The sequence below is a fragment of the Ruditapes philippinarum genome, unplaced genomic scaffold (genome assembly GCF_026571515.1).
Source record: "Ruditapes philippinarum isolate M1 unplaced genomic scaffold, ASM2657151v2 ctg1356_1_1_1_1, whole genome shotgun sequence".
Taxonomy (NCBI): Eukaryota; Metazoa; Mollusca; class Bivalvia; order Venerida; family Veneridae; genus Ruditapes; species Ruditapes philippinarum.
Genome location: NW_026851848.1, coordinates 1 through 228,934, shown reverse-complemented (window position 1 = coordinate 228,934; position 228,934 = coordinate 1). Strand labels below are relative to the sequence as shown.

Sequence of the window (228,934 nt, the reverse complement as noted above, 5' to 3'; positions counted from 1 at the left end):
TTTGTATTTTATTTCTCTTGGATATGTCTCATTAAAAAAAAATTGGTTAAAATCATCAGCAATAATAGTGTATTTTTTAGATTTTTTTATTTACAAGGTAAAGATGTAGAGGCCAGAGCACATCGTTTTTATTTTAATTTAAATGTCACTTAAGCACTACAGTGTTTAGTTGTCCTTTTCAACTTCACACTAAATTCCATTTTCAACTTGTTTGCTTCTTACAATTGTATAGCATTTCTAAAAGTATTGCATTACAATCCGCTGGTTTATTAATTACATGTTTAATGTGTACTTCCTAATCGCCTGTCCAAAAATCAGAACAGGTAAAGCAGAATCTATTTTTAGAATATCGAAGGTTAACTCATATCATGACCTAGTAAAAATATGTAAACAAACCACAAGAATCGGAAGTAGAACTGATATTATAACTTCCTTACCATGATTTCAAGACTACATGGCGGTAAAGTGTCTTACATGCATTTTCAAAAAATAGATATTTATACTAGCCATTGAACTGTATCTAATATATTAATAACTGCTGAATATTCAGCTAAACCCGCGGTATGAGTCACGAAAATAGTTCTTCTTTTATTAATGCGCGAGTTATCCTAGAGTCACGAAAAACTTTTGATTTGTTAATAATAATGTTTTGTATAATGTAGAAATATTTATTTCCTACTAATAATGTCTTGGAACTCAGAGGTTACACCTTTATTGTAGTATAATTTGCTGTCCTACTTTTTCGACAGCGGTAAATCGTTTCAGCAGTAATTTGCATATTGCGCAATAATACTACGGGACTACAACGTTTTTTATCAATAATATACGTTCATATTTTAACTTGGATAACTTAATTTGAAATTGAAAAGGCTAAATATGGAAGACATTAAGATATCCAGACAAAGTATGGGAGTTTTGAAGGATCAAATTCATGTACTATTTCTTGGGCTGTTAATTGGTTTAGGACACATTGCGCGAGTGTAGCCAACGAAATCCCATGTGTAGATGACTTAGCTCTGAACGCGCCTGAGGGCGCGTCCGTCGCAAAAACATAAAAGTCGATTTCAGCAAAAATGGCAGTTATAACCTTTTACCCTTGAACCCTCGATATTGGTATTAATGATACTATACTACATGTAAAGAAATGTCAATTGCATTACTGTATAGAAAGCAATTTAACAATCCCGTAGTTTAGTAATGTTCTTTTCAAGCCTAAAATTTAGAGAACTACATGTTTCATTACTAAATTTATGGATGTTATGTGTTATTTAAAGCAATCACAAATTATTGTTTGCAAGGAATCTATACCATTTAACTTCATATTGAAGCAGGTGTGTAATCAAACCTTTAAGGTAATTATGCCTTAACTCACATGTTGTTGAACAATTGCATTTATCATAATTTACATGCAGTTATTGACTGTTCTATACACTGTCATTCAAGTAAAATATTTCGAGTCATACATGGTTACTATCAAAAATGATTCAAACATATCCTATTTTCATTATCGCATTCAAATTATACAGATATGTTTGCGAAGATTTCTTTTAACAAACCTTCAAGCCATTAACATTACAAAATCAGTAACTCTTTTTATTGATGTGATTCAAAATTGTACGGTAATGAAAATATATTTTCAGACAAGAATGATATTTTGAGGCTCTAGAGAAATTATTTGATAATTTTTGTGTTTTATCTACGTAACTTATTATTTCCCCTGGTCGAAGTTTTGTGTTATATCTACGTTACTTATCCATCCCCCTGGCCGTTGTTGTTGACTATTATTTAGGTAGTATCTATTATCAAAATGACGATGGTCAAGATTGTCTAATGTTAGAAAAAAAGAATAACGATTTGGTGTGTTATTCATCTCGACTAATGTAATATGATTTGTTTCCCAAAAGACCCTTCAGAGGGTCAACTGTCTGCTTTCGATAAATTAACCCTTTTATATAACAGATGAAAAAATATTCTTGAAATCTTAGTTTAAATCTTGATAATTGAACTAAAATCAGAGACGTTTAAGAGAATTTAAAAACTTTTGGGCACATCTCAGCGGTCGGTCAATCTAACCTGCTTTCCTGGAGTACTAAGTGAGTCAGCGGCGAGACGCAAATGACCTTTAGACTCTGGGATCAGTTCCGCGGAAAAAGTCACCTTGCTCGATGAAAGAATCAGAGGACCCTGAATTACAAACCTTGTGCTCTACATAATGAGCTAAGCTAACAAATAAACGTATACAGCTTACAAAATTTCTTATTCTCTGAATGTCCATTTCAATAGTATGCCAATTTGCTACTGTGCTTAGTGATTATGTTTTCTGTTATATAGAAAATAAAACAAATACAAAGCTGTTCAGTAAAAAAGTTCATTTTGGGTCTTTGAGTACATATTGTAGATCGTGAAGCTTGAACCAGATTATATGCTAGCTTAGAGTGAAAATTAAAATGGACTTCAACATCAAATAATAACATTCATGTATAGATGTACAGAAATATAGAACATTTTAGAAAAAGCTGGCACAGTTTGTTAAAATCATCTCTATTTGCTTGCTAGACCCTTAGAAACATCAATTTATACATAAATAAACTAAATTAAGAAGTACAATTTTAGTTCTTGGCAAATGATTTCCTACTTTAAATCCATCAGTAACAAATATTGACAACTGTAACAAAGTTAGTAGATTTGTAGAATGTTCTTTAAGGTGCATTGGAGAATCCATCAATCCAATTAGTAGAGAAGTATAGCATTAGTTAAGGATATTGAACGACCGTTTAATTTCATTTCAGCGGTCTACATCGTCACGTAGTCACATTCTATAAATGTTCATTACCCTCAAAACCTCTTTTCTTTTGAATTGCGGAAGAAAATAAGAACAGTTTTCAGAAGTTGAAAACAAAACAGGCATAACATTTTCAATGTATAATATGATAAACTAGCTTTATACTCATTGGTTGATGTTACCATTTCAATCATGAAAAGACAGAATATTATGATTTCTATAAGTATGACAAACATATATCAATTTGTTCAAAAGTTTACCCATAAACATGTTGGCAGACATTGTTACATCAGCCTGAAAGGCAACAGCCATCGTACTCTCTTTGATTCGATCCTTTCTGGAATGTTTGAATTCTGAATGATGGTATACTCTTACCATAAATGAATAAAGATTTGAACAGTAATTAGAGTATCTGTACAAAATAATAAGTATGGCATAGCATATCAGCCTGCTTCATGTCACGTGATATCAAACCACGCAAAGCCACATCAATTCACTGTGGATATGCCGTTAAAGGCCCATTAAGCCAAAATATGTTGAAAATTTCTATAATTCAAATTTCAAAGCTTTATATTTTCGATGCTTAATATTTTACAGTTTAATAAGCAATACTTTTTTGCCGTAAAATAGAGAAAAAAACAGATGTGTTCATACGGCGGTTATCATGAAACCTTCAATGTGACACGTTAGTGCCATTCCATGAAAAGCAGCGTAGGGTCATAGAAAGCGTGTGCCCTAAACGAGTAAATAATGCTCAGAACTAAATTAAATGGAATTTTGAAAGGGGTTCAAAGGTTATGACTTATAGTGTTATAGTGATTTAATATTCTGTATGGTCAAACATCACTTTTGCTACCTTTATTACAAAATATTTAAAATGCAACGTTATTCTATTTCTTATCTGGAATAACAAAACTAAAAAACACATGTTTGCTTTCACTACAGGAAAAAAAGAATTTATCCATTTCTAAGACTTAATATGCCTTAAAGACATAACATACTTTTAATACTGACTAAATCTTAACATTTAATGGAAAATCTGCCTAATAAGATTGTATGTGCAACGACTATATAAGAATGATTAAATCACTTAGTTACAAGTGACATTCAAAACTGAAGCCGAAGAATATGAACATAATAATTCATGTTTCAAAACATTTTAATATGATTTGTCTATTGTCTCTGTCAATTCATTCTCAAAGAAAAATACATCATATCAATTGTATGTTATCTTAAATTGAAGATTGTCTTTCAACACACAGTATATTTAATTAGCAGAAAACCAGATGCCATTACTGGTTATATTCAGAGTACCAGAAATGGATAAAACGTTTATCAATGTTGTCTGTTTTAGATTACTCTGCAATATCGTTCAAGCAATGTTACTTTATGAGTTTTTCTGCTAACATATCAGTAGTAAGTATAACATTTTTATGAACTTATTTGTATATTTTATTGTATCTTAAATACTAATCAGCATGTCAATTCCGACTGCATATCATATACTCTTAAAACAATATATCTACGCTAAAGTGATAAGCCTTTGACACCAGTATTCTGACAGGCCTGTCTGTACATCCGGGCAATAAGCCTGAACATCCGGGCAATCAGCCAAGTCCCCACACTGTCAGCTGACAAACATCAAATTTATTTAAACCAATGTATATGGAGATGAATATCCGTCAAATGTATTGATTATTGATGACATGTTTATATCTGAATACTTTTTCATACATACTGGATTTGTACTTCTTTTATGTAAATGGATTTACATAAAAGAAAGAAAAATTAAAAATATATGTATGATAATGTAAGGTATTGTGATGAAGATTGCTCGAAAATTACATGTTTTACATGTATTTTACTTTCATTATAATTTGCTATAAGTATGTAATTACTAATAAACGTTTGAATTGAATTGATTAATGCAGAAATTGTATTATTGCTTTTGGTGATAAACTATTGTGTAGACTGTTGATAAACTATTGTGTAGACGTTTTTATTTTATGCTTTTCAGTGGATTACTGATTTATCCGTGAAAATTATATTTGATAATTTCACAGTGAAAATTATCAAAATATAATTTCACACTTTTCAATGCCGAAACTACTTTTTTAAGATTTTTCCCATGGGGTACCTCAATTTTATTTTTGCTAACAATTCTGACAATGTCAGGCTGTTTAAAGAAAACGCAAAGCTGAAATTGATAAATAACTTAAATGTCAAAAGTAATAAAAAGAAGAAAACTTACTTCTATTCATTCAAATTCCAATCACCAAATTTCATCTCTAAATTGTTTGTTTCATTTTTATAGTCTGAAAAATACATTCCTTCCACATGCTGCTCTTGATGACATTTGGGCATATTAAAGTATCCTACAAGCAATAACTGCCGTATGCTTTATGAAAAATTGAAAAGCAATGACAGCTATCAGCTCGTAGAACAAGTTAAATACCCAGCGTTCCGAGCAAGTTCCAAGTTTTCCAATTTAATAGCTGCCTTTTTCTTGTTTTCACATATGTCAACACTTATTTTTTGTCTGTTTCAATCCTCAAATATGTTTTCTTTCTTTTAAAAAGGTGAATGACTAACAAATCCAAATGATATCCCTCTGAATCAAACACAATTATTTTCCTCCCGTGAAATACACAACTTTAAAAAATGGCTGCCGCTTACATTTAACAAAGCCAGGTCTAATATAAATTCGCAGTAAGTAACAGAAATATGGATGGATGGTTGGAATTTTTCTCCTACAAGAATTGTTTGTTTTTATTATTAAACAAACGATCATTCATATTTTTTTAACAAAATAAATAATATCACTGCCATTTAACGTTGATTGTCGGACTTATTTTTCAGCTCAAGACTTCTTGTTTTTAATGAGAAATTCCGACAAAATGGGGCTCTCAATGGGGAAAACAGATTTTAATATTTACGTTAATATTATGGAAATTTCGTTTTAACTTGTTTTTTTACGCCACTCGTGAGAATACTGTTTTTAAAGCCCACTCGATGAAATAAAATTTCATCTTACACACAAACAAACAAATATCCTCTATATATTCAATAAATGCTTTATCACATCGTACAATGAAATGGGTAGACAACATTTAAACGCGTGGACATCTGTACTAGTATATATATATGTTGGTATTAAAACATAATTGACCAACGGTAAGTATTTATCTATATTTAATATAGTTATGGATGCAAAGTCAACATCTAAAGGAACCTGCTATCAAATTTTTGGTCCTATACAAGCTATACTTTACGTGAATTTTGATTGAAAATGATGAGATGCAGCATTTTTCTTTAAAAAAATCACTAAGATAACGTTTTCTCAGGAAAATAAATTATTTTAAGATAAGATTCGCAAATGACAACGTTTTATCATAAATTATTCCAAAACATACTTTCAAAAATGCTTTTCTTTTTAAGATATAGGGTATTTATCTATTTAATGATGATATCGACATCCACTCATCAGCAGTTAATGTTAATGAATAACGCTGAAAAACCGTTGGACCTCATCCTTATAAATTCCATCTACACTTCAATAACTTTTAAATTGTCCGCCATTTAAAAATTGATTATTTTACAGCATGTCAATAAATTTAAAGTTAATGTGTTAAAGTTAGTGTGTGTGCGTATGTGTGGGGGTTAAAACGTGTGCACCTTTCTTTGAGTACTCCTGGGGTGGGGGCTATTATTTGTTTTATATCGGTTCTAGGCGCATTTCTCTGATGACAGATCGTTTGTTATTGGTCGTGACATTTGTTCTTCTTTCATCTGTTCTCGTCTCTGTTCTCCTCCGTTCTTCTGTCATCGTCTGTATTCTTCTGTAATACCTGGCCTCCGTTTTCTTGTTGTCAGTTCTTCTGTCATCGGTCACCGTCTCTGTTATCGATCCTTGTCTCCAATCTTCTATCATCAGTCCTCGTCTATGTTTTTCTGTTATCAATCCTTGTCTCTTTTGTCTTGTTGCCAATTCTTCTGTTATCGGGCCCTGTCTCTGTACTTCTGTCATCAGTCTTCGTCTCCGTTTTCCTGTTATCGGTACCTGTCACTGTTCTTTTGTTATCGGTTCCTGTCTCTGTTCTTCTGGTATCGGCCCTCGTCTCCGTTTTCTTGTTGTCATTTCTTCTGTCTCTGTCCTACTGTTAGCGGTCCCTGTTCCTGTCTCTGTTCTCCTGTCAATCAGTTCGCGTGTTCGTTTCCTTGTTGTCAATTCTTCTATTATCGGTCCCTGTCTCTGTTCTTCTGTTATCGGTCCATGTCTCTGTTCTTCTGGTATCGATCCTCGTCTCCGTTCGCTTGTTGTCAATTGTTCTGTTATCAATCCATGTCTCCGTTCTTCTGTTATCGGTCCTCGTCTTCGGTCTTATTCTTTCGGTACTTGTTTCCTGTTCCGTTAAGGTCTTCTCTTGTATCTATCGTTGCTGTCATTCTGTGTCCATGTCCTGGTTTTGTCAGTCTTATAGTCATTTTATTCGTTCAGTGGAGTAGCGGGGGATCGAACTCACGACCCCTTGATTTGTAGGCAGACAGTGTTACCACTGCACCATAGCGCCCGCTCTGAATAATCAAAGCACAGAAGGCGCTGAATTTGTTTGGGTCTCAGAATGTAAGAAAGGTGCAGGTTGTGAGATTATATGTATAGTGCCACCAATGCTTTCCAGCGTTTTAATTGTAGTAAATTGGCTATAAGACTAATTGCAACACTGATATTCAATCCAATGTTTATTTGACTTTAACAATTTGAAAAAAAATGAGTTACCTTTACTGGGATTAGAACTCCAGACCTCTCGCTTCCTAAGCGAGCCCGAAAACCCTTCAGCCACGGTGAATTTATATGTGAACGGGCTGAAGAAAACCATATTATTCTAAATTAGGGCTTGTAACGACTTTAACTGTTGTTTAACACAGATGTAAATAATCCTGGAGCTTACTATAAGCATTAATATTTATAAAGAATCAAAGGGCTGCAAGTTCTGTGGTATTTTCTGATCTTTGCAATCTAAATCGTACTGTATATCTGTATGCATTTTCCTGTATAGGTTTATTTTTATGTATTTTAATTCATTTTGCAAGGCACCAGAGATTGATACATACGGAATTCTGCATAACTAGAGTTGCATCAAAAAATCATTTATGTTCATTTTTTACGACAGCCACACTTTATCCTTGCATATCATGGCTACTTCCTTAACAAAAACACTTAAAAAAGAATTTAACAAAAAAAAAAGTTTCCTCGACTGGGATTCGAACTCAAGACCTCTCACTCACTAGGCGAGCGCGTTACCACTGTACCACGGAGAAGTTATACACAGAAAGTCTGAATAATATCAAGTCATTCTAAATTTAGAACTTCCATTGCATTTCGGGTTTGTAATCCTTATTAATTTCGAGGTATTTTGTTCAGGGTAAACCTGTTGTTTAAAATTGAAGTAAATATTTTAGCGAAAATCCTCTCGCCCAAACAGTCCGACATGTAGAATCTATATATTCCACTACTCGGTTTGTGTAGTATTCGGTAATAAATAGTATTTTCATTGATAAAATCATATTCATCCGCGTAATTTGTGATTGTGCATTTATTGACAATTCTATAAGCCAACGCTGTTGTTTAACTTTAAATGCGTTGTAATTTGTTGGATACTTGTAACAAAATAAAATATTTCTTTCTTTTAAATCGCTAGTTTTAAGCTGTTTTGGGAACTACTTGTTGTTAGGTTTGTCGTAAACTTCTGTGTCAGAGATTGAATGTCCGCTTTGTATTTAGTTATTTTCGATCAGAAAATACAATAAAACAATATTAGAAATCTTCGACCATTCGGGAATTACTTTGCTTGAAAATTGATGCGCCTGTCTTTGACCATCTTTACGCAGTGATCTCCCCTGAATTTTTCGGCTTTAGTGTACATACAAAAGGGAAGTAACCGCTTCAAAAAAGTGGACTACTTTCGGCATTTGCAATTAACAACATTAGACTCTGAAATTTCGCTACCATTATTTGTTTGGTCTGACGACCCAAACAAATAAAAACCATTTTTGAAAGTCCTTTATACATTAAATACTATTTCAATGGCTAACAAAGGGTGTATAACAATTATATTTTAACACCTCTACTATGTAGCCAACCCACGTGACATTTTATATATCTACAAAGAGAATATTACTCGATTAAAGTAAATATTTTTATAGATAACTTTGCGGTTACATTAAGATATCCTGGAAATTTATTGGAGGGTATCCGTAATTCTAATGAATATCAAATGATGTGATAATCTTCTTGTAGAATTTTCTCAAAACCGAGACTGAATTCCAAAATTTTCGAGAGCTGCCATGGTATAGCAAGCACACGTAGCAATCTCCCGGTTTCAGACAGTTTATGACTCGATGAAAATATGGTGTTGTTGTTCTTTTTAACTTTTACAAAATTTCAAATTAAATCATCACTTATTTTTAAACAAGATGGTAAACATTTGTGGTTTTCTGTATTTTTGTTAAGAATGTGATAAAGTTTACACTTATAATTTTAAGATGACTTTTTAATATTATCCATTATACATCGTATACCTTAATGCAGTTATAATTGAATCTAAAAAAATGAATTATGCGACAGAAAACAACAAATACAAACAAAACAACACACAAAAAACTTACATGCAGCATACATGTGTAATGTTCACAATGTTTTGAAAACGGCTAGGCTATTTATTGATTTTCATTATTTCAGCAAGTGACACGTTTTACAGAAATGTTGTTGTAACCATTTTAAAAGTAGATTTGTAAAGTAAGTTGGATATATATTTTTACCTAGTTTGCTCAACATTAAATTAACACATTTTTATATATAAACCTGAGGTACAGAATATAGACAGAAAACAACTGTCATAGATTGAGATAGAGCCATTATGCCGTAGATATTTGGGTTACAAAAGGAGGTTTTGATCCTGATAATGTTTTAAGTAGGATAAACTTATTACAAGGTTATATTCTTAAAATTTTGTACTGCCTTAATTCACATTTTTTGAATACGTGCAATTATGTAATTATTATGTCTTTAGTTAGTTTCTGGACAAAAGGTTTAACAAAGGTGGTAGCTTTTATTTTATAGATAAATTTTATAATCACATGTCGTTTTTAAAAAAATTAGGTGATGATTTATCGCATTCTCAATCCCGCTTTTGCATGTTGGAACAACAATATTTTATTTGTTTGTATACATAGCCTAATTGCTTATTTTGTATAGTCTTATTTTATTGACCCGTCAATTATGGATATTGTACAACAACATTGACCTGGCATTCTTGCATTTGACCCTGTAGTCGGTATATTCCGTAAACGTTACGATCTACCTGTAAATCAATATAAATATCGAATTGATAAAATTGTGTAAATTAAAAATCCATCTTAGCGCAGTTGGAAAAGGGGTTTCACTTCACTTGAAGAATGTAGACGAATTCTGGTAGGTTCGAATCCTATTACAGCACCTTAATTTTTATATTTAAAAATTAAAATTGCCATTCTCTCAAAACTATTGCAAATCTTTTATTTGTGGTGTACCAACAGTGTAGTATTTATAATAATTGCCTTTATAACGCGTATGCGCTAACGCATAAACGATTTCATAATGTCACAAAAAGAACCGTTGAAAGATACTGTTATAAAAAATATTATACTGTTATAAAATAAAAAAATATATATAATTGTGTATAAAAACACCACTTAAAAGGGATTCTAACACTAGGTGTAGTAAAACTATTTCAAATAAATTCTTGCGAGTAAATTTAAAAAAAAACATAACGGGGGACCGAACCATAGACCTTCAGATCGGTAGTCCGACATCTATACCAATACACCACACTAACTGACGAGTGAAGTTAGCAAATATATAGATATATTTGATAGATACTGGTCAGTGTTTATTCAAATGACCTTTACGAAAGTTAATGAAGTGCCAGGTCAATATTGTTGGACAATACATTACAACACTCATTAAAATATTAGATTCCACTTCGATTTCGTTAGTAAAGTTTACGATAATTAATATGGAGTATATAACTATAAAACTAATGTTAGTGAAAGTCACATCTGCTAAAAACGTAAACGTTGTCGTTACTTCTGCAATAGCACAGCCGGTTATGTAATTGGCTGATATGTGAGAGGTCTATGGTTCGAGTCCTACTGTTGCCATTGTTTTTTGCGGTTTTTTTTTTTTTTTTTTGGTGGGGGGGGGGGTATTTTAGCAGTATATATTTTAAACCTCTTTTTCGTCTCGGTTTGTATGTTGTATTGTGTTTATGGCATTGAAATGACAATTTTTGACATCTTTTTATTTCAATCAAAATAATTTTTAATTATTAACTTTAAACCATCAATACCATAATAAGTGGAAAATATATAAAAACAAAAAGAACAACTTAAAAAATCATAGCTACTAATAATGCTGAAAATTACGGAGCACCTTAAGTGACATTTTCGGAATTGAATTCGTTTTTACGAGATAATAATTCGTTTTAACGAATCAATATTTCGTAATTACGAAATAATATTTCGTTATAATGAATTGATCTTTCGCAATTAAGATTTTTTATTTCGTTATTACGAAATATTTTTTCGTAATTACGAAATATTAATTTGTTATTACGAAATATTATTTTTTGTAAGGATTTGATTTAATGTTAAATATAAGTGAAGGAAACAAAACATAAAATGTGATTTTTTCTATCTAAGTCTTAAACCTTAATGCGCTAGTAAAACAGTACTGTTTAAAACTGTTAATTGAGCCATTAGGCTTATAAAAGTTATATTTGGTGTCAAGGTTGATCCAGGCATGAAGATGACCTCCTTTGATGGTGAGATTAGTTAGTTCTATGGCAAGCTCACAATGACCTTCAATTCAAACTCTGCCAGGCCAAATTACTTAAGTATAAGATTTTGCTTGTTTTCCTCATTACTGCATGTAAGTATCGTGATTGTTCATTGTTCAGTAGGTTGAAGGTCAAGGTCACAATGTACACACAACAATGTTAGCACGCAGTCTTATCATATTGTAAAAATGTTGTCTATGGCTAACCCATATTATGCCCCATCAAAAGGCGGGAATGATATGGTTTTAGTCTCTGCCCGTCAATCCCTCTGTCCGTCCGTCTGTCCTTCCGTCCCAATTTTTTTTCTTTCGGGGTCCATTGTTATTCGTTAATAAGGCTAGAGTTATAGTTCTTTAATAAAACAAATAGACAACGAATAGCAAGCAAACCCAAATATTTAATTTGATTTAACATAGAATTCAATAATGAATTACAATTAATAGACAAAAATACCATTTTCCAAGATATGCTTATAATGTATTTATCTGTCTCTATTGTCTGAAAAGAACAGGGAACATTTCCTCAATTTAAGTCAATAATATTCGTAAGCATTTGATTTCAATCATCACACAGAACATATCATATTAATAAAATATCCAAAGATTTTTCACTTTGTATATGTCATAAAAACATTAACATCTAATAATTTGACACTAGTATAAAGCACGTATTGAATATTAACTTCTACACAATAGTTTGTCATTTTCAAAAGTAAAGTTTTAAACTTTTTGCATTAAAAATCGAAATTTTATAATTTTATATTGGGGAATACTTTAAAATTTCATCATGTATGTTAATAAATAATATAATAGAAGACAACTTAAGTTATGAATTTAAAAACCACTCAAACATTTAAAATAATAACATTCAGATAAAACATGTTATCAAGATCATTATTTTGGAGGGATTTTATCTGCTTTTTATTTTAAAAATTGGGGTGATTTTTTAAAATATAAAATGAAATAATAATTAAGAAAAAAAAAACTTTATAAGTTTGGGAAAAAGGCTTTTTTTGGGTAGAGGTATTTATTAAAAAAAAGGTTTTTTTGATACTGTAATGTTTTTAAGCAAAATTACATAAAACCCAAATGTTACCCCACCCCAATTTTTCTAATTAAAAATTATAATATTTTTTAAGTATCAAAAATACCTTTTGTTCCCAATGTTTTTACAAAATTTAGCTCTATTTAAATTTAAAAGTTTTTTTTCTGCTTAAATACAAATATAAAAAAAACGAATACGAATAACTTTTAAAAATGTTCCTATTTAGGGGAAAATATGCACCTGACCGGGCGTATTTATGCATTTGATAAAAATCTATGGTTTAGCTAAAAAAAAAAAGGCCCCAAAGTTATAGGATAGAAAAAAATGCCCCCCTGAGGAAACCGAAGGGGAATAGTCCCACGCCGGGATGGTCCCCACCTTTTAACCGTAATTTTCCCCTAATGTAAAACATCTGAACCATAACATAATTTGGGAAAACAGTTTAAAATACAATTTTTCTGAAAATAAGTTTATTCCTTTTTTTTAAAGGGCACAATTACTTTTCGCCCTATTTTTTTATTAAAGTGTCTTTTTTCATTTAAGAGGGGGAAAAATCCCAAGAATGTTTAACTGTTTTTTGGGTTTTCGGTTTTACGAATTAATAAATAATTATCCCTAAAAACTTTTCATAAATGAATAAATGAAAAATTTTTTTCCCCTTTTTATTATACATTAAGAGGGTGATCATTTCGTTAACAAAACTCCAAAAATTCTGTTTAGCAAAAATTATTCCCAAGGAACATTTCAAAAAACGAGTAGGGAAAACGGAAAAACGATATTTCAAATAAATTAAACGACGTTTGAAAATCGTTAACACTGTTTTATTCAACTCTAATTTGGATTGATAAATCCTGACTATTTAAACATTTTTTGATTAGAGTGTCTTTAAATTTTGTCAGTAGTTGCTTTTGATATTCTTATTTCCCTTTTTTTGATTATATTTTAAAAACGTTTTTCCCTTTTCAAATAAAATTCTTTTTTTCCAGATTAATTCTAGTGAGTACATTATAATTGCTAAAATGTTTGTGCATAAATTTTACAGCATATTGTAAACTATATATGCTGCGTGTGCGTGTGTCTGTGTGTGTTTTCCGAAAATGACATCTGCAAAATTCCAAATTTTAAAATTCGATGATAATGAGTAATCAAAAAAAATAGGCAAAACATCATCCTAAACTTAGAAGTGTTAAACGTTGTCATATTCTTAACAAAAATACATAAAACAACAAAATATTACCATTTTGTTAAAAAAAAATGAGTGACGATTTAAGTGAAAATTTAAGTGAAAATTTTGTATCAGTTTTAAACAACAACAATAACAACAACATGTTTTCATCGACCCATAAAAATGTCTGAATTCGGGACATTGGAACGTGTGCTTTCTATACCATAGCAGCTCTAGTTCAGTCTCGGTTTTGAGAAAATTCTACAAGAAGATTATCACATCATTTGATATACATTAGATATACATTAGAATTCCGGGTACACTCCAATAAATTTCCAGGATATCTTAATGTAACAGCATAGTTATCTATAAAAATATTTCTTAAATCGAGTAATAATTTCTTTGACCATATACAAAAGTCACGTGGGTTGGCTACATAGAAGAGGTGTTAAAATATAATTGTAATACACCCTTTGTTAGCCATTGAAATAGTGTTTAATGTATAAAGGACTTTCAAAAATGGTTATTATTCAGAGCGGGCGCTATGGTGCAGTGGTAACACTGTCTGCCTACAAATTAAGGGGTCGTGAGTTCGATCCCCCGCTACTCCAATGAACGAATAAAATTACTAAAAGGCGAGTTATTGACGAGGACTGATAACAGGAGTAAGGAGACGAGGACTAATAACAGAAAAACAGTGACGATGACTGCTAACATAAGAACGGAGACGAGAACTGATAAAAGACCTACGGAGATGAGGACAGATAACAGATGGACGGACACGTGGACAGATAACAGATGGACGAAGACATGGACAAATAACAGATGGACGGACAAGTGGACAGATAACAGATGGACGAAGACATGGACAGCGAACAAATGGATGGACATGTGGACAGATAACAGATGGACGAAGATATGGACAGATAACAGGTGGACGGACACGTAGACAAATAACAGATGGACGGACACCTGAACTGATAACAGATGCATGGACACGTGGACTGATAACACAGATGGACGAACCCCTGGACTGATAACAGATGCATGAACACTTGGACTGATAACAGATGGACGGACACCTGGACAGATAACAGATGGACGGACACGTGGACTGATAACAGATGCATGGACACGTGGACAGATAACAGATGGACGAAAACGTGGACTGATAACAGATGGACGAAAACGTGGACTGATGACATATAGACGAAAACGTGGACAGATAACAGATGGACGAAGACGTGGATTGTAAAATATGAAGAAACTAAATACAAACGGGACAGTAACAGATGGAGAAAGAAAAATTGAAGATAAAAATGGACGGACACCCGATGATCAGATGAAACCGTGGCTATTAAAAGATGGGCCCCTGGACTGATATGGGAAAGTGGGCTTAAAAAGGACGAACATTGACTGATAAAATGGAGAAGCTGAAAATGACAATAGACAACGTAGACGAGGCTGATAAAGGAAAAAATGGGAAAGATGATAAAAGGAGGGGAAAGGAAAAAAATGGGCGAGTCGAGGACTCAAAGGAAAACGGAGACAAAACCGGGGGCAGGGGCATAACACGAAACAGAAACAATGTGTCTAACAAAAAAAAGGTCGGGAAAAGATAACAAAAAACAAAAAACAGACAACGGAGCGAGGATGATAGCAAAAAGGCGGGGGACGAGGCCCTAACATATTAACAAAGACGAAAACTGAGGAACTTAAAATGAAACTAATTCAAATAAAAACTCAAATAATCAATAAAAACGGATATTTGCAAAGACTAAATAGTATTTTTGGAAACTGTATCCCAGCAGCTTTAGCACATTTGTGTGCGTTTTCCGATTCTGTAATTGTGATCGCAAATTTGGGGCGGGAGTCAAAGTATGTGGTTTTGTTTTGTTTCAGTAAATCAAATATTTTTTTTTCAACTTTTTTTTTATTTTGTGTGTTATTTTGTCAGTTCAATAGAATGCATTTCGAGATAGTTAAGTGCACAACTACAATTTTATACAACAAAATATTTTATTTTACATATAAAAACCATTTTACCTATCGAATTTGATAATTATATTCGGGTATAGTATCTGTGGAATACAGTTAATATCCATTTTATTTGTCTGGTGCTGGCAAGTGTGGGCCCTGGTGCTTTAGGGTGCAAAATTTAATAAGGTTTAAAGTGGTTTTTAAAAGCATTAAAAAAATAATAATTATATAATTTAAAGTATAAATAAACCCTTTTTCTCCCATGAAAACCTAATAGTGGGGTGTTACGCAAAAATTTTTAAATCACTTGTTAAAAGGAACTCCCTGAGGTCCAAAGGCCTTTAAAAAAATTTAAATTTTGAAAAATATTAAAATTTTCAAGTGGAACACTTAAAAATGGTTTTAAATCTGAGGATCAATTTTAACAAAAAATATTTTTAAGAATTGAAAATTTAATCATTTTCTTTCTATTGTGCAAATTCCCCTTTAATAAAAAACATATGAATTGGTTTTAAAAGTGAAAAAAAATAAGCAATCAAATTTAATTTGCCCCAAAATTTTTCTTCCAATCATTTGACAATAGCATGTAATGGATGAGAAGGCATACATTCCATTAAAATAGTTTGCACAATTAATTAATTAATTAAATGTTAAGCCTATTTTTTACAAAAATGATAAATAAATATAAACTTCTTAAAGAATTGCAGAGGAATCAATCAAGTAAGCTGGTTTCTTTATATAATAAATTTTATAAGTGTATGGGATAAATTATTAGCTAATATTACAGTCTATGGTAATTTATTATTTTCATATAAACTTATCATTTAACTCGATATTTGTCTCATTGCAAGTACCATCGTAAGTATTGAAACAATGTTAGCTTTTAAAAAAGCTAGTAGCGACTCGCTTGGTAATTTTTTTCAAGGGGTGTGTTTAAATGTAAAAATGACAGTTCTGTTAGCTGAAGAGACTTCAGCGAACATCAAAATAAAAGTGAAGTCAACACTGGCCCGGTGCCCGATGGCCAGTGTATATAAGTTCAGGCCAGTGTAAATTTAAGAAAATTTTGTTAATTATTTAGTAGAATAAATTCAAAACTGGAATTCGGGCCAGTAAATTCAAAATTTTAAACTCATTGACTGAAAGTGACATATAAAGTTCTCTCAGTTTAACCAAGATGAGTATGAGTATATATGAAGGTGCATGTAAACAGATAGAATGAAGAACCTATGTCTATGCACATTTACTATATAGCCTGTTGACCTTGACCACAAAATGTTAGATAGGTAGATTTCATAAAGATGTCTCTTTATACAAAATTAAGTTGTAATACATGTATGTTAATATTTAGTATTGGAATGAGAGGCACAAGTCCTAAAGTAAACACAAGTTGTCAATCAATTCAGCCAGAAAAGCCGGGGTCCTATTAAAAAATATAGGGATCCCGGAAATTGACCAGTCTAAGAAGATGTTTTTCAGATAAGCCGGGATCCTATTAAAACATATAGGGATCCCGGGAATTGACCAGTTCAAGAATATAGTTTTCAGAAAAGCCGGGATCGTATTAAAATGTAAATAGATCTCACGGATTGGCCAGTTCAAGTATATAGTTTTCAGAAAAGCTGGGATCGTTTTAAAACATATAGGGATCCCGGGATTTGACCAATTCAAGAAAATAGTCTTTGATTTTTCCAATTAATTAGGCATATAATTATAAGTATTGTGATTTCCGCATTTTAAGTTTGTTAATAAATAGCTCTAAATATATCTATATTCTAAGTTAAATTAATTTAACGTTCATTATATACAATAAAAAAATTAACGTTTAATGGCCTTTCATTACGACAACAATCAACACAAATATAGTTCATTAGGTTTTTCCTCCATATCTTATACGATCCCGGATCCCGGCCAGTAAATACATACACTAAATACCGGAAAGGATAAAATGACCGGAAAAAAGGAAAAATAAAAAATGCACAGAACCAGATGTACACTTATGTTAATTAACCAAACAAAAACTTACTACAGAGAAAACAGGTGAAATCGCTAAATCAGAAGTCAGTATAAATATGAATTATTGAAAAGAATTCATAAAGACAAACATTTTAATCATCATTATATCTTTGCGCTCAAAACAATACTTGCTGATTTTTAAAAATGGCGTGAAAATTGAAGTTTTTTTGACGCTATGTAAGATTAAATTTGATTGGCTAAATAATTTTGGATCCTAGCCCTGATAGATAAATTTTGTAGAAAGCTGGAAGCCAAGCTTCGATTAAATTTTTGGATAGCTTCGGAGTTCTAGGTTGTTTCTCAGTAAAATCCTACCGTAATACCGGCTCGCCGTGGCGAGCCGGCATAAAATGCTTACACGGTAGACAGAATGTGTAGTAATCTTTCATACAAAATTTCATCATTTTTTCTTTAGTTTTCTTGTAGCTAGTTTAATTCATACAATATCTACCCCCTCTCCAATTAATTTTGACGCATATTTTAACTGCCAGTTTGATCTGATGCAGTATTGTCCAGATATGAATGGTTTTCATTAAATGTCTGGAAAAAAGAACTGGCATTGCAAAGAATGAACAGTTGGTGTTTAATGGAAATTCTAGTTTGGGCATTCTTGTAAAACAAACGTACATGTATTCCTTATATGCATACTCTTTAATGTGCTTTCAAATGATTTTTTCCTAAAAATTTCGCATTCACATCTAGAAAATATTAACTCTTCTATCATTTAACAATTTATTGTGTCCTGTGATATGCAAAATATTAATTTCCAATGGCTTAACACCACAGAAAACCAACATTTTTCTTTTAAAAAAAGCTGTCCATAGAAATGGTGACTTTATTTCTTGAATCATTTGTTTTTCATATTAAAGTTAATGTTTAAGTTGATGATATAAACAAATATACAATAACACTTAATCACACAGTCATCCTTTAGATGTTATTCGTTGTTTGTTTCATCCGATTTAAGACGCGGTTAAGATTTTAAGGAATCTGTCCGTCTGAAATCATACTGGCATCATTCGTTGCTTAACATGTCACAACTTTTACTTGTACAAGCTTTCTTGATTGGTTTATCTTCCTTCAATGAAGACAATTGAGCCGCGCCATGACAAAACCAACATAGTGCGTTTGCGACCAGCATGGATCCAGACCAGCCTGCGCATCCACACAGTCTGATCAGGATCAAATCTATAACAAGTAGAGAAACTGATAGCAAACATAATGGATCCTGATCAGACTGCGCGGATGCGCAGGCTGGTCTGGATCCATGCTGGTCGCAAACCCACTATGTTGGTTTTGTCGTGTCGCGGCTCAATTTGAGTTGGCGCGGCGTAGTTCTTAATTGAAAAAGGACTTAACATAAAAAAAATATCTGCCTCAGAAGCATTGAAAACGCATGAAAATTGCAGACTCGGTTTGATTGAGTCTGTATATGAGGGATAATGAAAAAGTGCAACATTCCTCACGCCCCCTAGCACCTAAACTTGCTACGAAGTGTTCAATCATGGCGTGTGTACATGCATAGTATTATACTTAAGATTAAAGATTTGTACTTTTAGTAAAGTGATACTTTTGAATGCACGTAAACCACCTAAGTATATATATTCACACGTTAGTATATTAAGACTTTCACTGAGTAATAATTATTCGATTTATAGTAATATAGTTTTTGATAACTTGAGGGATAATTACATTGACAAATGTATTGTTCTTTTTTTTCAAAGCACGAATATTTATTTGTCATTTTAAGACTGTAACGTTAAGATTGTTTATATTGTTGCCAAGGTAACTAAGTGGTCAAGACAAAATGTAGATTTTATTTGTTGTCTCATGCAAACTTGTGATACAATTAATGTCTGATAATGACATCTTGAATGGAATTACTTCCGGCGGCAAAAAGCATGCATGAAGTGTTTGAGTTAGTAATAAAATAATTACTTTATTATTTTGAAGTAGAAGAACAATCCATTTTCTATCATTCTTAATTGTGCACAATAACTTAAAAATATCAACATTTTGCTTTATTTCAACGGGGGATATAAATTCAACGAATTTGCTTGTTAAATATCCATTTAGTTTTAAAATTAAAATGTACAAGAGAGAGATCAAAGTGAAGTATCCAATTAAGATAGATGTTAATAATACTCATCTGTTAAGTACATTGCTTCCCGTCCTGAGGCAAGGTTGTCCATCAACTTGCTCCTCACTTCTGTGGGTTCGAAACCCGCCAGAGACTTAGTATTATTTCATATGAGGAAGATACTCCAGCTAGTTTACGAAACGCCGCTAGTTCTTTTCAGACTCCCGTTCGTGTCTGAATAATTATACATGGAGGTGCACCTGATGTCATCCTTCACCAGTAAAGCTGAAAAGTCACGATATGACCTTATTGTAGTGGTACGACGTTAAATCCAACAAAAATATATATTTGTACAGATTGCTTATTGTGTGTAGTGCTGCATGTACTAGCGTTCTACAATCTGAATATCAACTTGATAATTAGTTATCAAGCACATCCAATGTGTTAGATGAGTTCAAACGCAATAAAAACAATTAATGATTATAAATCGGTCAATCTGCGTACAAGTACTTTTTACGTACGTGAGAGGACGCGTGTGTATATGTGTGTGTTTGGTTTAATTGCTATATTGTCACCAGCAAAAAAAAAAGTGAGATTACTTCCATTAGGGTCTTTCATATATAATAATGTTGTTTTGAACATCAAATAAACACGTTTTTCAGATGTCAAAGGTAGAAAAAGGTTGTACTCAAATTGAAAAGTGCTTTATGTCAAGTTAAACCCTCAAAATATACATAAATGGTATGTCGAATCCACCGACATCTACGTTGAAAACATTTTTTGTCATTTAATATTTTATAAACAGGCAATAATAATTTCCCAAATTTCCAAAATATGGTTATTTTGTGAAAGAATAATTCATACGATGTGATGCCGTTGTATTATGGGGTCGTTTTGCACACATTTGTACGTGTTTTAACCAAAATTAGGCAAAAGTGGCATCCCCTCGTCAAACTGTACAAAAGTGTTTGCATAAACGGCAATGAATTGCACCGTGTGCGTGTTACAAGTTGAAAAAGTACATGTGTTGGCTCCAGTCTCACTAAGTGTTTCCAGTAAAACATTAAAACAGAAAACAAAATTCAGTCATATACTTTTCGGCAACAGCAAACGGCCATATTTTATCCACAGCTTCTGCGACAAATACTCCAACGCCGCTGCGATGGACCCACCGCTTCTGCGAAAGCTATGACCAGTGTGGAAATTGCCAGTTTGAAAACATGTCATTTACTAACAGGCTGCATTAAACGAAAGCATTTTACTTTTTTTTATTAATCATTATCATAGAAAATAATTTTATATTAAAATCAAAAACGAAAGTTTTACAATTCGAGGAAAAGTCACAAAAATAGGAAAATCAAACTTGTACCATGTGATTGGGTCCTTATAAACATTAATTTACAAATATAAGTAAATCTAGTTATTATAACAATTTCTTATGTCTCAGACGTGGTCAGTCATGAACAAAAGAGGAATGATAATAACCACGTGGTCACGGCGGTCCCTGAAATCATTTGAGAAAATCAAAAGCTAAAATATATGACATACATAATGAATTCAAACACACATCTTCTCCCCGCTCGATTCCTACATTGTGCCAATGACAATTATCAAAGCCATTGATAGTGATTGCAATATAAATTCGGAGGCAATTTTAAAACGAGGCAGTTTCATAATCCTACTAGCATGAACATGTTTATTGAAAAATCTATCAAATATATATAACTAATGGAAGCAGAATATGTTGCAATAAGATTATATAAAATATTTATTTTTACTATAAAAGGAAACATTTTATATTTCCAGCGAAGATTTCAAGGATTGTTCATTAAATTGAACTGCTATGATCACTTACATAGCGTTAATTTTGACATAATACCAATTTTTTGTACATGAATTTAGATAGGAAATATTTTCGAAATTTGCTAGTAGTGTCAGGTAGTTGTAGAAGCCTGATGAAAGTCTCCTCTCATGATACCTTAAACATAGGACTTTTGTTTGCGCCTTTTGCATAATTATTGAACTATAAGCCCCGCATATGTACATTTCTTTTCGAAAATCTGACAAAAATATCAATTAATTTACGTTTTAAGTCCTTACACCCCTTTAAGTCCCAAAATTACTGTTTTCTGGGTGACAAAACTTAAAATTACGCCTAGTTAAGGCGTTAAGTATGATAAACTGTAATCTTTCGTCATTGGTTTTTGCCCTACGCAGAATGCGCATGCGCGAAATGCAACATACGTTACTATGGAAAAATCGTATCGTAAAAAGGTCTTTAACTATCTTACACAGGTATATAAGAATGAGACATAAAGAAAGCAATAAATCGACTTGTTTTTTCACAACCTACGCATATTCTCTTTAACAACGCATATCCCCTATCCATGAATCATTTATCTTTAATCACTAGAATAAGTATATAAAGGTTGGAGCATTGTTATCTTGGATCTAGTGTAATAAAAAAACATATTTGGCCTTGAAACAATTGTTTATAAATTGCATTCAGTGTTGTTTTTTATAAATCATATAAGAAATTTGAAAAAAAAACATGTTTTCTAATATATCTTTTGTATCCAATCATGTCCTGTTTACGGTTAAATATAAAGTGTTTTAATATCACACAGATACCATTGTAACCATTTAACTGTAGAAAAGTATTACGTAATGCAGAGGTTTTAATGAAACTGCTTAAATGTGAATATCAGCTCTTAACGTAGCGAACGATCACAATAAAATCTTTACTTTAATTAATTAGTGTTATTTCAGATCTTTTAGCAAAAAATCCATCCGACTTTTAAAACGCTATAAAAAAGCAAAGCATGCATTTTGTAACTGCTACGCCAGATTGTGTCTGCTTTCTTTCAAACTTTCAACCTTCATCTTTTGGAATAAATTGTTGTTAAAACATACAAATTGAGTACCAGCCAAACATCAAACATAATAAAACTGGTAATAAGAATTCTATTGGGACATTTGTTCTTGATATTTGACTTCGCGGTCAATCAAGGCGGAATATTGTTCCATAGAATATTTAAATTAATCAATTGATTCAATTTTATTTCATTTCATAGAACAGTCATTAATTGCCAAACACTTTCTGAAAGAGCTAATTTGTGTCAGGAAGACCCGGTTTGTTTTAAGCAGTTTATGGGTCAATTATTCCAGACGAATCTAATTTAAGATGCTTTGCAAGTAAAATACATTTTTTGAAAAAAAACTATATAATTTTTGTAAAAAAAAAACTTTATTTTTGCTTTTGAAAATATAAAGGTTTTTAACTTTTTGCCCCCTGGTTTCAATGCAAATGGATAAAGTAAATGGTTGACCTAAAGCTTCCCCACGAAAAAATCCGAAATGTTAAAAATTTAATGTAATTTTCATATATTATTTTAATTTTCATGTTTTTTGTAATGTCATAATTTCAGGGCATAAAAATACTGTTTTTTTATTTTTTTTTTTCATCTTATAACAGTATTTAAGAATAATGTCATGCGTCTATGTAAAACGCAATAAATATTTTTCTAAAATCTTTTTTTTGGAGGGGAAAATGGGTGGATTCTAAAAACCCAGGCGGTTTTTTGGCTAGGCAATACCGGTATATGTCCGCACGTGTGCTTTCATGTGAAAGCTACTATTCACAGTTCATGATGAAATTTCCTCGGGAAACTTAAATTTAAGTATGTACGCAGGCTGCAAGAAAAAAAAAATATTTGAATCCCTTAATAAAAAATTTTATAGCTCTTTAGACTTATTCAAATATTGAATACATAGCATTACACATCAGACATGACCTTCAACAAACCAAAGGATGTCAAAAGAAGTTATCCTCACAATAGTTATTTCCCTCAATATTTCATAAATCATTTCATTTTCTATGTGAATATTAAACGAAAAAGGGCAAGGATCTTGGGGTTATCAAACATATATCCTAGCTTCTTTATTGCATGGTTGTGTTTTGATGCTTTTAAAAAAAATGTTGGTAATTAAAACACGTCGAACCTATTGCCATCTCCATCGTGTTTATAAATAAATATTTCACAACGTAAAGAATTTTATAAAGGTCCAAAATTTGATATACCCCCATAATACAACACATCACGCATTTATCTATTATTATTACAGTCTAAGGGAGACAACAAATTTGCTTTACTATCTCGGTCTTATACTAATGATTATCCCCCATGAGTATTGTATTAATAAAAAGTTTATACACTGTACATTATCAACAGAAATAACATCATGTACAAATAAGAAACGGATACATTATTCTAGGAGTTTTATGTGTAAGTATTTCTGTATACAACTGTATGTTTATTTGCCATGTTTGGGTTTTCAACACAATAAAGGTATGGTGCGGATACAGGGAAGATGATTTTGGCTAATCTCTGGTGGGTGTCACAAACTTTGCAACACCAGGAGTCAAAACCACCTCAGCTGCTAGAGCTAAGAGATGCATAGACTCCAACTCATTTAGTCGCAAGTCTTATGATCATGCAGGGATAAACAGTGGCTACTACATATACTGCCTCGACCCTAAAAAGTAACCCCTAAGCAACAAGGGGATGTGAGAGGAAGTAGACCCCTAACTTTATTGTCATTTTATTTAATGTGTGGATAAGAAAATCAGTAAAATTTCAACAGAATTTTATCCAAATTTTAAAAGGCAAATACAAGAAATGTCTTATTACTGTTTATCTGCATTGAATTTTGTTTTTTATCAGTCAATTTTCATTGGTCAATTATTTAAATTAAAGAAATACATAAACATGTATGTTATACATGGCTGTTTCACGTGTACAAATTAACTAACTTTTTATTTTGTTAAATTTTGAAAAAGACCATTTCTTCAGTATTTACCATATGAAGAAAGACATAGGACAGATTATTACAATAGACTAACAGAGGAATAAGAAATATTTTGGGATGTTCCGGGATTTAATCCTCCTGAGGGGGGGGGGTAACTTTTGCAGTTACAACTTCAATACCAAGGGCAACAGGTTGACTCATGATTATTATTATGAAAAGTGACGTAACAAACTTGCAGTATTATAAATGTTTTTATATCAAATATGACAATCCTAATATGTATAAATCACAAATTCATATATTTCATACTTTAATTATATAAAATTAGCATTTCAATACCTTACAAAATAAAACAAAAAATGTATACTATATGTATACTAAAATTGATCTGATCAGTAATAAAAAATAATGTATACATAAAATAAAATAACAACCAAAAACCAAATCATATAATGATAATAATCACAAAATGGAATGTACTAAAACAATAGTAAAGAACACAGTCATAGTATATACCAAAATAGCCACATTGCTCAGCAATTTTTAGGTTCAAGTAGTTTAGGTAAAACAAGAGGCATGCAGGAAGTTCCTTAGTTCACAAAAATAAAATTCCATGCTTGAGTTATGGGTCTTGTGGATGACCTTATGGGTCTTGGTCAGTGACCTACAATAACAACCTCAAAAAGGTGTGTGTAATTTCTGTGGAGATAAAATTCATGTCATGCAAGAGTTGTGGAACTTGATCTGTAACCAATAGTTATGACCTTGAACTTAGCGTGAAATTTCTGTATCTCAGATTTATGGGCTGTAGTTATGCAGTGACCTTTAAAGCAGCACGCCTCCAAAATTATGCTAATTTTCATGAAAATTTTGAAAACGTATTTAAATGTGTAATATTGTGAAGTAACCAAAAGGAAGCGATTTACACATTATTAATGACACTTACAAACCGAGTAAATTACCAAAAAGTGGTCAAAATATGCATAAATAGCCTTTACTGCGTTAAGTAACGCAGTAGAAATATAGTTGTAAATATTGAAAAATCAGTCATTAATCGCACATTATATGTAAACTATACTTGAATCTTGAAACTGTTTACTTTTCCTAACACCTTAGTACATTTTTCTCAAGTTTGATTTTATTGAGATATTTTGACTCATCTGGAGGACTGTAGATTTAACTTTGACCCTGTAGTGTAGACGATATGTAAAGCTTTAAATTAATACCATCATATATTGTGAAGGCAGAGATAATATAATGTACTTGAAAATGAAAATTTCTGATATTATAAATCAAAAGTATTTGAGACTGTTTAAAGTAAATTTATAATAAAGTCAAGATGAAAATCATATTTATGATCAGACGATAACATCAAGACTTAAATGCAAAAATAATGAAATAATGCTAAAATAATCAACTATACTGGTACATGAATTCTTTTTAATTTTGATTTACTGGCAGGAATTATTTGGCATACACTTAGCATTATAATATATAAACCCTTATCATGCTAAATATCTTAAAATGGACTTGTCCATCTTTCAATACGGAATAAACAAATCATCATTTTTAGGGAAATTTTCAAAATATGAACCGGTTGAATAGCCAAAAGTACAGACCATGATAAGATCATAAGAAACATTTGCGAGTAGCATGCTTAGGGTAAAATCTGAAAACTGTAAAGCCTCTGCCGCCAGTTTGGAGCCTAGCCAGTATGCATGTCTTAATAAATTCTGACCAGATTCTGAACTTCTATATTTTCATCCATATCCCTGGACCATCTGAAAAAAAAAGTTGGACAAGTCCATTCTGAAGAGTCATGCAGAAGGGATAATTTGGCAATAATTTATTCTAAATATTCTATAGTAATGGCATAAATAATATCAAGCTCCCTCATTTTTGTTTCATTTTCTAACATTTCATTTTACAGTTTTGTGACAACTTATGATATAAGATGTTTAACTTCAATTATATAAATTAAATCATATTGCAGTTGCTTTGGGTGAAAATTTATTGCAGAAACAATGAACATCTGGGCAAAATTTGTTGCAGAAAAATTGCACATCTTCCATGACAAAACTGAATTATAGAAATTCCTTGTTTAAAGTGGATTGGTCTATGATAGGAACAGTTTCCATAGGATTGATAAATATTGATAAAAACAATAGAAATGTATCGTTTGGATGTTCTGAAGTAATATTGCTTGAAAAAAAATGTTGATAAAGTTCTAAGTGATTTAGTATTTAGCATTTATATAATGGCTAATAATATTTTGTTTTAGAACAATTTATTATCAGCTATATAATTATGTAATATTGGAACATGTATCTCATACTTTCAAGCAACATCCATATATAACTTTTTCATGTTTGTAATTGTTATCTCTGATACTAAATACATTGTACCATACGTTATTACAGTATTTATTGTACAGCAGACTTTTCATAACAGACCAATTCACTTTAATATATATTGTATGTATATTTAGAACTATGAAGTAGATCAGAACTAATTCAAATAAAAAGAATCTTATAACATTTCATGAACAAATTAAGTTAACAATATGATATGTTATACTGTACTCAATAATTATGTAGAAATTTCCATAATTTTAAATAGTTTTATTTTAAACAGTTCTTTTTGCAAAGAGGTAAAACCCTGTTAAATGTAGATCTTTGAGACCTTTTACAGCTTAGTTGCTCATAATATGCCCTGAATTTTATTTTGTAAAAATAAATTTCCTTGAAATGTTTAAACTAGCACTATCTGTTCCTCCTTCCGGTACTACTTGTCCTTGACCTTTGTGTACCAGTTCTATGACTTGAACTATCCCGTCTGCTGCGATATTCATCTTCACTATATCTCTCCCGACTGTCATGGCCATGCCTTCTTCGTCTATCATCATTATCACTATAATCGTCACTGTCTTTATAGTAATCTCGTTTTCTCCGGGAATGTGTCCCCGTTGACGATGACCTCTGAGACGGTCGTGAACCTACACTTCGAGATCTATTTCTTCCTCTTTCTCTATGGTGATCACTATTATAATCAGAATAGTTATAGTCAGAATCGGCACGATTATATCTATAGTTTTCTACACTTCTTGACGGGGATTTATTTCTTGTTTTAGAGCTCCTTGTAGAGCCCTTGTGTGAACCCCTATCATCAAACGATCTGCCTTTATCTCTAGCTTGCCTTAGAGATTGTTTGATATTTTCATCAGTCAATAACATATCTGATTTGCGAGCCCTATTAGATCTACCCAGCCCTCTGTTAGTCTCAGCTCTTCCTTGCCTATCTGCTCTTTGATGTTCTTGCCGACGAGCCTCCTCATACCGATACTCTTCCTCTTCCCTAGCCTTACGGACATTGTCCCTATGCAACCCTCTTCTCATCGAGTCAAACTCATGCGATACATTTTTTATAGCAGATTTCAATTTTGGTTCGCTGGTTTTTACTTGATCGACTTGATCACTGTCATAACTCCGTGTATCTATAGAGTTGCACTTTCCATTCTTCTCGGAGATTGTTGTTCTGAAGGCAGGGTACATGCTGTGTTTACTACTATGTACACTACTATGTACACTGCTGTGTACACTTCCGTGGACACTACTGTGAGCCGAACTGCCTCCATGTACAGCACCAGAAGCTGAAATGTGAAAAACTCAATGTATGATCTGAATAGATGTATAATCATTCTGTTGTTGATCATGGACTAATAAGTTTTAACAGATATATTCATGCTTTACAGTATGTAATATAAATTCATTCACTCTGCCCTCATTACCATTTCTTTTATTTTTGAAAATTTCAAAATCAGGGTATAACAGTATTAGGTTAATCATGGGTTAATGTCAAGCATGAATAAAAAAATCTTATAACTTAAAAAGCCCTGGTTTTAAGCTTTGCATTTCACATTTCTGCCTGACGGAATAACTATTTTTACATGATAAAGTTCTAGATCTGAATCTATTATTTATGTCCTAAAATCTGAAGCACAAAGGTTACAAATGTTATAAATAATGCTGTATTTGTGACAAGTAACGGCAGCATTTCCTTTTAATGCATGCCTATTTTCAGATTCAACCCTCTCAATAGGTTTTACAATATTGACAGGTTTATGCCACCAATAACGTTTGTTTGTAACAATGGATTTAAGTCATATATATCTTCACAGTTCAAGTTATATGATGACTTCCCAGTTTTACTTAAGTGAGGGACCTTTTGCCCGCAAGACCTAAGGTGACCCTTGATGCATTTTCGGCAAATCCAAGTACAACAGGTACCTGAGTAGAACTATCAACCATTTGTAAGCTAGCTAGATATAAGCTTCCTCATATGAAAATTTTCAAAGTCTCTGATGGGATTCGAAACCCACCTTGGCAAAGGGCAAGTGATCTGAAGATAGCAAATTTATACATTTAGCCACAGAGCCATTGGCGCAGCCAGTCATGCCAAGTCAGCTTGCATGAATGTCTTTCAAAGCAACTGTTAAGATAATATGGTTCAGGGGTCTCTCTTCATGCATTATTCGTTAGGAATGAGAAGGCAACCGAGTAGAACCTGACCAAACTTCCATAAGCTAGCTGGATAGCTTCCTCACATGGAAGTATCCAAAGTCCCAAATGTGGTTTTAATCTGCACCTGAGTGAATTGAAGTAGACAATCTTAACCTCTCAGCCACAGATTAAAGTGACATTATGCCCATCCAAGAATATATAGTGAGTAAACAGGTGAAAGTCAAAATAAGTATATTTTGCCATTATAGTTCTTTCCAATTTTATAATTTTTTTGGCATGACCGATAAATAACTCAAGTGGCTCAAGTAAATTTCTGTAAATATTCATTGGAATTTACTTGCAAGGTTAAATTTATAAAAAAGAGTCTTTCTATATTTTAGGCAAATTAATGTTTTATCCTAAACATTTTCCAATATAAACTGTTAGTCAATCACTGTTTTAACCCTCAATCTTTTGAAATACAGTTGATTCTCGGTAACTCTAATTTCAAGGAACTGGACATTTTACTTCGAGAGAAACAGAATTCGAGTCACATGGATCTGCTGCCATTATGTTTACATTCATACATGATTACACATCCAAAGAAGTAGGTTTGTTTTTGTTGATAACGGCAATGCTGCAATATTTAACCGTTGAAATGACGATTTATCACTTAAAACCACAAATTTTAAATGAACATAAATATATTATTCAAAATTTAATACATGTATATTAATAGTGAAATATAAACACAAACATTAGTAGCAATGACATAAATTCAAGTTTGTCAGAATTTATCAGTAAAGCCTATGTTATTTATAACCACTCATGACAATTCATTACAATGAAGCACAATAACATATTTATTTCAACAATAATTTATCTAATATTAAACCTAGTTATTTGACTAACACCTGTCAGACTGGCAAGAGTCAACTTTCTCAAAGAAATGTAATTAAATTCTAATTTAGTTATCTAACTGTTAAAACAAATTAAGTCCTGAAACAGATTAAAGATACTTTTACGACTAAATATAATAATACATGATGACCAGCAATTAAAATTACCATGAAACGTGTGAATCACGAGTGACAACATCTCACATTAATGTCGCCGACCTTTGATCAGTCGGCTGTATTCACACTTCGACTAATTTAGATGCAAAAATGTTGGACTTTAATTGACGGGACCAAATTTTCTTTTCGACTAAACAGGAGTCTCGGTAAGTCAAATTTTGACATAAGCGGAGTTAAAGTACAAAGATTAAGAAGGAAATTTCACGGGACTATAGAAATTCTTCGACTAACGCGGAATTTTGAGTAAAGCGATTTTGACTTATTGAGAGTCAACTGTATATAGTCAATTCAGCTCAAATTGACAATGAAAATCGGAGCACAATGTCACTTTAAGCAGCATTAATTATACGACATAGAACATACTGTACTTACAATGAAGAAGCGTGGAATGTGCGAGGGATTCTTTCTCCTCCTGTCTCCTTCTGTAGGCAAAAATCAAGTACACAACAACCGCTATGATGACTACAATTACTAGAACAATGGCCACAACAATGCCTGCAATTACGCCTACACTCATCGATTCTGTTTCCTCCTGTGGCACGTAATCCCCGCAAACATTTGGTCCTTTACAGAACGAAGATATATTTGTATATCACATTACATTATAGTAAAATATAATATTGTATAAATTATAAAGCAATGACTGTTAAATTTAACTTGATTATTTTTTCTAACTAACTCATATGACTGTGAATTGAAAACAATGAGTAAAAATTTTGATTTTAATTAGAAGCAAATCAAGACACATGTGAAAACAATAAAGCACAGCTTAATGAGTGTCTAAACATCTAAGTACAGATAAATTAGTGTGAAAGCAATAAATTATAATGGATAAATTAATGTGAAAACTGGTGCCTTACCATCTTCTGTTACCAGTCGAAGATAAAACTTATACCCTGTGCTGCCAGAGTCGGGTTTTTCAAGACTTATAGCTATATCCCCTGTGTATGAGTTGTAGGTATTTCCAGTTCCAGAGTTACAGCCAAAACTATACTGAAATTACAGAACATTTATTTCAATAAGGTGTCTTTTTTTCACATAAAGTCAAACTGGATTTTTTTTTTTTGTTATTTGTGTACCATTTGATTTCACTCATTTCGTTTTTCCTGAGTGAGAAAAACCCTTTTGATTGTGCAAAACGACCCAATGAAAAGCATTAAAACACTTTTAACTTGAATCAGGCTAAAAATTGCACAATTTATTTCATTTTAGTTCTTATTATATTTTCTTGTTATTTTTTACATGTTCGCTTGTTTAAAGTGCACCAGTTAAACTATAAAGGGTTTAAAATTTAACACTTTTGGACTTTTTGACCTCAATAATGTTTCTTTAAATTAAAAAAATAAATCTCTGCATGATTTGTATGCAATTGCAGTCAAAAATGTTAATGAAAACAAATATTTTCAAAGTTAACTCTTATTGTTTGTTTGTTTGATTGGGTTTTACGTCACACTGACACAGTATAGGTCATTTTGGCGATGTTCCAGCTTTACTGGTGTAGGAAGACCTCAGGTGCCCTTCCGTGTTTATTTCAGGCATGAACGGGCACCTGAATAGAACCACCGATGTTCCGTAAGCTAGCTGGAAAGCTTCCTCACATGAAAAACCCAAAGTCCCTGTCGGAATTCGAACTCACAGCGGTGAGGGGCAAGTTAACTCTTAAATATCTTTATATATATGCATAATGTATAAGCTCTTGATGCACTTACAGAATGTTTCAGTTACTACTATTTAAACCTAACTATTCAAACCAAGCGTGTTGATTGATCACTATGCCAAAAATAGAGACCAATCAACGTGCTGAACACCAAATTAATTTACCGGTACATTCAATGGAAATTGAGTTTAATATAATGTAGATCTATAATATTAGTAAGTCAGCTGATTTCTTTCTTTTATCATTATACAAGCACAATCATACCCTTGCAGTGTTAAGCACATCCGCTTCTGGGAGCCCGTCATACATCTTAATATAAACTTGGCATTCTCGGAACTTAAGATCTCTTATGCACAACTTGAACCTCTGTCCTTGCTCACTTTTGAACCGCACTGTACACCTATCTCTTGTACCTGTATAATATTCAATCAATAATTCAATATTGAAACTTAAACTTTACAGACAAGCTTATAAAGGGTAATGAAATAAATTCTCTTTGTAAATTAATACAACTTTACTTAAATCTGAGGTCATGTTGCTAAATGATCAATAATAAATTAATAAATAGATGTACCAGAATTATTAGAATTTATTATGCGTTTATCGTACACTATTGAGTACAATATTGAATTCTATAGCACAAATACACATGCAGCTGTCATTTGTCTTTTTTTAGTAACAGTGACTTTGACCTTAAACCTGGGGGTTCCTAAAACAATCAAATTACCTTGGTCTCTCCATAAGCTTGTTAAATGCCAAGATTGATGGCAATATCTCATTCCTAAATCTAGATATCATCCGGAAACCATTTTTCTATTTTTGGTAACAGTGTCATTGACCTTGACCCAAGGGGGTCTCATATATATCATTCCTTAGAGCGCGTTCTCCTCATAAGTTGCTACAATTACTAAGTTTGATTGCAATAACTCATTCCAAACTCCAGTTATATCCTCTGGAAACCATGAAGTGGACTGACAGACCCAACAAGCTTTGCTTGTGGGGGTATTGAATTAATATGGACTTTTTGTACTCTAAAAATGGCTACTAGACGGTGAACAATATGCATTTGATAGTAGATATTTTGGACTCTGAAACTGGAAACAAGGCTAGAGGAAGTTTAAATATACATGTAAATGTATAAAAAATATTTTACTTTGAAAATGAAAATGATGCTAATTAGAAAAGTATGATCCAATAATGATTTTTATTGGAACATCACATATGTAGTACACGGTGACAGCTAGTTCATTGGTTATATTTTATAACAAGTGACATAAAATGTTATATGTCACTTGCACACTCAGAACTTGATCATTTGATACGCAAGCGGTATCATAGGTTTATTGCATAGTTAATGCTTGACAAAACAAATATACAATAGTCAAATGAACAACTTTTATCAGAATTTAGATAATGCTTGACAAAACAAATATATACAATAATCCATTATGTACAACTTTTACCAGAATTTTAGTAACAATTAAATGTTTATTTATTGACAAATCATATCATAAAAGAACAGATGTTTCACACCTGGGATATCCTGACGAGGTTCGGCATAGATGTTGTATACATCCTGTTTTCTTACAACCACTGGTGTGCCTCGTGTACACACCCCTGTATTCTCCATATCCGCTGAAATAAGAGTATATAAATATGTGACAGTTAGTCAAAGGATTTCTAATATTCTAGAAGCCCCTAAATTTTGCGAAAGCAGCAAGAAATAAAACAAATGAATTTTAACTTAAATAAGTAAGAAAAAAAATAATTTAAATAAACTTACATGAATTTTCAATAGTTATTGACAATTATTAATTATAATTATACAATTATTATATTAGTGTAAATAAAACCTCAATACAATTTTAAATTTGTAAAAATCCATTATTTAAACTTAAAGGACTATCCTAACAGGATATACCAATATAACTAATATAATTATTTATTAGCAACTATTATAGCTAGACCATTTAGAAGTTTGTATGTATATACTGATGGCCTTAATATTTTGGTTGCTTAAAGATCCTGTATGTTGTAATTAAGGTTGTAACCACACTTAAGTGAAATTTTATGTATGTATATTATGAATTATGCTTCTAAAATAATTGTTATATTATATGATTTTGCAATAATCAGTTGAAAATCAGTATGAATTTTAATAATAACCAATTTGTCTTCTATTTCACTCAAAATTTCCTCAACAGGTTAGTAACATGACTGTTACTTAAATTATTAAAATTTCAATAAATCTGTTCATGGTGATATTATTAATTTACTTCTATTGAATAACTTAGAATGATGTTGTTAACCAATAAGAAATTGGTGTTTTTTGTGGGTTTTTTTTTTTTGTCAAATAGACAGCATTCAGTACTGTGGTTTTATTATTTTTACTCCTTTCAGTGAAAACTTAAACAATTAGTTCTTATAAAACATATGATTTTGATTGATGTCTGGATTTTTTCTCCAAAACTATGCAGTCAAACAGTCGTTTCTATTAATACTGTACATGTAATTCAATAGAAGGCAGGCATACAAATCTGCTGTAATTACTAACAACACTTTATTATTATAAGAATAATCAGAGTATTAATTTGACTATAAATACCTTGTTCTATTTCTATATTCAATTAATATACATCTAGGACAATTGATCTGAAAATTAGAATGTATCACTATTAAAAATACTAGTAAATAGCTTACCATTGAACTCATCAGCTGTGACTGTGCTGATGAACCACATGACAATGAGAATTACAGACCACATAGTATTGGTTTTGAAAACTTCACATTTCAACCTGAAATTATACAGAAATTTATATCTAAATGCTAATTTGAAAAGATTCTTTGAAGCTTCCTGACAATTATCTCAGTCTTACAGTATCAATGCTTAATGTCACTTTCTCACAATATCAATTATGTATATAATACTTCACTTATGAATTGATGGGTATATTTACTTATATCATATAATTTTATTGTATGTCCTAGCTAATATATCAAATAGTACTTAAGTTTGTAAAAAAATATTTCTACCAAGGCTTTGACAACAATAAACTTGGATTTATTAGAATCAAGAAATAAATATCCCAAACAGTGATTCTATCGCTATGTAGCAGGAATGCCTATCATTACATTTTACTGATAGAATCTCATTAATAGAATAATACATAAACAATGAATATTTTTCCTTAGCCTTATTTATTGATTGTCAATACAAAATCATTCAGCCAGCACTATTTTTTCTATCTATAGTAACAGTTAGCATAATTTAATGCATTATTTCATGATATTCATGCTAGTCATATCTTTTGTAAGGTTTTTATCTAATAGAGGGTTGTTCACTAAATTTAACTTAATACACTTTGACAATATATTTGTACAGCAAATTATTGATTCTTGATATTGTTTATTCAATATTTCGTAACATTCCTCTTTTTGTTATTAATTTTCAAGTCATTCAGTTTTATGAATTGTGTGATTGCAGAGAGAAGTGGCTTATAAGCCAGTTACATTTTCAGTGATTTTATTGCCTTGTCTACAGATACCAAAGGAAGAGTAATACCTATTATCACCTGACTTGGTCATTTCTCTCTATTTTCCCTATGATATTTTATTGTAACTTATATTTTCATTTCTTGGTACTTAAATTATATTAGAAATCAATTTAATATTTTGGCATTTTAACAACTTATCTAAAATCTGATTTACAATAAAACTGTTGAAATCTGAAATGCCTATCATTTCTTCTTATTTGAATTTTTTATTTAATCCTAAATATCAACCTGGGTAAATATCTAGGACGTTTATAAATCACTGTGTGTCCGTAAATTGTCAGTCAGCTACAATATAAATAAAATCACTGTATCACAAGTCTGGCACAGCCGTGTGATATAATGATGCAATATAATGATCCAAATGTTATCATTTTTTACAGACCTTGAAAATTAAATCTAGTGTTCAAACTAAGAAAAAAAGAGAGATATTAAAGTGTCGAGTTTTTCCCTTTAAACAAAGTAACTTACGTAGAGTGATGATTTCGCAAGACATGAAGATTAATGGGTTTTTAAAAGTTAAATTGTATTGATATTCTAAATTGTGAATAATGATAACTAATGTATCAATTGTCAAATACCATTGATATAAAATGTATATCAAGATTTTCAATGACAGCCCAACCATCCACCAAATATTCATACAGATAGTTCGATTTTGTAAATTATTTAAAAAAAGAACATTCATGTCATAGATTGAATTAATCTACCTTATGAGGAATACTGCAATGGTTGAACTCAAATTACTGTACAGTTTAAGTTAAATGTTTAAAATCTAGAGAATATTAATGTGTCATAACTTCATCATGAAAATATGAGGCATGTTTTGCTGTTACAGGTAGAAATATGTTTTTTGCGATTAATTATTGGTTTTCGAAAATGGTGTTTGTTATACTATAAAGGCTTGAAGTCGGTTAAAATGTGCTCAATAATTGATCCACACCTCAAGTGTCTGTGTAACAAACTTGTAAATATCTCACCTTTAATCAAATTTACCTGTATAGTCCACTTCCGTAAACAGAAGACGCCATCTATTATTGGAACGAATTCTCTCCCTTACTCATTACTTTGTTACCCGGCTTTGAATACGCTGATGGAATCAAGCCTGGATCAAGTAGCTACACTTCATTGGTCCTTTCAATACACACCTTTTAGTGTATTTTTGTTGTGTCAAGGTCGTGAATAAAAATGGCGACGATAGCGTACAATAGTGTACGAATATCACGGACATTCTCTAGTCGTGTAGGAACTATTTTAAATAATCGGAATGGCAGACTTATGCAATATACAAGACGCTACCTGAAAACCCAGGTAAATTTTCTTCTTTAACTAAAGATTGTCTAAAATTATGCGTTAAAATTGAACTAAACGACAATGTCATAATTTATTTTCAGTTTGACAATCAGCTGTGCGACATAGTGACACAGTTATCTAAAGGTTATAAACAAGAGATTGTTAAGAAGAATTGGGATTGATAATGAACTTCAAAATATGGACTATTCGTTACTGAATTAGAAAAAAATTGTGAAGACAAAATTTAATACAACTGTTTTTATTCTTGATTATTTTTTTTCTTCAGTTAGATCTATTATGATTATTATCAATTATTATCATTTTTCTTTCAATTTTGATCAACTATTTAAATGTTAAACATTAGAATTTAATTAGATAAATACCTAATCCTACAGATGAGGTTGCTTTGTGATAATCTTACTTACCGAAACGAGATCAGCTTCGCCTTCAAAACTAACTTGGCATCAGAGTTATCTTGGTCCTACTGTACTGTATAAGTGTATACTGGTTTGAGACCTGTCACCAAAACCGAACAACCACCAAACCCGGACGGCCCCGAAAAAGGCCTGATTTAGTTTTTTTTATTTATTAGGTGGTTGCTGATCTATCAGTTGCTTTTATATCAACAATAACTGCATGTTATATGATGTTTGTTCTATAATTAAGTAATTAAATTTATTCTATAATTAAGTAATTAAATTTATTTCAATTTTCGTAAACGGTACTGGTCAGGGACCACCAACCGGATAGTTCTTGAACATTTTTCCATACAAATTTTATAATTTTAAAGCTAGAGATCTGAAAATTTTACACAGTACAGCTAGGTTCTTCTCCGAACTAACCGACTAGTTTGTTTATTTCTGACTGTGTTGGTGGTCTCCAACCAGTAATATTTTAATGTCTTTTTCAAAAATGTTGACATTGAAAATTTGGACCTCAAGAGTGCAATACGTGACCTCCTATACTAGCTATAATCATTTGCAGAGTGAATAATAGAATATCCAAAACTTCATTATTTGCAGCTGAAAATATTTTAAATCATGTTAAAAACACCAAAGCTTTTATTGAACTAAATCAGCATCATGAACATATGTGTCCAGGCACATGGTACTGTAGTGTGGACAATTTAGGTAATTTTGATACCCTCCTTCACAGGCCTCAGATATAATAAGAGTCAACATAATCAGAAATAAACAAACTAGTCTGTTAATAAGGAGAAGAACCTAGCTGTACTGTATCAAATTTTCAGATCTCTAGCTTTAAACTGTTAAAATTATGAAATCTGTATGGAAAAATGTTCAAAAAGTGTCCGGTTGGTGGTCCCCGAGCGTGACCAGTATACAGGTGAAAGTGGTTTCGTCAAACTACCTGTTTAGAAAAAATTAAAACTCAGAAATTATGCAGGCAGACTGTCTCAGATTTTTCCACGACAAGTAAAAATCTGAGCCAGTGGAAAAAAAACAAAATACTGTCTTTTTACCACTTATCAATCAAGAAACATTTATTCTAGTAAGTTAAGTTATGAAATCTTAGTTTACTATATTAAGTACATGTATATACATTTTTTTTGTATCGATCAACAGTTTCACCCTTTAGGAGAACTCTTTTAGAAAAGCAATAGAATAGCAAAATCCCTAATATCTGTAGGCTTTATCTTTATGGAGGAAAAAACTTGTTTCAATGTAAATTTTAACATGCACATTTAGTTACAATTGTAAAGTTGTTTAAGTTCAAATTTTTACAATTGTACACAAGTCATTGACTTTGTTTTTAAATCTGATGAATCATTAAGTGTCCCATCAGAAAATATTCATCTGAATCATAGAGAAGCAAAAAAGAATGATCATTATAAAGGTCAAACCTTATATGAGCCGTGTCATGACAAAACCAACATAATGGGTTTGCGACCAGCATGGATCCAGACCAGCCTGCGCATCTGCGCAGTCTGATCAGGATCCATGCTGTTCGCTTATCGCTTATACCAACCCTATTACAAGTAGAGAAACTGATAGCGAACAGCATGAATCCTGATCAGACTGCGCGGATGCTCAGGCTGGTCTGGATCCATGCTGGTCGCAAACGCACTATGTTGGTTTTGTCATGACACGTCTCATATAATATAATGTTCAGATTTAATAAGCACCAAAATGATGATGTATTATAATGGTCCACTTCCATTGTCAGACATTTTGCAGTTTTTTGACTTTCAAATTTTGGAACTGAATGAAAGCCCTAGCTATTAAAGAAATTTGTAGAACGTTTCCTTAAACTACAGAAATTAAATCTGATCTTTACTTTTAGAAATTTGTTCACACCTTACTTTATGAAAAGACACTATTTCCACCTCAAACTTTCGTTAAAATATGGGTAAGTAAAGTTAAGCTGTGGACAACAGAAAGTGTCTGCCCAACTTCTCCGTGGGCAAGTCGCAAAAATTCATATTTCCACACTCCTCCCTGCTTAATGCATGAGTAAGTATTAATTCAAGCGCACTAATGGTAAGTGATTAAATGGCACCACATGTATGAATTGTTGTAACTTTGCCGCTTAGGTGACTGTCAGCTAATTTTGCCACATAATGTTTCATGTTATCAAAAAATGTTGTCTGTTATTTGAATCAAAATTTTTTTTAAGCATTTTCAATTTGCTTTAATCTGAAAGATTTTTAATTTCAATTTCATTTAATTTTCATGTAGATCATTTAAACACCTGTTGAAATGCAATGAAAAAATGTTTAATTTATCAGTGTATTATTCTTTTCTTGTTTAAGGTACTTTACTTACTTATATTAATAACAATTTTATGAAAAAGAAAATTGAATCGAATAAACAAAAATAACTTGCACAAAATAACTTGCACTTCTTTGAAAACATAATTTTTTAAATTTTTGTTCTTATTTAATTGAACAGACTTTTACCCATAATGCCATGTCAGCACCAGGTCCTGCTGTCTACTAATGGTGATTATTTTTTCATTAAATTTTGACACTGCCAACTTGTGACTATTATATATATACTTTCAGGATGGAAAGAAAGTTGATTTTGGATTCTTGTTCGATATAGACGGGGTAATTGTCAGGGGGAAGAAACTCTTGCCGTCTGCCAAAGATGCATTTCGCATGTTAATTGACGACCATGGCAAATTTAAAGTTCCTGTACTATTCGTTACAAATGCTGGCAACACTTTACGACAGAAAAAGGCTAAAGCATTGTCCGATTGGTTGGATATAGAGGTATGTATACTTTTGACTTTATTTCTAGGCCAGAAGGTATATTGAGTCAATTGACCTTTGTTGTTTGCATTCAGTTTGCAGTCTTGTTATTTGTTTTTCTCCTTCTCATTTATCACTTCACATTTGTAAGTAATATTCATCAGTGTGTATTCATCATAAACAGTATAGTTAGTAATCTTTATCTAGAGTATTCATAAACCTTGCAGTTAGTATTTGCCATTATAAACATTATTGTTAGTATTCATCAGAAGCATCATAATGTTAGTATTCAGTATTTGTTAGAAACAATTTACAGTAGAAAATCATCATTGTACACTTACTGTTTGTATTCATGATAAAATAATGACATCAGTAATGTTACCTTTTTTTGTTTATTAAAATCATTACTATTACTAAGGTATAATATCAGAAACATCACAGTCAGTGTTCATGATATATATTAACAAGTTTATGCTAGTTTTCATTGTTAAAGCTGCATGCCTCCAGATGAGTCAAAATATTTCAGTAAAATCAAACTTGAGAAAAATTTACTTAGATGTAAGGAAAAGTAAAAAATTTAAAGATTCATGTAATACTTTACAATGTACATATTGTGTGCGATTAATGACAGTGATTTTTCAGCATTTGCAACTACATTTCTACTGTGTTACTAATGCAGTAAAAATTTTTGCATATTTTTACCACTTTTTGGTAACTTACGTGGTTTGCCATTGATAAAAATTTGTAAAGTGCTTCCTTATGGTAAATATTACTTACACATTACTCAATATTACTCATTCAAATTCATTTTCAATATTTTCACGAAAATTAGCATGAATCTGGAGGCATGCTGCTGTAAACAGTAAATGTTAATATTCATAGGAAACTTTTTTGTTAGTACATGTTTTCATCAAAAACATTTAGTAAATATTCATAATTAAACAGTTAATTAATTAATTGGATCATTGGAAGGATATTTCACAAGTTATCTTACATACACTAAGTAAGGTAGTTTGTGTTCAGCAGTTAAACTAATTTAATATTATTAATTTTTGGTTCGTTATGACCAGTTTGTGTCAGTGTTTGCCATTTAACTCAAACAAACAAACAAGTTTTTCAGAACAGTTAAATTATGCACCCAGCAAGTTGCAACATATACATGTCTGTAGCATCAGAATACATGTATATTACAGAACATGCTGGTTGACCTAGCAATCAGAGTGTAACATACAAGTTACAATAGCTAAGATTTTCTACAACAGGTTAAGTGTCACTAGTGAACCAGTACAAACAAACTAGGACACTTAAAAACTTGATCACCTGCCGGAACAATAGGAAAAAAAATATGTATGTTAAAAAAATAGGCCATGCATAGAACATAAAAATAGATATATTTGTTTCCTAATATTATGCATATAGGTTAAGGCTGAAGATTTTGTTTTATAAGTTTAATTATGAATTTAAAAGTCAATAATTAGGTATTTTTGTGCAAAAAATAACAGTATTAGTACTAGTGCAGAGCAGATACTGATTAGAAATTTAATGTCCAATACTGGTAGAAAGAATAAAATGTTTATAGTACTGATAGTGAGAATAAAATGCCCAGCACTGATAGTGAGAATAAAATGCCCAGAATTGATAGTGAGAATAGAAGGCCCAGTACTGATAGTGAGAATAAAATGCCCAGTAATGATAGTGAGAAAAGAATGCCCAGCACTGATAGTGAGACTAGAATGCCCAGTAATGAAAGTGAGAAAAGAAGGCCCAGAACTGATTGTGAGACTAGAATGCCCAGCACTGATAATTAGAATAGAATGCCCAGAAATGATAGTGAGAATAGAATGCCTAGTACTGACAGTGAGAATAGAAGGTCCAGTACTGATAGTGAGAATAGAAGGCCCAGTACTGAAAGTGAGAAAAGAAGGCCCAGAACTGATTGTGGGACTAGAATGCCCAGCACTGATAATTAGAATAGAACGCCCAGAAATGATAGTGAGAATAGAATGCCTAGTACTGACAGTGACAATAGAAGACCCAGTACTGATAGTGAGAATAGAAGGCCCAGTACTGAAAGTGAGAAAAGAAGGCCCAGAACTGATTGTGAGACTAGAATGCCCAGTACTGATAATTAGAATAGAATGCCCAGAAATGATAGTGAGAATAGAATGCATAGTACTGACAGTGAGAATAGAATGCCCAGTACTGATTGTGAGAATAGAATGCCCATTAGAGATAGTAAGAATAGAATTTCCAGTACTAATAGTGAGAATACAATGCCCAGTACTGATAGTGAGAATAGAATGCCCAGTACTGATACTGAGAATAGAATGCCCAGTACTGATACTGAGAATGGAATGCCCAGTACTGATAGTGAGAATTAAATGCACAGTACTGATATTGAGAATAAAATGCCCAGTACTGATAGTGACAATAGAATGCCCAGTACTGATACTGAGAATAGTATGCCCAGTACTGATTGTGAGAATAGAATGCACATTAGTTGTAGTGAGAATAGAATGTCCAGTACTGATAGTGAGAATGGAATGCCAAGTACTGATATTGAGAATGGAATGCCCTGTACTGATACTGAGAAAAGAATGCCCAGTACTGATACTGAGAATAGTATGCCCAGTACTGATAGTGAGAAAAGAATGCCCAGTACTGATACTGAGAATGGAATGTCCAGTACTGATAGTGAGAATAGAATGCCGAGTAATGATAGTGAGAATGGAATGCCCTGTACTGATACTGAGAAAAGAATGCCCAGTACTGATAGTGAGAAAAGAATGCCCAGTACTGATACTGAGAATGGAATGTCCAGTACTGATAGTGAGAATAGAATGCCCAGTACTTATAGTGAGAATGGAATGTCAAGTACTTATAGTGAGAATAGAATGCCAAGTACTGATACTGAGAATGGAATGTCCAGTACTGATGGTGAGAATACTATGCCCAGTACTGATACTGAGAATGGAATGTCCAGTACTGATAGTGAGAATACAATGCCCAGTACTTAAAGTGAGAATAGAATGTCCAATACTGATAATGAGAATAGAATGCCCAGTACTGATACTGAGAATGGAATGTCCAGTACTGATAGTGAGAATAGAATGCCCAGTACTGATAGTGAGAATAGAATGCCCAGTACTGATAGTGAGAATGGAATGTCCAGTACTGATAGTGAGAATATAAGGCCCAGTACTGATACTGAGAATAGAATGCCCAGTACTGATTGTGAGAATAGAATGTCCAGTACTGATAGTGAGATTAGAATGCCCAGTACTGATAGTGAGAATGGAATGTCCAGTACTGATACTGAGAATTGAATGCCCAGTACTGATATTGAGAATGGAATACCCAGTACTGATATTGAGAATTGAATGCCCTGTACTGATATTGAGAATAGAATCTCCAGTACTGATACTGAGAATAGAATGCCCAATACTGATATTGAGAATTGAATGCCCAGTACTGATATTGAGAATAGAATGGCCAGTACTGATATTGAGAATAAAATGTCCAGTACTGATACTGAGAATGGAATGCCCAGTACTGATATTGAGAATTAAATGCCCAGTACTGATATTGAGAATGGATTGCCCAGTACTGATATTGAGAATAGAATGCCCAGTACTGATACTGAGAATAGAAGGTTCAGTATTGATAATTAAAGTGCATGTAAGAATTAAAGGTTCAGTACTTTATAGTATAATAGAAAGTATAAAAGGTTCATTTATCAAGAATTCTTTTCTATTTAAATAGTAATGTGATACAGATTAGTTTAAATCATGTGTAATTACACAATTCTTGCTTATAATAGCATTACAAATTTTATGTCTTTTCTTAGAGGTATTTTGGGACCAAATTTTGCAGTATTTTTTGTCAGTTGTAGTCAGTTAAAAGGTAAATAACCTCCAAGTATGTCAGATGTTATCTAATTATGACTTAAAGCATTATAATTTGTGACTTTTGTTGTAACTAAATTAGCCTTGTCATAGAGTGAGAACAGTGACATTTCTGTTACAAATTGGTTTCACTTTGATAAACTTCAGGTTTAAGTTCAAAGGGTAAAATGTGATGTGAAAAGAAAGAATCATAATTATCCAACTTTCAGATGGTTGGTTTTAAGTGAAAAGGTCTAAAATGGGCACAATATCCATAAGTATTTCAAATATTGAAGAAATAACAATAGTTAAATGTATCATTTGTATATTCTTATGAAATGTTGCTTTAAAAAAAAAAAGGTCCAAAAAGTTGTACTTGAGTAATGTAGAATGAACATGTATATGATGAATAATAATATTTTGTATTAGAACTTTTTAATTATTATCCGCTATATACATGTAAATATATGAAATATCACATCGTGTACTAGTATCTCACATATTTTGTCAACAATTTCAATGTATAGTTGTTTCGCGACTTGAATTTTACTGTTTAATGTCTAATACTTAAAACACTATCAAAGTAAATTATTCATTGTATTACAGACCTTTCATTATAGACCAATTCTAAATCAAATAGATATGTTTTGGTACCGGATTTGTTTATTATAATTTATGTTTGTAACAGCAATATCCTGATTAATACAATGTACATGTAGTTATAACCCCTGGTCTGTGGGGTCACAAAAAGACAGTAATTAAAACCTCAGTTTTGTTTTTGCTCTGATTTTAGAATATTTTTGGGGGCATCCATGGCCAAGTCAGGTTTTAGATCATTGACTCCTGATCACTTGCCCTTAGAGCTATAGAATTGAGCCGCAGGTTTATCATAATTAAATGTATTCAATTCTAGTAAATGCTGAAATAAAGCGTGAAAATGTTTTCTTCCGTAAATTTTTTGCTTTTCTAAACGGCCTCTAAGTTAAAATATATACAGTAGTTGGCACATGATACTGAAAAAAAAGAGTTTTTTTTTCCATTATTCCAAACTGGATTTCATGCTAATTATTTGAATTTGACTGAATAATATTTACATGCAAAACAATTAGACACTCCTGACACACATCAAACAACAATGTGTTTTAAATCTTTGAAATCTATTTTCAAGTCAAAGCATGTTCTAATTCTGTACATAATTCTTATATATATATCAAATATCATGGTGATGGTTACTAGGGGTCTAAAGTAAAAGGATCTCTTATTTTTAACAAAAAATAACAAATGATGATTTCCTACAACAACAACAACAACAACAACAAACAGCAATATAAAACCTTTCTTGTTTATATTCTACTAATTGTTCAAACATAAAAAGTTTAATTGCACTTTCCACACTGAGCATTCAAAGTTAAAGGAACTTTACTTATCATGTATTTATAACATTACATTATGTACATGATTGTGTATTAGATCAATATGTACATATTTGTCCATAATCTAGGCTAATGTATCAAGGTCATTTATATTTTTGACTGTTTTTATCAACAAACAGTATAAAAATGTCCAGTTTAAGTTCAATGCAAAGTTCAACATTTTGTTTTTCTCCATTTCAAATCTTAAGTCCGAGTCCTGGCAAATATACAGGGATTTATTTTTACTTACCTGGTCAGGGGTGCATGCAGCTTAATTAGTGTTGAGTTTCCTAAAATATAAAAATATAAGCACAATATGAGCATAAACCTCTTCAAATAATTAATGGTACATGTTTATATATCTTGGGGTGCAGAACGGGGGGGGGGGGTACATTAATTAACTAGGGAAGGTATAGCACCAACAGCACAATTTTTAGTCTGTCATGTTAATTTTTGAAGGCTTTTTCCTTGCAAAAACTTGATACAAAATGTATACTTAAACTTACAATTTAAGGCTGAGACCTTTGGGAGATAGGGTGAGAGGAATACATATATGTATGGTATTTTTAAAACAATGCAGCCTACTCAACTAGGAAGAGTGGTATAAAATATGATATTTTATTAACACAATTCAGCCTCTAGTGGGATAGTGGTAGAATATATGATATTTGAATAACAATTCAGCCTCAGTGATTCTGCTTCTCATACACAGTGTAAAATGAATTCCAAAACCAAAGAATGCTAAAGTATGAAATTTTATTACAGATTGTTGCAGACCAAGTGGTTATGTCTCACAGTCCGTTGAAGATGTTTAAACAATTTCATGACAAACATATACTCGTGTCCGGGCAAGGCCCGGTTGTAGAAATAGCGGAGGGTTTAGGCTTCACTCATATAACCACAATGGATACCCTCCGACAGTGCTTCCCACATCTAGATATGGTCGACCATAACAGAAGAAAACCTGCGGTAAGTTAGGTTTTCTTTCTTTTTTTCTTTTCAACATATGATGAAACAATTACTAAAGTGGTGATCTAATAGCATTTATTTTAAGAGTATTAAACTTGATACGGAAGTTGTGAGTGGATTTTGTCATAACGGCTTAGATCTTAAAACGTGCAAAGCACCTTGTATGTTCATGTGTAGTTTAAAATCCATGAGAGCAAGCCTAATACAAGTTACAGATAGAAAAATTCTTGGATGAATGATGATCTTTAAATTACATACATACCTTCAAGTATTTTAATATTATATTCAAGTGTAATATAAGGTATTTAAGTCAAGGTCATTCTGAATCACACTCATTTACAATTTAGGATTTTCTTTCTGTTGGACGGACAGTCACGATAGACAGTGGTGTTTGAACAATTGTGATACATGCAGTATTATATACATGTATAATAGCAAAGTATGCACACTAATTGTAGTAGATCATTGGCTGTGTTTATTCTAAAAGCCATAATTAAAATCTATTCAGGTCATATCAGTGACCTTTAGAAAATTAAGTACCTATAAACTAGCAATATTTTTTGTTTGTTTCGTACTCCCCATATTATGGACATACTTTGAAAAATAGTCTTGGGGTATCATGTTATTTTATTAAATTTAGCCTGAAATTGCCTGAAATGAGCCTTTGCATCATCATGAAGGCAAATATTTACCTCCCTTTTTGCTTCATAAATGGACATAAATTATAAGGACCGTCAAGAATTTTTACATGCCCATATAGATTCTAGTTTGAAAAAGAATTTTGAGGTACTTATAAATGGTAAAACTGCTAGTCAGATTTCCTTGTAACACGCAGGAAAAAAAAAAAAACGACAAATTTTCAAATCTTGAACAACTTTGAATATTCAAGCAAAATCAGCAGCTATAATCCTATTGCTTTAGAAGATAATAAAATTTTATTCTGACTTGATACAATGGTTTGAATCTCAAGCTACGTGTGATGCTGCCAAAATACCAATGGCTTCAAATGTTTAGTAGAAGTGCCTGATTTTCCACTGCACATGATTGTTTTATATGACGTAAAATATCTTACGGCAGTAAACAGTTGCAGATTCTGTAGGCACTTGTTACATAAAATAAATAAGTTATGTATCTGATTTGGCAAGACTGGCAGGAGCTGTAAAGTGATGGAAATATGTCCAATTTATATGTGCAGCATATTTATGCATAATAAATGCAAGACTCTCAGTTGGGGGTTGGGAAGAAAATAATCAAAGAATTCTTCAGGTATTTCTATCCAGAGTTTGAATATATCGAAGATGACAATGACTTATATAATAATATATTCTTGATTTTTTCTTCAGTACCCTAACCACACTAAATATCTTAAATGGATTCTTCCATCTGTAGATCCGGATGAAACCATTCATCTTTTTTAGGGAAAATGTCAAAATATTAGTTCTGACTGAATCTGACTGAATAGGGAATAGTGACAGGCAACATATGTGTGCTAGCTCAGACTTTGGTTTGTACTGGTCACATTTGTAGTTTAATTTGCCACCAGCAGGTTAAATTATTTTTTTTTCTCGGACATAATTATGTCCTGCTTTGAAATTGTGATTACACATTAACAGTTCATTTCAACAATGCCCTATAAGAAATACAAACACAATGCTAGAATTATAAGCAACCAAGGCAGCATAAAATCATGCTAGGCTGCATGGATGTGCCATCCATCTACGCTTCTTGTTACTTAAGCGTTCTAATATTATAGGAGTTTCTTTTATATATAAACAGAAATCTCAAAGATATTTAAGCAAATCTATGAAACAGCCATATTGCTTTATTGATTTAATTAAGATATTTTTTAAGTACATGAATAAGTAACCTTAAGCAAAATTCTTTAAATTCACATTTATTTTCAGTAATGTTACCTTGACCTAGTTTTCAATGAACTTTAACCTAATTCAATCTGCAATATACAAGCAGATGTTATTTATACCTATTATTATTTATAGTAAGTTTGTCTGTAATCCGGGACAATTTTACAATCATTGTATGCTACTGTTGTTGTTTACATAACCATTGATCACAAATCATAAACATAAAAACATAAACAACTGTTTTACTGGTAGGAATGATATCTTAAAATAAATGGCCCTGGAATTTAACCATTTGTCTGCTTGGGGCAACATATTCTACTCATACAACCAGTGCTGACCAAGATCAGTCTGTTTTTCCATGTATTCTGATCATTGTCTGCAGTCAGTACTTGGAAATTTTCCCTAAAAATGACGAATGTTTTTTTTTTGTCCCAACTGAATGATGGACGAGGCCATTTAAGATATCTAGCGTGGGAAGGGTTGAACAAGGAAACCCTATGTAGTTTTTAAACATGCAGTGGTCAAACATTTAATATTGAATAGGCCAGTTTAGAGTGTCATTTTCTATTAACAGATTTGTGTCAGTCTTTATCGTACAGTTATCAATACTTTCTGATAGACTAAGTTGGAAACTGACTTAAATAACTGCTAATTTGGAAATAAACATTTAAATTTAAAAGGCTATTATATCTTTTTAAATAAAAGTGTTCACCAATTAAATAAAAAACAACATTTTGGGAAATATTACTTTTTTGTTTGTTCAAAAAGGTTTGCACATTCTTCTATTAAATCACTACAATTTGTTAATTTATTTGTTCACTGCTGCTTTTCTTCCCTTAATTTTTGCATGGTTAAAATTTGGCGGGATTCCAAAATTGGAGGGGTTAAGTAAACTTTCGGGTTTTGCCCCTTTAAATTTTTATAAAATAATAAATACTTTGGCCCCAACCTAATACAATTGTAATTCTGAAAACCTTTCCCGAATTTTCAAAATGAATTGTTTTTTCTTTTTGGGAAAAAACAAACCCGTATTGGGGATTTTAAGAATTAATTTTAATTAAATTTTAAATTGGCCTTTTTGTTAACTTTTTATTGTTGTGTTCATTTTTTTAAGGAAAGTTTATTTATTCTTCTTTCCATAGATGTATTTGCATACAAATAGATTAACTTTATTTTATTTAGGAATAATAACCCCGGAAAAAACTTGTATGTTAAAATAAATGTTAACAATCGTTCAAATATATAAGTTTTAAAAGGATACTCCACATTATATGTTACCAAATCAGCATCAAGATTCTATTTCATTGTTTTAAGTTATCAAGAAAATTTAAGTTTTTTTTTCATTTGGTTTATTTCTTTCACAACAAAAGACAAACTGCATGGTATCTTGGACCAAGGGAAGATTTTCCCCATTTTCATTTAAATTCTATATTTACCAAACACATAAAAAAAAGTTGACCCTTTGAGGTAAAATGTAACACACCCTTGAGGAAAACAATTGTTTCCCTTAATATGAAAAAAAAATCCCATACACGCTAATTCCAAACCCTAACCTTGTCCTCTTTTAGGAAATTTACAACATTAACTAATTTTTCACTAATGTCCTAAAAAATTTTTGGGGGAAATTTACCCAACATAACTAAAGGGCTCTTTTTGTCCATTAACTTGAGGAAGCAAAAAAACCTAAATAAAAAAGGCCACTGTATTTTCAAAATTTTGGGGGAAATCAAATAAAATTTAAAAATTTTGTCAGCCAACAGTACAAAGTTGTTCTGAGGTTGGCCTGGTTCTTTATACTGGTTGCAAAAGCTAATCATTTTTGGTTCCAGATGGGGAAGGGTTAAACACTGGAATTACATAGGCCTCTTCCAAAAGTGAAAAAGTTTTACTGTTTTTTTTTCCAGCTGTGATATTGTTTGGTGAGCCAGTGAGATGGGAGACTAACTTACAGCTTGTTATAGACACGTTATTATCCAATGGCAAGCCTTGTACGGCTCCTAAAGAAATCCCTTACCCACATATGCCAGTTTTAGCCTGCAATATGGATCTGTTATGGATGGCCGAGGCCTGTATGCCAAGGTAAGTTCTAGTGACAATCTTAACTTGTATCAATTCGCTCTAGAGAGCAAAGTAGGAAATTTATTACCAAAATTGATCTACTTTGGCTGGTAATATTGACCTACTTTGGATCACAAAAGCGTCTATACCAAGGTAAATTTTTACCTTGATTATTGGAAGAATATGGAGAGCAAATGTACTCACCCAGGCGTTGTTGTTACACATTGGTTTAGTTTAGGACTGGTGTGCAAGTGAGCATCTTCAAACCTACTGAAGGGAATGGGTTGAAAGTTTACACACTTATTTTAGAGCATAACAGGAGGCCCAATATTCTTAACTCTTACATGTAATTGTGACAGAATTATGGCCCTTAACATTAGAACTTAGAAAATTTCTATATTATCCAGACCCTTTTGTTTTACTATCAAGCACAGAGAATATAGTCAAGCACACTGTGCTTGTTTATGCAAAGTGACAGTCTATTGTTTTGTTTATGTTCAATAGAACAATAATAATATGATATAGATCCTTTTACAATGTCACACACATGCCTGTTTTGACTGGTCAATATTGACCTTCTATGCAGGCAGAGGTAAGAAAGGCACAAAATGACAGTCTTTACTTTCAACGTTTAATTCAACAACTAAGATACCATATAGGATAGTAAGATTATAAACATGACAAACTTAGCAAATTTAGGTCAGAAAATATGAATTGAATATATATTGTAAAAAAAAGTTTAAAGGAGAATAAAAAGTCTACATACATGGATATATTTGGCTTTTTGACAAGAGGGTAAGGTATGAGATATTGTGCTATTTTGTGTATGGGCAATATAGCGACATTCTGACCCAGAACAAAAATATCTCAGAATCTAGCTAAATTGGCACGCGAAGATATTTTGACTAGTACCTGTCTTGAGTACAAACAGTTTTTAGCTCGACTTTTCTATGAAAAGGGGAGCTATCCTACTCGCCCCGGCGTCGGCGTCGGCGTTGGCGTCACACCTTGGTTAAGTTTTTCGTACCACCCCACTTAATTTCAGAAGTATTACAAGTATGGCTTTGAAACTTACCATACTTGTTCACCATCATAACCTCCATCTACAGACAAGAGTACATAACTCTGTCAAGGTTTTTGACAGAATTATGGCCCTTTTTTGACTTAGAAAGTGTATTGAGATTGGTTAAGTTTTTTGTACCACCTCACTTTATTTCAAAACCATTGGAGGTATTGCTTTGAAACTGACCATACTTGTTTACCATCACGACCTTCATCAACAGACAAGAGGACATAACTCTGTCAAGGTTTTTGACAGAATTATGCCCCTTTTTGACTTAGAAAATACATTGAATATGGGTAAAATCCACTTATTGCCTTAACCCTTTGAGATATTGCTTTGAAACTTTTAATGCTATTTCACATCATTACCCCCATCTGTACGCAAGAGAAGGTAACTCTGTCAAGGATTTGTTTTAAAAATTAAGGCCTTTTATCGACTTAGAATCTTGGTTAAGTTTTTAGTACCAGTCCACTTTTTGACTGAACTGTTTGAGATATTAATTTGAAAGTTGGAATACTTGTTTACAATCATGATTCCCAAACATGTCCAGGAGAAGGTAATTCTGTCAAAGATTTTATTTGAATTATGGCCCTTAACTGGCAATGTTTTGTATTATAGGCAAGCACTAAAAAACTTAAAAAATCTAAAAAAATTCATTCCTATCCACTGAACCTGCAGTGTTCAAGGGTATCACACAATTCAGTAAAATAATTCTTCACTAAATATCTTAATGCTCATGGCCATTGTTCACTTTAAAAATACAGAGATTCTTGTATTGCCTTTTACTGCAAAAACTTTTTTTATTGGCAAGCAATAAAAAAGTCGAGCGCGCTGTCTACGGACAGCTCTTGTTTGTGTTGTGTTAGGCCATAGAAACCAATGTCAAATGACAGGTTTCAATGATCTATTGACAGATCCAAAAATGATAGTAATATTGGCTTGTTGCTATGTCAATCCTTTTATTAATGGTTTCTAATTTGTTGAGTTGAATTTTTTTCTCCACAATTGCTTTTAACTTGTGTTTCAGGTTTGGCCATGGCTGCTTCTTGACAAGTTTAGAGAGTTTATATCAGGTATTTATTATTTAAGTTTGATATAAGAAATTACCTTTACAGATTTGAACATAAATCTTGTAAATATTTCTGTCGTTATTTTGATAATACATGTATCAGATTTTGAATATTTTTCCGTTTGTTTTTTTTTATTGTTTTTTTGCTGCACTGACACAGCAGAGATCATATGGTGACGTTCCAGCTTTACAGGTGGAGGGTGACCTCAGGTGCCCTTCTGTGCATTATTTCAGACATAAACAGGCGCCTGAGTAGAAGCACTGACTTCGGTAATTTTGAAATTTAAATAATTCTTTTATCTAGGTAATATTTTGGTTTATCTGTGCAGTTTATCTGACATGAAAAATGTTGGTATCCACTTGCTTAGCTAATTAGGGAGAGCATTGGATTTGTAATATAGGGGTTACAGGTTTGATCCTTTGCAGAGGCAGGAATTTTTCCGTGATATGATTGATCTCATATATTGAGTCTGATGGTTATTTGTCCGTCACCGCTGACTAGAATATTTGTTTCCCTTTTTCATAAATGTTGATTAAGAAATCATGTGGGGTACGCAGTGTGTAAATTGGTAATTAATTTTTACTTGGTTAGTTATCCAGGAAAGCCAGTTAAGTTGGACTGACCATGATGATATGACCAGAAATGTGTGAAAATCAGGGTAAAAACAGACACAAAATAAATTTAAAATTGGAAAGTAAATGTCCTTGATTTTAAATGTTTTACATCAACAGACATGTCTTAATTTATATAGTCCATGACAAAGTATACATGTATTATAAGTTTTATATGACTGATCCATCACAAGAAGCAAATAAGCAGAAAAGGGCTTTCTGGGTATGATAGGATAACTGAAATGTCATGTGTCATTTTTCCTCAGAAAATCTCTGGCAGAGAGTTGAAATACACGGCATTGGTCGGCAAGCCAAGTGAACTGACATACCGTCATGCCGATTTTCTTCTGTATGAACAAGCAAGGGACATGGGAATGAATGGGATCAATACAATCTATTGTATAGGGTAAAAATATTTCTTTATTATACCCCCGCACAACAAAGTTGTAAGGGGGGTATACTGGAATCAGCTTGTCCGTCCGTCCGGCCGTCGGTTTTTTCTTGTCCGCCCAATAACTTAAGATTCCTTTGACCCTTAGTCTTCATATTTGGCATGGAGGTTAGTCATGATTAGTAGATGACCCCTATTGATTTTGAGGTCACTAGGTCAAAGGTCAAGGTCACAGGGGCCTTGACTTCAAAAAGCTTGTCCGCCCAATAACTTAAGATTCCTTTGACCTACAGTCGTCATATTTGGCATGGAGGTTAGTCATGATTAGTAGATGACCCCTATTGATTTTGAGGTCACCAGGTCAAAGGTCAAGGTCACAGGGGCCTTGACTTCAAAAAAAGCTTGTCCACCCAATAACTTAAGATTCCTTTGACCCACAGTCTTCATATTTGGCATGGAGGAAAGTCGTGATTAGTAGATGACCCCTATTGATTTTGAGGTCACCAGGTCAAAGGTCAAGGTCACAGGGGCCTTGACTTCTAAAAGCTTGTCGGCCCAATAACTTGATTCCTTTGACCCATAGTCTTCATATTTGGCATTGAGGTTAGTCATGATTAGTAGATGACCCCTATTGACTTTGAGGTCACCAGGTCAAAGGTCAAGGTCACAGGGGCCTTGACTTCAAAAAGCTTGTCTGCCCAATAACTTAAGATTCCTATGACCCACAGTCTTCATATTTGGAATGGAGGTTAGTCATGATTAGTAGATGACCCCTTTTGATTTTGAGGTCACTGGATCAAAGGTCAAGGTCATAGGGACTTTGACTTCAAAAAGTTTGTCCACCCATTAACTTAAGATTCCTTTAACCCACAGTCTTCATATTTGGCATGGATGTTGATCATGACTATAAGGTGACCCCTATTGATTTTGAGGTCACTGGGTCAAAGGTCAAGGTCACAGGGACCTTGACAAAAAAAAGCTTTTCTTCTCAATTGCTAAAGAATGTCCTGTCCGCAATGTATTGATTTTGACATTTTCACATTTGAAGCATGTAGAATACATAACTTAGCAATGCACTGGCTTAGTAACCTCAGATTTGGCAGGGAGGTTGTCCTTGAGCTCTAAATGGCCACTGTTGATTCTGACAAAGTGGTATGCGGGGGTATTCACGCCATCATAGTGGCAGTTCTAGTTTTTTACTAACATTTTAAAGCAGCATGCCTCCACATTCACGCTAATTTTAATGAAAATTTTAAAAAAGTATAAAAAGAGTCAAATATTGTCAAGTGAACAAAGAAAGTAATTTATGCAGTGTAAGTAGCACTTACAATCCATGTAAGTAACCAAACAAAGGAAAAATAGCCCTTACATTCACACAGTAGAATTATTGTGATAAATACTGCCAGATGACATGTAAATTATTACTTTTTTCAAAATTTTACTACATTTTACACAAGTTTAGTTTTCCTGAAATATTTTGACTCATGAATCTGGAGGCATGCAGCTTTAAGTTTTTATGAGGAAAAAGCAAATCATCAGAAAAGATCCTTCAGTGGCTGGTATTCGAACTTTTGACCACCTGCTTTTAAGCAAAAGTAACAACCACTGAGCCAAAGATTGGGTTCAAGGACACAGGCATCAGTGGTTGTACTTATAGGTATGAAATTAGGGGTGTGTACTTGACTGCAACAACTTTTGTGTTACTCTTTTAGTCTTCTGAGAATAATAGTTTCTATGCCAATAGATGCAGTTAAGAATGGGGTAGGTGAATGGGGCAAAAATATATATTTTGTTATCTTGTGCTGATAAAATATGTGTTTCTGAGTTATTGCACATTATGAATTGAATTTAAAATTGCCATTTTTTTCTCCAGTAAAATTTCTATACGAGTAGAAATTTAAACTGCTTTGTTAAAATTTAATGAAAATTAGCATGATGTATATACTAAATACATGGCGAATCTTAAATGCTGTCATAATCCACCAATAATTATGTTTATCAGGTATTTCTATCCATAGCCATATCTTAGTTCAGAAGAATACATCAAAGTTACCTCCTTTTGATAAAATCCACCATTGTATTACAAAATTAAAACTACAAATGTATTAAATGGTAATGACTGTGTTAGGCTTTATTATCTTGCTTAGGTGGTTTAGATTTGTGCAATAATTCATGCCATCTGATCATGGTCTGCACTGTTTGTTATTCAGTTTGTACATATTCTGAAATTACCCAAATATATGGTGGCTGATTTTGTACATTTTGTGCGTCTAGTTGGCGCTAGCGACAATACGCTAAACGGCGCTTTGTCAGACTTTCGTCTTATCGTCCTGTTGCTAGCTACAACACACCAAAGCGCCAAACGGTGCGTTTTAGCGCTGTCATCCTGTCTCTAGCGTGGCACACCAAACAACGCATTTTCGTGTGGCGCGATATAGCCCTGTCGCTTGACTTATAAGCCAATCCTTAATTTGAACCGAGTGATAATGCGACATCACAACAACATGCTGCACTGGAGACAGGGCGACAAGACGACAGTGTGACAACAAGCCGTTTGGCACTTTGTCCTGTTGTCGCTTACGCCAACACGACGCCCAAAAGTGTACAAAATCAGCCAACATACAAATATGATAATTGGTCTTGTCTAGTTTGAAAAATGGACAAGTTCATTTCCGATATTTAGCATCATAATGATTACAGCTTTATAATATTCCATTTATATTTTTTCAGTGACAATCCAGAATCGGACATATATGGAGCAAATTTGTATGACAAATATCTTCAGAAGCGTGTTATGAATACTAATGTCAATTTACTGAAGCGTACACAGCAGCAGACGGCCGGATCTCAAATGATCGATATGGACGAAACAGATGGCGAATCTGATTTAGACTCGGAACGTTTATCTGCTTTCAAGGAGGATTTACATGAAGTGTACGCTAAAAGTTGTCAGTCGATTCTAGTATGCACCGGTGTGTATTGTTCGTCAAGAGACTATGTAACATACGGGCGAGCTAGGTCATCCAATCATAATCACCGAGACTTTGTTCTAGATCCGGTTCTTACTCAACCGAAGTTTGTGACTCAAAATGTACACGAGGCTGTGAAGCTCGTTTTTCAGAAAGAGAAGGTTGTGTCCCCATTTATAAGTTGATGAAGGCTTTGTGATTAGAGAGACTGGTTTGCAGATATAGTATCTCAATAACTTTTAGAATCTGATTTTTTGTTTCATTGTTTTAGGTTTTTTACATGGCAGTTTTCTTTAATTATAGAGAAAACGTTTTCACTGTTTGCTTTTTACTTTTTTTTTCATCTTTTCTTTTTATTAAATATCTTTGTTTTTTCTTTAAACAAAACCAGAATGAATGTACTTGTTGTCAGAATACATGCATTTAATGAGTAACTAGTTGGAGAATGTTATAGATTACATTATGTATTGTTTTCACTGCTTGAATATTACGCTGAATATGGTTGTAGTATTTCAGATTAGTTTCGAAACATTTAAAAAAAAGCGGTTGCAACCTGGCATGTAATTTCTTAATTTATTTTTAAGTCATGCACTCATAGAATTTTAGAAAATGTGAAGGACCTCATCACAAACACTGGATGACTTTGGTAAATTGGCTGTGTTTATATGATTACACTATGAGACTCACCTGAAAACGCTGGTTATATTATTAGTTATAAAGATTTTTGACAGGATATATGGCCCTATATAAACGGTTGTTTGTGAATATAACCCAAGCCGCTAGGCGAGGGTAATATTGCAAACAACTGTTTATATACGGCCATATAACCTTTCAGAAATCTTTATAACAATTTAATGATACACCAAGCATCATTTTTAGAGGAATAAAGCGAGAGTTCTTTATAAATCGACAGCAGCCATGTATATAAAACTATATAAATGTCACAAGTATCCAATGAAAAGCGACGTTACAAACGTGCAGTATTATAAAAGTTTATATCTATAGATACATAACCGGTCTTTATAACAAATGAGTTGGTACATGTTTCAAATTTATTGAACTTTAGGTCGGATATTATGTTTTTAGGGTGGGAGTAAAAAGTTTTCGTGATATTATCTCTACTGTATAGGATATATATGTCACTTATGTGAAAAAAAGCACAAAAAAAAAGAAACTTCCTTCGTATTTTTTTCATGCTTGACATTTTTGTACCTGTATGTTTTTATGAATGGTAGTTATTTATAAAATCTTTACCTCGGTCCATATTCATAAGTGCTATTTTTTTTTTTAAATCATGATAGGTTTTGATAGCATTAAGTGTCATACATTTCATCATCATTCAACATTCAAATAATGTTAGAGAATCCATGATTTCAATCATTTTTCTGCCCAACACACACCCACTACTGGGTAACACATTTCTAAGATTGGTATAAACTGATTTCTATATTGCAGTTCAGTATTAAGAGTAAGTGCTTAAATTGTTTTATTGCAGGTTTTTTGTTTTATTTTTTTACCTATGCTGATATTAAAAGAAGATCTGCTTTTAATTTCAGCACAAATCCTACTGTATTTTGCTGAACTGAACTATTTTTAATTTGATTTTATCAGAATACGTGTACTTACTTATATGTTAATACGACTGTCTCCTGCGAAGTGCATTGTTGAGTCATTGTTTAGTATTAGACAGGGCATTATGCACACGTTCACTTGCTGTTTGCATTTGTTATTGTTTTGCACTAAGATTTATTCACATTTTCGAAATTATTCTTATATATCTAACCACGTAACACTGTGGCGTAAAGTAGAAAGACCAGAATCACACGTGTAAAGCCAGTGTTGAACCCGTGTAGAACCAGCTTGTATGCTTTTATTCGCAATATTTTACAAGGCTTTACTACTGTTTGCTGCTCAAATTTTGTATTCTGTTGTTGAAATCCCTTACTCTGACAATAGACTGTTCCAAACTCAAAGCAGGGAAAGTCCATTACATAAATTTAGGTGTGAAAAAAAAAAGTTTCTTGCTTTGTTCTTGTGTTTATGTAATCATTTGATGAAAACAAGATATCTTCAAATGAAGAAAACTCTGTCAGGAAGAATATAAGCTCCTCACAACTGATATTATTGAGGTTTAATCCATGATATTACTTTTCTTGGTCGAAATGAATGTTGTTTTTTTATAACTGTTTTCTTAATCATTTCATCCTTTTTGGATGAGAAGAAGTTGATTCTTACTTGTGGAGAAAAAGTATGCTACATAGGAAGCAACTTAGCCTGCTGGTTTATGGTCGTTTATGCTGGTAGAGAGCTACTATTTCCAAACTTAATTTTAAGTTGAATACTTAATGCATATCTTGATCCTTTGACAAAAGAGGCAGCTAAGTTTTTGGGGCTTAATATTTGATAAAATGAGTAAAGGAATAGATGATTTAGGAAAATTGTCAATTTTTTTTTTACATATGTGTTTTGTAAGAGATTTTTATTTTTGGTCTTTAGCATATACATTGTATATGGTGTATAAGGAATGACCTTCAAGTCAAATGGCAACCAAGGGAGATTATGCATGTTCTGTGAAAAGTATAAACATGTGACTAATATTCACAAAAATATGCTTGATAACGAAGGGGTGACAATCTGTTCCAAGTAAATTCTTTTACACATTTGTTTCCCAGAACTTGCCATAAAAATCTGTTTATAACATGACAATGTGTATGTTATATATATGAAAATTGAAGTTTTGTTTCACCAGGGACATATAATATTCCTGGTTTTCACCTTGTTACTGTAGCATTGTCCTTATTTACCTCTCTGGCGTGGGTTCGATCCCCGGGAGATGCTTTAGTAGTTTAGCGCGGAGGAAGGTAGTTTTGTACTGGTGTAACTCTCCAGGAACGATGGTTAGGAAACTACCCGCCTATATGTAATACTATAATAATAATACCATTCCGCCTATATGAAATACTGTTGGAAAAAGGCGTAAAATGAAACAAACAAACAAAAAAATTGATATTATTTTGTTAGCAGTTTGAATTGATGTATTTTACAAAGAACCCTTAGACATGTATTTCAAACGATTAGGAGAAATATGAAGGTGGCATTAAATTTACCCTAACCCTACCTTGAACAAAAGTGGTTGACCTTTGCCAACAGTAGAATGCCTTGCCAACCTGCACTTGTTCGCAGACTGACCAGGCTCTATACTGTTTATAGATCAATTTTTAAATTTTGAAGTTGAAACCCCTTAAGCATTGAATGGACTGGTCCAAATTCAAAGCCAGGCAAATTTGTTGCATAAATTCAAGAGGTCAAAGGTTACTATTTATGTCTATTGATTATTTGTGTGGTTAATTGCAATTTTGTTGTCATGAAAATTGAGCACTATTTCTTTTATTATTGTTTTTATTATTTTGAAATAATTATTTTAACTTTCATTGTTATAGTGTTGTAAATTTTGTTGTTATTATTATTATTATAAATAATGATTTTGGTCACATTAGTGTACTTGAGTTTTATTATTTATTTTCACGTGTTAAGTTTTACCTTCAGAAGATTTGGGGGAAATTGAGTGGAGAGGGAGATAATTATGTGTTTCCTCTTTTTTTTCCTGTTTTCTATTTGGGGAATAGTCAGGAATTTAAGTTACAGATTGTCACCTGCAAGGTGAAGATTTCACTAGCACTGTGCTGGTCTGAAAGTCAAAGTAAGGGCTGTTTCTCCGAAAATATTTGGGAGGGGTACTGGAGTTAAAAATGACTGGTGTATGGTAGAAACATATTCATGTATAAATATATCCTGTCTTCAAATGGCTTAAATAGTTTACATGAATATTTATTTATAGCTGAGTGATATGGACATAATTAGATAGCTACATATGTATTAAGTATTTTCATGTATTTTATAACTATATTATTATACCCCCGCACAACAAAGTTGTAAGGGGGGTATACTGGAATCAGGTTGTCCGTCCGGCTGTCCAGCCATCAGGCTGTCCGTCGTTTTTTTCTTGTCCGCCCAATAACTTAAGATTCCTTTGACCTACAGTCTTCATATTTGGCATGGAGGTTAGTCATGATTAGTAGATGACCCCTATTGATTTTGAGGTCACCAGGTCAAAGGTCAAGGTCACAGGGGCCTTGACCCGTCCAATAACTTAAGATTCCTTTGACCTACAGTCTTCATATTTGGCATGGAGGTTATTCATGATTAGTAGATGACCCCTATTGATTTTGAGGTCACCAGGTCAAAGGTCAAGGTCACAGGGGCCTTGACTTCAAAAAGCTTGTCCGCCCAATAACTTAAGATTCCTTTGACCCACAGTCTTCATATTTGGCATGGAGGTTAGTCATGATTAGTAGATGATCTCTATTGATTTTGAGGTCACCAGGTCAAAGGTCAAGGTCACAGGGGCCTTGACTTCAAAAAGCTTGTCCGTCAAATAACTTAATATTCTTTTGACCCACAGTCTTCATATTTGGCATGGAGGTTAGTCATGATTAGTAGATTACCCCTATTGACTTTGAGGTCACCAAGTCAAAGGTCAGGGTCACAGGGGCCTTGACTTCAAAAAGCTTGTCCGCCCAATAACTTAAGATTCTTTTGACCCACAGTCTTCATATTTGGCATGGAGGTTAGTCATGATAAGTAGATGACCCCTATTGATTTTGAGGTCTCCAGGTCAAAGGTCAAGGTCACAGGGGCCTTGACTTCAAAAAAATGGTCCTCCCAATACATTTAGATTCCTTTGACCCACAGTCTTCATATTTGGCATAGAGATTAGTCATGATTAGTAGATGACCTCTATTGACTTTGAGGTCACCAGGTCAAAGGTCAAGGTCACAGGGGCCTTGACTATAAAAAGCTTGTCCGCCCAATAACTTTAGATTCCTTTGACCCACAGTCTTCATATTTGGAATGGATGTTAGTCATGATTAGAAGATGACCCCTTTTGATTTTAAGGTCACTGGATTAAAGGTCAAGGTCACAGGGACTTTGACTTCAAAAAGTTTGTCCACCCATTAACTTAAGATTCCTTTGACCCACAGTCTTCATATTTGGCATGGATGTTGATCATGACCATAAGGTGACCCCTATTGATTTTGAAGCACTGGGTCAAAGGTTAAGGTCACAGGGACCTTGACAAAAAAAAGCTTTTCTTCTCAATTGCTAAAGAGTGCCTGTCAGCAGTGTATTGATTTTGACATTTTCACATTTGAAACATGTAGAATACATAACTAAGCATTGCACTGGCGTAGTAACCTCAGATTTGGCAGGAAGGTTGTCCTTGAGCTGTAAATGGCCACTGTTGATTCTGACAAAGTGGTATGCGGGGGTATTCACGCCATGATAGTGGCAGTTCTAGTTTGAGGTTGTTTTTATTATGTTTGAAACATTGAAAAGGCTAAAGATCTATTCTAAAGGTCAAAGGTCAAATAATAAAGTAATACAATGTAAAAAAATTGTTAATTCTTGTGATCTATGAACATGCATTCTCTTAGTTTATTATACTCATAACACCCTTATAGGTACCTTATTAACATAATACATTGTATGACCTTTGTTTTCAAGGTCACATTGTTTGACTCTTGTCTTTAATTTGTGGTCATGTGACCTTTGGCGCAATGGTATGATTCTTTTACTTTTTTTAGTGTTATATGTGAGGTTTGACTTGAAGATAATATTGTTTGACCTTTGTTTTTTTTTTTTAATTTTGTATATGACCTTTATATTGAAGGTCATATTGTTTGACTTTTGTCTTCAAGGTCATATGTGACCTTTCTGAAGATCATATTTTTTACCTATGTCTTTGATATCATATGTGACCTGTGTTTGGAGGTCATATTTCTTAGGTTTGTATTGATAGTGATATTCAAAACTGACTAAATACAGTTGAAATGATATTACATTGTATTTGTCAGTAATGTGTTTGAGCATTTCACTGTATATGCCTTGTATGGACAATTATATATCATATGTACTGATTACGATTGTATTTTTCATACATTACTTCCATGTATTATTGAATGTTTACTTGGTACATGTGAAGAAAAAATATATTTGAAGTTTAAAATACATACAACTGTAATTAATTGGGAGATTATTTTGAAGTTTCAAATAAGGACATAAATATTCTGATGAAATTATGATATACTTAATACTGAACCTGCAGCAATTGTGTAATGGACTTGCCCTGTTTTTTGAAATTTGGAACAGCTCAGTCAAAGTTTAAGGGATCTCATTGACAAAATACAACAATTTAGCTGTCAACAGTATAGAGCCTGGTCAGATTGTATAGAGCAGGCTGGCCTGGCTGTACACAATTTTGTGCCAAATGCTGATTACTGTAGGGTCCATCATGGTATTGGTAAACCCATTCCCTTATACAGAAATATTAATTTTGTGCAATGGAAACTAGATATGAAGTGTTTTTCCTTTCTAATTAGTCGGACAATAAAGGTCATGTAATAATAACATGTGTATTATTTCTCAGACTGTTTGGATCATTGGTCATTTATGTAAAAGATCAAACATGCATTTATAAAGCAGCGAATTTCCTTTATGGAAAATAACTTGACTGCTTATAAAGTCTGGCTATGATAATATTTACCGCTTCTAAGTCTTTATAGAAGGGAGTCATTGTTTGACAGGTTACTAATTAAACAATCGGGCATCACATGCTTTTCCCCCAATCTTCATATTAATTATTTGCATTAAATGGTGATGCATTTACTTTCAGTGTCCAAACTTTGGAAATGTCTAAATATTTGACAATTTGGTGGTGTCAAGAAGCATTTCCATGTGGTATAAAGGTAAATTGTCAACCGGTACTTCCACATGGTAATAAATAAGGCATCCAGAGTAGCTTCCATCTTAAACTAAACTAAGGTGTCCAGAGGCACTTCCGTGTTGTGTCTAAAGGCACTTCCATGTTGTGTCTAGAGGCACTTACATGTTGTAATAGATTAAGATGCCCAGAGGCACTTCCATGTTGGTTCCAGAGGCGCTTCCATGTTGTAATAGATAAGGATGCCCAGAGGCGCTTCCATGTCATGTCTATAGGCACTTCCATGTGGTGTCTAGAGACGCCTCCATATTGTAATAGATAAAGATCCCCAGAGGTGCCTCTATGTAGGGAAAGGTTTTAAACCACTACATCATAATTAGGCACATCTTTAAAGCTTCACACCTCCGTAAAAGCAAAACTTTTCTTCTTTGTAAAAATCAAACCTCCAAAAAAAATTATTCATAATTAAAAAAATGTATAATTGTTGTAAGTTTAATTAAAGCTTTTACATTTTATTTATATTTACCTTTATGAATTTGACAGAATTAGTAAATTGTGTTGCCATACAAAAAATTATTATTTTTTACCAGTTTATAATGCGGTAGAGCTTTTTTTTTTAATATTCTGACATATGAAATTTATGTGGTTTTGTAAGTGTCAATGGATACTTTTAATTATCTTATATGTAAACTTGACAATGGGATGATGTTAGAAAGATTTTTCTTTAAAAACTTTCAAGAAGCTGAAGGTGTCCTGCTTTAATCTTTTGTTAACTTTTATTTTTGCGTCAAGTAAACATCAAGTATTAGAAATAATGGTAGAATGTGGCGGCATGGCCGAGTGGTTAACACTTTGGACCAGTTATCTTAAGGATTGCTGTCCACGTAGGTTCAAACCCAGTCAGGGGCAAGGTGTTGCTTCCTTGAGCAAGAAACTTTACTCTCATTGTTCAGTACTGGTTGGTTCTAGGACCGTATTCGAAAATGTGTCTATAAGATTCAAGTTTCCTGCCAAGTCGAATTATAAATAAATTCTGAATAACGCAAGTATTACGAGTTGAAGATTGCGTTATATAACATTTCAATAGATGTTAAAACTTTAGAAGTTTTCTCACTGTTTGGAAATGCCAGGCATCAATTGAGTCTAAACTTGTATAATTTATGTTTCCAGGAATTGTTTTAAATATTATTAAATATGTGTCCTGACATTTTCATAAAATGCCAATGAATTCTGTGTCAAAGCATTATAAAACTATATTGTGATAAAGAGAATATCTTCAAATCAAAGCTTTATTTTTAGGGTGTTTAGAAACTGGACTAAATACATTATGAAGATACATAAACTTGTGTTGTTGTTGAAATTATTATTATATCTTTGTTGTTGTTGTTGTTGTTGTTTGTATTTGAATGATAGGCCCTTAACCCACTGGAACTGAAGTTAGCTTTTTGCCTCCATTGTAGAGCCAAGCTAGCCTGCACTTCTGTGGCTGATTGACTTCAAATTGTCATCTTGATTTACCCAAAATTGATCATGAACTGTTCCAGAATTTGTAGCTGGACATTGCCATTTTAGAAATTCAGCAGGTTAAGGTTTGAGTATGGAATGAAATTTATTATATTCGTCACTATCAGTATCGGTTACATTTTCTTCATTCTTGATCATTAGAAGATTTTAAAAGTCTGTACTTCGCAAGGGAGCGGGCGGGTCTTCTGTAGCCAGATACTGCAAAATCATAATCATTCGTAGGGAACTAATATTCGGGGTTTTCGTATATTGGTCAATCCACGAATTTAAGATCCAAGAAAATTTCATTGCGTCTGCTGTGAGGTTATTTTGTATTACATTATTTATACATTTTATGTTTTTAGGGAAAACAAATAGTCCAAAAATTTAAGAACCCATGAAAATGTTCTTTCTGACATTTCATGCCCAGATAATTAAGTGAATTCACAGTGGTCGATGAAATTAACGTCCACAGCAGATTGTTAAAATGTTTTGTATCTTAACATATCTGTTACTGAATCGGAAATGCTGGTTAATTAAAACAAACCAAGATAATCGTGAAGCTAGAACTAGAAACTAAAAAGTTTTCACTTCAGTAATTACATTTTTTTCCATATTTATAAGAGAGACATAACACAATTAAATTTTGTTCCAGGTGAGACAGGGAGACAATGGGCCTCTTGTTTATGAAATTATCTAGCAAACTGGTATGGCTGTTTTTTTGGTCACGATAATATTCAATATGACAAAGCTATGCATTTGAATGTGAAGGAGTCACTTATCTCCCTTACAGCATAAACAATTATCTCCCTTGTGATATTACCGTGGGTGAAAAATTGTGGGTTCTTTTTATTGAAAGGTAATTATATTTCTGAACAAGTTTGCGGACGGGAACGGCAACGGCAACGCTGCCGCGACTATAGCAACGCTGCCGCGACTATAGCAATATCTCTACTTTTTTTTCAAAAAAAAATAAAGTCGAGCTAAAAACGGATGATCATCTTGGGAACAAAAAAAGGAGTTGCGACAGTCCCAGTCACTCAGGATTATCGCCCTTGCATCATAAAGTGGATTATCTCCCTTGCGACAGGATCAGCGTAAAGGTGGATTTTACATGCATCACTCTTATGAATGAGTGATGAGTTGAAGTTACTTTATACGAGGAAACTTTTCAGCAGAAACTGGGAGGATTGATTTAGTCTAGAATTGATCTCGAGTAAAGCTGAAGATTTTCTGTCAATATTGAAGCTAACTATAACAACTTAACACAAAAAAGAGAGGGAAAAAAGTGGTTGCTATTACATGATACTATTTTATGGTCATTGAATAAAACAAATAATAAAAATTGTAAATACATTTATTATGCTATCATATAATTATTACACCCATATAAACATAACCACATGCATGCATACATTTGTCTTGCAATACATTTATAGGACATTTTCAGATTTTCCTTAAAAAATGAATAAAATTCTTGACAAACTAATTACTGTTAATAAGACATATTATAGTCAGTCAAACTTATGTTTTAAACCTGTTCGAACAAGAGGGAATGAGAGGCCTTGATCGATCGCTCAAATGAAAACTTGCTAGACAAGGGGCCACAAGATCATTTTCAAGGTCAAAGTTCAATACCACATAAACAGAACTATACTGAAGGTCAAAAGAGTTTTATTTTGCTACATGTGGAATATTTCAAATTTCGCCTTTGCACTTTCGGAGAAGAAAATTTATCACAAGTGCGCCTATTTTGGCATCTATTTCTGTATTTATAGGGGCCATAACTCGGTAATGCTTGACAGAATCATCATTTTTAAAGAAAGAAACTAAGACCTACTAGTTCTCTGCAAATTAAGTCAAAATCAATTAAGCAGGCGATATGCCTATCTTGGCTGTTTAAGGGGCTACAACTATGTAATGCTTTATGTGCCAAACCACTCCGGATAGGAAGCCAGATCTACTGGAAAATCAGTTTCTCTGCAAGGCTGATTTAAATTCAAATTAAAAATGGGTCAAAGATAGAAAAGTTCGGGTTGCATTTGTATACCAAATATCATGAGGCTGTGATGTTACTATAAAGTCGATAAACAAGAAGTGGATGAATGACAGATCTGAAACCGAATCCCACGCCATGGGACGTCTTTATGCTGTATACCAAATATCAAAAGGCTGTGATAAGTAGTTGCTGAGAAAACTGTTAAGAAAGTTTCTTACCATTGACCATTAAAGTCGAAAATTTAAGTCAGTAAACACGGAGTGGAGGAGTGACATACCTGAAATCGAAACCCACGGTATGGGACCATGTATTAATGCTGTATACCAAATATCAAGAGGCTGTGAAAGTAGTTGCTGAGAAAACTGTTCCAAAATCTTTTCCACCCGCCAGACGCCCGCATTCATCATACTATAACCCTTGCACCTGTGCAACCCGACCAAAAAGGAAAATGCTTTTTGACCGACCAATTAAACGTCGGCTTCAGACAAACGCATGACGGACTGATGGCAATCTTAAAAGTTTTTTTGCTTAAGTGAGCAAACAATTCAAACTGCTGTATCCTTAATGTGTACAAAAAGATGTGGCTTTATGGATAAAGTACACATTGACAACCTTAAATTTCTTTATAACTTGATGTGAACTTGGGGGCGAATAATGTAATGAAGATAATTCTAAATTCTACATATTATGTGTGATATGTACATATTATATAAATATATGAAATTAACACTGTGGTACACTATAAAACAGTTTTTAAAAACAAAAAAGAGGGCTACATTGACCCTAAATCGCTCAACTGGGTCCATTGTTTAATCATTTCGTGTATGCTAGGCAAGTTATACCTTCCTGATATCCAAAAGGACCATAACTCAGGAACTCACGATTACGAGTATATCAGGTTTTTAGAAAAGGCAAGGGCTCTATAAATCCTACAGGCCGACGTCCAGGACAACTCAATACTGACAATAAGCCAGACAAGTCAAATTTTGACAAATGCTTATCTTGGACAACTCTTTACTAATACGATCCTACACAGCACGGTGCGTCAGTAATCTAAGAACGATGCAATTAATTTCAGCAATCGCTAAACAGATTAATTTCACATTGACACAGCCTGTTTAATTTGTGGACGGTACTAGAAAACGCAAGCTACAGTCCACACCCCATAGCACTGGCTTAAAGCAAGCAGAATTCAACAATTAAGCATGACAATGGTGAAATTTAGAAACAGGCGTTTATCATGGAACATTCAATGTGACACGTAAGTGCCAGTCCTTGAAAAAGAGGTGTATGGTTCCAAAATAAAAGAATAAGGAAACAATGGGCGGAACTAAATAAATGGAAGTTTAAAAGTAGATCAGAAGCTATAAAACTAACATCACATAAACCTGACAAACATGTTTGTTTGGGTTATTTTAAGGACCGTCATAACTCTGTAAATCATGACTTAATTAGGACGATTCAAGGAAGAAATTAATGTCTTTTGGTGTTGTAAATTCTGTACTATTGTGTTCAGTACTGCAATATGTAAAAAACACTATCATATGGACAATAGACTCTCACAAATACTCACCATGACCTCTTTGTGGTCAGGTTAGCTAAATACATGTATATATATGGCAAACATTCCATTATGTTAACCCATTTTGAATCTATTTATAAAACATATAAGTTTTATACTTTTCCATGAATTACATTCATTTTAATAATTTAATAATGTTGATATTTTTTAAAACATATCATTTTCACTGGTAAAATGTTTCAAAATTAAAAGTAATATCTAAATTTTATAAAACGCAAAGAACGGAAAGCACAATTAAAAATGTATGCTTAATTATGTTTATGTTTGTTTATCTCATTTTTTCCTCAAACCAGATGTTCTGTATTGATAAATAGATATACATGTACTTAAGTGTCTCTAAATTATCTATATAAGTTTTAATCCACAATAATAACATGTTTTTGTTGTTTTAAATGTTATTTCGGTCAGCCTTTTTCTTCAAATTTAACCTGGAACCAAAAAATATTTACTTTATTTTTTGTCCCAGATTTAACCGACAATCATCCGTACATCCATATTTCAGACAGACACACGTTCTTGACGTATATTTCTTTGCTTGGTACAAACAGTGTGTCCACTAGCCATGTCCAACCCATTCTAATCAATTATACACCTAAATCTATTATGCTTCATATAAATATTCTAAACTACGAAAAGTTTATAAAGATTGTACAAGCTCGCCTATATCAATTATATTTTCCATTTATCACTCTATATTTAAAGAAGTTTTATTTTAATTCCCGAAAATATTGAACATCGCTTCCCATTGTATAAAAACCAGCATCTAACAATCATATGCAAATCCATGTTTAGATCCTTTTTACAATTTGGTATCTGCTGCATTTTCAATCCATGGAAACAGTGTTCTAGGAGAGGAATTATCTATCTCATCAACAGGCACTACACCATCACCATTTTCGTATGCAGGAAAACTGTCGGTAGTTTGGCCGTCAGTTATATAGGATACTTCAGGTTCATGTTGACACGCTCCGCCATTGGGTTTACCATTGGTCATACCATCGGGCTGAATCTCGTCGTAACTGTCATCAAATGGAGGTCCTGCTGATCTCCCAGGTGTTGGTCCGACTGCCAAAGTGCTTGCTTGCGATAATGATGTTTCTTCAAATTTCTGAAGTTTTAGCAATTAGGAGATGTATGTAACTTCTTTTAAACATGCCATCAGAAACCATCTATTTTCAGAATTCTTGATTAATATAGAATATTTATCGAGTGTTACTTAATTGATTCATTTTAATTATAACATTTGATCAAACCGACCACCTTAATATTTAAGCGATATTATTTTATTAAATATACATATACGTATGTTCAATAAAGCTTGTGCCGTGCTGCATTAACCAGCATAGTAAATCTAGCATATTTAACTTTCTTTATTTTATATTTTTTTGCATAAAAAAACTCATTACTTCAGAATTAAAAACAATACCAAAAACAAACCTTTTCATCGCGTAAAATATCAAAGTCAGGGATTGGACTTTCCACGCCAAATTTCTCCCGCCCAAATGGAAGTGGTTTCTTTTCCTGAAATAAATATTCTTCATGATTAAAATCAAAAGTTTATTTGCAAAATCCGTTTAAAGAACACAACGCGCTCAACTCTTTTGATATTGATTTGCAACGAGATGCATACATGACGTTATTGCTGACAAAGCATAACTGTTTTAAGTTTTTTTATTAAAATACCCTGTGTATTAGAGAAGACGCGGAGGCGTAAGTCTGTAGGACAACTTTCCACAATCTTCCCATAAAAAAGCAACTCTTATCATCTTCATTCATTATTCTTTACTTACAAAATCACCATAAGCATCTTGGTATGCCATCGACGGGTTCCATGTCCGAAATCGCCGCTGATACATATAGCCAATAATACCAAACATACAAGTTCCAGCAATGACAACCCCAGCAACGATAAGGAAAACGAACAAGCCAAAGTTCTCATAGTATAAACCTGTCTTTTCATCCTGCACATGTGTAGTTTGATCCATCGCCTTGTTGCCTCCTGCAGACGTAGACCCAGATCCTGTCACTACTGAGATTTTCGGGGACATACTTGTAATGCCTGAAAGTGTTGATTCAACTGTTGCAGATGTACCTGTTTTTACATTGGCTGAGGAGGTGGTATGGAAACTTGACGAACTTTGCTGACCATCTAGAAATTAATATTTTTCAACAATTATAAGATGATGATATTTGTAGTTTAAAAATAAAAATTAGAAATGAAGACATCTGGTGAGCGAATATAACAAAAAGTTATGTAAATAAAATGTATTAAAATAGCAATCGACCGATTAGGAGGCAAGTGTTTGTTACAATTATGAAACGGTATTTTTTAAAAGTGTGCAAAATCTATCTACTAAATCTACTTTTAAAATGCCGCTAATGAAAGACGTCGTCGTTTGTGTCCTAATTCAACGTACCTGAACGTTGGTAAGTTAAGGTTGTTTGTTCTGGGGTTGTTACTTCAACGTCACCGCTTGATGAAACTGGAGCTGAATCAGTGATCCCAGAAGGACTCTGGACTGGTTCTTGGATTGTAGTACCATTCGAAACACCAGGACCAGAAGACATAATTGTGACCGATGAACTGACAGTGGTTACAACAGTGTTAATATCTGTGGATGTATGTCTTTCCGTTTGTGAGGAGGACTGCATGCTTGTATTTGGAGAAAGGCCTGTTGTTGATTCTATGGTCGACTCTACTGAACTACTGCTACTGCCCTGTGATGATGGTTCATGTTCTTTCTCTGATGTAGTTAAACTTTCAGATGTTACAGAAGTTTGTGTCGAGGTCACTGTTTGATTTAAAGTTGGAGATACTGTTCTCACAGATCCGTCCGTTGACAGTTCATCCTGTGATGTGTGGTTCTGTACAGATGATACTGTTGTCACAAGATTAGATTCTGTTACTTCTTGATCGGTTGGTGCTTCTGTGGTACTTTGGTTATTTGTTATTGCCGAATCTGTAACAGATGGCTCTGGTACAATTCTAGTTTGATTTACGGACTCACTTGAATTTATCATTCCAGATGTAGTGTTAGACCTGGCTGTAATACTTTCTGTTGTATCTGAAATATTGTTACTGGCACTGACAGTACTTAGGTCTTGTGAAGTATCAGCAGTTGACAAAAATGAAGTTTCTGTAGTTGTTGGATCACTATTTGTTGTTGGATCACTATAAGCTGTTACGTTATCCATTCGATGACTCCCATTTTCAGTTGTGACAGTAACATGACGGGTTGATTGTGCAAATGTTTGAGACGTACTGTTTTCAATTTCTTCTGTAACATTCTGAGAGTTGTCCGTAGAGGAAAATGTTGCGTTAGTGATAGAGGTTGTTGTAGTCGTTGCTGAAATATAAAGAAATGGATCGTTTCGAGAAATATTTTTAGTAAGAGCAATCCCGTTGAGTTATATGCAAAGCATCCTTTGAAAAAAACATTGAGATAAGATATTTTTTAATTTTTGATTATCTAATTATGTTAGCGCGTGTTGTATATTTTTAATATATTTCGGAAATGATTTTACGATTATGTCCCGATAACTTCTCTCTTCTTTTTCTGAAAACTTGTACAGTGAACCTTAAAAATGGAATATAACATCAGAATTAGTCACGAAAAGTTACTAACAAAGACACCCTTCTTCGTCTTCACCAGATACATGGCTAGAACAAGTCACAGCGCCATCACATCGTGTAAAACAGTGTATACCATCAGAGCATAGTCGCTGACTTTCGGCGCACGAAGCTGATTCTGTTCAGGTAAAAACTTTATAAATGTTCATAAGAGACTTTAGTGAACATTTGATGACATCAACGTGATATGTTTTATAATAACTTATATTATGATGCAATTGAAATTTAATCTTTCTTTTCAAAGCAACTGCATCCAGTTTTTTTTTCCAAATGCTCGCCTGTTCATATTCAAATGCACGTCTATGTAATTAATATAAAACTGAAAATTAATATGCCTGTAAGCATTAATATGCTTTTTTCAGAATAGTGGCCAAAACTTAATTCATATGCATCACTTTATCCCTTGCCATTATGATGCAATATTGAAATTTAATCTTTCTTTTTAAGGCAACTGCACCCAGTTCTTTTCCAAATGCTCGCCTGTTCTTATTCAAATGCACGTCTATGTAATTAATATAAAACTGAAAATTAATATGCCTGTAAGCATTAATATGCTTTTTTCAGAATAGTGGCCAAAACTTAATTCATATGCATCACTTTATCCCTCGCCATTATAGATATTCCAATTTAGAATGGACTTGTCCATCTTTCAATCTTGCCAAAATCATTCATTAATTTTACGAAAAGTTTAAAATATGTACCGACTGAAAAGCAAACAGTGCACACCCGGAACAAACATGCTCGAATGTGTCGACTGATCTTGGTCTGCGCATCTGGTATAAGTTTTGTTTCCAGATGAAACTATTTGGCTAAAAGATAGTGACACTTAACTGACACTTACGACATAGGTGTTGACTTTCATCAGATCCGTCATTACAATCTGGAACATTATCACAGATGACACCACACCCACTACGGTCTGCACAGACTCTGTAAGACGTGTTGTCAGTCGGCGATAGGTAGCATGTCGTGTTCCCGTCCTTACACAGTGTTTTAGTCCAGTTTTCACACGGTAAACCTGGGACTGAAAGTTAGAAAAATAAGCAGTAAAATGAACAGTGACAAACTTGAATGTATGGCATGTTTGTAATTATTTCTTCAAATAATTTAAAAAAAAAGAAAACTTGTAAAATAAAGATCTTTTTGGAGTAAAGGACACATAAACTTTGAAAAGAGGAATATTTATCAGATTTCTAATTCAGGTTTAATATTAATTTGAATAGTTAATGGATGTAAAAAGGACTAAAATTAGAGACTTCATTATACTTTGCCAAACTTATTACCCAATACTAACAACCATTAACTAAATATTACTTTAATTAATACACTCAACACAGTTTCTTATTGCCCACTTTATACAGTTCTTCTAAAAGAAAACTAGGTAATAACACGATTTCAATTCGAAACCTCAGTGTAATAAAGAGTACTCGCTTACAAAGTAAAAACTTTTTCATCGTCACGGCTGGGCTCTATTTTACGATTTGCAAAACTTGGCACCATAATCGCATGTGATCTAAATTTCACTTCAAATGCAATACAAAATGAGCGTGTTGAACCCGGAAAAAAAGATGGGTACACAAAGAAAAATGTGGAGATTGACCAATGAATAAAAGTTCAGATTCATCGACATGATTTGTTCTTGTAGGCTAATATAATGGTTTTGATTTTGTTCATTTATTTATCCGTAAACAGATAAAGTGGGAAACATAATTATATTATTCAAATAAGACGCAAGATGCTAAGCTTGTTTGAAATATTTCAAAATGACTACATAAAGTGTGATTAAAACAGTTGTTTGAGCGCCGGAATGTGTGTCAGAAACAAAGTGGGCGTTCAGAAATGAGCCGCGTCATGACAAAACCAACATAATGGGTTTGCGACCAGCATGGATCCAGACCAGCCTGCGCATCCGCGCAGTCTGATCAGGATCCATGCTGTTCGCTATCAGTTTCTCTACTTGTTATAGGGTTTGTCAGCGAACAGCATGGATCCTGATCAGACTGCGCGGATGTGCAGGCTGGTCTGGATCCATATGCTGGTCGCAAACGCACTATGTTGGTTTTGTCGTGACGCGGCTCAAAAGTGTTGAGTGTACGTGATACTTCTATTGCATTGACGTCACCTGCTGTAGATGTTCCGATGTTACTTGTCGTCTGGTTGGTGGGTGTGTCATTTGTACTTGTGTTCTCTATTGTTGAAGAAGATGTTGTCATGGAAACAGAATTATTGGGAACGTTTTCAGTAGTGGTAACACCGACATCAGAGACGCTGCTTTCAGTTGATGTGTTAAGTCGTCTGCTGGCATTTGTTAAAGGTGGTGGTAAGTCTGTGGTGGTAACATTCATGTTAACAGCTGTGGTATCATTCATGTTAACAGCTTTATCTGTGTTACCAGGCGAAAGACCTGCAAGTGTTGTGGAAGAACCGTCGTCAATGGTACCATTTTCTGTTACACTAACATTTACAGGCGCAGTAACTGTGGTAACAGATATATTTTCGTCATTTGCCGTGGTAATTCCTGCAATCGTTACCGTTAATCTTGTAGTATCATTTTCGGGAATGTTCGTAACAGATTCGCTTGTAACTTCTGATGTGTTAGTGCTAGTGGCGGAAATGGGTACTTCAGTTGTTGAAGAGTTCCTATCATTTTGGGATGCGGTTGTTGTGTATGTGATGGGTATAGATGTTGAACTGCCACGGAACCTGCTGTCATCACCTCGTTTTATCGTCAAGTTTTGGGAAGGGCTGTCATTTACCTCTGAAAATTCATAATTTTTTTATGTAAAAGTCATATCTAGCAAATACAAGGATTGTTTTGGTCGGGTTTTACGTTGCACCAACTCTGTTAAGCACAAATTGTGACTTTCCAGTTTAACTGCCAGGTGGCCTTCCGTGTATTATTTCAGACACGAACGGGCACCTGGATAGCTCAACTGACGTTCCATAAGCTAAATGGATAGCTTTCTAAAATGAAAGAATCCAATGGCCCTGGAAGAATTCGGTGAGGGGAAAGCAGTTTGAAACCACTCGGCCACGGACACACACAAAAAAAACCTTCACTAGAATTATTATTTGGCATTAGTTTCTAAACTCGATTAATATTGACCATGGATAATTTTAAAAGCCGAGCATTCGACCAAAAGTGTAGTTATAGAGGATATTGAACAAAAGTGAAGTTTCGATGACAGAGTTGAGTAAATGTATAGAGCTCGCACGCTTATCACTGATAGCGTGTGTGATATAGACATAGCTTTGTATAACTTTTTGCTGGCGTAGATCTATGTATCAATTTTTATGATTTTGTGAAAATGAAAATTTTCTTAAATATTAAGTGTTGCGTTTTGTACACTATTGCATATTATTTTTCGCGATTCAAATATCATAATTCATTAAAATAGTTAAAAGTTACTATGATAATCAAGTAGATTAAACTCAAATTTCTTAGAAAATTCTTGAGGGTGAAAAAATAGAAATGGAAATACATGTATTGAAAGGTGCCTCTATAACTTTGGCAATTCTTTTGGGCAAGTATATTTTCAAAGGGTCATACCTTGGACACAATACGCGACATTACATCTATCAGTAGGTTTCAAATAGTACACGTAAATATCAGCAGCACATGTCTTTATTTTGATTGGTTGACGCAGTACGCAACAGTCCCATTTTCCCAGGACGTCATAAGAAGTACACACGTGCGCGTCTACCGTTTCGTTGACGCCAGGCATCGCTTTTCCCGCTAAATCAATTCTCATAGGAAGCTGGGTGCCACAAACATTGTTCTGGAATAGAAGAATGGTATCGATTTAATTTTATTTCATTGACTATTTTGTTAGTGATAAAAAAGAGTGTTGGAGCACCGGACAAGATGCTTGACTGATTAAATCACAGGTGCTAGTGGCATTGATTTGACCTAAAATGTGTTTGACCTTGTTATTTATACAATAAAATATCAATAAATTAAAAAAAAAAAAAATCACTGTCTATAATAATATAACAGTGAATTTTTTTTTTTTTTTTTTTTAATAACAAGGTCAAACACATTTTAGGTCAAATCAATGCCACTAGCACCTGTGGATTAAATGCGAAAATCTCGCCTTTTCGCCCGCTGAAATGACCGCCAAACGTGCATTCATTCTGATGACATGTATATATCTGAATGTTATTTATCAATGTATGTATGTTGATTGCATTCTTAAACATACAGATTAGAATTGCCCTTTATTCTTATACATATGTATACAAGAATGCAAAATTTCAAATGTATGTATGCATGCCAATGTAAGGAAAAGTAATGAAGATTATTGTATCATTGGTTTTTATTTAAATCTTGTGCAAAATGACAAACTTTGTAGTGTAGAAGTAAATATTCAATACATTCTTTATAATAGTGTCAAATTATAAGTCGTTTATGTTTTTACGACATATGCAAAGTGAAAATTGATTATTAAAATCGTTTTTTTGCAATATTTTTGAAGTGCTTTAGGTTGTAACATTCATATGACATAATCTAATAGTAACAGGTTTCATTTCTTTTATAAACATCGCTGAATTATCACACTGCTTACCAAATTTTTTTTTAATATCCTAACATCAAATACTGATGAAGAAAACATAGAAATCAACATGAAAAAAAGTTAAATTGATAATTTCAAAACATTAGACAAACACTAAACAATATCTACAGATAAGGTCATTTGAAAATATCAAAGCCTTCATTTACTAAACAACTTGTAATTCAAGTAGTTCTGGACCACTCAAAACATACATTTCCCTACACACAGGTGCTGATTTTTTAAAACCTATATCAACTGATTCTTATGCCAGTGAAAATATTAGGAATGTATTTATTTGTTTTTATTGATGAATGACGAATGCCCCCGAAAAGGTTTCTTAAGCATGCAGGTATCAAAAGAAAAGAGAATGAAAGTAACTAATTGCTTAATATTGTTCTTGTGAAATGAAGTGCTATTTATGGCAAACTTAACACATTGGGTCTTGGATGCGACACATCATCTTGATGTGGTAGACATTCATGCCATGTTAGGTAGACATTTATGCAATGTTATTATAAAATCCTTCAATGCATGGCAATGTTACAGTTTGGAACTAATGTGTACCTTCATACACTTTTTATGAGCATAAGTACCTTCAAACCATAAGAGTGACCCTGACCCATAGGTCTTACACACAACACGTTATCTTGATGTGGTAGAAATTTGTGCAAATATATTTTAAAACTCTTCAATGCATGACGAAGTTATAGTCCGGACACGAATGTGAAAACCTATAATCTTTAACTGTGATAGCGTGAAGCTTCAAAATATAAGTGAGACTTTGACCTTTGAAGAAGGAACGTGTTTCTTTGACGCGACAGAATGTTGTCATGAGATAGAAATTTATTTCAAAATCCCTCAATGCATGACAAAGTTACAGCCTGAACATGATTGTTGTGTTAGTGGGGACACACGGACGGACAGACGAACATAAGCCACGACACATCGTCTTGATGTGGTAGGTATTTGTGCCAAGTTATTTTAAAATCCTTCCATGCATGATAAAGTTACAATCCGGACATGAATGTGTATCTTCAGACTCTTCTAGAAAGATTGAGTACTTTCAATCTAATTAAAGTGTGACCTTGACCTTGAAGGTAGGGACATGGGTCTAGGACCGAAATGTCGTCTTGATGTGGTAGACATTTATGCCTAGTTATTTTAAAATCCTTTGATGCATGACAAAGTTACAGTCCGGTCATGAATGTGTGCACCTATAAACTCTAATTGTGATAAAGTGAAATTCGAAATGGTAGTGTGACCTTGACCTTTGAGGTAGATACGTGATTATTAAACAACACGCATAGTCTTGGTTTGGTAGACATTTATGCCAAAGTATTCTAAAATCCTTTGATGCATGACAAAGTTACACCCAGGACACGATTGGGTGTACCTATTAATTCTAAATGTGATAATGTGAAACTTCAAAATGTTAGTGTGACCTTGACCTTTGACATAGTGACCTGGTTTATATGACAGAGCTTCTGATAGTGGTGAACATTTCTATGAAGTTTCATTCAAATTCCTCCGTGCATGTAGGAGATATGCTCCGGACAAAACTGAACGCCGCCCACCAGACCGCCCGTATGTAATGACCGGTATATTTATTTAAGACTGAAATATATTTTGAGCTTAATATTATGCAGGTTAACAGAAAATGCGGAAATCACAATACCTATCAAGGCTTTATGCCTAAACGGAAAAAATCAAAGGTTTTGATAGGCACAATTTAGCTTAAAGTTAATGTATTATTATTTTAAGAAAATAAAAATACCTTTCAATACGATCACGGCTTATTATATTTTTACTCAGGCATATCGGTAAAATTTATCGTGTTAAATTAATTCATCAGAAAGTCTATAAGATACACTTTTGTAAGTAATTTTCAGTTTAAAGCTATTTGAATAATATGTCCCGTTTAGTCTTGAATTTTATACTGAGTCCGTTCTCATGATTTTCTTTTGTATGTGGTTTTTCGTTTACAAGTATTGTTGTGTGTTTTCCGTTTGTTTTTCTGTTATCGGTACTCGTTTTCTTTTCTATTTCTGAATTTATGTGCCTTGTTGCCCTAAGTTCTTTATTGTCTGTTAAGTTTTCTCTTATTTGTATCGTTAATGTTCTTGTGTGGTTTTCTGTCTGCCCCGTTTCGTGTCTTGTCCCCTGTTCCAGTGTTCGTTTATTGTCTGTTCTGTTTTGTTCCTTGTTCCCTTGTATTTTCTTGTTTGTAATTGTTCCGGAGTCTGTCGTCTGTGTTGTTGTATTTGTTAATTCGTTATTTGTTATATTCGTTAGTTCCTATTTTATCAGTCCTCGTTTCCAGTTTAGTTTAAGTTTTCTCTTGTCTGTATCGTTGTCTATTGTTCCATCAAGTGTTTTGGTCCTCATTTCCTGTTCCTTTTATATGTATCGTTGTTATCCCTGTCTGTTGTCCCATCAAGTGTTTTGGTATGTTCTGTTGTGTCCTACTCAGTCCTTCTGTTATCGATTCACATGTCCTGTTCCTTTTATATGTAACTATGTTGACCCAGTTTCATGCTTTGTGTGTTCCGTTGTCCACTGTTCCACTCAGTGCGTCTGTTGTCGCTCCTCAATTTCCCGTTCCAGTCTTCTCTTGTAAGCATTGTTGTTCCCTGTGTCTTGTTCCAGTAAGTCTCTTTTATCTGTTCCGTTGTCGTCTGTTCCTCTCAGTGTGTCTTGTAGAATGCTCCATTCCGTCTTTGTAGTTATCTCCCGGGTGACGTCCGTTTTGCTGTCTGTTCCTTTATGTCCTCTGTTCCTCTCTCCGTTTAGTTCTGTGGAGTAGCGGGGGATCGAACTCACGACCCCTTGATTGGTAGGCAGACAGTGTTACCACTGCACCATAGCGCCCGCTCTGAATAATAGCTGTTTTTGAAATTCCTATATACATTATATTACTTTAATCGCTAACATAAAAGGTATTGCAATTAAATTTTAACACCTCAACTTTTGTAGCCAACCCACGTGACATTTCATATATCGTCAAAGAGAATATTACTCCGTTTAATATTGTATCAATAACTTTGCTGTTGCCTTTAGATACCCTAGAAATTAAGTGAAGGAATTCTTAGGTATATTAGATGGTGTGATAATCTTCTTGTAGAATTTTTCTTAAACCGAGATTGAATTCCGATAAGCATTTTGGTAGCTTTGTGTGTATAAGTGACTCTCCGAATGGAGGTAAAAAAGATAAAAAAAATCAAGCTTTGACAGTTAGCGCCAAACAAGTAAGAAATTTCCGATAAATTTTGTGAAAAATCTAAACGTATGACAGACACTTTATTGGTCTTTTTTGAAAATGCCATTGATTGCACTGTGTGTTAGTGATATTTTTAATGGAATCGGATTCAGGAGCATGCTGTACCTTCATGAAGATTGTCCATATTGGTATATTTAATGTGTTTTTTTACTGGGTGGGGGTAAACATAAATTGCTGTCAGTCATTATTTTAAGGAGCAATGCATGGAAACTATTTTTTTTTTTCAATGTTTGTCATATATCCTTGAATAATGCTGTGCAACTTGGTGTCTGCCTGTGAAACAGATTATGAAATATTTGGAACTGTGTTTCCACTCTGAAATACAAAATTGTTCATTTTTAGGTCCCCTGCCCCCTTAACTTTCAATTCCGAACTAAGTACTGTCACGCATGCGCACACGTATTATAGGCTTTCGTTGCGCGAGCCAGACTTCATTCTTTGATAATAAATATTTTCTGAGAGCGCGTCTCTGTATTTTTGCAGCCACCCTAAAGCCCAGAACCTATGAGCAGCACTTTTCATTTATAGATAAAGTAGACTTCGACATAAATTTCAACAAATCTAGGATAATTTAAAGAGAAATGGCCTACAATGGAAGGTATGTAAAGCAATAAATATTTATGTTGATTGTTCAGTATCAGTCATAAAATCAAACCACGAAACAATAATATATGTATGCTATTACCAAATGTGAGATACATGATCAAACATTACATATATCTATATAAAGCAGATAATAAAATGTTCTAGAACAAAATATTTTTATTCATCATATCAATGTTCATCCTGAAACACTTTATCATCATTTTTTTATTTCAAGAATTTTTTTTATAAGAATATCGTAATGATACATTTTTATTGTTTTTATCAATATTTGAAATATTTATTGAAAATGTACCCATTGTAGACCAATCCACTTTAAGACCTGTTTTTATGAGCGGTATGATTGGTTGAAATTTGAATTGAGTGGTAGGTATACCTTTAAGCACAAGTGCGGGATCTCAGCGGGTCTGCCGTTAACCTCGAATTTGTACCAGCCTTCGATTAAGTTATCGTCACACACATGGTTATTCTGGTGTATCGAATGAAGCCTGTCACTTGACTCTAACGCTGTGTGATTACCTGCACCACATGGATCTGGAAAGACATACATACGAAAAATATAACTCTCATTACAAACTTATATTTAATACTTCATTATTGCGGGATTATTATTATTATTATTATTATTATTATTATTATTATTATATTATATCATTAAGAAACTTAATTGTTTGCAGCATTTTTGCAACCAGTCAGACAGATAAAGATATTTAAAATCCACGTGGACCAATGATTGGTGCCGAATACAAAATTACTAAGTTTTATGCTTTTTATTATTCATCAAAAGGAAAAGTAAGATAATATCAAATAATAGGCTTACCTACTCCGTTATTGCTTCCATTGCATTCAACATCACCAAAGAGAATCGAACATGCGACTGAAAAATAAACATAACATATTTACACTTATTAATTAAGCATAATAGAGCTTGTTAAACATTTTAAGACAAATGAATTGTTCAAAGGACCTCAACCGATGTCCAAAGGTCAAAAACATAAGATTTTAATTTCTTCTATAGATCATTTGGGATACTTTTAACAGAAAGATTTAAAAGATACTAGTAATGATAAAATGGACTCGCATTTTTGTGCCATTACTAGCCCGATTTGAGCTAAATTTGTTGAGACGCCTGAACATTTTTGATATTGCTAAGATTTAAAAATGTGACTATCAGGGTATTTAGCTATAATGAGCTTCTGTTAAGTTATGAAATTAAATGAATATCACAAAAACAAAACAAAAAACCCCCACATAGGATATGGTAGAAAATTATCGGTAATAGCTTTAATTTACTGGTATCTTATTAAGAGACATTTTTATCTGGTTTATTGATGGACTATTATAGGATAGAGACAAGTTAACATAAGATATGGCTATGAAAAATATAGAAAGAATAACAACATTATACCCTTTAAAATCTTACGACAACAATTCTTTTGCAAATAGATTTAAAAAAAAAACAAAAACAAAAAAACACACACAAACAATTGATTATCTTATTCACGATCCGAAGCTATTGTTTTGGGAGTTGTTTAATGAGTCACTCAAGAAATTGAATGAACTGTTTCTGACATGATTACATAATATTATACAGAACTCCTCCACAAATAAGTCAATGTTGATTCATCAACAATGGATATTTCAGGCTGTACTTCCCTATTTGTTCTCGATTTAATCACTTATGAAACAAGAACATTTTAAGTCGTTAAAAGTTTATATCATTTTATAAAACAATATTTGAAATGAGCACTATAAGACCCTGCAAAATAACATGGTTACTTTGTAAAGTGTTTTAATTGGGTTTAAAATGCAAATTCTGTGGAGTTTCCTCCCGGGCCCCTGAATAGGGCTTTGCCCTGGACACATTGAGACCCTTACGGTCCCATACCCACTTCTGCATAAATAACTATTTACTCATTTTTGCCCATCCCGAAATCACTTAGTGCATCCCGAAATCACATTCACAACATATAATTTTAGTAAATTTAAGATAATGTGGCTGTCTTTGATGGAGACCTACAAACTACTTCAGAGTACATGCTCTTGTGTGAAAGAATTAAAAGACAGTCCTATAGTAAAATCACTGAAAAGTAACGCCAAGGCACACTTAACAACAGCCTATATCACTATGATCAAATATTTGCAGTATAATAAGGACTAATTTAAATCTTTTTGGTTAGAAAATATCCTTTCTCTCCCTACTTTTTTAAGCTACAAATCACTACTTTTCCCTTCTTTTTATCGATTGGTGGTAAAAATATCACCAGCATATTTCACGTATTGTATATTATAATTTACATTGACGGCCCTAAATGTTTCGTTCAATCCATTTTATCATCTCCAGTACAATATTATGAGGTTATTATACATTGTTGAGTACAATACTGAATTTCATTGGACGTGTACACAAATAGCCGAGGCTGTGTACGAGTCCAATAAAATTAATATTATTCTCAACAATTGATAATGCCATCTTTATTTCACACCAACAATTTGTAGAGCAAAATCAGCAGTGTGTGTTTTGTACCACATGAAAAGTAAAGAAACTTAGAGTACAATATGGAGATGACATGGATTATTTTTATTCTGGAAATGAAAACGAGGCTAGATGAAATACAATATGAATTTGATATGAACTTGTTGGTCTCCGAAATGGAACAGGCTAGATAAAGTTAATACAGATTTTATATGGATTTTAGAACTCTGAAAATGAAAACGAGGCTAAAGTGATAAGATTGGGTCCAATAGTGATTTATTTATATTTTGTGATCATTGGTTACATTTTATGAACTGCGAAATATAATAAAGTACCAAAAAACAATACACACAATTTGATATTACAGTATTTTCAAACTTGTCAAATAAAAGCCAAAAATATGAATATTAAACAAAACTATAAAAAAAAGAATAATTAATTATAAACATAACTTTAATAATCGTCATGTCCGGTAGGTGTAGACAAATCTATTGTATAATTTTTACTACAATAAATACATGACAAATTATTATTTAGATTAATGTTTAAGCAGTGACCTTGTCAACATATCTAAAGCATTTCGTTTATTTCTATTTGGCTACAAGTTAGAGGTATTTTATACAAACAAACAGTTTTGACATTTCATATGTATATTTTGCTAGATCTGTGTGTAAAACAAAAGATCCGTATTTAAAAAAATACAAATAGCGACCCCGAAATATTTTTTGTTTGAGTCACTTAGAGTTTCACTTCATTTCACAACAAAGAGTTTGTGATTATAAATCACCTTTACATTATTAAACATTATAAGTCCATGCCTGTTGAGTTCCGAGATCACTCAATGATCACCAGAAAAATCGGAGAATGCCAGGCCGACTTTCGGGCATTTTTTTTTTTCGGAAAGTGGAACAAAAAAGTGGAATCGCTTTTATTTTCGCTTGATCTCTATTGAGGCCTAGTTATAGTTACATCATGATCCAAAGACATAGGTCACTATGTATGGAGAATACTTTCATAAAAAAAAAATGACGCTGATCTTTGCATTTATTTTGCGACGTCATGAACGTCATTTATTGTATTGTTTACGTGCGCCAGGTCGGGACCCTTTGTCATCTTTGAAATATTCACAGAATTGTTATTTGTAAACATATTGTGTTGATTTTTTGACTGTATATAGAAAAAAAATGTGAAGAGAATAGGCTCGCAGTCCTATAACTTTCTGAACAACCCTCGTGTGTGCAGTTATCCGTGCTTAGGTTTCCCCCCAAAAAGCCCTCTAAAAATTGAAAAAAGGCCTGGGGGTTTTAAAGTAAGCCACCCAAACATCAACCCCTATCGCGAGGCATTTTTCCGAAAAATCCACAGTATCAAAAAGACGTCTAAAATATCAAACGTTACGGTCTTGTTCTAGTTTATGTCGGTCAAGCCCTTTGCGCACAAGCAAAACTATCTCAAAGCGACGTCATATTTATAGGACTAAAATACCATATCAAAATCACCCCAAACATTTTTTCCTTGGCCTAAGTGACTTGATACGGATTGTTTGATAAATTTGTGGAAAACTAGAGTCACTATCAGTGCTGTTTAATGTCTCTAGATAACCCTATTGTCGTTTATGTCTAAACAATTATTTCTATGATATTTATGCTCCACTTTGTACTACACACAACGAGCGACGACGGAACACCTAGCCGATTATCCTTAATCCGAAGTTTGACGGAAAGGACCGAGAAGTTGCGATTGCCTAACGCCAATATTCACGATAACACTCGGATATTGTTCACTTCTAATTAATAAGGCTTTGATAAGCATATACGGATAACATTTGTTAATCATAAAACGTACACACAACAAAATTATGTTAAAGCCATACCGCCATTTTGATACATTCATGTACATAAATTTATGTTGCGAGGAGAGACATTTTCATGAATTAGGAAAAAACAGAAAATTATTTTTAAAAATTAGAAATAAAAACATTACAAAGAAAACGAGTGAAACAAAACACTAAAAACATAATGTTAAGCACTAAAATATCATAAATTAGAAATAAAAATCTTCTTGGCCATCCCAAATAAATTCACATTTACTGTAAAAATTAACTGTCAGGCTGTTGCAGCAGCCATTTTGATTGAGATCGGATAAACCAGTAGGTGACGGTGATAAGTTTATAAGGCAGGTTTCTGTTTATTGATGTCAATATAAGCGGAATATCTGTCACATTGTATCATAGTTTGGAGACCTTTCTGTTGAAAATATGTAAGGGTTAAATCGTATACATATACATGCACCGTGCGTTAACTGGAGTGCGGGTATTAGTTACCCGCACTCCAGAGCATGCCCATTGATTGGCTCATTTTTGCTGGGGTTTACATATTGTGACGGCAGTGAAAGTGAAATCGACAGAAATGTCATATTTAGATGCTCGTTCATTGGTTCATTTTTGCCGGGGTCTAATATTGTAACAACAGGGAACGTGTTTTTATGTTTGACTATGATACAAAAGAGAAAGAACACCAAAACACTCGGTAATCTGATTAATACTCGGGGGGCTACGCCCCCTCGTACAAATCAGATAACCTCGTGTTTCGGTGCTCTTTCTATTACTTGTTTTATTGTTGTCAATATTAGAGAAATATGTCTTTTTATGCAAGTTTTCCTAATGTCGTCAATATAAGAGGACTATCTGTCACATTATGCAGGTTTTTTCTTATGTCTTTGTCAATATAAGTGGACCAGCTATCTGTCACATTATGCAGGATTTTGTTATGTCTTTGTCAATTTAAGAGGACTATCTGTCACATTATGCAGGTTTTTTCTTATGTCTTTATCAATATAAGTGGACCAGCTATCTGTCACATTAGGCAGGTTTTTTTAAGTCGTTGTCAATATTAGTGAAATATCTGTCACATTAGGCAGGGTTTTCTTATGTCGTTGTCAATATTAGAGAAATATCTGTCACATTAGGCAGGGTTTTCTTATGACGTTGTCAATATTAGAGAAATATCTGCCTCATAAGGCAGGGTTTTCTTATGTCGTTGCCAATATTAGAGAAATATCTGCCACATTAGGCAGGGTTTCTTATGTCGTTGCAAATATTAGAGAAATATCTGTCACAGTATGCAGATTTTTCTTACGTAGTTGTCAGTATTAGAGAAATATCTGTCACAGTATGTAGTTTTTATGTCGTTGTCAATATAACCGAAATATCTGTCACATTATGTAGGTTTTGATGTCAGAAAAATGTGGTTTTATGTCGATGTCAATATTAGACGAAAAATGCCGTTTTCAATACTTGACGAAATATGTTTAATAAGCTTAGTTTATGTTGTTGAAAATAGTTTGGCAAAGACTTTTCAAATTTGGTGCTAAACTATTTATCTATTGTCAACATTTATTGGGGAAATATGTTAAATCAGATTAATTTCTCGAATGGTAGAACATAATAGAGGACAAGAATTATTTCGGTAAGTTTCAAAGTCAAAGTTTCCCATTTATCGTTTTCAAACGTACAAAGATACATTGATTGCGCTATTTCCTTTCTCCAAACAAATATTTTGGAAAGGAAGTTGCAAGTGTACAAGAATTTGTATTTCAGCCTTATTGAATCTAATTGCAGTTAAATAAATGCTTTAATAGTTTTAATGTATGGGTCATGTAAGCCGTTGGTGTTTTATTTCTCGTAGTATTTGCAGCTAAGTCGGCCTCAACTTTATTATATCAAAGAAAAATAACGAAATGTTTGTTGTCGCCATTATTATAACACATGCTTATTAAGACCTCTGTGAAATATAATAGTACGGCTCCTCACCCCACCCACACAACGTCTCTAAAGTAATTATCATGTTATAGGAACTATTATTTCCTTCCATCAAAGGGAACCTATTATGTACATACAAGTTTAAAAATCGTAAACAAAAATGCCATGGCAAGTAATATGCATGTATGTATAGCTTATGTGATTTATTAAAAGCAAGTTTTGGGGTATTCTTGTATATATGTAAACGTTTTTCACACAGTTATTCATTTATTTTGTTTCTATATTTATCTGTTTTTACATCATCATCATCATCATTTTGCATCATCATCATCATTTTGCATCATCACCATCATCATCATTTTTCATCATCATCATCATCATTTTGTATCATCATCGCCTAATCAAATTATAACAACTCATAAGACAACTTGATTCCTACTAGAAATTGATACATTTTTCCTTTTTCAATGCATAAGGAACAAATTTAAATTTTGCACTTAAAGAATATAAATATTTACAGTATATGTATACAAAGTCCTATTCCTTATGTTTAAAGGCACATTATGCCTCAGGAATGATTTTTTCCTTCTGTAAAAAGGACAAACTAAAGTACAAATGTATGTTATCACCTGAGAAAAATAACGTTGAATGTGAGATAATTTGTGATAAAGGTTTCAAAATATAAACAAAGAAGTATTTTGACTTTCATACAAACTAAATCAATATATTAGCTAATAAATGGCAAAATATGCTTGGATATATGACCAACGAGTAAGTTTTTGGAAATCACTCAGAAAATGCTTTTGGAAAATAAAAATAATCGCAAACTAAATCAATATATTAGCTAATAAATGGCAAAATATGCTTGGATATATGGCCAACGAGTTTCAGGCTTTATGGACTTTTAATTTATATTTACGTACCCCCCCCCCCCCCCCATATTTATACCCCCCCCCCCCTTACTATACCACACCACCTCCTTAAACTATGGATATAAAGTTCTTGCTTAAAATTTTTAAAAAATGACTTGAAAAATTGGTTATTAAATGTTAGGCTGTGCAATTAATTTCAACCGAGTAATAGGTTAACATATTAGAGAGAATTATTTATGAATTATAATACCGTGTTCCCAGGCATGTTTGCCAAAATTGGGGAACTTTTAAAATAAACAGTTAGAGAGAAAAACGTTCAGAAAATTAAATGATTATTTAACAAAATTAAAATATTTAAACCCAAAGAAACCAAATGAAATTTATAAATTCACAAAAAAAAAGAATAAAAAAAACACGACTAAATAATAAAACAAGTAAAAAAAGTCAATCCTATACATGTAAAAGAGGTTCTCAAAGAAGCATTCTTATATCGAAAACTGTTGGACAATTTAAGTGTAAATGATTAAAATATCGCCATTAAAATAAATTATCAAACTTTACCTGAAACGACAACAATTAGAAATTCCGACTTCATTTTCATAGACACTTTCAAAACAAATTCCTTTCTTTACATATATAAAAATGTCAACGGATATTGAGTCAAAATATAAAACAAACCAGGGTATAGAGTACCACAGTGTAATAAAGGTAATATTTGGAAACAATTAATCATCACAAATTTTAATTGCTGGAATAACGCGCAGTTCAAAAGGTCTTATTCATATGACAGGAGGAAAAACAACAACAATGCTACGTGAACAAACTGAGTTCTCCTTTTCCAATCGCAACTTTTCGGCCCTTTTCGTCATTCTTCGGATAGATAATAGCCGAACATGTTCTGATTCCACAGGTTTTTAAGAAATGAACTTGTCATGCTTTAGATTTTGAAATGCAAATCGTTGGTTATTTAAGTCTAATCCTCAATTTTTCAATAATTTCTATATTGCTGATAGCTGATATGTGTTCGGCGCGTTGATTGGTCACTGCCCCCCCCCCTCATCCACTTTTCAACCCTCCTACCTCTCAAAATCATGGAAACTGCAGTATTTTTCATTTGAAACATGTTTTAATATTTGGTATATGATTTTAATTCAATTTCAGTCATTTCCCACAAAAAAAGTAAAAAAAATGATACATATATATATTTAGTAATATCAATAGTAACAGTATATTTTTTTTAAATTTAATCTAGCTTAAGACAAAAGATGAAAGTAATAAAATTTGGACCTTTGACATTTGCACGTCCAGCCTGTAGCAAGACATCGCTTATGTTGTATTACTATTATAGGTTTTTTTTTTAATTCATTAAGATAGTACTGGATTTTAAATCTACAGAAAATAAAGTTATGAGCAAGAATGGAATTGGATATTCATAAGTTTCGACTGATGTGAAAAATATAGGGCAAAAATGGAATGAATCCAAATTCAAGTATATCTATTACGAAGTTATTTCAAACGCTAGTACGCTCACTTGAACAATACTGTAGTGAAACATTCGACCGATGCGCAGGAGAGTTTGTACATGCGCTGAAAAAAGTCATAGTTAAATCTCGCTCTGTTTGGAGTATAGTTGATGAAACTGACTGTAATTGTGATGTGTTTATGACGCTGGACGACCCTACTTGACCCTAGATCAGGCACACCTCGCCTAGCATCACATTTCACGCGCTCGCGCATAAATGGCCGTGTAATACGAATGATTATAGTCGCAAAGATTATCTCACGTGACCTTACTAGTCAAATTAAGAAGGATTAATGAAAGAAAAATTCAAGCGATTTCTATTTTCATTTTAATGCTTCTATTAATTATAATCAAATTATGATATGAAACAAAAAACAAGAAATAGGAATACACATTGCGTAGACAAACTGTTTTAAACCGATAATGTACTGCACAATTACAGTACGTCCGCCCTCAACATGCTTTTGATAAATCTTACGTTTCATTTCACCAGCAGCAGCAGAAGCAGCAGCAGAATCTTCATTCTATCATCATCATCATCATCATCCCATTATATCATCATCTTCATCTCATCATCATCGGTCCCATTATATGATTATCTTCATCTCATCATCATCATCTTCGTCATCATCGGTCCCATATTATATCATCATCTCCATCTCATCATCATCATCATCATCGGTCCCATTATATCATCATCTTCATCTCATCATCGACTTTATCATCATTACCCTCATCATCACCGATCCTATCATACATCATCTTCACCTCACCATCATCATCATCATCATCATCATGAATTATACAAATAGAATATCAAGTCTTCATGTAATTTTTTGATGATATTTTATTCATCGGTAACAAATGAATGATTGTGAACGAAGTTTCATGTAAACGTTTTTCTTAACTATTTAAAATATTGATAAAAACAATAGAAATCTATCATTTTGGATATATTATTATAGACTATTTCTTGAAGAAAAAAGTAGATAAAGTAAAGTGATTTAGTTTGAACATGTATATGATGAAAATAATAGTTCCTTACATGGCACGTATGATACTTAATACTATCAACATAATTATAAATCGTATATCGCACGTTCTCGGCCCTTTCCGTGAAACTTCGGATAAGTTATTATAAGTAATAGCCGAGATGTTCCAATTGATGATTAGACTAATTTACTATAACTGCAAATCGGCTCTTACTCGGCAGTAATTAGTGTAGCCGCTTTTTCATGAAGAAACCAGTGCTGATAGTGAAAATTGTGATTGGCATATTTTAATTAGCCAGGTCAGGTGTTTCTAAAAGGGCTAATAACACTGTAGCAATGTGAGGATACATTCAAATTTATTACATAGATAATGCACGTGGTGCTCAGCTCGCAGAGACAAATGAGAACACAGTAACTTTTCGATATCCTTTTAACTCTAAGAAAAATGTCAATTATTAATTGCTGACTGTTTATATTTTCTAGAAAAAGTAAGCAAAACATTATTTTGTTTCATATGACAGGAATGAATTGCATTAACCATCCTAGGTATTGTTGAAAACTCATTGTTTTACATGCCTTGTTTGTACGTGACTGCTGGGGAAAATAATGTTATGCTTAATTAAAGAGGTGACACTTTCTATATTTTTATCTGATATCGAGTTGTAAGAGCCGATTTGCAGTTATATGGGTAAGAGTCCGATAAGACTCCCTACGGTCGTCTTAATACGAACTCTTACCCATACATAAAGTTACCAGATAGGCTGGTTACCACACTTCGCCAGGGCTTTTCTACTATGTTCCAAACTTATGAAAATTAACAAATCCAACCTTACAATGAAAGTTTACTAGACGATAATTTACAATTTAATAACAAGAATTCATTATATATAGTGTTTGCAATTAATTAAAGGAGCTCCACTGAGGTCTAAACGTGTAAAACATATTACATAGATCAACCGGGCACTTAAAACAGAAATATATGCAAAAGAACATTAAGAAATATACTAGGAAGTTAATTGAAAATCCTAAATATGTTGCAACGCTTTTCCATTGTGGGTCATTTTTACAATCAGAAGAATTATTCTGGAAAAAGGGGTGAGCATTTTACACACAAATGTTTGGTCAATCCCTATTTCAAATTAAGCATTAATCTGGAAAATATTTTGCCAGTCACGTCATGTTTAAAAAAACCTCAGTGGAGTGCCTTTAATGCTACTTCTCGTCCGCAAACAACGCACTAAAATGAATAACGTTTTTCCCTGACAGTTGTTTTTGATATTCAATTTCGTCCTCACTAAAATGTGTAATGTAATGGTAAAACTTTAACAACATGACAAAAATAATACCAGTTCAGTCGGTTTGAAGAACTAAGTATTTCTAAATGACGCCAGTTCAAACAGTATAAAGAACTAAGTATTTCTAAATAATACCAGCAGTTCGGTCTGTATGAAGAACTAAGTATTTTTAAATAATGCCAGTTCGGTCAGTATGATGAACTTAATATCTTTTGAAATAATGCCAGTACAGTCAGTTGAAAAAACTTAGTATTTCTAAATAATACCAGTTCAATCAGCCTAAAGGTTTTAATTTGAATGAAAATGTTTTTTGTAGCATTAATGCCAGTCCGGTCAGTGTGAGAATCTTATTTTTAATTGCATATATTGATAAATTTTAAGCTTTTGAAAATTTTAGTTTGTCTTTACTTTAAAGTGTTTTGCACATTGATTAATCAACATACATGTATACTAGTGTTTATTTCCTGTACATTGTTGTTATCACGAGAACAGCTTTACTTAAACAACCGCTTTTCCTAGAAGTACTTAGTAAATCACTTAAACCGTATAAAATGCGGAAATTATATACAAACACGAAAGTATGTTACAAAACTAACCCTTACATTTTTAGAAACGTATTTAAACTTTATTCCTAGTGACTAGTTTTGATTTAACATGGCGGAAAGTTGTGATATAAATGCGGGAAGTGATGAGGTCCCAGAACGAGTGGAACATGATAAGGTCCCAGAACGAGTGGAACATGTTGAGGTACCAGGAAGAGTGGAAAAAATTTTGTGCAAACCATGTTTAAATGACAAAAAACGAACGATAGCAGAAAAGTTTTGTTCGGCTTGTGATGAATTTCAGTGTTTGGATTGTTCTAACGTTCATTACACACACAATTTCTTTAAAAATCACAAGTTAGTGAACGCGAACGAGGCGAAAATAAAACAAAGCTCGTTTGATATGAAAGGGTTAGACCAATGTGATCAACATCAGGAAGTTCTAAAATTCTTCTGCGAAGATGACAATCAGCTCTGCTGCAGCACCTGTGCTATTCTTTACCATCGCAAATGCCAGAGCATTTTGGAAATTCAAAAGGTCGCTAAAAGAGTATTCTTGAAATCCTCACAGTTAAAGAATAAATTTGAGAACGTGAGACAGAAAACTGAAATAATAGGAAACATAATTGACTCCTCAAAAGAGAAACTAGGCAAAGATGTAAAACAAATACCAGACAAAATCAGGCAAATGCGGGATAAAGAGATGAAAATGTTTGACGAGCTGAAGATTTCCGTTGTTAAAGACGTTGAATCGTTTAAGAAAGAGACATTAGAAAATCTGACAATAAAGCAGTCACGGACTGAGAAATATCTAGCTGATATAAGGACGTGTCTGGAGACGATTGACAACGTGTATCAAAATGGAACTGTGGTACAACGATTCATAGCTGAGCAGAAGATGAAGAATGACGTCAATGTTCTTCACAAAAAATGTCAATGTAGAATGTCAAGTTTAGAAACCGTGACTGCTACCTTTTGATTTGATGAAACTTTAAAACTTCTCCCTCCCAATCACTTTTATTCCGGGAAAGCTTACCTTACGTCCTGTGTATCAAAGCACTGATACAAAAATTGGTCAGCCGTTTAAAAAGGGGAAAAAGGTAAAGACTGACAACAGATTTCTAAAAAAATGGTTCCAGAATGTCAAGGTTTAAGACAGGGGCTGCTCCTTTAAATTTTGAGAAAAATTAAAATTTTCCCCTCGACCATCCCTGTTTCTCCAGGAAATTTCTCTTCCCCGGTTCCCAAAGGGCAGTAAAAAGCTAAAAATCCTTTTTAGTAAGGGAATTAAACAAAAACCCAAATTCCATTGATTGAGGCAAAAAGGGGTGAAGAAAACCATTTTATTCCCGGAAATTTATCATTACCTGAGGGAAAATGTTGTGTATTATTTTAAAAAGTTCCTTTATCAAAGAAAACGAAAAAAAGTAGGTCATAAAGTATTTAGTCTAACCACGATCTTTGTTGCTGTCTTGATGAGGAATTGCAATTACAAGTGGTTCTGCATTTAAGTAAATTCTAACGGTGTTAACAAATCTTAATGCATAATTTAATATGAACAACAATTAAAAAAAAGGGGGGAAATGGGGCCCGATTAAAAGCCTTCAAAATTTATGAACATTTGTCTCGGACAATTGGATCATTAAAAAAAGTTCGTATTGTATCATTTTAACGGAAAAGAAAGATTTCAATCAGCATTCCCGAAAAAAAATATCCAATAAGTGGGATGCTTGTACTTACATAAGAGCCCAGTGATAAATGGTGCAACAACTGTTCGACGAGTTCAGTCTAAATTATGAACGCTCAAACAACACAAGAGTCGTGGTGAACGATGATCAGATAAAGGAACCACGTGGGTAGGCATTGGTCCCTATGATACTATCCTTGTTTGTGTAGAGGAACACACGCCGTTGTTCAGATATCACAAACTGGTCAGATCTTATCATCATACAAGCCAGATATGAATATCCAACAAGAGTGTGCGTATCACGTGATAAATCATTTCTTATCATAACAAACGCAAAGACTGACAAGAGAAAACTACTTAAATTGAAAATATCATATTGATGAAATAATCAAACATTTACTGCTTTAAGATGCTCGTCTCACGGTTTCTGCAGTTCTTAATATCATATTACCGGTGGTTACAAAAGTAAAATAGTTTCCCGCTTAGCTCAATAGGGAGACCATTAGATAATAATAGTAATATAGGGGTTTCAGATCTCGTCATTAAATGTGTCTCTCACGCTGGTTCAGATATCAAAAGGGATTTTTTGTTGGTTACTTTCGGATAATCGATACGTAACTTTTAGTTATCCAGGAAAGCCAGTTTACCGCATAGCTATGACCAAAAACATGTGTTTAAATAGGCAGGACAAAGATACAACAGTAAATAGCAATTTACGTTCAATTCAAATTTAAGTATAATAACTGTGAAGAACAAAAGTTCAACATAAACATATATCCACTGTTCGCTTTACTGGCAACAAGACATTTTTTTAGATTAAAAATTGTTAGGAAAAAAAAGAAATTAAGCAGTTAAGTTGTTGTGGGAAAACTTGTCTTTTTATGAATTTAGAAACATATAAAAATAAAGGTTCCATTTGTAAATAGATGTAAATATCATAATGTTTGAGACTGTTGCATCTTTAAAGCTACATGCCTTCAGATAAGTCAAAATATTTCAATATAATCAAACTTGAAAAAAATTGACTTAGATGTAAGGAAAAGTAAAATGTTTCAAGATTCAAGTAATATTTTACATATAATGTGCGATTAATTATTGATTTTTTCAGTATTAACAACTATATTTCTACTGCGTTACTAACGCAGTAAATGCTATTTATACAAACTTTGACCACTTTTTGGTAATTTATGTGGTTTGTAAGTGTCATTGAGAATGTGTAAATTGCTTCCTTTTGGTTATTTCACAATATTACACATTCAAATTAATTTTCAAAATTTTCATGAAAATTAGAATGAATCTGGAGGCGTGCTGCTTTAAAAAAAAAGATGATATTATAAGCATATATAAGCATATTCCATCAATTACATGTAAATTAGAAGATATATCTGCAAGTTTGTGATTGTATCTCCACATTAAATGTTATAAACACTTTTCATGTTACCACAATAGCTATATTGTACTATGGAATAGTATACATAATATATACTACTTGATTTTTTGTACAATCTTAATTAGTTTGCTTTAACAACACAGGCGCAAATCCAAGACTTTTTTACCAAAGGAGGTGACAAATTTTCGACGAGATGCATTTTGCAGGGTGTGTATATCATTCTACTAGTAATTCGAGGGTCGTTAGTCATATTGTTGTGTGCGTATTTTATAAATAAAAAATACCTTGATGTTATATAATATTTTATGTATATTCTGATACACATAAGACAAATCCAAGGCGCATGGGGGGGGGGGGGTCTCGCTCCAAACATGCTTTCAAATGAATATTTTCTATTATGTCCCAATATGTCTTTTAATAATTTTAAAATGTTGAAACAATGGGTTTTAAGAGCATATAAGATGCTTGTTTCCTGGAGAAAGTACTGCTTAATGTAAAATTGTTTGTTATAAAAGAAGCAAAATGCAAAGTAGTATTTTAACTTCCATACTAAATACTGAATCACTATAACTATACTAACTAAGAAAATATGGTTTAGATAATTGGCCAATGAGTATTTTTTGATGACTTAAAAATTAGACCAAAATAAAAAAAGCTTTGAAAAATTAAATTAAAAGTTTTTGGGGCTTAGAATGATAACTTAATAATATGAAAGAAACGCATACAGACACGATATATCATTGACAAATGATTTAGAATATTATTTTCAAAGTAACGTTCATCGAAAATGAACATGACATTCATTCAATTTGGTGAAATAGAAGAGAGGTATTTATCATTCTTTTTCAAAACTCATTTGTTTCACATTTATATATCAATGTAGAAGACTAATCATTACATCTGTTTTACAAATCTTGGTCATTTAAGTTGGAAAAATAGTTCATGAGCTGGTGTAAATTATTTCTAATAGAATGATTCATTGTACGAAAAATCTAGTAAGCATTGCAAGAATCTTACACAGGATACCTGTAGGACACTTTTGCTTATTGTGCAGCTATTACCCTCATTTTGTACAATTGATTATGTTAATGTAACAAAAGATGTCATGCATTGTGTACAATTGTCTTTGTTAAGGTACAAAATATGCCGTACATTTTGTACAATTGATTATGTTAATGTAACAAAAGATGCCATGCATTGTGTACAATTGACTTTGTTAAGGTACAAAAGATGCCGTACAATTGATTATGTTAATGTAACAAAAGATGCCATGCATTGTGTACAATTGACTTTGTTAAGGTACAAAAGATGCCGTACATTTTGTACAATTGATTATGTTAATGTATCAAAAGATGTCATGCATTGTGTACAATTGACTTTGTTAAGGTACAGAAGATGCCATACATGTTGTACAATTGATTATTTTAATGTAACAAAAGATGCCTTACATAATATACAATTTAATGTTGATGTAAAAAGCAATGCTATACATTTTGTATGATTGATTATGTTAATGTTACAAAATATGCCATACATTTTATGGCTGATTATTTTAATGTAACAAAAGATGCCATACATTTTGTACGATTGATTATTTTACTGTAACAAAACATGCCATACATTTTGTTTGATTGATTATTTTAATGTTACTAAAGATGCCATTATATTTTGTACTTTGACTATATATATGTAACAAAAAAATGCCATACATTTTGCACAATTGATTATGTTAATGTAACAAAAGATGCCGTACAATTTATACTATTGTTTATGTCAATGTAACAAAAGATGTAATAAATTTTGTACATTTGCCATAGATTTTATACATTTGAGTATGTTCATGGAACAAAAGATAACATACATTTAGTGGAACTTAATATTTTTGCATGTAACAAATGATGACGTAACTTTTTTGTAACTTTGGTTATCTTATGTTTTATCTTTGAGTTAAAAGAATACACATAACGATTAAAATGTATTTTCAATTCTAGTGTAACGATATGGCTTGAATGTTTCGGGCTCTTTACTTGTTTTATCTTTTCATGAAATGAACATTGTACATAGAATAAAAGCTTCATGAAAAAAATCTTGTGTCGTACGTAACCTTGTTTTGTCCTGTTATGAAATTAAAATACTGAAAGTACAAATGTACTAGAAACCAACGAAGCATTAGGAACTGTTTGTATGTATATACATCCCTGAAGACGTCCGCCTCACGATAGCATTCGCAACATTTCAATAGCATTTGAATAGTTATTGTCAACTGTATGAAACCGAGGAGTTCTGCGAGAAGCAAAAGTGAAAATATCTAAAAATGTTTTACGTACCATGTCAAAAAAATAACAACAAAAACACTTAATTCAATAAAGAATAATTGTTTATGTGAATTGGTTCAAGTAACTATATTCAGTAGTTGTTTTTATTGTATTATAACATGTTTATAATCTAGGTGGATTTTATTTATCTAATAAGGGAGGGGGGAATTGTAATAGGCGGTCATAGAGACGTAGATATAGGGTGAAAACTCTCACATATCGAGCATTAAACCACTTCCGATGATGACTATAGACGTTTTTTCTTTAGCTTAAACCCGGAAATGATTTCAATCCTCGACAATTTAACCTTAATATGAAACTAATTATTGATTATCAAATCACCGGAGTCATTAATTAAGGTAAATATTTTACATGTAGCAAAATATGAGCCGTGTCACAACAAAACCAACATAATGGGTTTGCGACCAGCATGGATCCAGACCAGCCTGCGCATCCGCACAGTCTGATCAGGATCCATGCTGTTCGCTTACAAACTCTAAAACAAGTAGAGAAACCGATAGCGAACGGCATGGATCCTGATCAGACTGCGCGGACGTGCAGGCTGGTCTGGATCCATGCTGGTCGCAAATGCATTATGTTGGTTTTGTCGTGACGCGGCTCAATTATCTACATCTGTCCGGATGTCGTCATGACATCTAATTGCAGGCCTATATATAACAACTTCATAAATTTTCGAGCAAAGCAAACTATTTTCCTGCGATATGCACCAGAGCGGCTATAGCATGACAGGTACAATCAGGGAAAAGGGGAGGTAACATAACACTTATTCATCATTGCTTAGGGATCCTCACCAAGTTGCCGTTGAAATATGTTTTTCAATCACCGACATGTTTGTTTACTTTCTTTTGAGTGCAACAGAATATTTCCCGACGTGCTTTGGCTACGATGCTCTTGTAAGGGTTTATTCGACTGGCCATTTTAACAGCCGAAGCTCTTTTCATTGGTTGTGGATAAACATCTGGGAAATCAACTAGATAATGACGTACATCTCCCGCGGAAATGCTTTATCTGTAATCGTATTGGGTGGACTTCACGCGATACCCAATGCGTGAAAAGAATAACAAAATACATGAACTAACATGTGAATATAAAAATAAAAAGACGATGGAGAATATCACGGAATTGTAATTATATAATTTCTATAGACCTTTTTACAATACGATTTTCCATAGCAACGTATGTTGCATTTCGCGCACGTGCATTATGCGTAGGGCAAAAGCGCAATAACGATAGCATACATTTAGCGCACTTAAAGTCTTTATCATAAGTTCTGAAGACATATAAACATTAAAGAAATCAACAAATTTTAACTTTTATTAACTTCATGAATACATGTACCAGTATGTAAATGTTTTTATTCTGTAATAATTGCGGTGCATATTTATTAATATATTTTAACACATTTCAAATTAGGTTAAAACGGAAGTTCAGTTTTCTGTCTTAGCCACCACAGGGTTTGAGTTCGAGTCTTACACGGGTCAAACAAACAACAGTTTATTTGTCTGACATATCATCTTATTTCATGGGTAAAATCAAATAAAGTCAATATTTTAAACACTGTTTATTTAAAAGTCTAGCTAGCTAGCAAATTCATTTGGAGGATTTTCGCGCGCAAGGAGGAATTTATTATCTTGCCAGGTAACACTGTACTTTTATTTTGTGTTGAAGCTGATATTCGGTTTATTTTGAAGAGGTCATTTCGATTTTGTATGCAGAAGCCAGAGGTGTACGGTGTACAGAGGTATTAGTTGTTTATACAGGAATTTGCATATTATATTTGTGTTGTAAGGAAGTACATCAGATTTCAATAAAGCTGAATTACACATTGCCTTAATAACATCTGATAATAAAACAGTTTCCTTTGCAGGATTTCTAGGTCGTCTGCTTAAGCCATCAGCATCAGCATTTGATTTTCCACACCTGTAAACAATTTTAAAATCATAGTTACTTAAAGCTGCTAACCAGCGATGACCTGCAGCATCCAGCTTGGCCGAGGTGGTTACATATGTCAAGGGGTTATTGTCTGTCCTGACTAAAAAAGAATTTCCATACAAATAATCATGGAATTTGTCAGTTATGGCCCACTTAAGACATAAAAACTTTAACTTATGTGCCGGATAATTCCTTTCGCTAGCACGTAAACCTCTGCTAAATGATGTACATTGTCGATCTCACCCGTGCAATATCGTGAACACTGGTCACTCTTTCTTTCTGGTAACTTATCCAATGGTTGTGTTTGTTATGTATGATTCTATGTGAGAGAGATATCCATTGGTTCTTTTAAATAGTTTTTACTTCTGCGCACTGTTTGCTTTTCCTGTCCCGCTCACTCTTTACAGTCATCTCTTACGAGTCAGACATAGTAAAAACTTAACATTTATATAGATCTACATTTACTTTACCTTTTTCAATTTATATTGAAATAGTTTAATTACAGACGCTGTGGTAAGAATAGTATTAATATTAGAATATTAATTGTATTTCTTATGTATTTTCTTATTCCGCGTCGATTGTGTATATATTGTTATTTCATTGTATTTTGTTTTTCTATGTATTGTATTTGTAAGATGTATAATTATTTTATTATATTTTTAGACCATTTTTATTTGGAGTCATTAAAAACATCGAACCTACGCCCAGAGTTTGTTTCTTTCTACAAGAAATATTTGACCCTGTGACAATATTAAGACAAGCACAGGAACCATACTGAAGGATGATAAAATACAGGGACCACATGTCACAGCAGTCGGTTCGCCGAAAACTATACTAGTTTACATTCATAACGCAAACTCCATTACACACTTACACGACATAGTATCTCGTGTACACGACTTAGTTACTCGTGTCTAAAGGACTGACGATAATATATTTTCTTGTTATCCCCCGCCGATGGAATCGGGAGGGGGATGTAGTTTTGGCGTTGTCTGTCCGTCCGTCCTTCCTTCCGCACTCTCAGGAGAGTAATTATGTGGCTAGAGGGACAATAGGTAACTGTTCTTTCTCTTTGATGTCATTCATTCCGTAATGCTTTTATGTGGCTATTTTCTTTTGTGTGGCTAAAAAGAACAATAGAGAGAACAATAGAGTAGCCACATAATTACTCTCCTGTTAGAACGTCCGTCCATCCGTCCGTCCGAATTTCGTTTCCGGAGTAGTTCTCTGCAACTACTGGCTGGAATTCAACGAAACTTTATGGGAATCATCAATATCAAGAGGAGATGCGCATATCGTCGGCTTGTTCCGGTCAGACCCTTTAACTCAGAGTTATGGCCCTTGATTAGTTATGTAGTATGCATATAGAGTAAAAATCGTTTCCGGAGTAGTTCTCTGCAACTACTGGCTGGAATTCAACGAAACTTTATGGGAATCATCAATATCAAGAGGAGATGCGCATATCGTCGGCTTGTTCCGGTCAGACACTTTAACTCAGAGTTATGGCCCTTGATTAGTTATGTAGTATGCATATAGAGTAAAAATCGTTTCCGCACTACTTCTCTGCAACTACTGGCTGGAATTCAACGAAACTTTATGGGAATCATCAATACCAAGAGGAGATGCGCATATCGTCGGCTTGTTCCGGTCCGACCCTTTAACTCAGAGTTATGGCCCTTGATTAGTTATGTAGTATGCATATAGAGTAAAAATCGTTTCCGGAGTAGTTCTCTGCAACTACTGGCTGGAATTCAACGAAACTTTATGGGAATCATCAATATCAAGAGGAGATGCGCATATCGTCGGCTTGTTCCGGTCAGACACTTTAACTCAGAGTTATGGCCCTTGATTAGTTATGTAGTATGCATATAGAGTAAAAATCGTTTCCGCACTACTTCTCTGCAACTACTGGCTGGAATTCAACGAAACTTTATGGGAATCATCAATACTAAGAGGAGATGCGCATATCGTCGGCTTGTTCGGGTCAGACACTTTAACTCAGAGTTATGGCCCTTGATTAGTTATGCAGTATGCATATGGAGTAAAAATCATTTCCGCGCTACTTCTCTGCAACTACTGGCTGGAATTCAACGAAACTTTATGGGAACCTTCAATACCAAGAGGAGATGCGCATATCGTCTGCTTGTTCGGGTCAGACACTTTAACTCTTGATTAGTTATGCAATACGCATATGGAGTAAAAATCGTTTCCGGAGTAGTTCTCTGCAACTACTGGCTGTAATTCAACGAAACTTTATGGGAATCATCAATATCAAGAGGAGATGCGCATATCGTCGGCTTGTTCCGGTCAGACCCTTTAACTCAGAGTTATGGCCCTTGATTAGTTATGTAGTATGCATATAGAGTAAAAATCGTTTCCGCACTACTTCTCTGCAACTACTGGCTGGAATTCAACGAAACTTTATGGGAACCTTCAATACCAAGAGGAGATGCGCATATCGTCGGCTTGTTCCGGTCAGACACTTTAACTCAGAGTTATGGTCCTTGATTAGTTATGCAGTATCCATATAAAAAAATATTTGTTTCCTCGCTACTTCTCTGCTACTACTGGCTGGAATTCAATGAAACTTTATGGGATACTAAGAGGAGATATGCATATAGTCGCCTTGTTCCAGTCAGATACTTATAACTCAGATTTATGGCCCTTGATTAGTTATGTAGTATGCATACATCTCATTGGCATTTCCAGATTTTACTATTTAACACAAAGTTATGGCTCTGTTATTGCCCTGAATATTTATCAAGTTCAAAGAATATTACTGTTTATGCCATGATTAATATATAAATAAAGCATTATATCTTCAGTTGTTGTGTTAATAATAACCAGTACTCGGCGGGGGATATAAATTCAACGAATTTGCTTGTTTAATTTTTAAACAACCTGAAACATACTTTGTCTCAGAATCAACTGAACTATAGGCTAAAGATTTTCAAGATAGTTGTGTTTGGATTCAAAATGACAGACCCATTTTGATATATAAATCACTAATAATTATGCAGAATTCAAGAATTATACATGTATACATTACACATTATACATTACATTATACATGATTATTTGTATAATTAATTATTTTAAGTAACATCCGCACTTGAGTTAAATAATAAAGAACATTTTAAGGAAACTTGTCCGCTGACGATTATGAAAAATTGACAAGATGGGTCAGGTATACACCTTAAAGGACACATGTATGAAAAAATTAAACTAACTTTACCCTACCGAAATCGCGTAAAGGCCACGTACTGTTCTGGACTTAAGCTTTGAGTTAAAAAGTGCCCCTTTTCAGAAATAAGGAACCTTCAAATTATCTACACAGTACAATAACCATCCTTACGAAAATGTTTTCCAATTAATTTTTGGTAAGAAACAAAACATGCATGCAGCTAACAATCCACATAAGCAACATGATTTTTATGGTCAAAATATATGAAATATGTATGAAAAATGTTACCCTAACCCACCCATAACACGCGTTTGTCATTTTCTTGCTTAGAGAGCCCAATAAAAAAAAATGTTATAATTTATCAAAATGAGTGCCTGTTTTCAAAGTTTCCTTATTTTTTTCGCAAAAGGATATTGGTTGGTCTTTTAAAACACTAAATACTTTTACTGGGTTGTTTTGATTATATTACACTTTGAAAATATCAGGTACTATATTTGTTTTTAAATTAGGATTAACCTATATTGATTAAATAATTATAATTTAACACTATTTTCTTCCCAAAAAGGATATGAGAGATACATAAATAATGTTAAAAGAAGAAGGAAAAAAAAGCAAAAAGTTGACCCTTCTTGGTCCTAAGTCTCAATGTAGTTAACAGAAGCTCTAGCCTATTTAACGGAGGTATTGCTTTAGGATGGTCATATTTTAAATGAATAATTTTGATAAGGAAAAGTCATTTGTCGATATATCAAATAGCCGTGACTTGACAGTTCCAACATAACGGTCAATTTTGACATTTAACCCTTTTCAATATTCTCAAAATGTAATCATTTCTGAATTATTCAAGACAAATTTTATTATTTTTGGAAACTTAATTTATAACGCTTTTGAACATTATTGGTGACGCCAGTTTATTTGACGATCGTTACGACTTCATTTAAAAATGCTGCATCACATTGATAAAACTGAATCACCATTTTGCTTGAAATATACCCCAATACATGTAAGTTAGTACGTAAAACGCATTCAAAATATATAATATTGAAATTGTTCACATCGTAGCTAACATTTTGATTATCAGTTTAAAGTTTACCCTCATATCGTATACATGTACACTCATTATCAAAGTAGAACACTAATATTTTATCCATTTGAACAAGTCACTCTATAAGTTTACTCTATTTTCAAAATGGCGGAGAAGGGGTGTATCTATAAAGAAAAATATGAAGTTCCCGGGAAGGGAAAACAAATAATTTGTCAACCATGTTTAAGTAAGGATAAACAAACGATAGCGGAAAAGTTTTGTTCGACGTGTGATGAATTTCAGTGCTTGGAATGTTCCAACGTTCACAACACACACGCATTTTTAAGAAGTCACGTGTTAGTGAACGCGAATGAGGCGAAAACAAAACAAAGCTCGTTTGACATGAAAGGATTAGATCAATGTTATCAACATCAGGAAGTTCTAAAATTCTTCTGCGAGGATGAGAATCTGCTCTGCTGCAGTACCTGTGCTATTGTTGATCATCGTAAATGTCAGAGCGTTGTGGAAATTCAGAAGGTCGTTGAAAGGAAAACCTACAGAGGTTCAACTTTAAAGAATAAATTGCAGGAAATGAGACAGAAGGCTAACATAATCGTAGACAGCATTGTCTCATCAAAAGCGAAACTTGATGAGGATATTACAGAAATGCCAATTAAAATCAAGCGAATGCGGGATGAAGTAATCAAAATGTTTGACGAGTTGGAAATTTCCGTTGTTAAACACGTTGAAATGTTTCAAAATGAGACATTAAAAAAGCTGACAATGAAGCAGTCACAGACCAAGAAATATCTAGCTGATATAGCAACGTGTCTTGAAACGATTGACAACGTGTATCAGAACGGATCCCTGGTACAACAGTTTATAGTAGAGCAGAAGATGAAGAATGACGTCAATGTTCTTCACACAAACGTCGGTGCAGAATGTCATGATTTAGAGACCGTGACTGTAACCTTTGATTTTGATGAAACATTAAAACTTCCCCCTCTACCAATCACTGATTATGTTCCAGGACAATTGTCTGTAAAGTTTTGTCTATCAGAAACAGCAAAAGTTATTGCTCCTGTTAACAAGGCAATGAGAACCACACTAGTAAATTCAATTGATTTAAAGCAGAAAAGAAGTAAAGAAAAAGAGCCATTGTATGCAGGGATTGATTTCTTACCTGATGGTAGACTTGTTGCTGTGGATAATAAAAACGAGAAATGTTTAGTTTACAATGAGAGGCTTAAGAAAGTAGGATCATATCAGTTATCTTACCCGCCACAATCTGTAGTTGCTGTATCTGAGGATGAAGTAGCGATAACAAGTGGTGGTGCATTAAAGTTAGACATTCTACGTGTTAACAAATCTAATGATATAACTTTAGATAGAACAATCAAAGTGACAACAAAATATTACTCGATATGTCATAAAGATGATAAATATTTCGTCGGCGAGACAAATAATCATTCATCACCTGTACGTATAATATCATCTACAGGAAAAGAGAAAGATTTCAATATCAACTTTCCGAGTAAGTCATATTCTGTGACGACAAATGCTTATACTTACATAAGGAACAGTGACAAAGTGGTGCTTACAGATAGATCCGAGCATACTGTCTGTATATATGACGTCAAGACAAACACGAGAGTCGTGGTGAAGGATGATCAGATAAAGGATCCGTGTGGTGTAGCAGTTGGTCCCTATGATACTATCCTAGTTTGTAGTAATGAAACAGACTGCATTGTACAGATATCACAAACTGGTCAGATCTTGTCATCGTACAAGATAGATATGATATTTCCAAAAAAAATTTGTGTCTCACGTGATAGATCATTTCTTGCAATAACAAACGCTGGTGAAGGTGAGATGAAACTACAAAAGTTTAAGATATCACATTGAAGACATGCATTTTGACATTATCATCTTTAACAATAAATAAATCACGATAAGTCATCAGTGTAAATAACAATATCAAAAGTTGAGCATTCTTTTTTTAATTCATGCAACTTTATAAATACTACAAATAAAATGTATGTCTTTCAAAGTTTGTAAAAAGCGTTAAAAAATCAACGTGTTGTTCATTACTAAAATATGTGCATGTATGTCGCGGAGCTATTTGTGCTTACTACCTTTTGGTCCATGGACCCGATTTTTATCAATTGATCCCTTCGATTTACAGCTAAAAATAAATTCGGAATCAAGAATTCCTTCCGATTTCTATTATGTTAAGTCATATATTGGTTTCCCATTCGGTGATTTGCAGCATGTCGTATTAATGAAAGAGAACGGGGAAGGCAGTATAAGAGACGAAACAAAAAATACTCTTAAAAATTCGGTAATTTATTTCTTACATTTGTATCTTCTACAGGAAATTACTTATTATTTTGTAGTACACAGTGTGTAATGTATATATTTTATTGCAGTACATGAATTCGAAATCTAACATTGAGAAAGTCTGAAAATCTATTTAGAGAAGTTGTTTAGTCTAAACGAAACGGTCATTCGTATCGCGATATTGTAATAAATAACGAAATGGAGAATTTTGAATGAAATGAAATGCAAACATATTCAACTATAAATTGCACTCTTTATTAATTTATAGAAAAAAATTAAGTAGACAATTTTTACGAATTATGCCATAGTATTGTTATTTTATAATTGTCTTTTCCGTAGGTTCTTTCCGGTAAATAAATAGCTCCTTGACATTTTTAAAGTAATATTTAAATCGACCCTGATTTCCCGAATTTTTGCTGTAAGAAGTTGATTCTATATTGTTTGAAGGCAATCGATTATATGGTGGTTTGAGTAGAATATTGAAATGCCGAATACTGTGACATTTTAACAACAGAAACTTTCGTCTGCAATTTGAACATGAGGTGTTATGGGTTTATTGATAGGAATGTAAACACACTGATGTGCTAGACGAGGATTTTGAAACAATTCAACAAAATTATCTCCCAATAAATCAATTAACAATAACTCTTTATTTATCACCAATGTCAAGTAGCTTTTATATCTTTGACTCGCACGAACATAATGTTAGTGAATTTCCTCATACTATTGATCAAATTGATAAATAATGTTTCATCATATAACGTGTATAACAAACAAAAATTCATTTGGTCTTTTTGAAATTCATCCCAAATTTTTCATTCCAGTGTGTGCTTTACTTTCAGTATTTATCTGGGACTTGAAATATAACTACTGTATCTTAAATCCCAGAAATAAATAGAAATTGTTGTTTTAATTTGACATGAAAAATGCATGTAATATAACTATATTAGTCCCTTTTGTTGCTACATGTATTTGTATATTTGTTACAATTATAATAATAATAAAACAGATTTTCCAAAGAAAATGCATTTAATATTCTTATCTCTTGCAAGCCCACCAAAGTTCATGATGAACAATGTCTTTTGTCCTCCATTTATCTATGATATACAATGCTGGTAAAATTTATTAACCATTTTAAATTTTCTAAGAATATCTGGTCATCACGTGACTACTAGTTCATCGTCATTTGCTGCATTGCTTGCTTGGACGCCCTTTGGTGCTTTGCATCAATGCTTTACTTGTTATATCATGCTATACCATTTGCCGCGAAACATGCTAAGGACATTTTGAAAATTTAAGTCGATGAAAGTCTTTGTTTTTTGCTTATTGACATATGAATTTTTAAATTTGTAGAAAATTAGTATATTATAGGTGAAAAAGAAAATGTACATGCTCTGATATTTTTATCATCTAATATAACTTACTACAGTAGCGACACAAACAGAACACTGTTGCATTACTGTCATGTCATATTACATTTACAAGTCTTGTAAGTCTTGGAATTACTTTCCTTACCAGGTAGGCATCAGTGAAAGCATTTTTTTTTTACTTTTTTATCTGGCCCCTCTGCGCCCTTTCTTGTCTACATAGTAGACTAAGGTAGACTAAGCCATATAAAGATATACCTACTTTAGGTAGCCAATGGCGGACATTTTATGGGTTCTCGTGGGTTTGAAATGGCCGCAACCGGCCATCACATATTTTAGTAAGTTAACTATATTATGGTCAGTTTTTTAAAAAGTTCAAGTGAAACAATTGACTTCACCTCAAATATGTTCATGTCGCAACTTGAAGATGAGTCAGTACTCGGTATATAAGCAGAACTCAGTTCACACCTTCGGAACAGCCAGCCCGCATAGCTCAATCGGTTAGAGCGCGAGACTTGTAATCTCGACATTGTGGGTTCGATTCCCGGGCTGGCCAACTAAAATTACTAATCAGTCTTTCGGATGAGACTTTAAATCGAGGTCCCGTGTATGGGTGCTTAAACACTTGGCACGCTAAAGAACCAGGAGAAGCTTCTGGAATTGGGGCATCTTTCTGTATCTGTAATTGCACTATCCTCCAAAAATCTAAAATGACTAATACTCTTCTGGAGGACTCGCCCATATGGGCAACCGGTGGCGAGTATAAATAAACGCAAATACACACACACACACACCTTCGGAACGCTGGAACCCTAAGTGCGTTAATATGTAGCATATTAACTGCTTTGGGGTCAATTTTCTCGATTTTGACCCTAAAGTGCGTTTGACCCCAATTGCGCTGTGAAATTTACCTCACTTATGGGTCGGATATACCTGATGTGTACCCCTTTACGCATAGTAAGGCAGCACACCACACTAAATGAAGCCACAGCTTCGAATGGCCAGGGGAGGATTTCATGGATATAGTGACTATTGTGGATTTAAATGACTGGTTGTCTTTAAAATGCATTTTCAGCATGAAATTTGTTTTTGTAACATGTAATATGATCATTGGCAAATTCGAAAACATGTTTAGAAATAACATGCTGTTTATTATAGATGTCAAGGCCGCCATTGTTTGTAAACATTGCTTTTAAACAGCATGCCCGGTGAAAACAAGTAATTTTACAGGGGGGTACAAACTTTCAGCAATAGCAAAAAATCTACAAGGCCAAGCACCTATTTCTTTGTGATAGTTTGCATGCATAGGGAGTTGCTAAAGCAACTAGTGACAGAGTTTCTGTAGTCCGTATATTTGCAGGTATTTTTTACCGGAGGGACGAAAAATGTTGTTTCGGGTCTCGGATCACTATAGATTTTTGGCTTTTACGGAATGAATTGGAATTTTTTTAACTGCCTGACTGTTGCACATGGGATGATTTCATTACAGATTTGCAATATTATGACATATATGTTCTTAACAAAATGTGTTTTCTTTTTCCAGGTTGTGTAGTTTGGGATCAGATTTATCAGACATATTGCTTGTAGGACATTGACGGCAGAAACTTGAAATTTAGTGTGGAGTGCTACCTTAAAGATTGAGCGAAGCTTGGTAACAGCGGGAAACCGGGCATGCGTACTTTGAATATCCGGATCAGGATCAGGATTTGTATACATGCAATGTCGGGAAATTTAAGAAGTTAGTGATGGTGCCTTCCTATTTGGTGAAAATTGGTTGACAATTAACAAAGATCTGAGAGGTAAAATAAGGCCTGGTGGTAGGTCCGCTGGCGAACCTTTCTACCTTTACTATATTTATAGTATATATATATGGATGAAATTTTTAAAAACAACTTTCCTTTGTTGTTTTATTGAAAAAAATGATTTAAAAACATTTTGAGAGTAAAAAAAAATTTATTAGTGAAAAAAAATATTTTATTTATAAAATTAAGTGGGTGTGGTCATGTACATGTGCACTATCCAAGTCAAGCACCGACTGCCTGTGCTTTCTCTGTTTAAAATACTATAGTGACGTATAGTCTATAGTAGCCGAAACTCCTTGAAAGGGACACTGAGGTTTGACATGACGGGAATGGACAAGTTTTTGAGATTAATGTTCCATTTGCTGTAGGTCTGCTGTACACCAATAAGTTGTGAGCATAATTTCAGATCATTCGCACACCCCCTTTTTCTAGTGATACTCATTCTAATTGTGAAAAAATGACCTAAATTTGAAAAGCGTTTCAACGCTTTTCATTCAAATTGGCGAAGAAAAACACAAAAATACGAGTAACAATTCATTTCTTTGTATATTTTATGATTTATAGTACGAAGGCCTTCATAAGACTTAGTTGTTTTTCTAATACAATTTGCATGTGTTGTTGGTGTAGCAAACCAAATTGTTCGTCATACGTCTACAATAAAACGGCACATGTTCAAATGTCAAATGTCATATAAAAATCCATTCATGAAAGATAAAAGTTCCTCTTCCAAACCAGAACAAAATTCTTTAAAATATTGTCCATTATTCACCACGTGCATGATTTCTTAGAGATATACATACCAAAATATGCCAATATGTAAAAAAAAAGGAATCTAACACAGGATACCAGTACAGAAAGAAACAGAGGACGCTTTTGCTGATTGTGTAGCAATTACTCAATTTGAACGTTTGATTATGTTAAAGTATCAAAAGATGCCATACATTGTGTACTTTTACTATGCTAAAGTTAGAAAAGATGCCAAACATAAAGTTTCAATAATCAATGACTTCGGCTATATTGATTCAAGGAACTTTTATCTGTTTTTTAAGTCACCACTGAGGAGAAAATATATGATTGCCGAATAATTTTTCTACTCGATTTATGAACAAAAACATGTGCAGGTTGCATCATTGACTTACGTGTCCCAGTTCGTTACTTCAAGTAAATGCAAATACAGATAATTATAATATGATTTAAAGAGATGGAAAGATATTATTTCATGAGTAAAATTAAAACACTCATTTTATACATAATCTATTAATAAAGAACGTTATGGTTAGTACGGCTGAGTATCGGAGCTTCCAGAATAAGGTTGGTCGTCTGAATATGGCTCGATGTCCGGATCGTACGGCGATAGATCGTCGTCAACCATACCTGCAGGGTTAGGATCTGGGTATGGCTGAACGTCAGGATAGTACGGTTGAATATCCGGTCGATACGGCTCATTGTCCGGGATATAAGGTTGATTATCTGGTCGATACGGTTGATCATCCGGAATGTACGGAGTGTCTGGGTTGTATGGCTGAATATCCGGATTATACGGTTGATTATCTGGATTATACGGTCCCACGTTTGGATCGAATGGCTTCAAATCTGGATCAAATGGTCGATTATCAGGATACGGTTGGTTGTCAGGATAATACGGTTGGTTGTCAGGATAATACGGTTGGTTGTCAGGACGAATGTCCGGGTCATAAGGCGTTACTCGACCGGCAGGATAGTCTGGTTGATAAGGTTGAACATCGTCGTAAATGCGACCTGCTGGCTTGTTCTCGTTCCCCATCTGTTTTATAAAATAAAATTGTTTTTTTTTATATTATCCAACTTCATATGCATGTATTAAAAAACTGAATTTATGATAATTTTGATAAAATTATTTGATTTTTTTCCGAATTTAGATAAAAATATCTATGGTGGTAAATCATTTTTGACATTTCCCTTCCATTTATTTTATCGTTGAAAAAAAAACAACAACAACATGCTTTTAATGATAAAATTTTGACCTTTTCATATAAAACCTCTTCGATGTTTTTCTCTTTAGATGATAGTTAAGAGGTTTAGCCAGTAAAAGTTTGCACGCCCTTTTGTGGTGATGCCGGTGTCACAGTAATTTCTACCTCAGGTACCACGTCCTTATTGTCTGGTAAATGAACTTCAGCGGTGTCTATAGTATTATTGTCACCTTCTACGTTTTCTGTTGTAACGTTTATAGTTCCATAGTTTCTTGTTGCTGCAACGACGTAATGATTAAATTCACTATGGCAAATGTACGTACTATACTATAATTATATTTATCACACACCCGTGACGATTTTGCGACTCCGTAAATATGGTATTGCACGGCCGTGCATATATTTTGTCGTGACGTCATTTGCCTAATACAAATATAGCGTAACGACGCGCTAAATGTCAGCGTTATACTATAGGCGCGTCAATGAAAAATGACGCTTTTTTCACTTTAAACGGTCTGTAGTTATGGTTTGTGATAAATAGAATATTAAATTCGTGTAAGTTCATTACTGAATTTATTAAACTCGTTGAATAAAATAATAGCATGCTCACCAGAGGCTCACATAATATAAATTTATTCAACTCGTTCAATGAATACAGTATTGAACTAACACTCATTCAATATCCTCTTTATGGAAAGCTTACAGATATAAGTAAAGTAAAGTAAAGAAAAGTAAACAACCTGAAACCCAATTTAGTTCTACGTGTTGAATTGACTTACATGAATAAACAAAACAAATGAATAATTCAAATTTAAATAGCAAAATTAAGATTAGAGCAAAAATTTCAAATATGGATCCTTCTCCGAAGCGTAAATTTTTACATTGATATCTGCGGTATAAAATAGATTTGGAGGTGAGTGACATCGGTTGTTTAGTTTTACAGATGCAATGGCTTTTTACGCACCTACGAGTATGGCTCCTTTATGTCTCCTTTTAGCAATTCAGTTGTAGACATATCAATGTTTACGTGAATAAAATATAGTGTCAATTTTCAAGTTACCGGCTTTTTTTGTTGTTCGTATAAAACAAATTATCGAACACTGCTTAATATGGAAGATTTCATTGCATACATATATCTATATACTGCATTGATCGAGACTATATATATAAGATTTTAGAAATATATAAAGAGTTGGCTAAGTTATGACATTAAATATAAACTTGGGTAGAATCAAAGCACTGAAAGGACGTAGAAGACCCTACCCTTGTATAACTAATAATATTGAGATATTAAGAAAATTGCCTGATTTAGTTAGTGTCATATTTATTGGTGTTTTATGCTTCTGTGGAGTTCCTTTAATAGCAAGTCAATGGAATGCGTCGTCGCTTATCTCCCCTTTAAATTCTAAAGACTCCATTTTGAAGATATGATAAATTGTTTAACATTTCTGATTTAGAAATGAAAATTATATCCGGATTATAAATACAGATAATACGTACCACGGAGGAATTCTGTTTTATGTAAATATTTTCTTCTATAACAGCAGTGTATAATGACAACAACAACCACAACGAGGAGCAAAAAACCGACAATACTCCCAAATATAATCTCAGCAAGATATCTGAAATAAAATCTTTAGTTAGATAATATATAGTATAATGAGTTAGATATAAATAATATTTCTGAAAGCCAAAAGAAAAAGTTTGATTTAAATCCAGTAAAAAATCATTGCTAATTGCTAATATGCTACAGACGCAAAAGATTGTGCAGTTTTATGGCAGACCATGAACTTTTTTGAAACAATAATAATTAATAGCATCTTAGGCTTAAAACTTTAATATCTATACATTTGTTTGATATTTTTAAATTAAAGGAGAAACAAATCAGACCTTGAAAATATCAACACTGATTGTGTTTTATCTAAAAGACTAAGTATGTATATTTTAAAAGAAGTAAGATTGAAAACAATCATACTTATTGTGACAGCAGAAAGTATTGTGAATTGTCCCACAGCATCCGGTGTCACAAAGCCGAGTTTTTAGTTTTCCAAATTTGTCTCGGTACGGACAACTGTATTCTCCTTTTATGTAACCTGTGGTAAGATAACATATCCTTTTATATAACCGTGTGGTAAGATAACATATCCTTGTTTATAACCCTGTGGTAATATAACATATCCTTTTATATAACCGTGTGGTAAGATAACATAATCTTTAATACAACCTGTGGTAAGACAACCCTATATTTTATATAATCCTGTGGTAAGAAAACATATCCTTTTATAAGCTGTGGTAAGAAAACCCTATATTTTTATATAACCATGTGGTAAGATAACATAATATTTATATAAGGTTATTTTTTTGCCTTGATCTTGAAATAAAGAAATAACACACAAAACCCTTACCAAATTGTACAAGAAATAGAATAACACTAAAAACTAACATCCCACCAAAGCTCGTGAATTAAAATAGCAACAGTTAATTTTGTAAATTTTATGCTAGATAATAAATGAATTTGCGTATAATCAATTATTTGTTTATCTTCATTCTAATTTGTATTTTCCGTTTAGATTTCCGCTTAAATATCCAACTTCCTCTTATACTTCATGACTTACAACTTACAATCAAGTTTTTAAAAAACCTTCAAACCGTTGAGTATCAAAATTGCAGCTTCAGTCAGTATATTTTACATTTTCCTGGAGTGTTTATGTGTTTATTTTCTATGAACAACAATAAACAAAATTTTGACTGGTCTTGTGACGCGTTAACTGATTTCACGTGAAAATTGCTCATTTCCGGTTCTCGTTATATTTTGATATCCTGTTGACTTGGATAAACAGATAAATTTGTATTGTGTTTTACATGTATACATTATTTGAAAACTAATAATTACAAAATGTCTATTTCGTTATGGTGGATTTTGATCTTTTATACTTTGGGTAAACGATTTATAATGTTCTATATGTTGTTCTTTACATTATTCCTTAAAGCAGCACGCCTCCAGATTTATACTAATTTTCATGCAAACTTTGAAAATGTATTTAAAAGTAGAATATTGTGAAGTGAATATTCTTAAGTCACGCATTAGAAATGCATGAATGTTGCAGAATCAGTCATATATCGCACATAAAATGTAAATTATTTCTTGAATATTTTTATTTTTCTTAAAATCATTGAATATTTAAGTTCTCAAGTTTGATTTTCTGAAAATAGTTTTGGCTCATCTGGTCGCACCCAGCTGTAAATAGATTTATGAAGTTTCTTGATATTTATGTATACATGTAATTTGTATAAAATACTAGTATCCTACTTCATGTGTGGATCAAAACAAACAATATGCTTACTTTTTTGTGGTTATCTAGTTTTAAAAGAGTAAACCACATACCTTTATAAAAGGAAAATTCGGAAATAGGAGACTTTCGAAAAATAAAAAGCAAGGTAACCAACAAAACTGACCTGCATGATTGTAAACATGAATTCTTTCTATGAAAAATGAACCAGTTAAAGTGTGATTATAACAACACTTCTAACACTATCGGAAATTTTCCTATATAGACAAAGAAGGCCGGGAGCGTGCATTATTCTACAACAATGCACTCGCCGTTTATACTTTTTCTTGACGTGTTAGAATGGAAATAGATATTAATTCTTCGTGCATTATTGTATAATAATGCACGTTTTTCGTTCAAATGCGTTCTACAACAATACACCCAGAATTGATATCTATTTCCTAAATATAACCGGAATCTACCTAATTGCCTAATTATGCAATAGATAGAAGCTAGTGAGGACAATAATTAGATAGAAATTGGTCAAAATCCATTCTCTGGTTTAGTAGAAAATATACCTTACGATGGTTGACATACAGCAGAAAAAGCTGACACAAATATGCTTTAAAAGTTCCGTTAATCTGAACTACACTGTACTTGTGCAGCATTCAGATTTGTCTATTATGGTAAATGAGTTTCTTTATTTTTCAGCTTGTTTGGTAGCACTGACAGAATGCAGCATGTGTCACAGGAATGACTATGATGGAATACATTACTTCTACTGTCAAAACAGTGCCTGCTGTGGTTCTTATAATAACCAATATTGCTGCACGTAAGGGCATTTTCAGTATCAGTTATTACAACTTCTTTATTAAAGATATTTACTTAGCGAAACGATTTCTTACAACTTATATTAATCACTTATACGAATCCGCTTCCAGGAATCAACCAGTAGTGGTGACAAGTGAGGTGAGGAAACGTGATCGTTACAACGAGTAAGGCTCGAACGCATGATCACCGATTTAAGAGGCAAACACCTTAACCACTAGGCCCCCACTCCCCCAATTGTCTGACTAGAATTATATACTTTAGAATAGCATTAACGAGGTTAAAATTTCTGCACAGGTTAAGAGAGATGACATGAACCAAGCAAATTTAAAAAAAAAAAACGAACGAAAGAAAATGTACAGAGTGTAATGCACTCGAAGATGATTTCCATTTGTTATACCTTGTGAACTAAGAACAAATTATTTACAAAAGCATTACTGGTAAGGGGATCGGACATAACTAAATTTATCGAATTTATGTCTAATGAATCGTCTGTCGTCTCGAATATGTATAATACATTTGAGCCGCGCAACGACAAAACCAACATAGTGAGTTTGCGACCAGCATGGATCCAGACCATCCTGCGCATCCGCGCAGTCTGATCAGGATCCATGTTGTTCGCTTACAAAGCGTATAACAAGTAGAGAAACAAATAGCGAACACCATGGATCCTGATCAGACTGCGCGGATGCGCAGGCTGGTCTGGATTCATGCTGGTCACAAACCCATTGTGTTGGTTTTGTCTAAAGAAGTACCAAACGAGGTTCTTTTCAAAGAAAGTATACAATTTTTTTTCTTACTTAAAAAAACCCTGAAAATGACAAAAATATATATCATCATTGCCATAGGCTGTTTTATTTATATTTATTTTGCAGCAAAACCGAAACTATTGTTGGCGCCGTCATAGGTTGCCTTGCATTTGTTATCATCGTTGGATCAATTATCACGTGCTGCTGTTGTGCGTGCTGTCCCGTGCATCAATATAGGACACAGGGTACAGTGATAACAACCCATCACCCAGGTCTGTATATGAATCAGAGGTCTTTAGTATAATAATAAGTCGGCTGTTTCCGAACTCTAGCGTGCAGTTTATTTTACCGAACTGTTCGGCATTGTTCTTCTGACTCTCTGTTGTTCATCAAAAAAATCGAAATCTATTTTTTATTAAGTTATTTGCTAGAATGGAAATTAGCGACTGCTTCTTTTAATTCTTACTGCTGTAAATAACTTAAAACAGCAAAACAATTAAAAGGAGCAATTAATACATGATTTACGGACAGACATGAACTTATAAAGTAGCTTTTAGTTTCCTCCTTGCTTTAAAGGGTCTCCACTGACTTTTTTAGACATGACGCAGCCGAAATATATTTTCCGAGATTTGTGTACTAATTTGTATAACAATTGATATATGTCTTATCCAATAACTTGTATATTTTCCGAGATTTGTGTACTAATTTGTATAACAATTGATATATGTCTTATCCAATAACTTGTATATTTTCCGAGATTTGTGTACTAATTTGTATAACAATTGATATATGTCTTATCCAATAACTTGTATGCAATTTTTGGGGGCGTCCGTGGCCGAGTGGTTAAGGTCGTTGACTTCAAACCACTTGCCCCTCACCGCTGTGGGTTCGAATCCCGACAGGGACTTTGGATTCTTTCATGTGAGGAAGCTATCCAGCTAGCTTACGGAACGTCGGTGGTTCTACTCAGGTGCCTGAAATAATGCACGGAAGGGCACCTAAAGTCTTCCTCCACCAGTAAAGCTGGAACGTCGCGATATGACCTATACTTTGTCGATGTGACGTAAAACCCAAAACAAAACAAACAAAAAAAGTATGCAATTTTTAACTTATTCCATCATCATGTTTTTCACGAATAATCATTTTTCATGTTAAAAATAGCCCCAAAATGAATTTTCGGTTATTTTTCACAATAAGAATAATTATCTGGAAAAACGGAGTGAGTGAATTGTTTGGAATTTTGTATATATAAGTTACTGGTCTGGACCTACATGAAATGAAACACTTATCTTGAAAAATTAATGTCAAAAAACATCAGTGGTGTCCCTTTAAGAAATAATTAACAATCGTGGAAACGTGTGATAATCAATTTATTTTTTCTTTCAGGACCTAACTATCAGACAATTCCGGACACAAACCCATATCCGCCTAGCACTGCACCATATCCGGAAAACGTTGGCCCATACACGGCTCCACCACCATATCAAGTTTAATAAAAACCACCATGTGTAAAATGCAGTGCTATTTCTTCGAAACTGTTTTTATAATGTTATCAATATATTTATATATCTATTATTTATTATGTCACGTGACTCTGTGTGTTAGATGCCAGTTATTAATGCGGCGAGGATATGTCTTTATTATATAAATTATGATAATTATAATTAAATGTGAACTATATTCGATATTTGATTCCTAAAATCGAGTTTAAATTTTTTTGCTGAAGACGGTTTTTGTAGAATTATAAAGCAAAAGATATGTATTCCCGAACCCCTTTCTGAAATAAAAATAAAATTTAGAAACTATTTATATATTTACTTAATAAACGTATTCACCCCTCAGAACTCAATGTGGGATGGATATTAGATGCGTTGGAGAAATGGCTGGTATATAAACTTGCCCCTGTGAGGCCCATCCTCAATTGCGCAGAACCCCATATGGTGGAGTAGTATAGGGGCCTCTTAAGCGTCACGACTGCGCATGCGCGGCGGCCATTTTGTTTTCTATAAATAATAACTCATTTGCATAGAAGAAATGACCTCACTACACATGCGTGGCGGCCATTATGTTTTCTATAATTAGTAACTCATTTGCATAGAAGAAATGACCTTACTACACATGCGCGGCGGCCGTGTTGAATAACAGACGCGCGGCGGCCATTTTGGATTATTTTTTAAGAATGACATCATTACGTTATAAATAGAAATAAAAAATATCTCCCGGAAGTATACGGAGCTGACTCGTATGCACGATCTAAGGGCTTGAATCGCGGACATTTAAGGTCAGGTCCTCGGCCCTAGACGGGGAGATAATCACCATTATTATAACTACAGATAACCTTTGTATAAATACGTGCTTAACTACACATATTAATTAATAAAATCATTGTTCGAATAAAGTAGAATCTCTTAAAAAAATGCAAACGGCTTGATTATATTTTTAATATGTTTATAATAAATTCTTATTTATACATTCAATAAAAAATATTACTTGTTGACTCCTCGGCGACCCGAATCCAAATGACACAAATCATCAGTGAATTATTTCTAAATGCTCTGATCACGAGTGTAAAGTCGCCACAATGTCTGGCGTGTGTTTATTTAGGGACGGAAACACTAACAATGGCCTATTGAAATGTTAAAGTTAATCCCTTTAAAGTAGCCACTCGGTCTGACGTATGTTTATTTAGGGACGGATATGTTTCGTCTTTTGTGCAACATTTTACGATATACATTTTGATTTTTTTCGCATCAAATGATAGACCTGACAGAATGCTTCAAAATAAACCCTAGGTTCTCGATTCGATTTTTAGCTGTTTTCGAGTTATGGCCCATTAGCGGTTTTTTTTAACCATTTTTTTAAAGTTCATAAAACCCTTAGATTTAGATGCCGTGTGAAAGATCTCTGCCAGTAGATACAGAAAATGTATTATTATATAGATCTATCTTTTACTGTTTCTGAGATAGGAGAGTTTCAATATGGCAGACAAAATCACTCATGCGGAAAAACGCGCATAACTTTTTCGTTTATGAACGAAACATAGTCATGTTTGGTATCAAATTGAAGGTCTTGACGAGTACATTCTGACGCTGGCGATAGTAAAGTTCATACTGGAAGTCAAAATCACTCATGCGTAAAAAAAAAAATATATTTTGGTTACTAGAGCAAACGAATCCGATATGATTTTTAATTGTTGACTACCAATTGAAAGAACAGTTCATTACCTTTAATTTACACCCCCCCCCCCATTGTCGATTCGATTTTCAGCCGTTTTTGGGTTATGACGCAAGAGCGATTTTAAACCCTAAATTGCGAGAGTCAATAAAAACGTTACAACTGTTTACCAATCGATTCGTCTCGTCGCGCTGATTAAGAAAATATATAGTTTTATGGGTTTATCTTTTATCGTTTTTGAGTAATTCGAGTTTAAAGTCACCGGAAGTGATGTCACAGAAATTTCAAAATCGATTTCTTCGTTATTTCTTGACCGAATATATACGTGTTTGGTATCGTTGGTAAACATTTTACCACCCCTGTTACCTGACGCTATTCAAAAAGCCATTGGACCGGAGCTGAAATCACCGAAGCGTAAGAACGTGTTTTCTGTACCACGCCTGGACCGATCTTAGGCGTGTTTGGTATCAAATGAAATGTCTCAAGCCGCTCTTTATGAATACGGACTAAAATCGAAATTAAAATCACTCATGCGTAAAAATCATTAAAATTACTAAAATAAGCTTACCCCCAGTCTTTACTCCTTGCCTATCAAACTATTTATGACAAGTTACTATAGCCTATCGTTTTCGGTCCAGTTACGACAGGTTTAAACCGGTATTGCTATTTTTTATCAACCAATCAAAATGGAGAACGATGACGTTCTTACCAAAAATAGATATGACTTGCCCAGTGGAGAGTATATAAGAGAGCGCTTTAGCCCCCTTTGTCATCCTGACTTCAGAACTCTAGGGGCGGTGATTGGCAACCAGAAACACTTAATGATTGGCTATGACAATGCGTCAAATCTTGGAAAATGTTGACGTTGAGGAAAGTGTTTCATTTCGAAACACATCCCTGCATTATCATTTAAACTTTATCAAATGGATAGGGATTATTGTGATTGCCTTGATATGTACTATACCTGTTTTCTTGATTTACGTGTAATCGGATTGTGGTGTACCAGCCAACGATGGAGACATACGACCAAAGTTGAACCAAACTGTGTGCACTTTCGTTGAGCAGTTTCATCTTCATGACAATTTATATGCTACAGAGTGCAATCAGGCTAATTATGTATTCCTAGATATTAGAGAGTTCATTAATGGAACGGCTACAATTCGAGGCATAGACTTGAACCTACTTCAGTGGATAAGCCTAAAGAGGTTTACTTCAAGTATAGACAAGGTCATGACACTGCGGAAAGAGTTAAGTATAATAAGTAAATACATATTTCCGTTTATATTGTAGCGGAGAGATTACATGAATTAAGAGTGTAATTCTTTAAGTCACCGCCGCCGCCGTCACCTCCACCGCCGCCGCCGCCGCCACCTCAACCGCCGCCATCACAAAGAAAACTGTCTACAGCGTAAGAAAGATGATCATATCAATAGATGGAAGAATACCGCAGTGTACTTCTGTGACCACTTTAATAATGAATCAGAGTTCTGTTTGCCAGCTGTCTTTCTCAAGACGTGACGTCATGCTGAGACATCAACGTTATGTACATGGGAGTGATGACACTGTTAAAAGTGATTCTTTATCCCAACAAATCACTCATAGGGACACTTCAGAAAAGATGAATTTTCAACGCCCATTTTCCATGGTCGTCTCCGGGCCTAGTGGTAGTGGAAAAACTGACTGGACTAAAACACTGCTTTTATCCGATCTAGTAAATCCGCCACCAGAGCGCATCATATGGTGTTACGGGCAATGGCAGCCTCTGTACGATGAACTTCAACGTAGAATACCCTGGATAGAATTTGTACGAGGTATCCCCGACTACTTGAATAGTCAAGAGTATATTAATACCCGTAAAAGGAACTTGATTGTTTTTGACGATTAAATGACAGAAGCCAAATGCGATCAAAGAATTGCTGATCTTTTTACCAAGGGCAGTCACCACAGAAACATATCTATTATCTATCTTACCCAGAATTTATTTCCTCAAGGAAAAGCTTGCAGGGACATCGCTGTAAATACCCAGTACCTGATATTGTTCAATAATCCTATCGACAGACAGCAAGTGGCGACATTGGCCAAAAGAATATATCCCACATCCAGTGCCATTTTTATGAAACGGTTCGAACAAGCTACGTCGAAACGTTACGGTTATTTGGTTATAGATCTTAAATCCAGTACACCTGAACATAATCGTTTACGTAATGACATTTTTGAGGCCAACAATCCAGAACTTAGAAAACGGATGGATATACCTCCGGAGAACCAGTTACACGGTGAAGGTAATTCGTCTGACACGACGATAAATGACGATGATGATGATGATGATGAAGATGCAAATGATGATGAAGATGCAGATGATGATACTGATAAAGAGCATACAGAGGGTGGTGATAGAGGTGTAAAGAGACAAGCTTTTTTTATGGGACCTCCTGGTAAGCGTATAAAAGAAGAGCTCAAAGAAGAACGCAAACGTCATGACATATGGGATAGAAGATTTCAAAAGCCTTTACGACAGTCTTGTAAAGAACAATTTAAAGACGGGCTAAACAGTTACATAGATCAAGAGTTCTCTTTTGATGAGGCTTATGCTCGCACTGCTAATGATGCGTTGCCACATTTGAGAAAGAAGATGAGACAAAATTATGCCCAGTTTCTGATTGACTTTTACGCATTACAAGAGGACCCCACTCAGCAACAAATTCTCCAGTCAGCGAAGAAACTTAGACATCAGCACGACATGACCATTGAAGAATCTATCCGACAAGCCGTTAAACTTAGAAAAGACCGGTTTGAGGCGTTATGGCCCAATCACGACATCAAGGATTTTAATGGTGAGAATAATAAAGATGATGACAATGAAAATCACATATCAGATGGAGAATAAAAATACCGTAAGAATGATCTTTGCTCCTTTACTTTCAAAACCCAACATGGGTTCCATAGAGGTGTACAATCATAAACAACAAAAATGGGTGCCGTATATAAATGAACCAGATAAATGGTATCAGCATTTTAAAGATTTGAGAGACGGTTACGTGACACCCGATCATAGAGGCCGGTACATTATAGGTAGCGGTAATTCGCGTAGAAGGTTCGTGACACTAGAAACGAAGCTCAAAGAAACGGAGAAAAAGCTTAAAGAAACGGAAGAGAAGCTTCAAAATGCACAACGCCCTGTGGTTGATATGGTTAGCTCCGTGCCTCAAGCGGTTGAAATGGCAAAGTCGGAAGTAAAACGATTACGTAATTCCAATATAGAAACGTCGGCGCCTAAGAAGCGTAAAACGGATATTGACTGGACTTGGTTCACTTTCTAAAATGGATAATTACCAGCTAGAAAATATATTGAAAAGATACCCAGTGACAGTGTGTGCGGCTGATGAAATTCGTAAACAAAACGGAAGATTTGTGATTTCAAACACAGATACGAGTAACGGACCGGGAAAGCATTGGGTAGCCTTCTATTTTCCTAGACACGGACCTTACGAATATTTCGACTCGGTTGGAAATAGTCCAGAAAGCTATGGCGTGGGATATGATAAGATACTTAACAAGAAATATCTCAGAAATTACGGCCAACTACAACAACTTTCGTCTAATGTGTGCGGCCTCTACTGCGCATACTATGTCATAAAACGATATCAGGGAAAGACTTTAAAAAACATCGTCAAAGAATTTGATCTGTATCAGAAGAAGCACAATGATCGTTCAGTAGTGTCTAAAATGAAGAAACTAATTAGAAAAAAGAAGTGACAAAACAAGTATATCACTAGCTTTAAAACAATGTTCTGTATGAAATAAAAATATAAATTACCATGTGTTTTGTTTTATTTATTCCCATAGGAATAGCCTTATGCTACTGCTATTGCCCCGTAATACAAGACAACTAGTCCCCGCCTCTCTCTGTTTAGTCCAATCATGTTGCAGTTAGACTAATGAAAATGTGCAAGTACTGTCTTATCAGTGACCAATGAAAACGCTTCTTTTACTCCATTTATTACGATTAACCGTAGCGATTCATTCATTTCCGATTTAGATTGCGAGGAGTAAAGACTGGGGTAAGCTTATTTTAGTTATTTTAATGATTTTTACGCATGAGTGATTTTAATTTCGATTTTAGTCCGTATTCATAAAGAGCGGCTTGAGACATTTCATTTGATACCAAACACGCCTAAGATCGGTCAAGGCGTGGTACAGAAAACACGTTTTTACGCTTCAGTGATTTCAGTTCCGGTCCAATGGCTTTTTGAATAGCGTCAGGTAACAGGTGTGGTAAAATGTTTTCCAACGATACCAACACGTATATATTCTGTCAAGTAATAACGAAGAAATCGATTTTGAAATTTCTGTGACGTCACTTCCGGTGACTTTAAACTCGAATTACTCAAAAACGATAAAAGATAACCCCATAAAACTATATATTTTCTTAATCAGCGCGACGAGACGAATCGATTGGTAAACAGTTGTAACGTTTTTATTGACGTTTCGCAATTTAGGGTTTAAAAATCGCTCTTGCGTCATAACCCAAAAACGGCTGGAAATCGAATCGACAATGGGGGGTGTAAATTAAAGGTAATGAACTGTTCTTTCAATTGGTAGTCAACAATTAAAAATCATATCGGATTCGGTTGCTCTAGTAACCAAAATATATATTTTTTACGCATGAGTGATTTTGACTTCCAGTATGAACTTTACTATCGCCAGCGTCAGAATGTACTCGTCAAGACCTTCAATTTGATACCAAACATGACTATGTTTCGTTCATAAACGAAAAAGTTATGCGCGTTTTTCCGCATGAGTGATTTTGTCTGCCATATTGAAACTCTCCTATCTCAGAAACAGTAAAATATAGATCTATATAATAATACATTTTCTGTATCTACTGGCAGAGATCTTTCAAACGGCATATACATCTAAGGGTTTTATGAACTTTTAAAAAAATGGTTTAAAAACCGCTAATGGGCCATAACTCGAAAACAGCTAAAAATCGAATCGAGAACCTAGGGTTTATTTTGAAGCATTCTGTCAGGTCTATCATTTGATGCGAAAAAAATCAAAATGTATATCGTAAAATGTTGCACAGAAGACGAAAAACGCTTTTTCTGTTGTATTTTTGTTCGGTTTTAGTTAACATTAATTATAGTTTTTTTATATAATTTTGCACATTCGTGATGATCAGTTTTCAAAACGTTTTTTTCCAAAATGAGTTTAAATTTATGCCCTAGTGGTAAACTGACACTTCAATAGCTTATTGCTTTACCGCTTTTACTTTAGACGGGTAAACTTTGACAGTTGAATGGAGCATTGTCCTCATATCCGTCCCTAAATAAACATACGCCAGACCGAGTGGCTACTTTAAAGGGATTAACTTTAACATTTCAATAGGCCATTGTTAGTGTTTCCGTCCCTAAATAAACACACGCCAGACATTGTGGCGACTTTAAGGGGATTAACTTTGACAGTTAAATAGGCTATTGTTAATGCATCCGCTCTTAAATAAATAAACGCTCGACTATGTGACTATCATCACTTTTGATACACTCGTGATCAGAGCATTTAGAAATAATACACTAATGATTTGTGTCATTTGGTTTCGGACCGCCTACAAGAAAACAAGTACTATTTTTATTCAATGTTTATTATTTATTATGACCATATTAAAAAACATAAGCTATTTGTATTTTTTGCCTTTTGATTCTACTCTTTTATTAATTAAAATGTTAAGCAGGTATTTATTTACACACATTTCTTTTATAAATGATGATATTTACCTCTCCGTCTAGGGCCGAGGACCTGACCTACAATGTCTTCGATTCAAGCCCTAGATCGTGTATACGAGTCAGCTCCGTATACTTCCGGGAGATATAAAATGAATTTCTAAATATAGAACGATAATGTCATTCTAACTATAAAATCCAATATGGCGCTGCACATGCGCAGTCGTGATGCCAAAGAGGCCCCTATACTACTTGGTGGGATGGTTAGAGGTCTGACCGTGTTTCCGCTAACATAGGTGTTTCCATCGGTAATACTCTGGTATTTGGACGACATGGAGGCGAAAATCAAATAGTCATTTCAGATCATATCTCGCCATTTCCGGCTGGCCCATGTGAGCCCAAGCCTCAAATACGCAGAACCCAATATGGTGGGATGGTTAGGGGGTCTAACCGTGTGTCCGCTGGTATAAGTGTGTCCGTCGGGAATACTCAGGTATTTTGCGGATGTTGAGCCGAAAATCGTTCTATAAAAGGTCATTTCAGCTCATATCTCGCCAATTCCGGCTGGACCCTTAAATCGAAATGAAACTGATCGTTTTAGCCCTCATTTTGCCATTTCCGCCTGTCCCCTGTGATACCCAGAACCAATCACGCAGCTTCTGTGAGGTCAAGCCTCAATTGCGAAAAACCTCGTATGGTTTGAAGGTGTGAAGGTTTGACCGTGTGTCCGCTGGTGTAGGTTGTCTGTCGGAAAAACACTGGCATTTTGCCGAGTTCAAAAATTTAATTGTGAATGGCCAGAGTTCGAGGAGATAAGTAATTTGAAATTACATTATGAAATAAACCTATGGTCTTTTGTATCTTCTCTGGCTAGCCGATTCAGCCGCAACTCATATATCTCTGCCATCTGCTTTAAACTCATTCATTTCTATTGTTACAATAATTATCGCATGGTTTGGAACTTTTTCTTTGTTCTTACTAACCCAATAATATATATTGATATATAGCAGTACAGTTTTTTCATTGATTTATATAGGAAAAAATTCAACTGCTATATAGCAGTTGAGTTATTTTCGCACCTTCACTGCGGTTCCAATGGGACATTCCCAAGAAAACAACAACATAAGTAAGAAAGAAAATTAATGAAATGAAATTATGAATTTATTCTTATATAATTATGCAACTGCTGAAATCAAAAGGTACATCCGCTGCATGTATAAAGCCAAAGCCCGAATAACCCGTCTCTATCATCGGACTCAATATTATATATAGCTGTAAGGTAGCTTACGACATCATTAGCTGATATTGGTTCATATTATCTGGGAGTGAGAAGGTGAAAAAGTGAAAGGGCACGTAGAGAGAAATGCACGTTTTTTTGTTATTTTTTGGTTTTTTGTTTGTTTGGTTTTTTTTTGTAATTTTTTCTGATTTCTAGTAAAAAAAAAATAAAATGCGATAAAATAGTTATAGTATATGAAACTCGTTAGTTACGAGGATATAACACTGGCTGGGGCGACATCTCGGGATGTTTCGGCAAAATAATTGTCTCGTCCTAACGGCCTCGACATTTTTTAGCAGAATGTCGCCCAAGTCAGTATTATATCCTCGTATACTATAGCTATTACATAAGCATCCTTCATTTATTTAGAGGGGCATTCAAGTGCATTTCGTTTTAACTAATTTTGGAAACAACTAACAGCTCTAGTGTTTCGTATTCAAAGTCCATCACAAGATATCATGATGTATAATAAAACAATTCTCGATGTTCAAAAAAATCCGTTTTCTATAAATAAATAAGTAAAAAGTTTAAATAGTAACAAATTTCACTTCTTCTTAGTAATCTTTGAATAAGCTAGGGTTTTCACGATGATTATGAAAATCCACCAAGTAAAAACCGTTTTGTATCCCTTATTTAATCATTCTTCAACCGAAAGTATTATTTCTGGTACAACATCTTAAAGACTTAGTTGAATAATATAAATTTGTAACTGGAAGAAAAATTAATTGCGTTTAGTATATTATTTTTGGAATTTAAATAAAGTTTCCTGGGCGATGTATTTTAATACAGCAATTATTTTTATACTGTCATTAGGTAAGTGGTATATAGCATAAGCCTTTATCCTTTTACGGTTTAAAAAATAAGGGAGGTTATTTTCCCTTTTACCAAAAGAACTTGCTTATGAATGTCATTATTATAAAAGATTTGCCTGAATCATACATGGATAGCATCAGCAATATATGGGACTCAGTGTTAAGCAAATTGACCGGCAATCCAGCGAACCGTGGTTCGAGTCCCGGCTGCGACGCGCCGATCTTTCATGTGATAATTTTGTGTGGGCGTATAGTAAGGCACATTTGTAGACACCAGGGCGTCTAAACCATTAAATTAAATACAAAATTGTAAACCATTTTCCTTTCGCTTTTCCTTTTTATGTTTACACTTTTATACAAATTGTAACGAACCTTCGTCGGAAAGTTCATGTCCCTGCAGACATTCGGATAGGTAAGCAAGTTTGTTATTTTTCCTAATCGAAATCCATATCAAAACTGTAAAACAAATTGTCACAGAATAGTAGTATTTTAAAAACCTAAATCAACAATTCACACGGAGTTCCTCTGTTATTTCATAAAATGCCTTTCTTTTACGGACAAGATCAAAATATAACCCTGTAAATTTCACAAGATTTTCATTTTTGTTATAAACAGGTCATGCACTTGGCGAATACCAATGTAAATACTTGGACCAGTTCGAAAAAACACGAAGTATCGTCTGCGAAACGGGTTGCTGTGGTGACATACATTTGGCTTACTGTTGCCATAGGTAATAATAAAAACTTATTGCTTATTGCAATGGAATTACTTATTTTTATAACGAAATGTCTATTGGCATACACTTGGCTTATTGTTGCCATGAGTAAACTTTATCCTATTGAAATAAATGGGAAAAAATATTATATGGTTGAGACTGCATTATTTTCTTCTTCATTGCTACTTAGACATACCGGTCAAAGGGAGTGGGGAATAAGCGGATACGTATCTTTTTCGGTACCTTAAAATCTACCGGTTAAATCTATAAATACAAAATTAGTGCATTAAATGTGTAAATCTTATAGCCAACACTTTTTAAAAAGTGTATTTTTTTTTATTATATTGCCTGTAAACTTGTCTGTAGGCCTAAATTAGCAGCTTACTTATCTATTCTTTTTTTTTATTTGCAGACACTGTATTTCCTATTATATGTATCTCCAGACTGTTACATTACTAAAAGCTTGATAAGTTTGTTTGTTTGTTTCATTGGATTTTACGTCACACCGACACAGTATAGGTCATATGGCGATGTTCCATCTTTACTGGTTGAGGAAGACCTCGGGAGCCCTTCCGTACATTATTTCAGGCACGAACGGGCACCTGAGTAGAACCACCGACGTTCCGTAAGCTAGCTGATAAGCTTTCTCACATGAAAGAATCCGAAAAGCGTGATAACAAATAAAAAAATCACGGTGGTAAAAGAAAATTAAATCATATTAAATACGCTAAAATTTCAACCCTTACATGATTGGACCGACACAACAAAGACTTTGTTCCAATGCTGTCTGACCAGGTTCTTTACTTTCTGGATATTTCTTCATGATAGTCGGGGAGAAAACCAAATGATTTACCGTTTGATTTACACAGATCAAAGTTGAAAGATCTAGTTATCATTTCAGATATCTGCCTGGAATCATAATTGGCAGCGTTGGCGGTATAATTTTTCTTGCTGTTCTTGTTGTCGTCATACATATCTACTATAGAAGATGCAGACGACAAGGGTATTCCAATATGGTTGAAGGTATGCACATGTAGTAATCTTTTTGTGTTTTGTCAATACATTTAACATGACTCCGTGGTGGGGCAATCAACGCCGCTGTTTTCGAATTGCCCCGCAAGTCTTCACGTAAACTGATTATCAAAAGAGCCGACGATTTTAGATTGGGGGACATTACCGGTGTATAACACTATTGCTAGTTTACAACGTATGGTTTCTCTTCTTTAAGCTCTTGTTGTTTTTAATTAGTTTATGCTGCTGCACATTGTTCATGCTGCTGCACATAGTTCATGATACTGCTAATAGTTCATGTTGCTACTTAAAATTTCATGTTGCTGCTAATAGTTCATGTTGCTGCTGATAATTCATGTTGCTATTTATAGTTCATGCTGCTACTTACAGTTCATGTTGCTGCTAATAGTTCATGCTGTTGTTTATAATGCATGCTGCTACTAATAGTTCATGTTGCTACAAGTAGTTCATGCTGCTGTTAATAGTTCATGTTGTTGCTAATAGTTCATGTTGCTACTAATAGTTCATGTTGCTACTAATAGTTTATGTTGTTGATAATAGTTCATGCTGCTACTAATAGTTCATGTTGCTACTAATAGTTCAACTAATAGTTCATGCTGCTACTAATAGTTCATGTTGCTACTAATAGTTCAACTAATAGTTCATGTTGCTACTAATAGTTCAAGTTGCTACTTATAGTTTATGTTGCTGGTAATAGTTCATGCTGCTGCTTTCAGTTCGTGTTGCTGCTAATAGTACATGTTGTTACTGATAGTTCATGATGCTGCTTATAGTTTATGCTGCTTATAGTTCATGTTGCTACTAACAGATCATGTTGCTACTAATAGTTCATGTTGCTACTAATTGTTAATATTGTTTTAATGATTAGGCTAGACTTACCTTCGTAGAAGTAAGGCGAAGGTTTATCATAATTTCATCCGACACAAAACTCCCTAAGGGCTCACACAGATTAGGAACGCAGCTACCAGCAGCCAAGGTATTCATTTTTTAGAGAAAGTAACATGTATATATTTTGGAGCAATTTTTATCGGGTGGAAGTGGGCGGGCGTGTGAGCCCTTAGGGAGTTTTGTGTCGGATGAAATTATGATCAACCTTCGCCTTAGTTCTAGCTTAATCATTAAATTTCATCCAACACATAAACTCCCTTAAGGGCCCCACAGATTGTTTAGAGCAAATTACTACGAAATATTCCAATTCCACTCAAAATAATTATACAATAATTATTATACTTATATGTACTATGACAAACAAAACCCCAATAAACATTCCAACAACATATTATTATTATTATATTTATTATATATATTTCATCATTTAATAATACTCATTTGTAATTCAAATGTTTTGTTGTAAAATTTTTCAAAAGTACTTGAATTGTTCCAGCCTGCCGCTTTGATAATTTCAGTTAAAGGAACACCTTTGTATAATGCATAAGAAGTACTGGCATGTCTTGTACTATGTGGTTTAAAGTATTCCTGAATTCCGGCTTTAACATTGTAATTTTGATCCATCTGCCGACAGTTTGTTTTGAAACTGAACCATGTGGCTTCACTGTTGATATATAAGTAACTGTTTATCTTTTCGCATGTATATTGTCCTATTTAGATATTATTTCAAAGTTTCAACAATGCACAGTCGAGAGTTATCCGGGAATGCAATTAATATTATTGGTGGTACATGTACACCTGGTCGTGTTTGTTTCAGAACACTAAATGTAATCCGAATAATAATTCTGTCAGATTGCTGCTGCTGATGGTCCATGTTGCTACTAATGAATAGTTTTGTTTTGAATGAATGACTGACATCTTGTATCAGTGCACTATATTGAGTTGGTGTTGTGTAAATGAGCTAGTGTTGTGTTAGTGAGTTGATGTTGTGTTAACTAGTGAGATGATGTGCTAGTAAGCTGGTATTGTGTTAGTGACCTGGTATTGCGTTGGTAAGCTTATGTGTCAGTGAGCTGGTGTGTAAGTGAGCTGGTGCGTTAGTGATCTGTTGTGTAAGTGAGCTGGTGTGTTAGTGACCTGGTATTGCGTTGGTAAGCTTATGTGTCAGTGAGCTAGTGTGTAAGTGAGCTGGTGCGTTAGTGAGCTGGTGTGTAAGTGAGCTGGTGTATTAGTGACCTGTTGTGTAAGTGAGATGTAGTGATAGTGATCTGGTGTATTAGTGAGCTGCTATTCTGTAAGTGGGCTAGTGTAGACTTTGTTTTTAAAGTTACATGTATTGCATTGTTGATATTTAGTTTGTTGAGTTTCAAAATGTGTTATTTCATGTTGCTGATGTTGTTTTAATGAACTTGTATCAGTATATATACAACAGCCATTTTCTAGTTTTCTCCTGACAAAACATTCATGGTTTTCAAAAAAAATAATTTTGTCAATGCAGTAATTGCATAAAATGCCATTTTTTATATTTCTAAGAAACCCGAAACTATGGTGCCATAGAGAGGACCATGTCATAGAGAGGACCGTGTCATAGAGAGGACCGTGTCTAGAGAGACTGTATAAGGGACATGTCATAGCAACAGTGAGGAAATGTGTGGAAACTTCACCTCACAAAGACATAATTCAAGAAGTGAAAACTATAGCGTGACACCAATTATGCAAGATAACAGCCGCGATAACTCAGATTCTATCAAGGGGAATACTAGAACCCGTATATTGCGAGTTTCTTTGAAGGAGAGGGAAGGTTTGAATTCTGGAATAATGAGTATTTGTGTATGCATGCAAACTCCTGCACATGCGCAAGATGAACGAAATCAGACGCTGATAGACACTTTCCGGTGATTCACTAATCACTAATCACTAATGTCAGGGACCTTGGTCCAAAAAGTTCATCAAAAGATTTTGGAGAAACGAGCGATCAAACTTTCCCCCCACAGAAATTTGCAGTCAGCGTTCCCACTGAACTACAGTATAGGGTTTGCTCCATAAATCTCGTTTTGAAGTAGGCCTTAAGGAACAATGTACAGTAAAAATCATAGAGTTAAATTAATTGAAATCATTAATACATCTTAGCAAAGACTGAAATGATATTGTAAGTCAGTTTGAAAAGAACAAAAAGATTTGTTGTATTTTTTAATTTTTTTTATTCAAATTATTCAGGAAAAAAACTAATTTTACATGTTTGAATAAAAATATCAACATTTAAAAATTAAAGATGTAACAACTTTTATCAGCATGGAGATAATACTGCAGTTTTCATGTTACAAGTTTTTGGCTTATGAATTCTACAATATATAAATTGACCAAACACCAGTATATCAGTTATAACAATGCACCAGTCAATGGTTACACAAGCCCCCCAACAACCATGTAGCGGTTTTTACCTTTCGTCTGTCAAAGTACTGCCAAGGTAAATGCTTACATTATGTTTTGGCGCGAAAATAGCCAGAGATATGTCAAACTTTAAGGGCCTATGCTTTAGCGGAGATTTCCAAAAAGGTCCCCGTTCTGAAAACCCGTTCTTCAAAGGAATTGGTTGGGGGGTGGGGGGGATGGGGGGGTTGACTTGTGTTGCAAAATGGCTGGTGCATATGTAAATAACAATTTATTACCAGTCTTTCATTCAAATAAATAACCTTGCAGCCTAAGAGACCTTATATCATATCTTGAGCTTCAAATATATGGCTAGAAAATAATTGAGCCACGTCACAACAAAACCAACATAGTGCGTTTGCGACCAGCATGGATCCAGACCAGCCTGCGCATCCTCGTAATCTGATCAGGATCCATGCTGTTCGCTTACAAACCCTATAACAAGTAGAGAAACTGATAGCAACAGCATGGATCCTGATCAGACTGCGCGGATGCGCAGGCTGATCTGGATCCATACTGGTCGCAAACCCATTATGTTGGTTTTGTCGTGACGCGGTTCATATAAAGATTACCCACAAAGATTAATATTAATTCCAAATAGCAAAAACTGTAGATAAAATGTCACAAAAGAAATTGGTCATAGAACATTTTACAAGAATACACAGAAAAGTCAAGCAATCAAAAATGTATACTTTGTGGTTACTGTAAAATACAAACTTTTAAACAACCATATTTGGATAATTTTATGCTGTAATTGTCATATTTATTGTATTTTTCAGTTTTTTACTTAAAAACGCTTACACACACCTGTCAGAATGATTGTTGTTGTTGTTGAGAATATTGTTATATCAAATAGTCTAAATAAATGTATGAAAATTATACACTGATCTTTGTTATCAAGTAAATGCACTGTACAATAAAATCATTCATTTTGACCACAGACACTTGGGGTGTGGAGCTCAAAACGCCTTTAAAATCCAAATAAAATGCATATTTGTCAATCCCAGCACATGTACTGATCTTATATATAAAAAAACTTGATCATATATAATAAAAAAACTTAATATAAGCCGTTTTGAAAAAATTTCATATTTCAACATCTATAAGTATTATTATAGACGTTGAAATATGAAATTTTTTCAAAACGGCTTATATTAAGTTTTTTTGATATATATGATCAGTACATGTGCTGGGATTGACAAATCTGCATTTTATTAGGATTTTAAAGGCGTTTTGAGCTCCACACCCCAAGTGTCTGTGATTTTGACATGTTCTGGTTTAATAAGAATTGATATATTACATATAATTAAAAAGAAGCTGTTTACAAGTGAGCATCAGTATATAAATGTCAAATCAGATATTCAATAAAAATCAGTAATAAAAAAAAGCAAAAAAGTCCAGGACATTCACAAAGTGATGAAACAATTTTTTTTATTTTATTTGTTTTTAAAAAGAAAGAAAACCTGAGCAAGAACATCAATATTATTCAAATCACTCTTGGCCGCCACTCATGAAATATTTATTTTCACACCACTCGCTGAAAATACATCCTGTTATTTAAAGAAAAAACTAATGTTAAATAAGAAACTAATGAGTACTGGTATCATATGAGGAAATAACCAGTACTGGTATCCAATGAGGAAATAACCAGTACTGGTATCCAATGAGGAAATAACCAGTACTCGTAATATATGAGGAACTAACCAGAACTTGTATTATATGAGGAACTAACCAGTACTTGTATTATATGAGGAACTAACCAGTACTTGTATCATATCAGGTACTAACATGTACTGGTATCCAATGAGGAACTAACCAGTACTGGTATCCAATGAGGAACTAACCAGTACTGGTATCCAATGAGGAACTAACCAGTACTCATATTATATGAGGAACTAACCAGTACTGGTATCCAATGAGAAACTAACCAGTACTCATATTATATGAGGAACTAACATGTACTGGTATCATATGAGGAACTAACCAGTACTGGTGTTATATGAGGAACTAACCAGTACTGGTGTTACATGAGGAACTAACCAGTACTGGAATCATATGAGGAAGCATGATCATGACCTTAGTAGGGCTCAAACTCCTGTCTCCTTGGTTTAAAGGTAACAGCAAATACCTTCACCACTAGGCCACCATTCCGTTTTTAAAGATTCATTAACCAATAGCTCATATAGTGAAACATTGTGTTAGCTAAAAAGTCAAGCCAAAAATGGCAGAAATGTTGTACTAGCTAAAAAGTTTTGCCAAAAAATGTGTGAAAAGTTACACTAGCTCAAAAGTCAAGCCAAAAAAAGGCTGAAACATTGTACTAGCTAAAAAGTGAGGCCAAAAATGGTTAGCTAAAAAGTCAAACTAAAATTGGCTGAAACTTTGTCCCAGCTCAATAGTCTAGCCAAAAAAGGCTCAAATATATTACTACATGTAGCTAAATTTGTTACCAATTCCATTAATAGTTCCATATTTGTTACCAGTTTTAATTTCTACAATATTTAGCAGAAATTGGATTTTTTAAGTATCACATTAAAACAAATTAAGAAAAAAATTATCAACTAAATATCATTAGCTTCATTCCTAAATTTATATACCCTGTGTAAGTTTCGTTTATATATTTAAAAAAATCCTTCTAAGCATAAAAAGCATGAAAGATAAAGTTGTAAGCTGTTTATACTTGTATATACAAGATTCTGGTTAAAGACAACTAACAAAGACTACAGGATTCACAGACAGCTCTTCCATTTAGGCAGACAACAAAAGCTAAAATGCATTTGGCAAACAAATATGTTCCCCATTGGCAACAAAGGTTAAAATGAGACAAGATCATGGTGATCCAGAAACTGTTTATTGGGTGATTGGTGTCATATGAGCTTTTTGTACTGATTTAATTCAGGAAATGTCAGTGGCATGTGCAGAAGGTGAAAAAAGACTATTTTCTTCCTAAATTCCAATAAAAATACATGTACTCCAATAGCATATTTACAACCAATCACATTCTCCATGAGCCGTTTTCTTGAGGTTATTATATTCATAAAGTGTTGAAGCTATTTGTTGAAGGTAAAAAAAAAGTATGAACCCCCCCCCCCCCCAATAATAAAAAAATAAATTATTTTCTAAATTCCAACTAGAAAAAGGGAGAATACTCCAGGAGCATAATAACAACCAATCAAATTCACTATGAACCTTCTTGACCTTTTGTACAGGTCACAGAATTCAATAAGTGTCAGTGCTTATAATATAGTAAGTAAGTGAAAAACATCAAATTAAAAAAAAAGTACAACATTTTTTCTACTTTCCAATCACAGAAGGTAGTATACTCTGGGGGTGGGAGGCATAATAGCCTGTCAAGACTCTCTCAAGGTTATCTTTCTTGTCACTCTGACCAGAGATGTAGATAACAGAGATAAGCAGCTCCTATTTTACTTCTCATGTCAACCAAAAAGTGAAAAATTAGGCATTTTGTAGCAATTAAAACTATCTCTGTTATCGCTGTCTCTACTCTGACCAACCAATAGCACTGACATGAAGATTAAATGATTGAACACAGTTATAGCTAGATTACATGAGCCGTGCCATGACAAAACCAACATATTGCATTTGTGACCAGCATGGATCCCAACCAGACTGTGCATCCGCGCAGTCTGATCAGGATCCATGCTGTTGTTCGCTTACAAACCCTATTTACAAGTAGAGAAACTGATAGAGAACAGCATGGATCCTGATCAGACTGCACAGATGCGCAGGCTGGTCTGGATCCATGCTGGTCGCAAACGCATTATGTTGGTTTTGTTGTGACGCGGCTCAAATGGCTATGTAATGGCGTCATATGACTACAGTTTAACAACTATTAATAAAATAATTGCTTACAATCTTAGATAGTACAAACATGTTTTAAAGTGAAAACAATATAATTTCTTTACAGGGTATAACACACAAAAATAAACCACTGATGGACGGACCAAAAAAACACCATTCACATCTCAGGTAATAATAGTTAGCATTTTCTCATGACATTTATACAGTGGTGTAGTTTTGTATAAGCTATAAGTCTGTATAAGCTGTGTAGGCACCACTTCTTTTCAGCAAAGTGAAAACTCTAATCCCCTGAACATTTTTATTGTACTAAATATATGCATACCCCAAACAAAACCTCAAAAAATCAAGAGCAAAACTATTTTTCTTGAGATGCATTCCCTTACACTTCCTAGATGTTTGCTTACACTTACATTTAGACCAAATTTATAATGCCCTTTGTTAAACATGCTGTTAACATTTTATCATGAAATCTCGCTGGTCAGAAATACAAAATATAAATTATTTAATACTTTCTTAAGACCTACTTTAAACATAAGTGACTTGTATGTAGCACACAGACTATTAAAATGTGTATCTACTGTTTACCAAGTTTGTCTCCGTCCAAAAAAAAAACGAAGTTCTGTATTTTAAGTGTCTGACCTCAAAATTAGAGGGTACATGTATGTGTATAGAAAAAATAATTTCACAACATAATTTATATATATATGCAGAAAGTAACCTTGTCAAAACGTAACAAATCAAGAGCTGTTGCTAGTACTACTCTCAGTATGTAAAACAAGAGCCTGGATATTGCAGAATTTTCTTAGTTCAAAAAGGGCTATAATTCTGTCAAAATAAATGTCAGAGTTACGGGCCATGGCCTCCTACCATGCTCTCATATAAGTGCGTGAAGTTTAAACTCATTCCCTTTCTTAAGTTTTAGAGATACCAACTTGCATGTAAAATTAAACCAAAGTTGTTGCTGACGCCTGAGTGAGTACAACAGCTCTCCATATTCTTTGAAAAGTCAAGCTAATAACAACTAGAAGAGATTCTATGTATGTTTGAAATGAAAGGTGATAGAGTGATGTCAAGGGTAAATCACAAAACAATTAAAATGTGCCCTCACGCTTTTGATGATCAATGACTGATTAAAATAAATAACTGTGTAAAAAATACACGGTTTGTGAATGTATATACAAGGTAGATGTGTAACGGATTTCTAAAAATAGATTTCTCTCCACTTTACTTGCTGCAATTTTCTATATACACCTGACTTATTGAAACAAAGTTACAGCTTCTCAAACAATACTAACGATGCTAATTTTCTAAAAACAGACCTGTCCGTTAAATTGGACCCATCCATTGTAAATGTGTGGGGAATTTATACTCAAAATGGCTAAATTTTCGATCAAATGGCTAAATTTTAAATCAAAATGGCTAATTTTTTTATCAAAATGGCTAAATTTTAATCAAATGGCTAAATTTTTAAACAAAAATGGCTATTTTTTTATCAAAATGGCTAAAATTAGGCAGCCAAGAGTATGGAACCTGGTTCAATGTTAAAAAAAAACTTATGACAAAATCAAGAGGTTATCAGGGATAACAACTTCATTGTAAATAACTGTCATGGATAGTAGATTTGTGTAGATATCATGTATATAATAAATAAACAACATGGCACAGATCAAATGAACACACTCAAAAGACTTGAACAATTAAAACTTCTAGTAAATCCTTTCCTAAACATGTATATAACACATTTTACTAGTAGGAAATACATGTAAAGACATTCTACCAAACAAGAACATTTCAAACAGGATTGCTATGTTTAAGAAATTTTCACGATTTATTACAGTCACGTTCTCAGATTTTAGACATGTTCCAAAATAATTTCAAAATTTGATTTCCATTCCTCAATGCAGATTTCCTTTCCTCAATGCATGCAATTTTGACTGCTGTTAAAGTTTAATAGGTTTATCATAAGAATGTCTTAACCTTGAACTTCTATTGACTCCCGAGTGAATTTTACGAGGTTTGAGATCTCACGAGGCGTAGAAGTGCGGAGTGCGATCCTTTCTTGTAAAATCCAAAAGAGCTACATACATGTAAAAGATCAAGACACTCTTATAGTTACCTACTTAAAATATAGCTTGTCAAATTGAAATCACATTACGGAATTCAAGAAAAATGTAATCGGTGCAAAGCCAGCTGAATGTCATTCCATATCGAACTCGAGTGTGATACAGAATTTTCCCTGTTTGGTTGTTTTTGTGCACCTGATACATGCATTTAATGTAGAAATGTGTAAAAAAATATGTATACTTATACAATAAGCTTTGTTATTGAAATGTATATAATGTACATGATAAAACTTTACTGTCACAGTATAGCTTTCATATTTAGAAGAATGGACACAAAACTTAAGCAACAGCACCATTTTAATTTTACTGACTTATCAACACATATAAAACAAAAACTGTCAGTAACTAGAACTGCCACTATCATGGCGTGAATACCCCCGCATACCACTTTGTCAGAATCAACAGTGGCCATTTAGAGCTCAAGGACAACCGCCCTGCCAAATCTGAGGTTACTAAGCCAGTGCATTGCTAAGTTATGTATTCTACATGCTTCAAATGTGAAAATGGCAAAATCAATACACTGCGGACAGGCATTCTTTAGCAATTAAGAAGAAAAGCTTTTTTTGTCAAGGTCCCTGTGACCTTTGACCCAGTGACCTCAAAATCAATAGGGGTCACCTTATGGTCATGATCAACATCCATGCCAAATATGAAGACTGTGGGTCAAAGGCATCTTAAGTTAATGGGTGGACAAACTTTCTTAGTCAAGGCCCCTGTGACCTTGACCTTTGACCCAGTGTCCTAAAAATCAATAGGGGTCACCTATTAATCATGACTAACCTCCATGCCAAATATGAAGACTGTTAGTCAAAGGAATCTTAAGTTATTGGGCAGACAAACTTTTTGAAGTCAAAGTCCCTGTGACCTTGACTTTTGATCCAGTGACCTCAAAATCAAAAGGGGTCATCTACAAATCATGACTAACCTCCACTCCAAATATGAAGACTATGGGTCAAAGGAATCTAAAGTTATTGGGCAGACAAACTTTTTATAGTCAAGGCCCCTGTGACCTTGACCTTTGACCTGGTGACCTCAAAGTCAATAGGGGTCATCTACTAATCATGACTAACCTCCATGCCAAATATGAAGACTGTGGGTCAAAGGAATCTAAAGTTATTGGGTGGACAAGCTTTTTGAAGTCAAGGCCCCTGTGACCTTGACCTTTGACCTGGTGACCTCAAAATCAATAGGGGTCATCTACTAATCATGACTAATCTCCATGCCAAATATGAAGACTGTGGGTCAAAGGAATCTTAAGTTATTGGGCGGACAAGCTTTTTGAATTCAAGGCCCCTGTGACCTTGACCTTTGACCTGGTGACCTCAAAGTCAATAGGGGTCATTTACTTATCATGACTAACCTCTATGCCAAATATGAAGACTGTGGGTCAAAGGAATATTAAGTTATTTGGCGGACAAGCTTTTTGAAGTCAATGCCCCTGTGACCTTGACCTTTGACCTGGTGACCTCAAAATCAAAAGGGGTCATCTACTAATCATGACTAACCTCAATGCCAAATATGAAGACTATGGGTCAAAGCAATCTTAAGTTATTGGGCGGACAAGCTTTTTGAAGTCAAGGCCCCTGTGACCTTGACCTTTGACCTGGTGACCTCAAAGTCAATAGGGGTCATCTAATAATCATGACTAACCTCCATGCCAAATATGAAGACTGTAGGTCAAAGCAATCTTAAGTTATTGGGCTGACAAGCTTTTTGAAGTCAAGGCCCCTGTGACCTTGACCTTTGACCTGGTGACCTCAAAATCAATAGGGGTCATCTAATAATCATGACTAACCTCCATGCCTAATATGAAGACTGTGAGTCAAAGGAATCTTAAGTTATTGGGCGGACAAGCTTTTTGAAGTCAAGGCCCCTGTGACCTTGACCTTTGACCTGGTGACCTCAAAATCAATAGGGGTCATCTACTAATCATGACTAACCTCCATGCCAAATATGAAGACTGTAGGTCAAAGGAATCTTAAGTTATTGGGCGGACAAGCTTTTTGAAGTCAAGGCCCCTGTGACCTTGACCTTTGACCTGGTGACCTCAAAATCAATAGGGGTCATCTACTAATCATGACTAACCTCCATGCCAAATATGAAGACTAAGGGTCAAAGGAATCTTAAGTTATTGGGCGGACAAGAAAAAACCGACGGACGGCCGGACGGACAAGCTGATTCCAGTATACCCCCCTTACAACTTTGTTGTGCGGGGGTATAAAAAAGAGTAGTGTGTTCAGCTTTTTTTTGGCTTTCGACAGAGGAACAAGTAAAAAGTCTTTGAAAACCTTTAAGTCAAAAAGGGAGCAAAATCATGTCATAATGTATAAGTACAAAAAATTGTAGTTTACATACTCTTGCCTAGAAACACCTCACAGAATTTAAGTTAAAAAGGTGTGCAAGTTTGTCAAAAAGAAATAAGATGCTTAAATTGTACAACTTATACACTTTATAAGCATTAACCAACCTAAGTTTGAAATCAGTACATATATATCTAAAACTTTAAAACTTTTAACTCAAGATTCTAATTACAAAGTTTTCATAGTCACAGGCTTATGTGAAAGAAATCACTGTATTGGAGGTTAAAACAGACCTCAGTAAAAGTTAAACTAACCACATTCAAACAAAGTGTAGTAATACTGCACTATTTTCTTTGGCATGTAATAAAGGGCCTTTTTTCAACCACTGGATAGACATAAAAAAGTAGTCCCATTACATTATAGGGATGATGAATGTTACAGTGTTTTGTTTTAGGCTATTGTTAACATGATCCGATATAATAAAAAGTTCTGTTATAACAAATAAAATATCACAATTTGACTAAAGTATGACAAAAATAGTTTCGAGTAAATCTGGCAACAGCCACGTAACTATGGTACCTGCCTGTTTGAACACACTTTTGTGTTGTAATTTCAAATTGAAAGCCAAGATCTAAAGCACTAAACTGAATTTCAACTCTCAGATTTCAAAAAACCACACCACTCAATCACTTACAGTGCAAGTATTACATGTATTTTTTTTTTTATCTGATTGAGGTGATGTCCATCACAAGAACAACGACAAATGAAAAACCATTTCTGGCCTTGACAAATATTTTAAAAATATTTCTAAGTACATGTATGTTTGCTTGTTTGTTTTGCTTAAATTTTGGTCACATAGACACTGTATAGTTCATACGGCAATTTTTCAGCTTTACTCGTGGGAGGGGCTCAGGACTCCTTCTTACATTATTTCAAGCATGAATGAGCACTTGAGTAGAACCATCAATGACCTTCATGGATGCTCCGATATAAGTGTATTTCTGAAAAATATATTTGCTTTTTTCTCTATCAAAATTTAATTGTAAAGCTTTAAAAACCTAATATATTGAAATCATGCAGAAATACAAAAATAGAAATGAGCTTTGTATAATCATGTATGAAATTAACAAGAAAATTTTCACATTAATCCAGCTACTGTCTATATTATCAGCCCAATAAAGCCTTGCTGGATAAACATATCTATCTCCACTCATTACGTCATATGATGGCGTCACATGGTTAGCAGCCAAACAAAACTACGCTGTTTTATCGGGGAAAAGTAAGAATGAAACAATTTAAATAATCTAAAAACATGATTAAAGTAGACAAAAGCAGGATAAATCAAATCGCTAAAGCTCGCCAAGATACACTTTCTCGCTCACCTGATAAACCTTCTCCTACCCAAACATCAACCAGGTATTCTCTATTTACACCATATACCTTGCGCTGGATTTTAGAGCCAGTAACAGATTAATAAACAATTCAAAATGGCAGTGAATACTTATATTTGAGAAAAAAAGTATAATTTTAAATTTAAATGTGTATTGTATACAGACATGAATGGGACCTCAACCTTTTGCACTGAAATCATAGCAGTCATAATTTCAAAAATACAATTTTGACAACAAAACTAACTTAATCTCAATTGGTCAAGAAACCTTCAAAATCATCTATTCTACACATATTTCTGATATAGATCAGGCAGCATGCTGATTGGGTTGGGTTTTACATCACACAAAAATATTATATAGGTCATAAGGTGACTTTTCAGCTTTATTTTTGGAGGAAGTCCTTATGTGCCCTTCTGTGCATTATTTCAGGCACAAATGAGCACCTGAGTAGAAGCTCTGACTTGATAGCTTTCTCACATAATAGACTTCAAAGTCCATGTTAGGATTCAAACCCACAGTAGTGAGGTGACAGTAGTGAGGGGCATGTGGTATACAGGTAATAATTTAAATCACTCGCCCATAGATGCTCCCCTATCCACCTCCCCTTCAAATAAATCATGTTCTTCTGGCAACTGCTCAAGTCCAGTTAACTTGTTTCCTTGCAATCAAATGCATACATGTACTTAAGATAGGAACAGGTGAAAATAGTATTGGCCATTTTATCATCAAATATACTGACAAAAAAAAGTACAACAAAGAAGCATCCTAGACTAGGACTTGACTATCATGTATGCAATTGTTGGGATTACAGACCCAACACTTGACCTACTTAGTGATTTTTGTGGTATATCAAAAAAACTTTTTACTAATTCAGAAATAAAAAAGATAATATGAAAATAATTTCTCTTATGCCCTGTATATAAAGACCTTATGTCATATGCTTATGTCTAAAAATAACATAAGTGCTCTTTGTGTTCATAAGTGCATAAGGGCAGCACACACTTGAAACAATACAGAACTTGACCAAAATGATATTTTAGTTTGAAAATTAAAAAGAAAAAAAAATAACAATGAAAAATAAACTTGTTGCTAGCAGCTACACTTGATGTTTTAGCACCTTCTAGAATCTGAAGATATAAAGTTTAAAAGGAAACCTTTCAGGCATATATTTATAAAAAAAACCAGACAAAATCAATACTTCTCATTTCAGTTCATGCCAAACAGTCTCAACTCATATAAATTACGGAATGAGATAAATCTGTTTTGCTTGAAGGTCAACATACAGCACTTTAAACATAACTGTAGCATAAAATCTCACAAAACAAATTAATTATTACCCAGCCTAGAATCTCCTAAATTAAATATTCATTCTTCTGGGCATCACTTTCACTTTTATATTCTAATACAATTACTCTTGGCATACATAACAATTATGCTGACAAACATTCCATCACGTTATTAGAAGTTCCGCAACGTCATTATCATTGTTGTGCCTCTGACGTAGCTCCCCGTCCTCGTCTGTGAGTATGATGTCAGAATCACCGTCATCTGTCCGGTCTATACGATTATACAGTCTTGCTGTGTCTTCACCACGGCTGTATCGTACAGTGTGGTCACTGTCACTCACGTATATAGTTTTAGTGTCCTTCGTTCTCCTCTTCAAGAAATTGTCAACTACCCAAAATATAAATGCCTGAAGTATAAAAACAATTCATAGAAAAAAACCTTGCTCTATGAGTTATTATAACACAATCCGCCTTTTTTCCCCATTGAACATAGAAGAACCGAAATTATGTGTTATTATGCTATCAAATCACTGTTTGACGTTCTATGTTTAGACATGTGATGTAATCATTACACATGTGACGTAACCACTAAAATGTGACGCACTGACAATAAGTACAGAAACAAATCAGGCGCAATTTAGCTTAATACCAGGTACGGCAGCATTTATTTGTTGATATCATGTTAGAATCGAAATAATATATCCAAATCCATAATATTTTTGCTTGATAAAATCACTGTTTGTCGTTCAGATAAGCATCATTATATCACTCGGGCTACGCACTCGTAATAGAATTCCCCGCATCTGAACTCCAAACAGTGATTTTATTGAGCAATAAAATCACAGTTTGGGATATATTATTTCTTAAATATAATATCTTGTCCTGCCTTGTCAGTGCTGTTTGCAAAGTTTACTATACAGTCAATATATATGAGCCGTGACATGACATTACCAACATTGTGGTCAAATTTGACATTTTACTTTTTTCAAAGATTCTCAAAATGCATTTTTTTGTGAATCATTCAAGACACATTTTATCATTTTTGGACAATGAAAAATTGATTTATAACACTATTGAACATTATTGTTAACATAATTTTATTTGGCCTCACATCATTTTATTTGGCCTCATTCAAAAATGCTTTATAATGACAAACTTTGTTCAAGAGTACATTATCAATTGTAAGCCATCTAAAGTAGTGTGATCATATACATGTAAAACATTAACAACGCATGATAAAAATTTTTATTAAGGCATTGAAAACAGACTCACGTAAAGTAAATGATATCAGACATTCAATGGCTACACATACACTACGCTAAACAAACAAAGTTACAGCTTAGAGTTATCATTACGGTGAAATTTTTAATTATTTTAGCTCAGTTATTGTCTTTGAATCAAGAAATATGCTTTAAAGAACAAGATACACAATACATTTTTAGGACATTTACGAAATCATAAAATATTACATAAGCCCCAAAACAGTTTGACAAAGCTTCCTTCACAACGCCATGAGTGATATACTTTAAGTAATATTACTTTTATCTCACAAAATAATTAAAACTCAGACTTTCACTTATTAGCATAAACTATTACAATGACTTGACAGAGTACATCTCAAAAAACAATGCAAAATATTGACAAAATAATATATCACCACATGTCTACTGCATGACTAATGCAGTAGGGGCTATGTTATCTGTTTGATAATTAACATGGATTGTATGCAATGTGTAAATTACTTCTTTTGTACACTTCACAATATTTTACTTAACAATACATTTTCCTTATTTAGATGAAAATAAGTAAGGATCTTGAGGCATGCTGCTTACATTATATTTAATGAAATAATTTCAAGAAAATTTTGTTTTCCCCTTAATTTTATATAAAGCGATTTCAAACACTTCAAGTGTCTTACTTACACATCCACTACACTAAACAATAGCTTCTCAATTATATACTATTGTATTGAGTGTCCGTTATATAAAACAATGATATCCATGTGATGTTTAATGTTCCTTGTTCTTTTTACATTAAAGTGTTTATTCCAGTTTATTTACATGTACATATCAGCCACAACATGTTACAATGGAGAGAAATACTTGGAAAACATCTTGACACTGGAAATAAATTAACAATCGAAAGAATACTTATTATTTTAAGTAAGTAAGCCCTGAAAGTGTTTTCTGTTGCAAGGATAATATGTCAAGTGTAGTTTAAATGGATGAAATTAAATTTGTCAACTCATATTTTCCTTCCTTGGTACTTAAGATCATGATTCAGAGACTGTTTTGTCAGGAGTTCAAGGTTAGAACCAGAACAAGTTTATCAGCGCAGTATGTACTTAATCTTTACGCTGTAAAATTGAGTCATCTCTACCCATATCATTAAACTGCGGAAAACCGTCATCATTGTGGTGAAAAAAATTATATTATTGCAGTAACAATTTGATTTTTGCTTACATACAACTAATGTGCGCATTGATTAAAAACTGCACAGTCCTGGTTGGAGAAACACGCTTCATACAATTGAAAAAAATGGCGTCAACTTTGATGTAACATTTCTACGATTACGTCATCTGACCACTATGTTGGAAATGTCATGTCTTGGCTCATATTTTGAAACTTTCCCTTATTATGATGAATGGTTTGTCCAGACTGAAAGATAGACAAGTCCATTTAAGATTTTTAGTGTGGTAAGGGTATAACATATATATATATTTCTATTTTTGGTCCAGTTTAAGTCAAGTAAACATTGTAAAGGTTACAACATGGTGTCATTCCAGATTTACCCGTGGTGAAACACCTCAAGTACCAATCTTTACATTATTCCAGACATGTGACAACATATGAATACAACCAACCACATTCCGCAAATTAAAATTTTTAACACATTAATACGAGTCAATATCTTATCTACAATGATAAAATTTAATGAATTACTTACGTTCACAACCAAAGGGACAATAAACATCACAATCACTAGCTCCACTTTAGGATCTTTCACTGGGGACATTATTATATGCCGGACCTGTTACAAAATATGCCATAAAAAATCATTTATATACTGTATAAAACCTTTGCAAGGCTAAACTTGTATGATGGGCTCATCTTACTCTGAATTAATGTGAGGACAATTAACTCTAACCTTGCAGGGAACCAAATATGATATGACCTTGCCACCACTAGAGCCAGGCCAGCCTACATATCCATGCGTATATCCTACAGGAACCTTAATTGAATAGCCTTGGCCATTGGTATGTAACAGGCAAGCCAGCAATTTTGTGAGGTGACTGAACTGTGCCCTGGTGAATTCAATGTGGCTTTCTGCCGTGATCCGGAGTGAAAACTACCAACACCACCAACACCACTTTTGTGCTGTCTGACAACACTTTATAGTGTTGGCTGACTGACTTTAAGTTTCATTTTGATATCTTTAATCTAAACAAGGCCATTTAATGAATTCTAAAGGTTAAAGGAACTTCACAGAGGTCCAAAGACCTAAAAATGTAAAATTTGAAAATCTTAAAAAGACCAAGTGGAGCGCTTCAAATAAAAAAATCTGCAAAAAAAAAAATGAAAATTTAACTAAAAATTCATTCAGAAATGGATGCTTGTGTGATCCCTAGCTGAACTGAATTTAAATGAAAAGTGCTGCAACGCATTTCATTTATGGGTAATTTTGCGCATAAAACCGATCATCTTGGAAAAACAGGTTGATGGAATGACCTGAAATTTTGCATGTAAGTTATTTATCCAGACCTACATCAAATTGTACCCAAATTTCCCGAAAATATTTCCAGTCCCTTCATGTCGAAATACCTCAGTGTTGTCCCTTTAAGGTTTAAAATGCTATTGTCTAGCAGGAAGACAAGGGGCAGGACGTAAAGCTATGGCACACTTGGTTCAAGCGAGCAAAATGGTTGCGAACTTGAAAAAATGACAAAATGTCATGAAAATCTTTAACATTCGGCCGTATTTTGTCCAGGTAAGTGGGTTTGTATATTATTCTAAAAGTACTGAATATGCCCATTCATTCAGGCAATGTTTATGACACTCAGACACACTGGATTTTAGGTTTCAGCTTCCTAGCTTCCTTGGCATAAGTTCAGAGTTTGGCCAGACTTCATGGATACATAGGGTAGCCTGACTCTAAACTGGTAAAATCTTTTATCAATGCCAGCACTATCATCTACTCATACTGTCCCAGACATTGAATACATCAATAGTGGTCTTTGAGCTTATTACTATAGCAATTGGCAATTTCTTGTTGGTTAAGTCAGTCCTGTAGAATACCAGTCAAAATATGATTGACTTGTTGATACTGGCAAAAAAACCCAGGCAATGACAAATATTTACAGAGACACCCTTCCTGTAGGACCGAGTAGCTTCTAAATCGAAAGTGCAGGCAACATTTTTCTACTTGTCCTGCATCAAATTCTCTTAAATTCTACTTGTAATAACGAGCAGACAAGTGGAATTTTGGATCTCTGAAAACTAGACCAAAAAATCTGGAGGTGTGCCGCTTGTACAGATGCAAATGTATATGAGAGTATAAAGAACTTACATCAGCCCAGAAATCAAACTGTATGAGGGCGGTCATGAGTATTTTCTCTATAATCATCACCAAGATGTACAACCCACACTGCCCCACCCAGGAACTACATTTTGGTGGACTACCTGTAATAAAACAGCACAAAAACTCTGCATCATACACAAAAATTTTCACCCATGTTCTCTAGTTGCTGAAACCTAAAATTTCTTACATAGGTTTTGTAAGAGATTATATTCAAGTATAATTACATTTAGTTCAGACGATGAAATCAAATTAGAACAATAGCACTTCATGTGATGTTTTCACTTGTTAAGAGCAAGAACTATCTATAACAATTTTTTATCAATATTCCAGTTAAGAAGGGACATAACTCCTATAAATATTGCTTTAATAATAATGCCCCTAGTCTTAAAACTGTGCATTGTCATAACAATTAAGCATTCCAAGTTTTGTGTTGTAATCTTTAATAGCTATGAAATAATTCAACAAAATAAGCAATTTAGTTAAAAGGGGGTATGACGACAAAATTAAAGTTTTTCGAATTATAACCCTTGTCTAACAATCGTAACTTGTTATGATGAACAAGTATCCCAAGTTTCATGTTCAAACCTTTCATAGTTTTAAAACCATTTAACTTAATACGCAATTTTGACAAAAATTGTATGTTAAAAGGGGCATACATATAACTCCAAAAATATAGCTCTCAGATTTATGCCCCTTGTCTAACAACTGCACCTTGTCATGATAAGCAATCATACCAAGTTTCATGTTGGTACCTTTTAAAAAGTTTATGTAATAGTCTACGCATGATGCAGCAAACAACGACGCAGCTGCAGCCATCATAATTGTTTGACTTTTTTCTTTGAAACAGTCATTTTAACAAGAGCTGTCGGTAGGACAGCAACGCTCGACTATTCTTAGTGCTTGATAGTAAAAAAAATGCCTGATACAGTTACCTCCTCCTGTTTACAGGTTGGGGTCATGATGTTGAACAAGTGTGCAAAGTTTCAAAGCCATATGTCAATGGACTTTGAAAATATTTGAACTATTACAAAGACTTTAACGTAAATTCTAAGTCGAAAAAGGGGCATAATTCTGTCAAAATGCTTGATAGAGTTACCTCCTCCTGTCTACAGGTTGGGGTCATGATGGTGAACAAGTGTGCAAAGTTTCAAAGCCATATGTCAATGGACTTTGAAAATATTTGAACTATTACAAAAACTTTAACATAAATTCTCAGTCGAAAAAGGGGCATAATTCTGTCAAAATGCTTGATAGAGTTACCTCCTCCTGTCTACAGGTTGGGGTCATGATGGTGAACAAGTGTGCAAAGTTTCAAAGCCATATGTCAATGGACTTTGAAAATATTTGAACTATTACAAAAAACTTTAACGTAAATTCTAAGTCGAAAAAGGGGCATAATTCTGTCAAAATGCTTGATAGAGTTACCTCCTCCTGTCTACAGGTTGGGGTCATGATGGTGAACAAGTGTGCAAAGTTTCAAAGCCATATGTCAATGGACTTTGAAAATATTTGAACTATTACAAAAACTTTAACATAAGTGGTTACGCCGACGCCGACGCTCGGGTGACTGCAATAGCTCTACTTATTCTTATCGAATAGTCGAGCTAAAAATGTGCATTTAATAACCAGACTTTTTGCAAGAATCAACTATGTCACGGCTAGAACTATTTCAACCAATATTCATTTTTCACTTTCAAATGACCTCCAGTTTTTTCTTATTACAAATTATAGCTCATAAATATCATATCATGGCAGTCATCATGTCATATTGTCATCATGGAGTCAAAATGTCATACTGAACAAATTAATTATATTCAACAGTCAAATGAAATACGTGTGTGAACATATTAAAATGAAGTGCATCACTATATAAAGGGAGGTAATCAAAAGTCAATATGGCTAAAAGTTCAAACCAGTTCTCTCCCCTTTTATGACATTAATGTCACATTACCAGTTTCTTTCACTTGGTCACATGTCACAAAGAGTGAAATTGTTTTTTATAATAGTCATAACATCTATATCTCAGGTATAAGGACTTTATCACATAAGGGACAAGTCAGTTATTATAAAAATATTTACCATATTCGCCAAAATATAATGTCTCCATCTTGTTCCTTCTTACAAAAACTTGTGTCATCTTTAAGCCTATATATATGACAAACAGACCAACTGTTGAATCTAAAATAAAGCTAACGACATACCTGAAAGAAAAGAAGAATACATGTACAATATAAGACTATGATTATTTTTTGTGTGCGGCTAAATGGTTCTACATACATTTGTACCTCTCTAAAGATAAAAAGGTTGGTAGTGGTTTCATTAGATTTGAAAGAAGTTCAGTATTTTTTTTATAAATTGGCAGGCAATCAAGTAACGGCAAGAAATAAATAAAACAGGGCATTACCAAAAGTAGACGGGTGATTTTATCCAGATACAGGCTAAGCCGTTTATAGTGAATGGGAGCATATCTCATTTAAGAAAATATTCTTTGATATAATTATATATGAATTTGAATATAACTATTATATTCATATTAACAAAAAGTCTTTGTTAGCAATAAAAACCTCAACATTTATGAGAAATAAATTGTAAATGGCTGCCGGTTTGTCCCTTGTTAATAAAAACTGTTGAAAGGATGAAAGGTGAATCTACATATCAATTAAAGTCATGATAAATTATTGATAATGAGCCACGCCATCACAAAACCAACATAATGCATTTACAGCCCGCATGGATCCAGACAAGCCTGCGCATTCGTGCAGTCTGATCAGGATCCATGCTGTTCACTATCAGTTTCTCTACTTGTTATAGGGTTTGTAAGGGAACAACATGGATCCTGATCAGACTGTGTGAATGCGCAGGCTTGTCTGGATCCATGCTGGTCGCAGACGCATTATGTTGATTTTGTCATGGCGAGGCTCATATGTATCTACATAATCCTGTAACAAGACTTTCAGTAGTATTACTGTAATCTTGTAAGAATTAGGAATTTTAAGCTGCATTTTATTGGTCATTATCAGTTCAAATCTCTTGACAAACCTACCATGTACATGGATCTCCTTGGAAAGCATCAGCAAGAAAGACATTGGCAAAATGTATGACTGCAGCACCAAATGCTTGTTTCGAGGTATCATAAAACCTGCAATTTGACATAAAATGACACAATATTTATTTATTACATAATATTTATTTATTACTCTATCTGTCTGGTCAGGCCTTTTCAGACCCATTTCCAATGACAAAATATGTTTTTTTCCCCATCTTTATTCTTTACAAAAAATTCCCAATCAAACTGAAATTCCCAATATCCAAACTAACAAATTTGCCGACTTTCATTCTGGCATCTAACAAAAAAGTTGTTTCCTCAAATTTTATCTTCAAAAATTACTAATTATGTTATACCTTGATTGTGTTTGGTACCAAATTTTTTTCCCAATTAAGCAAGTTTTATGATGCAAAAATTTCCCAAACTGGGCTAGGTACTTTTTCCCAAAAGAGCTAGGAAAAGGCTTGCTGGTCATAAATATTGTCACTTCAGGTGGCAAGAGTCAATATTACTTCAAACTTTATTAAATATTTGAATTAAATATAACCAATGAGCTTTCAGTGTTTGAACAATGTGATGTTTTGAACCACTAGAAGCTTTAAGTGATTTAAAAATTTTACTTTTAAAAAATGGTGAAGAACTACAACTATCAATTAACAAACAGTACCATATTTTCCAAGGTCTCCTCTCATATCTTGGCTCACAGTATCTTTTCACTGTAAATAAAAAAGATAAATAATATAATATTATTGTAAAGTTTTACCAGCTTTCAGACAGAATATTCAATCATTTCCCTTTATAACTGCAAATGAAAAATAAATAAGAAATTTAAAAACTACATTGCAAAATAAAAAAATTCTTTGCAAAAAACTTTATTTTTTTTTTTCAACTGGCATATTTTGGTAAATAAAAAGGGTTTTGATTGGTTTTTTTTGGCTTGCAACCCCAGAAATATAGTAAGTAATACAAAAGGAATGGAACTTAGTTACAAAGTGTTAAGTTTGTTTTAATTTCTTAAATATTATGATACATGCTTTCAAAGCATTTGGTGAATGTTATTGACTCCGGATTTCATCTTTGACCCAATGAGCCCTTTGACATTATTTGAAGGCAGATAGAGGGAGGGTTGATATTTCATTTGAAAAAGCAGAGCAAAGTGTCAAAAATTTCCTGTGTTTTGATCAGTTTAATTAATATTGAAGTACATAAAATTATACAGACTTCTTAAAAGTTTGAAAAATTTGCCAGACATTCTGTCTGACAAGCCAAGAAATTTTGCTGCGCCAAACTGTCAGACCAGCAAGCCATGGAATTTCGTCTGACCAACAAAAAATCTGTCAGACCAACACATTCATTTCAAAATCAATATTTTAAGCAACAATTGGTTTTTGTCATATACTGAACTTGCGTCAGACTGACTAGAACAGAATAAACACATTTTTTGCATAAATTCTTAGAAACAGCATTTAAAATTACATGTACATGTTCCTAGTTATATAAATGTAGGGTGATAAATGGTTCTGACAGGTCACAATTGTTTGTAATCAAATTATAGTGCATATTACTGATTTTAGCGCAAAAGGGTCATTCACCCTTCATCAAATGCAACTGCCCTGCATTTTGACGGACAAAATTTTTAAAAATCAAACACAAAACTCAAATTTACTAATTACCAGTCTATATTGGTATAATTCGCTTTATTCAATTACTCATTGTTCAATAAATTATAATGTTTATAATACTTTTATTCTTTTATTATATAATCTTCAATATAGCCAGAATACTTATTCCATTCAAATTCTAACACACTCTCTAAAATATCAACCTCATGGCTAAGTATTAATGCGTATGTATTAAACACTGTCGAATGCTGCTGTCGTTACGGAATCAATTCCTCATACACATTCAGTAAACTAAAAGTTTTATTCTTAGTCATAAGGTCAGTTTCTGGTTTTTTGTTGACAGTATTTCCATTGAAATGGTGTCTGCTGTTTGATTTTTTTACCGAATAACTTTATAGTGAGCTCGAAGAGCTGGCCCGAAGGGCCTGCTCGCAAAGCGAGCTTTACGGTAACGCGAGTACCTGCTAAGTGATGGTTTTGAAAACTTTCGTCCGAAGTACCGAATTGAACACATCGCAACTTTTCGAATCACAAGATAACGATAAAAGCCAATGTACTCTGATTGAAAACGGAAGCTTAGACTGGTGTCCTGCGCACTTATATAGGAACCATAATACTATTAATAGAAAGGGGGAACCAGAATAAACGGAAGCAATGTATAAAATACCGAATGACAATTTTAAAACGGAAAATGTAAAATAAAAATGAACAATTATTTTAACTATCTTACGGTAAAAGAAAATCGAGCTTGCTTTAAGGCTTTGCCTTTTTCATATTAATAATATTAAATATCTAGAGAAACATCATTTGGAGAATCAACTTTTTACTCGCGCAGCCCAAACTTTTACACACACGTCTCAGACGTCTCAAACGTGACGTCTGTAACACTCGTGTGAGGGGTTGGCAGTATTCAGAGCTAGCAATCGCGAGCGGGCAAGTGGAATTGTCGAGGCCTGTATTATTGTACTATACTATTTGAGATATGCATACATTTATATAATGTTATATTATAATATAGCATCTATTACAAACTTTACCAAATCAACTTACATATCAATGAAGTAAAAGCTAACACTGCCAGTAGAAACTGTAGGAAAAGACCAAGTGTATTCATCAAGTAGCCACTATCACAGTGAAACGCATTATCAGTTTGATGGTTACCACTATTCATGCTTTTGTTTAGAGATGAGCTAGGTGTGATGGTCTTCATTACGTCAGAAGCCATTCTGTGACCAATTTAAATGGTTTTGTGCTTTTCAATATTTAAGAAAATATATTTATGCAACTTTATTATTCATTCAAACATTCTGCTTTTGACATAGACTATTTACATGCATTATAATCAGATAATTTTCCCAGGGCCATTCCGTTTTTAATTAACAAATTATCATATGGTGGAGAATTGTTACGAGTCAGGTCTGCTTTAAAAAATATCAGTGTGAGTCTTTAAAAGTTTGATTGCTATCATCACTTTTGGCAGTGAGATTTTAAGATCGAAACTTTTTTCAGCATCAAAAATGAGAATACACGATAGTGACAGCAAACCAGGAAGTGCACATTTTACCGGTGAAGAAGTAAAAAAAAATTTAGACTGGTTGTTAATGAAATATGTATTAAAGAACCAAACGTAGTTTTTATGACGACACTGACGGGTCCATGTGCACATATTTTGCCTTATCATCAACAACATCTTTATCTCCACAAAACACCTAAATTTACAGTAAATCTTATCCGATATGTCTATGATCTGGTTTTTCTATCTTCCTGCTGATAGCTTTCACAGTGTCATTAGATACAAGCTACATATGGCCATGGTCGAATGTACACTTACATGTATATAAATCTTTTTATAGAATTAAATAATTTACACAACCGTTAAAATCCTTCTATCTTGATTATATAAATCTCTTGCACAACATACTTAATTGTAAAGATTATAAACTTTTATTTTTAGCTACCTTAAACTTGTTCGGCTGACTTCAACCACATGTACTGTAGACCTTATGTGATTTGATATTTTTGGTTACTGAAGTGATACATTATATAACGCACTAACAGCCAGTACAATATAGATTCTATGTGAAATCATTTACCATTTTGTAAGTTTAGATGTATAAAGTAACAATCAAGGCATTAAACACGCTATCACAAGATTTGCAGTTAGAGATAAAAATAGGGAATAAAACGTCTTCAATCACTCCCACTTTGGGATTTAATAGTGCACGTACAACTTCGACCCTAAAAGGCGGCACGAAATTTTGGTAATTCGTGCTGTCCACCCTAAGTGACATCTTGGACATAAAGTAGTTATATTAGATCACACATGGATAATAGAAATTAATATCCCATTAGAAAGACCTTCCTGTATCGTATTATACAATAACCAATCTAACTTTATTGAAAAGATTCGCTTAAAGATCCTGTAACACATTTTTTTCATGGTTTTATTTCATAAATATGATGCTCAAATTAAGATTTGTCAATCTTGTAAGTTCAAATAAGCATTATCTATAAAGATATTACCCAATTTAACATTTCGCGTAAATAAAGGGAGGCAATTAGAAATTTATTTTCTATAAATTCTAAGTCAAATTTTCCAATAAGAAATGAATGCATGTAATTTATTGATTAAATATAATGTGCACAAATATTTGCAGTACACATTTTACATATTCTTGGATGTTTGAAAATTGTTTTATTTGCATAATTATATACATATATAATTTTTTGCAAGTGTGGTATACACACAGTCTTCTCACTTCCCCTCGGAGCGTGCACGTCGCTGAGAAGGCACAGGGCATCGGCAGAAGATTTTCAACTTGGCTGGTAGACAACTTTAACGGCGCCTTCAACCGTGGGCATTAACTACGGAATCCTACTTCGTCACTTCTGCGGACCAGCTGCCGATGTCCTGACTAATGCCGAGGGGAGTGGCCCTACAAAGTAGGCTGAGACGACGAGGATGGTGTACTAGGGTGCGTGAGCCTCTAGTACAGATAGACGGCTTGTAAGGCAGGCCTATAGCTGGCACCAACAGCCCTTTTTAGGGCTAAACACCTTTCTTATTGTCACAGGTTACTGTACATTTAGGTTCTCATTGACCGCCGAACAGTGACCTACTTTTCGGCTCAAAATTCATATCTTTGGCTAATACTCCGTGGAAATTGCATGGAGGTAAATTATCACCATTTTGTGCTTCAAAATTAACTCTTTAAGGACATGACTGGTGACATATGTCCGGGGTCCGTACTCGACAGCGCAAGCTGCATTTTGTGCCCGAAAGGGCGGATGGACCCTCATTAAGCTTTAACTACATACACATACGTATACACACAGTAATAATATCAATCACAAAACATACAGGATCTTTAAACAAAGTCTGAAATGTCCATTAATTTGTCCGTTTATGTTGGATGACCTTCAAGATACCCTCATTTTACTATTTTAATAAATGTATTCTTGAACGCAACTAGAATACAAAATGAGACATTGGCATTTAAGTATACCTCATCGTTTAAAAAATCTGGAAATCTTATCATATATTGTTTAATTATATATTTTCAAAAGCATTACATATATATGAGGGGTATTTATGAAAACATCTTGTTAATTATATTCTAGAAAATTTAAACGTTCTACAATCACATATTCAACTTAAAGGGCCACCTCAGTTTATTATCTATCGTCTTATTTGAGACTGTTAATAATTTCAGCTTCTGCCCTGTCCTTTTAAACACATCTTCATCTTGCACTAATTTAATTCATATATGCGTTGACAGGAAATTAAAGAGCTGTTAATAAACAAGCGTCAAAATCTGGCACGGCAATGTAAGGTGTGATAATCATTGTAGTCTGGACATTTGGTAGTGAATCTGCATGTCCGGTTTGCCTTGAATTTGAAATCGGGCGTACCTGGTTTGATACCCGGACGGTGCAGGACACGTTCGTTGTGATTGATCATGAAATATTTTCAACGCTCATTCGCACTGTACCTCTGCTCGGGCATGTACAGATGTAACTTTAATAGTTCCTTGCCAAAGTGAAGGCAACAAGTACTGGTAAACTGTTTGACAGCCTGCTCAGGACTACATTTGGAAGTGTGATGATCCTTTATAAACACTTGGTAAAAACGATTGGATACATGAACACTTTGACTTTTTAACATTTGAAAAATAATTAAATAGTATACGAGTATTTGACAAAATTGTGGAGCTGGAGTTACGTCTTAGTATTTTTACGCCACCTGACACTCCTTTGTGCACTATTTATCATTTGATATTTAATATAAAATTAATAGAAGAAATCTTGCAAAATATGTTATGATTATTTTGTAAGGTTCGGTTTCACATTTAATATGTTACAATTCATTGCAATATATGAATGCGTATTTTATGACATGCATGTATGCACTTACTATTTAACAATATTCGTTTACAAAGAACGCCTTGCGTGAGTTGTTGGCAATATTAATTAATGGCCCCATGAATTTAAAATAACATTCATTATGAGGACCCCTATAGAACCCAGTTATAAGAGATGATCGAGATTGGTCATTTTCAGCCAAAGCATCCCCAGCCATCCTAAAATCGAAAATATGAATTATTTGAAAATGATAATACATTGTGAAATCATTATATTATGATGCGGGCAAATTTTAATCTAGATCTATTGTTCGTCTGATAACTAATACATCAAATAAGGTAATAGATTTAATATGTTTTAGAATAATTCATTTGGGGTTAAGTGGGGTATGATATCAAAAATTCACATAACTTTGTTGATTTACTCTCTTATGTCGAGAGTAAATCAATTATTCACTAATCTACTATAGCAAAAAACAACAACAAATACAAAGGAATAACGCCAAATATTTGGTAGTACATATTACAAATCAATAAAATCAATCGGTATTTATCTGTATCTGTTATATGTTCTTGTATAAGGGATTCATCAGATCTATAGCATTGTTGCTGTATCAGAAACTCTTAAACGAAACTAAAACAGATCTGAATACGTGGTTACAAAATATTACAAACAGAATAATATTGTGTAAAATCTACAAAATATTTAATAACAAGTTATGCTCATTAAAAAAAAGAAAATTCATTAAATTATGAAACTTTAAAAAAGTTATATTTCAACTGGGACATAAGATAAGTTTCAAGAAACGATTTTTGTGTGTCATGTGATGAATAAGGTAAAAAGCCTAAATGTTCACCAAGAATGTGTATTTAAATATTTTATTACAAAAAACGTTTGTTGTAAGAAGGGATGGGGTCGGGTGGGCGTATATAAACAAGTTCTTGAAAAGCGTCGAGTGAAGAAAAACCGCGAAAACACTATGTAAATATATACCCCCACTAACCCACGAAATACACGTGCACCGTTGAAAGAAAATATTTTAGGTATCACTCCATATTTAACTTAAGATACAGAAACCATACATAAACGCACATTCAAGCTATATCCGGTACGAGAATAATTTCATATAATTTAACCTCATACAGCAGAAGTTAATTTGAATTTGAATTAATTCGGTTATTTACATATATCTGGAAAAACGTAACCAGTCTAAATGTCAAGGGAAGTAACTGTGATTGAAATGGGGAACGTAAACAAGAAATTGTGTGCGGATGTAAAAGATTGACAACATTTAAGTGTTTCCGTAATGCTTTGAACATGCTTTCCTGATTCAATTCTTAAGAATGGAAATTTACGTAGCTATTTCCGATTTTACGCCACCTATCGCGGACGGATCTCAAAACATCCTCGAATTTCAGAAAGGTGACACTTTCGAAATATTTGACTGTCACAAAACTGATGCAGACTGGTGGGGTGCTAGATCTTTAAAAACAAACACTGTTGGATATGTGCCATCTAGATACATGCAGGTCTGTCTTTTTTACTGGTTTTAATTTTCGCTATCAATTTTCCAGCAGACTTGCTTTATAATAATAGTCAGAAGACAGAAAAGAATTTGGTCACTTTTGGTTCATTCTTTGGACTAGTTAAATTTGTCAACAGAACAAAACAACTGTAAGAATTGAGCCTGTAGTTTTGTCCTTACATTAGATTTACATCAATTTTTTTCTGCCTCATTTGCAAAAATATTGTGTTATTTCCCTCATTTTTAAGAAATGGTCACTTCTTCCAATTGAACCTTGCGAAAAATGTCCTGCTCGATGTTATTAGACTCTCAAGAACCTATTAATGGCAATAACCCATTCATGACATAAAAGTTCATATATAAAGTTAAAACTGCAAAATGATAAATATGTCAGCTTGCAAAATGTCCATCAGAATTTTTTTTCTTCTTTTTAACTAGAATCTATGTACCAGTTTTAAAAAAACAATAAGAACCCCCCCCCCCCACCAACAGAAAGAACAACAACAAAAAACGTGTATATCTACTTTTAATAAAAAGGTTGCCATGAGTACTGAAAAAAAATCATTACCCTCATTTGATTTATACTTAAATCTACATTATATACATGTCTACCATAAACAAGTACACTTACAGTGACATTCTAAAGCTGTGTTATTGAGAAATAACATCTATGACATAATTTTTTCTCACTCTGTTAGTAACACAGTAGAATTTGTGGTGTCGTAGAAATTGTGAATTATGTTTAAGTACTCAAAGTTTTACCTTAGTTGTGAATTTATATAATTGACATTTCTTAAACGAAACAGATTTTACTTAAGTTGCATTATTGAAAATTTAACTCATGATGTGCCACTTACAATTGTGAAACTAATAAAGCTTCAATCACTAAAGATAATTAAGTATCCATTCATTCATTTTTTTTTTCAATGGAAAAATTAAACAATTTCTGAAAGGAAAATATATGTTTTGATAATAAGTAAGAACGGGCCCAATTTCTGTCCCTGTGATGGCAAAAAGCAATGTTTATATATGCAATACATGTAGTAATTGATACTAAAGTATAGCAATTGCTTTTATGCCGCTTTACAATGCGTTCAATACTTAGATACCGTATTAAAGGCAAATTTCATCACTAAGATTGGGACAGTTATCTAACTTACAAAAGAAAATTCAGTGCTTTTTTCACTTTAGGCAAACGGTGGCAATAGAGGGACAATAGAGAATGGAAAATTGATTAAATTTAGAAACACTTAACTAAACATTTTTTTGTGTTTATATGTCTATATAGTATATAGCCATGTAAAACTGTGGAACAATACTGTTATGTTTTCAAACTACAATATTTCTCTCTTTTCCACTCCTCTAAAAAAGTGAACCTAAAAAAAATAAGAAAAAAAAATACAAATGTAAGAGGAAGTTTGTGAAATATAATTATACTTTTTGAGTAGGGAAATGGGACCAAAAATCGTAATCAATATTGTATTGTAAGAATGAGTTAAAGTTAACAACAAAAAAATGTTAATAATTTGTATTTTATTTGAAATATATTGAATGATAATTTGTAAAAAAATCACCATATTTAGTCTTTCATACTACATTTGCCATACAACGAAGAATTTGATACTTTAATGGTGTGTTACATGTATTATTGGGATGGTTAGGTTAACCAGTATTTGAAGGTAAAACATGAAGGTTCCACATGACCTATTTACTGGTATGTATTTAACGCAAGCTTATGGTCTAGTAAGTAAGAAAAATTATAATAAGTAAAGGTTTTCAGATATATCTATTTTTACTGTTTAGTTAACATACATTTAAAGTTAAAAAGTTAAGTCGAGATATTTACACAAGTTAAAAATTACAGTTTAAACTAGCGTACATTTGATCAGGCAGTTCATCACATGTTTAAATGATACTATCAAAAAGTCTCGTGAGAAATGCAGTGTTTATATGATTTCAAAGTAAACTCTTTTTTTCTGCACAATTTTCTGCATGACTGCACTAACATATAAACATATTTATTTATGTAATTTTAAATCAACATTTTATTTGATTTTTTTTTTATGACAAAAGAATAGTGATAAGTCACGTACAATTATGTTTTATGTTAGGCAGTCCCAATTTTACAATCTGTAATAAGTGTTACTTAAAGATCCTGTAACGCAATTTTTTTATGGTTTTATATCATAAATATAATGCTCAAATGAAGATTTATCAATATTGTAAGTTCCAAAAAGCATGTAAGGATATTAGCAAATTTATATTTCATGTAAATAAAGGGAGGTAATTAAAAAATTTATTTTCTATAAAGTCTAAGCCAAATTTTTCTATAAGAAATGAATGTATATACTTTAATGATTACAAGTTATGCTTTTAAAAATTTGCAGTACATATTTTACATATTCTTGGATGTTTGGAAATTGTTTTAGAAGCATAATTATATACATATAATATATAAAATTTCACGTAACCATTGTTACCACTTTAATTACAACATACAGGATCTTTAACTAAATAGTCTAATATTGCCAATATGGGATTGTTTAAATTTGAAAATTTCTGACAGTATTTTTGGTGTAAACTGTCCACAGTTGTGTTTATTTAAACTTGTTTATGTGCAGGATAAATACTATATTTGCTCAACAACTTAGTTAATAATGAATATGCCGCTCAAAAGGGAGCTATGTAAATCTTTTTTCCTTATAAGCATCTACATGTAACTATTACATGGATTAAAAGTTCTAATTGTTAAGTTTTAATGACATAATTTTATCATCACATTAGTGCAGTAGCAAATAAAGTCCTTGCTGAATTTAATTGAATTTAACCAGTTATTGCACTAAGGTGATGAAAATTATAGACTAGATTATGTGTATGCGTGTAAATTATTATTATAATGTACATGTGTATATATAAGTGTTTTAACAGCCAAATGACCTGAAACTATGCGGGATGCCTTCCCATCCAATAAAGTAATCTTATAAAAAGGAGGCATTACTAAAGCCATGGTATCTTTTTAACATTTAATCTATCTATCTTCACAGTACCAATGTACCTGTATATAAAGGTCTACAATGTAAGATTTGTTTTGATGTGTCCTACAAATTTTCAGCAAGAGTAGACATACAGTTGTATCTTGGCACAAATTATTATAAAGCTCAACTTAAGACCAATACCAAATTGAAAGATAATGAGAAAATTCAGACATAATAGCTATCCAGATTAGTCTAAAACAGTGCCTGTTATTGAATTACTGGTACCATTTTCTTCTTTCAACTTTGTTGTAATTGTAACTTGATACAAAAAGAAATACAGAAAAAAATAGCAACAAGAACAACAATAGTAGGAAATGATAATTCTATGACATAATTATTCTGAATAATTAATGACTTAGTTATTCTGTCATACATAACTGCATGCATGGTGTTACATAAGAGACATAATACTGTTTATTTACTTAGTGCTCGCCAATTTTTTTAAGCCAATCACCGACGAGGATTTTTCAAATTTTCAGGTTACAAATCTTAATAGCACATATTTTATATAAACTGGACGTTTTATATTATAAAACGCAAGTGGGTGGAGCACTAAGCCGGTTAGAGTGCATATTGGATGTTCTTCGTAAATAAGAAAGCTCCAGTCGCTTCGCAAGCTCCGCTCCTTTTTAGCTTTCTTATTTACGAAGAACACCCAATATGCACTCTAACCTATACATAATTATATGAGTGTTTTTTTATACAGATATAAAAAAAAATTATATTTATTATAAATACTTTATCTCTGTTTCTTTACCCATGCCTTTTAAATTGGAAAATTTTAGTGTTTTATCCATATAAAATAAAACATTGTAATAAATATAACAAATTTATGAAAACAATTTCACTTATTTGAGACTATTTATTGTCATTCACATAAAAAGGAAATATATTCTTTATAAAAGCAATAATATGCCTGAAATGTTAAAAAAAAGGTTGTTAAAAAATCTTCCCTGTTGGGTGAATTTTTATAGTAAAATTAAGAAATTTCATTAGTTTTATCTACAGGAAGAAGGCCTATATTTTATTTTAGCCTTAATTTTATGTTTATGCAAAAAGACGTCACTGTATGCAGACTAGTTTTAAATATTCAGGAAACTCATTTTTGTCATAATGTTAGTCTGATGTAAAAAGACCCTTTGGCTAATGACACAGTCTATTTATTGGCTGACATAATTTCATCTGCTGGGAAAACTCATCCCAATTGTCCATCTTTGGTTGATTCTACCTCACAACTGTCACATTGCCGACCTGAATTGCATCATGGACTTTGCGATCATGTTGTGTATGTAAACGATCGTGTATTTATATCTAATGATGTTGTTACATGGATGTAAAATGGAGATCTGACATTTGTTATGATATCGTTAACATACCTTCAAGCTAAAAGATCATAAGATAAACCCTGATCAAATACGATATGGATACATGTTGAAACAATTCAGTATATTATTGACTGGTGTGATTTCACAGCTTGACTTGAATAATCATATCTGGAGAGAGAGAAAAAAAAACGTACATAAAATTATTATTCATATAATACTGTATTTGAAGTAAAATTTCTTAAGATGCTGATTTCAGATGGAAAGCAAAATAGGATTTTAAATATAATTTATTTATGTAAATTTTTCACAAACACAAAAGAATACAAAAAAAAAATAGTCAAGAGTAAATATTAAGCAATAACAGTTTTTGTGTACATTGTATGTATGATAGTCATCAGACCTGGGGATGATTACATTGATCAGTAATTGATTTAATTACAATTACTTTCAGATTTTATTGTAATTGATTAATCTTGATTACTCAGACTTGCCTCTGTAATCAATTAAATTACAATTACTTTAAGAAAGTAATTGATTAATAATTGATTACATTCAATGTAAAGTAGAATCCCTTCTTTAGACCACCTCTGAATTAAGACGGCACACTTAATAAGACTTTTTTACAAGGTTCTATATGTCAATGGTTACATGATCCAGAATTAAGAACAACCGCTTATCCAGTTTTAAGACCACCTGAATAAGTCCCAAATCTTGAATTCTTAATTTGACCCAACTAATGAGACCACTGATGTTAAAGTCAACATCTATCTAGATTTTAAATTTGTTGTTATGATCTGCTTGAATGCTTTGCATGACACTTAATTTCACAAGGTGTGAAAAACTTATTATTGGGTTATTGTATGAAATAAAGTGAGAAGGTAAATTTTAGAGTGGTTTAATGTTGCTTTCAGCAATTTTATTTTGTGGAGAATTAAGTTTTATTTGATAGGTGATTTTCAGATTTATGTACATCATATAATAATTGATATTGAAATCTGACCGAATAGAATTATTTTAAATTTCTTCAGGTATATGTTTTCCTCTCTTCAGATATAAAAGCATACTTTTATAGTGTCTTTTATATTGTATTTGTAGTTTAAGATACATACCATTCTTTTTTTCTCATACAAAATGACTAAAACAGACCATGGTCATAAAGTACGTAAGAGATGATAAGAATATGATGGTCTTAATTAAGTGCTTTTACTGTATAAATGTAAAAAAAATGAAACTGGGCTTTTACTGTATAAATGTAAAACAAAAGTTAAACTGTATCATGTAAAATACATGTAAAGGCATCCTTTGAATTAAAATAGTTTCCTGTTAAATTTTAAAGTAATCAATGTCAATCAAATTGTAATCATAATTACTGACTGAATTTAAGCTGTAATTGATTAATTACAAATTAATGTAATCAATTTTGGGCAAGGTAATCAATTACATGATGATTACACTGTAATCATGTAATCATTTAAAAAATCAATGATTACAATTAATGATTACCCCAGGTCTGATAGTCATACAGAATTGGTCAAGAAATAAAATTTTGAAAAATAGGAACAGGTTTGGTTGTATTTTTAAATGTAAGACAAATATAAGTATGTAAGTTCTTTTTGAAATTGTTATGGAGGTTCATGTATAATAGACCCATTCTTTTAACAAGTCATTTAAAAGTGTAGCATAATTTCATATATTGAAATTTTTTTAGATAGTACTTAAAGTGTCTGAACTTGATTTGGTTAAATCATTTAATTTTGTTTACCGTATTGACAACATTTTTGCTGGTTGCATCAATTTTAAAGTTAATTTTCATAAAAATTAACTAAAAACTGGCTGTTTGCTGTTTTAGTAAATGTTTGATGCAGCGGCTATAATTTTTATGTCATGTAATTTTTTTTGTAATTAAAAATGCATGAGGCACATGCTGTTGTTTATACACATGAAGATCCAAGATTGATGGACCTGTACAATATTAATATGAAATTTAAGACTTCCCACAGTGTTAAAAGATTTAATAGTTACTATAAAGGCACATTTTTAACCCTCCGAACTGAGAACATTTTCCTTCTTAAGAAAGGGCAAACATGGATTTTTAGCTCGACTTTTCTATGAAAAGGGGAGCTATCCTACTCGCCCCGGCGTCGGCGTCGGCGTCGGCGTTGGCGTCACACCTTGGTTAAGTTTTTCGTACCACCCCACTTTATTTCAGAAGTATTACAAGTATGGCTTTGAAACTTACCATACTTGTTCACCATCATAACTTCCATCTACAGACAAGAGTACATAACTCTGTCAAGGTTTTTGACAGAATTATGGCCCTTTTTGACTTAGAAAGTGTATTGAGCTTGGTTAAGTTTTTTGTACCACCTCACTTTATTTCAAAACCATTGGAGGTATTGCTTTGAAACTGACCATACTTGTTTACCATCACGACCTTCATCAACAGACAAGAGGACATAACTCTGTCAAGGTTTTTGACAGAATTATGCCCCTTTTTGACTTAGAAAATACATTGAATATGGGTAAAATCCACTTATTGCCCTTAACCCTTTGAGATATTGCTTTGAAACTTTTAATGCTATTTCACATCATTACCCCCATCTGTACGCAAGAGAAGGTAACTCTGTCAAGGATTTGTTTTAAAAATTAAGGCCTTTTATCGACTTAGAATCTTGGTTAAGTTTTTAGTACCAGTCCACTTTTTGACTGAACTGTTTGAGATATTAATTTGAAAGTTGGAATACTTGTTTACAATCATGATTCCCAAACATGTCCAGGAGAAGGTAATTCTGTCAAAGATTTTATTTGAATTATGGCCCTTAACTGAGATTCTTGTATTGCCTTTTACTGCAAAAACTTTTTTTATTGGCAAGCAATAAAAAAGTCGAGCGCGCTGTCTTACGGACAGCTCTTGTATACTATGTTAGTAATGGATTTTCAGAATGTATAAGATATCACCTGATTCCTGAAGAAAGTAGTCCTGGATGTGAAAACTTTGCTAAAAAACAAATGCCCAATATTAATGGGCCTTTAAATAATTATATAATTTTAGCAGTTATAAAAAAATGATTTCAATGGATATTCAAATGAGGTTAAATATTCTATCTCATTTATCCATTTTATATGTGAGAAAAAGAAAATTTAGATTTAAACCATTTTTATAGTCTTATTTAATTTAGTTTTCTGCATGCAGTGCAGCATACAATGTACATGTATGTATGTTCATTGACTTTCCAGCTTTACTCCTGTGATCATAATATGGTCTTTTAAACTCTATTATCTATTGATTACATTAAGGCATTGTAATAATTTCAAGTTAGTTTTGACAGCAGACATTACTATGCCACCATCTTAGGAATTTACACCTAGTACCCCCGAGTTGCATGAAAAGAAATAATCATTAATGTCTCTAGTAAATTGCTCATGGAAATTTAAAATTTTAGTGTCCTTGAAAAGACTCTTACTTAGTCAGAATCTCCTGACCTCAATCACAAGTGCGCCATGTTCTAGTTGGCACCCACACTTCCCATATAACATATATATAATATTTTTTTATGTTTTTTGAATGATTTAATGATTTTATTTATGGATCGATGGACATAGTCTCTGCTCAAAAAGTTATATAACATTTTGTACCCCATGTCATGCTTTATTATCTTTGTAAATATGCTGCACCATGCTGGGCAGACTTTATCTTGTAACAAAATATACCATGTCAGGTGCAATGTCATGGAATATGACTTTTTCATTTTGTCTTACTTAGAATACCTATATTGACAATTCAATTATATAAATATGAGTGAGAAATTGTACAGAGAAAAATCACACGAAAAATTGGCACGCTGTAGCCGGGGCTCAAACCACAGGTCTCGTGATTGCCGATCAAGTATGCTAACCACTACACCACAGTGACATTTGCCTTTTCTTTGTGCTAATTGACCGTATTTCAGTCACAATAAAGTTAAAAATAACTTAAATATATATATAAAATAATAATATAATTTTTATTTATTTTTTTCCAGTATGAAGAAAGAAGAATAGGCAAGCTGCTTCCATCCGGTTATAAGGTAATATGCCCTCAAAATTTGAAAGTGTGAAAAGATCTTAGAGAATAAGTTACAGTAAATACCACTTACAACTTACATGTATATTGCTAATAAACAAATAAAAACAATAAAAAACACTATTGCTAATATAACAATATACTTCTTATAACTATGTTGTTGCCGCGGTCCCAGCTCTAGTTTTCAAATTGGTTGTCTTTCGGATATAACAATATCTGAATATAACATTATAAGTTTTGGCGGTCCCCTGAATATTGTTTTTAGTGGAGTTTACTGTATTTTCCATACATGCATTTATGGCAGCCAATAGTTAATAGATCGAGCCACAAGCTGCAGGAATGTGCCGGCTGGCCTGACACAACACTGGTTGTATGGTCCAGCATTCATACCATGTCTGTGAAATTTTAAGAAAATTCAAATTCATTAAAGCTTATTATAGTACAATGTATTTGAACACGCATTAGTTCAATCATCGACGTGTAATTGAGGAGTGGTTGGACCATAATGACTGATAGAATTTCTCACATGTGTCTACTCACTGTGATTCAATAAACTCATGGATCAATTCAGAATAAAAAATGAAGAAGAAAAAACAACTTGCAGTGTAAAAGTGTTGTTTTTTTTCTGAGTCATGTACCATGATGACTGTGTTTCTATTATTCTAATTTTACAAAACTGTTTAACATTGATATAAGATAAAGCCACCATTTAGATGACTGAATCATGCAATTGAGTAACCAATATTGAGTATTGTACATTGAATTACATGTTGAGTTGAAAGGAGTAGGGGAGATAACTAGGGAACAAATGGTGGCTCAGTGTTTTATGATTTCAACATAATAGAGGCCCAAGGGTTTAGCACATCTGATGGTTTAATTTTATCTTTCGATATACAAGTCATGTAATATTGATGTGAACTTTGTTAGATTTTTTTTCCATAATAACATGTACAATGTATTGGTATCAATATTTAAAAAATTTGCCATTCTATTTTTCACATTTTTATGCCCCCCTTCAAAGAAGTGGGGGTATATTGCTTTGCATTTGTCTGTCGGTCTGTCCGTAGACCAAATGGTTTCCGAGTGATAACTAAAGAGCGCTTAGGCCTAGGAACTTCAAACTTAGTATGATGATTGTTCATGACCAGCAGATGAACCGTATTGATTTTGGGGTCAAGGGGTCAATGGTCAAGGTCACATTGACCTTGTAGGTAAAAACGGTTTCCGATCAATAACGAAAGAACGCTTAGGCCTAGGAACTTCAAACTTGGTATGATGATTGTTCATGACCAGTAGATGACCCCTATAGATTTTGGGGTCAAGGGGTCAAAGGTCAAGGTCACATTGACCTTGTAGGTAAAAACGGTTTCCGTGGGGCGCTTAGGCCTAGGAACTTCAAACTTGGTATGATGATTGTTCATAACCAGCAGAGAACCCCTATTGATTTTGGGGTCAAGTGGTTAAAGGTCAAGGTCACAATGACCTTGTAGGTAAAAACAGTTTCCGAGTGATAACTAAAGAACACTTAGGCTTAGTAACTTCAAATTTGGTATGATGCTTGTTCATAACCAGTAGATCAAGCCTATTGATTTTGGGGTCAAGGGTCAACGGTCAAGGTCACATTGACCTTGTAGATAAAAACGTTTTCCGAATGATAACGAAAGAACGCTTTGGCCTAGGAACTTCAAACTTGGTATGATGATTGTTCATGATCACCAGAGAACCCCTATTGATTTTGGGGTCAAGGGGTCAATTTAGGTCAAGGTCACATTGACGCGACCTTGACCTTGTAGGTAAAAACGGTTTCCGATCAATAATGAAAGAACGCTTAGGCGTAGGAACTGCAATCTTGGTATGATGATTGAACATGACCTGCAGATGACCCCTATTGATTTTGGGGTCAAGGGGTCAAAGGTCAAGGTCACATTGACCTTGTAGGTAAAAACGGTTTCCGTGGGAAAACGAAAGAACGCTTAGGCCTAGGAACTTCAAACTTGGTATGATGATTGTTTATAACCAGCAGAGAACCCCCTATTGATTTTGGGGTCAAGGGGTCAAAGGTCAAGGTCACAATGACCTTGTAGGTAAAAACAGTTTCCTAGTGATAACTAAAGAACACTTAGGCTTAGTAACTTCAAATTTGGTATGATGCTTGTTCATGACCAGCAGATGAACCCTATTGATTTTGGGGTCAAGGGGTCAATGGTCAAGGTCACATTGACCTTGTAGGTAAAAACGGTTTCCGAATGATAACGAAAGAACGCTTTGGCCTAGGAACTTCAAACTTGTTATGATGATTGTTCATGACCACCAGAGAACCCCTATTGATTTTGGGGTCAAGGGGTCAATTTAGGTCAAGGTCACATTGACGTGACCTTGACCTTGTAGGTAAAAACGGTTTCCGATCAATAATGAAAGAACGCTTAGGCCTAGGAACTTCAATCTTGGTATGATGATTGTACATGACCTGCAGATGACCCCTATTGATTTTGGGGTCAAGGGGTCAAAGGTTAAGGTCACATTGACCTTGTAGGTAAAAATGGTTTCCGATCAATAACGAAAGAACGCTTAGGCCTAGGAACTTCAAACTTGATTTGATGAATGTTCATGACCAGCATATGACCCCTATTGATTTTAGGGTCAAGGGTCAAAGGTCAAGGTCACATTGACCTTGTAGGTACCAGTAATTAACCCTTATTGATATTTTTGTCACTAGGTTAAAAGTCAGTCATAATAAACTGATCACATGACTATTTGGCTTCCAATTATAGGGGGCATACATGTTTTACAAACATTTCTTGTTGTTTCAATATTCTGCATTTTCAATATTTCCCATTTTCAGAACAGTATTTCACATTATTTTGGTTATGTTAAAAGTAATATTTCACATTTTCAATACTAATTATTCCACATTTATAGTATCAATATTTCACATTTTCAAAGTGAATATTTCATATTTTCAGTATCAGTATCACATTTGTTTTGGTTATGATAGAAGAAATATTTCACATTTTCAATATTTGACATTTTTAGTACATGACTATATCAATAGTTTACATTCATTGACTTTAATATTCCAGGTTTTTTGGTATAATTTATGAACATGCATGTATGTTACATTTACAGTAGCAATATTTCACATTTTTGGTGTCACAGGAAAGAAAAGACTATATAGGTTTTGTAAACAAAGTTTAATATATCTATATAATTTAGGCTGAACATGCTGATTAGCAGACCCTGGAGGGTAAATACACAAATTTAAAGGTTATCACTAATGTAACTAAGTATGTAATGAGTTTCTGTATTTTAAGATTAAACGAAAGATTGTAATCTGATTAAGCAGAGATAAAATTAGTTTCTTTAAGCTTTTTATAATCCAGCTGGAAACTGAAAGTTGTTTGCCTTTGTATTAGCAAGCCACCCTTCTACATTCTGTTAGTCTTACTGAGCTTAGAGTGTACAGATGAATGTTCAATTATTAAATTGACTACTCCAAGAATATGTAGAGCTATTGTACTCACCCAGGCATTGTTGTCGCTGTTGCCTTCATCAAAATTTTGAGTGTAAGTTGTTATCTTCAAAACAACCGATGGGAATGGGATGAAACTTCACACACTTGTTCTCTGTGATTATCTAACATGATGGGTATTGGTTGCATAACTCTGAGTTACCTTTTTACAGAGTTATGCCCCTTTTCTTGCATAGTCAAGCCCTGTCTAAATAAAGCTTGAGTTGTATTTTGAAAGGGCATTTTAACAATGATTTACACAAATACAGAAGGTTAAGGGTTAAAAAAGTGTACCATTAATTTTATTAAAGCTGCATGTTTTGATCCAGATGAGGCAACATAAAATTAAATTTTGTTAGCTTAACCTCGGATGGCTCGTATACCTCCCTTACATTGTAGTTTGAACTTATTGCCCAGTCTGTGTCTAAAACAAATTTGCACAGGCCCTTCGAGTTTAAGTGAAAGAAGTTTGACTGTCTTACAATAAAATAGAAAAAATGTACACAGATTTTAAGGAAAGTAAAAAGATTAAAGATTCAAGTAATAACTAGCATGTCATTTGTGATTAATGATTGATTTTGCAGTATTTATTAACTTATTTCTGCAGCTTTACTTCATCTCAGTAGTGGCTATTTTGCATATTTTGATATCATTTCAGTAATTAACATGGATTGAAAGTTCTCAGTTAAAATGTGTATTACTTTAACTTTATTCATTTCTCAAGATTTTTATTACATTTTCAAAATTTTCATAAAATTTGAATGACTCTGGAGACATGCTGCTTTAAGGCTCTTGGTATCCACATTTTGTGACATTTTATCATTCAACATGGCTTATTTTCCTTTATTTTTAGCCCCTTTATGGCATATGTATACAATTGGCAAAAATTTAAATCTCCTTATCAAAAAATGTTGTGCTGCCAATTATTTTGATATAATGTCACTTTAATGATTTTTGTTAAGACGCCTCCCGCGAAGATTTCTTCAAATTATTTATTCCCTATATGCAGTATATTGATAATATAGAGGAATCGACAGTGAAAATCCTCCATCCCCCACTTTGACACTTAAGACTCGAACCTCTGACCTCCTGAGAGTTCCTCAGTTGTTATGTACGATGAGGCAAAATATTTTTACATACAGGTTGCCATGTGTTAAGAGTGCTGGACTGAGCCTGCAAGTACAAAGATGTAGTAAATTGGGAAGATGGACAAAACCCCACCAAAATTTAGGTGTGGTGTTTTGTCCATTCTATAAAATTTTGAGGTGTGGGGTTTTGACAGGTGGGGTTTTGTCCTACATAAATCAGTAAATTGGCATTGCTAATCTAAAAAAACCATTGTTGGTGGATTATGATATTATATACATGTTTACAGTATGGTTTGTTGAGAGATGTGACAGGAATCTTAATTAAATACTTAATAGTCAATATAATTTTGTCAGGGGGGATCATAAATATGACATGGGAAGTGGTATATTACATCGTAATTTACTACATACAGTATTAAGGGAAGTAGTCAATGTGAAATTAGGAAGTGGCCACTTGTTTTGTATTGGCTAATGTATCCAAAGAAGGTCATTTAACAAATAATCTGTATGAAGTATACATATATTTGGTGTTTAATTATAAGGATTTTCTTACACAACATTATTGGACTACTTTCAACGTCAGACAAGGAAATATAAAACCGTAAAATGGTAGATAGAATTTCCATTCTATTTCATAAAAGTTTTGCATACAAGTATGATTTTTTCAAAAATAATTTGTCATCTTTAGCAGGTTCCGAGGATTCTTTTGTTTTGGGTCAGAATCTTTCTAATAAGAGGTGGGGAATATAACACATACCAATGAAAAAAATAAAACTGCAATAATTCTCAGTTCTTGGGACAATGTATACCTTGGTCTTTATTATCATGGTATAATTATCCCATGAGCCGCATTTGGTTATAAAATCTACTGTTGTATTTTATTAAGGGGTCGCTGTTCGACCGTCAAGCGAGGCTCAGCTTTCTATGTGCCAATAGATCTCGGGTATTTAAGTAGTTTAATGGTTTATAATTGTCTCAACTCAGATGGACCAGACATCATGTGGTATAAGTGGTCGGTCATTTGCTGAGAAATTGGTAATAACTGGTTAGTTATCAATGAAAACTGTTTAGGTGGATTATCTTTTGAGGTATGACCAAAATTGACCAAAACTGTTAAAATATGGGGTAAAAACCAACCACACAAACTGTGCAGGAATTGAATGTAACATTATACTTTTAATACTTCAGATGCAAGAGGAAATATACTTGTATATATGACTGGCTACATTCATTTTGAATAATTTATTATGTAGCCATTACATTCTTGCAAGCTTCCTTATACAATAATAGTTACAAATTGACATTACCAAATTCAGTCAGATCCTGAGAACCCCATAATAGAATAAAAAACGTCATTTAACCTTCATGATTAAATTTTAAAGCTTTGAGCTCAAAAAAAGACATTAGCAATAGAATTCAAATTGGAAATTTATACAAACATGCCTGCATGTGCCATCCACATCACTGCAGCAACAAATCAATTGTAATCACTGCAGACAACCTTGACATGTAGACTGCAACTGAATCTACCCATTGGACCAGTGCAGACCAAGATCAGCCAAATAAGATTGTGCGATCTGATCATATACATTCAGTACTTCAATTTTGAAATTTTCCTGGCAAATGATGAATATTTTTGTCTAGATTGATTAAGAGGGACATGTCCATTTAATATATAATTTATTTCGGTCTGGTTAAAGAACATTTTGCTGTGGCAATATGAATCTTCATGTTGTAACATGGCAAACAATGGTCTTTTGATGTACACAATTGATTTCCTAAAACAAGCGTTACTTATGAAATATAGAAAAAGATTGTAAGAATGTTTTATTTACCAATTACAGTATACGATTTGATTCAGCCATATCATTGACTCTGATTTGATTGCTTTTCTATTTATATATTCAACTTTGACCGTAGATAGTTGATATGATATTAAATCACCGCTAGTCTCAGAGTCATTTACACAATGTCGAAAAATAAACAACTTTCACCTTTTTCTGTCCATTTATCTTGAAGGCATGATTTTATCGTATTACAAATCTCATTTAAGTGAGGGTGATTGGTTTACTTCATTTAGTCTTACCTAAGTAAAGAAATGTAGAATTGAAGTACATAAATGTAAATAAAAAATCGTGTGTAGTTCGATTTTTTTCTATATTTCTTTTGGTCTTTTAAAGGAATTGCATGGAAAAATTGTGGGCTTACACAAACTGTTTTGAAATACATTGTAATATTGAGAGAAAATTATATTTGTGGTGTCTAGAAACATAAAGTGTGTTGGAAATATTTATTATGCATTTGAAAATGTGATAAAGGAATAGGATGATGTTAACATTAATTTACCTTCTGAATTTATTGAAACAATTTACCGAGTTTCAATTTTGGAGATTGCTTCATCATTTTATCAATTTAAGAAATATTTAGATGAAAGTTTAAAGTTAATCAGTCAACAGTTAAAGAGACTGATCAAACTGCATTGCCCCGACGAAATTCATGATCATTTAACAATGAACTCCCATTAACTGTAACAATGGTATTTCTTTGACCATGGTGCACATTTCACCTGGGTGATGTGCAGGCTAGCCTGGCTCTTCACTCTGACTCAGGCCATAGGCTATACTCACTCTAGGTTTCAGCAGAGTAAGGGGTTTCAGTTCCCCTATTCAATATTATCCTTGCCCCCTCGACTTTCCCAACTCCCCCCCCCCCCCCCAGCAACTCACATTTATAATCAGTTTTTGTCTGTTATGAATCTTAACAATTATACTGTAATTTATTTTGACAGTTGTTGCAAGAAAACTGAAAGACTTAAAAAAAAGTATATTTTATAGTGGCATTTATGCCTACAAAATGCACTGTTTTCACGCAAACATCAAAATTAGGACATCCAGGGAAAAAACATGGACATAAAAAACGTCTTAAAACATTGTGACATATAGTATAAAATAACATAGGAAGAGCACTGAGACATTTATTTTGATATGTGATTTGTCACAAAATACCTGTATCGTAACAAAATACATCAGCTGCATATAATTTTAATTTTTGCAACTGAGTCCTTGGATATAAGTTATTGTTATTTAAGTATACAAAATTACAACAGTAATAATGTTAGCGGCTTATATATATAGATATATAAGAAAGTCATGAGCAGGAAATTGTAACTGCAAAAATCACATATAAAAATTGACACGCCGCAGCCGGGACTCAAACCATGAGTGTCTGGACTGCTGGTCTAATAATCTTACCACTACACCACAGCGTCCGTTGCATTTTTTTCATCAGTTATATAATCATGCTAGAGTTGTACTGGCAGCTTGTTCTGGTTCCACCAGCTGAAAGGTTAACATTTCGGTTATTTACCACTTAAAATTAAGTTCAAAAGAAATTATTGCGTAAGTCATACACAATTCAATGGTCAAATAAATTTAATTGAATTATCTTAAATTTATTGCCTATACGCACTTTCCATTTTTCAGAAGCTTTAATGATTCATTTTTTCAACTGTTTTGGTATTTTGTTAGAAACGGATGAAAACATGATTATACTGGTAATAATGTTTTGTTTGTTTTTCTCGTTGCAACAGTGCTGCTTCTTCAATATATCAAATGAATATTTTTCATTTATAGGGATTGTTTGAAATTTTCAAAACAATTAATTAGCACAATTAAACAATGAAAAGAAGTTGCTTTCAATGATGAATTACTCTTATAATGAATGATGTTCACCAGTATTATTTTTTATTTATGGGAGCTCAAATAACAACTTTACAATGGTAATCAATTATTGTTTCGGTTAAATAAAATAATTTATATACATCAATGTCACTCAGATGCTCACTTTTTGTCTTGTCTAATTTTGTTAAGCTTTTTTGTGAACTTGACTATAATTAATTAAAGAATGGTGTAGTTAAACAATTTTATTTGGAACAAATTTTTTGTACATGGAAATAAAGAGACTGTGTGTGAAATAGAATTCGGATTTCAAAATAATTTGGATGTAAGGTTAAATGTTTTTGCCTTAAACTAGTGAAAACAAAGGAAAAGATTTTTACGTATGATAGACAATGTATCATGTGTATACATCGAATGGTTGGCACCGCATGCAATCCGGGCAGCGATTCAGTGGTAAAAATGTAAGTATGAGTTAAACCATAATGCTCTGACATTGTCTTCAAGTGGAAGATGCAAAAATAAAGTCAGTTATTTTACATAAATGAGCCGCGTCACAACAAAACCATTTGTCATGGCACGGCTCAAATATTATCTATCACATTGTCTCACTTGTATGGCTCATATAATGTGATAAGCCTGCTAAATTTGTGAAATGGATTTGGACTCATTTGAATTTGGAACAGTCTTTTTGATTTTTAAGGGGTTACAATATCAAAATACAATAATTGATCTACCAACTGTAATAATAGAGCCTGGTTTTATGTGCAGACTGGCCTGGCTCTGTATTGTGATAGCAATTTAGGTTCCTAATTGCTTTTGGTTTCAGCAAGTTCAAGTTGTTTGTAGGTAGTGACTAGTCAATATTAAATCCATCCAATTGTTTTACAAAAAGCAGTTTTCGCCATCAAGTTTAGAGTGTCCCTAGACGTGTCACCAGTGACATGCCCTTAAAGAGCCAATTTTTAAGCACAAAGATGAAAGTGATGATAATTTATGTCTGTGCAATTTCCACAATGCGCAGGTTAAGGTGAAATGAAATTCTAGTATAATATCTAACTTGCTGTTTACTCACAGTTTTATTCTAGCTCTGCTATCATGAATTGTGTTCTTAGAAGAAGCTTTTATTATCTGTCATTGCATAAAATATGTACATTAAACTTATTCAAGAACTAAGTGTTAGCAGCCAGGGACTTTAAATCCTTGTAAGGAAGCTATCTAGCTTGAAGCTTACAGAACGTTAACTCAGGTTCTACACTTAAAGTGCCAGAAAAGCTGAATTTTCATATAATATTGTTGTTTCACAGCTTCCAAAGAATCACCCCTTTACCATACTTTTAAGTCACTTTCTGACTGTTACAATGTCAAGGGGACTTTAAACCCAGCCAAAAACAAAAAAGACCAAAAAAACCCAACAAAATACATCCTACAACTTTAATGTTGTTACATCATAGTCAACAAGAGGAGACAACTCATGTTTTAAGTTTCTATAATTATGTGATTATGTATCTCTTATGTTCTTGATCATGGACAGAATTATAAGTTGGGGTCAAACTCAAAATGTCCTTCTTGGTGTGTTACAAAATACTATGCTCTAAAGTTGCAATGAGGTAAAAAATTGTAATTTGTAGAATCTCAATAGACCATTAAAGTAACAAAGAAGTAAAATATGATAAGTCGCGGAAATATATGGCAAAAAATGGATTTCACAAGTTTCTTGACAACTTATCTGGCAGAAATATGCATGAATGTGGACTTACATGGATCTACATTTAAATAGGAAATAATGACTTAGTGAATTGATTTTTAAATGAGTAAAAAAATATATCAATCAAGTCACGAAAATGTGTGACACAACAAAATAATGGTTGACGAATGTCAGTTGTGTAGCTTCCTATAAGCAGTGTAATGTCATGGCCTAGAATTTTTTCCAAGAAAGTGAAAAAAAAAAAAAAACTATTTGTCTCCAAGTAATTTCTAATTAAATGCCTGAAAAAGTTATTTCTTGCTACTAACTTTATGCCTAAATGCAGTGTCCTCTGTCAATCGGAGGCAAAATCTTTGAGGGGCATGTAAATTGATCATACAAGACTTCCATAGTGTTATAGAAATACCTTCACTTTAGTGTCCAGTTGCCCTAGTCAAAATATATTGATGTGCCAAAGCTTGATTCTGATGGTGCAGAATCTCACTAGAGGCGAGATATTGCCCAGGCACGAAAATAGCTCAATGACATGTATATCGTTGGGCAGTACAATTAGTTGGTCTCACAGTGGCCCATACTTTCAGCTTTATTCATATTATTAGAGATATTTGAAAAATGGCTCAAATGTCACGTTTAGGAGTTTGTGTGTTTGATTAAGGTTTAATGTGCCTATATTGACCTTGCATAATAGTGGCCAAGGTAAAATTTGAATATGTTAATTATACACTCCTGAAGTAATTATATTGAACGTTTCAATTGTTGTATTTAGAATAATATTTGTATGCTAAATTATTAATGATTTTGTTTTATTAGATTTATAGAAGGAAAATGATCACTTTCACAGAGGTCACTTACAAAAAAAAGTTTATATTTAAAACTGTTATTACATTGCAGGGTTTTTCTGTGAAAATGATATTATTGTACTTGCCTATTCATGAATTTTAAAGACTCCGGTCAGATGAGTACGAGATATTATTTTATTAACAAAATAAAAACATTTAATACAGTCATCAGCACATGAGCAGCTCAACAGTAGTACTCTAAATGGCAAGTGCTATATGCATTTCTGTTTCAGATAATTATTAATTAACTTTCAATAGGGGTGTGGATCGTCGGATAAGTGACGATCTGATCCACGATTCAGCACTTACGATTCACAAATCGAACCACGAATCTTTTGTTATCAAGACACCCATAAAAACATGAACATTAGTTCTGAAAACATGTTTATTTTTCTTAAAACAATACTAAACACTAAAACATTAATTTCATTAAACATATATGCAATGCAAATATAAACTAGAGTGGTTGGACCAATGCTCGGCGCATACCAGTGCTCGGCGTAAAAAAATATTTCTTTAGAATATCTGAAAATGTTTCAAGTTATCTCCGATTTAGGTCACCGGTGCTTTTATTTACATCTTTCACCATTTTTTCCTGGTGCGGTTCACTGCTGGTGAAGTCACATGACAATGCTTATAGCAAACGAACGACCGTATGTAATCAGCAAAAAAATAAATTATTAAAATCTTTTAACACTATCTAGAGTTTTGGGGCTGTAAAATTTAAACTAAAAGGGTACTTGTAAATGTATGAACATAATTTGGTTGTTACAATTTATTCAATATGTTTTCTTCATACGATAAAAAAAATTTTTATTCGAAAAACAAACCTGCATCATGAAGTAGTACTGTATGCCGGGCTATAGTACAATTTCAGGCAAACGGCACTTGTTTATCTGGACTTTATTTAGCCTCCCCCATGTATGTCATAATGTGATTAGCAAATTTTACACAATGGCTATTTAAAACAATATCATCGGTCTTGAAAATGGACATAATTATAACATTGAGCTTTGTTAATGTTGATTTGAATTTGTCATATCAAATATAGTATTTTTACGTCGAGCGTTGGTCTACCCACTAGGTTTAAAGGTTGAAAACAAGTCGCGCCAATATAAAATTCCACCAGCAAAATTTGCTTTCAATGAAAATCAGGAAAACGCAGTTTGTAAAACATGTCATGGCGAATTGGCTTATACAGGTGGTATAACGAACTTGTCTAATCACATGAAAAGATAAGTATTTCCAAAAATTGGAAGTAAATTTTGCTGGTGGGATTTTATATTGGCGCGACTCCTTTTCAGCCAATACATATGATGTCACACTGACGTATTAACTTGCGTTTCACAAATTTTGGATTCTTAAAAATAAAACAGTATTCAATATTATAGATCTTTACATAGCAACTAACAATATTTATTTATTTTCTTTTAAAAACAAGCGCTCATAAAGATAAAGTGATTCCTTTTTCGAAACTTATGACTTCCTAGCTCAGCATCATGGTACATGTTTGCTTACTTCCTGTCTTTAATGAGCAAATTGTATTAAGGTAAACATCGCATAATCCATACACAAATTTTTTTTTTTTTGACATTTAAAGTGTAAGAAACGGCAAATGTATAATAAACAAATAAGATCGCAATCCATGATCCCTGGACTGACGAATATTTGTACTCGATTTTTCATTTTGATTCGTGATTATCCGAGTACTCGGATACTCGCCCCAGCCCTAACTTTCAATGATTATATATTTGTTTTGCTGCTTTTTATGTTAAGGTCCCAGTCTGGAAAAAAAAAAAAATAAATAGGGGTATCTGTGGTGAAGTGGTTCGACCTTCTGATCACTAGCTCTTTACCTGTTGTGTGTTCGAATCCTGCCAGGGACTTTGGATGCTTTCATGCGTGGAAGCTAATCCATCTATCTTTAACTAATATGTCAGTGATTCTTCTTTCCGGGCTGAAATTATGCATGGAGATGCACCTAAGCCTTCCTACCAAAATAAATATGTATCTATACAAGAGACCTGCATGATCTAATAAACTAAAGAATAGCTTTGTATCTACTATAACATAGTAGATTGGACTTGTTTTTACAAGAAAATTTCAAAAGGTGCAGTGAAGTGAGAACAGAGGCCCTAATACATGGTTTCCAAGTTCATGATTAAGCCAAAGAGTTGGTGATAATTTCGTGCAATTCTGACACTTGTTACTCAAATTGAAGCATCTTGAACCATGGGGCTGCAAAAAAATGTTTTATTTTTCGTTTATTGTTATTTTTTGATACAAATTTTTGTTTACATGCATGCAAAAGATGTAGAAAAAGGTTTGTTGTATTCATTACATGAGTTTAATTTTTCATTTCTTTTGAAAACATGAGCCTGTTGTTCTGATAATAATTATACATTATTGTATACTATTATAAGTAAACTGTATTTGAAAATTTGATTCTTTCCATATTCTACATTAAAATGGCTTATAAGTTTTGTTTTAAATATATTATTATGTAATTTTCTATAAGTAGTTAAAATGATGGAACGCTGTCAATGTTTGGAAAATATGTACAAGAACTTAAGACTTCCCCCACGTAATTCAAAAATATTCTAAATGAATGTCAATAAATTCAATAAAAATGAAACAATTAATGCATTATTTACCCATTTGAAGGGCCTCTTTTGTTATAACACAGTGTATAGCTAAATTACACTGGTAATTATATTTTTGTGTTAGTTGTCAGTTAATTCAGACTGAAGAATTTGGGTATATTCATATGCACACATGCATTATAAAATAGGGAATGTCTCTGGACAGACTTCTTCTTGAGAAAAGACATTCTGAATCTGCAATGTACAAGTCACAGATTGTGTTGTCACGTCATATGACTGTCATTCCTGTACATCATCAGTCAAGGTCAGATGTCAAGGTCAATCGTTTGACTTCTCACTCGCAGAGGTCACACTCTGTTGGGTATCCGGAACATATTTGTAGATATGGCAGACCGAGAGTTTACTCCTGTCAGGTAAATCTGTAATGTTTTTGGTTGCTGTCGCCTAAACCCACTGAACTTGTCAGTTTTTATGCATTGAAGGATTTTAAAATAACTTGACACATTTTAATGTCTACCATGTCATGATGATATGTTGCGTCCAAGACCCATGTCCCGGGCCTGCCTCCAAGATCAAGGTCACGTTTAAAGTTTTAAGGTGATTCCGCTTTGTCAGCCATGTTTTTTTTCACTAAGTGGGTTCAAAGAGAAAGTAGGTCAAAATTCATATAACAACAAAGCTCACAATGTAAAATGATTAATTATTTGAAAGTACACTACCATGTCTATGTTTTAAAGACTATTATAAACAAAAATAAAAATAATAACAGTAAGAAAAATTGCTAAAAGACAGTTTTAGTGACCATATTCAGAGGACTTGAATTTTGTTTGGTATTTCTTTTATGTAAAGGATGAAGCCCATCAGGACATCAAATTACCAAACTCTTAATAAACAGATAATTTCATTGATATTTAAATGACCATGTTGTCACTCCAATATACATGTGTGGGATTCTATTGAAGTTACCCATTTTGATTGTTCATTGTAACCTACCAGTAACGAAGGTCCTCTTGATTCAGATTGATAATGCTTATAGTTAGTTGAAGTCAGCTTTATTTTGTAAGCAACTTTTCAAGAAATAATGCACCATGTGATTATGATGCAAGTATTTTATTACTGGATGCTGCTGCTGTTTTTAGTGATGTAGATATATCTGATATTGAATAATTGTAAATGATTTAGAAATCTAATTTCAATTAAGATGGTGTTTTACTTTGATCATTATTATCTTTTATACTTATGAGGGGATCATTGCCCTGGTACATGGTGAATGGTTTGTCTTTCATTGTGAACCAGGGATTGTTTAATTGTTGGATTCATATAATCTCTGGTATGGTGACAATGAAGCCATATGATGACACCAGAACTGGTTCAGTTTCCCAAGCACCCTACACCACAACTTTGTATTCTAGTGATTTATATAGGTTAAATTTAGAATTTTTAAGTGTTACACAACTTCATTTTATATAATACATGTGGACTTAGGTGCCTAATTTATAATTATGATTGACATGGTCCATTTATTAGCATAATTATCTAAAATGAGATTCTATTAACAATAAGGCAATATTTATACCCCCGCACAACAAAGTTGTAAAGGGGGTATACTGGAATCAGCTTGTACGTCCGTCCGGCTGTCCGGCCGTCCGTCAGTTTTTTCTTGTCCGCCCAATAACTTAAGATTCCTTTGACCCTTAGTCTTGATATTTGGCATGGAGGTTAGTCATGATAAGTAGATGACCCCTATTGACTTTGAGGTCACCAGGTCAAAGGTCAAGGTCACAGGGACTTTGACTTCAAAAAGTTTGTCTGCCCAATAACTTTAGATTCCTTTGACCCACAGTCTTCATATTTGGCATGGATGTTGATCATGATTAGTAGATGACCCCTTTTGATTTTGAGGTCACTGGATCAAAGGTCAAGGTCATAGGGACTTTGACTTAAAAAAGTTTGTCCACCCATTAACTTAAGATTCCTTTGACCAACAGTCTTCATATTTGGCATGGATGTTGATCATGACTATAAGGTGACCCCTGTTGATTTTGAGGTCACTGGGTCAAAGGTCAAGGTCACAGGGACCTTGACAAAAAAAGCTTTTCTTCTCAATTGCTAAAGAATGTCCTGTCCGCAATGTATTGATTTTAACATTTTCACATTTGAAGCATGTAGAATACATAACTTAGCAATGCACTGGCTTAGTAACCTCAGATTTGGCAGCTTGAGCTCTAAATGGCCACTGTTGATTCTGACAAAGTGGTATGCGGGGGTATTCACGCCATGATATTGGCAGTTCTAGTTCAAATTGATAATATTATTACTTAAATGAAAATGTTTGTACTGAAGTAATACACTTATAACTATCCTTATCATGCAATTGAAATAAAGAATTCATTTAAACTACATTGTAAACAATTGAATGTTTTGTAACTTTTGTTATCACTTCCTTTTGTTTATTTAAGCTTTTTATTTTGTTTTATTTCTTCCTAAAATAAACTGAATAGGAGAAGTTTTAAGTGTTTTTTCTTTCCTTAAAGGAAAGATTGGGGCTACATGATGTTGTAGAAAATTCCAATTTATATATTCAACTTATGCCAGTCCTCCATCATGACCAAGTGGTTATAATTTAAACTTTGTTAATCAAGGGATTAGTTCTTTGCAAAGCTTTTGGCTGCATGGTGCTATTCCTCTCACAGCTTTGTGTTCAAATCGGGCATTAGCTATTTCTTACACAGCTGCTGAGTTTCAAATTTGGGCCAGGGCTATTCCTCACACAGCTAGCTATAGATATTCCTTAAAATTACACAGCATTAGGCAAGGGATATTTCATATTCATAGGGTTATTTATTTGGGTTAAAATCAGGCATTGGCTTTATTTACAGAGGTGCAGTTTCAAATTGATGCTCAGGCTATTCAGTAAACAGCTTTGGGTTTAAATCAGAACAAGGGATATTCTTCACACAGCTTTGAGTTTAAATCAGGAAATTGCTATTCTTAACACAGCTTCAGGTTCAAATCAGGTAATGGCATAGCTGCAGTTTCAAACTGAGGCATAGGATATTCCTTGCACAGCTGCAGTTTCAAATTGGGGCAGGGGATATTCCTTGCACAGCTTTAAATTGTTTTTAAATCAGGGCAGGGGCTACTCCTTACACAGGTGCGGGTTCAAATCAGGGTTTGGATCCTGCCTAACAGACAGCCGCTGCATGTTCCAATTAGGGGGGGGGGGAGCTGATCCCCAACCCACACAAACAGCACTGGGGTTTGTCTGCTGGGGGCAGGAGCTTTTCTTTACACAGCCAATTGTTGACATTTATTCTTTGAGTGAATTGATCAACAAAATTTATTCAGGTGATTGATTGATGACGACCATGTGCTCCTTTTCATGGAATAACATTTGTCCCATTCATTCATTGAAGGTTCCTAGATTACTGTTTTATGGGCACATCTGCAGATTTTTCAAAATTCAAAATGTTGAAATGTTGAATTGGGTTCTATGTGGCAGCATGGCCAAGTTGTCTGACTAGTAATCTAAGGATAATGCTGGACACGTGGATTCAAACCCCATCAGGGGCAAGCCGTTGTTTCCTTGTGCAAGATATTTTAAACTTTACATTCATTGCTTAATACTGGTTGGTTCCACTGGAACTAGGTTCTAGAGGGTTTCAATAAGCTTATATCTAAAATCCAACACAGTCAAACTAGAATAACTTAGTATAAACTAACTGCTTCTATGGGATATAGATACCACTACACATTATGAAAAGAATCAGTTAAACCTTTAGCATGCAACATTTCAATTTTTCACTATTTTTATGTTCGACACTCATTCTGGTGAAGAAGCAGCTATACCGCCTCCATGGTCGAGGGGTTAGAGTCAATGACTTCTAATCCAGTTACCTCTCTGGCATGGGTTCGATCCCCGGGAGATGCTTTTGTAATTTAGCACAGAGGAAGGTGTCTAGTACTGGTGTAACTCTCCAGGCTTTGGTAGTTTAGTACAGAGGAATGTGTCTAGTACTGGTGTAACTCTCCAGGAACAATGGTTAGGAAACTAACCGCCTATATGACTGAAATACTGTTGGGAAAAGGCGTAAAATAAAACAAACAAACGAAGGAGCAGCTGTCAAATCTAAAAAAAAAAATGATATGAATTTATAGAAACATTACAGCTTTCTATCACAAACACATTTTTTGTTTGTTTGAGTATTTTGATAATTCTTAGTAGGGCCATATTTTGTTGTCAAAGATTGGTATGTAAAGTGTTTACATGGCAAATAAATGTCAGTTTTGCAATTGTGTCGGCTTTCAAGTAGGATACTATCTGGATTACTATCAGGTTCCTCAAACCATCTGTATCTATCAGTACAAATTGGACATTTCTTAAGTGTTTGTGTTTGATAAAGGATAGAATATGTTTCTTAAAAGGGTCACCTCTATCTAAAATACATATTTTGTATTTGCACAAAAATTGGGTTTTGTATATTTACACAAGATCTCATATGACCTAAACATTATAACTATAATTGCTATTTGTTATAATGGATTAATGGGACACTATTATAACCCTTTATAAAATTAAGTTTCTCATTGAGCTAGTGAATTTGAGATGAAGTGTATTTTTTTATAAATTTGTGCGTGTGTGTGTGTGAATTAATTGAGTGTTTGACGAGTGTCTTTAGCTTTGAACTTGAAATGAAAAACTTGACCTAAAAATTGAATTAGTCTTTTTAAGGTACTTAATTATTACAATGTCACAGATTAAATTTGTACAGGTTCAATGTTGTTTGTATCTTTTTTTTATAATAATTGTTTTGAAGCTGAAGTTTAAAAAGTATTGTAGACAGAGTGAAGAAATACCTGACCTTATTTAACTCTTACTGGTACTAAACATTTTCTCTGCAAAAAAAACTGTCAACTTCCCCACTTGAAGCAGCTGTGGAGACCGAAATTTGGGTCATTACCAAACAAATCATCCATAAATATATTCACAACCAGGCAGTGATCATAAAACATTCAAGGGTGCTCAGCTATCAGTGGTATTGTGACAAACCATATGCAATTAAATGCTCATCACTGGCCAGAGATTCTCTGAGAATATAGGAAATTTTGGGGAAAACTGGTAATCTTGACTGAGTTTAAGGCTCTGAATCTCATAAACATGATTGGGAGGGGGGGAGACATACTTAATTAAACATACTATAATCAATATAGAGATTTCTTAATTTTTTCTTTAATCCACATAATATTTGATTCATATTACTTCTGTCTTTCTCTCTCCAAAAAGAAGATATACTGAATAAAATTGTTGAGAAAAATTAAACAGTTTGAAAATTAAAACATAAATGCGAAGAGAAAGTTACTTGCATAACAATATGAATTGATTTTGTTTCAGGACCAGAAGCAGACATCATTAAAAAGGTTGTCTGATATACAGAACAGTCCTGACCATAGAGCTCCAGGTAAATATCAACTATCCATTGATTAATAAAATAATATACTACACCTTTTCATTGTTTATCAAGAAATATAAACCTCTTCATCATTGTTTATCAAGTAATATAAACCTCTTCTATAGTTTTTATCCTGTATCATATATTATGCATGTACATATATACTCCATGACTGTTTTTATTCACATATTCAGCTGAATAAAAGCATATTCTACTTAATAAAGCAAAAGTCATAGGTTTTTCAAATGTATTTACTAAGTGTCAATTTATAACTTAATATTAAACCATCGCATGGATCAAAATGATAATAATTTTAACTTCAAGGTTAAGACCCATTACTCTCAGCCTGCATATAAACAGAATTATGGCCCTTGTTCATTGAGATTATTCATGTATTTCATGTGCATAAAGTTAGATTGCATGCAAGCGGTATCTCCACAATCAAAGAAGATATTCAGTATGAACTGTTTTCTGAGTTGGGAATTTAGGTGACTTGCCAAGTTCCACAACTCTTACATGCATTTTTTCATGTGAGAACAAATTGTGACTGAAACATTAGAATGTATGCCATATAGCACACGCGTCAGTCTGGGGACAAACCTTAGTGCAGTATTGGGTTAACTCCAAATAAATTTTATAAGGATTTAACCCATTACTGGACTAAGGTGACACTTTATTGTCTTAATTGAGCTGACATAGAATTTTATATTGAAATATAATTATGTGTAAGAAACATAGGGAAAAAAGGTTAGGAAATGAAGCTTAAAATAGTACAATTAATCTAAGATTTTTACAAACTTTAATCATTATTTATAGCCATTTGCACTCTGCGCAATTATTTATTGTATATTAAAAACTCAAAACTTTTACGTTGCCAATTTGGTAATGTATTTATACTAATACATAAGAGTTGTAAATTCACAACAAGCATTATATTTTAAATCATACTTCTTTAATATTAAAGATAAAGCAGGCATGAACTGTTGTTTTTTTTTCAGCATTTTTATTTTGTCTTCAAGAGCAGATGGTTTTCATTGTTTACAACATACAGGCCAGCCTCAGTGTTTCAGATAGGGAATAATCAGTTTTACAGATACCACAAAATCTATTTATATCAGTCATTAATTAACAGTTTCTTTTCAACTTGAACTTCCTGTAATTATTTATTCATTCCATTCCTGTTCAGTGAAATGTTTATTTTGTAGGGCGCTGTACGGGAAACAGAGTAAAAAAGTATAATAAATGGGCTATGGTATACAGGAGATGCACCTCTAATGTTATTAGCAAACAGTTGAAGAGAGCTTCATTTAAATTTAAGAAATGCTTTTCTGTGCTTTAGAATCTACAAGTTATTATGTTACTATTTTATTATGAAGGAGGTACATATTTTAAAGACCATTTAGTTGCTTGTTATAACATTAAAATTCAGTGTTAAACATAGTTAACTTCATGTAAATAAATGTTTTTTTTATGATTCACATGTTGATAAACACTTCAAAGCTCAGCTAAACTCTTTAAAACAAAGCTAAACTATTTAAAGCTAGTCTAAACATTTAAATGCAAAGCTGCATATTTACATGCAAAGCTTCACTTTTAAATGCTAATTAAGCTAAACATTTTGATTGCAAGGGTTAGATTAAACACTTATAAGCTACAAAGATGGACATTGAAATGCAAAGTTAAATATTGATATGCAAAGTTAAACAGTTTAAATATGCATAGATTATCATTTAAATGCAAAGTTAAACATTGAAATGCAAAGTTAAACATTGAACTGTGCAAAGATTATCATTGACGTGCAAAGTTTAAACTTTGAAATGCAAAGTTATAAGCATTACAATGCAAAGTTAAACATGCAAAGATTACAGTGAAATACATTAGGTTTAACACTGAAATGCAAAGTTAGAAATGTTAAACATGCAAAGATTATCATTGATTAATGCAAAGTTTAATATTTAAATGTATAAAGTTAAACATGTTAGATATGCAAAGACTATCATTGACATGCAAAGTTAAAAATTGAAATGCATTAGGTTGAACATTGAAATGCAAAGGTAAATATTTATGATTGAAATGCAAAGTTAAATATTAAAATGCAAAGCTAAACATGTTAAACATGCAACGATTATGATTGAAATGCAAAGTTTAATATTAAAATGCAAAGTTAAACATTGAAATGCAAAGTTGATCATTAAAAGCTATTAAATTTAAAGACTTGTCATTTAAAACAATGTGGACTTATAATTAGAAAAATAAAATACTATGCTTACAGCACAGATATTTCATTGATATTTATTAGGAAAACTCAAAATAAAAGACTTGAAGCAGCTGGCTTTTAAAAATTTGCTCATTCTTTAAATTAAGTAAGTTCATGTTACAAAAGTAAGTTCATGTTACAGAAGTAAGTTCATGTTACAGAAGTTAGTTCAGGATTATACTCTATAGAAATTCTAAGTATTAAAAAAATTCATTCAGACAAACATCCTGTATGAGGAAACATGGATATTGCACTTTGTTGAAGCTTGTGTCTTGAAATATTGCATGCATTCAAAGAAGTTGGATTAGTTTACATTCCAGAAACACTGGCTGCAAGCAGATGCAGTTTAAGTTGTTAAGTAGAAATACAGAAGAACAGTTTCGCAGCAATTTAAAACGTAATTGATGCTAATGGTTTTTGCATGCCTTAAAAAAATCTCCTGTAAAGTGAAATTTGTTAGAATATTAACTCTGCCATCACTCATGCTATAATTACAATTCCAGAAAAGACTTCTCAATGGAGACAATTTACTTTACAGTTTGAAGAACATGATTAATAATGTAAGGAAAGACGTTTAAGTCTACTATAGCTACAAAGTTATCTTTATTGACAAGGCTTCAGATATGCACTGGATTTTTAAAACTATATATGTAGACTTTTTTGACCACATTCACTTTGTTTACACTCAGTTTAGATCTGAAAGCATTTTTCTTTGATTCAGACAAATTGGTTATTCAAGATGCAATAATAATTTATTGCATTGTAACTAGGCGATCCGTAAAGTCCTGCGGAGAACTATGAGATTTTTTACTTTAGACCACCATGCAATATCCCTGATCTGCAATCAGATAGTAACCATTGCCTATGGCCCAGTCTTTCCTTAAAATATTGGTCAGTTCTATCAAAATACCCGTGGCCTAGGTTGGCCATGCCTATTTCCCCTGCAAATGATGTTAGTCACATCCCCAACCAAAATACCGGTGGCCTTAATTATTTATCTTGGGAAAATCCCCTAAATTTGCCATGGCTAAATCCTAGGTCACATCTCCAACTAAAATATTTGTGGTCCAGCCATGCCATAGCTTTATTCCTGCTTACTATCATGGTCAAAGAATAAATTCATATATTTTCTTGGTCAGTTCTAAGACAATTTTGTAATGTTTAGCTTCTATCTGAAAGGTCAACTTAAGTTTTTAATCTTTCCATAATGTGCTCAAGATATTTTATCAAGTTGAAACCAAATTTCAGTTGCCCCTAGAAATTTAATATCAAGGTCCTTTATTGACCAGTCATGATTTTTAGCTCACCTGACCACGAAGTGGTCATGGTGAGGTATAGTGATGGGGCTATGTCCGGCGTCCGTCGTCGTGCGTTGTGCGTCGTGCGTTGTGCGTCGTTCGTCGTCAACAATTGGGTTGTTAACAGTCTAGCAGTCACAGTTTTGATTGGATCATCATCAAACTTTGTCAGAATGTTTGTCTCAATGAAATACAGATCGAGTTCGAAGATGGGTTATCTCGGGTCAAAAACTAGGTCACATGAGCTAAAAATAGAAAAAGCTTGTTAACACTCTGGAGGCTGCAGTTTTCATCCAAATATTCTGGAATTTGTCAGGAAGGTTGTTTTGATGATTTCTAGGTCAAGTTCGAAGATGGGTCATCTCCGGTCAAAAACTAGGTCAGAGGAGCTAAAAATAGAAAAAGCTTGTTAACACTCTAACAATTGGGTTGTTAACAGTCTAGCAGTCACAGTTTTGATTGGATCATCATCAAACTTTGTCAGAATGTTTGTCTCAATGAAATACAGATCGAGTTCGAAGATGGGTTATCTCGGGTCAAAAACTAGGTCACAGGAGCTAAAAATAGAAAAAGCTTGTTAACACTCTGGAGGCTGCAATTTTCATCCAAATATTCTTGAAATTTGTCAGGAAGGTTGTTTAGATGATATCTAGGTTAAGTTCGAAGATGGGTCATCTCCGGTCAAAAACTAGGTCACAGGAGCTAAAAATAGAAAAAGCTTGTTAACACTCTAGTGGCTGCAGTTTTCATCCAAATATTCTGGAAATTTGTCAGGAAGGTTGTTTTGATGATATCTAGGTCAAGTTCGAAGATGGGTCATGTCCGGTCAAAAACTAGGTCACAGGAGCTAAAAATAGAAAAAGCTTGTTAACACTCTAGTGGCTGCAGTTTTCATCCAAATATTCTTGAAATTTGTCAGGAAAGTTATTTTGATGATTTCTAGGTCAAGGTCGAAGATGGGTCATCTTCGGTCAAAAACTAGGTCACAGGAGCTAAAAATAGAAAAAGCTTGTTAACACTCTAGAGGCTGTAGTTTTATTCCAAATATTCTGGAAATTTGTCAGGAAGGTTGTTTTGATGATATCTAGGTCAAGTTCGAAGATGGGTCATGTCTGGTCAAAAACTAGGTCACAGGAGCTAAAAATAGAAAAAGCTTGTTAACACTCTAGAGGCTGCAGTTTTTATCCAAATATTCTTGAAATTTGTCAGGAAGGTTGTTTAGATGATATCTAGGTCAAGTTCGAAGATGGGTCATCTCCGGTCAAAAACTAGGTCACAGGAGCTAAAAATAGAAAAAGCTTGTTAACACTCTAGTGGCTGCAGTTTTCATCCAAATATCCTGGAAATTTGTCAGGAAAATTGTTTTGATGATTTTTAGGTCAAGTTTGAAGATGGGTCATCTTCGGTCAAAAACTAGGTCACAGGAGCTAAAAATAGAAAAAGCTTGTTAACACTCTAGAGGCTGCAGTTTTCATCCAAATATTCTTGAAATTTGTCAGGAAGGTTATTTTGATGATTTCTAGGTCAATTTCGAAGATGGGTCATGTCCGGTCAAAAACTAGGTCACAGGAGCTAAAAATAGAAAAAGCTTGTTAACACTCTAGTGGCTGCAGTTTTCATCCAAATATTCTGGAAATTTGTCAGGTAGGTTGTTTTGATGATATCTAGGTCAAGTTCGAAGATGGTTCATGTCCGGTCAAAAACTAGGTCACAGGAGCTTAAATAGAAAAAGCTTGTTAACACTCTAGTGGCTGCAGTTTTCATCCAAATATTCTTGAAATTTGTCAGGAAAGTTATTTTGATGATTTCTAGGTCAAGTTCGAAGATGGGTCATCTTCGGTCAAAAACTAGGTCACAGGAGCTAAAAATAGAAAAAGCTTGTTAACACTCTAGAGGCTGTAGTTTTATTCCAAATATTCTGGAAATTTGTCAGGAAGGTTGTTTTGATGATATCTAGGTCAAGTTCGAAGATGGGTCATCTTCGGTCAAAAACTAGGTCACAGGAGCTAAAAATAGAAAAAGCTTGTTAACACTCTAGTGGCTGCAGTTTTCATCCAAATATTCTGGAAATTTGTCAGGAAGGTTGTTTTGATGATATCTAGGTCAAGTTCGAAGATGGGTCATGTCTGGTCAAAAACTAGGTCACAGGAGCTAAAAATAGAAAAAGCTTGTTAACACTCTAGAGGCTGCAGTTTTTATCCAAATATTCTTGAAATTTGTCAGGTAGGTTGTTTAGATGATATCTAGGTCAAGTTCGAAGATGGGTCATCTCCGGTCAAAAACTAGGTCACAGGAGCTAAAAATAGAAAAAGCTTGTTAACACTCTAGTGGCTGCAGTTTTCTTTCAAATATTCTGGAAATTTGTCAGGAAGGTTGTTTTGATGATATCTAGGTCAAGTTCGAAGATGGGTCATGTCCGGTCAAAAACTAGGTCACAGGAGCTAAATATAGAAAAAGCTTGTTAACACTCTAGTGGCTGCAGTTTTCATCCAAATATCCTGGAAATTTGTCAAGAAGTTGTTTTGATGATTTCTAGGTCAAGTTTGAATATGGGTCGTGTCCGGTCAAAAATTAGGTCACATTGCCCAAATATGGAAAAATCTTTATAACACACAAGAGGTCACATGTTTGACTCAGTTGTCATCAAACTTGGCCATGATGCTTGTTTAAGATGCTTGGATGCGGTTGTGTCAGGTGAGCGATCCAGGGCCATCATGGCCCTCTTGTTTTGTTTAAGTGTACATGCATGGATATTCTAAAACACAAAATGAATAGTTCTTAATATTGGTCCAAATAAAGCATTTTCAACACAATGCTGCAAAATGAACCTGTTCCGTCAATAGAAGATAATAAAACTATGCATGGGCGCTTGGTTTTAGGATGAAATATTGTATAGTTTGCTTTTATGAAGAAAGTGGCTGTCTTTAAATGTTGTGCCTTAATGGCTGTACAAGGTCATAGACCATTCATAAAAGTGTAGATTCAGGTGGTCTGATACTGAGAAATATCAGTAAGATGATAACTGACATCTGAAAGTAAAAGTTAAAATATCTGTATAAGAATATGCAAGACATTGAGTGACTGCCACAAATTGGTACGCAGGGCTTTGGTGCTAGTGATGTTGTAGCGAATGAATTCAAGTGTTTTATCAGTAATATTATTCAGGGCACCCGCGGCCGAGTGGTTAAGGTTGTTGACTTCAAAGTACTTGCCTCTCACTGTTGTAGGATTGAGCCGCACCAGCAACAAGAGAAAAATCATCCAGCTTAACTTACGCATTGTCAGCGGTTCTTAATACTCAGGTGCCCATTTGTGCCTAGAAAAATTTACAAAGGGGCACCTGAGGTCTTCCTCCACCAGTAAAGCTGGAAATTCGCCATATGACCTATACTGTGTTGGTGCAACATTAAACCCAACGAAAGAAAAAATATCAGTATTATTAAATATTAAATCATGTAAGAATATTATAATGAATGGTCATCGAGTTATGATGGCAAGTTGGGAGGGACTGTAGTGTCTCTGTTACAATGTCAACAAACTGTTTGAGTGGTCACTTTGATATGACTGTAGATTTTAACCATAATTCATGAATTAATTCACGTATAAGAGAAAATACATGTCATTTAAATAACATTTGTAATATACATAAAAGGAAGTGTGTCTGCAACAATCTGCCCTAAAGTTAAATAGAAACTTCCTTGACACCAGCTTTCAATTGATAAAAGTTTAGATATCTCAGGCTTTTAATTGGTTGATTTTTGACATTAGATTTGTAATTGACCAATAATAAGGAGAATCTCATTTCTTTTATAAAAACTGTATATATGGATTTACAGAAAAACATCGCAAGTACATGAGATATGCCTCTTTGCTAAAATTACAGGATCTCTTAGTTTCACAGTCACATATCATACTTAAATTCATTATATTGGTTAAGAACATTTAAAACTTTAGTAAACACCTTTCTAGTGGTGATATATCAATGGAATATAATTACATGTACATTTATATCTCATTATAATTAATTTCATATTTGTGATATAATATATTAGTTCATACGGGATTATGATATTGAATCATACGGGATATGATATTTTCAATGATTGATATGACATTAACTGAATTACTCTCTTAGCGAGAAATTCACTACATTTTATGATAATACTGCATGGATAATAATATACCAAATAAATTTCAAATTCTGATACAGTTGCAAGATAATTGGAAATTAACCTGGACAATGCTAAATATTCTAAATGATCTTGTCCGTTTTTTTAATTTGGACGAAACCATTCATCATTAATAGGGAAAATTTGCAAAAAAAATGTATTGACTTACATTAATAGCAAACACTGTGCAGACCATAACGAGACAGCACGGATGTACTGGCTTTAATCTTTGTCTGTATATTGTTCACAGGGGTCGAATCAGTTGCCGCCAGAAGGCCAAGGGTCAAGCTTTCTGGTGGCAAGATACTTTACATGCATGTATTTACCATGCTTGGAATTTGGAATTGTCAATTGTTCAATCCTATATAGAAATATACCCCCGAATATCGTAAGTGGACTTGCCTTTCTTTCAATCTTAGGAAAAATTTCAAAATATGTACTGACTGGATAGCGAACAGTGTAGACAATGATCTGATGGCATGGATATGCCAGCTGATCTTGGTCTGCATGGGCAGTATGGGTAGATACTGTAGCCGCCAGCAGGCTGAAGGTTAAAGATTTCATTGTTGAAATGCTAGATTAATAAGGTTTATAAACTAGTTAAAAATCTGCTGTAATCTCCAGCCTCATTTTATAACAGAAATTAAATATGACCTGACAAAAATGACTGATTATGGCTTTAAGAGAGTCAAAATAGCCCTTAAAATTATTTGACAGTCAAATTGTTAGTTAATTTAGGATTTTGTTCAGTACAGTAGAATTCCTACTTAAGACCACCTTGGAATTTAGACCACCATGCTATTAAGACCAATTTTCTGTCCTTTGTCAAGAATATCTACAATTGAGACAGCCCCACAATTAAGACCACTTTGGTTCAGTCCCGATGGTGGTCTTAATTGAGGGATTATACTGTATTTAATAATTGTGCTTTAGCGGCAACTGATTGACTACCCATGCCACCAGTGCAAACCAAAACCAGCTTGCACCTCCATGCTGTCTGATCATAGTCTACTGCAGCTGTTAGCTATTGAGTCAGTTCTTATTATGAAATTTTCCCTGGAAATGATCAATTTTAATGGTTTTGTCCAAATTATCAAGTGGACACGTAGCTACTCCTTTACCACAAAGTAAAGATACTATAAGGATATGCCAGTTGTTAAGGAAAGCTCCTAATTGTACTGAAATATTGCAAAAAGAAAGTGCATTCCAATAACTTGTATATTGTTGTATATGTATTATGAAATATTGAAATAATGTGCATCTGTTTAAAAATATTAAAAAAAAAATTTCAAGGTAAAAGTGATTCATCTCTACCAAAATCAATTGAAGTTCTCTATGCATCTGAGTCAATTATAATCACAAGCTTCCCCTTCCCCCCCCCCCCCCCCTCCTGGAGAGCAAAGGATAGAGAGGGGACTGTGTATACAGGGTCAAGTGAATGGGGTGGGAATGCCAAATAAAATAGGGATCTGTCCAGCATGCAGTCCACAGGGATTAAGGGACAGAGGATTTTATAATTTTTTTTGTTCCCATACTAGATGGAGGCTCTAACTACCTTGAGTTTTTATAATACAAAAATCAGGAACTTTTTATTTTGCCAAGGTATGGGGCATATCCGGGATTTATAATATTTGACTGATTTTATTATAATATAATTAGTGCATGAAATTTTAAGCACCATAATAACTTCTTTTTTATCACAATTTTTACTTCATGTATATGATAACTAATTTGTTTTAAAATAATTATTTTATTTCAACAGGACATCATCAGTTTTTGGAAGAGTTGCAGATTTGTTGAATTATTTCTTACGATATTTTTTTACCATCATTGACAATTTCAGAGCAAGTGATGCCGGAAACGCCAGTACCGGACTACGGTGATGCTGCCACACCGGAAAACCAGAATGTTTTTAAATTTGCCCAAAAATTTCAAACTGTTTTAACAAATATCCAGAAAATAGGTATTTGTTTTTTTCGGATAGTAACTTGCACAGCTTTTCATATCCTGGTGTGTCATCACTGTTTATAACGGGGATGTAGAAACTGGTCTTTATACTATGCTTTTTGTTGCTTTTTAGTATAGTATATATTATGATTATACTCTTTTTTTTGTCACTCTAAATTTATCTCTTCTTACTTTGCTTAAAGTTCCTTAAAATCATCTCGAATTTTAGGATAAAATTTGTGTTATATAGTTAATTATTTTAATTTCAACAATTTTTCCCCCTATCATTACTAATCTGCCCAGAAAGAAGAATTTTTATAGCATTTAAAAAAATATTTCTGCAACCCTCCTGAGAATTTGCTTGACAATAATTAGAATTTCATATTACTGCTCTGAGCTTCAAATGAATGTCTTCTTCTTTTCTTAGGCTTATTTTTTAACCCTTACCTGACACTAACTTGACTTTTCCATCTTTTAATCAGAATAAAACCATTCATTAATTTTAGGGAAAGTTCCAAAAAGTTTACTGACTCAGAGTAGCCAACATGATTGGACGTCACAAATGTGACGAAATGTGTCCAGTTCATCGATGGTTGTGTGTTCCGTCAGTAATTCTATCATTCCTGGATGTGTTTTTAAAAAAGACTTGGTAAAAATGTGATGGACATGATGACAAAGTGTCTCCAGGTCAAAGATCAAGGTCACACTTGTACATCCAAACTGACCAATCTCATACTATGATTATGAATAGATGGCCGTTTCTGGTCTATGACTTTTGTCATTTACCTATTGATTTTGAAAATTGTTACACCTAAATGTTTGTGCTTATGTGTCATGGTACAACCAAGGGTTATTACTCAGGGGTCAAGGTCACACTTGAATTTTTATGATGTGTTCCACACAATAATTAGGTGAAACATCACCTCAAGGTCAAGGTTATGCTTGGACATTAAATGTCATGGGATTGTGAATAGATTGTTTGTTTTTTGTGCATAACTCTATTAATCATGGATGGATTTTGAAGTAATTATCCATAGATGTGCAACTCGATAGAATTAAGATATAGTGACCAAGATCAAGTCAGTTTAGCAGTCTAAAGGTCAGGGTCACATTTGAATAATAAAAGTCATGATATAATATTATGACAGTAAATTGTTATCATTGATGTCTTTCAGTGGATTTTGAAATAACTACACATAATTTTATGGTTCATTTATATCAAGAAGACTTAATTATCACATGAAAATGACTGGAAATGTTTCATTATTCTTGTAACACTCTTTTTACAGTAACCGTCATGCCTTAGTTTTAAGTCAAAGGTCAGAGTTCCTTTTACTAGTCTGTTTCCATGAATAGGCATTATTTTAAACTGTTAAACTTAGATTAATATTTCTGCCAGATTGATGAAAAAAATTGATGAAGCCACTGGTTACATATTTGACTAAATTTCTTTTATTGTTGGTAATCCAAAGAAACACATTTTATGCATTTTGTTTTTGTGGGAAGAGAATAGCTTTAAGGTAATGACCCTAATCACTGAAAGTTGGATTACTATTAGAGTTTTCTGTCTTTTATGGGTATTTCGAGCTAAATGGTTTACTTCTAGATTTAGGAAGGCTGTATTATTACAGTAGTGAATATTGATCGAATATTTTTGTTTTTAGATTAATTATAAATAGACTGACTGTCTGTCTGATGAATTATGTCAAATGAAGAAAAATTATCTGATATTTTTTATACAGCTCTTTATTTATTAATTCAAATTGTTGAAGTGAAAAGTTCTGTTTGAGTCAATCACTTAATATATGAATTAAAAAGTTTAGCTAAAGTGGATTCTTCAGATTTATTTAAATACTCAGTAAGATTTTCAATTTTATGACATATCTTTAAAGAATTATAAGTTTAATGTTCTCTATACTAAATATTAAAAATGGACTTGGGTCAAAACAATTTATAATTTTTAGGGGAAAAAAATAAGTACTGACTGAATAGCAACCAGTGCAGACCGAGATTTACTTAGACTGCACTCAAATGAGCTGGCTGGTCTTGGTTTGCTCTAGGGTAACATGGCTAGATATCATTTGCCGCCAGTAGGGTAAAGGTTTAGCAGACCCTAGTTTCACCGTAGTTACACCTGAGTGCATAGAATCTGGGATTACATGGGATTAAAATGAGGAAATTCATCTGGGGATAACATCACAGTCTGATATTTTCATTGATTTCATTTGACAGGCATGTGATTGTAATTGCCTTACAGTGTTACTGACTTTAACAGAACCAGAGAAATATTGTTGTTTTGTGAAGGATTCAATTTATATAACATCATTGATTTTCAGAATATTTAAACAAGAATTCAGGTTAACAGCAAAAGCTAATCAAGTTTGTATAATTCTATGAGAATTAGGTTTGAAAATTGTTTTATTTCGAAAGCTTTAATTAATTGACATCATTTTTTATGTATATTGTTAATTCTAACACAAATGCATTTTACTCTATTAAACATAGAAGAACCGAAAGTGTGTGTTATTATGCAATAAAATCACTGTTGACGTTCTATATTTAAACATATGTGACATAATCATTAGATATGTGACACAACCATTAAAAATGAGACGCGCTGAAAATAAGTATGAAAACAAATCGGGGTGCAAATAAACTTGGTATTTGGTAGGGCAGCATTTATTTGTTGATGTCGTGTTAGAATTTAAATAATATATCCAAAATGGTGATTATATTGCTTGATAACATCACTGTTTGTCATTTGGATGTGCATCATTATATCACTGGGGTTACACTCTTGTGATATAATTCCTTGCATTCGAACACCAAACAGTGATTTAATTTTGCAATAAAATTACTGTTTGGGATATATTATTTCTTAAACATTGTGGCAGGGACTTTATAAATATCACTGATGTTCAGAATATTACCCTCCTCATATTACCCTCAGTATTGATACTCAGTCAGATTTTCAATTTTAAAACATATCTTTAAAGAATTGTAAGCTTAATGTTTACTACACTAAATATCAAAAATGGACTTGGGTCAAAACAATGAAAATTTCATGTTTGGCAAAAAGCTGACAGGGAATCAAATTTACAGGTTTAAGTTTCAAATTTGGGGAATTTGCATGATTTTAAAGAAATTTTCTTGAGGTATAGCCTGTATAAGGCTACAGCAATAGAAATTTAAAAAAAAGCCCAGATAGTGTTGTCAGCCATAATTGACTTTTTGGTTATCCTGTGATACAGTGTTGTCAGTCATAATTGACTTTTTGGTTATCCTATGATACAGTCTTGTCAGACATAATTGACCTTTTGGTTATCATATGATACAGTGTTGTCAGTCATAATTGACATTTTAGTTATCCTGTGATACAGTGTTATCAGCCATAATTATGTCTCCCCCACCTCGGGGGGAGACACATTGTTTTTGCCCTGTCCGTCCGTCAGTCCGTCCGTCCGTCAGTCCGTCCGTCCATTCTTCGTTTCCGGACGATAACTAGAGTTCCTTTTGACCTACAGCTCTCAAACTTCATAGGATGAATGGTCTTATTGAGCAGATGATCCCTATTGTTTTTGGGGTCAGTAGTTCAAAGGTCAAGGTCACAGTGACCGTTGGTCAATTTCTCGTTTCCTGATGATAACTAGAGTTCCTTTTGACCTACAGCCCTCAAACTTCATAGGATGATTGGTCTTATAGAGCTGATGATCCCTATTGTTTTTGGGGTCAGTAGGTCAAAGGTCAAGGTCACACTGACCGTTGGTCAATTTCTCGTTTCCGGATGATAACTAGAGTTCCTTTAGACCTACAGACCTCAAACTTCATAGGATGATTGGTCTTATTGAGCAGATGATCCCTATTGTTTTTGGGGTCAGTAGTTCAAAGGTAAAGGTCACAGTGACCGTTGGTCAATTTCTCGTTTCCGGATGATAACTAGAGTTCCTTTTGACCTACAGCCCTCAAACTTCATAGGATGATTGGTCTTATAGAGCAGATGATCCCTATTGTTTTTGGGGTCAGTAGGTCAAAGGTCAAGGTCACAGTGACCGTTGGTCAATTTCTCATTTCCGGATGATAACTAGAGTTCCTTTTGACCTACAACCCTCAAACTTCATAGGATGATTGGTCTTATTAATCAAATGATCCCTATTGTTTTAATGGTCAGTAGGTCAAAGGTCAAGGTCACAGCGACCGTTGGTTTATTTCTCCTTTCCGGATGATAACTAGAGTTCCTTTAGACCTACAACCCTCAAACTTCATAGGATGATTGGTCTTATTGAGCAGATGATCCCTCTTTTAATATGACCATCAAGTGCAATTTCGTTTGACGCCCGCCTGCCATACGCTGATTGAATAACCAGGATTTTCAAAATTGAATACCTGGTTAAAAACAAACAGTTTAGGAAGCATCTTCTCATACAACCTTAACAATAGAAACCATCCATAGACAGCCTTCATTGAAGTGACTACCGGGTATTTACATTATCTTATCTCCATTTCCATTCCTGTTTCCATTCACAGTTATTCTCAGCAGTGGGGGAGACATGCGCTTTTTTACAAAAGCATCCTCTAGTTGACTTTTGTTATCATATGATACAGTGTTGTCAGCCATTATTGACCTTTTGGTTATCATATGATACAGTGTTGTCAGCCATTATTGACTTTTGGTTATCCTTGTGATACAGTGTTGTCAGCCATTATTGACTTTTTGGTTATCCTGTGATACAGTGTTGTCAGCCATAATTGACTTTTTGGTTGTCCTACGATACAGTGTTGTCAGTCATAATTGACTTTTTGGTTATCCTTGTGATACAGTGTTGTCAGCCATAATTGACTTTTTGGTTATCATATGATACAGTGTTGTCAGACATAATTGACTTTTTGGTTGTCCTGTGATACAGTGTTGTCAGCCATTATTGACCTTTTGGTTATCCTTGTGATACAGTGTTGTCAGACATAATTGACTTTTTGGTTGTCCTGTGATACAGTGTTGTCAGACATAATTGACTTTTTAGCTCGACTTTTCTATGAAAAGGGGAGCTATCCTACTCGCCCCGGCGTCGGCGTCGGCGTCGGCGTTGGCGTCACACCTTGGTTAAGTTTTTCGTACCACCCCACTTTATTTCAGAAGTATTACAAGTATGGCTTTGAAACTTACCATACTTGTTCACCATCATAACCTCCATCTACAGACAAGAGTACATAACTCTGTCAAGGTTTTTGACAGAATTATGGCCCTTTTTTGACTTAGAAAGTGTATTGAGCTTGGTTAAGTTTTTTGTACCACCTCACTTTATTTCAAAACCATTGGAGGTATTGCTTTGAAAATGACCATACTTGTTTACCATCACGACCTTCATCAACAGACAAGAGGACATAACTCTGTCAAGGTTTTTGACAGAATTATGCCCCTTTTTGACTTAGAAAATACATTGAATATGGGTAAAATCCACTTATTGCCTTAACCCTTTGAGATATTGCTTTGAAACTTTTAATGCTATTTCACATCATTACCCCCATCTGTACGCAAGAGGAGGTAACTCTGTCAAGGATTTGTTTTAAAAATTAAGGCCTTTTATCGACTTAGAATCTTGGTTAAGTTTTTAGTACCAGTCCACTTTTTGACTGAACTGTTTGAGATATTAATTTGAAAGTTGGAATACTTGTTTACAATCATGATTCCCAAACATGTCCAGGAGAAGGTAATTCTGTCAAAGATTTTATTTGAATTATGGCCCTTAACTGTCAATGTTTTGTATTATAGGCAAGCACTAAAAAACTTAAAAAATCTAAAAAAATTCATTCCTATCCACTTGTTCACTTTACCATAAATTATGTCATATAAACATTGCTGTAATATTCAAGGGTATCAAACAACTAGTTCACTTTAAAAATACAGAGATTCTTGTATTGCCTTTTACTGCAAAAACTTTTTTTATTGGCAAGCAATAAAAAAGTCGAGCGCGCTGTCTTACGGACAGCTCTTGTTGGTTATCCTTGTGATACAGTGTTGTCAGTCATAATTGACTTTTTGGTTATCCTTGTGATACAGTGTTGTCAGCCATCAGTAGCTGTCATATAGTCTCTATTGCTGTTATATAATTATGATGTCCTCGACCATCATTGACTTAGTTATCTTATGATGCAGTGTTGTCAGATGTATCTCTATGGTTGTCATATTTTACTCAAAATTAGATTAATTCTATTATTGGCTATGTATAATAAGGTAATAATAATATGTACCAAGGTATGTTTTAACTGTCAGTCATTAACATAGAAGATGCACTTATTATCTTATAGATATATAGATAATGTTTTATGTTTTACTAACCTAGAAGGCAAATGTGGCAGTGTGCTTTAACTTTATATACACACATACTACATATATGATAATACAAGCAAGTGTGCTTTCATTTTCAATGCACAGCATATGTGTGCCTCTTGATGGACAGAACAGACAAATTTGTTTGCAAATAAGATTTATTAGAGGAAGTATTTTTATCAGAAAGAAAACTTTTTAAAGAATTAATAAGATTATGGGAATAGTTTGAAAAAAAAAACACACAAAACCACACCATGTTAGAGGCATGCTATCAACTAAAGAGAGGTAACTGGTATAGACTATTTCCTTAGACAAGTCACAGTAGCCTCCCTTTAATATATATGTATAGTTTATGACAGGAAACTTAAACTTGATATTATATTTTCTTATTTTCAGAAAATTAATCATTGTTCTGATTGTTTCATTAATTGTTGACAAATTGTAGCATATTTTCTTGTCATTGTTTTATGTAACTTACAAATCCCAGCAATTGTGTTGAATTTCCTGGCGTGATTATAGTTGAGAAATAACAATCGTTGCTGTTAGTAATAGTGCAGTGTGTTAAGTTGTAAATAAGAAACTTTGCCCATTGAATGACCAATTGTGTATTATATGTGACGTTCATAATGTAGATGAATGTTTATGAATCATATTAATGCAGAATATGTACGTAGATGAAACAAGAACATGTAATTATGAAAGGCGTTATGTAACACTTGCATAACACACAAGCATTGTATGTGTCATTTGTACTATTTTGCAGACAAGATTAAAACTAAAACTGTCAATACACAGCAGATTTGACATGTAGATAAATATGTTAAGTGTGACTTAAATTTTTTTTTGAGGATATGCATAAATTAATCATTGAGGATATGTCTGTGGTTATAACAAAATTTCACAGAAAATGTTGAATAAATTATTGCGTTGATTATAGAGAACCTGATAATTTAGATGAAGAGGACATTTATGAATTAATTAAGAAAGAGATATATGCTTTAATAAATTATTGACAACATGCATAAATTCATTATAGAAAACATGTTGAATTAATTAAAGAGGACATGTGTCAATTGAATACTGAGGACATGATGAATTAATTATAAAGAAAATGCGTAAGTTGAATGAAGAGGACATGATAAATTTTTTTATAGAGGACATGATGAACTAATTATAGAGGACATGCATAAATTGAATATAGAGGACATGAATTAATTTTAAAGAACATATAAATTGAATATAGAGGACATGATAAATTGATTATAGAGGACATGATGAATTAATTGTCAGACCCTTGCATAAATTGAATAAAGATGACATGTTGAATTAATTATAGAGGACATGCATAAATTGAATAAAAAGGACATGTTGAAGTTATTTTAAATTAATTAGGACATTCTTGTCCAATGACTTGTGTTACTTCATAAAAACATGATAACACTTGCCAATTCTTGACTTACTGGTATTTTTGTAAATTTTAGAAAAATCGTTAATATATTGATTGACTTTAGTTATTTAAAGAGAATATCGATGCTCCCTGACCTTTGCTATTTTAAAGGACATATATGGTAATAACCTAAATATCTATTGTTCTTCTTTAGACAATGCTGACCGACCTTTTTAATATCAGATGATGCTTTACTAAGAGAATTTATAAAGATCTACTAGTACATGTACATCAACAAAATTTTTCATCTTATCTTAAAGATCCTGTATGTTTTGTGATTGATATTGTTACTGTATGTATCATACACTTGCAAAATATTATATATGTATATAATTATGCAAATAAAACAATTTTCAAACATCCAAGAATATGTAAAATGTGTGCTGCAAATATTTGTGCACATTATATTTAATCAATAAGTTACATGCATTTATTTCTTATTGGAAAATTTGACTTGGAATTTATAGAAAATAAATTTCTAATTACCTCCCTTTATTTACGCAAAATGTTAAATTGGGTAATATCTTTATAAATAATGCTTATTTGAACTTACAAGATTGACAAATCATAATTTGAGCATCATATTTATGAAATAAAACCATGAAAAAAATGTGTTACAGGATCTTTAAAGAACTTGATTTTCTTATGTCATTTAATAGGACAATTATTACTGTATGTTGTAATGGTTGCGTTTTTTGGGGTTTTTTTTAAGATATTATGGTAAGCTGTATTGTATTGTATTATTTTATTGTATTATTTTATTGTATTATTTCAGAGGATATGTATAATGATAATATGGAGCCTGAACCAGACTATAATGACGAGGCAGATGTGGTTGCCATGGATACCATAAATGCCAACAAGGAACGAACACCGTCGCAATCCTCCGATGACGGTATCATCGTACCAAAGAAACTTCCCAATCCTTGTGTTGAATCGCCCACTAGACAAGCATTGCATAAAGAATTATTGTTAAATTATAAAAGGTAAGTTGTGTTTTATTTAATAAGACATTTTTGCAGCACAAAAATGGGTGATTTCCAAGTGGTTAAGGTCGTTGACTTCAAACTTTTTGCCCTCCTCGCTGTAGGATGAAATCCCACTAGGAACATGTGGGGAACCTATCCAGCTAGCTAATACAGAACATCGTTTGTCCTAATTGTGGCTGAATATCATGCCTACAACAGGTAGGGGCACCTGAGGTCTTTATCCACCAGTAAAGCTGTGTCGTCATATGACTTATTCTGAGTATGCCTATGTAAAAACCAAACCATTAAAAAAGAAAAAGTTAAGGCAGTTTGATCAGCATATGTGCATATCCAATTTGCAAACTGCAATGCTTGTTACATCACTATCTGGGTAAATTGGAAACCCAGTAAATGGCTGCAGTTTAACCATTGCTCACTCACAGTCCATTTGACATCACTACTTTATTTGTAACCAGGTGCTAAGGTAAATTTCAACCCAAGTAAAAGACTGCATTTTAACCACTGCTCAGTGCTTGACATCACTTTTTAAGCAATAGGGCCAAAGCAGGTGCAGTAAATGTGGCAAGTATTATGGAAATAGTCATGTCCCAAATTGATCTATGTTAAAATTTGACAATTGATAGAAACTTGAAAGAGACTGCATTTTGCTGTTAGATTCCAAGTTACCATTGTATGATATTAAGGTTAAGGTCAAAATTTCTATAAATAGATTATGATAGTAAAGAATGACAATACATAGAAACTTGGGAGAGATTTCATTTACCTTTTAGATACCTAGTTACATTCACAGTTAACTGCCTTCGTGGTCGAGGGGTTAGAGTCGATGACTTCTAATCCAGATACCTCTCTGGCGTGGGTTCGATCCCCGGGAGATGCTTTGGTAGTTTAGCGCGGAGGAAGGTAGTCTAGTACTGGTGTAACTCTCCAGGAACCATGGTTAGGAAACTACCCGCCTATATGACTGAAATACTGTTGGGAAAAGGCCTAAAATGAAACAAACAAACGTTCACAGTTTCTGAAAATAGATTTACGATGGTAAAGAATATCAATATACATAGAAACTTGTGAGAGACTATATTTATCATTTAACTTGCCAATGTTATGCATGTAATATTGTATTTTATAATGTTAAAGGGGAGTTAATGTGCTGGAGAAACCAGAATTAAACAAGGTATTACAGAATCGCCGCGAGACGCAGCGACGTAAAGAATGGCAGGAACAAGCATCTAGTAAACGTACTAGCCTGGAGATGAAACTTGAACAGAGAGCTACACGGTTAAAGGTGAAATTTAACATATTCTTACTGTGTTTAAACGGGAAAATTGTATATTTTTATGACAGAAAGTGTTTGAATTTAACATGTGATGAATAGCAGTTATCTCCACTACATTAAGAAGATATTGAATGTTTTTATTTTAAAAACAATTCCCCCATATCATAATGAATGAAAATATAATATTCGCATTGAAACTTGGATAGGTTTAATGTGATGGTGTTTATCACAAATACTTTAAGAGAATAGAATGACAAAAAAGATTTTACAGTCTGTTTGCAAACAAAACAAGATAATATTATATATATTAGATTCAGTAAAAATATTATATATATTAGATTCAGTAAAAAAATATATACAAAAAGATGCAATATTTTAAGGATTTTGGACATTAAACGAAATTTTTTCCTCATTTTAAAATTCCCAGCTATGTTCCAACCTGTGGTGCAATTTCTACGTGTTACAGTCCCTGTGGTTCGACTCTGCTTTAAGTTGACGAAATAAAATGAATATGAAATGATAAGAAAGGTCACTAATGTAATGTCAGTTCATATAGTGTTACGCTGTTCCGTCATTCCGTCCCTCCATAATTCTGTCATTCCTTCATCATTAGTTTCCGTTCATTATCTTAGTAACGGTTGCATACATTCAACTCAAATTTGACATGTACCAGGTAGATACATCTTAGGAATAAGCAGTTCAAGTTTGAATTTGGTAGTGGTTTAATGATTTTGAGACAAACTTATCTTTCTTGAATGTTGGAAAAATTTTGAATTTTCAGTTTCAGCACTCATACTTTTGTGGAAATGTATGTGGCCATTATTTCGGCTACAAATATGCAATATGCAATTTACAAAGGTTAAGACTGAATAATTTCAGTGCCTTTAACATTGTATAAATATGGTTTGAGTTAACATTGAATAGTTTTAAGGGCTTTGAACTTAAAATGAAAAAAATAATTTGTGCAAACAAATTTGGAACTAAATATTATAACATCTGAAATTTTGGCTGCTCGCGGGGGCATCCATGGCATGATGACACATTTCTAGTCTGTATTTTTTTCAGGAGGATGAAATGAAAACAATTACGGAGAAAGACGAATCAGAAAAGCCTGAACTCCAAAAAGCCTTCGCAAAGTTCGCTCAGAAATCAAATGGCAATGTAAAGTGATCAGATTCTTCACAGACAAACCTCCTCCCCCAACTCCCAGTGCTTTCAGTCATTTTCAGTCATTGTTGCTCATTTGTTGCTCTTTGGTATCAATAGTTTATCTTTTGCTTCCATTTGGAACTTGAATTTTCAAAACAAAAACAAAAGCAGACAATATAGATTACAAAAGCATGATGGGTAATTTTGATGCAGGAATTTGCTGTATATGTTTTGTTTTTCATTCATTTAAATGGTCATTTAATATGGTTATATTTAGATAGAATATAAATATAGTTAGGTGTGTAAAGTAATTTTGATATTGTTAAATGTATACTTGTTGCTGATATATATATCATTATTGCATTAATTTTATTTTATAAAAAAAAATACATGAATTTATTCCTCTAATATTTATTGTACGATTTATGCCTTTCAACTATTATGAGAAATAGCATAATTGTTTATTTTACATTATGTGCAGAGTGTGAGTGTAAAGAAGGGGCATAACTTTAATTTATGTGGTAACCTGAATTGTAGGGGGATTAAGGGGCATTCAGCCAAAAGAAACTTTGCTGGCTCTGGAATGTCAAAGATGCATTTTTGGCATACATTGAGTAAAATGAGTATTGCCAGGTGGTTATTGGAAAATGAAGTAAGACAAATAAATGATTTTTATTGTTTCACTTTCTGCTGAAAAAAAAGTGTAGACTGGGCCCTACTCAGGCTATAGAAGTTATGCTACTTAAAGTTTATGTGCATAGTATTTATAGATAAAAATATCTTTAAAAATGATCATCATTCAATTTCTCAGATTATTTGTGACAAAATCTGAAAACGAGAATAATCGAAACCAGGCCTTTACAGTGCATAATTAATATTCATGTTGCTCAATCAAATTTCAGTATATTATCTTTCTTCTTTAAAATCAGATTTTTTTATAAGAAATGTATCTCCACTTTTTTACTTTAATGCTTCAATTGTTTGCATATTAATACTTCATTATTTAATTGCATAAATTGTTTTTATTCGTTTATCACTTATTTTGACACATGTACAGTATATGTAGTGTTGCGCATGATTGTAAATTGAATCAAAAGTAATCTGAAATTAATGTTAATTTGTTTATTTATAAAAAAAAAACTTTCCCATTTTATGCAAATTTTTCATTGAATCTTGAATTTTTATCCAAGTTCATTTTGTTGAAATTGTCTTGTTACAAAAAAATTCATTTTATCATGCCGAATGAAGAAAATGTCAAAGTTTCAATTACAGGTTTAAACATAATGAGATAAAGTATTTTTCAGTTGCGGTCTTTATGGCTGAGTGGTTACGATCTCTGACTTTTTAATCACTTTCCTCTGTCCACTTTATGTTCAAATCCTGCATTGGATATTGTATTCCAGCTAGATTTTATAATGTGGTAGGTATTTTTTCTCAAATACTGGCTAATGTGTCTGAAAGTATGCATTTGGAGTAGATGCATGGTTTTTGTCAATAGTTAATTAGAAAGTTGACATAATTATAACTTTGTCTGTGTGACTTAAACCTTGACAAAATAGAGGGAGCAAACATTAATATAAAACCAAGGACCACTATTAAGATATCAGAGGGACTAACTGTTACAAAATGAAAAATATTTGCCCATATTTTAGCAATTATTAAATAAATGATCAAATGTAGATAAATATTTAAATTTTGACAGTCTATTATCATAAATATAAAAAAGTACAACTAGGGAGTAAAATGTATCAGCTGGCATGAGCTTTATCCAATCATTTGTAATAATAAATAGGAGAAATATTTGTGGGAGTAAATTATACTGGCTATGTTTGAATGTAGGATAAAATACTGTTTTGCTGTATAATGTATGATTATGTTTAAAATTATATGAAATACTACAAATTGTGTTAATATTATGAACTTATCACCTGGACCAATTATCATCATCATTCATTTATAGACATTATGTATTAAGAAATACTGTATATTATATATGCAATTATGTTTTATACACATAATTAAAATCATTATATAATAAATTATATTATTTTTATGGTGTCACAGAGTAATGTATTTGAACGCAAGTTTGCCATATTAAATTTGTTCTTGTATTACTGAAAAATTACTGGTGTGACAATACAGGTAAATTTTATTGTCGATGATAAAAAAAACATACATATAATATTATTAAAAGGCATTGTACTATGAACATGACAGTGGGTTCATGTTTCATATAAAATAATGTTCATTATATTATACTAGCAGTTAAAGTAAGCTGTTCTTCAATGTAATAAAACAAACAAACAAAATGTTTTATTTATGAGACATCAGCTTTATAATCGTGTCATATAGATATTATCCTTTTACCTGTATGTAAGTTTGATTGTGAAATTTGGGGGGAAAATTACTTATAATTCCACATATGAAAGCATATACAAACATTGTAAAGTCATCAGGGTATTTCTTTATAGATTAATCCTCAATTTATTATATCTTAATATGATATGTATATTTTTTTACTTCAAACTACTTGCATTTTACCCCTGTAGGTTCGAATCTGGCCAGGGACTTTGAATCCTTCTGTGTGAGGAAGCTATCCAGCTAGCTAATGGAACGTTGTTGTTCTACTCAGGTGCCCAGCATAAACCTGAATGAATGCCTGGAGGAGCATCTGAGATATATTTTCACCAGTAAAGCTGGAAAGTCACCATATTATCATTACAGTGCCAGTATGACTTAAAACCTAACAAAACAAAGAAACAAAATAAATAGTTCCTGATAGTTACAATATTTATCTCCCTTGCCATATGTGACAGCAATTTTTGGGATCAATATTCTATATAGTATATAATATGTTTGATAAAATCTCAAAGAAATCAATACACACAGCCAAGTTACGTGACTTGTCAAATTCTTAAATACAGATGCAAGAAAATATAATAGCAACGATACTTTATAGATTTTTATCTGTTTTCATGAAGATAATATAATTATGAGAGTTTTTTTTATCTTAAGCATAATTATAATATATTAGAAACAACCATTTAAATGGTGGCAAGGGGAGATAATAATTGCTATGTGAAGAGCTATATAAATATTTTCCCTCAGTCTATAAATACAGTGTATCTTATGATATATACTTATCCTTGATATATATCCTCAGTATTTATCCTTTTATGATATTTTGATATATATATATTTTATCTTCGTTATGATATCTATTGATATATATATTTACCAAACCACCCTTTTAAAGTTACAAGGTAACTGGTACCTAATCTAATCTACATTCTAACACGACCGGGTCGGACCCGCATTTCCCCTATTAAACATAGAAAAACCGAAAGTGTGTGTTATTATGCTATAAAATCACTGTTTGACGTTCTATATTTAGACGTGTGACGTAATCATTATACATGTGACATAACCACTAAAAAAATGTGACGCGCTGACAATAAGAACGGAAACAAATCAGGCGCTATTTAGCTAAATATCAGGTACGACAGCATTTATTTGTTGATGTCGTGTTAGAATCGAAATAATATATCCAAATCGGTGATTTTATTGCTTAATAACATCACTGTTTGTCGTTCGGATGCGCATCATTATATCACTCGGGCTACGCCCTCGTGATATAATTCCTCGCATCCGAACTCTAAACAGTGATGTTATTGAGCAATAAAATCACAGTTTGGGATATATTATTTCTTAATTAAAATGAAAGGATGTGTATACAAAATGGAGGTTTTGTCAGATGAGTTTTAAAGTTGCCAGTATGCAGTCAACCTCGGTTTACTTAAATACTAAGACTGTGTTATGACTATTAGGGTTCCAAATAAGCATTTGATACTGAATATTTGACCTTATGACCACCATTTTCATTTGATTGTATGTGTCATTTAAGTGCTATTTTAGTACAACAAGAAACAAGACCAGGTCATTTATTTCTATATGTGCCAGAAATCAGAACCATAACTGCCAAATGGTGCATGGCAACCTACTTTAAATTGTTTAGTGTTACATCATTTAATTTTTTTATTTTGCTAGCCCGTAACTGTTAAAAATTCATCAATGATACTTAAGTTAACACTAAATTTGTGAAGTGGACTTATCCAGTCTAAAATTCGGAACAGTCCATTCCAAGTTTAAGGGATCTCTATAACAAACTTCAAAAATTCAGCTACTACAAGTATAGAACCTTGACAGATGACATGGATGTGCCTGCTGGTTTGGCTATGTAGCCGTAAAATAGGTCGACCACATTTGGTTCCAGCAGGTGAAGGGTCAAGGTCATTTAAGAGTAATGACTGAGGTATGAAATTAGTGGGTGAAAGTGAACTTTTCTTGTTTTGTGTCCTAAATATAGAAAATTGAGCCGCATCACGACAAAACCAACATAGTGTGTTTGCGACCAGCATTGATCCAGACCAGCCTGCGCATCCGTGCATTCTGATCAGGATCCATTCTGTTTGCTTACCAACCCTATAACAAGTAGAGAAACTGATCGCGAACAGCATGGATCCTGATCAGACTGCCCAGATGCGCACAATGTAATTTTTGTCGTGACGCGGCTCATTAATATGTATGACTGAACTTCTTTTCTACATGAATGTAAATTTTTCTTGTTTATTTGACGGAGAGTTTTGTTTTTTGTTTTGATAATAGCATAAGAGATTAGAGATAGATTATTTATAAGTTTATTCTGGGATCATATACAATGTATGTACATTGTTTTGTTGAGTTAGCTTGATAATAGTTGAGTTTATTTACGCCTCATGTTGTGTTATATATAGACATCCACATTTCATTCAGTCTGATACCTCATATTTGATAGAATAATAATTTTGTTCTTCTTTTATTTGATAAGGAACAAAATTGTTTTATAGGCTATTTTTGATTAATCTTTTTCCTCAGAAGGAGCATAAAGTTTTCATGTCTGTTTTCTTATACATGTATTTTTTTCTGATCCTCAGTGTTTATGTTATTTCACTAATCATCATTTTTTCCTGTTTTTTTTTTACTCTTCAGTATAATTATGGAAGACCAACAATGTCATAATTAGAGAATTTGAAAAGAAAATTGTAATAATTTGTCTTTATTTGTATATTATGTATATGCATTATTTGTAGTCATATGCTTGCATATTTCCAACAAAACATATATGTTAAAATTATTGTGTTTGTTGTCATACAATTTTATTATGTCCAAACTTGATCCAATTCAGTTTGCCCTCCTGACATTTGCTATTATGTTGCTTTTTTATAGTCTTATTGTCATATTTGATGAGATTTTCCACAAAAAAGGGCTTTGATATTTAGGGTATATGAATAATAATTAAATAAGACACCAGAGAATAAAATGTTCTCTAGCAAAATATTTAACTGCTATTTATAGTAGGTTTAGCTATGGTTTCACGTGATATGTTCCATCGGCAGTGTTTTAGGTTCTTTTTGTACAATTACAGTTATAAAAAACAAATTATCTGATTTACGCGACCCACATGGATGATCAGTGGATTTGTTGCAGTCCTGATAATGTATACTATTTCATCCCTGTTCAGCTACAATCAAGTTTTTTCACTATACTTGTACTAGGTTGAACAACAGCATGGATCCTGATCAGACTGCGCAGATGTGCAGGCTGCCATGGTCTGGATCCATGCTGGTCGCAAACCCATTATGTTGGTTTTGTCATGACACGGCTCAATTATATTTTATAAAGATGCATATATTATACTGATTATACAGTTAGATCATCATTTAGTTGTGTACCTGTAAATGTGTGCTTGAATAATATAATTAACAATTTGGGTGATCATTTGATGTTTGTTTACGGTAACATTGCGTCACTGATAATTGTATTTACTAATTTTTCATTTACACACACCATGTTCCTGGCAAATATTTCTAAAGTTCCAACGGTACATATTTTTTAAATATGGCTCTTGTACTGTTTCCGATATGCTGCAGAAAATGGGACAAATATTTTCATAAAAATATTGCAGCATCGAAAAATTTCTGCAAAAATAAACCGAAAAGTTAAAGAGCTGCAATGGAAAGCTACATACCAACAGAGTCGACAAAATATTTACGTGGAAGGTGGTATATGTTTATAAGTAAAAAAAAAACAACAACAAGAAAAATACATGTACCATAAACGATAACACAATGTTAACGGAAACAAATGTCATGACTTGTTATCACCACCGTAAGTAAGGGAGTTTGATTGTTTGATAGCTTTAGAGACCAGTTTTAATGTTGTTACGGTAAAAAAATCAACTGAAGTTTACTAAAAATTTTACTGTCCAGTTTTACAAGATGACAGATTTAGTTAATCTGACAGAATTGTAAGTTTGTATCTCCAACACATAAAGGAAAAGGTAGTAGTTTTTGTTCAGAGGAAAATGTTACAATTTTTTTGTTAAGGAAACAAAAAGACTGCTTTAAAGGCAGGGGTACATTTCACAATGAATTTTTTTTGTATATTCTTTAAAGTAGATCCATGTTGTGTTAAATGTCTTTGGATGATTGTAAAATTTGAGCTGAAAGCTTTTTCTTTTAATCCAGATTTTATCCTGTTCACCTTTATGGTTATGTATATGATAAATAATTCCAATATATTTTGACAATACTTATTGCTGTTTTTTTTTTCAGAATGTAAACTTGTCTGCACTATTTTTGCATACTAACTTTCTTAATTTTGCTTGGAAAAAAGTAAACATATCAGAGTAAAGAGTGTGTAACTATTTTCTTAACAGCTATTTTCTAACTCGGATCTTTGATTTTCCTTTTTGGAAGACCTTTTGATACATAACAGATGCTATGTATTTTGATTCAGGATGCAATTTTATGGAGTTATTAATTTTGTATTACACATAGTTTTATATAAGCTTTGCTGAAACAAAGGTGAAAACTTTATATATACATGTAATATATTCTTGGAGTTACAGCCATATTAATTAACAACTCTTGTTACTCTCATGAAGCCTTTATGGTAAGGCTGTCATTGAAAAATAGTAATATTGATATATCTTCAATATTTAACAATCAATACAATATCAATTCACAATTTAGAATATTGATAAAATTGTAAACCCATTTCTTTATGTCATGTGAAAATATCACGCTAATTTGTGTGCAGGGAAAAAGTCACTTTTCTCCCCTTATCTTGCCTAGTTTAAAACTGGATTTAAATTTCAGAAGTTTTGGTTTAAACATATTTTATTTGTCACACAAGCATATTTACATACATAATATTACAATCAATATAAGAAAAGGATTAGACTGGAAGCAACCTGATGCTTATTGAAGTCTTTTTCTCTATGAACAGGGTCTTTCAAATAATTCTATTTGAAAGACCCTGCTATGAACAATAAATATATGTGCAAAATAAGCCGAAAGAAATTGTCGTTTTTTTACTAAGAAAGCTGGTATGTTACAAATCGCATCGAAAAATGAATAAATAAATATAAACCAATTTTTAAAAAGAAATGCAAAATAATACTATTAATGATAATAGTTTGATAAGTTCAGATAGACAGGGAAATGAGACAGAAAAAAAGGGGAAAAAAAACAACAGAAGAAAAGACCTGTGATTTAACCCTTAATGATAGTTGAAAACTGTTGGAGAGTCAAAGCGATTCGATTTTTTAGTATATTTATGAACTGCGAGGAATATTTTCTCTTATCTGAGTCTGTAAGTGCCGTGTTACCAAACAAAACAGTATTTAGTGAAACATGACAGTATGTGTTTATACAGTTTAGCAACTGAGGTCTTATGTTTTTATAAAGAGGACAGTCCAGAAAAAAAAAGACGAGTTGTTTCCCTTTGTCCACAGACGTAAAGAGGCGAAGGTATGATATTCATAGAAAAAAGGTTTTCAGCCAAAGAGCTACAGTTGGTTCTCAGACGTGTGTGGAAAATCTTGAGTTTTCTCTTGCCATAGTAAAGATATTTTGGTGGCTTTTGAAAGTTAGGGGATATACTCTGTTTAAATGACGATAATGTTGGAGAGCTTTGAAAATATCACTTTGAAGACTGTTAAGGCTCGAGTTGTGGATGGCAAGAAAGAATTATAATATAGCATGGTACAAGCTCTGGGAACTCGGCAACAGTTTTGATTTGATAGGTTATATGATTGTTCATTGGTGGAAACTTGAAGCATTTCAGAAAGATAAGGAGGGACAAGATTTTTGGTCATCTTATAAAAAAGAACAAGTTTGTGTTTATTACGACGAGATTCAAGGGATTCCCACCCTACCTCATTATTGACACAAGTTTTGTTGCACCCTTTACAATACCAGCTGCCTCATACTGAACCTTTTTTTTTTTGATTGTTTCCTTCTCTTGAGCTGAACAGTTATCAAAGTTTACATCACTGTATTCTAAGAGGACGAATGAAAGACATATAAATTTTTTCCGGTGAATGACGATCAAGGATAAATTTCAACTTTCGCATTACATTGATACGCTTGTAGGCTTTCTCAATTATATAGTTTATATGAATATTTCAGGTTTTTAAGATATAATTACAAGAAACATACTTTCTTTTGGTACTGTGTGTTTGTAAAGTATAAAATCATTATAGATCATGATAGCAGTTTATTATACATATTCAAGTGAACAAGCTATTGAATGCAATATATTAATGTATGGCCTATATTTAGCTTTCAATATATCTATACAAAATTTTCCATCAATGACAGCTCTTTCTCTGTTTATGGCTTAGTGGTCAATGTAACTGATTTGGAATCACTTGCCCATTTCAGTTGTGTGTTTGAATCTTATGTCATGTGTAGAATAGGCTAGCCAGCTAGCTATTTGAAGATATAATGTATAAATTATCACTTTAGTGCAATAACTGGTTAACTCCTTTTAAATTTAGAAGGACATAACTCATTACTGCACTAAGGGGATGATAATTATAGTTTTCTATCAAGAGGCCTGCTCATACATGAAATAATGCGCAGACGGAGGAGCAGCTGAAGTCTTCTAGCTAGAAAGTTGCGGTATGACCTTTACAGTGAGTGTTAGTGTAACTTGAGAGCCAATAAACCAAGTTGATCTCATATGTGAAACTGTGTACATCACAGATTCATCTCTATCTTCCTTCTTGTAATTTAACTTCTTCCAGCTAGTTTATGGAATACTGGTGATATTACTTAGGTGCGGTCGGGCACTTTAGGTCTTCCTCTTCCAATAAAGCTAGAAGGTTTCCAACTAATCTTAACAATGACGATGTGACTAATGTAACACAACCACACAATTGAATATAAATAACTTCCATTTCTTAAGAGCTTCCTTTTTCCATGAAATGTTGACATCAAGTAGAATTATATTGTATGTTAAGTTTATATATTTCCTGGAGGTATTTTTTAGTACAAAAATTTGCAATGTCTGTTCAATTTTGCAGTCCCTATCTTAATGTTTTGTACACTGTGCTTGAAATATAATGTCACATAGAATACGTAATGTCAGTCTAAAGTGCCATTGTTTATTGCAGAATAACCCATGTTTGAATGCTTTGATTTGATTCTTAAAATAGCAAATATGGCTTGAATATTATAAATTTCCATGATTTAATGTTTGTTTTTGATAAGTAACAGCACGCTTGATTTCATTCACTTAAATCTTAGCCAAAAAAAAAACAACAACAAAAAACACCAAAACAAAAACAACACTTAATATGTTAATTAATATACTAGTTATGATACATTGTATATGAAAAACTGTCAAAAATAGCATTATATGCATAGTGAAAGATATTTATTCCATTTAATGAAAACCAGCTACAAATTTGAATCATGCATGAAAAGGTTGTTTCATGCAAGTTGAAGGTCTTTTTTTAGACAGATGTGTAATATTTTCCATATTGACAACGAAATCAATCAAAAATGTACATTATCAGAAAAACTTGAAAATTTTTAAAACCCTAAAATTTAAATTTTATATCTGAAAATTTAAAAACCTTTTTTTTTGGCTTTTTTTTTTAATTTTAAAATAAAAATTAAAAAGGGAAATTTAAAATTAAACAAATTTTACAAATGAAAATATTTTTGTTTTTAATAAAAAAAATTCCATTTTTGTTTCTTTGCCCTTGCCCCAAAATTTTATTTTTTTGGTATAAACCCTCAGGGGGCTAACCATTGACTGAAAAATTTTCCCAAATGCAGCCAGGGGCAGCCCCAAGATCATCGATTTAATACCCTTTGCGTGTTTGATAATGGTCTGCACTGTTCTCTTGTCTGTCCGTACACTATTTTTTTTTTTTTAAAAATCCCCTACAAGTAATGGGTGGAAAGATGAACAAGTCTGTTTAAGATATTTAGCAGGACAAGGATTAAAGAATGACCAATAAGAACTTTGTTTTAGAAATTTAAATGACCAATAAGAACTTAAGTTAGAAATTGTTGAAAGAGTTGTAAAATAGAATATCTTAATTATCTTACACACATGAATAGTGTATGTAAAAAGAAATAAAAAGTTCTTGAACAAAGTACATGTATTATGCTTCTATTTAATGTACATTTGTAGGTTTTTAATCATTTTGCAATGATTTTGTGCACATGCTATTTGCTAATAAGTAAATAACTGAACATGTTTCTTTTCTCACTGTATTTTGGAAGTTTTTTTGTTTTTGTTTTTTCAAAAATATAAGTGATAATTTTGTTAACTACAGGAAGCTGATATATAGCCATATACATGTTAAAATTTCATAAAAAAACCCCAAATATAGGGTTAGATAAACAAAGTTGTTCTAAAAAGGGAAAATTTAAAAAAATTTTTTGTAAAGTTTTGTTTTAAAATTTTTAAACTTTAAAAAAAAATGGGTTTTTTTTTTTTCCCTTTTTTTTTCTAGATTTTCATCTCTTGATTTATTTAGCCCATTTCCCCAAATGGTTTTTTAAAGTTGGTTTTTGTTTTCCCCCCAACTGATTTTTTAAAATTTTTGTGCTGAAATAACTACCAAGGATTTAAAAAGACTTTCAAGATGTTTTCTTTTCATGTCTCTATAGTTGCTATCTAACATCAATGAAAAATTATAAAGAGCCCGTCCCCGACAAAAAAAAAGTAATGCGTTTTTCGCCAGCAATTTAAAACCAAAACCAGCCTGCCCCAAACCCCGCAGTCAGATTTTTAGGATACATGCTTGGTTTACTAAAAAGTTTCTCTTTCTTGTTTAAAAGGGTTTTTAAGGGAAAAAGCAGGGGTCCTGATTTTAAAACTGGCCCGGGTGGCAGGCTGGGTTTGGGTCCCCTGGGTGGTCGGGAAAAAACCCCAAAGTTGTTTTTTTTCATCCCCTGCCCCGGCCATTTTAATAAAATTTTTCCCAAAATTTCCCTGGGCCTTTTTAACCCCCATTCCCCCTTTTTTTTTATTTTTTTTTAATTTTTAAAAAATTTTAAAAGGTGAAAAATTTTTTTATTGAAATTTAAAAATGGGAAAAATTTTTTTCATTTCAAAAGCAATCAAAAGTTAAAACAAATCCATTTAATAATTTTTTAAAAATTTTTTCAATGGAAAATTCCCAAAAAAATTTTTGAATAAAATTAAAAATGAAAATTTTAATATTTTTTTATGTTTTTTCCCCAAAAACCAAAATTTTTTAAGGACCTTTAAAATAAAAAAAGAATTAAAATTTTTAATTTTGGGGCTAATTTTAAAAACGTCCCCTTTGAAACCCTGAAAAAAATTTTAAAATAAAAAAAACCAAATAATTGGTTTCTTTTAAAGAATTTTTTATCACCGGGTTTTTTTTCAAAATTTTTAAAACCCTTTTTAAGAAAAAAAAGGGCCACGGGTAGGGATTTTTAAAATTTTTTTTTTCCTTTGGGCTTTTTCTTCCCCTTAAATTATGGGGTTTTTTCCGTTCCCAAAACAATGTTTTTAAATTAAAAGCCTTTTAATTTTTTTTGTTTAAGTGGTTTCTAACCACTGGGGAATGGGTGAAAATTAACTTTTTGGGTTTTTGTGATTTCCCCAAAATTAAAAGTTTCCCCAAAACCCTGAAATTTTTTCAAAATTACCCTTTTTTCCATTAAAAAACCCCCTTTTAAAAGCCGTATCTATTCAAAATTATAGGGGGTTTCCCTTTTTACTTTTTATTTTCCATTTAGGTTTTGCATTTTTAACCCGGCCCTTTCAAATTTTTTTCCTTTCCTGCTTTTTTTTCTTTAAATTTTCCCTTAAAAAATTCCCCTTTAAAGGGAAAGCAAAAGCCCCTTTAAAAACTAAAAGAAACAAAAAACTGTTTTAAAAATAAATTTTTAAGGGAAGAAATTTTTATAGAATTGTTTGGATTTTGTTATCATGGTTGAAAGACTGTTTATAACAAAAAATATGTTGCAGTGGCATAAATTTAGTGTTGATATTTATACCATCTGCTTTCAGGTTTTGTATGGATCAGATATTTTATTCTATAAAAAAATAATATTTTGGAGAGCCTTTTATATTGAGGTTGTCTTTAACAAGGGTTTTTCTTTTCTTTTTCTTGTATGTAGGTGTAGATACATCATTGAGAATGTTCATGAACATTATTTAAAAGTTGGTATTTTACTTTTATTGTTACCAACTTTTTTATTGAATATATTGAGTTAAGATGTTGTATGAAGTAATTTATTTTATCCTGTACATGTAGAATACAGCTCTATTCGGTATTTGCAGTTTGCCAATTTATCTGTTATTTTCTTCCTTGAAATATATTGTTACTTGTGAACGAAAAATAAAAACTATATTTAACTATGAAAATTTTTACTTTTCTTTTCAATTACATCTGTTTTTGGGCCTGGAACTTTTCTTTCCGTCATTTGAACTTTTTATCATTTGTGTAAAGGGTTTTAAATGAGAGTTTACCCAAATTTGACATTCTTTGCATTGAGAGAGCTTATACCTTTTTCACCATTTCAAAACCCAATATTGAAAGTAATGCAAAATAACACATACATGTATTATATGTTAAGCTTTTGCGTACATTTTAAAAACATATAAAAAAACTCATCTATATTGCTGTTTGGGTCAAGGCCAACGTAAAAGACCATATTGACAGTCTTTCCTTACCCATCTATCTGATGTTAACTTTAATTCTGGCAAATCGCACACATCTTTTAAATTTCTGCCTGTACAAAAAACTTAATGATTTTCACGACCATATCACCAAAATACAATTTCCATGATCTTGGCAAGTTTACTTCAAATGTGGCTTCAGTTTCCCCCAAATTTTTTCCCTATTACCCCTTTGGAAAAAATCCTTTATGAATTTTAAACCTTTTTTTCCCGAAAATTGGGTATATTTTAAAAATTTTCCCTTTTTACCAATGGCTTCAAAATTAAAACACACTTAACCCCCTCAAAACAAGTTTCTTGGGAATTACCCTTATTGTGGGGATTTTTAATTTTCCCCATTTTTTTTCCTTTTTATCAAAATTGTGGGGGTTAAAAAATTTTAAGGGAAAATTTTTTAACATGTAAACTTCAAAATTCCCCCTAGCAACTTTTATTTTTTTGATGATATTTTCATAACTGGGAAGGTTTAAAACCTTGGATAGTCCTTTTTTTTCAGTTTTGTGAAAACTTGGATTTTAAAATGTGGGTTTACCAAGGGTTTAAAAATAGAAATTTTTTTCACTTTCTTTAAAACAATATTTATTTTTTAAACAATTGGGTTAAATTTTATTTTAAAAACAAAAAATACACTTGGTTTCCCTTTTACCAAAACGATGGGACCTTTTGGTGGAAATAAGGTTTAATGAGGTTTAGGTGAAAGGGCACCAAAGGGGAAAAACACAAATTTTTCTCTTACAGCCTTCTTTTATTGACCAAATTTTCTTTCGCATTTAAAAAGGGTAGATTTTGTAAGTATCTTCTAAAAATTTTTGGGTAAAGGGGGCACTGAATTCAAAGGGGCACAGGTGCTAAAAAATTTTTACACTTGCTTATACTGGAAAAATTTTTTTTAACATGGGGGAAAAAACCGGGGTTTGGGTAAAATTTTCCCCTATTTTTTCATCATAGTTTCAAAATTTTAAATGAATTTTAAAAAAATTGGGAAAGGGGGAAAAAATTTAAAATAAAACAAAGTACATGTATAATTTTTATACAAAAAAACATGTAAGCTCAAATTGCATTCTGCATATATGACAAATTATTGAATTATATGAATTGTTTCCACCGCCTTCTGTAAAACGATTCCAAAAGTGTCAAAATAATTTGGTCATGGCACTGTCTTCTGTGATAACATGCTGCATCAGGAAGCTGTTTTTTTTTCACTTTTCAGTTTGTTATACTTTTCCAATAACATTTTTGGTACAAGAATACGTATTACCTTTTCCTCGCCAGTTCTCTCGTCCTTAATACGCACATGCGTATTATTTATGGATTTTTGCCTAACTTTTGCGTCAAGTGTGTTAGGAAATGTCGCGTTTTCAAAATGACCTATTCTATTATAATCTGTCTTATTCATATTTTCTCTTATTCTCTTCATATTTGCTGCTTCTTGTAGTTCTGCTGCCCTGAATGTGACATTAGCAACTATTGTCTGCGCTAAGGTGGTGTTTGTTACACTTACTTCCGGTGTCACATTTCTTCCATGACTGTTTACAGTGTACGACTTTTTATCATTTATTGGAATTATGAAGAATATTGCAACAATAGTTACTAATACGACAATGGTCACCAACATACCAATAATTGCCACCCATGCAGCTTTGTTCACGTGTCTGTATGCATGTCTGTACTGACATTTTGACCAACTTCTTACAGACTTTAGAATAAAATAAAGGACAGCCGGAGTAAACACTGGATTTGTTGAAGATACTAATATGCACAACACAACGATTGCTCTAGGATATGACCTAAAAAGAATAGAAAAGACATAACAAAGCATGACAAATGAGCATCAATCTATGCCTTTGTTTAACATAACTAGGTCCTATGCATGCAATAGAAAAAGTAGACATTTAACGACCGCGTTCAGGTAGATACTGGGATTTGCAATTAAACTGAAAAAATGTTGGACAGATAATGAATGTTTGACAGAGATAGTGAATATTGGTCAGAGATAGTGAATATTGGTCAGAGATATTGAATATTGGGCATAGATAGTGAATGCTGGGCAGAGAAAGTGAATATTGGACAGAGCTAGCGAATATTGGGCAGAGACAGTGAATATTGGGCAAATATAGTGAATGTTTGGCAGAGATAGTGAATATTGGGCAAGAATAGTGAATATTAGGCAGAGATAGTGAATGTTGGCCAGAGATAGTGAATATTGGGCAAGAATAGTGAATATTAGGCAGAGATAGTGAATGTTGGCCAGAGAGGGTGAAAAATGCACAAAGATAGTGAATTTTGGGCAGAGGTCGTGAATGTTCGGCAGAGATAGTGAATTTGGACAGAGATAGTGAATATTGGGCAGAGATATTGAATATTTGAATAGATAGTTGATGTTGGACAGAGATAGTGAATGTTGGACAGAGATAGTGAATACTGGGCAAAAGTAGTGAATATTGGACAGAGAAAGTGAATATTGGACAGCGATAGTGAATATTGGGCAAGAATAGTGAATATTAGGCAGAGATAGTGAATGTTGGACAGAGAGGGTGAAAAATGCACAAAGATAGTGAATTTTGGGCAGAGGTCGTGAATTTTTTTCGGCAGAGATAGTGAATTTGGACAGATAGTGAATATTGGGCATAGATATTGAATATTGGACCGAGATAGTTGATGTTGGACAGAGATAGTGAATGTTGGACAGAGATAGTGAATACTGGGCAAAAATAGTGAATATTGGACAGAGAAAGTGAATATTGGACAGCGATAGTGAATATTGGGCAGGGATAGTGAATGTTGGACAGAGATTGTGAATGTTGGACAGAGAGGGTGAAAGTTGCACAGAGATAGTGAATATTGGGCAGAGATAGTGAATGTTGGGCAGAGATAGTAAATGTTGGACAGAGATAGTGAAAATTGGACAGAGAAAGTGAATGCTGGACAGATATAGTGAATGTTTGACAAAGATAATGAATGTTGGACAGAGATAGTGAATGATGGACAGAAATTGTGAATGTTTGACAGAGATAGTGAATATTGGACAGAGTTAGGGAATGTTGGACAGAGATAGTGAATATTGGACAGAAAAAGTAAATACTGAAAAGGGATAGTGAATATTGGGCAATGATGGAATATTGGACAGAGAAAGTGAATATTGGACAGCGATAGTGAATATTGGGCAGGTATAGTGAATGTTGGACAGCGATTGTGAATGTTGGACAGAGAGGGTGAAAGTTCCACAGAGATAGTGAATATTGGGCAGAGATAGTGAATGTTGGGCAGAGATAGTAAATGTTGGACAGAGATAGTGAATATTGGACAGAGATAGTGAATGTTGGACAGAAATTGTGAATGTTCGACAGAGATAGTGAATATTGGACAGAGTTAGGGAATGTTGGACACAGATAGTGAATATTGGACAGAGAAAGTAAATACTGAAAAGGGATAGTGAATATTGGGCAATGATGGAATATTGGACAGAGAAAATAATATTGGACAGAGATATTGAATATTGGGCAGGGTTAGTGTATGTTGGACAGAGATAGTGAATGTTGGACAGAAAAAGTGAATGTTGGACAGAGAAAGTGAATATTGAACAAAGATAATAAATGTTGGACAGAGATAGTGAATGTAGGACAGAAATAGTGAATGTTGGACAGAGATAAGGAATGTTGGACAGAGATAGTGAATGCTAGGCAGAGAAAGTGAATATTGGACAGAGATAGTGATATTGGGCAGAGATAGTGAATATTGGGCAAAGATAGTGAATGTTTGACCAAGATAGTTAATATTGGGCAGAGATAGTGAATATTGGGAAGATATAGTGAACATTGGACAAGAATAGTGAATCTTTGGCAGAGATAGTGAATGTTGGACAGAGATAGTGAATGTTGGACAGAGATAGTGAATATTGGGCAAAGATAGTGAATGTTGGATAGAGATAGTGAATATTGGGCAGAGATAGTAAATATTGGGCAGAGGTAGTGAATGTTGACAGAGATAGTGAATATTTGGCAGAAAGAAGTATTGAATGTTCGACAGAGATAGTGAATATTGGACAGAAAAAGTAAACGTTTGACAGAGATAAAGAATATTTGAAAGAGTTCGTGAATGAATTTTTGACCGAGATAGTTGATGTTGGGCAGAAGTAGTGAAAGTTGGACAGAGTAAATGTTTGACGAAATAGTGAATGTTTGACGGAGAGAGTGAAAGCTGGACGAAGATAGTGAATGTTTGACAGAGATAGTGAAAGCTGGTCGGAGATAGTGAATGTTTGACGTAGATAGTGAAAGCTGGGCGGAGAAAGTGAATGTTTGACGGAGATAGTGAAAGCTGGACAGAGCTACTGAATGTTTGATAGAGCGGTTTAATGTTGTGCAGAGATATGTGATATTGGTAAGAGATATTGAATGTTTAACAGGTAGAGAGATTGTTGAAAGGCAGAGTGATTGTTGAACAGACAAAGAAGTTGTTTGGCATGGATACTGAGAGTTTGAAAAGGAGAATGATTGTTAGTCAGAGACAGTGATCGTTTGACGGGGATCTATTCTGAATAATATCCTGTATGTACGTTTTTGATGATTATAGCTTATATATGCATTAATACGATATTCACAAATATTTTTAGAGTAATACAATCCATATATAGAAATGCTATATTTAAAGGCCTATTAAGCCCCAATAATGTTGTAGTATTAAATTTATTTCTTAAAAGCTATTTAATGTTGGTGTCATTTGCCATACAGCTGAGCCATACTTTGCTTCGTTTCTCTTTTTGAAATTGGTAAGGTTGTAGTGATTAATTATTTTGTATGGACGGCAAATTATGACTTCGTTTTACATTTGCTACCTTCGTAATTTTTGATAATAATTCCAGGAGGAAAATTATGGAATGTATTTTTTTTTTTTTTTTTTTTTTGAAAATGACTAGCGGATTTACGGTGCTGGAGTCCCATGTAACAAGGATCCTAAAAAATGTCGACTTTAGCTTTTAAACAATCAACCCACAGCTGAATGGTGAATTTCTCGCTAAATGCACCGAACTCGAACCGGGCCGAGCGAATTTCCCGCTAATTTGGCGTCTAAAAAAACGTCGCATTTTTACGGAAGTGCAGAATTTAAAACTCTGTTCATTAACCCGGCTATAACCGCATATCCCCGAGGTTGCTAGTTCTAGGAAATTTTAAAACAAACAATACATATCACACGGGGGAGGAAGTGTTACACGAAGGATGGAGTTCTTAATATAACTTGTTTGGAGTTCTTATGATAACTGTCACGGAGTTCCAGGAAAACGTTACGGATTTCTGTGGAAAACTTTTCTATATACTTGGAGAACTCGCGTAAATGATGGTTATTTTTAACTTTAAATGGGGAGTTTGAGGTGCTAAATTTAACTTTGATAATTAAGCTTGCCCTACATATTGTATTTTGTTTCAGAAAAATATTTTAGTCCATATTTCGTCGCCTTTTTAAAAAAAATCTGGTAGTTTTGAGAAAAATTACCAAATTACTTGTAATTCGTACATATTGACCTTTTCATTTGTGATCTTCACCGTTGCTATACATAATCACCTAATTATTATGGAGAGTTGCAAACATAAAGCCAAGGCTAATAAGTGTATACCCGATTTTTCAAATGTTACGGAGTTCTTGCGATAACTCAAAATATGTCCTGGAGTTCTTATGATAACTTTTGTTACTGCCAGTATGTTTTTGTGCTTAATCACGGCACGTTTAAGCGTATTTTATTAGTCAATAAGTGTGTAAATCATTATGAAGCATCCCATAGTACGCTTATCATTTGCACAAAAATTTGGTTATATAACGTTGGTTTTGATCGTGTTTTTCAGTTCAATAGATATTTTTCTTACCTCCGTTTCTTGTGTTTTTTTTGGTGTTTGTTTTTGGTCTTTTTGTGTGTGTGTGTGTGTGTGTGTGTGTGTGTGCGTGCGTGCGTGCGTGCGTGCGTGCGTGTGTGTGTGTGTGTTTTTTTTTTTTTATTTTATTGGAATGACTGTAAACATACTTGATGTACAGCATTTACTTACAGGATAAAAAGACGCTTTGAATTTAATACTCAAGCAGGATTTCGTCATATACTAGTATACATTATTCCTGGCAGTTTTAGAGAACATTTAGAACAAATTTCTAAAAGGTATCAGTTTTTTTCAATAGAAACGTATAAAAGTTCTATGACAATGATATGACGATAGAAAGTAAGTCTTCAATAAGATATGTGAGTCACCGTAAGGTTCATGCCGTTTTTATCGACCCTGTTCCTTTCTCTATTAAATCCAATGTAGCATCACGTGACGTACAACAATCTCCATATTTCGGAAAAATTACTGCATAACATTTTTCTTATCAAAGTTGGAGTCCTAGTTGTGGGAATTTTGCAACAACTTTTGCTGTAACTGATTTACAAAAATATATTGTCGAACTTCTTTCGCTCGAACCCGTAGGGCACGTGCAAATCTGTCGAAGAGATCGGTAGTAATCGGTTGATTTTTTATGCATAAAAAGATCATACATTTCGGGTGCATGGGTGTGAAAGGGTATCCCGGTTACATACGATACATGGTATATTAATGATACAATTTACTTAGCCGCTTTTGAGCCCAACTACTTATTGTCTGCTTTAGAAAAGGCGGTTGCTTAAAACATGTAACTGAGAAAAATGGTAAGTTTTAAACAATTTTTCCTTGGCGGTTTAAGCCATGTTACTGCTGAATACAGGTGACCGCTGATTCAGGTTTTCCTGAAGATTTTTGTTTGTTTGTTTCATTTTTCCCCCTTTTTTTTTTTTAAAAAGGGGGGCCCCCCCCGGGGAAAAATTAAAAATTTTCCCCCTTTTAAAAAAAAAAGGGTTTAAACCCCCCCCAAAAGGGTTGGGGAAAAAAAAAACCCCCCCCGGGGGGGTTTGTTTTTTTTTTTTTAAAAAAAAAAACCCCAAGTTTTTTCCCTTTAAAAAATTTTTTTTTTTTTAAAACCCCTTTTTTTTTTCCAAGGAAAAAATTTTTTTAAAAAAAAAAAAACAAAAATTTAAAGGGGGGGAAAAAAAAAGGGGGGGGGGGAAAAAGGGGGGGGGGAAAAAGGGGGAAAAAAAAAAAGGGGGGGGGGGGGGGGGAAAAAAGGGGGGGGGGGGGGGGTTTTAAAAGGGGAAAAGGGGGGGAAAAAAAGGGGAAAAGGGGGGGGGAAAAAAAAAAAAAAGAAAAAAAAAGGGCCCAAAAAAAAGGGGGGGGGGGGGGGGGGGGAAAAAAACCCCAAAAAAAGGGGGGGGGAAAAAGGGGAAAGGGGGAAAAAAAGGGGGGGGGTTTTGGGGGGGGGGGGAAAAAAAAAAAAAGGGGGGGGGGGGGGGGGGGGGGGGGGGGGGAAAAAAAAGGGGGGGGGGGGGAAAAAAAAAAAAAGGGGGGGGAAAAAAAAAAAAAAAAAGGTTTTTTTTTGGGGTTTTTTTTTTTGGGGGGGGGTTTTTTTTTTTTTTTTTTAAAAAAAAAAAACCCCCCCCGGAAAAACTTTTTTAAAAATTTTTTTTTTTGGGGGCCCCCCCAAAAAAATTTAAAAAAAAAACTTTTTTTAAAAAACCCGGGGGGGGAAAGGGGGGTTTTGGGGGTTTAAGGGGGAAATTTTTTTTTTTTCGGGGGGTTTTTTTTTTCCCCCAAAAAAAAAGGGAAAAAAAAAAAAATTTTAAAAAACCCCTTTTTTTTAAAAAAAGGAAAAAAAAAATTTTTTTTTTTTTTAAAAAAAAAAAAATGTTTTTTTTAAAAAAAAATTTTTTAAAAAATTTTTTAAAAATTTTTTTTTAAAAAAAAAAAAAAAAAATTTTAAAAAAATTTTTTAAAAAGGGGGGGGTTTTTTTTTCCCCCCCCCAAAAAAAAAAAAAGGGGGGAAAAAAAAAAAGGGGAAAAAAAAAATTTTTTTAAATTTTTTAAAATTTTTTTTTTTAAAACCAAAAAACAAAAATTTTTTAAACCCTTTTTTTAAAGGGAAAAAAAAAAAAAAGCCCCAAAAAAAAATTTAAAAAAGAATAAAATTAAAAAGGGGTTCCTAAAAAAAAAATTTTAAAAAAAAAAGGGTTTTAAAAAGGGGGTTTTTAAAAACAAAAGGATCCCGGTTTTTCCCCCCCCCAGATGGTTTTATTAAAAAATTTTTTTTTTTTTAAAAAAAAAAAAAATTTTTTTTTTTTTTAAAAATTTTGGTTTTTGGTTTTTTAAAAAAAACAAATACGTATGGTGGAGATTCTACAATAGTTTGGCTATTTTATGTCCGTGCTATAAGTTCAAATTATGCAATAAGTATAAAGTAAGTGTTCAATCCGTGCTCTGTTTCTACAGAAAATAGAAAACTTAAACGGGAGCGATAGCGACAGGAGAAGGTTGAACAGCTACGGAATAAACACTAACATAATTGAGCCGTGCCATGACAAAAACAACATAATGCATTTGCGACCAGCATGGATCCAGACCAGCCTGCGCATCGGCGCAGTCTGATCAGGATCCATGCTGTTCGCTTACAAACCGTATAACAAGTAGAGAAACTGAAAGCGAACAGCATGGATCCTGATCAGACTGCGCGGATGCGCAGGCTGGTCTGGATCCATGCTGGTCGCAAACCCATTATATTGGTTTTGTCATGACGCGGCTCATTTAGTGTCAAGCTTTATTTGGCTTCATTAATATTCACTAATTACGTCGCTATCTGTCTATTTCTACGAACGCGCTTCTATAAAGTAACTATAAAAAAATAGAAGGCGACCATGAACGGAATTTGATCTAGTATCAAAATTTGTTCTTCTATGAAAATAAACGCACATAATTTTAAGAAATTCAGTGTTTTCATTGGATGACAAATAGAGCTGGACACTAAGTTTTATTTTGGCTTCATTAATATTCACTTTATTAAGTCACTATATACCTGTCTATCTTTTCGGAGTACTTTGAAAAATAGAAGGCGACTATGAACGGAATTTGATACAGTTTAATTCTATGAAAATTAACACACATACTGTTTAAAGAAATACAGCGTTTTCATTGGATGACAATAAATTTGAACACTAAAAAGTACTAAAGGCAAAATTAGATATTTGTGAAAGTGGAAAAATTTAGTCCTTACCTTTGATACTTGTAGAGCTGTGAGTTAATTGCATTTATTTGAAAGTAACTTTCAAGTCCGTAATGTTTTATCAAATCATTTCAAATATTCTATACTGTCAAAATTCACTTCTCCTCACGATACATATAATGGTTGTAAATGATTAATCCAGGAATATACAAAATAAAACCATTCTTTCATGTGTTATTGACTCATGGTCCATAAAAAAACATAACAATTATTTCTCCTCTTTATATCTACGTGAAAATACAACATTTAAAATCATTTTGTTTCTTCATGTTTATATCATAAAAGGTCAATTTGGAACGTTGTATTTGTGACTGTCAACACTATGTTACTGTAATACTGATTCGGCCAAGCAAACATAATCATGCATGTTTATTTTATATGTAACAAACAAATTAACATGAATCTAAAAATCACAATGATTCCTCTATTCCTAGGCCTGCTAGTGACAACTGAACCTACCCGAGCGACCAGTGCAGACCAAGATCAGCCGGCACATTCGTGCTGTCTCATCACGGGGTGCAAGGCATTAAATATAACATGAGCTGTTAGTTTGACAGAGTGCTCGGCTATTCTTAGTGCTTGATAGTAAAACAAAAGCTTGATAATGTGTAATTTTCTTTGTTCAAATAGGGCCATAGTTCTGTCAAATCCATGTTAGAGTCATTGGTCTTGGTTAATGATCTATAATACGCTAAAATAAGTGCGTGAATTGGAGATAATAACTTGCATATAATAACTTGCATACACACGCACGCACGCACGCACAATGTGTGGCGCTGACGCCGGGATAACTGCACTATAGACTATAGTTCTCCATATAAATGTACTTCGAATAGTCGAGCTAAAATAATGAATGGTTTTGTCCAGATTAGAAACATGGACAAGTTTTAGCGTTTTAAGGGTTAAAGAGACATGGCAACAAACGAAGTAAACATTTTT

The 228,934-nt window shown here is 33.2% G+C and overlaps 10 protein-coding genes across 17 annotated transcripts; 6 read left to right on the top strand and 4 right to left on the bottom strand.

The window, feature by feature from the left end:
- Window positions 1-25,049: 25,049 nt before the first annotated feature.
- Window positions 25,050-36,676, bottom strand: LOC132741360 (serine/threonine-protein kinase fray2-like). 2 transcript variants are annotated; one of them, XM_060729515.1, is made up of 7 exons: window positions 36,532-36,676; window positions 34,685-34,779; window positions 33,518-33,619; window positions 32,249-32,397; window positions 31,188-31,320; window positions 30,700-30,891; window positions 25,050-28,401 (listed from the first exon to the last, which is right to left on the bottom strand). In XM_060729515.1, exons 1-7 carry the CDS (start codon window positions 36,564-36,566, stop codon window positions 27,515-27,517), a joined length of 1,593 nt encoding a protein of 530 aa, XP_060585498.1. In that variant the 5' UTR covers window positions 36,567-36,676; the 3' UTR covers window positions 25,050-27,514. The 2 variants fall into 2 exon arrangements, with proteins under 2 accessions (XP_060585498.1, XP_060585506.1); XM_060729523.1 differs by having other exon boundaries at window positions 36,516-36,590.
- LOC132741377 (haloacid dehalogenase-like hydrolase domain-containing 5) lies at window positions 36,672-64,488 on the top strand. The gene is made up of 7 exons (XM_060729531.1): window positions 36,672-36,846; window positions 39,851-40,060; window positions 46,101-46,304; window positions 50,028-50,245; window positions 52,315-52,360; window positions 53,235-53,374; window positions 56,090-64,488. Exons 1-7 carry the CDS (start codon window positions 36,724-36,726, stop codon window positions 56,511-56,513), a joined length of 1,365 nt encoding a protein of 454 aa, XP_060585514.1. The 5' UTR covers window positions 36,672-36,723; the 3' UTR covers window positions 56,514-64,488.
- Window positions 64,489-65,951: 1,463 nt separating this feature from the next.
- On the bottom strand, window positions 65,952-88,104 carry LOC132741346 (uncharacterized). Of its 2 annotated transcripts, XM_060729499.1 has the most exons (11): window positions 87,927-88,104; window positions 81,078-81,134; window positions 80,634-80,791; window positions 75,375-75,603; window positions 73,947-74,582; window positions 72,666-72,848; window positions 71,820-71,942; window positions 70,611-71,540; window positions 69,984-70,342; window positions 69,631-69,714; window positions 65,952-69,301 (listed from the first exon to the last, which is right to left on the bottom strand). In XM_060729499.1, the coding sequence occupies exons 1-11, from the start codon at window positions 87,964-87,966 to the stop codon at window positions 68,993-68,995; spliced, it is 3,108 nt and encodes a 1,035-aa protein (XP_060585482.1). In that variant the 5' UTR covers window positions 87,967-88,104; the 3' UTR covers window positions 65,952-68,992. The 2 variants fall into 2 exon arrangements, with proteins under 2 accessions (XP_060585482.1, XP_060585490.1); XM_060729507.1 differs by lacking the exon at window positions 71,820-71,942.
- Window positions 88,105-91,828: 3,724 nt separating this feature from the next.
- LOC132741256 (zinc-binding protein A33-like) lies at window positions 91,829-92,695 on the top strand. Its single transcript, XM_060729389.1, has one exon. It carries the CDS (start codon window positions 91,829-91,831, stop codon window positions 92,693-92,695), a length of 867 nt encoding a protein of 288 aa, XP_060585372.1.
- Window positions 92,696-103,215: 10,520 nt separating this feature from the next.
- Window positions 103,216-105,788, top strand: LOC132741338 (uncharacterized). Its single transcript, XM_060729486.1, has one exon. It carries the CDS (start codon window positions 103,435-103,437, stop codon window positions 105,172-105,174), a length of 1,740 nt encoding a protein of 579 aa, XP_060585469.1. The 5' UTR covers window positions 103,216-103,434; the 3' UTR covers window positions 105,175-105,788.
- Window positions 105,789-109,305: 3,517 nt separating this feature from the next.
- LOC132741312 (sporozoite surface protein 2-like) lies at window positions 109,306-113,491 on the bottom strand. Of its 3 annotated transcripts, none has more exons than XM_060729444.1 (5): window positions 113,353-113,491; window positions 112,706-112,823; window positions 112,231-112,352; window positions 110,782-111,008; window positions 109,306-110,561 (listed from the first exon to the last, which is right to left on the bottom strand). In XM_060729444.1, the coding sequence occupies exon 5, from the start codon at window positions 110,559-110,561 to the stop codon at window positions 110,055-110,057; it is 507 nt and encodes a 168-aa protein (XP_060585427.1). In that variant the 5' UTR covers window positions 110,782-111,008; window positions 112,231-112,352; window positions 112,706-112,823; window positions 113,353-113,491; the 3' UTR covers window positions 109,306-110,054. The 3 variants fall into 3 exon arrangements, with proteins under 3 accessions (XP_060585427.1, XP_060585445.1, XP_060585436.1); XM_060729462.1 differs by having other exon boundaries at window positions 113,380-113,398; XM_060729453.1 differs by lacking the exon at window positions 113,353-113,491 and adding an exon at window positions 113,136-113,303.
- An 18-nt stretch (window positions 113,492-113,509) lies between these two features.
- Window positions 113,510-117,381, top strand: LOC132741328 (protein shisa-5-like). Its single transcript, XM_060729475.1, has 4 exons — window positions 113,510-113,669; window positions 114,711-114,831; window positions 115,703-115,848; window positions 116,963-117,381. The coding sequence occupies exons 1-4, from the start codon at window positions 113,627-113,629 to the stop codon at window positions 117,067-117,069; spliced, it is 417 nt and encodes a 138-aa protein (XP_060585458.1). The 5' UTR covers window positions 113,510-113,626; the 3' UTR covers window positions 117,070-117,381.
- Window positions 117,382-126,380: 8,999 nt separating this feature from the next.
- LOC132741305 (uncharacterized) lies at window positions 126,381-130,800 on the top strand. The gene is made up of 4 exons (XM_060729436.1): window positions 126,381-126,562; window positions 127,177-127,291; window positions 128,178-128,299; window positions 130,730-130,800. Exons 1-4 carry the CDS (start codon window positions 126,523-126,525, stop codon window positions 130,768-130,770), a joined length of 318 nt encoding a protein of 105 aa, XP_060585419.1. The 5' UTR covers window positions 126,381-126,522; the 3' UTR covers window positions 130,771-130,800.
- Window positions 130,801-133,799: 2,999 nt separating this feature from the next.
- LOC132741295 (store-operated calcium entry regulator STIMATE-like) lies at window positions 133,800-153,383 on the bottom strand. Its single transcript, XM_060729428.1, has 7 exons — window positions 152,845-153,383; window positions 150,840-150,888; window positions 150,170-150,265; window positions 149,206-149,327; window positions 147,115-147,227; window positions 145,495-145,578; window positions 133,800-142,955 (listed from the first exon to the last, which is right to left on the bottom strand). Exons 1-7 carry the CDS (start codon window positions 153,017-153,019, stop codon window positions 142,713-142,715), a joined length of 882 nt encoding a protein of 293 aa, XP_060585411.1. The 5' UTR covers window positions 153,020-153,383; the 3' UTR covers window positions 133,800-142,712.
- A 3,986-nt stretch (window positions 153,384-157,369) lies between these two features.
- Window positions 157,370-211,179, top strand: LOC132741265 (uncharacterized). Of its 4 annotated transcripts, XM_060729400.1 has the most exons (7): window positions 157,370-157,685; window positions 166,064-166,108; window positions 184,917-184,983; window positions 194,542-194,661; window positions 203,193-203,403; window positions 204,541-204,688; window positions 205,745-211,179. In XM_060729400.1, exons 1-7 carry the CDS (start codon window positions 157,500-157,502, stop codon window positions 205,847-205,849), a joined length of 882 nt encoding a protein of 293 aa, XP_060585383.1. In that variant the 5' UTR covers window positions 157,370-157,499; the 3' UTR covers window positions 205,850-211,179. The 4 variants fall into 4 exon arrangements, with proteins under 4 accessions (XP_060585383.1, XP_060585396.1, XP_060585388.1 ...); XM_060729413.1 differs by lacking the exon at window positions 194,542-194,661 and having other exon boundaries at window positions 157,372-157,685; XM_060729405.1 differs by lacking the exons at window positions 157,370-157,685; window positions 166,064-166,108 and adding an exon at window positions 179,658-179,937.
- Window positions 211,180-228,934: the final 17,755 nt, after the last annotated feature.

Coding starts and splice junctions, on each gene's coding strand:
- LOC132741360 (XM_060729515.1), bottom strand. CDS start 36,566: ATGGCGTCTTCTGTTTACGGAAGTGGACTATACAG. Junction 32,398..33,517: donor ACCTCGTCAGGATATCCCAG/GTGTGAAACATC, acceptor AATATTATACAG/GTACAAGAGATAGGTGTACA. Junction 28,402..30,699: donor ACATTCCACGCTTCTTCATT/GTAAGTACAGTA, acceptor TTCACATTTCAG/CTTCTGGTGCTGTACATGGA.
- LOC132741377 (XM_060729531.1), top strand. CDS start 36,724: ATGGCGACGATAGCGTACAATAGTGTACGAATATCACGGACATTCTCT. Junction 50,246..52,314: donor GCCGAGGCCTGTATGCCAAG/GTAAGTTCTAGT, acceptor CTTGTGTTTCAG/GTTTGGCCATGGCTGCTTCT. Junction 53,375..56,089: donor AATACAATCTATTGTATAGG/GTAAAAATATTT, acceptor ATATTTTTTCAG/TGACAATCCAGAATCGGACA.
- LOC132741346 (XM_060729499.1), bottom strand. CDS start 87,966: ATGAAAATGAAGTCGGAATTTCTAATTGTTGTCGTTTCAG. Junction 75,604..80,633: donor TCCCGCACTTGTGCTTAAAG/GTATACCTACCA, acceptor CTTCTATTCCAG/AACAATGTTTGTGGCACCCA. Junction 71,541..71,819: donor AGACGAAGAAGGGTGTCTTT/GTTAGTAACTTT, acceptor TTTATATTTCAG/CAACGACTACAACAACCTCT.
- LOC132741256 (XM_060729389.1), top strand. CDS start 91,829: ATGGCGGAAAGTTGTGATATAAATGCGGGAAGTGATGAGGTCCCAGAA.
- LOC132741338 (XM_060729486.1), top strand. CDS start 103,435: ATGGCGGAGAAGGGGTGTATCTATAAAGAAAAATATGAAGTTCCCGGG.
- LOC132741312 (XM_060729444.1), bottom strand. CDS start 110,561: ATGGGGAACGAGAACAAGCCAGCAGGTCGCATTTACGACGATGTTCAA.
- LOC132741328 (XM_060729475.1), top strand. CDS start 113,627: ATGTCTATTTCGTTATGGTGGATTTTGATCTTTTATACTTTGG. Junction 114,832..115,702: donor AATAACCAATATTGCTGCAC/GTAAGGGCATTT, acceptor TTTATTTTGCAG/CAAAACCGAAACTATTGTTG. Junction 115,849..116,962: donor GATAACAACCCATCACCCAG/GTCTGTATATGA, acceptor TTTTTCTTTCAG/GACCTAACTATCAGACAATT.
- LOC132741305 (XM_060729436.1), top strand. CDS start 126,523: ATGTATTTTAATACAGCAATTATTTTTATACTGTCATTAG. Junction 127,292..128,177: donor TTGGCTTACTGTTGCCATAG/GTAATAATAAAA, acceptor TTATCATTTCAG/ATATCTGCCTGGAATCATAA. Junction 128,300..130,729: donor GTATTCCAATATGGTTGAAG/GTATGCACATGT, acceptor TATATTTCTAAG/AAACCCGAAACTATGGTGCC.
- LOC132741295 (XM_060729428.1), bottom strand. CDS start 153,019: ATGGCTTCTGACGTAATGAAGACCATCACACCTAGCTCATCTCTAAAC. Junction 149,328..150,169: donor CAAGGAGATCCATGTACATG/GTAGGTTTGTCA, acceptor CTTTTCTTTCAG/GTATGTCGTTAGCTTTATTT. Junction 142,956..145,494: donor TTGTCCCTTTGGTTGTGAAC/GTAAGTAATTCA, acceptor TTTATACTTCAG/GCATTTATATTTTGGGTAGT.
- LOC132741265 (XM_060729400.1), top strand. CDS start 157,500: ATGGAAATTTACGTAGCTATTTCCGATTTTACGCCACCTATCGCGGAC. Junction 203,404..204,540: donor TTATTGTTAAATTATAAAAG/GTAAGTTGTGTT, acceptor ATAATGTTAAAG/GGGAGTTAATGTGCTGGAGA. Junction 204,689..205,744: donor AGAGAGCTACACGGTTAAAG/GTGAAATTTAAC, acceptor TATTTTTTTCAG/GAGGATGAAATGAAAACAAT.